This window comes from Balaenoptera physalus (assembly GCF_965194825.1).
Source record: "Balaenoptera physalus genome assembly, chromosome: 10".
In the NCBI taxonomy this organism is placed as follows: domain Eukaryota; kingdom Metazoa; phylum Chordata; class Mammalia; order Artiodactyla; family Balaenopteridae; genus Balaenoptera; species Balaenoptera physalus.
Genome location: NC_138889.1, coordinates 68,189,438 through 68,477,795, shown reverse-complemented (window position 1 = coordinate 68,477,795; position 288,358 = coordinate 68,189,438). Strand labels below are relative to the sequence as shown.

The 288,358-nt window shown below is 43.6% G+C and overlaps 4 protein-coding genes and 2 pseudogenes across 11 annotated transcripts in view; 3 read left to right on the top strand and 3 right to left on the bottom strand.

Annotated features, from left to right (window-relative positions):
* The window catches only part of EIF4G2 (eukaryotic translation initiation factor 4 gamma 2), a gene marked incomplete at its 5' end in the record, with an annotated part of 12,650 nt that extends 664 nt beyond the window's left edge, over positions 1–11,986 (top strand). Inside the window, 21 exons of the mRNA XM_082478115.1 lie at positions 1,028–1,092; positions 1,429–1,494; positions 2,151–2,291; positions 2,852–2,954; positions 3,673–3,804; positions 3,894–3,960; positions 4,042–4,193; positions 4,925–5,035; positions 5,219–5,302; positions 5,392–5,490; positions 5,761–5,902; positions 5,992–6,152; positions 6,530–6,643; positions 7,251–7,376; positions 7,859–7,963; positions 8,052–8,267; positions 8,355–8,613; positions 8,941–9,145; positions 9,299–9,510; positions 9,598–9,719; positions 11,160–11,986. Coding sequence (XP_082334241.1) covers positions 1,028–1,092; positions 1,429–1,494; positions 2,151–2,291; positions 2,852–2,954; positions 3,673–3,804; positions 3,894–3,960; positions 4,042–4,193; positions 4,925–5,035; positions 5,219–5,302; positions 5,392–5,490; positions 5,761–5,902; positions 5,992–6,152; positions 6,530–6,643; positions 7,251–7,376; positions 7,859–7,963; positions 8,052–8,267; positions 8,355–8,613; positions 8,941–9,145; positions 9,299–9,510; positions 9,598–9,719; positions 11,160–11,225 — 2,748 coding nt within the window. The remainder of the gene's footprint in view (positions 1–1,027; positions 1,093–1,428; positions 1,495–2,150; positions 2,292–2,851; positions 2,955–3,672; positions 3,805–3,893; positions 3,961–4,041; positions 4,194–4,924; positions 5,036–5,218; positions 5,303–5,391; positions 5,491–5,760; positions 5,903–5,991; positions 6,153–6,529; positions 6,644–7,250; positions 7,377–7,858; positions 7,964–8,051; positions 8,268–8,354; positions 8,614–8,940; positions 9,146–9,298; positions 9,511–9,597; positions 9,720–11,159) is intronic.
* Positions 11,987–35,337: 23,351 nt separating this feature from the next.
* CTR9 (CTR9 homolog, Paf1/RNA polymerase II complex component) lies at positions 35,338–59,729 on the bottom strand. Of its 3 annotated transcripts, XM_082477301.1 has the most exons (25): positions 59,493–59,729; positions 57,844–57,942; positions 55,908–56,147; positions 55,277–55,394; positions 54,713–54,802; positions 53,193–53,341; positions 51,998–52,105; positions 49,228–49,335; positions 48,884–49,120; positions 48,567–48,656; positions 48,324–48,452; positions 48,030–48,213; positions 46,328–46,416; positions 45,631–45,816; positions 45,454–45,541; positions 45,163–45,311; positions 42,996–43,112; positions 42,708–42,853; positions 41,718–41,789; positions 40,676–40,811; positions 40,380–40,526; positions 39,606–39,763; positions 38,451–38,547; positions 38,112–38,224; positions 35,338–35,931 (listed from the first exon to the last, which is right to left on the bottom strand). In XM_082477301.1, exons 1-25 carry the CDS (start codon positions 59,535–59,537, stop codon positions 35,472–35,474), a joined length of 3,555 nt encoding a protein of 1,184 aa, XP_082333427.1. In that variant the 5' UTR covers positions 59,538–59,729; the 3' UTR covers positions 35,338–35,471. The 3 variants fall into 3 exon arrangements, with proteins under 3 accessions (XP_082333427.1, XP_082333426.1, XP_082333428.1); XM_082477300.1 differs by having other exon boundaries at positions 48,324–48,656; positions 59,493–59,680; XM_082477302.1 differs by lacking the exon at positions 41,718–41,789 and having other exon boundaries at positions 59,493–59,680.
* Positions 59,730–65,570: 5,841 nt separating this feature from the next.
* LOC309636487 (large ribosomal subunit protein eL42 pseudogene) lies at positions 65,571–68,391 on the bottom strand (annotated as a pseudogene). The gene has a single exon. The product of its transcript is annotated as a large ribosomal subunit protein eL42 pseudogene (transcript).
* Positions 68,392–106,124: 37,733 nt separating this feature from the next.
* Positions 106,125–254,687, top strand: IRAG1 (inositol 1,4,5-triphosphate receptor associated 1). 4 transcript variants are annotated; one of them, XM_082478114.1, is made up of 21 exons: positions 119,412–135,179; positions 177,021–177,178; positions 192,341–192,441; positions 193,915–193,985; positions 195,682–195,855; positions 196,931–197,008; positions 197,759–197,811; positions 198,019–198,063; positions 199,329–199,946; positions 202,121–202,199; positions 216,723–216,846; positions 220,295–220,325; positions 222,702–222,842; positions 223,330–223,461; positions 225,481–225,622; positions 233,121–233,170; positions 233,706–233,813; positions 235,747–235,811; positions 244,823–244,942; positions 246,281–246,412; positions 251,388–254,687. In XM_082478114.1, exons 1-21 carry the CDS (start codon positions 135,113–135,115, stop codon positions 251,629–251,631), a joined length of 2,733 nt encoding a protein of 910 aa, XP_082334240.1. In that variant the 5' UTR covers positions 119,412–135,112; the 3' UTR covers positions 251,632–254,687. The 4 variants fall into 4 exon arrangements, with proteins under 4 accessions (XP_082334238.1, XP_082334240.1, XP_082334237.1 ...); XM_082478112.1 differs by lacking the exons at positions 119,412–135,179; positions 196,931–197,008 and adding an exon at positions 106,125–106,142; XM_082478111.1 differs by lacking the exon at positions 196,931–197,008 and having other exon boundaries at positions 119,413–135,179.
* Positions 202,234–215,109, bottom strand: LOC309668395 (ras-related protein Rap-1b pseudogene; annotated as a pseudogene). The gene has a single exon. The product of its transcript is annotated as a ras-related protein Rap-1b pseudogene (transcript).
* Positions 254,688–257,623: 2,936 nt separating the features above from the next.
* On the top strand, positions 257,624–271,611 carry LYVE1 (lymphatic vessel endothelial hyaluronan receptor 1). The gene is made up of 6 exons (XM_082478146.1): positions 257,624–258,021; positions 261,781–261,952; positions 262,062–262,201; positions 268,541–268,846; positions 269,531–269,609; positions 270,152–271,611. The coding sequence occupies exons 1-6, from the start codon at positions 257,937–257,939 to the stop codon at positions 270,336–270,338; spliced, it is 969 nt and encodes a 322-aa protein (XP_082334272.1). The 5' UTR covers positions 257,624–257,936; the 3' UTR covers positions 270,339–271,611.
* The last annotated feature ends 16,747 nt before the right edge of the window (positions 271,612–288,358 follow it).

Genomic DNA, 288,358 nt, shown 5'->3' with positions numbered 1-288,358 from the left:
CCGGCCGTTGGCGCGGGACCAGCCGAGGCGGAGGAGTCCCGGAGCCCGGCCTCCCGGCGGGGAGGAGGTGTATAGGACCCGGGGCCGGCGGGGAGCGGCCGGGCTGCCCTTGGTGGAGGAGCGAAGGGCCTGCCTGGCGAGCCCCGTCTGTGACGGGAGAGGGGAGGGAAGCGAGGGTTTTTGAGCTTTTGTCGGGTGGGGAGGGAGCAGCGAGGCGGCTGTCAGTCCCTTGGGGATTTATGGGTGGGAGGGGGCCGCTGGAGGCGGCGGGTGGGAAGGAGGCCGCCTTCCTGCCTGAGAACAAAGAGCCGGGAGCCGGGCCGCGGGGGCGGCCTCCACTCCTCCCCGAGGCTTGCCCGCGGCGGCTTCGCGAGAGGCTGTCGGAAGCACTTCCCTAACTCGGGCCTGGGTGGGAGGACTCCACTGCTCTTTTGTTCCCAGGAAAGGAAAAAATGGGGCGGAGGTTCCTGCTGCCATGTTGTGGCCCCGGTCTTCCGATAGGCCCTGTGCACCCAGTTAAGAGTGAACAGTGGGGAAAGCCGTCTTTAGTTACCCCTTATTCAGTGTAGTTCGTTGTTGAGGCAGTAAAAACTTAAAACTGTTTTCCCAGGACGTGTCTGTCTTGTTAAGAGTTAGATTGTCTATTACTGATCTCAGTGCTCAGTTGTAAAGGAGGTAGAATGTGGCTTTCTTAAGGATTGGTTCTTAGCAATTGAGAGGTTCTTACATTTCTATGTAGGCACTTCCTTGCGTCTTTGAACACGAGAATTTCCAGGTGGTAAACAAAATAAAATTTTATTGTCCATTTGTGTTTCGAGTACATTCTATTTTAGTCTTAGGAGATCTGCGCTGCAGTGTAAGGTCAATCAACTGCAGTGTCAGGCTCTGAAATAAATTGTAATTGAAGCAGGTTTACAGATTTGTATGATAGCGGTGTCTAATTTTGGTACTCTTTCTCATTCTAGGTTTTTCATTTCTCCCATCCCCTTCCCTCCCCACCCCATCCATTAATATTATTCTTTTGAAGATTCTTCGTTGTCAAGCCGCCAAAGTGGAGAGTGCGATTGCAGAAGGGGGTGCTTCTCGTTTCAGGTATGTGTAGATTTATTTTGGCAATTATTGTGACAAGACTAATCACAAAACCAAGGAATAACCACACCAAGTAATTCTGATTTAATTGTGCTGCAGGTTTAATTTATAATGTGCCGAGTACATTTTTTGGAAGCCCTAAAATTGTCATTGTTTTCTATTTGCTATCTGAAGAATAAATGTAATTAATTACTTGGGTTTCCATTGGGCCTAAGTTCAGTCTTCATCTGTGGTGTACTTACTGAAGTGCAGAATAATTAAAGAGATCCTTTATCTATTTTGAGTGAAATATACTTGGGGTATACTTTTTTTTTTAAAAAAAGTTTTTCTGTTAAATAGTGCTTCTTCGGGCGGAGGAGGAAGTAGGGGTGCACCTCAGCACTATCCCAAGACTGCTGGCAACAGGTATAGTAAACGTGTGAAAAGAATGATTTCTGTAAATAATAGATTTAGGTTAATGGTCTTTCTAATGCATTACAGCATAGTTAATAAGGCATCAGGAATCCTATCTTAATGGGTATGATTTCTGTTACATATCCTAAATTTAGAATATCAGTTCGTAATTATTTTTTAGCCAAACCATGTAATACGAGTTGACGTTCTCAACTGCTATTTTATCCTGTTACACTTTGGATTGTTTTCACTGATGTTGTTTCTGAAGCCAGCCATTATTGTCCGTACTAAATTGTGGTAGTAAATCTGTATGCGTATAACATGGTCATGAGACATTAGAAGATGTTGGTTCTTGTGTGGCTTCTGGACCAGCAACACTGGCATCACCTGGGAGCTTAGAAATGCAGATTATCGGGCCTTACCCCAGACCCACTAAAGCAGAAACTGGGATGGGCCTAGGAATCTTTTAACAAGCCCTTCAGGTGATTCTGATGTACAATATTGTTTGAGAACCACTGATTGTGAGTTGCTTAGTTGTAAGGGAAGTTGAGAAAAAACTAAACTGTTTTTTCTGTTTAGAAGGATTTCTGATCTGTATGACATTTGGTATGTGACTGGATGCTATGTTTCAAGTTGTCTTAATCTTTATTTTCTTAATTTTTTACTAGCGAGTTCCTGGGGAAAACCCCAGGGCAAAACGCTCAGAAATGGATTCCTGCACGAAGCACTAGACGAGATGACAACTCCGCAGCAAACAACTCCGCAAATGAAAAAGAACGACATGATGCAATCTTCAGGAAAGTAAGAGGGTAAGTTTATCGGGGCTGTTTTGTCCTTTAAATAAAAGGAGGGAAGAAATGGATTAACTGTGTTTCTTTTGTGTGTATGCTATATTACTTAGAAGGCAATGTTCATGCCCTAAGTGTATTTTAATGAATGCCAGCGTTGACAGTTTTAAGCTGAAAATTGGCACATCAGTGTTTTGGGGCTCAGAGTTAGTTGCTTTCAGTCATTGGGTTAAAATGCACAAGCTCATTGTGCTGACATTTCCTATGCCTGCTGTGTACCCAGTGATGCACAGAACCTAACGGTTTTAGCTCCTGGATCTAGCCTTGATATTAAGGAGGCTCTTGATCTAGGTTTTGAGGATGTGAGTTTCTTGTCCAACAGCTGGGGAGCCCCCAATTAGGTAGATATATTTTAAATAACAGGTTTATTTCAATTTTGGTTAGATGGGTTAAGAAGAATATGTCTTGATATTAAAGGGGAAAGTGATGGGGGAAAAAATGAACATAATTTAAAGGTGATTTTTCAACTAAATAATTCTTTGTGTGTTGGCTGATACCTAGTCTGAATCCTCTTTTCCTAGCATACTAAATAAGCTTACTCCTGAGAAGTTTGACAAGCTATGCCTTGAGCTCCTCAATGTGGGTGTAGAGTCTAAACTCATCCTTAAAGGGGTCATACTGCTGGTAAGTTAAATGTTGGCTTAACCGAAAGGGAGAGGAAAAGATTTAACCCAGGTTGGGGTGTGTGTGTGTGTGTGTGTGTGTTGTTGTTTTTTACATTTACGTTATTGCTTAAAACTGAGGTGTGAGTTACACATTAGATGTATGTATCTCTGAACACTGGTGGTTTTTTTTTTTTTTTTTTTTAGAAAATCACTGACTTCTAATGGTATCAGACTTAAGAGGTCATTTTAAATTGTATGTGTTGTGTTGCACGGTTAATTGGGCTATTAGGCTATTAAGGGGGTTTTTGCTTTGTTTTTCCTTATGTGAAGAACGCCATATTTTGGTTTTGGAAATGAATTTTATGATAGTTGATGTGATTCTAGCATCTGTTTATAGTTTTTCCAAGATAATTTCAACTCCTGAGGGGGGAGTGTTTTGCTAGTATGAGATCTGTGTAATTAGACTTCTTTGGTACACTGTAATAGCTAACAAAATTTAAGTGCTTATATTTTTCCAGGTTGTGTGCTAAAGCACTTTACATGCCTCACCTGATTTAGTGTACACAATAAGCCTTACAAAAGAGATGTTCTTATTCCCAGGTTACGGATGAGGCATAGAGAATTCATCAGAAATTTGTGAGATTCAAGATCCTTAAGACTACAAGGAAGTATTAAGTTATAAAGAAAGGTTTTTTCAAAAGTTGTCATATTTAGTTTTAAAAAGTCATTTATTTTAGATTGTGGACAAAGCCCTAGAAGAGCCAAAGTATAGCTCACTGTATGCTCAGCTATGTCTGCGATTGGCAGAAGATGCACCAAACTTTGATGGCCCAGCAGCAGAGGGTCAGCCAGGACAGAAGCAAAGCACAGTAAGTGGTAGTGTTTGCTTGCTTATTTAAAGTTGATTTGAAAGGTTTCATTAGCAAGCTCTGACAAAAGTGTCTTTTGTTTCCAATAGACATTCAGACGCCTCCTAATTTCCAAATTACAAGATGAATTTGAAAACCGAACCAGAAATGTTGATGGTGAGAATTTGTTTGGTACTATGTAGTACTGTATATGTTCAACTTAATTCTGAATGTTGATTTTATTCTTACTTATTTCAGTCTATGATAAGCGTGAAAATCCCCTCCTCCCCGAGGAGGAGGAACAGAGAGCCATTGCCAAGATCAAGATGTTGGGGAACATCAAATTCATTGGAGAACTTGGAAAGCTTGATCTTATTCATGAATCTATCCTTCATAAGTGCATCAAAACAGTAAGTATGAGTGGGAATGTAAGCTTACATTAGTCACTCGGTACATCATTATTTGGGGGAAATGGGTCAATTATAATTTAGAACTTTGCCATGTGAGAGTGTTGGTAGGCTAGTTAAATATTTTAGATTGCCAGCAAAATTGTTATTTAAATGTTGTAAATATGGAAATATGCAGCATGTTTTGCAAGGTAGGGGTAGAACTGATTGTCTACCTATGTGTAAGTTGCTCAGTTTGGAGGGATGTCTTCAACAGAAACCAGATAAAGAGTTCTATACTAGACACTGTAGGAACTGTAGGAGCTATGAGTCAATGCAGACTTAAGGGAAAGTGCTACATTTAAACCAAGAAGGATTTATTTTTATTTTTTAAATTACTTATTTATTTTTGGCTGTGTCGGGTCTTTGTTGCTGTGTGCGGGCTTTCTCTAGTTGCAGTGAGCAGGGGCTACTCTTCATTGAGGTGCGCAGGCTTTTCATCGCGGTGGCTTCTCTTGTTGCAGAGCACAGGCTCTAGGCACTTGGGCTTCAGTAGTTGTGGCTTTTGGGCTCTAGAGCGCAGGCTCAGTAGTTGTGGCGCACGGGCTTAGTTGCTCCGCGGCATGTGGGGTCTTCCCGGACCAGGGCTCGAACCCGTGTCCCCTGCATTGGCAGGCGGATTCTTAACCACTGCGCCACCAAGGAAGCCCCCCAAGAAGGATTTATAAACATGTGACATTTATTTCTTTTGGCAGCTTTTGGAAAAAAAGAAGAGAGTCCAACTCAAAGATATGGGAGAGGATTTGGAGTGCCTCTGTCAGATAATGAGGACAGTGGGACCTAGGTTAGACCATGAACGAGCCAAGGTATGTGTGTTGCTGACAGAAACAGTGTAAGCTTGTCTTGATTTTTATTCAAATCAAACAACCTATTTTTGTGATATAGAGGATTGCTGTTAGTCATTAACCTCGATAATACTTAGAAGCCTTAAATAGTATACATTTGCCTTTAGCGTTTTCTTCTGAAAGTGTATTTTTTTTTTCTTTCAGTCCTTAATGGATCAGTACTTTGCCCGAATGTGCTCCTTGATGTTAAGTAAGGAATTGCCAGCGAGGATTCGTTTCCTGCTGCAGGTAAAACTGGTTTCTTTAGGTGTGTTGGTATGCTGTCTTTCTGTTTAGGGATATTAAAATAATACTTATTAAAACTTTTTATATTAAAGGATACCGTAGAGTTGAGAGAACACCATTGGGTTCCTCGCAAGGCTTTTCTTGACAATGGACCAAAGACGATCAATCAAATCCGTCAAGATGCAGTAAAAGTAAGTTTTTGCTTTGTTTTTAATCAAGTGGGTTTTAAGTTTATAATAGCACAAAGACCTTAAACTTTCTGAGACTGTCTCATCTTACCAGTAGAGCTTAATGTTTATGCTGTCTTGTATGCCCTTTTGAGAGAAGTTGTTTATAGAAATTATATAAATAGCACTCTTAATAGTCCAGGGAAGTATTTCTAGTTTTCCCAATATGAGAAGTTCAGTTTTATGTAAAACAGTGTTCAGAAATAAGTGTTTATTCACTTTATATTTCTGAAGGATCTAGGAGTGTTTATTCCTGCTCCTATGGCTCAAGGGATGAGAAGTGACTTCTTTCTGGAGGGACCGTTCATGCCACCCAGGATGAAAATGGATAGGGACCCACTTGGAGGACTTGCTGATATGTTTGGACAAATGCCAGGTGATTTTGAACAAAATAGTGGTTTGGTTACATTAAAAACTGAGTTTAACATTTTAATAGTAAAGAGTTCTTCATGTCTGTATTTTAAGGTAGCGGAATTGGTACTGGTCCAGGAGTTATCCAGGATAGATTTTCACCCACCATGGGGCGTCATCGTTCAAATCAACTCTTCAATGGCCATGGGGGACACATCATGCCTCCCACACAGTCGCAGTTTGGGGAGATGGGAGGCAAGTTTATGAAAAGCCAGGTAAGAAAACATTTAAGGATGTTTAGGCAACAGGTATTAAATCTTGGAATGTATATGAATAGATTTGCTTTTTTAAAAGGACAGATATTTCAGGTTTAGAAAACCTAAAAATGTGTTTTTCTAAACCAAATTTATATGTGTGACAGTTATCTCAAACTGAGTAAAATGCTTATCCTTAAGATTAGTAAAGTATTAGTAAAGTCACATCGCTTTATGTAAGTTAGGTTAGATATTTATTCTTCCTATTTCACCTTTTACTTTCTCTGGGCAAATTCAGTTAAGCTTTCCTATGGCTTGGCCTCATCCCTTTGGTACTTGATTACCATAATTTGTGGACCCCTTTTTATCTAGACTTTCTTTCTCTCTTTCTGAAATAGGGGCTAAGCCAGCTCTACCATAACCAGAGTCAGGGACTCTTATCCCAGCTGCAAGGACAGTCGAAGGATATGCCACCTCGGTTTTCTAAGAAAGGACAGCTTAATGCAGATGAGGTACATTTGCCTATGTTACTTATATACCATAGTTTGTCAATTCAGAAATCTATTGCCCGATGATTATAAAAAGACGCGTTATTAAGAGGACTTAATGCTGGAATTCTTTACCTTCTTTCTCTCTTTTCTTTACTGCTTTTTCTTTCTTTGGATGTCCAGCGTCCTATGAGCGAAGATTATGAGATATGAGGGCAAATCTCTTAAAAGTCTTCAGTTAGAGCAAGGAAAATGGTTGATGAGATTTTTTATTGTGACTTCCCTGCAAATAGAATGACTTAGAATAAAGTAAAATGTTTTCTAAACTCTAATTAAATCTTCTGGTTTTTAATATTTTAGTGATGCTAAACTAATCCTTGGAGAATTCTGGTATAAGACTTATAACAATATTTTATTTTTGTGCTCATCAGATCTTTAGTTTTCTTGCCAGAAATAAACCTAATAACATGGAGTAACCTGTTTAGCTATTTAAGATACTTAAGTTTCTGCCATAGATTCTATCATGCTTGTGTATGCTGAATTAACTTTAGGATGTTGGAGTGTTGTATTTAATATGTTAGCTAACTGCTTGTTAACTTGGATATCTGTTCTGATTTGTTTGCAATTCTAGATTAGCCTGAGGCCTGCTCAGTCTTTCCTAATGAATAAAAATCAAGTGCCAAAGCTTCAGCCCCAGATAACTATGATTCCTCCTAGTGCACAACCACCACGCACTCAAACACCACCTCTGGGACAGGTATGGACTGTATGTAGCATGACAGTGTTTGCTGTCATTCCAGTACTTTCTGAAGATGTCTGAAGGCTGTTTTTTTTCTTTTTTAAATGATTCTTTTTAATTAATTAATTATTTATTTATTTATTTTCGGCTGTGTTGTGTCTTCGTTTCTGTGTGAGGGCTTTCTCTAGTCGCGGCGAGCGGGGGCCACTCTTCATCGCGGTGCGCGGGCCTCTCACTGTCGCGGCCTCTCTTGTCGCGGAGCACAAGCTCTAGACGCGCAGGCTCAGTAGTTGTGGCTCACGGGCCCAGTTGCTCCGCGGCACATGGGATCCTCCCAGACCAGGGCTCGAACCCGTGTCCCCTGCATTGGCAGGCAGATTCTCAACCACTGCACCACCAGGGAAGCCCTGAAGGCTGCTTTTTAATGTCTTCTCTCTAACTTCATAAGCTCCTTTTTAATAATATTAAACATTCATATCTACCATTTTGCTGTTTTTTAGACACCTCAGCTTGGTCTCAAAACTAATCCACCACTTATTCAGGAAAAGCCTGCCAAGACCAGTAAAAAGCCACCGCCATCAAAGGAAGAACTGCTTAAATTAACCGTAAGTCTCAAATAATCCCATAGTCTGGTTCATGGAGTGTATTTGAGATAGGAAAACTCTAAAGATATTTGGACTTTGTTCTTTTCAGGAAACTGTTGTAACCGAATATCTGAATAGTGGAAATGCAAACGAAGCTGTCAATGGTGTAAGAGAGATGAGGGCTCCTAAACACTTTCTACCCGAGATGTTAAGCAAAGTAATCATCCTGTCACTAGACAGAAGTGATGAAGATAAAGAAAAAGCAAGTTCTTTGATCAGTTTACTCAAACAGGAAGGGATAGCCACAAGTGACAACTTCATGCAGGTAGAATACTTTCCGGATTCCATAAGAACTCTTGCCTTTCAAATTTGGAAACTAATAAAATTGACTGTGTTATATATTCCTTCTAAGGCTTTCCTGAATGTATTGGACCAGTGTCCCAAACTGGAGGTTGACATCCCCTTGGTGAAATCATATTTAGCACAGTTTGCAGCTCGTGCTATCATTTCGGAGCTGGTGAGCATTTCAGAACTAGCTCAACCACTGGAAAGTGGCACCCATTTTCCTCTCTTCTTACTTTGTCTTCAGCAATTAGCTAAATTACAAGATCGAGAATGGTTAACAGAGCTGTTCCAACAAAGCAAGGTCAATATGCAGAAAATGCTCCCAGGTAAGAGAATGCTGGGGATTTTTTTGTTTATTTTTAATTCTAAATCTGGGCATTCCTTAGTACCTTGAGTGAATTTATATAGGTCAGTGTGATTATCCTGTCCAGATAACAATAAGCATTCCCACAGATAGACTTCATCTTTATAAAAAGAAGAGGTTATTATGATTTAACTGTTCTCATTTGGTCCAAATACTGAGTTTCCTTTGCTAGGTTCCTTACTATTTTACACGAATCTTGTGCATTTGGAAAATCATTCGTAGAGCAGTCTTCTAGACCAACATAGGTAAAATGAACTACCTGATGATGGGAATGGCTTTGTCTCTTCAGAAATTGATCAGAATAAGGACCGCATGTTGGAGATCTTGGAAGGAAAGGGACTGAGTTTCCTATTCCCACTCCTCAAATTGGAGAAGGAACTGTTAAAGCAAATAAAGTTGGATCCATCTCCTCAAACCATATATAAGTGGATTAAAGATAACATCTCTCCCAAACTTCATGTAGATAAAGGATTTGTGAACATCTTAATGACGAGGTAAGATAACAGAGTTGTGGTTTTCTACATGTAGTAGAGAGTTAACCTGTGTTTTGTTTCCTAGAAAATCTACAAGGCAAGGGACTAAGAATTGTCTGTTTCTTGAGCTAGAAAATTCACTTTGAGGTTCTAACAAGACCTCTTTCTGTGCAGCTTCTTACAGTACATTTCTAGTGAAGTAAACCCACCCAGTGATGAAACAGATTCTTCCTCTGCTCCTTCCAAAGAACAGTTAGAGCAGGAAAAACAACTGCTTCTTTCCTTCAAGCCAGTAATGCAGAAATTCCTTCATGATCACGTTGATCTACAAGTCAGTGCCCTCTATGCTCTTCAGGTGCACTGCTACAATAGCAACTTCCCGAAAGGTGAGAGGACCAACATCAGAAGAATGATGAGTGAGGGGCAATTCTTAAACAGCACACTAAATAATGGGGTTACATTTTGTCTTTTAGGCATGTTACTCCGCTTTTTTGTTCACTTCTATGACATGGAGATTATTGAAGAAGAAGCTTTCTTGGCTTGGAAAGAAGATATAACCCAAGAGTTTCCAGGGAAAGGCAAGGCTTTGTTCCAGGTAAATCTTGAGAGAAATTTGGTGTGCTTTTTCCAGTTTACTTGGTATTGCTTTATAATGAGCCTTTTAAAGTTGAAATACAAGCAAAATCACCCTGGTAATTTGTACATACATGTCATTCTTCACTATTAAAAGCTGTGGTAAAGTAGGCAATTAGCAGAATGAAGTAAAGCTATGAAATAAAAGGCTTCAATCCTAGTAGTGTCGAAGCTGTTAGGTTAGAGGTGGCTAACATTTTTTAGAAGTAAAGCTACTTACAAAGATAGGGTGATTGTACACGATTGGATTGAGACCTTTTTTTTAAATGTCAGTAAAGATGAGATTGTTTCTGATTTCTCATACCATGATTTTTTATCTTATTTAGTGGGAGTAGAATTCTAGCCATGGGGAAAAATTTGTATGTCAGGGGATTCCACAGCATATGTTAATCACCTGGAAAGTAATTTAAAAGGAAGTTCCAGGTCTGATCCTAGACATTTTCATTTAGTAGGCCTGTGTGTGTTACACAACCCAGGTGATTCTCATACTACTTTTCCAGGGGCCAGGCTTTGAGAAATGATGGTCTATAGTATCTTTATTCCTAAGGTTCAGGAACTAGCTTCATGAGGATTACCCTCACAGCATTTTTCCATAGTCTTGTCCTTGGGGAATCTGATCCTACAGTTCCGGGGTGGGGCTAGAGATCTACTTTTTCAGAATCTTCTTTGTTGTCCTGTGTGCCTTTCCGCGCCGCACCCCCACCCCACCCCCCCGCCCCCTGCTGCCCCGGCCACATTGCTAATGTATTTAAGTTTGGGAGGAGCCACTGTCCCATATTAAAACAGTCCTGAAGGGTAATGGGAGTGGTGTCAAAGAATATGACACCCAAGTTGACGGTTCCTAAACAGCTTGTAGTCCCAAATCCAAATAATAAGCCATTTTTTAAAAATATCTTTATTGGAGTATAATTGCTTTACAGTGTTGGGTTAGTTTCTGCTGTATAACAAAGTGAATCAGCTTATATGTATACGTATATCCCCATATCCCCTCCCTCTTGTGTCTCCCTCCCACCCTCCCTATCCCACCCCTCCAGGTGGTCACAAAGCACCAAGCTGATCTCCCTGTGCTATGCGGCTGCTTCCCACTAGCTATCTATTTTACGTTTGGTAGTGTATATATGTCGGTGCTACTCTCTCACTTCATCCCAGCTTACCCTTCCCCCTCCCCGTGTCCTCAAGTCCATTCTCTACGTCTGCGTCTTTATTCCTGTCCTTAAGCCATTCTTTAAAATAACTTACAGCTAATACATAAATGTAGATTCTGAAGACTGTTGGCAATTACAAAATGTGTGGTACTATCTAAAACTTTTGTCCTTAGGTAGGTTGTTTGATCTGGAATAAAAAATTTTGCTATTCTGTCTTCTGTAAGTACTACTTATTTCGTTAAATTACAAATTTACAGGTGAATCAGTGGCTAACCTGGCTAGAAACTGCTGAAGAAGAAGAATCAGAGGAAGAAGCTGACTAAAAGAACCAGCCAAAGCCTTAAATTGTGCAAAACATACTGTTGCTATGATGTAACTGCATTTGACCTAACCACTGCGAAAATTCATTCCGCTGTAATGTTTTCACAATATTTAAAGCAGAAGCGCGTCAGTTAGGATTTCCTTCTGCATAAGGTTTTTTTGTAGTGTAATGTCTTAATCATAGTCTACCATCAAATATTTTAGGAGTATCTTTAATGTTTAGATAGTATATTAGCAGCATGCAATAATTACATCATAAGTTCTCAAGCAGAGGCAGTCTATTGCAAGGACCTTCTTTGCTGCCAGTTATCATAGGCTGTTTTAAGTTAGAAAACTGAATAGCAACACTGAATACTGTAGAAATGCACTTTGCTCAGTAATACTTGAGTTGTTGCAATATTTGATTATCCATTTGGTTGTTACAGAGAAATTCTTAACTGTAATTGATGGTTGTTGCCGTAATAGTATATTGCCTGTATTTCTACCTCTAGTAATGGGCTTTATGTGCTAGATTTTAATATCCTTGAGCCTGGGCAAGTGCACAAGTCTTTTTAAAAGAAACATGGTTTACTTGCACAAAACTGATCAGTTTTGAGAGATCGTAAATGCCCTTGAAGTGGTCTTTGTGGGTGTGAAACAAATGGTGAGAATTTGAATTGGTCCCTCTTATTATAGTATTGAAATTAAGTCTACTTAATTTATCAAGTCATGTTCATGCCCTGATTTTATATACTTGTATCTATCAATAAACATTGTGATACTTGATATAGTTGTGTGACTTTAAGTAGCACCTACAAATTTATGAAGAATTGATAGGTTTTGTTTTGAGATAGGTCTGTCTTAGGAACTTTTAATTCATAATCAGAAATTCACAATTTTCTGATTAGACAGAAAATTCAAGGTGGTTATTCCTCTTTAGGTCATGTTACTGGAAGTAACCAATATACAATACCTGTAATCAGGGGCAGTGCTGAGAATCACAAGTCTTATGAATTCAGAGGGACGTTGCTAATGCATAACAACGAACTTGGTGACATTTATCTTTTCGTCACCATACTGAACTATGTGGTGAACTGAGGTTTATCACCCTCATGGTCAAAACAACTGTAACAATCCTATCATCATTCTCAGTAATTGTAATTGTTCCTGTTTCAAGGAAGGTTCCCCTTTGAAACCCCAGAGTAGCCCAGTAAAACTGGCTCCTTAATCCAACTGAAGCCCTGCATGGAGGTTTAAAATATATTTTCAGAAACCACTTAATAAGCATTTGCTCAAATCCCCAACCCCTTGTTATGTGACAATCCTAGGCAGGCTTTGGCTTGGGTAGGGGCTCTTGAAAGTGTTGCTGGAGTCCTGGTTGCTTGTCTTAGCTTCTAAGAGCAACCTGTACTTGGTTTGGGGGGGAGCCTCTAGGCGGACAGTAACACACCATACTGCTAAATCTGATAGAACCTTTGTCTTCAGTGTTGCACCTGCTTATTCTCTGAGAGGGGTGGTGGGTAAAACCAGTATTTGTGTCCTCTTGGCGTCAGAAGCTAGCTCTCCCTGTGCCCTAGCAGACCTCTTCATTGAAGTTCTAACAGATTCAGAGCTTTTGGTGGATATTGTAAATACCATGAAATTAAAGCTAAGTGGAGACTTGTGTAAATTAAATTGACTTCAGATAGAATATCAAGAAGCTGACTTTACTAGGCTGTAGAAATAAATGGCATTCCTGGCTCTCTGCCCAACCCTCCCCAAGGGGGAAACTGATTTTTAACCCAGCAAATGTAGCCTCTTTTGTTAGAGAGGTGGGCCTTGGCTTCAGTTTACAGCCAGAATTCTCGCAATTCAGCTAGAGAATTGGGCCAAAGGATGTCCCAGAGTTCGACGTGGTGTGGGGCGGCTTGTCAGAAGTCAGACCTGTGTCCCGCCAGCCAGTGCTTCAAGAACAACTCAGATGCCCCTTAAAGAGCAACATCTCCCCACTCGCATCTTGTTCAAAAAACACTGAACAGGGTGTTTTACAACCTACCATACTATGGAATGACAATATTTGGATGTACTGGGCATGTGCCTTGCATGAAGGACATAATGCTTTTAGTATCAGCACACGAAGTCTACAGTGTCATATCTTAAAGATAAGATTCCACATCTTGGGGCTTCCTTGGTGGCGCAGTGGTTGAGAATCTGCCTGCTAATGGAGGGGACACAGGTTCAAGCCCTGGTCTGGGAAGATCCCACATGCCGCTGAGCAACTAAGCCTGTGTGCCACAACTGAGCCTGCGCGTCTGAAGCCTGTGCTCCACAACAAGAGAGGCTATGATAGAGGCCCGCGCACCGCGATGAAGAGTGGCCCCTGCTCGCCGCAACTGGAGAAAGCCCTCGCACAGAAACGAAGACCCAACACAGCCAAAAATAATTAATTAAAAAAAAAAAATTCCACATCTTGCCCCAAAATTGGCTTTCCTTTAAATACAGCAAAACAGGTTGCCTTCATTTTGCCAACTCTTCCCCACCCCCCCAAACAGGCTGCACTTTACTCCTACACCAAAACTTAAGATCACCAGTAACTCCAGTGCTGCCTGTTACCCAGTAGGTTTTGATCATCTTCCAGGCAGCATTTGACAGTAAATCACTCCTTGAGACTTCACTTGTTTTCAGGACACCTCAGTTTTCCTTCTTCCTCACTCTGCCTTCTTAAGTCTCTAATGGCAAATGCTTGATGTCAAACCAAATGTCCAGTTATCAAATCTTGTTAATTCTTCCTTCAAAACATTAGAAATTGGACAACTCACCTCTTCAACCGTGGCTCTCGTTTCTCGCCTAGATACACCACCCTTAACTGGATTCTCTGCTTTACCCTTGCTTTCCTTTTAGTCTCCAACACAGCAGCCAGAGGAACAGGAATCCTTCAAAACAAAACTCGCTTAGCACAAAATCCGCCAAAACGACTTTCAACCTAGATTTTTAAGTGGAAATACTTAAAATTGATCTACACAGCCCTAGGTCTGATCTAGTCTCCCCTCCTCCCTGCCTCTACCTGCACCCTGTTCCTCGGGTCGTTTCCTGCCACTGACTCTTGCTCATTCTGTTCCCACCACCCTGGCCTCCTTTGAGGTTCCTGGGACATGCCAAGCACTGGAGGTTTTCTGTTCCTGCTGCCCTTTGGAAAACTGGATGACTGGCTCTCTTCCCCTGTCGAGTCTTGGCTGAAATACCACTTTTATTAGTAAGGGCCACACCTGTCTACCATATTGTAAATGTAATGCTGAGCACATCCTTCATCTCTTTCCTGCTGTAGGTATCTCCACGTCCACCACTGTTATGTGACATGCTGCCTATTTGCAGTTGACTCCCTCCAGAATGTGAGGAGCATGACATTTTTGACTGTCTCGTTCACTGCTGGATCCCCAGAACTTGGTGCCTAGCATGCATAAGCACTCAAGTAGCTCCACTTACCACCTGTGTGCTGATGACATCTGTATCTTGAGTTCACACCTCTTTCCAAAACGTCAACCTTGTGCATCCCACCAGCTTCTGGACATTTTATCTGAGTGTACCACAAGCACTTCAAACTCAACATGTCCATCGCTGAACTCTCCCTCAAACCAACATTTCCTCTTCTGGCTCAGAATGATACCCCATCCAAGCCAAAAACCCAAGTCATTCTTTACCCCCTTTTTAGCCAATCACCATGTGTTATCCATCTTACTTCCATTATAGCTCTTGAAGCCATTTACTTCCTATTTCTTCACTGCAGTGCTGTAAAACCACCCACATCAGACTCCAGAGCGTTCCCTGCCAGTATCTGAACGAATTGCCCAGTGACACCAGGTCCTCAGAGGCCTGGGTAGAAGCCCACAGTTGACAGCTTGAATCATGTGTCCACCCCTTGCTGCCTTGGTTTCCTTTAGTGGATCAAGCATCTGGGTTTTGGGCCCCCTCTTGTGTCAAGCGGGCCCTGACCCCAGCTATATAGTGTAGGGGGGAAAAAAGGAACTTTGGGAGGGATTTCGGTGGACAGCTAGGGAAAAATCCATCATTGTCCACTGTGAGTCCACTCTGTACCCCGCTTCCCCACTTAGCACTTACTACATTGCACTGTGACCAACTGCTTAATGCTTGTCTTTCCACTTTCTACTCCCCCAAGAGGAGGGTGGGGACTGTCTCATTCATTGCTCTATTCCCAGTGCCTAGCACAGTGCTGGGCACATTTTAGGGATCAGTAAATAGGTATTTTTTTTTTTTTTTTTTTAGTAAATAGGTATTGAATGCGACATGAATCTAGGTTTTTAGAAACCCAAATTTTATGCAGTTGGGGGTGGGGGAGAAGTTGCGGCTCTTAAAAGAAGATAAAATTGTGTTCCGGGCCCAGAGGAGTCCTATGTAAGAAAATAGCCTTGAAACATAAGCTTCGTTGACTTCATGGTAACTCTGAGTGAGAGACTAGAGTCTATACGCTACGTTATAATAATTTTCATACCTATCTGTACCCACTAGACAGAAACTAAAAACGGTGTTTATCAAAAAATCCTTGTTGAAGGGACTTGACTTTTTCTCATTAGTGGCTGCCCAGCCTTACCATTTCCCAATGCTTCCAGTCCAATTACAAAGCACCCAGTTCCCCACATTACATTCATTTATTCATCTGTACATGCAAAAGTGAGTTCCTCATCTGTGCCAGCCTGGCGCTAGGGGCTGGGACACAGCATGAGTTAAGATGCCATCTCTCCCCACAGGGAGCCCACTATCCAGAGGGGGAGCAGACAGGAGCAGACCCCTGTGGCCATAGGGCAGGCAGTGGACACACTGAGATGGGAGAAAGGGGCCACCTGAGGGGAGAGGAGGAAACATCCTGGAGAAGCTGAGACTTCAAGGAAGAGTTGCTTTCCCAGCAAACGTTTGAGTTGAGGGAGGGCTTTCCAGGCACAGGCGGGGAACCCACCTCCGCCTTTCTCCTGGCTCCGCAGAGCTCCCATCTCCCTTCCACTCTACACCAGGACAGAGTCCACTTCCAAATGAGGGGGCATCTTTCATCTTCTGCTGGAGAATAGCAGCTGTGCAGTGGGGCCAGGAGGACAGGGAATCACGAAGCTGTTCCCCACTTACCTCAATAGATTCTGAGACTTCCAAGGAGCATCCTCCAAGGAAAGCCAGGGCTCTCGCCAAGGGAACTTCTCAGCGCAGAGCAGAGAGGAGCAAAAGCAGGACACTGAAGTCACCAGGCTGTCCAGACCCACAGGCTGTCCTCCGAGCCTACATCACCTGGAGTTAGTCCAGGAGGATGGGATAGAGCAAGGCCACCCATCAGGATGCTGTCTCTATAGCGCCCTCTGCTGGGCTCCCAGGAGAAAGACCCCCTTGGCAGGCTATTGTACCCTTGTTCCACAGGAAAGGCCAAGACCTATTGGGCATGCTCATCAGTGGGAGAAGAGGCAGTGAGAATTTTGGCCTCAACGATGCAACGCTGTGACTGATAAGCAGCGAATCTTTGAGGGCTGTTCAGGTCTGCCTGGGATGTACAGAGTCACAGACCAGAGCGTGCATCCCAGGTCCCCCATTAATTAGTTCCATGAGCTTAGGTCAATCACTTTACCTCTCTGGGCTTCATTTGCCTTATCTGTGAAATAATCCTTGGTTTGTCCACCTCCTAGGGTTGTTGTGAGGAGACAGATAGGTAATGAAAAACAGTGTTGGACAGGTGTGGGATTGCTCTCCAAATCCATTCATCTCATAAATACTTACTGAGTCCAAGCTATGTGCCAGGCACTATTCCAGTGCTGGGGATATAACAGTGAATGAGACAAAGTCTTCTTATGGAGCAAACATTCCAGGTGATTGGAGAGAAAGAGAACAAACACATATATAATGTCAGCAGTAAAAAATGCTCTACATAGAGAAATAAACAGAACAAGAGTGATGTAAATGCTACTTGAAATAGGGTATTATGAGGAAGTGACCTCTGAGCAAAGATCTAAATAAAGCGAGGGAGTGAACTATGCAGATATCTGCAGGAAGAGGGGGAGCAAAACCAATGGCCCTGAGATGGGATCACAGGTGGAGTGCCTGAGGGTCAATGCAGGGGTCAGTGTGACTGAATAGAGTAGGGGCCTGAGGCTGGAGAGGGTCAGGGGCGACACGTGGAACTAGTAGGACATGGTAATAACTTCGGTATTTTTTCTAAGTGGAATGGACTGTCTTTGGAGGATTACTATTATTATTTATTAATGATATTAATAATGCATTAATACTATCCAGTGCTATGCTATGGCTTATTATTATGATTATTCTAGCTAACATTTCTTGGGCATTTAGTATATGCCAGGCTGGATTAGGTACATTAATCATTGCATTTCATCTTCCCAACCTCCTTGAGGCAGGTACTTTACCATCTCTATTTCATTGATGAGGAAATTGAGGCTCAGAGAAGTTAAGCACCTCACCCAAGATCTTTCATTTATTCAGCCAGTGGTTAGGAGCACATTTCTTCATGCTCTTTCGAAAGTTTTAAGTCACAGCATCGTGATTTGGACCCTGTGCTGCATCTCGAGAGCCAGCCCTCACCACCACGTGCACAACTGCATGTTGAGGGGACAGAGAGGGGGAAAGAAAGGAAGAGACCTGTCCCAGCGACAGTGAGCCCCTCCTTCCTGGGGGTGCGCAGAGCTAGTGAGTATGTGAGGGTCACAGGACCTGAAGTGAGGAGCAATCAGCCTCCAAATCCCCCTGTAATAGGTTCAGTTGTGTCCCCCTCAAAAGATATGCTGACTTCCTAACTCTCGGTAGCTGCCAATGTGACCTTATTTGGAAATCAGATCTTTGCAGATGTCATCAAGCTGTGCCAGAAAGCACAAAGAAATTTAACACGGATTTAATCACTATTCCTGGGGACACTATCACACAATCTAAAGAGTTAGCAAAAGTTGTAAACAAGCCATTTTAAGGATCACTTGAAAACTGTATGCTGGGGACTTCCTAGTCCAGTGGTTAAGACTCCGTGCTTCCACTGCAAGGGGCACAGGTTCGATCCCTTGTCAGGGAACTAAGATCCCACAATCCACATGTTAAATGGAGATGGAAAATACCCCACCTACTGGACAAATGGAAGGGCCAAATGTCCTAATGTGATGCAGTTGGGCACTTGTAACTCGGGTGCCAGGAGCAACGTTGCTCCTGTAGTTCTTATGTGCCACCCCCAAAAGGACCTGTGTGTTAGCAGAGCTGCCGGAGCCGCTACCCCCTCGGCCCCACTCCCTGCAGCCTGAACTGGTTACACATCTTCCCACTGGGCCTCCCTCCCTCCTCAGGCCAGCAGAAGGCTAAGTGCCCCCTGTCATCCACCCTGGACCCCCCGCCCCCAAACGTCTCCATACACCTGCTAATCTATGCCAACTCCCCGCCCCTGCTCTCTCAAGCCCTTCCTCCATACCCTCTGGGTCCCACAGTCCATCACCAGCAAATGTCCCTGTATCCCCAATCTCTCTCTGAACATTCCTGCCACCTTGTTCTGAAGGAAACCCAGCTGTCCCCTGATGCCATCACTTCCCCTGCTGTCCTTCCTTTCATGCCAGTGGCCTCGGGTGGGCCAGTGTCCACCTTGCTTCCCACCAACGCTGTCCAGCCATGTCTGCCCTCCTTTCTTCCCAACACCCAGATCCTTTGAAGTTTGTGCCACCAGACGTCACTACCTCCCCGGTATGTTGACTTCCCTGTTCTTCAAAATAACCATCTCACATCTTCTCCTCCTTCCCTAAGCCTTCGCTGACTCTCCCCTCCCTGTCTCTCCACACCCCAGCCCTAGCTGGTGAAATTGCCTTGCCAGGCTTTTCAGCCCCAATGAAAAAAAACTGTGGGTGTTCCCCCAGCAAGGGCACATTTGTAATGATATACAACCTTGCTACTCCAAGTATAGTCTTTGGACTAGTATCACCTGAGAACTTGTTAGAATTGCAGAGTAACTGGTCTCACTACAGACCTACTGGATCAGAATCCCATTAAAGTTTGACAAGCCTTGATACACAACCTAATACAGCCCCCCTTGCTGACCACCAAGGATTGTACTGTGTCCCCAGCTGTGGTGGCCTGGGACTCAGCTTCTACTTCATTGAGAAGCAATTCTATTCCCCCATCTCTTCCTACCATTGAAACTACCGACTTGCCAACAATTGTCCCCACGTGACTCTCCTCCTTTTACTATGGATCAAAGGTCCTAGCTCTTTCCGGGACTTCCCTGGTGGCGCAATGGTTAAGAATCCGCCTTCCAATGCAGGGGGCCTGGGTTTGATCCCTGGTTAAGGAACTAGATCCCACATGCATGCCGTAACTAAGAATTTGCATGCCATAACTGAGGAGCCCACGAACCTCAACTAAGGAGCCCTCCTGCTACAACTAAGACCCGGCGCAACCAAAATAAATAATAAATAAAATAAAATAATAGTTAAAAAAAAAAATGGTCCCAGCTCTTTCCAAAAGCCAAACCCTCTCTCCATTCTCAGACCCCATCCGCTGGGGCTAAATAACTATAAGGCACTTGCTGTCCCCACCACAGGGAATAGAGGGCCACTGGCCATAGCACAACTGTCCCTGGGATTACGCTGTCAGCTCATATGACAACTGAGAGCTTCAAAGCTGCTTTGAATAGGGGTTTTGCACAAGATCAGCTGTTTGCAATGTGAGATTGCAGCATGAAGAGTCCCTGAGTCTTCTTGGAATCAGAAGAGTGGAAATCTGACTTCTGCAATTTCTGTGAACCATGAAAAAGAGGGATGCTCGTGGCTCCAATGCCAGAAAGTTCAGACTAGACCGATAAGAGGGCTGCAGGTGCTGAAGCAAGGTTTGAACATCCATTAAGCCAGCCCCAGCATTTGTCCCTCCTTTAACTGCTCACAGCCAAGGAGTATGGTGGTGCTGCCTTTTCCCACCTCCTTGGCCCAAGAGTGCTCCTTTGCAGTGCTTCGCTGCCACTGAAGGCTGGGAGCAGCAGGAGGAGAGAGAAGCGAGGAACGTGTCTGCAGGCAGGCACGGCGCGTACATGCAGGTCAGGACAACCTGGCAGCGGGCTGTGGCAGGAAATGAAGTCTCCACTTCTTTCCAGTCAAGGAAATTGGAGCACTGGCTCCCACTGGAGAAATCAAAGCCGCATTGTTTCAAAGAACAAAACAGTCCTGGAGCGAACAAAGGTTTTGGCATTGAGCTCTCTCGGGAGAAGATGCTGTCAAAGACACTCCACCCCACTTAGAGGAATCCAGTCTGTCTGGGACTAAACACCAACCCCCAGTTTCATTTGTTAGGCTCACGCTCAGAGGGGTCATCTTTCGGTAGTCTGACTAGTATTTAGTGCCTTTGCAGTTGTCAAAATGAGACCAAAATCTGGTGAGCCGTATTAAAGGTTTCTAAGAAACTGCAACGTTACAATTTACAACCATGTGGAGAGTCTGGCAGTGCACTTGCTGATGGCTGCCATGTCTGGGAAGGGGCATCTGGGCTCGGACCAAATGGCTGCCATTGACGGTCCAAGTGTAAATATGGCTCCAACAAAACAAATTTGCCAAAATCCATTGTAGGAGAGAAGGATGGAGGCACCAGATACCTCAGAGCAGAGAGTCCAATCTTTTCCTGCAACCTCCATTTTTAGATAAGAAATGTGATTTTAAGAACAAAATATAAATGAGCACCTACTTCTTGTTGTCTTATGCTGGGACCTTGGAAAAGAGATGAAAAAGATATACTCCTGGTCCTTGAGTTCACTGTCTGGTGGGGACATAGGAATAGATCATTTCAATCAATAGTCTGGGGTCATTCGGGGCAGAGCTGAGGAGCCTGACGCGCCTCACTTTCTATAGGAACACGCGACAATAACCAGCGTTCGAATTATGACCCTGAATCATCAAAAGAGGGTTAATACCTCACTCAAAAGTATCATATGTGGGAATGCAGAGGGCAGCAACAGAGAAAGGGCATACAGGAAGCCTGTGGTAGGGGTATAGGTCTTGTATTGTTTTCATATTTTATTACATCACATATTCTTCTGTGTTCATGATAAAAGTAATGAATGAAGCTGAGTCTTTGACAATACTGAGTCTTCTGATTGAACCGTACCTTCCTTTCCCCAAATCCCAGATGTCCAGCACAGGATACAATAAATTTTCCTTACTGTTAAATCGGTTTGAAACAGTGTTTTCTGTGACTTGTCACTAAAAGCATCCTAATTGCAATAGGACACAGCATTCTCCTAACCTATCTGGCTATGGAATTTATTTTTCAAAGAATATCTTTTGGGACTGATGTTTCATGGAAAACTTTCTGGGGAACACACTGGATTAGAGTTCTACTTAGGAGATAGAATTGACAAGAAGGAGAATTCACAAATTTAGTGACCTCTGGATAAGAGGCTTGAAAATCCAGCCCTGATATCTTTTACCTAAAATTGTCCTCTTTGCTACTTAGCTGTGGACTACATAAAAAGAAGAAATACAGATTTGCCCCGGGAGTGTTGCCACAGGCAATCTAGAATTGATCAGCTATGTCAAGGGAGATGAATAAAAAGTTAAGATATTTTCCAAAACTCAATATTTTCAAAATGAAAAATGTTACAAAAACATTTTTTTTTGCTGTAGTAAGCAGAATAAATAAGCAAAAAGAGCAAATACATATATTTTGTAAGCAAAAAATATAATCTGTACTGATGAAAAAATAAGTTTCCAGTCACTTGACACAGAAAGACCTCAAGTTACTAATGCAGTTGACATAGACAAGACAGTCTGTTTAAAATTCTCTGCAATGACCCTGGAACATATAACTTAGAAGGATCTCAATCTTATTCTATAGGTAGGGATACTGAGGCTGAAAAGTGAAGCATTTTGTCACACCAGTGGGGGTGACAGTCAGGCTAGTGGCCAGGGCAGCCTTCCTATTGCCGGCGCTTGGTGCAAAGTACGACTCTGAGGACAGGCTGCAATCTGTTGATCTACTCCACCCAAATCAGTGGGTGCACTGAGATCTAGATGAACTGGATTAGCCTGTAACATAAACCCTTTCCTGTGCTCCTGATGTTATACGGCGAGCATCACAACTGGCCTGCACCACTCTAACTTACCCAAATGACCAGAGCATCAAAACTACCTTTAGGAAAAGGTTGTGCTGCCCTACACTCCAAATTCTAGTTTTAGGAGTTGACTCTTATCTCTTTTAAATGGTCTTTCTTGCCTCTATTGTCTACTTACTCTTCCAGGGAAGAAATTATTCATTAGTGAAATCAAAACAAGGGATACTTAAAAATATTCTTCTCAACAGGAACTAGGAAGAAGCAAGCACTTTTAAAAGGATGAACTATGAAAGGGTAACTGACCCAGCCCCACTTGGTCTGAACAAGGATCCGTAAGTTTGACGAATACTGTCAGACATTCGGAACTAATTTGATCATAGGGAGGACGTCACTGGGAACTGATCACAGGCACATCCCTGAATCCGCCTTCATAATCCTCCCAACAATCCTACGAGTTAGGTATAGTCTTCTGCTATATTAGAAGAGTTGCCCGATTAGGAAACTTCATGTTATAAACATAGTAACTCCAGTGGAGGAAGTGAGTTTCAAGTCAGAATAACAAAGTGGTTTTTCTTGCCACAATTTAAGCAAAATTTATTTTAAAGCTTAATAGCTAGAATTATGGTTGTGGAACTTGGTCTGGTTCTGAATTAACATCAAAGCCAGAGCAAATAGCATTCTCTAATTGGGACAGATCCAACTGAGGCTTTCAAAACATACAGGGTAGGAGAAATGGCTCGTGTCAGAAAGTGGCCTAACTAGGTAAGTAGCTTGCCTCAGGTCCCATGGCTTGTGAGCGGTGAAAGGCGAGATTCTAGGACTCCTGGACTCTCCAGTATCTCTGCTCTTCACCAGCTATTCCCTGCTGCCTTCTGCTAACAGCAAGGCCACTAAGAAATGGAAGGCGAAGGTTCCAGTTCAAGGAGGGGACACAGAAGAATCCTGAATTCACCTCCTCCCACGCACATGCTGAATCTACAGCTACATAGGGAACAATTTTCTCTGAAAAAAAACCCCTAAAAACTAGCAGAACAACTCCTTCCTACTGGGCACATGAGAAAAAAACCACATTAAAGTGGGTAGGAAAGGCTGAAACACCATTTTGTTATGAAGCCCCCAACCCACAATGGGAAGGGACCCCAAACCCAGAGCTTCTCCCTGAAGAGCAGACGGCTTGAGTCCCACGTTGTGCACTCCACCTTTCGGGACCTGCTCCTGAGACGAGTCCCCGAAACACCTAGTTTTGAAAACCACCAGTTCACGCTCCAAAGACCCGTGGGGCCCTGGCAAACCGAGAAACGTCTCCAAGAGAGCTCACACGGACTCTCGCACCCAGGACCCAGGGCAGGGCAGCCTTTGCAAAGTGCCCAGCCTTGAGGTGAAAGAGGTTCATCTGCTAATTTTAAAGCATCGGACTGAGGGGCCCTGGCCTGCTGGCCTGGACGGAGGCCTGTGGTTTCCTTCTGTGCTCCTTCTGCCTTGCTAAAGCCAGCAGGCACTATCTTTTTCTTTCTTTTTAAAAAAATTTTTATCTCTTTTATCTTTAAAAAAATCTTTCTTTTTAAAAAATTAAAAAAATTTTTTCAGTGGGCACCATCCTTGCACCTGCCTCCCACCTGGCTCCAGCTGGGTGCCATCTTTCCTCCCCTGCTGCCTTCCAGAGCTGGGATCTCCTGGAGGGGAGCTGCTACACTCGCCCGGTGCCCCGGGTTTTACATCTGGTGACCCAGTTTTTACAGCTGTAGCCCAGGGGACGCCCCTCCATTTGCTGGCTCTGGAGGCCAGGGGGGCCTTGAGTTCCCTGGGTCCACGGGATTGTAACAATCAGAAAAACAGTTGTTCGCAGACATCTACCCCCAGGCAGCACAGACAGCAGATTGAAACTTACCCTGTCTTTCTGTTGAAAGAGGCCTATTTGCTTGTCCAGCAGCTGTGGCCTGAGGGGCAGGCACACTTCAAGGGCCGGCTCAGGGAACAGAGGCCGGTGGACGCCATCTTTGTGTTTTCCCTCTGCCTTGGCCCAGCTTACCTGAATCTGAAATACCTCCCACCCTCACGGCCAACAGACCCAGGAATTCAGCCTTTATGTGAAAGAGGCCTATTAGCATATCATCATTGCTGCTGCCTGAGAGTCTGGCTTCCAATCAGCCTTAATCTAGGTGCTGATTGAGATCCTCTCCTCTGGGACACTGACGGGGGTCAGCACACCCTCAACTACTAGGAGCTATTAAAAATAAAATAGGCTGCTTGGACAAGCACAAAGGTTTGAGAGACAACCAAGAGCTAGGGCAGGGTTGAGCAATAAAGTTTATCTGTCACCATACATCGTTACAAAAAAATTTTTTTTCTTGTGATGAGAACTTTTAAGATCTCCTCTTTCAGCAGCTTTCAAATATGTATTACAGTATTAACTATAGTCACCATGCTGTACATTACATCCCATGTCTTATTTATTTATTTTATTTTATTTATTTATTTATTTATTTATTTATTTATTTATTTATTTATTTATTTATTTATGGCTGTGTTGGGTCTTCGTTTCTGTGCGAGGGCTTTTCCAGTTGCGGCAAGCGGGGGCCACTCTTCATCGTGGTGCACGGGCCTCTCACTATCGCGGCCTCTCTTGTTGCGGAGCACAGGCTCCAGACGCGCAGGCTCAGTAGTTGTGGCTCACGGGCTTAGTTGCTCTGCGGCATGTGGGATCTTCCGGGACCAGGGCGCGAACCCATGTCCCCTGCGTTGGCAGGCAGTTTCTCAACCACTGCACCACGAGGGAAGCCCATTATTTATTTTATAACTGCAAGTTTGTACCTTTTGACCCCCTTTACCCTTTCACCCATACTCCACCACCCCCTGCCTCTGACAACCACCAATCTGTTCTCTGTGTCTATGAGCTTAGGTTTGTTTGGCTTTGTTTTTTAGATTCTACATATAAATGATCATATGGTATTTTTCTCTGACTTATTTCACTTAGCATAATGCCGTCAAGGTCCATCCAAGTCATTGCAAACAGCAAGATTTTCTTCTTTTTTATGGCTGAGTAGTATTCCTGTGTGTGTGTGTGTGTGTGTGTGTGTGTGTGTGTGTGTGTGTGTAAAATCACATCTTCTTTATCCATTCACCTATTGATGAACACTTAGGTTGTCTTCATATTTTGGCTATTGTAAATAATGCTGCATATTTACAATATAGGACATTTACAATATACAACATAAGGGGGACATATATCTTTTTGAATTAGTGTTTTCGTTTTCTTCTGATAAATACCCAGAAGTGGAATTCCTGGATCATATGGAAGTTCTATTTTTAATTATTTGAGGAACGTCCATACTGTTTCCATTTTTGTAAATAAGATGACAGACGTTAATTAGATTAATGTGGCGATCATTTTGCAATATATACAAATTTCAAATCATTGTGTTGTACACCTGAAACTAGTATCATGTTATATATCAATTACACGTCCAAAAAAAACAACAACAGAAAAAGGAAGGCCGATCCTGACACGCAGGCTCCAGGTAATGGAAATGCTCTGAGTCCCCAAGGACAGCGTCAGCACAGCAAAGGCAACAGGTCAGTCAAGTGTCCTTTGTCAGAAGGGCCTTTCCCATCCGCAGAGGCATTCCCTGCTCCTCGGTCCTTTCTGTCATATCCAGGATCCAAAATGTGGCCAGAAGGAGCTGCATCTGAAGAAACTGCACTGTGGCTTCTGACGTCAGCAAAGCGGCTGGCAGAGAATATTCCTGTTCTGCTGATCTGAGGGCTCGCCTGGGAGAAATCTCCATATTAAGATGGAACTGATTCAAAAGTGCAAATGAGGATGTGTACTCAAAAGCACCAGTGTAGCAAAACCTGAAGTGGGCAGTGAAACATTAGAGAAATCACTATCCTCATTAGGTTAAATCCCTCCATAAATAGCTCTCCAAGGGACCTTCTACCAATGGACTTGGGTTTAGTTATTGCTTGAAGTGAGTCATCATTTGGGAAATGATTACTAATGTGGTTCGATTTGTCATTTGGGGATTAACTAAGTCACCCCAAGTTACATGTGACATATTGGAAAAAGCAGGGAGAGAGGAGACAAAAGACCTGGATTCTAGTTTGAACCTCACCCTTACTAGATTCTGAATCTCACGCTCTTTCACCTTTCCCAGGGGGATATCTGCCTTGTCTTCCTTAGTTATTCTAGTTCCTGGAGATGTACATACAGCTCTCCCCTCTGAGAACACCCTCCTTTAACTCTCCACTTGGTGGGTCCTTTGGGTCACCTCAAGTCTCCCATCCTTCAGGAAACCTTGCCTTGACTTTGTTCTCCCTTTGCTCCCACAACCTGTGCAAATATCACTCCATTTGAGGACAGGAAAGACATTTCACCTCTGTGTTCTCAATGTCTAATATAATGCATTTCATACTTGTTGACTAAACTAATTGCAGTTCTTTTACAAACAGTACAGTGCTACATAAAATAATTATCCTTAAGTTGTTAATCACAAAGTTATTAAAAATAAAAATACATACTAGTGCCTTAGTTTTCTTGCATCTTTAAACATTATTTTTTTCTTTTTAATTGAAGTATAGTTGATTTACAATACTGTGTTAGTTTCAGGTGTACAGCAAAGTGATTCAGTTATGTATCTATGTGTATATATATATGTATTCTTTTCCACTATAGGTTATTACAAGATATTGAATATAGTTCCCCATGCTATACAGTAAATCCTGGTTGTTTATTTTATACATAGTAGTGTGTATCTGTTAATCCCATACTCTTAATTAATCCCTCCCTGCCTTTCCCCTTTGGTAACCATAAGTTTGTTTTCTATGTCTGTGAGTCTGTTTCTGTTTTGTAAATAAATTCATTTGTATTATTTTCTAGATTCCACACATAAGTGGTATCATATGATATTTGTCTTTCTCTGTCTGACTTACTTCACTTAGTATGATAATCTCTAGGTCTATCAATGTTGCTGTAAATGGCAATATTTCATTCTTTTTTATGGCTGACTAGTATTCTGTGGAATATACGTACCACATCTTCTTTATCCATTCATCTGTTTATGGACACTCAGGTTGCTTCCATGTCTTGGCCATTGTAAATAGTTTCTTGCATCCTTAAAAACACTCCACAAATCTACAAAGAATTACAAAACTTGAGAGGGACCTTCAAGGTGGTGGAGGAGTGAGATGTGGAGATCACCTTCCTCCCCACAAATACATCAGAAATACATCTACATGTGGAACAACTCCTACAGAATACATACTGAACGCTGGCAGGAGACCTCAGACCTCCTAAAAGGCAAGAAACTCCCCATGTACCTGGGTAGGGCAAAAGAAAAAAGAAAAAACAGAGACAAAAGCATAGGGATGGGACCTGCACCTCTGGGAGGGAGCTGTGAAGGAGGAAAACTTTCCACACACTAGGAAGGCCCTTCACTGTCGGAGATGGGGGGTGGCAGAGGCGAAGCTTCGGAGCCACGGAGGAGAGCGCAGCAACAGGGGTGCGGAGGGCAAAGCGGAGAGATTCCCGCACAGAGGATCGGTGCTGACCTGCACTCACCAGCCCGAGAGGCTTATCTGCTCACCTGCGGGGACGGGCGGGGGCTGGGAGCTGAGGCTCGGGCTTTGGAGGTCAGATCCCAGGGAGAGGACTGGGGTTGGCGGCGTGAACACAGCCTGAAGGGGGCTAGTGCGCCACAGCTAGCCGGGCGGGAGTCCGGGAAAAAGTCTGGAGCTGCCGAAGAGACAAGAGACAATTGTTTCAGGATGCACGAGGAGAGGGGGTTCAGAGCACTGCCTAAACGAGCTCCAGAGACGGGTGCAAGCCACGGCTATCAGCACGGACCCCAGAGACAGGCATGAGACGCTAAGGCTGCTGCTGCCGCCACCAAGAAGGCTGTGTGCAAGCACAGGTCACTATCCACACCGCCCCTCCTGGGAGCCTGTGCAGCCTGCCACTGCCAGGGTCCCGTGATCCAGGAACAACTTCCCCGGGAGAACGCACGACGCGCATCAGGCTGCTACAACGTCACACTGGCCTCTGCCGCCACAGGCTCGCCCCGCATCCGTACCCCTCCCTCCCCCCGCCTGAGTGAGCCAGAGACCCCACATCAGCTGCTCCTTTAATCCCATCCTGTCTGAGCGAAGAACAGACGCCCTCAGGCGACCTAGACGCAGAGGCGGGTCCAAATCCAAAGCGGAACCCCGGGAGCTGTGCGAACAAGAAGAGAAAGGGAAATTCCTCCCAGCAGCCTCAGGAGCAGTGAATTAAATCTCCACAGTCAACTTGATGCACCATGCATATGTGAAATACCTGAATAGACAACGAATCATCCCATATTGAGGAGGTGGACTTTGGGAGCAACTGTAGACTTGAGGTTTGCATTCTGCATCTAATTTGTTTTTGGTTTTATGTTTATCTTAGTTTAGTATTTAGAGTTTATTATCATTGATAGATTTGTTTATTGATTTGGTTGCTCTTTTCCTTTTTTTATATATAGATATATATATATATTTCCTTTTTCTCTTTTTGTATTTATGTGTTTGCTTCTTTGTGTGATTTTGTCTGTATAGCTTTGCTTTTACCATTTGTCCTAGGGTTCTGTCTTTTCTTTTTTTTTTTGTATACTTTTTAGCACTTGTTATCATTGGTGGATTTGTTTTTTGGTTTGGTTGTTCTCTTCTTTCTCCCTTTTATTTTTATTACTTTTTAATTTTTTTAAATTTTAATAATTAAAAAATATTTTTATTTTAATAACTTTATTTTATTTTTTCTTCTCCTTCCCTCCCTCCCTCCCTCCCTCCCTCTCTCTCTCTCTCAATCTTCCTTTCTTTTTTTCTCCCTTTTCTTCTGAGCTGTGTGGCTAACAGGGTCTTGGTGCTCCAGCCAGGTGTCAGGCATGTGCCTCTGAGGTGGGAGAGCCGAGTTCAGGACATTGGTCCACCAGAGACCTCCCGGCTCCATATAATGTCAAACGGTGAAAGCTCTCCCAGAGAGCTACATCTCAACAATAAGACCCCGCTCCACTCAATGAACAGCAAGCTACAGTGCTGGACACCCTATGCCAAACAACTAGCAAGACAGAAACACAACCCCACCCATCAGCAGAGGCTGCCTAAAATCATAATAAGGTCACAGACACCCCAAAACACACCACTGGATGTGGTCCTGCCCACCAGGAAGACAAGATCCAGCCTCATCCACCAGAACACAGGCACCAGTCCCCTCCACCAGGAAGCCTACACAACCCACTGAACCAACCTTAGCCACTGGGGGCAGACACCAAAAACAATGGGAACTATGAACCTGCAGCCTGTAAAAAGGAGACCCCAAATGCAGTATGTTAAGCAAAATGAGAAGACAGAGAAACACAGGGCAGATGAAGGAGCAAGATAAAAAAACCCACCAGACCAAACAAATGAAGAGGAAATAGGCAGTCTACCTGAAAAAGAATTCAGAGTAATGGTAGTAAAGATGATCTAAAATCTTGGCGATAGAATGGAGAAAATACAAGAAACGTTTAACAAGGAACTAAAAGAGCTAAAGAGCAAACAAACAATGATGAACAACACAATAAATGAAATCAAAAATTCTCTAGAAGGAATCAAAAGCAGAATAACTGAGGCAGAAGAACGGATAAGTGACCTGGAAGATAAAATAGTGGAAATAACTACTGCAGAGCAGAATAAAGAAAAAAGAATGAAAAGAACTGAGGACAGTCTCAGAGACCTCTGGGACAACAATAAATTCACCAACATTCGAATTATAGGGGTCCCAGAAGAAGAAGAGAAAAAGAAAGGGACTGAAAAAATATTTGAAGAGATTATAGTTGAAAACTTCCCTAATATGGGGAAGGAAATAGTCAATCAAGTCCAGGAAGCACAGAGAGTCCCATACAGGATAAACCCAAGGAGAAACATGCCAATACACATATTAATCAAACCATCAAAAATTAAATACAAAGAAAAATTATTCAAAGCAACAAGGGAAAAACAACAAATAACATACAAGGGAATCCCCATAAGGTTAACAGCTGATCTTTCAGCAGAAACTCTGCAAGCCAGAAGGGAGCAGCAGGACATATTTAAAGTGATGAAAGGGAAAAACATACAACCAAGGATACTCTACCCAGCAAGGATCTCATTCAGATTCGACAGAGAAATTAAAACCTTTACAGACAAGCAAAAGCTAAGAGAATTCAGCACCACCAAACCAGCTCTATAACAAATGCTAAATTTCTCTAGGCAGGAAACACAAGAGAAGGAAAAGACCTACAATAACAAACCCAAAACAATTAAGAAAATGGTAATAGGAACATACATATCGATAACTACCTTAAATGTAAATGGATTAAATGCTCCAACCAAAAGACATAGACTGGCTGAATGGATACAAAAACAAGACCCGTATATATGCTGTCTACAAGAGACCCACTTCAGCCCTAGGAACACATACAGACTGAAAGTGAGGGGATGGAAAAACATATTCCATGCAAATGGAAATCAAAAGAAAGCTGGAGTAGCAATTCTCATATCAGACAAAATAGACTTTAAAATAAAGACTATTACAAGAGACAAAGAAAGGCACTACATAATGATCAAGGGATCAATCCAGGAAGAAGATATAACAATTGTAAATATCTATGCACCCAACATAGGAGCACCTCAATACATAAGGCAAATGCTAACAGCCATAAAAGGGGAAATTGACAATAACACAATAATAGTAGGGGACTTTAACACCCCCACTTTCACCAATGGACAGATCATCCAAAATGAAAATAAATAAGGAAACACAAGCTTTAAATGATACATTAAACAAGATGGACTTAATTGATATTTATAGGACATTCCATCCAAAAGCAACAGAATACACTTTCTTAAGTGCTCATGGAACATTCTCCAGGATAGATCATATCTTGGGTCACAAATCAAGCCTTGGTAAATTTAAGAAAATTGAAATTGTATCAAGTATCTTTTCCAACCACAATGCTATGAGACTAAATATCAATTACAGGAAAAAATATTACAAACACATGGAGGGTAAACAATTCACTACTAAATAAGAGATCACTGAAGAAATCAAAGAGGAAATCAAAAAAATACCTAGACACAAATGACAACGAAAACAGGATGATCTAAAACCTATGGGATGCAGCAAAAGCAGTTCTAAGAGGAAAGTTTATAGCAATACAATCCTACCTCAAGAAACAAGAAACATCTCAAATAAACAACCTAACCTTACATCTAAAGGAACTAGAGAAAGAAGAACAAAAAACCCCCAAAGTTAGCAGAAGGAAAGAAATCATAAAGATCAGATCAGAAATAAATGAAAAAGAAATGAAGGAAACAATAGCAAAGATCAATAAAACTAAAAGCTGGCTGAGAAGATAAACAAAATTGATAAACCACTAGCCAGACTCATCAAGAAAAAAAGGGAGAAGACTCAAATCAATAAAATCAGAAATGAAAAAGGAGAAGTAACAACTGACACTGCAGAAATACAAAGGATCATGAGAGATTACTACAAGCAACTATATGCCAATGAAATGGACAACCTGGAAGAAATGGACAAATTCTTAGAAAAGCACAACCTACCGAGACTGAACCAGGAAGAAATAGAAAATATGAACAGACCAATCACAAGCACTGAAATTGAGGCTGTGATTAAAAATCTTATAACAAACAAAAGCCCAGGACCAGATGGCTTCACAAGCGAATTCTATCAAACATTTAGAGAAGCGCTAACACCTATCCTTCTCAAACTCTTCCAAAATAGAGCAGAGGGAGGAACACTCCCAAACTCATTCTACGAGGCCACCATCACCCTGATACCAAAACCAGACAAAGATGTCACAAAAAAAGAAAATTACAGACCAATATCACTGATGAACATAGATGCAAAACTCAACAAAATACTAGCAAACAGAATCCAGCAGCACATTAAAAGGACGATACACTATGATCAAGTGGGGTTTATCCCAGGAATGCAAGGATTCTTCAATATATGCAAATCAATCAATGTGATAAACCATATTAACAAACTGAAGGAGAAAAACCATATGATCTTCTCAATGGATACAGAAAAGGCTTTTGACAAAATTCAACACCCAGTTATGATAAAAACCCTCCAGAAAGTAGGCATAGAGAGAACTTACCTCAACATAATAAAGGCCATATATGACAAACCCACAGCCAACATCGTCCTCAATGGTGGAAAACTGAAACCATTTCCTCTAAGATCAGGAACAAGAAAAGGTTGCCCACTCTCACCATTATTATTCAACATAGTTTTGGAAGTTTTAGCCACAGCAATCAGAGAAGAAAAAGAAATAAAAGGAATCCAAATCGGAAAAGAAGTAAAGCTGTCACTGTTTGCAGGTGACATGATATTATACAGAGAGAATCCTAAAGATGCTACCAGAAAACTACTGGAGCTAATCATTGAATTTGGTAGAGTAGCAGGATACAAAAGTAATGCACAGAAATCTCTTGCATTCCTATACACTAATGATGAAAAATCTGAAAGAGAAATTAAGGAAACACTCCCGTTTACCATTGCAACAAAAAGAATAAAATACCTAGGAATAAACCTACCAAAGGAGACAAAAGACCTGTATGCAGAAAACTATAAGACACTGATGAAAGAAATTAAAGATGATACCAACAGATGGAGAGATATAACATGTTCTTGGATTGGAAGAATCAACATTGTGAAAATGACTATATTACCCAAAGCAATCTACAGATTCAATGCAATCCCTATCAAACTACCAATGGCATTTTTCACAGAACTAGAACAAAAAATTTCACAATTTGTATGGAAACACAAAAGACCCTGAATAGCCAAAGCAATCTTGAGAAAGAAAAATGGAGCTGGAGGAATCAGGCTCCCTGACTTCAGACTATACTACAAAGCTACAGTAATCAAGACAGTATGGTATTGGCACAAAAACAGAAATATAGATCAATGGAACAGGATAGAAAGCCCAGAGATAAACCCATGCACATATGGTCACCTTATCTTTGATAAAGGAGGCAAGAACATACAGTGGAGAAAAGATAGCCTCTTCAATAGTGGTGCTGGGAAAACTGGACAGCTACATGTTAAAGAATGAAATTAGAACACTCCCTAACACCATACACAAAGATAAACTCAAAATGGATTAAAGACCTAAATGTAAGGCCGGACACTATAAAACTCTTAGAGGAAAACATAGGCAGAACACTCTATGACATAAATCACAGTAAGATCCTTTTTGACCCACCTCCTAGAGAAAAATAAACAAATGGGCCCTAATGAAACTTAAAAGCTTTTGTACAGCAAAGGAAAACATAAACAAGACGAAAAGACAACCCTCAGGATGGGAGAAAATATTTGCAAATGAAGCAACTGACAAAGGATTAATCTCCAAAATTTACAAGTAGCTCATGCAGCTCAACATCAAAAAAAGAAAAAACCCAATCCAAAAATGGGCAGAAGACCTAAGAAGACATTTCTCCAAAGAAGATATACAGATTGCCAACAAACACATGAAAGGATGCTCAACATCACAAATCATTAGAGAAATGCAAATCTAAACTACAATGAGGTATCACCTCACACCCGTCAGAATGGCCATCATCAAAAAATATACAAACAACAAATGCTGGAGAGGGTGTGGAGAAAAGGGAACACTCTTGCACTGTTGGTGGGAATGTAAATTGATACAGCCACTGTGGAGAACAGTATGGAGGTTCCTTAAAAAACTAAAAATAGAACTACCATACGACCCAGCAATCTCACTACTGGGCATATACCCTGAGAAAACCATAATTCAAAGAGTCATGTACCACAATGTTCATTGCAGCTCTATTTACAATAGCCAGGACATGGAAGCTACCTAAGTGTCCATTGACAGAAGAATGGATAAAGATGTGGCACATATATACAATGGAATATTACTCAGCCATAGAAAGAAACAAAATTGAGTTATTTGTAGTGAGGTGGATGGACCTAGAGTGTGTCATACAAAGTGAAGTCAGAAAGAGAAAAGCAAATACCGTATGCTAACACATGTATATGGAATCTAAAGAAAAGAAAAAAAAAAGGTTCTGAAGAACCTAGGGGCAGGACAGGAATAAAGACGCAGACGTAGAGAATGGACTTGAGGACACGGGGAGGGGGATGGGTAAGCTGGGACGAAGTGAGAGAGTGGCATGGACTTATATACACTACCAAATGTAAAAGAGATAGCTAGTGGGAAGCAGCTGCATAGCACAGGGAGAGCAGCTCGGTGCTTTGTGACCACCTAGAGGGGTGGGATAGGGAGGGTGGGAGGGAGACGTAAGAGGGAGGGGATATGGGGATATATGTATACATATAACTGATTCACTTTGTTATAAAGCAGAAACACAACATCGTAAAGCAATTATAATCCAATAAAGATGTTAAAAAAAAAAGAATTACAAAACTTTTGAGTAAACAAGCTCTAGCTTAGCTCAGGTTCTTCCAAATATTTGCATATTTTTATAGATGCTAAATTTTCATATACAAATGTACTGAGCAAAAAAAAAATAACACAAAGTTACACAATAAAGTTGGTAAAAGAATTTTATTATGTGGCTTAGGTAGGTCTTTGCATACTACTAACAGAAAAGCATTTTTCCACATCTTATTCAACCTAACAAATGATATATTTGTCGTTTTATCTACATGGCTGCAGTATTACACTATTGAAGATAACCTTCCTTTCATTTGTACTTTGGTGCAATTATACAGTAGATACCTCTTCTTCCAGAGAATAAAAATATTCTTGATCTAAACTTGAAATGGAACAAAGACATTAATAGCAAGTTCCTCGCACCACTTGGTAAAAGATTGCAATAAAAGTCCTAATAATATGTTGCTTAACATACAAAGAAGATGAGACATCTGCCACAGTTTCAGTCAAACCTCGGGAGGAATGGTTCAGCATGTGGGTTTATCTTCCTGGGGTTTTCACATATGATAGGTGGAATTGTACCATAATAAAGAATAGTCACCTTTTGCTCAAGAGACTCAAATATTGGACTCTTGCAAGGGAAACACCTTTTGGGACATAGTAACGTACAACTGGATAGGAGAAAAAAATTGCCTTAGGAAAAATCCACCACTGTTTGACCAAACACCTGAAATGTTTTTATCACAGCTTTCATATATTAAAAAAGTTTCCTGCGGAGATGAAGCTTATTCATGAAATAAAGCCTAGTCGCTATCATCCGAACCACGTTCTGAGCCCTGATCCGAGGCCTCGTTGTTGGATCCCTCGGGCTCGGATTCATTGCCGGAGCCTCTGCCGGAGCCTCGGCCGGACCCCTCGTTGTCAGATGCTCTCTCGGAGTAGCGGTCCGACTCGGCGCTGGGGGACGCAGGCCGAGAGTCCATCTCAGAGCCCCCCGAGCGGCTGCGCCCGGACTGCAGGGATTCGTTGTCAGACTGTTCGGAGCCCGAGGGCCTGCGCTTTCTGGCCGGCTGGTCGCTGTCTGAATCCTCATCCGAGTGCTGCCTCCGGGGCCGCCGGGGGCTGCCGGCCTCGCTGCCAGCCTCGCTGCCGGCCTCGCTGCCGGACTTGTTCTGGTTCTCGTCGGAGTCGCTCTCCTCCGAGGAGGCGCCCGTCTTCCGCCGCTGGCCCTCATCGGAGTCGCTGTCGCTGTTGCGGGGATGTCTGGCAAAGACAAACGCGCGTTAGACCAGGGTTCTGGCCGAGGGAGCCTTGACAGACCAGGGGTGCGCTTGAAAAAAGAAGGGCATTTAATGTCTTGAGCAGATCGCTGTTGACACAGGTGTTCGTTTTGTGATATTCCTTTGGTGCGCTTTTTTGTAAATGTGATAGGGTTATTAATAAAGAGAGGATTAAAAAGTTAAAAAGAATAAGGCACTTTAGCTCTGAGACAGAACATAGACAGTGACGGGTGACCGCACTGGTCATCCCAGGCACCCTTCATCAGAATGAAGCATTTCTCAATTTCGTATGCAAAATTATGAAAAGGAAGGGATACATTTATTTATCTTTATAAACCAATACACAGTGGCAGAGGTGCAACCCGGGACCTCACTGGGCTGCAGAGACTCTGAAGAATGCGCTCTGTCCCAAGGCTGGCTGGGAGGGAAGCTCCTCTGTGCCACTGCCATCTGTGCTAGAAGATCGCTGAGGAGCGGAGTCACCCTTTCTGTCCCAGGATCTGCTTCTGCTCTGGTGCCCTCCGCCATGACTAGACCTACTCAACATAGGAAGCTAGGGCTAAATAAAAGGGTTCTGCAGCTTGTCTTTGTACTTTTGCCAAAGTTCCCCCTCTACTTATCAGCTGTTAAGGGCAGGGGACCTGTGCTAATGCTTGGGGGTGCGGTGGCACCCAGGGAATCTTGGCTTCTTAGAGGAAAGGACATTCCCTTCACCACTGTCACAGCTGCTCCCCCACCAGGGCTATGGAGAGGAGGACATGCTTCTCCTTGGGCATATTCCTTGGTTTTGGTTTCCATGACAGATATTCCAAGAAAAGAATATTAAATCCTACAGGGTCAGTCTAAGAAGGGTGAGGGAGGTGAAACATACTACTCTCCCTAGAAATGAAAACATCCCTGCAGACCGAAGAAAGGCTCTTTGTGCTTACATCTGAAAGAAAAAACCTAGACACCCATCACATAACTCATTCTGTATACACGCTAAGGGCCAGTGGGCCCCTGGGATCTAATTCACTCCATTCCATCTGGCCAAATAAGCAAACACTTCATGAAGGTCTAACCATCACGTCTCTAATCAATGGACCAGTGTAACACTGTGGGCAAGGGTGAAACAGTATTTTAGGGAAAAGCAATCCAAATCTGTGTCAACCAGCATCTTCAGAGAAAAAGGGAACTGCAGATCTTTACAGATGCTTTACCCTACCAGACCAGCCCTGCACCAGGACCCTTAGCCCCTTTGACATGCTAATCTCTCACCCCTGCCTCACCTCTAACCAACCAGGACTCTCTCTTCTTTTTATTTTTAAAAAATTCTTACTATTTTTATTTTTTATTGAAGTACAGTTGATTAGGACTCTCTATTCTTCTTCTAAGACTTAAACAGCCTTTCTTCCACAAAAAAACACCTCAGTAATTCCCCCCACTACCTCAACTCCAGATTACATGTGGTCACTGAAGAGCAATAAATGCAAAATATAAGTGATAACCCTTTTCCCACTATAATGTAGTTTTGGTTTATTTGTCATTCTCCACTGTCTCTAAAGCACAAATTCCTTGGGGGCAGGGTCAATGTCTTTATCCTCTGCATCCCCAGCACTCAGCTTGCTATCTCATAGCATGGATGTTCAAATGTCTGTTGAATGAATGAATGAAATGATGGCCATCCGAAGAACCCAGCATAGTATGGTATTAAGAGTCTTAGTCTAGGAATCCAAATGCAGAGCTTGAGGGGCAAGTTCAGCACAAGTAAAACAGAATATTGTTTCACCAAGCAGTCTGTGAGCTAGAGGAGTCTACGATAAGCCCTCCACAGAGCAGGCAGTCCTGAGTCATCCCTGCCTGACAAGGGAGGAAATGGTCAAGAAAGTCCCTTTCTCCCTGTGACCAAGATCAGGCTACTCTTAATACTTTAAGCCAGTCAATGGCAGTGTAGCAAAATGACAGAACATTTCAGCTAATATCCACGAAGAAATGAGATTTCAGAATAGGTTTCCTTCTTTAAGGGACAAACATTTAGTAGGACAAAATGACAAGACTGGAATGAGATGTGTGCTCACGCTTCTTCCCACTCGAAGATTCTAAGAAGCTGCAGAGATGACATTTTGGCACAGTGACCACTCTTGGTTATCCTTCACTAGGAGAACATAAGTGAAAAATTCCTACCCTTCATCAGCAATTTTCAGTTTATCTTCATCAGATGAATCGTCACTTGATGATATTATGGCTTTGGATTTTATTTTCCCCTTCATTGAAGGAGGCAGACGTTCCGGCTTGGGCTGAAGAAAGAAGATCAAACGTAATAGATTAGTCAAGACTCTTTACGTTAGGATGTCTTGTTAAATTGGGTTTGCACTGCAGTGATACTGATACAATCAAACAGCAACCGACAAACTTCAAAAACAAGTGTCTGTGCTTGAAGACACTGCAGGGGAAGAATGTATTCTAGCGTACCGCAGCCTTCTATGCCTACTGGGGATGAAAACCATAGTGCTAGACACTTACAGCCTTCTTCTTCTCTGCTCTTGGTAGACGGCGCTTTTTCGGTTTGGGGCCATTTTCTGTTTCATCATCATCAGATCCTTCATCTCCCTTCGGAGGTCTAAAGTAGTGAACACCAAGAGAAAGTTTGTCAAGATTCACTCATGCCTATAAAACCCAAGACTTCTGTGCCATTCAAATAGTATTAGTCATTTTGAACACCCTTCTCTACAGGTGCTGGCCTTGACCAGACTGTACACCCCTCAAGGGCAGAGACCACAACTTACTCTTGCTGCACGTGGCTCGGGAGTCTGCAAAAACTGTATTTATGCCATGTCTGCTGACTAACTGAGTCACTGTTAAGCCCTCTTATTAATCTAAGATGAGCTTGAATCTTGCCCTTGGTGAGCGATAGAAGATGTGAGAAAAGACCCAGGCTCCAGACTCAACCTCCTTCCCCTCCTCTTTCTTCCCTTCCAACTACTCATCCCAGGCCTGCTAATATCCAGCCACAGCTTCAATTCCACAGGCCTGAATGCATTCCACAAGCAGAGTCAGACATGGGTTGGAAAGAACAGGCCTAGCTAAGACTGGAGGCTCCCGGACACGGAAGCACCATGGGAGGACCAGACAGCTTAGGGGCACTTCCATGTGAGAGGGGGGCAGGGCACCACTTATCCTAATAGCGGATGGCACTAGGAGGATTAAAAGGCCCTTCTTTCACATAAATTCACATTTTATACATCCTGTAAAACCAGGAGGTGGGCCATTGCTGTTTTACAGAGAGGAAACTGAGGCTCAGTGGCTTTTCTAAGATTTCAAAGATGGACACTCAGTGTGGACGCACTAAGGTTTCTCATCCTAAACTGCACAGATTTTCCAATAAATATTGCAATTTTCAGTCATAAGAAAGGCAATTACGACTGACTCGGACCTCTCAGAAGGAAAGCTGTGGACATGTGTGGAGACTCCAAGCACGCCGGGAATTTGGTAGTGGGGCCCATTTTAGGATTAAAGTAGGAAGTGGGGGAACGAAAGGCTTCCCTGTCTGGGGGGATCAAGTGATAAAAAGGTGTTCACAGATTCTAAACCTAAGATTCAGAAGGTGAAAGGTCTTTTGCCACTTTCATGAGGCGATTTAAAACCCAGGTGATTTAAAAGGTTATTCCATGACACTACCTTCTCCTCTTCTTCTTCTTTCTCTCGCCACCCTCCTCCTCCTCGCCTTCTTGCTCACTACCACTGCCCTTCCTTCTCTTCTTCTTTTTGGATATAGGCAGGTCTTCATCAGTGTCATCGTTGACAAACTCATCAAACTCTCCTCCCTTCTTGGACCGCTGAAACCCAAACAAGACCACAGTCATTGCTTTCCTGGCTGGTGGAACGTGGGTGGAATGCTGAGGTATGAAAGAGGCCACTTCCCATCAGTCCTCTAAGTCAGAGGTCTCCGACCCCCGGGCCATGGCCTGGTACTGGTCCGTGGCCTGTTAGGAACCGGGCCGCAGAGCAGGCGGTGAGCGGCAGGCGAGCGAGCAAAGCGTCATCTGCTGCTCCGCATCGCTCACGTTACCGTCTGAACCAACACCTCCCCCCCACCCCTCCCCACTGCCACCATCCGTGGAAAAACTGTCTTCCACAAAACCGGTCCCTGGTGCCAAAAAGGCTGGGGACCGCTGCTCTAAGTCACATGGAAGAAGTGCATGGCGAGGCCCATACTTTAAAAACTTGTAATTGGGATGAATGCCTCAAATAGCAAAAATCATCAACTACAAAGTTGCTACAAGGTAAACTGTACTCAGCTAACAGTGAAATGCATTTCTAAATACTGGATACCATTTAAAGCAGTCTCTATTGGAAAACTATCTTTTAGCAAAGGAGGAAGCCAAAGCTCAGGACTAAGTACTGAGTGAATTTAACCAATTAGCTTCGTTTCTAACTGGAGTCATATCTTACCCGTCCACCACTGCCACCTCTTTTCTTTTCTTTTGTTGCTTCAGTCTCTCCAGTAAACATAAGAATATTTTTGGTCTTCTCTACGTACTGGGCCCGCTGTTCCAAAAGTTTCTTTTGCTCTTCTTTTTCTCTGAGACGTTTCTCTTCCTATGAGGAAAAAGAGTAGGAGAAAACCTCATCAAAATGTTCTTAAGACAAAAAAATCATGGCTACCATCAGAAGAACTTCTCTTTTAACATACAAAGTGTATGTATGCACACCTTTAATTCTAGTATAACCGCAAACACAATACATACCTGTTCTTTGAGAAGTTTCTGCCTTAACAGTTCTTTCTCTTGTTCTTGTTTGGCCCGCAATTCCCTTTCTTCTTCGTCCTGTTTGCGTGCCCTGGCCACGTGGTACTGGGCCTGGCTCAGTAAGTCAGAGCATTGCCTAGAACATTCCAAATTTAGAGAAATATGTATGTAGCTAGTATACTTTTTATTAAAAAACTTAGAGCATCTGTATTCCTTACACACATTTAAAACTCTGAAGCAGGATCATTAGGTGATACCTATGGGAAGTCTTTTTTTTTAATTCTTCAGCCCTTTTCTTTTTTTAAATTTTTATTTTATATTATTTTTTTGGCTGCTTTGGGTCTTCGTTGCTGTGCGCAGGCTTTCTCTAGTTGTGGCGAGCGGGGGCTACTCTTCGTTGCGGTGCGTGGGTTTCTCATTGCAGTGGCTTCTCTTGTTGTGGAACATGGGCTCTAGGCGCGTGGGCTTCAGTAGCTGTGGCACGTGGGCTCAGTAGTTGTGGCTCACGGGCTCAGTTGTTGTGGCACATGGGCTTAGTTGCTCCGCGGCATGTGGGATCTTCCCAGACCAGGGATTGAACCCGTGTCCCCTGCACTGGCAGGCAGATTCTTAACTGCTGCACCACCAGGGAAGTCCCAGGAAGTCTTAATTAGGAAAATTAACTTAGTTTCTCATAAGCCAATACTGTCAACTATGTTAAGTTTGCAAATTATAACCGTCCTCCCAAAGCACAGCTAAAAAGATTCCCAACACTATCTTTACATGGGACAGATTCAGGAATCGTGTTTTGATTCTGACTACATAGCTGACATTAGTGAAATAGAAAAGTATTTTCCCATACAACTTAAGTACTTGAACTTCGCCATATTCCCTGAAAGGACCCTTAGGAAAAAGCCTTGGTCCAGGTTGGAGTGTCCCAGAGAGGAGTGTGAAAGACTGACCTCTGGAAGGTCAGAAGCCCGTTCACTACTGTGTCACTCTCCCAGTCCACACTGCTATCACTGCCTCACCCAGAGTCACCTTCCATAAATAGTAACATTACCTGGCTTCTGTAGCAGCGAGGGCCAAATCAAATCTCATTTTATCTCCAACTTTACTCAAGTAACTGAAATATCTAAATAGAATGAGAAGATAAAATACTTTACTTAAAAAAAAATTAATGAAGCATACCCTTTAGATTTTTAATCTGTTCTAAAAAAAATAGTCTGAGAGGAGGCTTACATACTGACTGAAACTTAATAAATACCTAATACTTAAATGAATGTATTCATGAAGGGCTGTTATCTCAATAGGAAAAATATATATACAACTCACTTAAAAAAGGACTCTCATCAATATACCACTCAATATTAGTAAGTTCATGATGATAAAGTTACAGTTAACGGTATCAGTAAATTCACAAACAACCAAAAATCAATTCCAGCAACGAATATTTACTAAACACCAAATTTACTAAATATGTCAGCATGGAGGTTAGGAGGCTTAAGCCATGAAAGCACTTACAATCTACTAGGCAAGGCAAGGAATACTTAAACGAGACTTCAAATAAGGCTGGACAAAACCTGAAAAGATGGCAGGTTTTAATTTTACCGTACACTGAACTACCAAATAAGTACTGCAAGGTTACATAAATTTTGAGCTGAGCTGAAAAAATTTATTCAATATTTAAGAGGAAAGGTCTTAATCTCAGCTTAAGTAAAACTAATATCGCATAAAAAGACACTAGTATAACAAGTAAAACCAGCATAAGTGGAGTCTAAAAATTTCTAGTGTGTAAAATCCTGGGTCATATTATTGTTAGGTCAATGAAAAATCTAGGGCAAGCTTGCAAAGCCAGCCAGCCAGTTCTAGGGGTCGGACTACAGGACCCAATTCTAGCAGGATCCTGGCTACGGTTGGATGCCACCTGGCGGAAGCTGTCTGCTTTGGCTTAAAAATCACTGGAATGATTCTAATAGAGAATGATCCTCTTTTGAGCCATGTGGGTTTAAAGAAACAAAGCATTTCAAAGGTTGTTCCTACAAAATCTTACCTGTGTGCAAGCTCCAGTTCTTTCACAGCATTGAGTACTTCCTTCAGATTACTCTTTTCATCTTTCAGGACAGAGGTAGCTAATCTTTGCAGGACCAAGGCCACATTAAACATGAGAACTGTATCACTGGGTGCCACGTGTCTAGCCTATAAACAAAAACAAAGCAAATCTTTCATATGGTATAATGACATGAAAAGGATTTTAGTCAAATAGAGTGTTAGGTGTGTAAGTATGTGTAAAACAGGATAAAAAATACAATGCAGCATAGGATTGAGTTCTCTCTTTTACCTTCAGCAGAGTCTGTTTGCATTCCTGTAACTTGCCACACTTGAAGAGGGCCCGGGCCAAATAGAGCACAACTTCAGTGTTCTGGTGCTTATAGAACTTTCTGAGGCAGTTTTCATACTACAATAAAAGAAAAAGTTAATTAAAACACAACAAGGATTAAATGATATTGTCATTTTGTGACAAAATTTCAAGCGATTTTAAAGCTATGTGAAAAGGTATTTTGTCTTTTGCATGGTTAATTTCAAAGACTAATTTGAGAATGAATTTTTACACTCACCAGCATACATTTTTCACAACATAAAAACCTGACAAGAAAAATTACATACTAGAAATAGTTCTTCCATTTGAAATTTCGACCAACACTTAAAGGTTAAACAGATTGGAAGGTCTTTTTTGTATCTTCAGCAATACTATCTAGAACAGGTTCACTGACAACTTATTAGAAGTCATACACCTGGCTCCTAAGGTGCTCTACCACCTTTCTTTAGGACTGGTGGAACCTACTGGCAACGAGAATGGTAAGTCTCACTGTTCTGGCTGTTAATTTCTTAGTAAAACCAATATAGCAATACTGGTATTAATTTTGCTGTGAACATATCACTTTCTGACTATGGAACATATCTTGTCATAGGTAAGTTCTTTTTTGTGGAAGATGGTTAGATGGTTTTTCCCTGAATATCTCTAGAAATTAATTTGCAGATCAAGAAGGCCCACCTCCAAAAACACAACCTCTGAGACTACCATATGAAATCTGGGTTCTGTAGGTCCCTGTGACCAGGACCTTTCCAATATTCTTAATACAATAATAATACCCATCCTTTTTAGAAAAATGGTTAACCACTTCCCAGAGCCTATCTTCTTTTTTTTTTTTTTAATAAATTTATTTATTTATTTATTTTTGGCTGCGTTGGGTTTTCCTTGCTGCACGCGGGCTTTCTCTAGTTGTAGCAAGAGGGGGCTACTCTTGGTTGCAGTGCGCGGGCTTCTCATCGCCGTGGCTTCTCTTGTTGCGGAGCGTGGGCTCTAGGCGCGCAGGCTTCAGTAGTTGTGGCTCGTGGGCTCTAGGGTGCAGGCTCAGTAGTTGTGGCGCACAGGCTTAGTTGCTCCGTGGCGTGTGGGATCTTCCCAGACCAGGGCTTGAACCAGTGTTCCCTGCATTGGCAGGTGGATTCTTAACCACTGCGCCACCAGGGAAGCCCAGAGCCTGTCTTCTAACTTTGGTCAGAAACCTGTTTTTTCTGACCGTAATAATTCCCCCATAAGAGCATTTTTACTTTTTACTATGCTAAAGATGCTAAGCATGACTCTTTTACTTCAAGTTCAAGTAATCAACAAATATGAAAAGCATAATAAAATTCTATAGCCATGGGCTTTCCTGGTGGTGCAGTGGTTAAGAATCCACCTGCCAATGCAGGGGACACGGGTTCGAGCCCTGATCCGGGAAGATTCCACATGCCGTGGAGCAACTGAGCCTGTGCGCCACAACTACTGAGCCCACATGCCACAGCTACTGAAGCCCACATGCCTAGAGCCTGTGCTCTGCAACAAGAGAAGCCACTGCAACGAGAAGCCTGCACACCGCAACCAAGAGTAGCCCCCGCTAGCCACAACTAGAGAAAGCCTGCGCACAGCAACAAAGACCCAATGCAGCCAAAAATAAATAAATGAAAAAAAAAATTCTATAGCCATGGAAACTTATCCCCATGGAGTTTCATTTTAAATGTCATTTAACCTTCCTGAAACTCAGTTCTCTCATCTGAGAAGTAAGAGGGTAAAACAAGCAAACGGATATTAAATCCCACTAACTTCTGGGTACTTACTGCTATGTGAGGCAAACTAGTGCCAAGTATGGTGCCAAGTATTTTTCATTCTGGATGCTCACAAAATTCTATGAGATTAAGGTACAATTATTTCTGTTTTATAGATATGAAAACTGGCTCAGAGAAGATGTCCTTTGTCCAAGACATGCAATTAAAGGTGGAACCAGGACTCACATCTCTGTCTGGACACCAAAGACTGGCCTTAACCATATACAATTATAAGCCTCTGAATAGACACAGTATCGCAAGAGATAGCACCCAGCTCCAAGGCAGGACCAGAATGGTTAAGGAAACAAGTGCTCAACAATGAGCACAGAATAAAAATATCTTGAAAAATAAGACATTACCATCTGAACGGCGCTGATATATTGCTTTTGTTCCACGTAGATATGTGCTAGGTTCAACCACACATCACTGATATCTGCCGTTGCTTCTCTTACTTGGGCAAATACATCACGAGCTTCACGGAAATATCCTTTGTGGGCCAAAACAGCTCCTAAAGTTATAAAAAGGTTCACAGAATTAGAATTTTCTAATTGTATCCAGAAAAACAACTAGAGAGAAATTCTGATCTACAAACATCCCTCCAAAAGCATTCATTTCACAAATTATTATCGATATCCAAACTGTGTAATTACCTATGCCATTAGCAGCATACAGATTCTTTGCATCATTTCTGAGTACTTGTTTGTAGATGGCCAGAGCACGATCTTGATGACGCTTTTCCTATAAAAAGATACAAACATTATTAAAAAAATCCAAACAAGAATCAAATAAGTTATAAATTTTGTTTTAAAGAGATGAAAAAAGATTACCTTTTCTCTATCTCGGGTGGGCTGATGCAAAGTTTGGAGCCAGACGTTGCCAAGGGCCAGCATAGAATAAGTGTCACTCTGAGTAGCTGGTTGTTTTAATATCCTCTCGAATTTCTTCTGGCCTGGACCCCATTCTTGTTTTGCCAAATGAAGATTACCAATCAAAGACCAAGCATCTGGATGGTCCTAAAAACACACATATAAAAAGAAGCAAAATCTGTAATTTGGATTCAGAGAGATCAATCATCTTTCCACAACAGCTGATTACTGGAGAGGTTTACAAGCTACATTTACAACAGTGTTTTTCAAACTGAGAGTTGAGATGGATCAGTGACTTGTAACATAAATTTAGTGTTTAGTTATCATCACAAGAAATGCAACAGAATGGAATACAGTAAAAATGCCAGTGTACTGCCTATGGAAAGAGCACAAAATGATTTGTAAAACTTTGATTTCAGTTGTCTGTATACACACGTGTGTATGTACTAGGCTGTGGTGTGAAATCTATTTCTTACCGTGGGCCACAATCCAAACGTTTAGATGACTTCTATACCCTTTAGTATCTTTAACAAGTAAATGAAAAACACAGGGAGATGCCAAGTCTAGAAATATGATAGCCATTAAAAGGAAAAACTGATTTACTGGGGGGAAATGGTGAAATAATTATTTTTCAAAGCTAAGAGTTAATATTACCAACCTGATTAATCTGAAGAGCTTCCTTAAACCAATCTGAAGCCTCATAAAAATTTCCTTTATCTCTAGCCATGGCTCCGAGGCGCAGATAGCCTGAAAATATACAAGTTTTCATGTTTAAAATATTAGCTATAAAGTAGAATCATAATTTTAAAGTCATACTTTTGAAACAATTGTTTTTCATTAATACATTAATACAATGAACAGAAAAGCCCCACAGGTGAAAATATATCAAGCATCAATATAATTAATAACCTAATAAGTTCAAGAGCAACTCTGCCACCATCAAGTCTTCCTGTTTGAAATCTCAGATTATCTCTTCCACTCCATTCCCCAGGCTACCACCCTGGACCAAGTCATCATCTCAAGTTATTTTAAAAGCTTAGCGTTGGGCTTCCCTGGTGGCGCAGTGGTTGAGAATCTGCCTGCCAATGCAGGGGACACGGGTTCGAGCCCTGGTCTGGGAAGATCCCACATGCCACGGAGCAAATGGGCCCATGAGCCACAATTGCTGAGCCTGCGCGTCTGGAGCCTGTGCTCCACAACAAGAGAGGCCGCGATAGTGAGAGGCCCACGCACCGCGATGAAGACTGGCCCCCACTTGCCGCAGCTAGAGAAAGCCCTCGCACAGAAACGAAGACCCAACACAGCCATAAATAAAAATAAATAAATAAATAAATAAATTAAAAAAAAAAAAGCTTAGTGTTGTTCTGTTTCCAATTTCTCTCTGATGCACAGCACTGTGCTTGGCATATGGCACTACAGTGAAAGCACAGACTACTAGGGATTACTGGTTAGAAAACCTGGGCTCTTACTGTGGCTCTTCCACTTAAATTAAAAAAGTGCCACACAAATGTTGTTATTTTCTCCAAAAAATGTCACTCTCTCCAGGAATCAACAATGGCTTACTACTGCCTATCAACTCAGTTCAAATTTAGCCTGACATTCAACTAAAATCTTATTCATTTTAAATCACTTTTGCATCCATAACAGTACGACAGGGGTCAAATTGCTAGCCCCTAATTTGACCAGAGTCAAAACATCATAGCTTTAGGTTCTTTTAAGGGAAGTACAGCATATAAAATATTTTTAGTTAAAAACTTACCAAATTTCACATTGTCTAGGTTGTAAAAACTCAAGGTAGGACATTTTTAGTAATAATTATTTCCAGGAAAAGCACTGTTCTTTCTCACTATTATAAACATTGCAAAATGTTTATATGAAATCAAAGCAGGACCCATCATAAAGATAAACCCATCACCAAATATGCCAAGGAGTTGTTAAAAGCCTAATAAAGGTAGCTGACCCACAGAAGATGGCCTAGTCTATAAAATATGGTCCAACTGGTTTTTAGTTGTTTCTTTTTGTTTCTAGCATAAATTTAACTGAAGCTGCATCTTTTTTTTTTTTTTTTTAAGACCACAAATTTGCCTTGAAGAAAAGGGGGCATATAACCTTCAAAACTGTTGAACTTTTTTTTTTTGTCGCACCGCAGCTGCACTGCGGGGCTTACAGGATCTTAGTTCCCTGACCAGGGATCGAATCCAGGCCCCCTGCAGTGGAAGCATGGAGTTCTAACCACTGGACCGCAAGGGAATTCCCTAAAACTGTTTACTACTGGTTCTAAGAAAGATTTTTTTCAGGCTAAATTTTTTGCTGCTGTTGTGGACATTTTAATACACACAAAAAAAGTTTAAAATTCCTACAGTCAACATAATTAGGATGTTCCCGTAAGATGTTTTTATATAGTTTTTCTGCTTCATGGAATTCACACATCGCCTCATACAGCCTGGCTAAATTGTATGACGTTGTAACAGAAATGGCATTGTAATAATGTTCATCATGCTCAGCTTCTGCCTTTGCACGATCCAATGATGCCAAAAAGTATTTCTAGGAGAAAGAAAAGAAAATTACATTGTTAAAAGACTTGATTGATACATAGGAAAACGTGTGCGTTGAACTTGATAGCATAAAAGAAGGGACTATTTCTACGTTCCTACCTTTGCCTCTCCCAGATTTCCAAGTCTGAAATGGAGGGCACCCACGTTATTCAGAATCTCTGGGGGGACATCGGCCTGCACTTTCTCCTGAAGGATCCGTGTCGCTGTTCCGTAGGCTGACAGGGCACCCTGTATTTTCATGGTGGACAGAATAAAGTGTAAGTGAAAATGAGAGGAAGAGAAACACTGCATCAGGCTTACCAAAAACACATCAGGTAGGAGACGGAAAACATGGCTAAATACCTGTATATCGGTCTGTTCTAAGATTTGTGCCAACTCAATCCAAGCTTCAACGTCATCAGGATACTGTTCTGTGACCTTCTTCAAATGGCCCTGGGATGAAAGAGATCATTAAGCTAAAGCATTCTAACTATAGGGTATGACAGTGAAATGTGGTAGCTACTCTACCCTGTTTGATAAGTCAAATGTTAGTTTAACTACAACAAACTCAGCTAACAAAACTGCGTCCATCATATTTCTATTAGCAATAACAAGAAATGAGGAATGCACATCTAGAGATAGCTAACAGAAGATAAAATTTTTAGATTTTTAAAACATACCTTGGCGATATCTCGTTTTTCTTGGTCTTCTGAGGCGGCATATAGAGAGCCAAGAATTTTCATAGTTTCATAATTATTAGGATAAGCTTTCAAAACTTTCTCAAAGCACTGGGATGCATTCTCTTTGTCACCTCGATAAATGTACATTTGTCCCAAACCAAAAAAAGGCAGCACAAAAGAGGATGAGGCAAACTGTGTGGCTTGATAGTAGTACTGGAAAGCTTGGTCATAATCTTCCTAAAAAATGAAATAAAACAAGGCCAACGATATGTACAAAAGTTTTTAAATGATTTGGAAAACCATTAAAGAATTAGATATTTAGAGAGGGTGTAAAGTTAACTTACCTGGACGTGGAATGATCTAGCCAACTGATAGCAACTTTCTGCTTGCATGGCCTCCACTTCTGTATTATGGAATGCATGGAGAGCCAAGTGCTGGACTTTACTGTAATCCTGAACAAGGAAGATCCAAAACTCAATTGAGTGAACCCAAACAACTCTACCAGTCTCAGTCATAAGGCTTCCTCAAATTTCACTTTTAAAATTTGTTCATTGAATGAACAATAGCAGCACTGTATCCAGAATTACAAATCATTTTCCTCATTCCCCTTGCTGATAAATTCAGGGAAGATGGGAACTAACAGTTGTACAGTACTTAACATTTCCCCAGTACATCTATTACTTCATTTAATCCCCACAACAATCCTTTGAGGCATTAGTCCCTATTTTTGTGATGAGAAAACCCAAGAGAGGTTAAGTCCTTTATTAACAGTAATGGGAGCAGTTACAATTTATTGAGAACTATTATATCCAAAGCCCTCTGCTAGGTATAATACTAATATTAGTTCTAAGCTTAATCAACCTCCCTGCAAAGTGTGTCATTATTACCATTTTATTGATGGGAAAATAGACACTTAAAGAAGTAAAGTTTGTTATCTAAGGTGAAAAGCTAGAATCTCAATTAAGTGGGGTTTTTTTTTTCTGACTCCAAGGCTATGTTCTATCACATGAGGGTAGCAAGTGCCAGCACTTGAACTTGTACTCAGCTCTATTTGAATGCATGGGTCATGACCTTTCTATTAGACCTCACTTTCCTTTGGATTAATCTCCCAAGTGTCTCAAAGTCAGAGTTCATACATCAGGGGTGGAAACAACTTTCCAGTTTTAATAGGAATGTGTTTTATTCATTTGACTAGAAATCTGGTCTGAAGTAGAGTTTTTGTTTGGTCAATGACCAGTTCTGACATTTTTTTTTTTTTTTTTACATTAGAAATAATAATGGGATTGCAGCTTTTATCAGGAACTGAGTGTTTCACATTAGATAAGTATTTAATATGCATACTACATTTAATCCTAACTACCACCCCTCACATCCTATACAGTAGGTATTATTACTGTTTTACAAGTGAGGCAATTAAAGTTTAGGGAAATTATTAGTTTATTTGCCCAAAGCCACAGAACTATATACAATGGTGATGCCAGAATTTGAACCAAGTGATTCAAACTCCACACTTTTAATTACATGACACAGCCTTTTGGCTTAATTTATATACTGTTCACTGGAATGAGTGTATGGAAATACCCTGCCTACCTTCTAGGGCTGTTGTAATGACAAACTGAGAAAACATATGTAAACATGCTCTGTAAACCTTAAAGACATATATTCAGTGCAAGATGACCTCATGACACCTGGCACAGTGCTGATCACAGATCAGGTGTTCAGTAACACTCAGATATACTGGCTTGATTTGCATATTTCACCTATGTAATCTTTAAGGTTCTGAATATACTGATTGTTCTCAGTAGAAGCAAGTCTTTATCTTCAGCAGTGGAGGGTGACTAGCATTGAAAATTAAAAACTGAGTTATTCTCATTTGGTTCAAGGAAGCTGTCCCAACAGCTGTGAGCACTGACTACTAGATATGCACTCAAATATTTAGAATCATCCGTCCTCTGTTTTTGTGCTGTTGTTGTTTTTCCAGTAAAAACCAAACTAACTTGTATAACTGTTTTACCTTAAACAGTAACACTTCATTTACATATGAGATACATTTCCATCCTCTCCCTAAGTAGTTGCCTTTTAGTACTAAAACAGTTATAGCATAAAGCTTAATTAATAATTCATTATGAAAGGAGAGTATGCTTCTACAGCCAGAGAGAGTAAAGCATCATGGCGAATAGCTGTGTGACCTCAGGCTATTAACTTTTGCTTCCATTACATCCACAAAATGAGGAAAATATTACCTACCTCATAGGATTATTTTGAATGTCATATAAATTCACAGCATGCATTTTTAACAGCACTTGGCATTTTGCAAGCATACGATGCATATTAATAGCAACAATAACAGCAACACAGCATCTATTACTAATAAGGACTGATGCAGTTTTGTGAACTTTTACCTAAACTGCTATTTAATTAAAGTTCTTGGTATAATTTAGCACCTGGTTTCAAAATGACTGATTAAACTCATGCTTACTAACTATATAAAAACTTTTTTAGTATTTGAGAAACCTAGAATGCCACTGCTTCTACAGAGTTAGTGGCAACTTAAAAAATTACATCATGATCAACGTGTGAAAATAAACAAGCAAAAATTTCACCATATGCTACACTCTTACTAAACTACTAAGACTATATCATAGATCTGTGCCTGTCTTCTCTCAGCTACCTAGTGACCTTATTCTAAAAACATAGTTCAAAAGCTTTTTCATTCTTGGTGATGAAAACTCTCCTTAATCACTTCCTCTTTCATTTCTTTACCACAGCAGGGCAGAGACCTTTATTTTTACATTTACATTTGTTCCCATGTCTGTGTTTTCTATGAAACAACTCCTTGAGTGCAGAAACCACGTCTTACTGAACTCTACATCCCTGTCGCAATGTTGGGTACAGTATACAGGGTCAATAATTATTAAATGAATGGATGAATGAATGAACAAACATACCCAGATACTAATTAGTATCCCCAGATACTAATACAAACTCTAACTTGGAAAAAAACTCTTGATTCAAATTTCTTTCCAAGTTAAAAAGATAAAGTATCACCTGCAGTACAGAAAAACAAAAATCAGGATTTAAAATTAAACAACTTTAACAAATGATTTCTCCTACCTTTTTGAAGAAAAAGTGATTTGCCAAGTGGTTCAATACCATAGGGTTGCTAGGATCAATAGTATAGGCTCTGGAAAGAAGTTGGACACCATTTTTGATGGAATCAGCCTAAAAGAAAAACAATGATGGCAGGGTTGAGTGAAATATTACTTAAATAGCACTTTTTCAAAGTTTCCTTTATAGTTGAAGAAATAAGATTATAAGATTATTTGTTCAGATAGCAAAATATAGCTCTTGTTTTAGTTAACTTTCACCAGGGATAAAAAATTTCAAACAGTGATGGTGAGAATGAAAATTGGCATAGCCACTGTGGGAAACAGTACAAAGGTTTCTCAAAAAACTAAAAACAGAACTACCATATGACCCAGCAATTCCACTCCTGGGTATATATCTGAAAAAAACAAAAACACTAATTCGAAATGATACATGCACCCCAAAGTTCATAGCAAGATATGGATACTGCCAAGATAATGGAAAGAACCTAAGTATCCATTAATAGATGAATGGATAAAGAAGACATGGTATATATATATATAATGGAATACTACTCAGCCATAAAAAAGAATGAAATTTTGCCATTTGCAGCAACATGGATGGACCTGGAAGGCATTAGGCTAACTGAAGTAAGTCAGAGAAAGATATATAATGTATGATATCACTTATATGTGGAATCTAAAAAATACAACAAACTAGTGAATATAACAAAAAAGAAGCAGTCTCACAGATATAGAGAACAAACTAGTGGTTACCAGTGAGGAGAAGGGGGAAGGGGAAACAGAGGGGTGGGAAAGTGGGAGGTACAAACTATTGGGTGTAAGATAGGCTCAAGGATGTACTGTACACCATGGGGAATATAGGTAAGATTTTGTAATAACTGCAAATGGAAAGTAATCTTTAAAAATTAAAGAAAAAATAATAAAAATAAATTCAAATAGTGAGGTAAACTTTTAGAATTTAGCTTTCTTAACAAACTTAACTGCAGAAACACTGGGCATTTTCTGCCCTTTGAAATTGGGTGCATGTAGTAAATATTGATATCACTGTCCTAAATAATTTACTGCTAAGGCAAATAATAGAAAAGACTCCAAAAGATTGCATTTTTTAACAGCTCTGTTGAGATATAATTCAATATATAATTCAATACTATTCACCTGACAAATCAGTCAGGAACTAGACAGTTTTTTCACCCACATACCTCTTTATTGTTGAGTTCTAGAACAGCCAGTCCCACCAATGCTCCCACACATTTGGAATTGAGTTCCAGGGCTCTGCTGAACGCCAGACGAGCCTTCTCCAGTTTGTTAAGTTTCACAAAGCAATGGCCCATTCCTAAACGAACTTCCGCTACAAAAATAAAATCAAGTCATTCAGTCTGTCAAACTAGGGCATTTTTAGGATTCAAATTTTTTTATTTTTAATTTTATTTATTTATTTATTTTATTTTTGGCTGTGTTGGGTCTTCGTTTCTGTGTGTGGGCTTTCTCTAGTTGCGGCGAGCGGGGGCCACTCTTCATCGCGGTGCACGGGCCTCTCACTGTCGCGGCCTCTCTTGTTGCGGAGCACAGGCTCCAGACGCGCAGGCTCAGTAGTTGTGGCTCACGGGCCTAGTTGCTCCGTGGCATGTGGGATCTTCCCAGACCAGGGCTCGAACCCTTGTGCCCTGCACTGGCAGGCAGACTCTCAACCACTGCGCCACCAGGGAAGCCCCAAAATTTTTTAAATGCTTAAACAGTCTCTATTTATGAGTTGCAAAATCGCAGAATTAACCTCAGTACAACTACGCTATAAAATCTTCGGGTGTATCACAAACTTGGTTTCACTGGAGGTCAGAGCATACCACTCTCCCCTCACACTTCCCAACCCTTACCCCCTCATCAGGGATACCTTTCTCACCACAGAACAGAACACCTATAAGAGTGGTATTTTTCTTGTCTTCCAATGCTCCTGGCTACACTGTACCTTCAATATCTAATTTTTAAAGAGCAATTTTTAAACAGAGAACAAAAAGCTTCATTAAGGCCTTAAATATAGTGACTGACTACGTGCACATCTGCAGAGCTATGCTTATAAATGCTTCCCAATTTCAAAGCCATGCCAAAACACAACCATGTTTCTAAGGATAACCTCTCCACTGCTCACTGGATCCTACCCCTTCTCATCTAAAGACACTGCTCCTGCAACCCTGCCCTATTTTTCCCACATCATCAAATTTTCCCTCTCAACTAGATCATTCTCATCCATATACATTCTCGCATCTTAAAAAAATCCCCTCTTGATTCCATTTCCCTTTCCAGTTGTCAATTCATTCCTACTCTTCCCTAGACAGTAAAACTCCTTGAGAGATCTACATTTGCTGCCTCCCAATTCCTTTCCTTCCCTTTTCTCTCTTGACTCCACCCCAATGAGTATCTCACCTCTACCATTCCAGTAAAACTGCTTTATCAAGGTCACTAATGATTTGTATGCTGCCAAATCCAATGATCAACTTTCATTCCCTATTTTACTCGGCCTAACAACAGAATTTGACACTGACACCCTCTCCTTCTGGAAACATTTTACATTTGACTTCAAAATTTGCTAAATGAATGAGATTTTGGAAAGAAAAATAGTATAGGGCAAAAAGATTATATTATGATCTACTATGCAGCTTTTGAATCAAATATCAATATTCTAAGTTGGATCATACACAGCCTAGACTTACAGTTTTTCTCTTACCTGGACATCCCGGGTTAGTTCGCAAGGCTTTCTTATAGTAAGCGAGAGCTCCTCTGTAATCCTTCTTGTTGAATGAAATGCAAGCTTTACCTGTAATGATTTTTAAAAATAAACATGCACTTATTAAAGAACACAAGTCTCATATGCTCTCTACTAACTCACCTAAATCAAATATATTTCTCAGTAAGAAATACTTGCAAATAGTAAAAATGATTTCATATTTAAACTTGTTTTCCATGAGGGTATATTAATCTATGCCTATAAATAGAACAGTACTATATTATGTTAAATGTTATAAAATAATTAAAGTCGCTTAGAGTTGTCCAAATAGATTGTTTATTGATGCTTCAGAAGTGGATAACAAATTATGCTTAACTGGTATATATCTTATTTCTGTAATTTCAACAGAAACAATGATCTATTGTAATAGTTTTATTTTTAATAAGGTAAAGCTCTTCTACTTTGCTGCCCAGCCCAGTTACTAAGGAGTCATCGGCAAAGAAATACATTCTAGGCGCAGCTGAAAAATATAGATTCCTAAGATGGTTGCCGAAAATGACTTACCAAGAAGGGCTGGAATATTATTTGGAGACTGGTTGAGTACGAAATGAAATTGTGCATCAGCCTGATCCATTTTGTCACCTTCAAGTAGGCAGAAGCAGGCTCTTCCCAACAAATGGTTCTGAAAAAGTAATGCATCATCTTAGACTTGACTTTATCCAGGACTAACCACAATTTAACACAAATGTGTAACATGAAAATGAAAACCATGTAGGAAGGAAGCGGAGCATCACACAAATTCCTCTATCAGTGTAATGTGTTTAAACTACCAGTAAGCAATTCTTAATTGCAAATTGAGGAACTATCCTGAAATGCAAGTTGTCTGTGCCAGGAACGATGACAAAAAGAAAAGTTCAAACTCCCTAAAATATGCTTGAAGTTCACCTGAGGATGTTGGAATTACCAACTCAACATGTGGATAAGTTTCACATGCTAAATTTGCCCATATTACTTCAACAGTACAAGGACCAAAGAAATTTCTATTTTATTAAGGAACCCTTCTTTTTGACTATTCTTATCAACTATGTTATTTTAAGAAAAACTGAAAGAAAATCTGTTGCCTATTATACACATTTTACTTTCAAGTGGTATTTTTTTCCCTTTCATAAATACAAAGATATCTGACTTAATTTACCTGATCATACATAATAATTTTATCTGCCATCGTATACAATAGGGTTGCCTGTGTAATAAGATCTTTCTTGTTGTCCTTATTCTTCTCCTTCCGAGCCTGTTGTACGTAATAGGCTGCCAATGTATCCAAGCAAGTCATCTGGTCTTTTTCATGGTCTCTATAGTCCAAATTGCCATCTATACGCGCTGCTTCCAACAACTTTACAAACTCTTCTGTTTTTCCTTGCTTGTAGTATTCCAGCTATAAGGTAAAGAATCAAACTAGAATTACTGAAGGATATGTCAGTACAAAAAGTTGTACACAAATGTTTATAGCAGCTTTATGTGTAATAGCCCCAAACTGGAAACAACTAAATTGTTGATCAAAAGGTGAATGGACAAACTGTGGTCTATCTGTATAATGGCTACTGCTCGGCAGTAAAAAGGAGCTATTGGATACATGCTACAACATGGATAAATCTCAAACTAATCTTTAGTGACAAAAAGCAGATCAGGGGTTGCCTGGGCACTGTGGAGGGGCAAGGGAGAGGTGGGAGGAAAGTTTTAGGGGTGATGGATATATTCGTTATCTTGATTGTGGTGATGATTTCACAGGTGTACATATATGCTAAAAATTCTCAAATGGTACGTGTGAAATATGTGCAGTTTACTATAGATGAATTATACCTACTAAAGCTGTTTAAAAAATTATAATCACTACAAATGCTTCCACCTTCTTACCTAGCAATAGTTGATTTCAAACTAAATCAGAGCCCAAGAGAGAAAGCAATAGTGAGAGGGTATAAAGAATTCCAAAAAGAAAACTTGGGCTCTAGTTATAGATCCATCAAAAATTTTTTATGACTTTGGGTCTGCTGAATAACTTCCCTGGGCATCTGTTTCATTTATTAATAATAAAAGGAATATCCACCATTTATTAACCCCTTACTGTGGGCCACAAACAATGCCAGGAGCTTCATATACATTATCTCTAATCTGTACAACCACCCTTAAAGTGAGTGCTAACAACCCCCTATTTTAGATGAGGAAATAGGCTCAGAAGGTAGGTCATTTGTCTAGTTAGTAGCCGAGTTGGAATTTGAACAAAGGACTCTCTAATCCCAAAGCCTACATTCTTTCTTGTGTAACAACCTACAGCCCACAATGCTTCATGAATTTATTTTACTACAGGTGCCATGCTAACCCTCCAAGACTTCAATTTTCATGTAAGTGCCGTTAAAGGAGGCATCTGTACTAAAAAATACTAAGTTCCCTTCTGGTTTTAAAAAATATGTGACAAGCATTAATGTCTTGTTCTCCAAAGACTAGGAAAACTTAGCACTTTAAGTCAGGAGGGCACTGCTTATCACTGAAAGTACCTCTCTGTAAATCCATACCCAAGAAACTTTTTAAGAGTTAGGCTTGAGCACTGGACACAAGCCCGATTCCAGATCCACTTCTCTGACCCTTCAAGGTCAGAGGCCTCCTGTGTATCTTTACATGAAAGAGACCTGTGACAAACTTGCTTAGGAATAATGATCAAAGTATTTACTATATTTTATTCATAATCATTTACTATAATGTTCCCACAAAAAAGAAACATCATTATGCAGCTGGTGCTGGGGAGGGCAGAGGGTGTTAGATTGTTTAAATTGTGGCACCTCAATTTTTCTCAGTTTATCTACAAACCATAAGCCAGTCTTCACTGAGTAATCATTAAATAATCAAATGCTCAATATAGAGTACTCTTTAACTTAAATGAATTCTGCTTTTACCAACATACACTAATTTACCAGAGGCCAACACATCACTTAGTAAACTGGTCTTTAATACAATTAACTTCCATATACATGGTGCTATCTATCATTCACCCAAGCTGGCTATTACCGTATCTGAAAACAGAACCATGTATTTTTTCCAGTCAACATATAAAAAATATTTGTTACATGAATACTCACCGCCAAAGCAATCCATATGTGCAGTTGTGTGTGTTCCTGTTTCAGAATACTGATAACTTCATCTCCCTCCGGTAACTGATCGAAGTCAAGTTCAATGACCTAAAATACAAAATGTAGGTTTTAACTCTTATTTTTCTTTTTTAAATTCACATTTCTTCTTTGACTGCTGCTTTCCTAAAGATACATCAGTATGGTTATACATAGGATTTGTGTTCACTTTCAATAGGGCTGAACAAGCATACATGAAGAAACGTTTAAGGAGCATATGACAAATACGTTATATGGTAATATTAAAGCATAGCAAACAAACCCTGCTAGTTGTCCTCATGTCACTAGAACTATAAAATGCTACGGAAGCTTTGCTTACTGAAAAAACTAAAAGGAAACCCTGTGTAACGTATAACGCAGGTAAAGTACAGATAAGCACCCCAGAGACTCATGCCACAGACTCTGAGACTCGGTCTGACAACTTTTTTGTTTTAATTTATTTTTATTTTTGGCTGCATTGGGTCTTTGTTGCTGCACGTGGTCTTTCTCTAGCCGTGGGGAGCAGGGTCTACTCTTCATTGCGGTGTGCATGAGCTTCTCCTTGTGGTGGCTTCTCTTATGCCTAGAGCACAGGCTCTAGGCATGCGGGCTTCAGCAGCTGTGGCTCGCAGTCTCTAGAGCACAGGCTCAGTAGTTGTGGCGCACAGGCTTAGTTGCTCCGTGGCATGTGGGATCTTCCCGGACCAGGGATCGAACCCATGTCGCCTGCATTGGCAGAAGGATTCTTAACCACTGCGCCACTAGGGAAGTCTCGGTCTGACAACTTGAGAAGCACAGTCCTAGAGGCAATGCAAAGTTGAGTGCCACCGTACACACTAATCATGGAGGTATCATTTGTATCACACACACTCCTGAATGTGGCACAAAAATAACAGTAGGAAAATGTTCTGTAATTAGATAGTGGTGATGGTTACACTACTAAAAACCACTGGATTTTACGGTAAGTGAAACATATCTCAATATTGTACCTCAATCAAAAGTAAGAGTATGAAATATCCAATAAGACAACATCAATTCTGAGGGCTTTACTCAGACAAGCCATAGGCCACCCATAAAAGAGGTGACAGGAAGGGAGACGGGGTTAATTCTATCAGCACACTGCAGCGGCTATTATCTTGGGGTCTCTATTTCGTTGATGGAGCCTTGTGTGGCAGATGTGGTGCACCATGACACTCGAGTTTCTAAGGGAGGAAGGGCGACATCCTATATATTCCCAGGGAGAGACACTTAGTTTGAGTAGCAGAGAGAACACAGTGACATCTGCGCCCACCTCTGTGATCTATGAGGTGCCTTACATTTTATCAGGCACTGTCACACCCCTCTGCTCCTGAACTAGGAAAAGAGCAGAGTACTGTCAAATACGGACAGGTTGGTGGGGAACTTTCAAGAACTCCTTCTCGGGGTGGCTTCGAGGTTGCGGGGACCTGATGTTCCCAGCCTGGGAGGGCACAGGGGCTGGGGAAAGACGTGATCGGAGCTTCGGCCGGGTAGTAGGATCTGGGGAGAGGGTGCTCTCGCTTCAGAAACGAAGTCGAGAGAAAGGGGGAGGGGGAGATCGTCCAAGTTCAAGGTCCCCACCCTCCCCCATTCTCGACACTTACCTCGTCAGTGTCCCGGAGGGGAATCTCAATGGATCCCCGCGACATGGCGAGATCAGAAGGCGAGCGGGCGCCCGGCCCCGCCGCTCCGCAGCTGGTGCTCCTGGCTTCTGGCTCGTCCAGAGGCTAGCGGTGGCTCGGGCTCCGGTCGTGACTGCCGCCCCGCGGCGCCGCCGAAGCTCGGGCTTCTCCTTCCCGTCAGCAGCTCAAACAACGAACAGCAGACGGCGACCGGCGACTTCCGGCAGCCCCGCCCCCTGCCCCGGAAACTTTCCCCGCGGGAGGACCTGTCCGATGGTAGGGCTCCTCCTGTGGCTCAGGTTCCCCGACTTTAGGAGGAGCGCTTAGAGGCTTCCGTTTGGCCTGGCCACCTTTCCGAGGACCTGAGGCTACTGAACCTGAAGCCTCCCTGGCGCCGGAATAAATACGCCGAGGGCGTATCCGCCCCGCCCTACGGTGGGCGGGGCGACGAATGAGGCGCGGATTCGGGGCCTGGCCACTGACTGACATGGGAATTCTGGCCAATTATAGCCATCCTTTCCTGATCCTTACTCTGCCCCCCGAACGCCGGACTTGGCCCCTGCCAGGTGGGCCTGGCCAGTCTCGTTTTACAATCTGTTGTAGATTGCCATGAATAATCCAATCATTAATTCCTTAACCCAATCATTGGTTGCTCGTTTAGCAGCTGCTATTCGTTTGTCATACATGTGCTACATTTGTGACCAGTTTAAATATGAATGTTACAGTGAATTCTGTAATCATTGTGGTAGTTCATGTATTTTGTGTGGGTTTTGTTTTGGGGTTTTTGTTTTTGTTTTTGGTTCTTTGAAGCATATGAGAATCTGCTAGATTTGTGATTTTAATAAAATTGTTGAATTGGATTAAATTTGTAATCAACGTTTTGATTAAATTATAGTATTTGACTAAATATATCTTAATTAGTGTTTTCATTAAATTATAGAATGTGATTAAATTAGATTGTAATCAATGTTTTGATTGAACCAGAGAGGAATCTGATAAAATAGATTTGTAAACACTGTCAGTTTTACCAAGTACCTCTTATATGTATCGGCTTCATCTCCACCACCTCCATTCTAGCCCAAACCAATATCATCACTTTCCTGCCATAGTCTCCTGTTTTACCCAATACTTCATCCACTCTTGGTCCCAAACTCCAATCCAGTTTCAGCATGTTACACACCTATCTTTAAAAAAATACCAGTTTGATGTTTGTGTTTCCTCCCACCTCCCTCAAAACCTTTAAGTGGAAACTTTGTTAAATTTAAGTTTTGATTAGTTGTCCAATACAAGCATAATACTAGCTATGTAGGTATGTAGGTAATTATAAATTTTCTAGTAGTCACGTTAGATAAAAAGAAGTAGATGAAACTAGTTTTAGTAAAATATTTTGTTTTACCCGATATATCCAAAATATAACTTCAACACGTAATAAATATGAAAATTGAGATAGCTTACATTTTGTTCATATTGTCTTGGAAATCCAGTTTGTACTTTACATTTATATACTTAATTCAGTTGCTTAATTTTAATTGGAACTACTGGACCTGTACTTAGATTTCATAAAATTTGCAGCTGAAAAAAAATAGATCCACATACTTGAGTTTACCAAGCATACTCAAAAGTTTTCCAATAACTGAATCAATTATCAGGTTAAAATGAAAATTTTCAGCTAATTAAAAACAAACAAAATTTAAAAGTCAGTTCCTTAGTTGCATTAGCCATATTTCAAGTGTTCAATAACCACATGTGGTTAGTGTATACTGTATTGGACAGCACAGCACAGTATTTCCAGGAAATATCGTTTAATACATTTTAAGGTTTATAAAGTGAGCATTAAACAAGAGTACACCTAGTGATGAGTGTTACTCTTCTTGCCCAAAACACCCCTGGCTTTAAAGACCCTAGCAACACATTTGAAATGGTGTTTCAGTTACTGGCAATCAAAGGCATCCGAACTGATAGTGCAGTTGTTCTGCACTATCAGTTACTATGATTGAATAATATGAGAGCTCAGTTTAGACTGGGATTTGGAAGAAGTGACATTTAGGTTGCCACCAGGAAGACAAGTAAAATTTGGCTAAGTAAAAGCAATAGGGGAGTGTGTACCAGACAGAGGGGACAGCATCCTGGGGAAGAGCATTGTGAACCGGAAAGAAGGCCATATCACTGGAACGTAAAAATTGTTGGGGAGAGTAGCATGAGCTGAGTCTGAAGACATAAGAAGTAGTCAGATCATACCCAGATTTATCCATGTAAAGCAAAACTGGTGTGTTGCCTTGCTTCCAATGTAAGTGTAGACGTCACAGTTAGGAAAAATAAAACATTTGCACTCTGAGGTAAACCGAAAAAAAAAAAAGTCAGTGTCACACTATCTATAAGTCTCCAAAATGAATGAAACGTTCAGCGTTTCCCACATGTTACTGACTTCCTAAAAAAAACGATTCAATCACTGACTTTTGGGACTTCCTGGTGGCGCAGTGGTTAAGAATCCACCTGCCAATGCAGGGGACACAGGTTCGAGCCCTGGTCTGGGAAGATTCCACATGACTCGGAGCAACTAAGCCCGTGCACCACAACTACTGAGCCTGCGTGCCACAACTACTGAAGCCCGCGCACCTAGAGCTCATGCTCCGCAACAAGAGGAGCCACTACAATGAGAAGCTCGCCCACGGCATGGAAGAGTAGCCCCTGCTCGCTGCAACTAGAGAAAGTCCGTGCGCAGCAACGAAGACCCAGCGCAGCCAAAAATAAATAAATGAATAAATAAATAAATTTATTAAAAAGAATCGTTGACTTTTGCAATGCTGACTTTGCAAGTCTAAAGATATGCAAAAATTTGGAGAAATATGGCAATCATATGAAAGAATTGCTCTTTTTCAGTCATGAATCAGCTAACTATAAACCTTATAACCTTGGGCGGGGGGAGGGGTGTCTGAGGAACCAGTCCTTCTAAAGCTTTAACTCACTTGTAAACTTTTGCAAGCAGTTTTTCTAAGGAAACTTTTTTTCTAATGCTCTTGTCTCTGAGACTTCTTTTGACATAAGGTATGTTAAGGAGTTCGGATTTTATCTTAGGTGAAATGTAACTGAAAAGTTTGAAGTGATGTATTGCAATATATGTATCAATGAATATGTGTGTACAAACTAGAGAATTGGTTTTGTGGTTTTAAAAGAGTGTCCTGGTTACATTGTGGAGAATGGATTGGAGAGTATTTGAGAGGATGTGGGCAGAATACTTAGGAAACTACTGAGTGACACATGATAAATAGCTAGGAATAGGTTTAAGGTGGTAGAAGTGGAGAGAGATATATAATATATCTCCATTTCTCTCCACTTCCACTACCTGAAATATACATATATCCTGAAATATATATATGTATATATATATGTGTATATATGTATTTATATAGCGAATCACCAGGACTTGCTAAACTGGATACAACGGTCATTGAAAAAGTAGTGTCAGGAAGGATGTTCAGGTTTCTGGCATGAACGACTGCGTGAATGAAGTGTCATTTTCCAAGATAGAAATGATTAGTGGAGGAGTACATTTGAGCAAGGGTAGATCACTGGTTGGGTTTCAGGTATGTTGCTTGCCCTGTCTCTGACATCTCTGAGACAGATATCAGACAGGCAGTTCAATATACAGCTTTGGAGCCTAGTAGACAGTTCCGGAGCTGGAGAAATAAGTCTGAAAGCTGCTAGTATATAGATGAAATTTAAAATTATGGGGTAGGATTAGGTAAACTCAAGAAAGAATGTAGAATGACAAGAGAAGGGCCCAGGACAAAGCTCTGTGGAATTTTAGCATACAGCAGGAAGGTAGGGGAAGAGGTTCTGTAAGGAATCAAAAGACTAGAAGGAGAGAAAATCCTGTGGCAACAGTTGGGACTTAAACTGTAACTTGACACAGATAGCTACAGGCAGCTTTTTGTTTTTCCCTAACTGTAGCAGACATGGGTGAAATTAGATGTTTTTAAGCTGCAGATCTAGTTTTGGAGTGAGTACAGAGATTTTCCTTCAGCTGACATGATTGTGCAATGTCCGTTCACAAACAGCGTGCTCCATGTTGGGCCTGAGTGCACCAGATCAAGGTAAAGCAATTAGTGTACTTGGTTAGTGTGGGTTTTGTTGAGTACATATTCCAACTAGATTGCTAAGATTCTTCAGCTTTCTGTTGTTGATTCTGTGGTTGGTTGTAGTATTGGTAAATACATATATTTAGCCAGTCTGAAGAATGAGCTATTTTACATGTTGATCAAATATGCTAACTATTAAAATATTTGATCTTAACAAAGAATATTTGAGATCTTAAATTAGATATCTTTTAAATAGTGGGACACAAAGGGATATATTTTAAGTAGTTCGTATACATTATTAAGAAAGAATAGGAATTGTATTTGTTTGCTAGGGTTGCCACGAGAAAGTACCACAGACTGGGTGACTTAAACAACAGAAATTTATTTTGGTTAAAACTCCACACTTCCAAGGGAGGGGGCATGGGTTCGAACCCTGCTCGGGGGACTAGCATCCCACATGCTACCCGTCTCGGCCAAAAAAAAGAGAGAGAGAAGTTGCAACCACGGGTCTGTATATCAGGTACGTTGGGTGTTGGACATTTCCCACTTGGTCTGGGAATTCCCAAGACAAGAAATTAGCACAGGAATTATCCCTAAGTGTGTGGTATCTCTGGCATGTTTGGGCAAGTTACTTAATATTTTTGATTGATTGGTCCTTACTTCCCCTAGTGGGAATTAAATAATGGTAACTAAGAGGTATTGAATGTTTACTTGTGTCAGCACTTTACCTGCCAAAACTCATTTAATCTTCAGAACAGCCCTATGACATGGGTACAGTAATCTGCCAATGGTGCGAGGCCTTGGGGGGTGGTCATATCTGTCTCCTGGGATCGGTGTGGAAATAAGATGAGGTGTAAAGTGTTAGGCCAATACTCATGTGACTTTACTTTGGAAACTGCAACCAACTCTCCATCCCTTGGAGTTTGCTCACTTCAGATAGGACACACACTCTCAAACTCTTGACTTCCTCTCTTTCTGGTTGTCCCCAAAGGTAGGAAGCACAAGATCCCTTCTTATTTTAAGGATTTTATGATTGATCCTTGTTGAAGGAAGGAAAGAAGATGGACTTTGAGGTGGCTTTGAAAGATGGGTAGGATTTGAGTAGGCAGAATGTGGGAAGTGTTTCAAGCAAAATCTTAATGGCAAGAATGACACTCTTTAAAGACCAGTGACAAGTGAATACGTCCCAGCATTAAAACTTACCAATTCTTCGACATCCATCATGTGTCTGTCGACAAATATTCAATTAGCAATCAAGTTAAGAAGAAGAAAGAGAATTTTATTTAAACCAAACTGGGCATTATAACCCACGAGACAGACTCTCAGAAGCTCTGAGAACTGTTCCACCTGTTAGAAGTCGAAGGCACAGTTATATGGCAATACGTTTTCGAGACAAATACATCAAAATGATACACTGATATTTTACCTAAAGTTCACCAAAGGTACATAGTCCAGGTAAACATGTACAAATCGAGCGGTTAAGTCACTATGACCGCCTACAGAGTTGGGGAGAAATGTGAATCTTCTGAGAAGTTATGTTGCTAGCATCAGAAGAAAGAAAAAAAATTGATGTTTAGTGTCGAGTAGGCATTCCCATCTTTGAGGAGCTCTGGTTAACGTGTAATGCAGATGTGCACTGCACGTTAGGGAGGGAGGGAGGAGGCCCAAACGGACAGAAAGAATTTTATGTTTAAATGTTCTCATCCTGCCTTAAAATATACATTTTATTTTATCGTGTCCCATCTCCTCCAGGAAACCTTCCTTGTTAATATCATTCAAGAATCTGTCGCCTGTTTGTCTTACTGTCTCCAAAAATAGCTTGGCATTGAACTATATTCAGTTTGGAAGACAGTATATATCACAGTATACTTATTTATTTATTTTTTTTACCTTTTTAAAAATTGAAGTATAGTTGATTTACAATGTTGTGCTAATTTCTGCTGTACACCTAGAGGGGTGGGATAGGGAGGGTGGGAGGGAGGTGCAAGAGGGAGGGGATATGGGGATATATGTATACATATAGCTGATTCACTTTATTATACAGCAGAAACTAACACACCATTGTAAAGCAATTATACTCCAATAAAGATGTAAAAAAAATTTCTTCTGTACAGCAAAGTGATTCAGTTATACATATATATACATTTTAAAAAATATTCTTTTCCATTATGGTTTATCATAGGATATTGAATATAGTTCCCTGTGCTGTACAGTAGGACCTTGTTGTTTATCCATTCCATATATAATAGCTTACATCTGCTAACCTCAGCCTCCCACACTGTCCCTCCCCCGACCCCCTCCCTCTTGGCAACCACCAGTCTGTTCTCTATGTCCGTATATCACAGTATATTTAAAATACCTATTTTTAAAAAGTAAACAATCTCAAATTTTTATTGTCTTCATAATAAAACAAAATAAACTCAGAACTGGATCACTTGGCCCTTTCTTTTTTTATCTCCTCCCAGCACAAAGTGCTTAGTACACCTCTTGATAGCCAGCATTCTCTTAGATCTGCAGTTGGGCTCAACGCGTTCAAGCCTCAGCGCAATCGTCTTTGTAGTTTTAGCCTTTTTCTGGAAAATCGACTTAGTCTGGCCACCATAGCCACTCTGCTTCCTGTCATAATGCCGCTTTCCCTAGGCATACAGAGAATCCTTGCCCTTCTTATCCTGTGTGACTTTGTGCAGTTGGTGCCTGCCACACTTCTTGCAGAAAGTCCGGTCGGTTTTAGGAACGTTCACCATGCTTGCAAGACTGCTATCAGCACGGAAAGAAGCTAAAATATCTTTTTTTTTTTTGGATTTTTAAAAAAATATTTATTTTATTTATTATTATTCACTTTTGGCTGCGTTGGGACTTCGTTGCTGCGCGCGGGCTTTCTCTAGATGCGGCGAGCAGGGGCTACTCTTCGTTGCGGTGCACGGGCTTCTCATTGCGGCGGCTTCTCTTGTTGCAGAGCATGGGCTCTAGGTGCGCGGGCTTCAGTAGTTGTGGCACGAGGGCTCAGTAGTTGTGACTCACGGGCTCTAGAGCGCAGGCTCGGTAGTTGTGGTGCACGCATTTAGTTGCTCTGTGGCATGTGGGATCTTCCCAGACCAGGGCTTGAACCTGTGTCCCCTGCATTGGCAGGCGGATTCTTAACTACTGCACCACCAGGGAAGCCCTAAAATACCTATTTTTTAAAAAAATATTTTATTTATTTATTTGGTTGTGCGGGGTCTCAGTTGTGGCAGGCAGCCTCCTTAGTTGAGGCTCGCCTGCTCCTTAGTTGTGGCATGCATGTGGGATCTAGTTCCCTGACCAAGGATTGAACCTGGGCCCCCTGCATTCGGAGCTCGGAGTCTTAACCACTGCACCACCAGAGAAGTCCCTAAAATACCTGTTTTGAATGCAGTCTTTTCTCCCCTCTGACTTTCCTCAAGGCCAGAATATTTTTCGAATACTCCCCCCTCACAGTGTAAGGAGCCTAGAATTCTCAATATATAAATAGATTTTGAATTGCTTGATAAAAGCCACAGTTGGAAGCACAGCAAAGGATACTGCTTCCAAAAGCAAACGTACACAAGGAATTTGCATACTATTGCTTTGCATAGATGAAGCTTTCTGCTTGAGTGTTTAAATAAATATTTTGAAGATATTCTCAGAACTTTGTAAAATGAAGATTGTTCTTCTCATTCATCCCTAAAAATCATGAGCAGCATTTCAAATTCAAGGAAAGATGGATTATTTTGACTGAGTTATCTTAGATTTTGTATATTAAAAGATGTCTGTTTATAAAATGAGTTTAGAACAGTTTAAAAATACTTTTACCTGATTCTTTGTCCAGATTTATGTATGTGGTAAACATACCACTATATTCTGGGACTTGTTAGGGCAGAGAAAAAATTAATGTGCACTCCAGTGAGAATTCTTTTTACTTACCCTCAGGGTGACTTTCTGTCTAAAGAAGTATGTTATAACAACTTAAGAAATTCTTTTCCAGCTATCCTGCCGACTTACCCCCTCTATGAGTATGGGAAATCAACTCAACTGTGTAGTTTATGATTGGTCAAGTTAGTGGTTTACACAGCGTGACCAAAGTAAGCCAATTTATCAGTGCTTTTTGGCTGAGGGCATGCCAAGGCCCGGTCATACTGACATATCAATATTTACCCCAGAGTGTAGATGACTCCCGCCGGTGAAGCCTGTTTACAAAGCCTGTTTACATATATATGTAATTTTAAAAGGCATTTGGGTCAACATTTCAGCACTATTCTTATTTTAAAATAATTTTATATTATGGTGGGATAAAGGGAGAACTTTTCAAGTTTTGGAGTCATTTCCCATTCTTCTGTTTCAGAGACAGGACTGTTGCTTACAGCAGTGCTTTTCAAACTCTTTAGTGTAACAAGCGTCACCTGGAGAGCTAGTTGAACTCAGATTTCTGGGTCCCAATCCCAGTTTCTGATTCAGTAGGTGTGGGGTGAGATGGAGAATTTGCATTTCTAATGAGTCCCTGGTGATGCTGGTGTTCTTGGTCCAGGGACCACACTTTGAGAACCACTGCTGAGAAATCCTGGGCTTAGAGAATCCTAGAGTCGGACCTCCGAATACTTACATGACATCAGACACTGTGCAAATCACTTTACATCCATTATATCTAATCCAGATGACAACCTTACAAGTTAGGAACGATTACTCCTATTTTATAGATCAAGGAACTGAGGCTCAGGAAGTTAATTAAGTTATCCAAGATCACACAGCTTGTAAGTGGCAGAGCCAGAATTTGAACTAGGGTTTTCCTGTCTCCAGATGCGTGTTACTTCTCTAGTTAAGAAGTTAACTAGAGTTAACTTCTAGTTAAGTTAAGTTAAAATATGCTTTTTTATCTGGGTTAAAGTTCTTCTAGTCCCAGTTTCTTCCTCACATGGGAATAATTTCTTTAACATCCCTGAACCATGGCTCTTTGGCTTTTTCTCAAATCTATCAGGAAGGGACACTCACTACTTCATGAAGAAAGTCTTGTTGGAGACAGCTAGAGTGATCAGACACGTGGTTTGCCTGGGACCGAGTGGTCTCCCAGGGTAGGACTTTCAGTTTTAAAACCTACACAGAGCCAGGCAAACCGGAATGACTGGTTACTTTAGGATGGCTAAAGCCATTTCAAATGCTTTGTTATTAGCCCAACTTCTTTTCTATACTTTTCCATTTCTGTTGGACTTTTGTCTAATTGGGTCTTGTACATGATAGTCCTTCAGGTGTTTGAAGATGATGATCCTTCCACCAGTCACCAGACTACCTTCATGCCCTTTGACCTTTCTTCACATAACATAGTATATATAGCACTTTCTATGTGTCAGGAACTCTTCTAGAAGTTTTATGTATATTAACCAATTTAATTTTCACAAGAGTCCTATGAGGTAGGTACCATTATTATCCCCATTTTACAGATGGGGAAACTGAAGCATAGTTAAGTACTCTGCTCCAGGTCAGTTTTTAAGAGGCTGAGCCAGGATTTTAACCCACAGAGTATGGCTCCAGAATCCACGCTCTTAATCACTACACTTTACTGCTTTCCACTCAGTCAGTAAGGGTCTACCAAGTACCGATTATGCACTGAAAAAGATACAGAAGAGAGACATGGTCCTTGTCACCATGGAGTGTATAGTCTAGTGGGAGACACACGAGCAACAAGTAATTAAATTAAAAAAATTACAAATTAGGGTAAGTGCTATGAAATAAGTAAGTTTTAAGATAGAAAATATTGGTGAAGCAGTTTGGGTCCAATCAGGAGACAGAAACCACACAGGAGGTTAAATAGAGGAAGTATAACATAAAGAATTATTAATTGTGATAAATGAGTAACCCTATGATGTAAAGACACTTCGGTACCCTAGGGCTGAGGGAGCATACCCAAAGAAGGACAAACTTAGGAAGGATTCAGCCTTCATTGGAGAATATTAGTCAGAATATTAGTCAGACTAATGAATATTAGTCATTGTGTATATTAGTCAGCTTGGGCTGCCATAACAAAATACCAAGACTGGGGGGCTTAAACAACAGGAATTTATCTCACAGTTCTGGAGGCTGGTAAGTCCAAGATCAAGGTGCCTGCTGATTAGGTTACCTGGTGAGGGCTTTCTTCCTTGCTTGCAGATTGCCACGTTCTGGCTGTGTCCTCACATGACTGAGGGAGAGGAAAGCAAGCTTTCTGACAAGGCACTAATTGCACCATAAGGGACCCACCCCCATGATCTTAGCTAACCCTATTTACCTCCCAAAGGCCCCATCTCCACATACCATTGCACTGGGGGTTAGGACTTAATTAATATATGAGTTTTAGGGGGAAGACAAGTCAGTCCATAGCAGTGTGGTTCTACCATGGGGTAGCAGAGAAGTTGGCTGATTTGGGTAGACTGGAGCTGTTCTGGAGTCACTGGACAAGCAATAGCCCAGCTTCTGGGATGCAGGAGAGGGTACAGGCCATCAGTGTGGGTGGTCTGGGGCCCTGGCTTGGGCAGGAGCCCTTTAGAGAATGTAGGCTGCACTGAGGTTCAAGGGTTTTTTTAAAATTAATTAATTAATTAATTATATTTTTGGCTAGCTTGAGTATTCGTTGCTGCTTGTGGGTTTTCTCTATTTGCGGTGAGCAGGGGCTACTCTTCGTTGTGGTGTGCGGGCTTTTCACTGCGGTGGCTTCTCTTGTTGCGGAGCACGGGCTCTAGGCATGTGGGCTTCAGTAGTTGTGGCACGCGGGCTCAGTAGTTGTGGCTCACGGGCTCAGTAGTTGTGGCTCGCGGGCTCTAGAGCGCAGGCTCAGTAGTTGTGGCGCATGGGCTTAGTCGCTCTGTGGCATGTGAGATCTTCCCAGACGAGGGCTCAAACCCGTGTCCCCTGCATTGGCAGACAGATTCTAAACCACTGCACCACAAGGGAAGTCCCTCAAGTTTTTGAGTTGTGTGGAAAGGTTATCCTACGAAGGCTGAGGCAGCAGGGTTACAGAGGGACAGCGTTCTGGGCCATGGCTGGGACAGGCTCTAGCCTATGTCCTCACACCCACCCCTCCAACCCTGGAAAATGGCATGAAAGACCCTTGCTCCTGCAACATCCCTCCAGTGCATTCGATTAAGAAAGTGTTCACATCTTGCTCACTCGAAAGGAGACACGCTTAAAGGAATTCTGTTGTTTATCACAGAACATATATTGAAAGGGGCATTCATAGCTGAGACCATAATTTCATTACAAACAGTTGAGTGGCAAATTAGAAAAAAAAAAAAAAGTTAAAAAATAATATAAATCCAAGGTGAAAGTTTTCAAGCCCTTTAACTTTACTCCAGAGAAGTACAAAATGAAAAGGGAAAATCTCGCTCCTTCCCTTCCCATCTCATTTTCTCTCTCCAAAGGTAAAAAGCAAAATCCTGTGATTCCTTCCAGAAAAAAAAAAAACTTACCCATATATGTGTCAATGCTATAAATTATACAAAAGGGATCATTTTCCTCTACAGCATGCTTTCAAGAATAAAAGAGAATTAATAAAGTTAATTATTAATTAAAATTAAATTATTAACAATAATGTATTAAAAGTCTTTCCCCATTGGCATGTCCAGATCACCCTTATTCTCTTTAATCTCTGCACATAATTGCATCATGTAAATAACAGATAATTTTTTTCTTCCAGTTGTATAGAGATATGTGACATACAGAGCTATATAAGTTTAAGGTGTACGGCATAATCATTTGATTTACATACATCATGAAGTGATTATCACAATAAGTTTAGGGAACATCCATCATCTCATATAGATACAAAATTAAAGAATAGAAAAAAACACTTTTTTTCTTGAGATGAGAACTCAGGATTCACTGTCTTAACTTTCATATATAACATACAGCAGCGTTAACTAAATTTACGATGTTGTACATTATATCCCTAGTACTTACTTACCTTATAACTGGAGGTTTGTACCTTTTGACTGCCTTCATCCAATTCCCCCTCCACCCAACCCTTGCCTCTGGTAACCACAGATCTGATCTCTTTTTCTATGAGTTTTAAAATTTGTTTGTTTGTTTTTGAAGTATAATTGACTTCTACACTATGTTATTTCCTGTTACACAACTTAGATATTTAATATTTCTATATATTCCACACTGATCACCACAATAAGTCTAGTTACAACTAGTTACAATATGTCACCATACAAAGATATTACATAGTTATTGACTATATTCCCGCCAATGGACATTTCATACTTGTGACATTTATTTTGCAGCTGGAAGTTTGTACCTCTTAATCTCTCTCACCTATTTCTTTCCTTCTCCTACTCCTCCCCTCTGGCAACCACCTGTTTGTTCTCTGTATCTGTAACTCTGTTTCTGCTTTGTTATATTTGTGTATTTGTTTTATTTTGTTAGATTCCACATATAAGTGGAACCATACAGTATATGTCTCTGTCTGACTTATTTCGCTTAGCATAATACCCTCCATGTCTGTCCATGTTGTTGCAAATGGCAAAATTTCATTCTTTTTAATGCCTGAGTAGTATTCCATTATATACGTGCCACATCTTCTTTATCCAGTCATCTATTGCTGGGCACTTAGGTTGCTTCCATATCTTGGTTATTGTAAATAATGCTGCAATGAACATACAGGTGTATTTTTTTTTTTTGAATTAGTGTTTTTGTTCTCTTCAGATAAATACTCAGGAGTGGAACTGCTGGGTCATACAGTAGTTCTATTTTTTCCATACTCTTTTTCCATATTAGCTGCACCAATTTGCATTCCCAACAGTGCAAGAGGGTTCACTTTTCTCCACACCCTCACCAACATTTGTTATTGGTAATCTTTTTGATAATAGCCATTCTGACAGGTGTGAGGTAGTATCTCATTGTGGTTTTGCTTTGATTTCCCTGATGATTAGTGATGTTGAGCATCTTTTCATGTGCCTGTTGGCCATCTCTATGTCTTTCTTGAAAAACGTCTATTCAGGTTTTCTGCCCATTTAAAAAAATCTGGCTGTTTGTTTTTTTGATGTAGAGTTGTGTGAGTTCTTTATCTATTTTGGATATTAACCCCTTATTGGACAAATTGTTTGCAAATATATTCTCCCATTCTGTAGGTGGCCTTTTCCTTTTGTTGATAGTTTTCTTCACTGAGCAAAAGCTGTTTAGTTTGATATAGTTCCATTTGTTTATTTTTGCTTTTGTTTCCCTTGCCTGAGGAGACGTATCCAAAAAAATTACAAAGACCAATGTCAAAGAGCATACTGCCTAGGTTTTCTTCTCAAAGTTTTATGACTCCAGGGCTTATATTTAAGTCTTTAATTCATTTTGAGTTTGTTTTTGTGCATGGTGTGAGAGAGTAGTCACAGTTTGATTCTTCTACATGTAGTTGTCCATTTTTCCCAGCACCATTTATTGAGGCTATCTTTTGCCCATTGTATAATCTTGCCTCCTTTGTTGTAGTTAATTGACCATAAGTTGTGGGTTTATTTCTGGACTCTTTACTCTGTTACATTGGTCTATGTGTCTGTTTTTGTGCCAGTACCATAATTTTTTTTAATGTTATTTATTTATTTATTTATTTTTTATTGAGGTACAGTTGATTTACAATATTATATTAGTTTCGGGTATACAACATAGTGATTCAAAATTTTTATAGATTATACTCCATTTACAGTTATTACAGAATATTAGCTACATTTCCTGTTCTGTACAATATATCTTTGTAGCTTACTTACTTTATACATAGGATTTTGTACCTCTTAATCTTCTACACCTTTCTTGCCCATCCCCCCTTCCCTCTCCCAACTCATAACCACTAGTTTGTTCTCTATATTGGCAAATCTGTTTCTGTTTTGTTATATTCATTCCTTTGTTGTATCTTTTAGATTTCACATGTAAGTGATAACATACAATATTTGTCTTTGTGTGACTTATTTCACTAAGACTAATACCCTCCAGGTCCATCCATGTTGTTGCAAATGGCAGAATTTCATTATTTTTCATGACTGAGTAGTATTCCATTGTATGTATATGTGTGTGTGTGTGTATGTGTATATATATATATATATATATATCACATCTTCGTTATCCATTCATCTGTTGATGGGCACTTAGGTTGCTTCCATGTCTTGGCTATTGCAAATAATGGTGCTTTTTTTTTTTTTTTAAACATCTTTATTGAAGTATAATTGCTTTACAATGGTGTGTTAGTTTCTGCTTTATAACAAAGTGAATCAGTTATACATATACATATGTTCCCATATCTCTTCCCTCTTGTATCTCCCTCCCTCCCACCCTCCCTATCCCACCCCTCTAGGTGGTCACAAAGCACCGAGCTGATCTCCCTGTGCTATGCGGCTGCTTCCCACTAGTTATCTATTTTACATATGGTAGTATATATATGTCCATGACACTCTCTCACCCTGTCACATCTCACCCCTCCCCCTCCCCATATCCTCAAGTCCATTCTTTAGTAGGTCTGTGTCTTTATTCCCATCTTGCCACTAGGTTCTTCATGACCTTTTTTTTTTTTCCTTAGATTCCATATATATGTGTTAGCATACTGTATTTATTTTTCTCTTTCTGACTTACTTCACTCTGTATGACAGACTCTAACTCCATCCACCTCATTACAAATACCTCCATTTCATTTCGTTTTATGGCTGCGTAATATTCCATTGTATATATGTGCCACATCTTCTTTATCCATTCATCCGATGATGGACACTTAGGTTGCTTCCATGTCCTGGCTATTGTAAATAGAGCTGCAATGAACATTTTGGTACATGACTCTTTTTTTTTTTTTTTTTTTTTTTACTATTTGAAATGCATCCTCTTATTTATTTATTTATGGCTGTGTTGGGTCTTCGTTTCTGTGCGAGGGCTTTCTCCAGTTGCGGCGAGCGGGGGCCACTCTTCATCGCGGTGCGCGGGCCTCTCACTATCGCGGCCTCTCTTGTTGCGGAGCACAGGCTCCAGACGCGCAGGCTCAGTAGTTGTGGCTCACGGGCCCAGTTGCTCCGCGGCATGTGGGATCTTCCCAGACCAGGGCTCGAACCCGTGTCCCCTGCATTGGCAGGCAGATTCTCAATCACTGCGCCACCAGGGAAGCCCCCATGACTCTTTTTGAATTATGGTTTTCTCAGGGTATATGCCCAATAGTGGGATTGCTGGGTCATATGGTAGTTCTATTTTTAGTTTTTAAAGGAACCTCCATACTGTTCTCCATAGTGGCTGTATCAATTTACATTCCCACCAACAGTGCAAGAGGGTTCCCTTTTCTCCACACCCTCTCCAGCATTTATTGTTTCTAGATTTTTTGATGATGGCCATTCTGACCGGTGTCAGATGATACCTCATTGTAGTTTTGATTTGCATTTCTCTAATGATTAAGGATGTTGAGCATTCTTTCATGTGTCTGTAGGCCATCTGTATATCTTCTTTGGAGAAATGTCTATTTAGGTCTTCTGCCCATTTTTGGATTGGGTTGTTGTTTTTTTGTTATTGAGCTGCATGAGATGCTTGTAAATCTTGGAGATTAATCCTTTGTCAGTTGCTTCATTTGCAAATATTTTCTCCCATTCTGAGGGTTGTCTTTCGCTCTTGTTTATGGTTTCCTTTGCTGTGCAAAAGCTTTTAAGTTTCACTAGGTCCCATTTGTTTATTTGTGTTTTTATTTCCATTTCTCTAGGAGCTGGGTCAAAAAGGATCTTGCTGTGATTTATGTCATAGAGTGTTCTGCCTATGTTTTCCTCTAAGAGTTTGATAGTGTCTGGCTTTACACTTAGGTCTTTAATCCATTTTTAGTTTATTTTTGTGTATGGTGTCAGGGAGTGTTCTAATTTCATACTTTTATATGTACCTGTCCAATTTTCCCAGCACCACTTATTGAAGAGGCTGTCTTTTCTCCACTGTATATGCTTGCCTCCTTTATCAAAGATAAGGTGACCATATGTGTGTGGGTTTATCTCTGGGCTTTCTATCCTGTTCCATTGATCTATATTTCTGTTTTTGTGCCAATACCAAACTGTCTTGATTACTGTAGCTTTGTAATATAGTCTGAAGTCAGGGAGCCTGATTCCTCCAGTTCCATTTTTCGTTCTCAAGATTGCTTTGGCTATTCGGGGTCTTTTGTGTCTCCATACAAATTGTGAAATTTTTTGTTCTAGTTCTGTGAAAAATGCCAGTGGTAGTTTGATAGGGATTGCATTGAATCTGTAGATTGCTTTGGGTAGTAGAGTCATTTTCACAATGTTGATTCTTCCAATCCAAGAACATGGTATATCTCTCCATCCATTTGTATCATCTTTAATTTCTTTCATCAATGTCCTATAATTTTCTGCATACAGGTCTTTTGTCTCCTTAGGTAGGTTTATTCCTAGATATTTTATTCTTTTTGTTGCAATGGTAAACGGGAGTGTTTTCTTAATTTCACTTTCAGATTTTTCAGCATTAGTGTATAGGAATGCAAGAGATTTCTGTGCATTAATTTTGTATCCTGCTACTTTACCAAATTCATTGATTAGCTCTAGTAGTTTTCTGGTGGCAGTTTTAGGATTCTCTATGTATAGTATCATGTCATCTGCAAACAGTGACAGCTTTACTTCTTCTTTTCCGATTTGGATTCCTTTTATTTCTTTTTCTTCTCTGATTGCTGTGGCTAAAAATTCCAAAACTATGTTGAATAATAGTGGTGAGAGTGGCCAACCTTGTCTTGTTCCTGATCTTAGTGGAAATGGTTTCAGTTTTTCACCATTGAGGACAATGTTGGCTGTGGGTTTGTCATATATGGCCTTTATTATGTTGAGGAAAGTTCCCTCTATGCCTACTTTCTGCAGGGCTTTTATCATAAATGGGTGTTGAATTTTGTCGAAAGCTTTCTCTGCATGTATTGAGATGATCATATGGTTTTTCTCCTTCAATTTGTTAATATGATGTATCACGTTGATTGATTTGCGTATATTGAAGAATCCTTGCATTCCTGGAATAAACCCCACTTGATCATGGTGTATAATCCTTTTAATGTGCTGTTGGATTCCGTTGGCTAGTATTTTGTTGAGGAGTTTTGCATCTATGTTCATCAGGGATATTGGCCTGTAGTTTTCTTTTTTTGTGACATCTTTGTCTGGTTTTGGTATCAGGGTGATGGTGGCCTTGTAGAATGAGTTTGGGAGTGTTCCTCCCTCTGCAATATTTTGGAAGAGTTTGAGAAGGACAGGTGTTAGCTCTTCTCTAAATGTTTGATAGAATTCGCCAGTGAAGCCATCTGGTCCTGGGCTTTTGTTTGTTGTAAGATTTTAAATCACAGTTTCAATTTCAGTGCTTGTGATTGGTCTGTTCATATTTTCTATTTCTTCCTGGTTCAGTCTCGGTAGGTTGTGCATTTCTAAGAATCTGTCCATTTCTTCCAAGTCGTCCATTTTATTGGCATAGAGTTGCTTGTAGTAATCTCTCATGATCGTTTTTATTTCTGCAGTGCCAGTGGTTACTTCTCCTTTTTCATTTCTAATTCTATTGATTTGAGTCTTCTCCCTTTTTCTCTTGATGAGTCTGGCTAATGGTTTATCAATTTTGTTTATCTTCTTGAAGAACCAGCTTTTAGTTTCATTGATTTTTGCTATTGTTTCCTTCATTTCTTTTTCATTTATTTCTGATCTGATCTTTATGATTTCTTTCCTTCTGCTAGCTTTGGGGTTTTTTTGCTCTTCTTTCTCTAATTGCTTTAGGTGCAATGTTAGGTTGTTTATTCGAGATGTTTCCTGTTTCTTGATGTAGGCTTGTATTGCTATAAACTTCCCTCTAGAACTGCTTTTGCTGCATCCCATAGGTTTTGGGTCGTCGTGTCTCCGTTGTCATTTGTTTCTAGGTATTTTTTGATTCCCCCTTTGACTTCTTCAGTGATCACTTCGTTATTAAGTAGTGTATTGTGTAGCCTCCATGTGTTTGTATTTTTTACAGATCTTTTCCTGTAATTGATATCTAGTCTCATAGCGTTGTGGTCGGAAAAGATACTTGATATGATTTCAATTTTCTTAAATTTACCAAGGCTTGATTTGTGACCCAGGATATGATCTATCCTGGAGAATGTTCCATGAGCACTTGAGAAAAATGTGTATTGTGTTGTTTTTGGGTGGAATGTCCTATAAATATCAATTAAATCCATCTTGTTTAATGTATCATTTAAAGCGTGTGTTTCCTTATTTATTTTCATTTTGGATGATCTGTCCATTGGTGAAAGTGGGGTGTTAAAGTCCCCTACTATGATTGTGTTACTGTCGATTTCCCCTTTTATGGCTGTTAGTATGTGCCTTATGTATTGAGGTGCTCCTATGTTGGGTGCATAAATATTTACAATTGTTATACCTTCCTCTTGGATCGATCCCTTGATCATTATATAGTGTCCTTCTTTGCCTCTTGTAATAGTCTTTATTTTAAAGTCTATTTTGTCTGATATGAGAATTGCTACTCCAGCTTTCTTTTGATTTCCATTTGCATGGAATATCTTTTTCCATCCCCTCACTTTCAGTCTGTATGTGTCTCTAGGTCTGAAGTGGGTCTCTTGTAGACAGCATATATATGGGTCTTGTTTTTGTATCCATTCAGCCAGTCTGTGTCTTTTGGTGGGAGCATTTAATCCATTTACATTTAAGGTAATTATTGATATGTATGTTCCTATTCCCATTTTCTTAAATGTTTTGTGTTTGTTATTGTAGGTGTTTTCCTTCTCTTGTGTTTCTTGCCTAGAGAAGTTCCTTTAGCATTTGTTGTAAAGCTGGTTTGGTGGTGCTGAACTCTCTCAGCTTTTGCTTGTCTGTAAAGGTTTTAATTTCTCCATCAAATCTGAATGAGATCCTTGCTGGGTAGAGTAACCTTGGTTGTAGGTTTTTCTCCTTCATGACTTTAAGTATATCCTGCCACTCCCTTCTGGCTTGAAGAGTTTCTGCTGAAAGATCAGCTGTTAACCTTATGGGGATTCCCTTGTGTGTTATTTGTTGTTTTTCCCTTGCTGCTTTTAATATGTTTTCTTTACATTTAATTTTTGATAGTTTGATTAATATGTGTCTTGGCGTGTTTCTCCTTGGATTTATCCTGTATGGGACTCTCTGTGCTTCCAGGACTTGATTAACTATTTCCTTTCCCATATTAGGGAAGTTTTCAACTATAATCTCTTCAAATATTTTCTCAGTCCCTTTCTTTTTCTCTTCTTCTTCTGGGACCCCTATAATTCGAATGTTGGTGCATTTAATGTTGTCCCAGAAGTCTCTGAGACTGTCCTCAGTTCTTTTCATTCTTTTTTCTTTATTCTGCTCTGCAGTAATTATTTCCACTATTTTATCTTCCAGGTCACTTATCCGTTCTTCTGCCTCAGTTATTCTGCTATTGATCCCATCTAGAGTATTTTTAATTTCATTTGTTGTGTTTTTCATTGTTGCTTGGTTCCTCTTTAGTTCTTCTACATCCTTGTTAAATGTTTCTTGCATTTTGTCTATTCTATTTCCAAGATTTTGGATCATCTCTACTATCATTATTCTGAATTCTTTTTCAGGTAGACTGCCTATTTCCTCTTCATTTGTTAGGTCTGGTGTGTTTTGACCCTGCTCCTTCACCTGCTGTGTGTTTTTTTGTCTTCTCATTTTGCTTATCTTACTGTGTTTGGGGTCTCCTTTTCACAGGCTGCAGGTTCGTAGTTCCCGTTGTTTTTGGTATCTGTCCCCAGTGGCTAAGGTTGGTTCAGTGGGTTGTGTAGGCTTCCTGGTGGAGGGGACTAGTGCCTGTGTTCTGGTGGATGAGGTTGGATCTTGTCTTTCTGGTGGGCACGTCCACATCTGGTGGTGTGTTTTGGGGTGTCTATGGCCTTATGATTTTAGGCAGCCTCTGTGCTAATGGATGGGGCTGTGTTCCTGTCTTGCTAGTTGTTTGGCATAGGGTGTCCAGCACTGTAGCTTGCTGGTCATTGAGTGAAGCTGGGTCTTGATGTTGAGATGGAGATCTCTGAGAGATTTTCGCCGTTTGGTATTACGTGGAGCTGGGAGGTCTCTTGTGGACCAGTGTCCTGAAGTTGGCTCTCCCACCTCAGAGGCACAGCCCTGATGCCTGGCTGGAGCACCAAGAGCTTTTCATCCACATGGCTCAGAATAAAAGGGAGAAAAAAATAGAAAGAAAGAAAGAAAGAGGATAAAATAAAATAAAATAAAGCTATTATAATAAAAAATATGAAAAAAAATTATTAAGAATAACTGTATTCAGAAAATTTTTTTTTAATTTTTAAAAATAGATTTCTTAATTTTTTATAATAAAAAATAAGAAAAAAATTATTAAGAAAAAGATTTATTAAAAATGTTTTTTTCAATTTTTTTAAAATAAAAAATATGGAAAAACTTATTAAAATTTTTTTTTAATTTCTAAAAATAGAAAATAAGGGAAAGACTTCCCTGATGGCTCAGTGGTTAAGAATCGTCCTGCCAATGCAGGGGACACGGGTTCGAGCCCTGGTCTGGGAAGATTCCACATGCCACGGAGCAACAAAGCCCGTGCACCACAACTACTGAGCCTGCACTCTAGAGCCCACGAGCCACAACTACTGAAGCCCGCGCGCCTAGAGCCCGTGCTCCGCAGCAAGAGAAGCCACCGCAGTGAGAAGTCCGCCCACCGCAACGAAGAGTAGCCCCCGCTCGACACAACTAGAGAAAGCCCACACACAGCAACGAAGACCCAACACAGCCCAAAATAAATAAATAAAATAAATAAATTTATAAAAAAAAAAAAGAAAATAAGGGAAAAATTATTAAGAAAACATTTATTAGGAAAAAAAAATTTTTTTAAGTTAAAAAAAAAAAAAAAACCAGACAGACCTAACCGTAGGACTAATGGTGAAAGCAAAGCTATACAGACAAAATCTCACCCAGAAGCATACACATATACACTCACAAAAAAAAGGAAAAGGGGAAAAATTAATATATCCTGCTCCCAAAGTCCACCTCTTGAATTTGGGATGATCAGTTGTCTATTCAGGTATTCAACAGATGCAGGCACATCAAGTTGTTTGTGGAGCTTTAATCCGCTGCTTCTGAGGCTGCTGGGAGAGATTTCCCTTTCTCTTCTTTGTTCGTACAGCTCCCGGGATTCAGCTTTGGATTTGGACCCGCCTCTGCATGTAGGTCACCTGAGGGCGTCTCTTCCCCACCCAGACAGAACGGGGTTAAAGGAGCAGCTGCTTCGGGGGCTCTGGTTCACTCAGGCCGGGGGGAGGGAGGGGTACGGAGGAGGCGGGGCACACCTGCGGCGTCAGAGGCGTCGTGACGTTGCAGCAGCCTGAGGCGCGCCGTGCGTTCTCCCGGGGAATTTGTCCCTGGATCACAGGACCCTGGCCGTGGCGGGCTGCACAGGCTCCCGGGAGGGGCGGTGTGGAGAGTGACCTGTACTCGCATACGGGCTTCTTGGTGGCGGCAGCAGCAGCCTTAGCATCTCCTGCCTGTCTCTGGGGTCCGCAATGACAGCCGCGGCTCGCGCCCATCTCTGGAGCTGGTTTAGGCGGCGCTCTGAATCCCCTCTCCTCGCGCACCGCGAAACAAAGAAGTAAGAAAAAGTCTCTTGCCTCTTCGGCGGCTGCAGACTTTTTCCCGGACTCCCTCCCGGCTAGCACCGAAGCCCAAGCCTCGGCTCCCAGCCCCCGCCCGCCCCGGAGGCTGAGCAGACAAGCCTCTCGGGCTGGTGAGTGCTACTCAGCACTGATCCTCCGTGCGGGAATCTCTCCGCTTTGCCCTCCGCACCCCTGTGGCTGCGCTCTCCTCCGTGGCTCTGAAGCTTCCCCCCTCTGCCACCCGCAGTCTCTGCCCACGAAGGGGCTTCCTAGTGTGTGGAAACCTTTCCTCCTTCACAGCTTCCTCCCACTGGTGCAGGTCCCGTCCCTATTCTTTTGTCTCTGTTATTTCTTTTTTTCTTTTGCCCTACCAAGTACGTGGGGATTTTCTTGCCTTTTGGGAGGTCTGACGTCTTCTGCCAGCGTTCAGTGGGTGTTCTGTAGGAGCAGTTCCACGTGTAGATATATTTCTAGTGTATCTGTGGGAAGGAAGGTGATCTCTGCGTCTTACTCTTCCGCCATCTTGCCCCCTCTCTCCAATAATGGTGCTTTTAACATATGGGTGCATGTATGTTTTCGAATTAGTGTTTTCATTTGCTTCAGAGATATACCCAGGAGTAGAATTGCTGGATGATATGATAGTTCTATTTTTAGTTTTTTGAGGAACCTCCATACTGTTTTCCACAGTGGCTGTACCAATTTGCATTCCCACCAACAGTGCAAGAGGGTTTCCTTTCCTCTGCACCCTCACCAACATTGACTTGTAATGTCTTTGATGATAGCCATTCTGACAGGTGTGAAGTAATATCTCATTGTGGTTTTGATTTGCATTTCCCTGATGATTAGCAATGTTGAGTGTCTTTTCATGTGCCTTTGGCCATCTGTATGTCTTCTTTAGAAAAATGTCTATTCAGTTCTTCTGCCCATTTTTTAATCAGGTTTATTTATTTTATATTGAGTTGCATGAGCTATTTATATACTTTGGATAGTAACTCCTTATTGGTCATATTATTTGCAAATATTTTCTCATTCAGTAGGTTGTCTTTTCATTTTGTTGATGGTTTCCTTTGCTGTGCAAAAGCTTTTAAGTTTAATTAGGTCCCATTTGTTTATTTTTGCTTTTGTTTCCTTTGCCTTAGGAGAGAGAGTCAAAAAATATTGCTATGATTTATGTCAAAGAATGTTCTGCCTATATTTTCCTCTGGGAGTTTTATGGTATTTAGTCTTACACCTAGGTCTTTAATCTATTTTGAGTTTATTTTTGTATATGGTGTGAGAAAATGTCCTAATTTCATTCTTTTCCATGTAGCTGTCCTGTTTTCCCAGCACCACTTATTGAAGAGACTGTTTTTTCTTCATTGTATATTCTTGCCTCCTTTGTTGTAGATTAATTGACCATAAGTGCATGGGTTTATTTCTGGACTTTTTATTCTGTTCCACTGATCTCTGTGTCTGTTTTTGTGCCAGTACTATACAGTTTTGATGACTGTAACTGTGTAGTATAGTCTGAAGTCAAGGTGATTGTTGTCTATTTGGGTTCTTTTGTGTTTCCATACAAGTTTTTAAATTGTTTGTTCTAGTTTTGTGAAAAATGCCATTGGTATTTTGATGTGGATTATACTGAGTCTGTAGATTGCCTTGGGTAGTGTGGTTATTTTAACAATATTAATTCTTCCAATCCATGAACATGGTGTATCTTTCCATCTGTTGGTGTCATCTTCAGTTTCTTTCATGATGTCTTACAGCTTTCTGAATACAGTTCTTTTACCTCCTTGGTTAGATTTATTCCTAGGTATTTTATTCTTTTTGAGGGGATTGTAAATGGGACTGTTTTCTTAATTTCTCTTTCTGATAGTGTATTGTTAGTATAGAAATGCAACAGGTTTCTATATATAATAATTTTGTATCCTGCAACTTCACAGAATTCATCAATGAGCTCTAGTAGTTTTTCCACGGCATCTTTGGGATTTTCTATGTATGGAATCATAGATGATGGATAATTTATTTTACTTTTAATGGACACTTTGAGTTTTGTTTTTATAAAAATTCTGCCAGAAAGATAACTGTACATATGTGACTGAATTTTTGTAGGTATAACCATATCTAAATTTTTTGCTATATAAAAAGACATGTGCCTTTTAAATTTTTGTATTTATCAGATTTACCTGCAGTAAGAAATTGCATCATTTTGTACCCCCCTTCCATCAAAAGTGGATGAGAGGATTAATTTCTTCACATCCCTGCCAGCATCAGAGAAGCCTTGTACCAGTTTGATAAGTGAAAAAAAAAATGTTTTCTTACCATTTTGATTTGCATTTCTTTAAGTATACATGAGTTAGAACATCTTTCTGCATGTTTATCATCCTTTGAATTTGCTTTTCTATGATCTCTTTCTACCCTTTGCACACTTTTCTGTTGGGCTTTTAATATATATATATATATATATATATATATATATATATATATATATATATATTCATTTATATCAGTTCTATTTAAGTTAAGGAAAAGAGCTCTTTGACAAATATGTTTTAAATTTGTTTTCCCTGTTTTGGAACCTAGCCTTTCATTTAAGTTTCAGTTTTTGTTGTTGTTTTCCTTTTTTTTCATACCAAAGTTACATTGCTACCTAGGCAAGTTGACTAACTTTTCCCCTTCTAGCTTCTGGATTTCATAGCCTTCTCAGAAAAGCCTCTTTCTTAGATTAGTATTTAGTTAACCCCCTTTTTAAAGATACTTTATGATTTATTTTTTACAGTTCATATTTGATCTATTTGGAATTGACTTGGGTGTAAGGAGTGAGATAAGAACCCAGCTTTGTTCTTATCTCAATAGGTACTGACTTGTTTTGCTATCACTACTTACTTTTATTTTATTTACTAACCTCTTTTCCCCAATGATTTGAAATCTCACCTTTCCACTTTACAGTAAATTCCCTTGTGCGTTAGAGTCTATTTCTTATTTTTCTTTGGTTTCATTAATTACTTCTCATATCAAACTGCTTTATTAATTGAAGTTTCAAAATATGTTTTGATATCAGGTAGAACTAGAAGTGGACATGTTTTGGATGGGGAAGACAGAGAAGGTCTTGCTGATGGGTGACATATAAGCTGACATTTGAAGAATAAGAAGTAACCAGTTTCATGGAGACGAAGGTAGGAGCATTCGAGGTAGAGGGAGCTGCATATCCAAAGGTTGGGAGACAGCTTGGCTTATTTGCGGAAGCTAAAAAAAGACCAGTGTGGTGAGCACAGCAAACACAGGAGAGAAGGACACAAGATGGAGTTGGAAAGATAGGCCAGATTTTGTAGGGACAGCTTGGTTTTGTCCTAAATACAAATGGAAGCACTTAATGGATTTGAAGTAGGAAAGTGACATGCTCCAATTTCTCGGTGTATAACATTGTCACTCTGGCTGTTATGTGCAGATGGGCAGGAGAACAAAAGTTGCAGTGAGGAAGAGTTGCTTCCTCCTCATCCAAGTAGCTTCTCCTTGTTATATTTTATCCCAGCATCTTATTTATTCCTTTTTGGGATAGTTTCTTTTTTTATTCCTTTTTGTGTCCTTAGTGCAAGCACGGAGTCTAGCAAACAGCATGCAATAAACATTTGAATCATGAATGAATGAAAAAGTAAGTTCTTTCAATTTTCACCCTGGCCCTGGGGAGTGAGAGTTTTAAATCCCTTAGAGCTTTAAAAAGATTAATTAAGCATCTGAGAAGCGATGGGTGGGTTAAAATATTGGTGAGTTATGTTCCAGCGGCCAGACCAAAGGGGAACTCTGAAAGAGTTGGTGAAGCGAGTCCCGTAGTCCCTGGGTGCTGGTGAACTCCAGGGCTGTGTAAGCAAAACCGCAGTAGAGGGCAGTAGAGGGCTGCACAGGACTGTGGTTCCGCTCGATTGGCCAGGGCCCGGGCGAGGGCAGGGAAGGGGAGGGGGAGGGGCTGGACAGCAGGCCAGGCAGCTAGAACCCGCACCAGACTAGGGCTTGGGGAGAAGGTGACCTGGTCTCTCGTGGGAGTCTAAAGTGTGCTGATGGAGAGCATGAGGCCACCTTTCTATCTGTGTTTAGATCGTGCTGCTTCTTAGCTTGCAGAGTATAATGAAGCTGTTTTACTGTGGGCCCCTTGCTGCTGGGAAAGGCAGTCTCCTGGAACAGTGATGGGAGGAGGGGGAGAGGAGGGAGTGGGGAGGAAGGGCCCTGAGGTGAAATGGTGAGCACAGATGGGAGTTTTGGCCTTGGCTGCAAGGGAACAGGTTTCTTGGAGACTGTTCTGCAAAGCAGGGAGTGAGACGGTGTCCCTCAGTCACAGCCAGGAGCTGGGAAGACTCAAAGGCAGACAGCGCTTTGCGGAAAACAGGAGGTAATTATTGGCTCCGCAATGTACGTTGTAAGAAACAACTTTGAATGTTTCTTATGCTCTCTGAATTGATTTCCTTTCTGTTCGTTTTTGTTAGTATAGTTGTTTTCAAAATTTCCAACCTCTCATCTGTGCTTAGGGGAAAAGGATTTTGTACACACGTTGGCCAGAGTGTTAAAAGGGGAGCACAGTGCCCCCTAGTGGCCATCAAGGTGGTAGCAGCAGAGATCAGAGGGAAAGGCCCCAAACAGAAGTGACACTTAATTTGGACACTTGTTCTTCTCAGCACACACACACACTTCACATACACACATATGCACACAATCACATAGCGTACGTACGGTTTTTAAATTTTTCCAGTTTTATTAAGATATGATTGACATCCAGCACTGTATAAGTTTAAGGTGCACAGTGTAATGATTTGACCTGTGTACATTGCAAAATGATTACCAAGCACACCTACACTTATATACACACATCTCACACACATTCTCACACAGACACATGACACACACATAGCACACTCATACTTTACACACACTGGCATATCACACATACAGGTTGACACACACCCACACTGATAAAGGGTTTTGTAATACGGTTGCCCCACCAGTAGCTATCCCACCGTGTATAACAACAATGTGGTTTAAGTCAAGGATCAAGTCAACTTTTGATTTTGGGGTAGGTTCCAACTGACTTAAGTCATCAACATAATACCAACCCCCTTGGCATAGGAGTGGGCATGTGACCACATCGATCCATTAGCTGTGAACGAGGAGGCACGTCACCCTGGAAGCTGCCAGGAGCCATCCTGCTACCCCAAGAGGCCAGTTTGGAAAGAGCTGATGGGGGTGGGAGGGGGAGGGGAGAGACCCAGGCAAACAGAGGTGTAGCCTCTGAACAACCGGTGCTAGAAGCTCACCCTGCCTCTGAACTTTAGACTTTGGGAACACATAAGTTGCCTGGTATTTAAGGCCTTCAGGTTGGGTTTTCTGTTTCTTAGATCAGAAAACCTCAGAACAGATCAACTCCTCCCGGAAGTCGTCTGTGGAGGGGTCCAGCCTCTGCTTTAAGAAGGAGGACTGTTCCCTTCTACCCCTCCTTTGACCTCTTGGTCCTCAAAGTGATTATGATGGACCTGGCACAGTTCTTGGAAATTTTCATGGATAACAGAGAAGAAAATAGTATTTAAAACCAAGCCTCTTTGCCTTCGAAGGAAAGTGACACAATTCCGATTTGTGCAGGAATAAATCTCCAGATGGATCTTGTCCCTGGCAGAGGCTGAAATAAGATTCAAGCCAGTGTTTTTGAATTTCAAAGGACAGGCAACCTTGGCTGACAACACAGATTTTGCATACACAGTTTGCCCTCTGAATCTGCTGGGTTTTGCAGCTTCTTCTTTTTTTTTTTAATTACTTTTTTATTGGAGTATAGTTGCTTTACAATGTTGTGTTAGTTTCTGCGGTACAGCAAAGTGAATCAGCTATATGTATACATATATCCCCTCTTTTTTGGATTTCCTTCCCGTTTAGGTCACCACAGAGAATTGAGTAGAGTTCCCTGTGCTATACAGTAGTTTCTCATTAGTTAGCTATTTTATACATAGTATCAATAGTGTATATATGTCAATCCCAATCTCCCAATTCATCCCACCCCTTCCCCCTTCCTTCCATACATCTGTTCTCTACGTCTGTGTCTCTATTTCTGTTTTGCAAATAAGATCACCTATGCCATTTTTCTAGATTCCACATGTATGCGTTAATGTACGATATTTGTTTTTCTCTTTCTGACTTACTTCACTCTGTATGACAGTCTCTAGGTCCATCCACATCTCTGCAAATGACCCAATTTCTTTCCTTTTTATGGCTAATATTCCATTGTATATATGTACCACATCTTCTTTCTCCACTCCTCTGTTGATGGACGTTTAGGTTGCTTCCACGTCCTGGCTATTGTAAATAGAGCTGCAATGAACGTTGTGGTACGTGACTCTTTTTGAATTGTGGTTTTCTCAGGGTATATGCCCAGTAGTGGGATTGCTGGGTTGAATGGTAGTTCTATTTTTAGTTTTTTAAGGAACCTCCGTACAGTTCTCCATAGTGGCTGTATCAATTTACATTCCCACCAACAGTGCAAGAGGGTTCCCTCTTCTCCACACCCTATCCAGCATTTATTGTTTGTAGATTTTTTGATGACAGCCATTCTGACCAGTGTGAGGTGATACCTCATTGTAGTTTTGATTTGCATTTCTCTAATAATTAATGATGGTGAACATCTTTTCATGTGCCTCTTGTCCATCTCTATATCTTCTTTGGAGAAATGTCTATTTAGGTCTTCCTCCCATTTTTGGGTTGGGTTGTTTGTTTTTTTGATATTGAGCTGCATAAGCTGTTTGTATATTTTGGAGATTAATCCCTTGTCAATTGCTTCATTTGCAAATATTTTCTCCCATTCTGAAGGTTGTCTTTTCTTCTTGTTTATGGTTTCCTTTGCTGTGCGAAAGCTGTTAAGTTTAATTAGGTCCCATTTGTTTATTTTTGTTTTTATTTTCATTACTCTAGGAGGTGGGTCAAAAAAGATCTTGCTGTGGTTTATGTCAAAGAGTGTTCTGCCTGTGTTTTCCTCTAAGAGTTTTATAGTGTCTGGCCTTATACCTTTGGTCACCTAATCTATGACAAAGGAGGCAAGAATATACAATGGAGAAAAGACAGTCTCTTCAATAAGTGGTGCTGGGAAAACTGGACAGCTACATGTGAAAAATGAAATTAGAACACTCCCTAATACCATACACAAAAACAAACTCAAAATGGATTAAAGACCTAAATGGGTTTCACAGCTTCTGATTCAACCAACCACTCAATACTAGGTTGGATGAATCCATGGATGAAAAACCCATGGATACGGAGGGCCTACTGTACCCATTTTATATAAGCAACTTGAGCATGCGTGGATTTTGGCGTCCGAGGAAGCTCCTGGAACTGATTCTCTGCGGATGCTGAGGAAGGACTGTATACATACTCATTTAAACCCTTTAACCACCCTACGAGGTGAGGATCACTTATCCCATTTTACAGATAATGAATGAGGCTCAGAGAGGGTGTCACGTGCTCAGTGTCAAACAGCTACGTAGGGGTGGCACTGGGCTTTCAACCCAGGGCCCTTTGGCTGGAAAGCTCTCGGTCTCCCTTCCAGGGCAGCACACCACCTACCGCACCGCTGGCCGCCTCCTGTGTGCGATTTGGTCTGGGTGGGCCTCTTGGGGCGGCGGCTGCAAAGAGTTAGAAGGAAAGTTATCCTTGTACGTTTATTTAACATTTCATGGGGGCAGTGGTAGGAATGGGGAAGATAGAGAGCCTCTTACACCAGGGTTCTGATCGTGCTGGGAAGGAGCCTGAAATGGACCTTGAAAAATCAGCCTCTGTCAGGGAGGCAGTGTGGTGTGGTGCTGGCCACCCAGCCTCAGAGCCCTACTGGACCTGGGGTCAGGTCTCAGGGTCACTGATGTGTTAGCTCTGTGACTTGGTAAGTTACTTAACCTGCTGAAGCCTCAGTTTCATCCCTAATAATTAGACCTACCCCCTAGGGTCTTCATGTGGATTAAATAAGAAACCATGGGGCTTCCCTGGTGGCACAGTGGTTACGCATCCGCCTGCCAACGCAGGGGACACGGGTTCAAGCCCTGGTCCAGGAAGATCCCACGTGCCTCAGAGCAACTAAGCCCGTGTGCCACGCACCACAACTACTGAGTCTGTGCTCTAGAGCCCGCGAGCCACAACTACTGAAGCCCGCGTGCCGCAACTACTGAAGCTTGCGTGCCTAGAGCCTGTGCTCCACAACAAGAGAAGCCACCGCAGTGAGAAGCCCGTGCACCGCAACGAAGAGTAGCCCCCACTCACCGCAGCTAGGGAAAGCCCACAAGCAGCAATGAAGACCCAACACAGCCAAAAATAAATAAGTAAATAAATAAAAATTAAAAAAAAAAAAGGAAAAAGGAACCACAAGTAAAGTACAGTACTGAGTGCAATGCCTGGTGCCCCAGCCCCTCCACCACCAATGGCAGATGTACTATATTAAACACATAGCGCTCCTGCAGATTTGGGCAGGTATTCTAAAGGCCCTTTCTAATCCAAATGGTAATCCTCAAACACTGTTATATAGAGAGGGCAGAGAAAGGCAGCTCATGCATAATGCTTTTCTTTTTTTTTAATTAAAAATGTTTTAATTGTGGTAAGATATACATAAAATCTACCTTCTTAACTCTTTTTAAGTGTACAGTTTAGTAGTGGTAAGCTCATTCACATTATTGTATAAAAAAATCTCCAGAATTCTTTTCATCTTGAAAAACTGAAACTCTCTACCCATTAAACTCCCCATTCTCCCCATCCCCTAGCCCCTGAATCACCATTCTACTTCCTGTCTTTATGAATTTGATTACTCTAGGTAAGTGGAATCAAACAGAATTTGTCTTTTTGTGACTGGCATATGTCACTTAGCCTAGTGTTCTCAAGGTTCATCCATGTTGCAGCATGTTCAGAATTTCCTACCTTTTAAAGGCTGAATAATATTCCACTGTATGTATATATTTTGTTTATCCATCAATGGACACTTGGGTTGCTTCCACCTTTGGGCTATTGTGAGTAATGCTGCTATGAACATGGCAGTATAAATATCTCCTCAAGACCCTGCTTTCAAATCTTTTGTGTATATACTCAGAAATGGAATTGCTGGATCATACGGAATTCTATTTGTAATTTTTTGAGGAACCATGATATTGTTTTCCATAGTGGCTGCAGCATTTCACCTTCCTACCAGCAGTGCACAAGGCTTCCAATTTCACTACATCCTTGCCAACATGTGTTATTTTCTGGTGGCTTTTTTGTTATTTGTTTTTTTTTTTTTTAACATCTTTATTGGAGTATAATTGCTTTACAATGGTGTGTTAGTTTCTGCTTTATAACAAAGTGAATCAGTTATACATATACATATGTTCCCATATCTCTTCTCTCTTGCATCTCCCTCCCTCCCACCCTCCCTATCCCACCCCTCTAGGTGGTCACAAAGCACCGAGCTGATTTCCCTGTGCTATGTGGCTGCTTCCCACTAGTTATCTATTTTACATTTGGTAGTGTATATATGTCCATGACACTCTCTCACCCTGTCACATCTCACTCCTCCCCCTCCCCATATCCTCAAGTCCATTCTTTAGTAGGTCTGTGTCTTTATTCCCATCTTGCCACTAGGTTCTTCATGACCTTTTTTTTTTTTTTCCTTAGATTCCATATATATGTGTTAGCATACTGTATTTGTTTTTCTCTTTCTGACTTACTTCACTCTGTATGGCAGACTCTAACTCCATCCACCTCATTACAAATACCTCCATTTCATTTCTTTTTATGGCTGAGTAATATACCATTGTATATATCTGCCACATCTTCTTTATCCATTCATCCGATGATGGACACTTTGGTTGCTTCCATGTCCTGGCTATTGTAAATAGAGCTGCAATGAACATTTTGGTACATGACTCTTTTTGAATTATGGTTTTCTCAGGGTATATGCCCAGTAGTGGGATTGCTGGGTCGTATGATAGTTCTATTTTTAGTTTTTAAAGGAACCTCCATACTGTTCTCCATAGTGGCTGTATCAATTTACATTCCCACCAACAGTGCAAGAGGGTTCCCTTTTCTCCACACCCTCTCCAGTATTTATTGTTTCTAGATTTTTTGATGATGGCCATTCTGACCGGTGTGAGATGATACCTCATTGTAGTTTTGATTTGCATTTCTCTAATGATTAAGGATGTTGAGCATTCTTTCATGTGTCTGTAGGCCATCTGTATATCTTCTTTGGAGAAATGTCTATTTAGGTCTTCAGCCCATTTTTGGATTGGGTTGTTTGTTTTTTTGTTATTGAGCTGCATGAGCTGCTTGTAAATCTTGGAGATTAATCCTTTGTCAGTTGCTTCATTTGCAAATATTTTCTCCCATTCTGAGGGTTGTCTTTTGGTCTTGCTTATGGTTTCCTTTGCTGTGCAAAAGCTTTTAAGTTTCATTAGGTCCCATTTGTTTATTTGTGTTTTTATTTCCATTTCTCTAGGAGCTGGGTCAAAAAGGATCTTGCTGCGATGTATGTCATAGAGTGTTCTGCCTATGTTTTCCTCTAAGAGTTTGATAGTGTCTGGCTTTACACTTAGGTCTTTAATCCATTTTGAGTTTATTTTTGTGTATGGTGTCAGGGAGTGTTCTAATTTCATACTTTTACATGTACCTGTCCAATTTTCCCAGCACCACTTATTGAAGAGGCTGTCTTTTCTCCACTGTATATGCTTGCCTCCTTTATCAAAGATAAGGTGACCATATGTGCGTGGGTTTATCTCTGGGCTTTCTATCCTGTTCCATTGATCTATATTTCTGTTTTTGTGCCAATACCAAACTGTCTTGATTACTGTAGCTTTGTAATATAGTCTGAAGTCAGGGAGCCTGATTCCTCCAGCTCCATTTTTCGTTCTCAAGATTGCTTTGGCTATTCGGGGTCTTTTGTGTCTCCATACAAATTGTGAAATTTTTTGTTCTAGTTCTGTGAAAAATGCCTGTGGTAGTTTGATAGGGATTGCATTGAATCTGTAGATTGCTTTGGGTAGTAGAGTCATTTTCACAATGTTGATTCTTCCAATCCAAGAACATGGTATATCTCTCCATCCATTTGTATCATCTTTAATTTCTTTCATCAGTGTCCTATAATTTTCTGCATACAGGTCTTTTATCTCCTTAGGTAGGTTTATTCCTAGATATTTTATTCTTTTTGTTGCAATGGTAAACGGGAGTGTTTTCTTAATTTCACTTTCAGATTTTTCAGCATTAGTGTATAGGAATGCAAGAGATTTCTGTGCATTAATTTTGTATCCTGCTACTTTACCAAATTCATTGATTAGCTCTAGTAGTTTTCTGGTGGCAGTTTTAGGATTCTCTATGTATAGTATCATGTCCTCTGCAAACAGTGACAGCTTTACTTCTTCTTTTCCGATTTGGATTCCTTTTATTTCTTTTTCTTCTCTGATTGCTGTGGCTAAAAATTCCAAAACTATGTTGAATAATAGTGGTGAGAGTGGGCAACCTTGTCTTGTTCCTGATCTTAGTGGAAATGGTTTCACTTTTTCACCATTGAGGACAATGTTGGCTGTGGGTTTGTCATATATGGCCTTTATTATGTTGAGGAAAGTTCCCTCTATGCCTACTTTCTGCAGGGCTTTTATCGTAAATGGGTGTTGAATTTTGTCGAAAGCTTTCTCTGCATCTATTGAGATGATCATATGGTTTTTCTCCTTCAATTTGTTAATATGATGTATCACGTTGATTGATTTGCGTATATTGAAGAATCCTTGCATTCCTGGAATAAACCCCACTTGATCATGGTGTATAATCCTTTTAATGTGCTGTTGGATTCCGTTGGCTAGTATTTTGTTGAGGAGTTTTGCATCTATGTTCATCAGTGATATTGGCCTGTAGTTTTCTTTTTTTGTGACATCTTTGTCTGGTTTTGGTATCAGGGTGATGGTGGCCTTGTAGAATGAGTTTGGGAGTGTTCCTCCCTCTGCAATATTTTGGAAGAGTTTGAGAAGGACAGGTGTTAGCTCTTCTCTAAATGTTTGATAGAATTCGCCAATGAAGCCATCTGGTCCTGGGCTTTTGTTTGTTGTAAGATTTTAAATCACAGTTTCAATTTCAGTGCTTGTGATTGGTCTGTTCATATTTTCTATTTCTTCCTGGTTCAGTCTCGGTAGGTTGTGCATTTCTAAGAATCTGTCCATTTCTTCCAAGTCGTCCATTTTATTGGCATAGAGTTGCTTGTAGTAATCTCTCATGGTCGTTTGTATTTCTGCAGTGTCGGTTACTTATCCTTTTTCATTCCTAATTCTATTGATTTGAGTCTTCTCCCTTTTTGTCTTGATGAGTCTGGCTAATGGTTTATCAATTTTGTTTATCTTCTCGAAGAACCAGCTTTTAGTTTCATTGATTTTTGCTATTGTTTCCTTCATTTCTTTTTCATTTATTTCTGATCTGATCTTTATGATTTCTTTCCTTCTGCTAGCTTTGGGGTTTTTTTGCTCTTCTTTCTCTAATTGCTTTAGGTGCAATGTTAGGTTGTTTATTTGAGATGTTTCCTGTTTCTTGATGTAGGCTTGTATTGCTATAAACTTCCCTGTAGAACTGCTTTTGCTGCATCCCATAGGTTTTGGGTCGTCGTGTCTCCATTGTCATTTGTTTCTAGGTATTTTTTGATTCCCCCTTTGATTTCTTCAGTGATCACTTCGTTATTAAGTAGTGTATTAAGTACTGTAGCCTCCATGTGTTTGTATTTTTTACAGATCTTTTCCTGTAATTGATATCTAGTCTCATAGCGTTGTGGTCGGAAAAGATACTTGATATGATTTCAATTTTCTTAAATTTACCAAGGCTTGATTTGTGACCCAAGATATGATCTATCCTGGAGAATGTTCCATGAGCACTTGAGAAAAATGTGTATTCTGTTGTTTTTGGGTGGAATGTCCTATAAATATCAATTAAATCCATCTTGTTTAATGTATCATTTAAAGCTTGTGTTTCCTTATTTATTTGCATTTTGGATGATCTGTCCATTGGTGAAAGTGGGGTGTTAAAGTCCCCTACTATGATTGTGTTACTGTCGATTTCCCCTTTTATGGCTGTTAGTATGTGCCTTATGTATTGAGGTGCTCCTATGTTGGGTGCATATATATTTATAATTGTTATGTCTTCTTCTTGGATCGATACCTTGATCATTATATAGTGTCCTTCTTTGTCTCTTGTAATAGTCTTTATTTTAAAGTCTATTTTGTCTGATATGAGAATTGCTACTCCAGCTTTCTTTTGATTTCCATTTGCATGGAATATCTTTTTCCATCCCCTCACTTTCAGTCTGTATGTGTCTCTAGGTCTGAAGTGGGTCTCTTGTAGACAGCATATATATGGGTCTTGTTTTTGTATCCATTCAGCCAGTCTGTGTCTTTTGGTGGGAGCATTTAATCCATTTACATTTAAGGTAATTATCGATATGTATGTTCCTATTCCCATTTTCTTAAATGTTTTGTGTTTGTTAGTGTAGGTGTTTTCCTTCTCTTGTGTTTCTTGCCTAGAGAAGTTCCTTTAGCATTTGTTATAAAGCTGGTTTGGTGGTGCTGGACTCTCTCAGCTTTTGCTTGTCTGTAAAGGTTTTAATTTCTCCATCAAATCTGAATGAGATCCTTGCTGGGTAGAGTAACCTTGGTTGTAGGTTTTTCTCCTTCATGACTTTAAGTATATCCTGCCACTCCCTTCTGGCTTGCAGAGTTTCTGCTGAAAGATCAGCTGTTAACCTTATGGGGATTCCCTTGTGTGTTATTTGTTGTTTTTCCCTTACTGCTTTTAATATGTTTTCTTTATATTTAATTTTTGATAGTTTGATTAATATGTGTCTTGGCATGTTTCTCCTTGGATTTATCCTGTATGGGACTCTGTGCTTCCTGCTTCCAGGACTTGATTAACTATTTCCTTTCCCATATTAGGGAAGTTTTCAACTATAATCTCTTCAAATATTTTCTCAGTCCCTTTCTTTTTCTCTTCTTCTTCTGGGACCCCTATAATTCGAATGTTGGTGCATTTAATGTTGTCCCAGAAGTCTCTGAGACTGTCCTCAGTTCTTTTCATTCTTTTTTCTTTATTCTGCTCTGCAGTAGTTATTTCCACTATTTTATCTTCCAGGTCACTTATCTGTTCTTCTGCCTCAGTTATTCTGCTATTGATCCCGTCTAGAGTATTTTTAATTTCATTTATTGTGTTTTTCATTGTTGCTTGGTTCCTCTTTAGTTCTTCTACATCCTTGTTAAATGTTTCTTGCATTTTGTCTATTCTATTTCCAAGATTTTGGATCATCTCTACTATCATTATTCTGAATTCTTTTTCAGGTAGACTGCCTATTTCCTCTTCATTTGTTAGGTCTGGTGTGTTTTGACCCTGCTCCTTCACCTGCTGTGTGTTTTTTTGTCTTCTCATTTTGCTTATCTTACTGTGTTTGGGGTCTCCTTTTCACAGGCTGCAGGTTCGTAGTTCCCGTTGTTTTTGGTATCTGTCCCCAGTGGCTAAGGTTGGTTCAGTGGGTTGTGTAGGCTTCCTGGTGGAGGGGACTAGTGCCTGTGTTCTGGTGGATGAGGTTGGATCTTGTCTTTCTGGTGGGCACGTCCACATCTGGTGGTGTGTTTTGGGGTGTCTATGGCCTTATGATTTTAGGCAGCCTCTGTGCTAATGGATGGGGCTGTGTTCCTGTCTTGCTAGTTGTTTGGCATAGGGTGTCCAGCACTGTAGCTTGCTGGTCATTGAGTGAAGCTGGGTCTTGATGTTGAGATGGAGATCTCTGAGAGATTTTCGCCGTTTGGTATTACGTGGAGCTGGGAGGTCTCTTGTGGTCCAGTGTCCTGAAGTTGGCTCTCCCACCTCAGAGGCACAGCCCTGATGCCTGACTGGAGCACCAAGAGCCTTTCATCCACACAGCTCAGAATAAAAGGGAGAAAAAAATAGAAAGAAAGAAAGAAAAAGGATAAAATAAAGTAAAATAAAGCTGTTATAATAAAAAATAAGAAAAAAATTATTAAGAATAAATGTATTCAGAAAAAAACTTTTTTAATTTTTAAAAATAGATTTCTTAATTTTTTATAATAAAAAATAAAAAAAATTATTAAGAAAAAAATTTATTAAGAAAAATTTTTTTTAATTTTTTAAAATAAAAAATATGAAATAACTTATTAAAAATTTTTTTAATTTCTAAAAATAGAAAATAAGGAAAAAATTATTAAGAAAACATTTATTTGGAAAAAAAAATTTTTTTAAGTTAATAAAAAACCAAAAAAACAAAAAACGGACGGACCTAACCCTAGGACTAATGGTGAAAGCAAAGCTATACAGACAAAAATCTCACCCAGAAGCATACACATATACACTCACAAAAAAAGGAAAAGGGGAAAAATTAATATATCCTGCTCCCAAAGTCCACCTCTTGAATTTGGGATGATCCGTTGTCTATTCAGGTATTCAACAGATACAGGCACATCTAGTTGTTGGTGGAGCTTTAATCCGCTGCTTCTGAGGCTGCTGGGAGAGATTTCCCTTTCTCTTCTTTGTTCGTACAGCTCCCGGGGTTCAGCTTTGGATTTGGACCCGCCTCTGCATGTAGGTCGCCTGATGGCGTCTTTTCCCTGCCCAGACAGAACGGGGTTAAAGGAGCAGCTGCTTCGGGGGCTCTGGTTCACTCAGGCCGGGGGGAGGGAGCGGTACGGAGGAGGCAGGGCGAGCCTGCGGCGGCAGAGGCCGGCGTGACGTTGCAGCAGCCTGAGGCGCGCCGTGCGTTCTCCTGGGGAAGTTGTCCCCGGATCCCGGGAGCCTGGCAGTGGCAGGCTGCACCGGCTCCCGGGAGGGGCGGAGGGGCGGTGTGGAGAGTGACCTGTGCTCGCACACAGGCTTCTTGGTGGCGGCAGCAGCAGCCTTAGCGTCTCCTGCCCGTCTCTGGGTTTCCGCGCTGATAACCGCGGCTCGTGCCTGTCTCTGGGGTCCGTGCTGATAACCACGGCTCGCGCCCGTCTCTGGAGTTCGTTTAGGCGGCGCTCTGAATCCCCTCTCCTTGCGTGCCGCGAAACAAAGAGGCAAGAAAAAGTCTCTTGCCTCTTCGGCGGCTGCAGTCTTTTTCTCGGGCTCCCTCCCAGCTAGCTGTGGTGCACTAACCCCTTCAGGCTGTGTTCACGCCGCCAACCCCAGTCCTCTCCCTGGAATCTGACCCAAGCCCGAGCCTCGCCCCCCAGCCTCCGCCCGCCCCGGCGGGTGAGCAGACAAGCCTCTTGGGCTGGTGAGTGCTGCTCGGCGCCGAGCCTCCATGCGGGAATCTCTCCGCTTTGCCCTCCGCACCCCTGTGGCTGTGCTCTCCTCCGTGGCTCCGAAGCTTCCCCTCTGCCACCCGCAGTCTCCGCCCGTGAAGGGGCTTCCTAGTGTGTGGAAACCTTTCCTCCTTCACAGCTCCCTCCCAGAGGGGCAGGTCCCGTCCCTATTCTTTTGTCTCTGTTATTTCTTTTTTCTTTTGCCCTACCCAGGTACGTGGGGATTTTCTTGCCTTTTGGGAGGTCTGATGTCTTCTGCCAGCGTTCAGTGGGTGTTCTGTAGGAGCAGTTGCACGTGTAGATGTATTTCTACTGTATCTGTGGGAAGGAAGGTGATCTCCGCGTTTCACTCTTCCGCCATCTTGCCGGGGGACTCCGTTATTTGTTTTTTTTTTAAGGTAACCATCCTAATGGGTGTGAGGTGGTGTCTCATTGTGGTTTTGATTTGCATTTCCCTAATGATTAGTGATACTGAGCCTCTTTCCATGTGATTGTTGGCCATTTATGTGTCTTCTTTGCATAAATATCTACTCAAGTCCTTTGCCCATTTTAAAATCGGGTTGTTTATTTTTTTGTCATTGAGTTGTATGAGTTCTTTATATATTCTGGTTATTAACTCTTTATCAGATAGTATATGTTTTATAAATATTTTCTCCCATTCTGTGGGTTGCTTTTTCACTCTGTTGATTGTGTCCTTTGATGCACAGAAGTTTTAAGTTTTAATGTAGTCTAATTTATTTATTTTTACCGCAATGCTTTTCTTCCTTTTTCTCCCTTTGGGAGCAAGTTGGTGGAAAGTGGGGTGAGCTTAGCCATATTCTATCTCTTTCATTGCCTATTGGTGTGAAAAAGGAGAAGGAACTCCTTACTCCATAAGACAAAAGAGCAGCATCCCTCATGAGACATCAGCACAGAGGGATTTAAATACAGCTGTTTATCTTCTACTTAGTTTTTTAAAAATTGAGATATAGTTTTTTAAAATACATTTATTTATTTATGTATATTTGGCTGTGTTGGGTCTTCGTTGCTGCGTGCAGGCTTTCTCTAGTTGTGGTGAGCAGGGACTACTCTTTGTTGTGGTGTGTGCGCTTCTCATTGCGGTGGCTTCTGTTGTTGTGGAGCACGGGCTCTAGGCGTGTGGGCTTCAGTAGTTGTGGCACACGGGCTCAGTAGTTGTGGCTCACGGGCTGTAGAGCGCAGGCTCAGTAGTTGTGGCTCACGGGCTTAGTTGCTCCGCGGCATGTAGGATCTTCCTGGACCAGGGATCAAACCCGTGTCCCCTGCACTGGCAGGCGGATTCTTAACCACTGCACCACCAGGGAAGTCCTGAGGTATAGTTGATGTACAGTATTATGTAAGTTTCAGGTATACAACATAGTGATTCACAATTTTTAAAAATATTTATTTATTTATTTTATTTATTTTGGCTGTGCCGGGTCTTAGTTGCAGCACACAGGATCTTCATTGTGGCAAGCGGGCTTCTTAGTTGCAGCATGCGGACTCTTAGTTGTGGCATGTGGACTTCTTAGTTGTGGCATGAGGACTTCTTAGTTGCGGCATGCATGTGGGATCTAGTTCCCAGACCAGGGATCGAACCTGGGCCCCCTGCATTGGGAGCTTGCAGTCTTAACCACTGAACCACCAGAGAAGTCCCTGATTCACACTTTTTAAAGGTTATATTCCATTTATAGTTACTGTAAAATATTGGCTATATTCCTTGTGTTGTACAATATGTCATTATAGTTTATTTATTTTATATGTAGGAAGGGCAAGATAGGGGTGGGGGTTAAGAGGTACAAAATACATCGGTTTATTGAAGACTCCTGAATTCAGGAAGCTGGGCCTAGAAATGTTGGCTTTCAGACACCCTGGTGCCCCCTCTGACATCTGGCCTAGGAATCAAGCTGAAGGTGGCAGGAAATCTCACCACGATGTCCAGCCAGGACCTGTTTCCAGATTGTCAAGGCTGGGGAAGGAGTGCAGGTTAGTCTCCCCTGGGAGCTGGCTGGAACTAAGATGAGGCAAGCAAGGCACCAAGTGCACACATATTTAAGGAGACACTCACTCCAGGTGCTGACCTTGCACTTGCATGAGCCATAGAGGGAGTGCCTCCTTCTACTTTGCGCCCCTGGAGCCCCGTTGCCTCGTTCCAGTCCTGGCTCTGCCTGGGGGCGAGGAGAAGGGCACACAAGTGTGTGTGACCCACATTACAAGGATGAGTGCTCAGACCAGAGTCCCCAACTGCTGGGCAGGCCCTGTGGATCCTGACTGTAACGGACTCTCGGAAGTCTTTCCTTGGATGGATGATCAGACCTCAAGGTATGAGGCAAAAGAGATCTGCGTGGAAGCCAGGCAGGGGCCATACTCTGCTGCCCCTGCTCTTTCTGCTGGCATTGCCGTTGAGGGACTGACTGAGCTCTCTCTGGTGGCGTGAGCAGGCATCCTGGTGTCCCGTCTCCAGCCTCATGGATGTTGGGAGGCCAGCATCATGCATTTTGCTGGCGACCTTGTGGCAGGAGCAGTGGTGGTTTTGGAGCGAGCAGCTTCCTTGGTGGCCCAGATCTTCTTTGGGAGGCTTTTCTGAAAACTCAACCTGAAGTCTTTTCTACATTTCTCCTAGGAGTTCTGTAAGACACTTAATATCCTGTCATAAATCCCTTCTTGCCTAATCTAGCTGGAGTGGATTCTTGTTCTCTTCAACTCACCAATACAAATGGGATGGAGAGACTTTTATTGCTGAATTCCTCTTAGAGAAGTCACTGCGTGTGTGCTTTGGAAGGATGCCTTGATCCGTCCTTGGAGAGAGGGTTCTTCTCCTTCCCCACCAACCCTCACCCCACCCTCACCCCGGGCCTAGGTGTCAGCGGGCACTAGGGCTCAGGAACTCTTTGAGCTGCTTCTGAAAAAAAGGGGGAAAGAGACAAAAGTGTGGAGAGAAGGCAGAGGGACTCAGTGATGGCAGAAGGCCAGGTGCTGTATAATATGACCCTTTCCCAGGACCCATTCTCCCATATTTTATAAAACCTGTATGTATAAATGCTTGGTGGGATTGAATTTTTCTATTGTGGAAGCCAAAGGAGTGGCTGAATTTTGTGTTGGGGGGGGGGATGTCGTATGGGGACAGAAGTGGTGTGTGAGGAAGCTAGAATTTCGAGAGGTAGAAGGGCCAGGAGACTGAGGTCCCCACAGGGAGCCAGCAGAAATGCTGGAGAGCACGTGGAACTCTCTGGTCCACGGGATTCAGAAGTCCAGGCCACCTCACTTGGACATCAGGGTACAGAAGCCCTCGGTGGACGTCTGGAGGACGTGGGAATGCATTTAGGATTGGTTCCTTCTTGTTGTGCTTGGCTCTTTACGTTACAACTTGACCTCTCTCCCCCATGAACTCTCAAAATACTTAAGCGCCACAATCCTTCAGAGTGCCCGTCACGTTGTCCTCTATATTCACGTGCATTTTCATTTGTTTACCTTCTCTGTGAGACTCTTAGCTTCTGGAAGGCCTGTCCCTGAAGTTATTACATGCACAGTGTTGTGTGTATGTGCCTGTGTGTATTTTTCTGGGGAGAATACCCAGAAATTTAATCACATTCTGAAAGGGGTCCAGGATCTAGAAAATGTTTAGAAGCTGCATAAAGAGGTCTTTGGGGGACATCTGGACACTGACTCTTTACTGCAATTCAAAAAAGAGTCATCTTTCAGAAGTCAAATCCATCTCGTCCTCATGCTTGTTTCCCATCTAAGGCTCACAGGCTACGCAGGAAACCTAGACTCGGTTTCTGGTTTCAAGATTCTGTCAATTAGGGGCTCAACCAAGCAGTGTGTATTTATTGCCTCTTGCCCAGGACGCCTTGCCCTGCACTCAGTGAGGTTTACAAGCCAAGCTGACACCAGGCAAGTCCCACTGTGGGTGGGATTGATGGCTGTTGTGGGCTTTCCAGCCTGTTGTTTCTTAAGCTATAAATATTTATCAAATGAATGTGGGAAGGTCAGTCTCCCGAGTATCTGAATCACTGTGTATGTGTATGTGTATGTGGGCGCAGGGGTGGGGAGCCTGCTGGAGAATGAGAGCCCTGTGGAAGCTGGCATGTGATGCTGGTACATTAATGATTGAAAACAAGAGCAATAAAAACCCCATCACAAGTCAGTGTCTCTGCAGCCCAGGACTGGGGAGAGGTGAGCTCTGTTCTAACCTGCACATCCCAGGTACACAGCCCAGAAACCACAGGCAAACATCAGTTGCTGGCTTCCTGACATCTGCTAGGCTTATAGACTTTCTAAAGGTCCCACATTTATCCCTTAAATGAATCCAGCGACGCTTCCATTTGGCTGACAACTTTGCATGTGTGGATGGGTTCAGTGAGGGAGACAGTGAAAGACTGGAGAGGGCCAGCTTAAGTTTCTGTTGGCATTTTATGGTTTTTAACTTGGAGCGACTGGTTGTTAAAATGAAATGGCTTCACTCCCAGCTGTAGTTAAGGCTCCAAGATCCTGGCACTGGCCAAAGTAAGATCACCTCTGAGTCCTTGCAAAGGGGTGGCCTCTCACTCATTTAAGGATATGAAAGGGTTGAAGTCAAGGGAGCCAGGAGAAGTAGACATAGGAGGGAGAGTTTGAGGCAAGCTGTCCCTGTGCTCTGAGTCCTTCCACTCCAACTCTAGAAGAGGTTCTGGAAGGCCTGAGCATTGTCTACCCCCAGGAAGCGCATAGCTGCCACTCCAGAACCATGCCACACTAGCCACAGTCTCAACAGCAAAAGGATATCCCTGTGAGCCAGGGTCTGGGGCTGCTGCCACCTGTGCCATAGGAAAAGCAAACACCTCCACGGCAGACTCGTCAGCAGAAATAGCAGAAGGGATGGGAGCTTGGCCCACACCTGATTCCTGCCCTCCAAATCTTGCTTTTGTGCGTCTTACTGAGTAGAACCTAAATCCTTTCCAGAGCGTCGCCTCCAAAGAAGTCTGGGAAATGTAGTTTTATCTTAGCAGCTCCTGCAGAATAGGGAACACCAGAAGGTGGTTGGAATGGGGGCTGAGCATCAGTTCACCTGATCTAACACACTCCTACTCACACTCCGAGGCCCACATCAGATTCTACCTCTTTTCAGAGACTCCTCTCCCATTGTCCTCCCTCCCCCAGGAGAAAACTTTGTCCTCTGTGTTCCCACAGCTTATATAATCCAGTATGACTTGTCAGTCTCCTTTGTTAAGCTGAAAGGTTTTTCTTTCGTTTTTTTTTTTTTAATATTTATTTATTTTGGCTCCTCTGGGTCTTCGCTGTGGCACGCGGGATCTTTAGTTGCAGCATGCATGTGGGATCTAGTTCCCCGACTAAGGATCGAACCTGGGCCCCCTGCATTGGGAGCACGGAGTCTTACCCACTGGACCACCAGGGAAGTCAAGCCGAAAAGTTTTTTGAGGACAGGGAATTTTTTTAAAATTGTGGTATAGTTGATTTACAATCTTCTATTAGTTTCAGATGTACAACATAGTGATTCAAAATTTTTATAGATTATACTCCATTTAAAGTTATTGTAAAATATTGGCTATATTACTTGTGCTGTACAATATATCCTTGTAACATTTATTTTATACAGAGTGGTTTGTACCTCTTAATCCACTACCCCTGTCTTGCCCCTCCCTCCCCTCTCCACATTTGTAATCACTAGTTTGTTCTCTATATCTGTGAGTCAGCTTCTGTTTTGTTATATTCATTTTATTTTCTAGTTTCCATGTATAAGAGATAAAATAGAGTATTTGTCTTTCTCTGTGTGACTTAGTTCACTTAGCATAGACTCCAGGTCCACCCATGTTGTGGCAAATGTCAAAATTTTATTCTTTGTTATGGCTGTGTAATATTCCATTATATGTATATATATATATATATATATATATATATATATATATTTTTTTTTTTTTTTAAAGATCTTATGTGGCCAATTTACTAGTTTTTATTTATTTATTTATTTATTTTTGGCTGTGTTGGGTCCTCGCCTCTGTACGCGGGCTCTCTCCAGTTGCGGCAAGCGGGGGCCACTCTTCATCGCGGTGCACGGGCCCCTCATTATCGCGGCCTCCCTTGTTGCGGAGCACAGGCTCCAGACCTGCAGGCTCAGCAATTGTGGCTCACGGGCCCAGTTGCTCCGCGGCATGCGGGATCCTCCCAGACCAGGGCTCGAACCTGTGTCCCCTGCACCGGCAGGCAGACTCTCAACCACTGCGCCACCAGGGAAGCCCCCCATTGTATGTATATTTATACCACATCTTCTCTATCCAGTCATCTGTTGATGGGCACTTAGTTTGCTTCCATATCTTGGCTGCTGAAGATAATGCTGCTATGAACATTGGGGGGGATGCATCTTTTAGTGTTTTTGTTTTCTTCAGAGATATACCCAGGAGTAGAATTGCTGGATGATATGGTAGTTCTATTTTTAGTTTTTTGAGGAACTTCCATACCTCCATACTGTTTTGCACAGTGGCTGTACCAATTTACATCCCCACCAACAGTGTACAAGGGGTCCCTTTTCACCATGTCCTGGCCAACATTTATTATTTGTGGTCTTATTGCTGATGGCCATTCTGACAGGTGTGAGGTGATATCTCATTGTGGTTTTGATTTGCATTTCCCTGATGATTAGCGGTGTTGAGCTGGAGGGATATCTCCAGCTCTGTTCTTCTTTCTCAAGATTGTTTTTGCTACTCTTGGTCTTTTGTGTTTTCATAGAAATTTTAAAGTTATTTATTCTAGTTCTGTGAAAAATGCCATTGGTATTTTGATAGGTATTGCATTGAATCTGTAGATTGCCTAGGGTAGTATGGTCATTTTAACACTATTAATTCTGTCAATCCATGAACACAGTATATCTTTCTGTTTTTGTTAGTCTTCAATTTCTTTCATCAGTGTCTTGTAGTTTTCTGAGTACAGGTCTTTTACCTCCTTAGTTAGATCTATTCCTAGGTATTTAATTCTTTTTAATGCAATTGTAAATGGAATTGTTTCCTTAATTTCTCCTTCTGATAGTTCATTGTTAATGTATGTAAATGTGGCAGATTTCTGTACATTAATTTTGTATCCTCCAGCTTACTGAATTCATTGATGAGCTCTAGTAGTTTTATGGTGTCATCTTTAGGATTTTCTATGTATAGTATCATGTCATCTGCAAACAATGACACTTTTACTTCTTCCTTTCCAATTTGGATTTTTAAATCTCTTTTTCTTGTGTGATTGCTGTGGCTAGGACTTCCAATACTTTGTTGAATAAAAGTGGTGAGACTGGGCATCCTTTTCTGGTTCCTGATCTTAGTGGAAATGCTTTCAGCATTTCACCATTGAATGTGATGTTAACTGTGGGCTTATATGTGACCTTAGTTATGTTGAGGTATGTTCTGTCTACACCCACTTTGTGGAGAGTTTTTATCATAACTGGATATTGCATTTTGTCAAAAGCTTTTCTGAATCTATTGCAATGATCATATGGTTTTTATTCTTCAATTTGTTAATGTGGTGTATCACATTGATTGATTTGCGGTTGACGGCAGGGATTTTGTGTGACTCATTTTTGTGTCTCTTGAAGCTATACAAGGGCTGATAGGTAATGACTGTGGTGGTTTTAGAATATGCCCACAAATTCTTTCTTCTCGCTTCAAAAAGTGGAGCCTCATTCCCCTCCTCTTAAGTCTGGGCTAGGCTTACTAATTTGCTTCTAATGAATAGAATGTGGCAGAAATGATGTGTGACTTCTGAGTCTAGGTCATAAAAGATGTGGCCTGATCACCCCTGGATCACCAGCTCTTGGGGAATCCAGCTGCCATGTTGTGAGGACACTCAAGCAACCCTATGGAGAGCACCACAAGGCAAGGACCTGAGGTGGCCTGCCAACAACCAGCACTAACTTGGCAGGAATTTTCTTCTCCCAGGAGGGAAACTTCCATCTGACCTGGGAGGACATTCAAGGCTCTTACTTCCCCTGATCCATTAAAGTGGTTACAAACCACAGCTTGTTGACTTACCTTTGTTTCCTATGAGTTGAGGCACAGTGGACAAGATAAAACTGAAGCTCTCTGTCTTCTCTGTTTTCATTCAGGGTTACTGGTTGGTTTTGGCCAAGCCTGATTAATCCTGCCGAGAAAGGTGAAAGGGGATATCAATAACAACTCAGAATTCCCTCACCTCTCCTTGTTGAAGAGGAGCTTGTGGTCCTGGTGAACCCCAGGTTTTTTGGCATGGGTCTCACTAGAGGAAGGAGAACCTATCAAGGAGGGGTCTTCCGGGCCCCATACAACCCTGGTGCGCTGCGTGCGGGTGAGTGGTCTGGAAAGGCTGAGGGAGAAGGGTTGTTAGCCAGCAGTAATGGAAGAACATTAAGCCTGGCTTTCTGAGCAATGCCTCCAACAGGAGAGCCCACTCTCTCTCGGCTTCCTGAGGCAGTTGGGGAAAAATGAGCAAACTAGTTGAGGGTAAAAATTTGCTTCTCCAAGAGGGCAGGGCCTTGGCAATCCTTGGCCTGCTTTCCCCATGCTGAAATCCTACATCTTCTTTTCTTTCTTACTTGCACAATCAATACATTTTCATTGTAAAATAAACAAAGTTCAAATAATATATTCATATGGAGTAAAAAAATCGAATATTCTCCATTATAACCTCAATTCCATTTCCTCCCCACAGGAAAGAAACTACAGCTAACAGATTGACACAGAGCCTGCCAGACCTCATGGATACATAGGTATCACACTGTATATATGGCCCTGTAACTTGTCTGTTTGTTTCATTTGATGATAAATCATCAGCATCTTTTGTTCATGTCAGCACATACAGAGCTAACCCTCTCTCTTTTCAATTAGTTTTCTAATTTCCATAGTATATGTGAAAGGAAGAGGAAAACTATGCTAAGCATAACCACTTTTCACTGCCTTCTCTGGAGTGGGGAGTGAGAGTGTTGAATGGAGCATTTGGGGGGTTTGGGTGGGGGAGTGTTGGGGAAGGTGTTATAGAGAGCTGAGTTGCTCTTTATAATGGGGGGGGCAGGATTTGGAGCCTCAGAGGTCATCTGGGTGGACAAATGAAAAGGGGTGAGGGGAATGCAGGAAGTCAGAAGTTGCTGGCAAGATGGAATAGAGTGCCCTGCATAGTGATCCCTCCACACAGCCCTCACATCTTTAGCAAGCTTACTAAATTCATGAATGAGTATATTCCTCATCTCTTGAATGTTTCCTTAGAATGACATTGCAAGGGTGCTATTACTGGGTCAAAAAGCAGAATTTCTCTACGGTTCTTGTGACATCGTTTGTTAAACTTATCCCAAAGCGCTGTAAGAATTATGCTGCTACTTATAAAATTTTGCCTTTTCAAAATGTACATTAGATTAGAATATACAAATAATGACATTTAAAATGCTTATCCATGTCCCACAGAATGTAGGGTGAGGAAGTCCTGCAATGGTATGAAGATGGGTAAGTAGAGCTCAGAAGGGAAACAAGTCCCCTGCCACCAACTTCCTGAAGGCTGGCCTTGGTCCCAACTGGCGAAGCCCATAAGCTCATATCTGAGACCCCAGACACTCAGGGAAGCGATGGTGGCTTGCTGATAGTGGCTAGGAAACACTTGGGAAGTGGCTGGGGCACATCTGCTGGGAGTGTTAGGACCCTATCTGGTAGGAAGTCAGGGCTCAGAATCAGGAGAGAAATGAGGAAGGCGCGTTCTGTCCAGAGCTGTTAAAGGCCTTTCATGACCCTTGGACTTGAACCAGGCAGAGTAGGGCAGAGAAACCCCAAATGAAAGCCAGGATGGCTCTAAGCCTGCAGTTGGGGCAACTGCCTTACACGGGATTTCCCCCATTTGCTTCATTTGCACAAGATAAGTTATTTCTCCAGTAGTTAGACAAGAAGCCTCTTCTCAGCGCTACCTTGTTCCCACCAAAGTCAAACCCACAGGCATCAGCCTCAGAGACCAGTTACTTCTGACCTTGGGCAGCATCTTCCTTGAGGGGCTCCTGTGGTCCCTCCCCACCTTCTGGCCTTGAATTTCAGCCTCTTTGGTCTCCATGGGTCCCAGATCCTGCATTTCTGCCCCTGTCCTGTCCTTATTCCTTTTCAGGCTCAATTCCTAATAACTGCCCGTCTGTTTCCTGCCTTCACAGAATTCTCATTGGCTTCTCTTAGTGCCCAGTGCCACCCACCCTGTAGAACCATGACTGAACCTGTCAGGTCCATGAATACTGACCTCACCCTCTTGCCAAATCCTGTCAGCTGGGCCTCACCTGTTGGCCCTTGCTGGCCTGTCATCCACCCTGGCTCCTGTGTGGCCATCTGGGAACTGCCAGGTGTTGTCTACCCCGGTGGCATGTCAGGAAGCCCATTGTGTTGACAACAATGAATTGAGTGTGTCCACATGCGGAGCACGACTACCAGGCAGAGCTCACGTGGGCCTGGTTCCCACGACAGCATTATTCATCAGGGCTTCCCTTCTTTCTGAGGCAGTGGTGGGTGGTGCAGAAAAGAACACGGATTTCAGTCAGGCAGCAGAGTTCAAATCTTGGCTCCACAACTTAATACTTTGGGCAAATTTCTTAACCTTTCATAGCCTCAGAGCCCTCGTTTGGAAAAATGAGGATAAATAAAATACCTGACTCATTGGGTTGTTGTGGGGCTAACTGAAATAAGTGAGCATGATTTATAGTGAGAATTTTTCAATGGTAAGAGTGTTCATTTGTTAGGGATGTCATAACAAAGTACCATGAACTGAGTGGATTAAACAACAGAAATATGTTGTCTCACAGACCTGGAGGCTAGAAGTCTGTCTGAATCAAGATGTCTGCGGTGTTGGTTCCTACTGAGTGCTGTTCGGCAAGAATCTATTCCAGGCCTCTCTCCTTGGTTGTAGGTGGCCATCTTCTGTGTCTCTTCACATGGTGCTCTCCTTGTGTGTGTGTGTGTGTGTGTGTGTGTGTGTGTGTGTGTGTGTGTGTGTGTATCTATCCAAATTTCCCTCATTATAAGACAGCAGTCATTGAATCTGGCCCACCCTAGTGACCTCATCTTAACTAATTACATCTGCAACGATCCTATTTCTAATATGGTCACATTATGAGGTACTGGGGGTTAGGACTTCAACCCATAACAGTAAGTTATCATTATTTGTCAGGAGCTCTTATAAAACCCTGGTAATTGATGGGATTTTAGTGGAATTCAATGGTAACCATTCAACCTTCTAAGTGAACTGCGTTCTACTGAGATACCTATTGTATCAGTCACTCACTGGTAGTGGCAGGTTTCTGGGGCCCCATAAGCCTCCAGGTTTGTGTGTAGGAGCTCATCTTACAGACGTTTTTATTTTTCCCTTTTCCCTGAGCAGCGGTGGCAGTGGTGGTGGGGTGGTGGACTCCCAGTGGTCACACAGGCTATCCCCGAGCCTGCTGTGCATGCTGGAACCCTAGGGCTAGGGCCAAGGCCAGATCCTCTGTTCACCTCCTTTTCCTCCTACCTCCAACCCAAGTCACTAGGAAGAAGCTTCCTGCCTCACGGCAAATTCCCACAGCTCCGGGAATTCGTTCCCTGAGAAGTGCAGGGGATGACAGCTCACCACTCCCCCTGTTCTGTAGGAAACCTGGGTCCCTATGGGAGGGCAGGAGTGCAAGCCGTGCCCAGATCTGACAACCTTCTTTATGCCAGACCAGAGGAAGTGGGCAAGCTGAAAGCCAAAGACGTCAGGGTGTGTGCAGAGCGAAACAGAAGCCCTTTCATGACCTCTATCACTTCTGCACACCTCAAGCCATCTTGATGCTGTTCACAGCAGCGCAATGTCATGGCTGACTCTCCCTGCCCCTCCTCCAAGAGAGTCATATTCAGGAAGGCTCTGCCCTGAGAAGGACGCACGAACGTGGGTGCTTGAGTCTGGGCTGCATGCTGCTGGCATTAACGTCTCAGCATCTTAACACCCAGGTGACCTGGGTTCGGACAGTTGTTGTGTCTGCTTCTCACCAGGTCAAGGCTCTGTCTCTGAACACTGCGGCAGGATTTATGTGGCTGGAGACAGTAGTGAGCCCTTGGGATGTGGCCACGCCTAGGAACACTGCAACTTCCTCCCCAGCCTCATCCTTGAGGGCGTGCTGGCTTTGTGAGGACACAGGGCCAGGATCTCTATTCTTTCTTCCTTCTATTAACTGCCCCAGAACTCCCTGTCTAATTTCATCTTCTAGATCAGTTCAGCTTCAGCAAATATTTATTGAATATACACACCATGCTAGCAATTTAATGCACGGCACTGCCCTCAAAGTGTTTACATTCAAATAAGGGTTAAACTGAAACACAGGCAGAGAGCGACAAGGATGGCTACTTAGATGATGACAAGTACTTAGAGGCAGAGAGAAATGAGAAGTTACTTTCAACTAGGAAGGCTTCATGGAGGAGGTGGAATCTTAAAAAAAAAATGTGGTTATGAGGAACGTAGGGACAGGACAGGAGTGAAGACACAGAATGGACTTGAGGACATGGGGAGGGGGAAGGGTAAGCTGGGGCAAAGTGAGAGAGTGGCATGGACTTATATATACTAACAAGTATAAAATGGATAGCTAGTGGGAAGCAGCCACATAGCACAAGGATATCAGCTCGGTGCTTTGTGACCACCTAGAGGGGTGGGATAGGGAGGGTGGGAGGCAGACGCAAGAGGGAGGAGATATGGGGATATATGTATATGTATAGTGATTCACTTTGTTATAAAACAGAAACTAACACACCATTGTAAAGCAATCATACTCCAATAGAGATGTTAAAAAAAAAAAAGAATGAGTTGTAAAGAATGGCTAGGATTTCAATGAGTGCAGAGACAAAAGAGGGCTTCAGAGGGGAAAGAATAGACTGAAAAGATAGGAAGGTTGGAACATGCAGAGCATTATAGGAGAACAAGAATTTAAATATGGCTCAAGCACAGGGTAGGGGATCCATGTGAGACTAGAATGGGAAATGAAATGAGAAGGGAAAGTTGTGCCTGGATTGTGTAAGAGCTTGATGTCCCGTTGAGGGATTTAGACTTTATTCTCTAAGCAGTGAGGATGACATTGAAGAGGTTCAGACCAGCTTGAGCACCTGATCCTGACTGCGCCTAAAGAAAACTGATGGGGTAGCTTTCTGTGCAGTGGATTTGTGTGGTAGGAGTTGGGGGTAGGGAGGGCAAACTGGAGGCTGCTGCAATAGTCTAGGAGAGGGATGAGGTGGGGCCTCAGATGGCCGGGTGGGTCAGGAGTCAGAGTGGATGAATGATTACTTACAGCAGGATAAGCAGGAGGGCTGGAGACCAGGATTACCTGTTTTCTTCCCCAAAGCCCCCAGCTGGGCAGGTGCTGGAGGAAGTGACCCAATGGCAGGTGCACACTGTGGATTCTGATTGGCATGTGTGGTGACCAAGGGGTAAGCAGCAATTGTTTCATTGTCCCTCAACAGCATGGATCTAAAGTAAGTTGGTGATGCATCTCTAGCGGTGAACCTGAGGACAGGGAAGCCCAGGTTGGCAACAGCTGGAATTCCAGATAAGTAGCCTGGAGCCAGGAGTTCTGTTATGGATCCTGCCTAGTTGTGCATTTTGACTGGGTACTTTCTTCATTCTGTTCCATACTCAGGCCCCTTGGTCAGATCAGCAAGTGTCTGTCTTTCAGGTTTGTCCTTATTCAGGTGCCAGAGTCCAAGAGTCATGAATTCCATCCTTGGGCCTGATCCCTGTAACCTGAGCTTTTTCCCCAAAGCCTCCCAGGTTTTCCAAAACCCAAGCTTCAGTTGTAAAAAATATATAAAAATACCAGCTGGTCCTGTGCCCTTTGGGCATCTTTTCATGTGTCTGTTGGCCATTTGTATGTCTTCTTTGCAAAAATATCTATTCAAATCTTCTGCCCATTTAAAAAAATTTTATTTTATTTTATATTTTTTTTATACAGCAGATTCTTATTAGTTATCTATTTTATACATATTAGTGTATATATGTCAATCCCAATCTCCCAGTTCATCCCACCACCACCCGCCCCACCCTGCTTTCCCCCTTGGTGTCCATACATTTGTCCTCTACATCTGCATCTCTATTTCTGCCTTGCAAACTGGTTTATCTGTACCATTTTTCTAGATTCCACATATATGCGTTAATGTACAATATTTGTTTTTCTCTTTCTGACTTACTTCACTCTGTATGACAGTCTCTAGGTCCCTCCACATCTCTACAAATGACCCAATTTTGTTCCTTTTTATGCCTGAGTAATATTCCATTGTGTATATGTACCACATCATCTTTATCCATTCGTCTGTCTATGGGCATTTAGGTTGCTTCCATGACCTGGCTATTGTAAATAGTGCTGCAATAAACATTGGGGTGCATGTGTCTTTTTGAATTATGGTTTGTTTGGGGTTTTTTTGACAGTTAGACCTGAGTCTTTTTATGCTAGGTTTGAGCAAGAGTACACAGTCGTGGAGGAATATGATAGGTCAAGGAGTAAGAGGTAATTATAGTAAACTTGGGTAAATCTAACAAGGCCTTCTTGTTCAGATTCTTCCAGGTGTCACTTTGTCTTTGGAGACAAGGATGTTCGTCTCACTTGAGGGTTTTAATGACTCTTTCAAGGGAGAAGGGCAGAGGAAGGTCAGAGTGACCTTCTTGCTTCCGTCATTTTCTCAAATTTCTTCTTAAAATATACAGTACACCAAGATGCCATATTTTGGGGTAGTGTGTCCTGAACCCCATCAATGTGTACTCAATGCTCAGTTTATAGACTTTGGCTCTCATTCATTTATTCCAAAGCATGAAGCACTTGCGGGAAACTTTTTTGTTTCTTGGGGCATATTTTCCTTCAAACTGGATTCTTCATGTATCCTTTCCTTGATATGTTTTTTCCTTTCTTTTTTTTTTAATTAAATTAAATTTTTTTTAATAGAGCAGGTTCTTATTAGTTATCTATTTTATACATATTAGTGTATACATGTCAATCCCAATCTCCCAGTTCATCCCCCCCACCCCCCACTGCTTTCCCCCCCTTGGTGTCCATACGTTTGTTCTCTACATCTGTGTCTCTATTTGTGCCCTGCAAACTGGTTCATCTGTACCATTTTTCTAGGTTCCACATATATGCGTTAATATACAATATTTGTTTTTCTTTTTCTGACTTACTTCACTCTGTATGACAGACTCTAGGTCCATCCACGTCTCTACAAATGACCCAATTTCAGTCCTTTTTATGGCTGAGTAATTCCATGGTATATACGTACCACATCTTCTTTATCCATTCATCTGTTGATGGACACTTAGGTTGTTTCCATGTCCTGGCTATTGTAAATAGTGCTGCAGTGAACATTGTGGTACATGACTCTTTTCAAATTATGGTTTCCTCAGTAGTGCCCAGTAGTGGGATTGCTGGGTCGTATGGTAGTTCTATTTTTAGTTTTTTAAGGAACCTCCATACTGTTCTCCATAGTGGCTGTATCAATTTACATTCCCACCAACAGTGCAAGAGGGTTCCCTTTTCTCCACACCCTCTCCAGCATTTGTTGTTTGTAGATTTTCTGATGTTGCCCATTCTAACCAGTGTGAGGTGATACCTCATTGTAGTATTTTTTTTAAAGTTTTATTTATTTATTTATATTTGGCTGCATGGTGTCTTCGTTGCTGCATGTGGGCTTTTTCTAGTTGCGGTGAGCAGGGGCTACTCTTTGTTGCGGTGCATGGGCTTCTCATTGCGGTGGCTTCTCTTGTTGCAGAGCATGGGCTCTAGGCGTGCAGGCTTCAGTAGTTGTGGCACACGGGCTCCGTAGTTGTGGCTTGCGGGCTCTAGAGCGCAGGCTCAGTAGTTGTGGCACGCAGACTTAGTTGCTCTGCTGCATGTGGGATCTTCCCGGACCAGGGCTCAAACCTGTGTCCCCTGCATTGGCAGGCAGACTCTTAACCACTGCGCCACCAGGGAAGTCCCCTCATTGTAGTTTTGATTTGCATTTTGATTTGCATCTAATAATTAGTGATGTTGAGCAGCATTTCATGTGCCTCTTGGCCATCTGTATGTCTTCTTTGGAGAAATGTCTATTTAGGTCTTCTGCCCATTTTTTTATTGGGTTGTTTGTTTTTTAAATATTGAGCTGTGTGAGCTGTTTATATTATTTTGGAGATCAATCCTTTGTCTGTGGATTCATTTGCAAATATTTTCTCCCATTCTGAGGGTTGTCTTTTTGTCTTGTTTATAGTTTCCTTCACTATGCAAAGCTTTTAAGATTCATTAGGTCCCATTTGTTTATTTATTTTTTTATTTCCATTACTTTAGGAGGTGGGTCAAAAAGATCTTGCTGTGATTTATGTCAAAGTGTGTTCTTCCTCTGTTTTCCTCTAAGACTTTCATAGTGTCTGGTCTTACATTTAGGTCTTTAATCCATTTTGAGTTTATTTTTGTGTATGGTGTTAGGGAGTGTTCTAATTTCATTCTTTTACATGTAGCTGTCTAGTTTTCCCAGCACCACTTATTGAGGAGACTGTCTTTTCTCCATTGTATATCCTTGCATCCTTTGTCATAGATTAGTTGACCATAGCTGCATAGGTTTATGTCTGGGCTTTCTATCCTGTTCCATTGATCTCTATTTCTGTTTTTGTGCCAGTACCATATTGTCTTGATTAGTGTAGCTTTGTAGTATAGTCTGAAGTCAGGGAGTCTGATTCCTCCAGCTCCATTTTTTCCCTCAAGATTGCTTTGGCTATTCACGGCCTTTTGTGTCTCCATACAAATTTTAAGATTTTTTGTTCTAGTTCTGTAAAAAATGCCTTTGGTAATTTGATAGGGATTGCATTGAATCTGTGGATTGCTTTGGGTAGTATAGTTATTTTCACAATATTGATTCTTCCAGTCTAAGAACACGGTATATCTCTCCATCTGTTTGTGTCATCTTTGATTTCTTTCATCAGTGTCTTATAGTTTTCTGCATACAGGTCTTTTGTCTCCTTAGGTAGGTTTATTCCTAGGTATTTTATTCTTTTTGTTGCAATGGTAAATGGGAGTGTTTCCTTAATTTCTCTTTCAGATTTCTCATCATTAGTGTATAGGAATGCAAGAGATTTCTGTGCATTACTTTTGTATCCTGCTACTCTACCAAATTCAATGATTAGCTCCAGTAGTTTTCTGGTAACATCTTTAGGATTCTCTCTGTATAGTATCATGTCAACTGCAAACAGTGTCAGCTTTACTTCTTCTTTTCCGATTTGGATTCCTTTTATTTCTTTTTATTCTCTGATTGCTGCGGCTAAAACTTCCAAAACTATGTTGAATAATAATGGTGAGAGTGGACCACCTTGTCTTGTTCCTGATCTTAGAGGAAATGGTTTCAGTTTTCCACCATTGAGAACGATGTTGGCTGTGGGTTTGTCATATATGGTCTTTATTATGTTGAGGTAAGTTCTCTCTATGCCTACTTTCTGGAGGGTTTTTATCACAAATGGGTGTTGAATTTTGTCAAAAGCTTTTTCTGTATCCATTGAGATGATCATATGGTTTTTCTCCTTCAGTTTGTTAATATGGTGTATCACATTGATTGATTTGCATATATTGAAGAATCCTTGCATTCCTGGGATAAACCCCACTTGATCATAGTGTATCGTCCTTTTAATGTGCTGCTGGATTCTGTTTGCTAGTATTTTGTTGAGGATTTTTGCATCAATGTTCATCAGTGATATTGGTCTGTAATTTTCTTTTTTTGTGACATCTTTGTCTGGTTTTGGTATCAGGGTGATGGTGGCCTCGTAGAATGAGTTTGGGAGTGTTCCACCCTCTGCAGTTTTTTTGAAGAGTTTGAGAAGAATTGGTGCTAGCTCTTCTCTAAATGTTTGATAGAATTCACCTGTGAAGCCATCTGGTCCTGGACTTTTGTTTGTTGGAAGATTTTTAATCACAGTTTCAATTTCCTTACTTGTGATTGGTCTGTCCATATTTTCTGTTTCTTCCTGGTTCAGTCTTGGAAGGTTATACATTTCTAAGAATTTGTCCATTTCTTCCAGGTTGTCCATTTTGTTGGCATAGAGTTACTTGTGGTAGTCTCTTAGGATGCTTTGTATTTCTGTGGTGTCTGTTGTAACTTCTCCTTTTTCATTTCTAATTTTATTGATTTGAGTCCTCTCCCTCTTTTTCTTGATGAGTCTGGCTAAGGTTTATCAATTTTGTTTATCTCTTCAAAAAAACAGCTTTTAGTTTCATTGATCTTTGCTGTTGTTTTCTTTGTTTCTATTTCATTTATTTCTGCTCTGATCTTTATGATTTCTTTCCTTCTACTAAGTTTGGGGTTTTGTTTGTTCTTCTTTCTCTAGTTCCTTTAGGTGTAAGGTTAGACTGTTTATTTGAGATTTTTCTTGTTTCTTGAGCTAGGATTTTATTGCTATAAACTTCCCTGTTAGAACTGCTTTTGCTGCATCCCGTAGGTTTTGGATCATTGTGTTTTCATTGTCATTTGTCTCTAGATAATTTTTGATTTCCTCTTCGATTTCTTCAGTGATCTCTTGGTTATTAAGTAGTATATTGTTTAGCCTCCATGTGTTTGTGTTTTTTACAGTTTTTTCCCTGTATTGATTTCTAATCTCATAGCGTTGTGGTCAGAAAAGATACTGGATATGATTTCAATTTTCCTAAATTTACTGAGGCTTGATTTGTGACCCAAGATGTGATCTATCCTGGAGAATGTTCCATGTGCACTTGAGAAGAAAGTGTAATCTGCTGTTTTGGGGTGGAATGTTCTATAAATATCAATTAAATCTATCTGGGCTATTGTGTCTTTTAAAGCTTGTGTTTCCTTATTAATTTTCTTTCTGGATGATCTGTCCATTGGTGTAACTGAGGTGTTAAAGTCCCCCACTATTATTGTGTTACTGTTGATTTCCTCTTTTATAGCTGTTAGCATTTAGCCTTATGTATTGAGGTGCTCCTATGTTGGGTGCATACATATTTACCATAGTTATATCTTCTTCTTGGATTGATCCCTTGATCATTATGTAGTGTCCTTCCTTGTCTCCTGTAACATTCTTTATTTTAAATTCTATTTTATCTGATATGAATATTGCTACTCCAGCTTTCTTTTGATTTCCATTTGCATGGAATATCTTTTTCCATCCCCTCACTTTCAGCCTGTATGTATCCCTAGGTCTGAAGTGGATCTCCTGTAGACAGCATATCTATGGGCCTTGTTTTTTCAATCCATTCAGCGAGCCTGTGTCTTTTGGTTAGAGCATTTAATCCATTCACATTTAAGGTAATTATCAATATGTATGTTCCTATTACCATTTTCTTAATTGTTTTGGGTTTGTTTTTGTAGGTCCTTTTCTCCTCTTGTGTTTCCCACTTAGAGAAGTTCCTTTAGCATTTGTTGTAGAGCTGGTTTGTTGGTGCTGAATTCTCTTAGCTTTTGCTTCTCTGTAAAGCTTTGGATTTCTCTGTCGAATCTGAATGAGATCTTTACTAGGTAGAGTAATCTTGGTTGTAGTTTCTTCCCTTTCATCACTTTAAATATGTCATGCCACTCCCTTCTGGCTTGTAGAGTTTCTGCTGAGAAATCAGCTGTTAACCTTATGGGAGTTCCCCCTGTATGTTATTTGTTGTTTATCCCTTGTTGCTTTTAATAATTTTTCTTTGTCTTTAATTTTTGTTAGTTTGATTACTATGTGTCTCAGCATGCTTCTCCTTGGGTTTATCCTGCCTGGGACTCTCTGTGCTTCCTGGACTTGCGTGGCTATTTCCTTTCCCATGTTAGGGAAGTTTTCAACTATAATCTCTTCAAATATTTTATCGAGTCCTTTCTCTCTCTCTTCTCCTTCTGGGACCCCTATAATGCAAATCTTGGTGCATTTAATGTTGCCCCAGAGGTCTCTTAAGCTGTCCTAATTTCTTTTCATTCTTTTTTCTTTATTCTGTTCTGTGGCAGTGAATTCCACCATTCTGTCTTCCAGGTCACTTATCCGTTTTTCCGCCTCAGTTATTCTGCTATTGATTCCTTCTAGTGTATTTTTCATTTCAGTTATTGTATTGTTCATCTCTGTTCTTTAATTCTTCTAGGTGTTTGTTCTTTAATTCTTCCAGGTCTTTGTTAAACATTTCTTGCATCTTCTCGATCTTTGCCTCCATTATTTTTCCGAGGTCCTGGATCATCTTCATTATCATTATTCTGAATTCTTTTCTGGAAGGTTGCCTATCTCCACTTCCTTTAGTTGTTTTTCTGGCGTTTTATCTTGTTCCTTCATCTGGTACATAGTCCTCTGCCTTTTCATTTTGTCTGTCTTTCTGTGAATGTGGTTTTCGTTCCACAGGCTGCAGGATTGCAGTTCTTCTTGCTTCTGCTGTCTGCCCTCTGGTGGATGAGGCTATCTAAGAGGCTTGTGTAAGTTTCCTAATGGGAGGGACTGGTGGTGGGTAGAGCTGGCTGTTGCTCTGGTGGGCAGAGGTCAGTAGAACTTTAATTCATCTGTCTGCTGATGGTGGGGCTTAGTTTCCTCCCTGTTGGTTGTTTGGCCTGAGGCAACCCAGCACTGGAGGCTACAGGCTATTTGGTGGGGCTAATAGCAGACTCCAGGAGGTCTCATGCCAAGGAGTACTACCCAGAACTTCTGCTGCCAGCTTCCTTGTCCCCGTAGTGAGCCACAGCCACCTCCTGCCTCTGCAAGATACCCTCCAACACTAGCAGGTAGGTCTGGTTCGGTCTCTTATGGGTCACTGCTCCTTCCCCCCGGGTCCTGATGTGCACGCTACTTTGTGTGTGCCCTCCAAGTGTGGAGACTGTTTCTCCCAGTCCTGTTGAAGTCCTGCAATCAAATCCCGCTAGTCTTCAAAGTCTGATTCTCTGGGAATTCCTCCTCCCGTTGCCAGACCCACAGGTTGGGAAGCCTGACATGGGGCTCAGAACCTTCACTCCAGTGGGTGGACTTCTGTGGTATAATTGTGCTCTAGTTTGTGAGTCACCCACCCAGTGGTTATGGGATTTGATTTTACTGTGATTGCACCCCTCTTACCAACTCATTGCAGCTTCTCCTTTGTCTTTGGATGTGGGGTCTCTTTTTTGGTGAGTTCCAGTGTCTTCCTGTCGATGATTGTTCCGCAGTTAGTTGTGATTTCGGTGCTCTTGCAAGAGGGAGTGAGTGCACGTCCTTCTACTCTGCCATCTTGAACCAATCTCTCTCTTCTGCCCATTTTTTAATTGGGTTGTTTGTTTGTTTGATGTTGAGTTGTGTGAGTTCCCTTCTGTAAGTAGTTGTGATTTTGGTGTGCCTTTGGGAGGAGGTGGGCTCAGGTTCCTCTTACTCCACCATCTTGGCCACATACCAGCAATCTTTTGCACGTAATGGCATGGACTGGTTTTTGAGAGAAGTTATAGGCATTTGGGGGATTCCAAAACTTCTATTTCACATGAACTCATTAGTCTTTTTTTGAGGGGGGGGCTTTCATTATTTAAGGCAGTGGTTCTCAAATTTCAGTGAGAATTTCTTAGAAACCTTGCTAGAAATGACAGATTTCCCTGCTCTACCACCTCCAATCTGGGGTAGAATCCAGGAACATCAATTTAAAGCATGCACAGAAGGTGATCACATGTTGAGAAACACTACTTTAGGAGAAGACTTCCAGATGTAAGCCTGCCTTGACAGAGTAATTAGGGGAGGATATACAATTCCAGTTTCATAGAATTGTATTTTTATTTATACAAGGAATTTCGTTGAATGCAAAACCAAATGCAATAGGATTTTTAGGTTATCAGGAGACTTTTCTTTTAAATACATTCACAAATCAGAAAAGAAATCTCTCACTGAGTGTTTTCCTGGTTTTGGTTCAAAGCATATGGTCACCCTTCTAAGGGTAAACTTTAGCATGCCAGTTGTTCGGATGAAATGGTAATTGCTGACTCTCCAAATGCCAAGTGTGGGGCTGCTTAAGGCCTTGAACAGTCTGGGCCTGCCACAGAAAGACTCTGGCACTTGGCGTATTTTCAGTGTTTTTTTTTTTTTTTTTTTTAATTTTCAGTGTTTTAAAATTCCTGAGTTGTTCTTCGCTGGATAGGTTTGTTTCTAGAAATGGGAACCTCTCCTTGTGAATTAGGACAAGTTAGCCGTCTGCTTGCTGTACATTTGCTGCAGGGTGTGCTTTGGAGCTCTGCCCCTCTTGCTTCTTTTCTAGCAGAGCTGGACCCTCCCAGTGTGGGAATGGTGGCAGAGAGTTACAGCCAGAGATGGACTTGAGGCGGGGAGGTGACCATTCTTGGCAGATGAGGGAGGGGCATGGAATCCAGGACACTGCAGAGCAACCTTGACCTTTAGGGCTGGACCTGGGCAGGTTTAAGTTTTGACTTTCAGGGTGTGGAGACAGAGAATGGGAATCTTTCTTTGGAGAGGCTCCTGGAGCTGCAGTAGCAGAGGGATTGTCCAAGAGGAAAACAGGCAAAGACAGAAAAAAAGAAATGCCGTCAAATTAGAAGAGGGAAAGGGACTGAAGAGGTGAGTATCAGAGGGAGGTAAGCAAATGTGGTTTAGGGAGAAAATTCTGGAGTTAGAGAGGTTTGGGTTTGAATCAGAACTCTACACCTGCTAACTCTGTACACTTGGAAAGGATACTTCACCTTTATAACTCTTAATTTCTGTAAAATAGGGGTAATAATACTACCTACTTATAAATTCTTGTGTGGATTAAAGTAATTCATATGAAGTGCTTAACAGAGCTTATCTGGCATATGGTTACTATTGATTGACTGCTAACTGTTACAACCATAAGCCACCTTCTTGATTTTGCATATAATTGTTATGAACTGCCTTCCCAGCTTGGAGTACAACTAAAATCATCTTCCTTAAAAATTTTAAGCACTCGCATGCCTGTCTTTTAGCAGGAAGTCCTGTATCTTCCACTGGAGGTATTTTTTTTTCCCTTGAATTTTCTAATAACCTCAGAGGCTTACTCAGTCCAGGGGGACAGTCCTGCCTCCAAATGCTAGGCAGAGAGAGGACCCTAGAGTCTCATTGGTCCAATGATGATGTTGCTGCCCCTGTTTTTGTTGCCATCATATGGTGTCATAGTTGAAAACATGTCTCAAGTAGTTGTAGATTGTTGCCATAACAATGCCCTCACTAGTCTAGAATTCTCTGTGGTAGATTGTCTCTACCCTCCTTGTGAAAGGATTGTATTTCTCACTCCACTGCTGTCCAGCTTGCCCCTATGACTTGCGTTGGCCAGTGAGATGGAAGTAACATGTGCTGCTTCTAATCAGAAACTTCAAGAGCCATCACTCTCTCTCTTTTTCTTCTGCCACAAAAATGGCAATGTGGGGTTGCTCCTTCACTTTGAGTCCTGGAGTGAAGAGTTTATGGAGCAGAGCTACAGCCAAACCATAGCCAGCATGTAATATGACTAAGACATAAACCTTTACTGTTGTAAGCCACTGAGACTTTGGAGATTTTTGTTACTGTAGTGTAACCTTCTCTAGCTGACTGATATAACCTCTTGGGTCACAGGAGTGTCTCTTATTTAGGTTCTAAAGTTACAGCTCTTTTAGTTCATACATTTGACTCAGGCATTACACCCAAAGCACACCACCATGTCAGGATGGCTTGGTTGAGAGGGACCTGCAGCCTCAGCTACATGCTCCACCAAACCCCCCACCTCCCTCCTCCGTGACCACTTAGGCTCTTATCACGAGCTAGATCACCCTCATGATGTGTTCCCCTCTGGGCCCCTTGGTATCCCTTTCTGCTCACAGATTCCAATTGGGGCCCTCCCAATATGTCAGTGAGATTGTAATAATGCTCCTGCAAAAGGAAAGGGTCAGGGGCTCAATGCCCTTGTCTCCTATGCAGATTTACCACAGTAGATATATCACAGATGTTTGGGAGAGGTAGTCTTTGTCAGGCTACAAGAGTTTGTTACATCTCTTTCCTGTGCACGAGTACTTATTTGCCTTATATTTGTTAGGGGAGGTCACTCAGCTAATTTTTTCCCCACAGTAGGTACAATCTACCCCAGTGTAGTTTGCTATTCCCACTTCTAACCATAGCAAAAATTATAGGGTTTTTCTGAAATTTACATTAGCAGTCCCTCTGTTATATGTAGATGTTATATGGAGGTCTTATTGAGAGGATCTGGGGGCAGAGGGAAGACGTAAATGAGTCACAATGAGGCAGCATCATTTGTCCTACCCCATTCTCCTTTTTCTCCTTCTAAAAACTACAAAAAATAAGATTAAACTCTGAGAGTTCAAAGAATTACTCTAACGCAAAATGAAAGGAGAGATCACTCAGGTCTTCATGTTAACGCAACTAGTGAAGGTATGTGAAGGGTCCAAGGTCAGCAGTGGATCTTTTAAGCAGGAAGGAGGAGGGCAGACTTAGCCGGACTCAGGGAGAGGAGCTCTTGATACAGGGAGTGGAGTCCTTTCAGTCACTCGTGTCTCTTCTCCCTCTGCCAGAGGGTGTAAGCAACCAAATAGCATTTTAGAAGTGTGTCTCTGGCTTCTCTGGGGGGACTGGATTGGATTAGACAAAGGCAAGAGTAAAGACAAGGAGACTCATTAGCAGGAAGTAGAGAAGATACAAGTTTATTGAATGAATGAATGAATAAATGAATATTAAGATGTGGATTTTAAGCTATGGCTTGAGTCCCTACGCTAGCCAAAGGACATTCTCTGCAGTGTGTGTCATGTTCCCTAAGGACTGTGGTGGGTCTTCAGACTTCTGGAAGAGTAAAACCCTTCCCTTACTGCTCTCTTCCACTGACCCTACGGATCCCCACTCTCTCCCTTCCTGGCAGGTCCCTTTGGCTGTAGTCCCTGAGATTCTATCCTGTTTTTCTTTGAGCAAATTGGCGTTTCTGGAGCTTGATCACCAGCTGGTATTAAGTCTGGTTCTATGCTTTGGCACAATCCTCTTCTTCACCTCTCGTAGTTCTGAGATGTGTCTTGCTTAATAGCAGACACTACCTTTTCTCAGAGCCTTTCTGGTTCACATGATATTTTTAGCCCATTAGAATCCCCACCCCACCCCCTATATCCACATTTGAAGCACAAGCAGATTCCTGTGGGTCATGGGTGACAGCCTCCATGCAGAGCCAAGGTTGCTGCCCAAAGCTGTGCATCTTCCAGGGGGTAACTTCTCTGCTCAGTCCCTTACTGCTCTTAGGGAACCCATCACCCAGGTGCCCTGCCCTCAGGGTCCTGCCCTACAGTTTTCCATTCCCAGAATGCTTTCAACATTCAGGAAAAAAGACAAAAACAAAAACTGAGCAGCATCCCCATCCAAGAAAATGAGGGCGGTCCCTAGCACCCCTCAAAACTAGCTTTTGGAGAATCCAAAACACGCAGATGTCTTTTGCTTTTAATCCAGAAGAAGGAAGGATGATCACAAAGGAAGGCTCAGATCCAAACTGAATTCTTTTGTCTAGTACATGGTTTATTTTAAATGTGAAAGTTCAAGCTTACAAAAACAAATGGATTGGATTGGGCATTTGTGAATTCTGAAGCATAGACATTTCTCCATGTTTGGAGGATGTGCTCAGATATTTGTTTGTGCAGTTTTTGTCATTGTTGAAATAAAAGAGGTACTGAGCCTGAGGAACGTTACACCCAGAATGATGTGAAAAATAAATAAATGATGCTACAGGTCCCAGAATCCCAAGGAGGGGAAGGAGAGTAAATATGGCCCTGGTTGGTATTATCCTCATATGGCCACAGGGTACCTGGTTGAAAAACCTCTTTCTGATATATCACACCATAAGTTGGGTAGATTTACTGATTGAACAGAATAAATTGGGCAGGTAAACTGCCATCAAGAAGATTGACCTACAGAAATGTTCTTCCTGCTTTTCTTCCATTTTTACCTACCTGATTTTGTTAAAATCTCTTTTTATGAACTTGACTTTAGATTGCACTGACTTCAGCAGGCAGCTTTGAGAAAGGGATTTCCTGGGGATGAAAATCAAATTTATTGTCAGCAACTGGATTTAAGGAAAGAGCCAGGGCCTTGAGGTGTTCAGGTCCAGCTCTTTCAAAGAATGGCTGTGTGATTCTGGATAAGGTATTTCACTTCATTCCCTTAACTGGAAAATGCAGACTGAACATTTTTGGGGAATACATTCTGAGAATAAGCGATGGATATAAATTGCCATGTATAGTACCTGATAGAAAGTAAGTCTTGTAAGTCATGATATAACTCATGATGGAGAAGAAACACTCTGCCTGCTTTGTGGGGGCAAAAGAACAATTAGGAGGCAATTGCATTGATGACAATGGCAAGAAATCATGGAGGCCTAGACCAGAGTAGCAGCGGTAGAAGTAGCAAGAAATGGTCAGATTCTGGACATATTTTGAAGATAGAGCCAACAGGATTTTCTGATCGATTCCCTGTAGGGTGTGTGGGGAGCAAGAAGGGGAATCATGAATGAGTCATGTTTTGTGTTTGAGCAGCTTGAAGGATGGACTTGCATTTTACTGAGATGGAGAAAGCTGAGGGCAAAGCAGGTCCTGCGGGTTGGATGGGTTAAATTGGAGCTGCCTATGAGACACCCAAGAGGAGTGTTGAGTGGGCAGTTGGATATATGACTTTGGAGTTGGGGGAGAGGTCCAGACTGGACACGAGCATTTGAGAGTCTTCAGAGAGTTTAAATAGGTGGTATTTAAAATCACGAGCTCGAATAAGATCCTCTTGGGAGTGAGTGCAGTTAGAAAAGAATCTAGGTCTGAGAACCAAGCCCTGGAGCCGCCCAGCGTTCCCTATCAGGGAGATGAGGAAGAACAAATGAACCTCCCCCTCCTTCTCCTCTTCCTCTTTCTTCTTCTTTTGTTGTTATGAAAGGGGACTGTTCTATTTAATTCAGTTAGCCTTCACTTGAACAAAACTACTTGCAAGAGTTCTTTTGGGTTTGCTCTTAAAAAGTGATATATGCTCTTCGCAACTTCAAAGTCTTTTAAAAAGGAAAAACACCTAACTCTGGGCTGTGGAAGAGGCCTCGTGGTGCAGGCACCCAACCAGTAAGTCAGTGCATCTGGAGATCAAGTTCCTCTCAGGATTAGTGAAATCGAGCTTTTGTTAGAATTAATTTAATGGTGCAATGTCAACTTGCAAACCTCAAAAATCCTTTTATGCTTCACATCTCTTTCCCTTTTTCATAAAAAAAAAAAAACAAAACCCATACCTATGTGAAGCCAGAAAGGACAATCTGAGAAAGTTTGGCTCTTCCTTTGGTGAGATAAACAATCTGTTGTATCATGGCACCAGCACAGAAATCCTGTGTTTGAAGAACACGCTGAGACTACAGAGTTACTCAGGATAGTTTAGGGGAGGGCAAGGTAGGGATAGCTCAATTTTTGTGATAAAGATCTGGGTGCCTCAGTGGACAATGGGTTTTCGATGAGCCAAGAATGACCTGGTTGTTACAAGAGCCAACACAATTGTAGGTTGCATTCAAAGAGGTCCTGGCCATAGGAAATGAGAATTCCCTGAATAAAGAGGCTGCTGGCTGGTTGACGCCAGTATCTGGCTCTAAAAAAGGGCCACTGTATTTAATGCATGGCCCCAGCTCTGACTCTTAGACCAGAGAGAGATACCTCCTCCAAAGGTAGCTAATGACTTAGGAGACTTGGCTTAAACAGACAAGCTAGGCCAGTCAGATGTTCTTGAAAATCTGAAACAAGACACTTGTCAGGTGGTTGGGGGAAGGAAACAGCTGGAGCTGAGAGGCCATGTGAGCCACAGCAAAGGAAAAGTCCAGAAAAAGCAAGACTAGAGAGAGGAGGAGGAGGGAGCAGAGGCACAGAGAGAAGGAGAGAGAAGGAGAGAGGGGGTTGAGAGGGAGAGAGAGACAGGCAGAGAGAGAGGGTTACATGGCCTGAGGGAGACAGAAGGATAGAGACATTAAGACAGACAGACAGAGTAGGGGCCTCAGGTCCCGACAGCATTCTGCTCCCTTGAGGTCTGGGTATGCTTCCTTAGGTTTTGGGGGGGTTCAGTTATCACTGGCACAGCCCCCTTTACGCTTGAGCCAGCCAGGGTGGGTTTCTGTTCTTTGCCACTTAGAGAGTCCTACACTAGGACCCCTGTCTTTGAGGACCTCAAAATTAGGTAGGGGAGGCAGAAAAGTCCCAACAACAAGTGACAAATGTCTAATATCGAGTTTCTCTTTGGTGTGCTCCAGCATTCCCGTGGGCTACGAATGGGAAAGAGTAAGGCTGAGATACTGATTCCTCTCAGCTCTTTGAGTGTGTTGGTGGGGTCTGGGGCCACCATAATCCCCAAATGACCACCAGCAGCCATGAGCAACTTTGTCCATTTACACCCGTGTACAGGTACGTAAGCCATGAAAGCTCTGCTCTGATGGATGTGTGTGAGCACAGGGTCCAGGGGAGCCCAGAGGAGGAGACAGACTCATCCAGACTTCTCCAAAGAGTAGTACCGCCTTCTCTGAAATCCTCCCCGGTCCTCTACCCCCTTTTGGGATACCTAAGATCACCCTGGTATCATAGTCCATTCTTACCCACATCCTCCTTCCCTTTTCCACCCACCCATGTCAGCACATATTTGCTGAGTGCACGATGAAATGAGCCTCATCGCCATCACATCCAAGACCTCACCAAACCCCATAATTAACCCCTGCAAATTGACTTCTGATTCCACTTATTGACATGGCCCTCCCAAATGTCCAGTAGCTTGTTCACGATCTTCACCTTTGAGTTAAAGGTCTCCTAGAGATCCATATTTCTAAAATCTATGCCACCCGTCTGGACCTCTCTCAAGCAACAATCCTTGCAATCCCATATTTCTAACCATCTTCTGGGCATCTCCACTTGGGCATCTCCATTTGATTGTCTGCATCCAGGCATCCCAGCAGCATCTCACACTGAACTCATCTTTCTTAACCAGTGAGCGCCTGCTCCTGGCTGCCCTTTGGCATTAGCATTTCTCTACCTGTCCAGGGGCAAAACTCCGGAGTCACCCGACCTCTTCTTTCAACCCCCCACATGCAGTTAGGTCACAAATTTATTGAGTCTATGTCTTTCTGCCCACCCTCATCACTGCTGTTACCACTTCTGTGCCGAGCTTCACATGTCCAGCTGTCCGTGTGTCATCTCCACTGGGATGTTTCATAGTCATCTAAAACTTAACATGTCCAAAATGGGACTCCTGAGTCTATTACTCCGGTCCCCCAGTTCACTTTCCCATCTCTATAAATGACTCTATTATATATCCATTTGCTCAACCTGGTCATCCTAGACATCTTCTTCTCTCTCTTTCAAGCCACATCTTTATGGGGTGTTTCAGGAGCACCCAGGCTAATTAATGTTTACCCCAGCCACCCCACCATAGCCATGTGTTGTTCAAATATTGAGGTACATCCCTGTCAGTTGGTAAACAGCTCCTGCCCCGAGACCCCTGACTGCTCCCCCACCACCCCAGTTGCCCTGGACTCCCCCGCAGAATTCCCTGGATCTCCCCATGATCTGGCAAGAGAAGAGTTCGTGCCTGGAACTGCAGGGGACCTCTAGGACCCAGCAACTCCAGCAAGACAGCCATTGGTACCTATTTTAATTGGCCAGCCTGTGGGCCATGACAGGTCTTTTGAAGATAATCCCCAGTGTTACCCGTTTTGAAGAAGAGGAAACTGACACTGGAGAGATTAATTTATTTCCCCACAGTTCCTTGGAATCCATCTGGCTCCAAAGGACTTTTATCACTAATCTCCTGACTGGTCTCCCTGTCCTAGAATAATCTTCCCAAAGCCTAGCTCTCATCATGCACTGGTCCAGCTTAGAAACCTCCTGGGGCTCCCAACCCCAGTTTGGAGTTAAGTCCAAACTCAAGCCTAGGGTTCAAGGTTCCCTTGTAGTCTGACTGTCTCAGCCCAGCCCCATGACAGAACCCCTGCCACGGCAGCCCTGAGCACTTTCCCGCTGCCACGCTTAGGCCCACACCACTTACTTCTCTAGGGACACCATCCCAGACCCACTCTCCACATCTTGAAACCTTGACCTGTGTGGGTGCATGACTGCCTCAAGTGCCCACTCCTCTAGAATCGAACCTTCCTTAATGCCCCCACGTCTTCTTCCTTGGGATGCCTGCAGCCCTTGGTTCAAGTTCAGTGAGCCCAGCCCAGCCCATCCATGGTACTCACCACGTTCTTCCTTAGAGAAGAGTTTTACTCTAACGCCTCCTGTAAGCATACCGACAGACAGTTTGCAAACCACTTTTACACACCCTTTAGTCATAGATGTTACTTACTTTCTTGACTCTTATACCATAAGCTCCGTTTTGCTCACCTCTGCAACCTCACTGCCTAGCAGAGGCCCACGCACAGGGTATGTGCACAGTGCATGTCCTTGAAGCAAATGGGTAAGTCATGCTCTGGAGGCAGAGTGGAGAAAGTGGAGGACAATTTTTCCAGTGGTTGTTCCCTCCAGGGCTGGCCTAATGCAGTCAGGATGCCAAGATCTTTTCTCTCCCCAGCGCACCCTGGGACCACTTGTGAATTCTTACTTTATTCATGGGTTATAATCCTTTATTATCATTAGTTACCTTGATGCTCATATTGCATCAGATTTCGCCAGTGAGAGCCCCTTCAAGTGGTCCTCTGTACTTTTGACATGTCACCATCATTCTTGAAGCAGTTCCTTACTTTTGGGCACAGTAAGATGTTCCAGGCTCATCTTGAACTTTCCCATCCCAGCCCTAGAATTACCCACTTCTCCAAGGAGCCCTGGATCCTTTTACTGGCGAATGGTATTTATAAACCAAAATTTGTGTGCAAAGTGTGTTCATTGCTACTGGAGCATCGTTATTTCCAGGCCTCTCAGTGGACAGAGCTAGAAAATAGATATATGTCATGAACACACACATCTGTATATATGTATATAAATGTAAATAAATATGTTTACATGTACATGCCCATATACATATCTACCCATCCATTCATCCATCCATCCATCCGTCCAGTTTATTCCAATACTATAATTCCAACACAGCACTGCATGGTTTATTCTATTTTCTCTCCTTTCCATATTTGTCATTCCCTCCTTCGACAGTGAGAAACTTGACTCTCATTATTTACAATGTATTTACTAATTTAGTTAATCCTAGAAGGCACAGAAAGCATTTCAAGAATTGCTAATCCATATGTCTATGAAAAAGAAGTCTACTCAGTATTTGTTTACAGCTCTTTTTTCCCTTTAGCCAGAAGAAGGCATTTAGTCCAAATGCTGTGTACAAAAGTTACATGAGGTAGTTCCTTGCCAGCCCTTTCTGCCCACAGATTTTAATCACCCCCTTGACTCCATATCTCATTTCTGTCCTTGTCACACTTGGCTTTTGAAGTCCAGAGCCTCTCAGGGGCACCAGAGCGGCTGAGCCCCCTTCTCTGGGGGTTGTCCAGGGTCCCAGCTTCATTAGGCAGCCCTCCTCCATCCTCTTGCCAGTTCCGGAAGTGTGTGCACTCATGCCCCACCCCATCTCCTTTATGGCTAAGGATTTGTTCCTTTTTAAGGCTTCCTTTGTTATTATTTTAATGGGATCCTGGGAGGGAGAGGAGACACCTTATGTTCCCAGTCTGCACTCTTGAACTTGACATCCAGGGACTCTAGAGTCACAAAGATCTGGGTTCACAGATTGTGAGGCACTAACAGGTTACTTGACCTCTCCATGTCCCAGATCCCTCATCTAGGACTCGGGGATGAGAAGCCCTACATCACTTGGATTTGGTGAGGACTGACTAGACCTTATATGTAAAGTAGCCAACACAGTGCCCGGCACCATGTTCAGTAAACAACCCCTGTCATTGTCACCTTCATTGACACCTGGATGCCATTCCTGCCGATTCGGCCACTCATCTGTTCGCTTCCTCATCTGGGGCCTCCTAAGTGCTGAGTATTGCGCAGAGTCCCTAAGTATAAAAGGGGTGAGGAGGCCAACACTGCCAGGGCAGTTATCCCAACAGCCAGTCCCTGAGCTGCCAGTGTTCTTGGCAAGCTGCTGCTTCTCCTGGCTTGGTCTCCGTCAGCCCCAGGACGTGCTTTTGGCCAGGGATTTTTAAACTTTTTCCCTGGCCTTGAGTCAGAGGGCCTGTGGGGAGAGCTTCCCCCAGCTGTGCGCCAGGGCGCCCCAGCTGGCCCACCTCTTTGATGCTGAGGACACACGATTGTCTCTGATGGGATGGAGTGATGAGCTGGAGATTTTGGTAGAGTGAGGCCAAATCCCTGTGTGGCTCCAGGAACGAGGATAAATATAGCCCGAGTAATTGCTCGTGCTCTTTCAAGGATTAAAAGTCAGCTTTCAGGCAAGCTGTGAAGTTCCATGACCAAGACAGCAAGGGACTCAGTGCCTTTTTTAGAGCTGTGGTCAGCACTCCTTGTGCACTGCTGGGTCCCAGGCCTCCAAACGCTGTTTCCATATAAGTAAGGGGTCACCTCCACTGGTCTACACCCCATGAGGGCAGGGATGGCTCTGAAGTGTCCCTACCACATCCCATCAGCCAACCCTAGTGTGGCACACTCAATAAACATTTTAAATGAATATATGAGCTATGAGAAGGCTATATTTTTAAAATAAGCTTTAGAATAAGATCTGTAGTCCAGTTAACAATAACGTACCAATGCCCACTTCCTGGTTTTCGTATCAAACAACAGCCATATACAATCTCACCACTGGGGGAAGCTGGGTGAAGGTACATGAGACTCTTTGTACTATTCTTGCAACTTCCTGTGTGTCTGTAAGTATTCCAAAATAAAAAGTAAAAAAACAAAAATAACCTTTAATCAGGCTCATGCCAATACTCTGACATTTGGGGGAAGCAGTGCTGGAAGATGAATTGATTAAATCCCTGTTTCCAGCAATGCTTGTTTTTCATTACTATTTTTGAATGCAAACACATGACTTATTCATATGATTCAAAACTTTAAATGTATAAAGAAGATATACAGTGGATACTCTTTGCCCCAGCCACTTAGATTCCCTCCCCATAGGCAACTAATGTTAATGTTATTTGTTTCTTGTGCTAATTTTAGCAAGATTGTGTGCACACACACATATGTACTTGTGAGTATGTGTGAACATGAGCATATTTGTATGCATGTATATATATCTATACTGTCCCGTTATCTTACTTTTTCCACTTAACCATGTGATCTTGGGGGCTTTCCATGTCACTACACAAAGAGCTTTCTCATCCTTTGTTGTGGCTATACCCGTCACCTTTTATGGCCCCCAGTTGGTGGGCATTTATGTTGTTTCCAATCCTTTTGCTTTTATAGACAAAGCTGCAATGAATAATCGTGTTCGTTTGTCATTTCCCAAGTGTGAGAGTGTGTCTGTAGAATAAATTCCTAGATGTGGAATCGGGTCAAAGGATACGAGCCTTATAATTTTGATCATGCTAAATTGTCTTCTATAGAGCGTGCTCCATTTCACACGTCCATCAGTAATGTGTTTTATGAAATGCTTGTGTTAATGCAATGATTTTAAAAGTTATTTGGTGACCCCTTTGTGAAAGCTATGGGCCTGTACCCAAGAAAAACAGAAATCACACAGTGTGGGTTTTTTTTTGTTTTTTTAAAATTTTTTGGCTGCGTTGGATCTTCGTTGCTGTACATGGGCTTTCTCTGGTTGAGGTGAGCAGGGGCTACTCTTCATTGTGGTGCACGGGCTTCTCATTGTGGTGGCTTCTCTTGCTGTGGAGCACGGGCTGTAGGCGCGTGGGCTCCCGTAGTTGTGGCTCGCGGGCTCTAGAGCGCAGGCTCAGTAGTTGTGGCGCACGGACTTAGTTGCACCATGGCATGTGGGATCTTCCTGGACCAGGGATCGAACTCGTGTCCCTTGCATTGGCAGGCGGATTCTTAACCACTGTGCCACCAGGGAAGTCCCCACACAGTGTTTTGCATACAATTTCAGTTGGCTCAGAAACCCCTGAAGGCTATCCATAAGCCCTAATTTAAGAAGCCCTGGCTGAAAAGGAGGAAGTATGGTACAGAGGGGAGAGCTTTAGGGCCAAACCATGTAAGTTCACCTCTTAGCTCTACCACTTACTGGCTGTGGAACATCAGAGAAGTCATTTTGCCTCTTCAAGTCTCAGTTTCCTTTCCAAAAGAATGGTATAACAATTCTATTTCATAGGGCATTTATGAGGGTACATGCTTTTATGTAGAACATCTAATATAGTGGTTGGAATATAGTAGGTGCTCAACATACAGTCTGTATACACACATACAGACACATAGAAACACACACACAGACACAGACACACACACACCCTCCCTCACACGCACACGAAGCCTTCAGTTCCATTTCTTTGTTTTTTTGGGTTTTTTTGGCTGTGTTGGGTCCTCGTTGCTGCGCATGGGCTTTCTCCAGTTGCAGCGAGCAGGGGCTACTCTTCCTTGCGGTGTGCGGGCTTCTCATTGCAGTGGTTTCTCTTGTTGTGGAGCACGGGCTCTAGGCACGTGGGCTTCAGTAGTTGTGGTGCACGGGCTTAGTTGCTCCGCGGCATGTGGGATCTTCCCAGGCCAGGGATCGAACCTGTGTCCCCTGCATTGTCAGGCAGATTCTTAACCACTGCGCCACCAGGGAAGTCCCTTCAGTTCCATTTCAACCTGCTTCTAGTTGTCTTTGTAGTATTTGCTGCTAGATTCACAAAATCAACTTTTGGAGCATCATTCCCTAAAGTGAGGTCTTTGGACTAATTACATAAGAATCACCTGAGGGCCTTAATTAAAATGTAGATTCCTGGGTCCCACTTTAGGTTCACAGGATTAGAATTTCTGGAAGAGGGGTCCAGAGAACTTCACACTTGGGGGTTCTATTGCACAATGAAGTTGGAGACACAGCACTAAAGAGTTTGGTAAATTCCTTCTATTCCCTATACCTGCAATTCTAGTAGTTACCACCATGTGGCTTTACCAGGGGGGCCTGTTCCCCGCAGATGTATAGGGTAGACGCCTGAGAGAAAGCGTGACTAGTAACCAGGAGAGTCGCCTCTGGTTCCATCTGCAAAAATACAGTTATTTATGGGTGTGACAGACGGCATGCACTGCAGTCTCGTCAGGAATCTCTCTCATAACAAGCAGGGAGGAGAGACAGTCCAGGACTGGATGCCCATGGAAGGGGCTGGGATGGAAGCCCAGTGGGCCAGGTTTGGTGGAGAAAGCCTGCCATGGCTGGGGTGACTGACTCATGGGCAGGAGCTGGGGATAAGGACTGTGTACAGCCAGCTGTCACCAGGAGGCCTTGAGGCCACAAGCCTTGAAGCACCAACCCCTAGAGCTCTCAGCATGACAGGTGAATGCTTTCTGAAGTGGCAAGTGATGGCCTATGGCTAGAATTGCCAGATTTAGCAAATAAAAATACAGGATGAGCAGTTAAATTAGAATTTCAGATTAAAAAACATATTTTCTTTTAGATACACAGATTGCCCACAAACACATGACAAGATGCTCAACATCACTAATCTTAGAGAAATGCAAGTCAAAACTACAATGAGGCATCACCTCACACCGGTCAGAATGGCCATCATCAAAAAATCTACAAACAATAAATGCTGGAGAGGGTGTGGAGAAAAGAGAACCCTCTTGCACTGTTGGTGGGAATGTAAGTTGGTACAGCCACTATGGAGAACAGTATGGAGGTTCCTTAAAAAACTAAATATAGAACTACCATATGACCCAGCAATCCTACTACTGGGCATATACCCTGAGAAAACTATAATTCAAAAAGAGTCATGTACCGCAATGTTCATTGCAGCTCTATTTACAATAGCCAGGACATGGAAGCAACCTAAGTGTCCATCGACAGATGAATGGATAAAGACGATGTGGCACATATATACAATGGCATATTACTCAGCCATAAAAAGAAATGAAGTTGAGTTATTTGTAGTGAGGTGGATGGACCTAGAGACTGTCATACAGAGTGAAGTAAGTCAGAAAGAGAAAAACAAATACCATAGGCTAACACATATATATGGAATCTAAAAAAAAAAAAAAAAAAGGTTCTGAAGAAACTAGGTCAGGACAGGAATAAAGACGCAGGCGTAGAGAATGGACTTGAGGACACGGGGAGAGGGAAGGGTAAGCTGGGACAAAATTAGAGAGTGACATTGACATATATACACTACCAAATGTAAAATAGATAGCTAGTGGGAAGCAGCTGCACAGCACAGGGAGATCAGTTCGGTGCTTTGTGTCCACCTAGAGGGGTGGGATAGGGAGGGTGGGAGGGAGACGCAAGAGGGAGGGGATATGAGGATATATGTATATGTATAGCTGATTCACTTTGTTATAAAGCAGAAACTAACACACCATTGTAAAGCAATTATACTCCAATAAAGATGTTAAAAAAATAATAAAAATAAAAAACATATTTTTAAGTATAAGTATGTCTCGTGGACTTCCCTGGTGGCACAGTGGTCGGTAATCCTCCTGCCAATGCAGGGGACAAGGGTTCAAGCCCTGGTCCGGGAAGATCCCACATGCCACGGAGCATTTGAGCCTGTGTGCCACAACTACTGAGCCTGTGCTCTAGAGCCCGTGAGCCACAACTACTGAAGCCCGCATGCCTAGAGCCCGTGCTCCGCAACAAGGGAAGCCACCGGAATAAGAAGCCCGTGCCCTGCAATGAAGAGTAGCCCCTGCTTGCCACGACTAGAGAAAGCCCACACGCAGCAATGAAGACCCAACGCAGCCAAAAATAAATAAATAAATAAAAATAACTATGTCTTGTGCAATATTTGGGACATACTTATACTAAAAGATAAGTGTTGTTTATCTGAAATTCAGATTTATGTAGGTGTCCTGTATTTTATCTGACAACCCTACTCAGGGCTTCTCTGAGCTGCCTCTAACTGCAGAAGAGGGCTGGAGCCCATATGTGACTGGCTCAGGGCCAGCAGCGCCACGATCTTTCTCGAGAGTGTACTGCACCCAAGGTGATGAGGAGTGAGTCAGGGCAGGGTGTGGACTTCCAGGAGAGAGGCAGCCCTTCCTCACCTGTGTCCAGGCAGGAAACTAATTTCTGTTGATCAGCAAGTGTGAGGTGCTGGCACTCTGCTAAGCCCTTCAATATTATCTCATTGAATCCTCCTGCAACCCTAGGAGTTAGCACGTGTGATCACTATGATTCCCACTTTAGAGATGAGGAGACTGCTGAGTCTCCACGAGGTTAAGAGCACAGGACTGTCAAGTGGAAGAGAAGGAATTGGAGCCCCGGGGCTGGTGCCAGGTCTGGGATTAGCTCATCTTCCAGGCCCTTCTCTCTGTTAATCCCAAGGGTTTAAGGTGGGGCGCGGCCTCCACCTCCGAATCCCTGGGACAGGAAATGTTCCCAGTTTCCCTGGCACTGGGCCAGGGTCTTGTCCAGGCTCACATGCTTGCTGGAGACTCCAGGCTGGGAGACAGATCTGCCGAGTTCCCCTGGTCCCCGTCTGGCCGGAACATGCCCAGAGGCATGAGCTGCCCGTGGGCACTGCCCTCCGCTGTGCCGGTGCCCGTGGGAGGGCCCCAGGGCCAGCTGCTGCCTCTCAGGCCCAGCCTGCGCTGAGCCCCGGGTGGCCTGGCCAGCTTCCCTACCGTTAGCCCCCTGAGCCAGGCCAGAGGGGTCCCTGAGGAGCTCTGGGCTCTAAGTCCCAGCCCCTCTCCGAGGAGGCGGGCAGCGGGGCTCGGCAGCCAGAGGCTTCTCAGCTCTGAGCTCTGGAGCCAGATGTAACATTGACCTTAAATGGTAAAAGCTCCCCAGAGTGAAGAGAGGCTGGCCGGAGGAGGAAAGGGGAATAACTCAGTTTTAGGTAAGTCGTTGCTCTCTCCAAGAATAACCTGCCTCTTCAGCTGGGAGCAAGGGAACACTTCTCCTCCTTAAAGGTACAGGGTGCTGGGATGGGGGCGCCTGACTTTAACTTTCCAGGGGAGATGGCTTGGTCGGATGGCGTTTCAGCTGAGTATTTTTATTGTTGCTGTCATAATTTTCAAATAAGAAGTGAATCTTGCCCGTCCTAACTTAACTAAATTGTGCTCCTTTTGCTTGCTGTTGGAAAGCATGCACAGGTTAGGGTGAAAATGTGGGTTCTGAGTGGGGAGCCACAACCCCAGATTTCCTGTGGGCCCCTTTGGAGCAATAGAGGGTCCCCAGATTACATAAGCCAGCTGGTCAGGGCTTTCCCCACACCGCCTGCTACCCCTTCCCCAGCCCTGCTCTGTGCTTCCTTATGCCTCTCTCTGCCCCCCACTCCCACCCTGTGCCACCCGCCCCGTGTCCACCTGGGACCTTGTGCTGGCCCAGCCCTGTCTCCCTCCCTGACCTGCCCCTGCTTCTGTCCCTGCACTTCCCATCCTGTGTTCTGGTCACAGCCCCTGTTTTTATCCCTGTCCCCATCTCTCCTGTCTCCAGCTTTGCCCCCGTGCTCCTTCCCTGCACCCTCAAGGGGTTGCCTGTGCCTTGTCTGTGGCCCCTAGCCTGCACACCTCCAGGAGCTCGGAGTCAGAGCTATTCCTAGAGTGAGAGGCACCCGGGCTGCCTTTCTCCAAAGGAAAGGCCAGTGGAAGCCAGAGGCCAGAGAGGGGCCCAGTTGTCTGCTGCCTCCTGCCCAGTAAACGGCTGTAAAAGCCTGGAGATGCTCTGCAGATTGAATAAATACAGTGCGGGATCTGGGACCCCTGGCTGGCGCTCCCACCTCCCAGAGCTTGGCAGCTGCTGCTTTTTTAACACTCACGCTTCAGGCTGCTCTTTGAGGGTCTCGGGGGAAGTAAAGCAGCCCATGCGTCTCCTACAGGAAAAAGGAAGCCGCTTCCCAGGGCTGTTAGGCTGGGAGCACTAGGGAGCCAGACGTGCCAAGGGTTCTGTTGGCCCCACCAGGGGGCAGTGACGTGCTGGTGAGACAGGTGGACTCTGGACTGCCCCTCAGCCGTCCTCTCTGTGGCTTGGCAGTCAGCAGAGGGACAGTTTGATGAGGAGGAACGGAGGCCCAGGTGGGTGGGGAGGAGAGATTTAGGAGTACCCAGACTCTGCTCTTTGAGCTCTCTGAGGCAGGGGGACGGAGATAGAGAACTCAGTTCTCTTGTAGTAAAAGCAAAAGGAAGCAGGAGAGAAAATGGATATGAATTGACTTTGTGCCAGGGTCTGTGCTAGAACTGTTATTGAATTTAATCCTGGTGGTAGAGATGAGGACATTGTGGTTGAAAGAGGTAAAGCAATATGCTTAAGGGAGCACAGTCTGTAGGTGGTGAGCAGGGATTCCAGCTCAGGCCAGCTTCGTCCAAAGTGGGCACTTCCAGGGTTAGGTGCCACCCTGCCTCTAGGTAGTAACCAGGGTCTCGGGCAGTTATTGAGCATCGCAGACCAAATGATGGGAGAATCAGGGGGATTGCATTTGCCCCATGAACCTTGGAGGCCGACCCTGAATTCAGGTGACAGCCCAGGGCAGCCTCACTGGTTGAGATGCAGAGGCGACACGAGTCCGTGACCTTGGACACACCCTGCCTTCTCTGCAAGGGCCTTCCCCATGGGAGAAGGAAAACAGGTCAGCCAGACAGACAGAAAACCTCTCTGCTAATCGGCTACAGATGTAAAACAGAGTTAGAGAAAGCTGGGCTTAATCACCTCTCATTACTTTCTTCCCAGTACTTTTAAATTTATAATTCTTATTCAGAGTTTTTCCCTGGTAATAAAAGTAATGTGTAGTCTTTGCTAAACTTTCTTGGAAAATATAGAAATAAGTATAAGTAAGAAATCCAGAAATAAACATAAAGAAATAAAAGTTCCCTCTGGAATCCTATCACTCAGAGATAAATATTGTTAATATTATGGTGTGTTTCTTTCTTTATATGTCTCTATATTTTATAAAACTAGGGCCTTACCATGTGTGGTTTTGTAGTCTGATTTAAAAAAATTTTTTTAAAGGGAATTCCCTGGCAGTCCAGTGGTTAGGACTCGACACTCTCACTTGGTGGCCTGGGTTCAATCCCTGGTAGGGGAACTAAGATCCTGCAAGCCGTGAGGTGCAGCCAAAAAAAAAAAAATTTTTTTTTTAAAGACTTTATTTTTTTAGAGCAGTTTTAAGTCACAGCAAAGTTGAGAGGAAGGTCCGCATAGAGATTTCCCAGATCCCCCTGGCTCCCACACATGCAGAGCCTCCCCCAACATAACAGCCCGACCGGGGTGGCACATTTGTTACAACTGATGAACCTACGCTGACACATCATAATCACCCAAAGTCCGTGGTTTACCTTAGGGTTCACTCTTGGTGTTGTACATTCCATGGGTTTGGACAAATTGTATAATGACATGTATCCACCATTATAGTATCACACAGAGTATTTTCACTCCCCTAAAAAATCTTCTGTGCTCCATCTATTCATCCTTCCCCACCGACCCCTAACAATCACAGTTCTTTTTACTGTCTCCGTAGTTTTGCCTTTTCCGGAACGTCATACAGTTGCAATCAAACACTATGTAGCCTTTTCAGACTGGCTTCTTTCACTTAGTAATATGCATTTAAGGTTCTTCCATGTCTTTTCATGGGTTGATAGCTCATTTCTTTTTAGTGCTGAATAATATTCCATTATCTAGGTGCACCACAGTTTATTTAATCATTCACCCACTGAAGGACATCTTAGTTAGTCTTTTTTTTCAATTTTTTAAACACCGAAGTATAGTTGATGTGCAATATTATGTAAGTTACAGGTATACAACATAGTGATTCACAATTTTTAAAGGTTGTACTCCATGTATAGTTATAAAATATTGCTGTATTCCCTATGTTGTACATTATATCCTCGTAGCGTATTTATTTTATACATAATAGTTTGTACCTCTTAATCTCCTACTCTTATCTTGCCCCTCCTACTTCCCTCTCTCCACTGGTAACCACTAGTTTGTTTTCTATATCTGTGAGTCTGTTTCTTTTTTGTTATATTCACTAGTTTGTTTTATTTTTTAGATTTCACATATATGTGATATCATGCAGTATTTGTCTTTCTCTGTCTGACTTATTTCACTTAGCATAATGCTCTCCAAGTCCATCCATGTTGCTGCAAATGGCAAAATTTTGTTCTTCTTTATGGCTGAGCAGTAGTCTGCTTTTTTTTAACTGAACATTCTATCATGATTATTTTCTCATGTCATCAAAGATACTTCAAAACATGATTTTTTTTTTTAAAGAGTGGGATTTTTTTTTAATTAATTAATTAATTTATTTATGGCTGTGTTGGGTCTTCGTTTCTGTGCGAGGGCTTTCTCTAATTGTGGCAAGCGGGGTGCCACTCTTCATCGCGGTGCGCGAGCCTCTCACTATTGCAGCCTCTCTTGTTGCGGAGCACAGGCTCCAGACGCGCAGGCTCAGTAATTGTGGCTCACAGGCCCAGTTGCTCCGCGGCATGTGGGATCCTCCCAGACCAGGGCTCGAATACGCGTCCCCTGCACCGGCAGGTAGATTCTCAACGACTGCGCCACCAGGGAAGCCCAAAACATGATTTTTAAGGGGTTGTATACTACCAAATAATTTTAGCTGTGCAAAATTTAATCATCATTCCTCTCGTTGGGCATTTACAAATGTGGTTTTTCTTTGGGGCCTGTCTCAGTGGCACACACATGATGGCTTTTCCGTCCCTTTTGTGGAGTTTGGAAACTGCGCTCCCAGGTGGGCTTGTGCAGTACGCCCTAGGGTGTGGGCTTGTTCTGCAACAAGTAAGTGGTATACTGACTCAACTCGAAACACATGGACTCATATCGGAATTGCCTTTTAAGTTCTTTCCTGCCCATCTGAGTTAGCCCAGCAGTGCGGGTGCTGCAGGACTTTCAGTACTAAAACCAGACGTCAGGCAAAACCAGGCAAATCAGGGCAAGTTGTTCTCCCGGGTTTGAACCTAGTGTGCCTTCAACATCTTTCACATGCTTGCTTGTCTCTCTTCTTGACAAAATGAGAGCAAGTCGTGGGCTTGGAGGCTTCGTCAGGAATAGCTAGAATTTAATAACTGTTTTCACTAAATTTGTGTTTACGACTAACCCCTCTCTATTTGTGGTATAAGTGGTACTGACTTTTCCATGGATGGTAGGGGTATAAAGTTTCCTTTTAAAATAAATGTGATGACAGGGGAAGATAACACCTGCTGAGCGCTTATCGTGTGCTAGGTGCTGTTCTAATGCTTTCCCTGCAGTTCCTCATTTCATCCTCACAGCAGCCTCTGAAGTAGTTACTACTGTTATCCCTATTGTACAGATGAGGAAACTGAGGCACCGAGAACGTAAAGAACTTGGTCAACAACAGAGAGCTGGTAAATGGCCCAGGCAGGACTGCAACCCTGGTTTTCTGGCTCATTGCCAGTCAAATGAAAGAAGATTAAACCAATAAATATATAGGTGGCACACAGACATGGGAGAAAATGTGAGGGTGGTGTGCAGATGACTCAAGTTTAGGAAACATTGGCTTGGAGGAAACTGGGGTTCTGTGAGCAGGGGTATCAGTGGGTACAGGATGGGGTGGGGGGAAACTGAGCCACCCCAGCAAAACCAAGGGAAAGTTAAGAACCTGTGGGCCTGTGGGAGAGGCCGAAAGGGATGGGGCCATCCAATGATCACAGCAGGGCTGCATGGCTGAGACGTGGTGCAGAGGGCATGGTGGTCACCCCGTGAAGGGACACACAGAGGCTACAGGACATTCTGCCACTGACAGACACCCTCTCTGGAGGGTGTTTCCAGAGAGCCCAAAGTTCCCAGTTCATCAGGAGAAGAAAGTTTGAAGATACCCTTGCTTTTGCTCATACAGGTGTGGTCAAAAGAGGGCTGGCTCCAAGTTGGGAGGAGGGCTTGGCCTTGACCAACTCTTCCCTTGTGATCACAGTGGGAGCTGGTGCCTGGAGCTTGAGGGAGCATCTTGCCCTGCTGGAGAGCGCAGGCCCTGGAGTGACCATGCGACTCCACCACTGACCAGCTATATACCTTGAGCCACATCTAACCTCTCCAAGCCTCAGTTTCCTCTCCTGTAAAACAGAGATAATGATGGTGTCCACTTTGTAAGATTAAATCTCTCAGCCTGGTGTCTGCTCTTAGCACCCAGTAAACATCAGGTATTATTATTTCTAGCCTCTGTCCGTCCCCCCTCAGAGATTCCATCAAGGACACTTCTGGACTGGTTGTGAGGCTCTGACTCACCATAATTCCGGGTCCCAGTCTCACCTCCATTAATGCGCCAAGGGCAGTGGCAGACTTACGCTCTAGATGACTGGCCATTGGTACCTGGTGGGGTCTTTAAGGAGGCTCAGTAAAAACACCTGCTTCCTCCACTTAAGTTCTAAGGCTCCTTGAGAAGTCAGCCTAATAGCACCCTTATGACTGATAAAGTTAATAGGAGAATGTGGTTTCCATTGGCAGGCAAGCAGGCTTTCTAATATTGAATTGAGCAGACTTACCCCCCAGCCCTATGTAGTGCCCTCCAGGGGAGGCAGGACCCTTTAAATCTTAGAGCCTGGAGGAGCAGAGCAGAACATGTGTCCCAGGAGGAAGGGAAGAGGAAAGGGCTGACCATTGATGTTAACACTTCTTGAACTCACCATCAGACAGCCATTCCCCTGGGGCAGAGCCAGGAGTCTTACATTTTTGAGGCTTCTTCCACACGGAGGGAACACTCACGTACGGAGAAGAAGCATTATGCTTCTAACAGAACTGCAGTGATGGTCTGGCCCAAGTCATGTTGCTAAGCTGCAGGGCTGCCATGTGGTCCCAGGAGGGCAGGCACCCCAGCTCCTCTGCTTTCTGCCTGATGGAACGTCACCCTTTCTCCTCCTGAGATGCCTGGGAGGCAACTGTTTGAGGACAGGTGCTTCCCTGGACAAGATAAGCATCCAACTAGAAGTATCTGGTGTGATTTTTTTCTTTTTTTTAATGGAAGTTCCATTTAGGCATCTCTAGCGAGGGAGCAAATGACTGTTCTCTCCTCTGGGATACTTCATATAGACAAGAGAAGAGAGGGAAGGAAACTACCTTTGTTTGAACATGCTGTACATGCCAGGCATCTTGTGTATAATAGCTCATTAAATCCATACTGTGGCCATATAAGGGAGATATTTATGAGCAACTGATTCAAGGAGGTTAGGCCACTTATCGAAGACCACTAACTAGTAACCAGTAAGTGAAGAATGGGATGTCAAATCCAAAACTATCAGACCCCCAATCTGTAGCAATTTCCATCACTCTGTGGCTTATACACCAGGCCACAGTGCAGAGTGAGAATGTCCAGCCCTTGTCCCTGCTCCTATAGTTTGAGCCCAGGAGGCCCCCACACTGCTGCTCAGAGCAGAGGCCCTGAGCTTTGGGGGCAGGAGTCTGGGGCAGCTGTTCCACTAGGCCAGCTCTACTTTGCATCTCTCTTTTGTCTCCTTTTAGCCTGTGACTATCTTTATCAGGTCTCATAACCTTGTCCATGAACAAGGCCCTTCTTCTGTTTAGTTGGAAAATACAAGTCTAGAACCATGAACTTTTTATTGGCAGGAAATGCCATGTCCTACATTGTGAGTCTTGAGTCACTCTCTCTGACTCACCAAGGCTTGTGTTGGAAAAGTTCATAGATATGGTCATGGTCACCCAATCTGCCATGGAGACAGCATGGAGTAGTGGTTGGGACCTCAGGTTCTCAAATCAAATGACCTGAATTCAAGTCCCAGCTCTGCAACTTACCGTGTGACTTTGGGGGAAATGATCTAACTTCTGTCTTACTTTTCTTAACCGTAAAATGAGGCTGATGGTGATAATGATATAACTTGACCAAAGAGTTGTTGTGAAGAAGAATGGATTGATGTATCTACAGTACTTGTATGTGTATAAGTACTCAATAAATAATAACCATTATTTAAGCTCAGATTAACATCAAGCACAGGTAACTCCTCTATTTTGTGGCTCCAAATGGTCAGGTTTCCCTACGGGCTGTCTTGCCATGATATTTTCAACTTGTTTGGGGATTAGTTCCCTGGTAGAAAGACTGTAATGTCCTTCTGGACTTCTTAGCTAAGACATATTTCCTGTTTCCCAGCTGAAGCAGGAAACTGGTCCCTGTTGGAAGGTGATGCTGATGAGGCTGAATATTGTTAGGAGGAATCTAGATGGTGGATGCCAAGAGGACTCCCTACGGAGCATGATCTTGGGGATATTCAGGGTCCTGGACCCATCTCTAAGCCTGGTCATTGGTCTGGAGTTGATTATGTACATGGAGACTGACTCATGATAATCAAACTCACAAGAGACTGAAGTATTTAATTCTGAATGTCTGTGTGCTAATGTATGGGGAGGGTTTACCCTTTCCAGTGACCACAATGCCTAGGAGATGGAGATTTTGCTCAGAAGGTGGAAAGTTCTGAGGGGTATTTCATGTAGGCCATAAAGTGGCCTGACAGCCATCTCTGCCTACAACAGAGGGGTCTCTCCCCTGGGAACTTTAGATAAGCATTTCTCTTTGGAGTTCGCTTTGTCTTCTGTAGAAAGATGGGATTTGTCGGAAGGTAGTTCAGAGAATCAAAGGAAGGAGTAGACCGTTAGGCTCCAGGAAGACAGCCCCCAGGGCAGTGCTAGGGACCTGGCAGTAGGAACTTGCCAGTGCTTTCTCTAGAGCAGAGGGGTTCTCTTAGGCAAAGGGTTTTTGACGGTTCATCTCATCAATTAAAAAAAAATTTTTAGTATGCATCTCTAATTTATGTGTATTTATTTTAAATTATATTCATGAGCTACCGTATTAATGTGAGTTATTTTATAAAACATGTAAAATTAGAAATTTTAAAGGCTGAGAAAGAACTATTTGAAAATCTTGCTTTATGTTTTTAACAGTGCCAGCAGCTATTTTTTTTTTTTTGCTTTCCTTAAAAGAGTATTCTTTAGTAAGAGAAATGTGATTATTTATGCCTCATTATATTTTAAGATCTCAGCACTTTGGATGAACCCTGGCTTTAATGACTGTCATGGTTAAACCAGCCACTGTACCAATCAGCCTCCCAGTAAGGAACCAAATCCAACTCAATTGGCTCAAGAGACTTTAACAAAAGGACTATTTATAGAGGTTTGGAAACCACAAGGGATGAGGCCCAGGTACGCCCCAAAACTAGCAGCAGCAGGGAGCCGTTAGCAGCCCTAGCCAGGAGGGGCGAGAGAAGAAAATAGTGTGATTGGAAGCCAGTGAAGAGCTGGGGAAGAGGGACCATCCAGGTTGAGCCGTAATTAGGGAGGGATACAGCCACTGCCACAGATGTAGCATGGAAGAAAGGAGGGGGCAGGGAAGGAAATGCCCAACCTCTCTCTCCCCCCACCTCCTGCTGGCCCATTGGCCAAACTCAGCCAGCAAGCATGCAAGCCCAAGTGATGGATCCCATAGTTGTCATCTGGGAGCACAGAGCAGAGAATGGATCCTGGGGCAGGGCAGGGAGAGGGAGGGCAGGCAGAGGATAGCCAGCTCAGATAGCTGATGTGGAAGAAGGGTATCCTTACTTACTGAATTCTAAGTGAAATTTTCAATTTGATCCACCAGTTTGTAAAAACTTTTTTGAGAGTTGCTTGTGGTGTTAGTGGTAGTAATATCTTCACTCCACATTTTTTGCAGGAGGCTTTTAAGGCACTTGTCCATTTTATGGTGGTTGGCTTGGTTAAAACTAGATAAATATATTTCATGAATCCACTTGGGCACATTCAAGATGTATCATACTTTGCTGAAAGCAAATGACTACATGAGTGCGATGTCAGTCCCTTAGCATTGGAGAATTTCCCCTGTTCGCTTAGGACATCTCACAAACTGGCTGTGACAGTGACCTTTCAACGTTGAATGAAGGCACCATTGCCAGTCTGCTTATTTAATACTAAGGAAGTGAAAATAAATCACAGTTTTCAACTGTCTTCCCATATTCCACTGGATCATCTTGCATATTCCCTGGGCATGCATATGCCACCCTGAAGACCACTGCACTAGGGCTCAGCTCCTATCTCGACCAGGTTCCAGTAGTTCCTAGTTTCTGTCCAAGGTCTCGGGGGAGAGACCCCGATGGGCCCAGCTTGGTTGGGTCAGTACCAATCAGCCATGGTCAGGTGACAGGAACATGGGGCATCGATGTGGCCATGGGGAGCCATCCCTTGTATATAGGGGTTCCTCTTAGAGAAGGGGAAATTGCTGAAAGCAAAAGTCTCTCCAAAAATCTCGTCACATGCTTATAATTGTCTTCCTGTCCTGCCTTCTGGAGATCCTGGTCAAGCCTCCCATCTCTTCAGCCACATTTACAGACAATTTCTTGGGTTACTTCCATAGATGACTAATCATATCCCTTGCATGTGGTTTTTCACATGGTTGTACATCAGACGGCAGCCTTGTTTCCCTGCTGTTGTCCCCATGTACAGCCAACATTCCCAACAATTCTGGGGTTCACAGGACCTTACACTGGTTGGGGCAGACTGTTTCTCTGGTTAGCTGGGTTCAGCAGAGAAAGATGGGTGTGAGGATTACCTCAAGGATCTGGCACATTTAGATCCAGAAACACTTGCAAGTTGTCCCTCTATCGTGACTCCTACAGTCTGTAAACCACAGAAGTTGTATAGGCACGGGAACAAAGAAAGCCTGACTTTTCAGAGTCCTGGACGGGGAGGTTCAACTTGCTGAAATCCCCAGGAGCTTGTTTCACTTGACAGTAACAAGAGTAATAATAATGTACTTATTTCTATCACAGCTATCATTTACTGAGCACCAGCTACATAGTGTGTTAAATGCTTTACATACATTATCGCATATTTTTGCAATGCCTTGTAAGATCGGTAATAATAATATCTACATTTTACTGTTGAGAAATCGAGGCTTTCTGAGGTTCACTAGTTCACTCGGGTTTACACAGTGGAAAGTGGCAAGGTCAAGGCTAGGTTGCCCTTGATGCAAAACACACACAGCCCATCAACAGATAGAATCTCACACTTGGAACTATCAGGCCAGGAGGAGATAGACGCTGGGCCAGTAAGATTTTTCAAAAGGTTAGATCATTACGGGTTTATTGAGAAGTATTAAGGGAAGCTAGAACCATGGCAGGTTTAAGGTGGTTCTTGGTAGATAGTGAGTGAATAAAAGAATGAACCCTCCCAGGTCTGAAAACAGTAAAAGCTTTCCAATATCCACCCCTGGTGCTGAAATGAAGACAGCATATAAAGCAGTGGTCCCAGGTCCTAGGCTTGGCTCTGCTTCCAACTCATTTTGTGCCCTTGAGCAGATCACGTCTCCCTTCTGAGACTTGGTTTCCTCATCTGTGAACAGTTCACCCTCCAAGGCCCAATGGTTTACCCCAGTGATTGCATGATTGAGGCCAACCCAGAGCAATAATTGTGTCAGACACTGCATCTGTGACAAAGGAGGATCTCAGATGTGTTAAAAGGGTCAGCTGTTTTAGCGTTCTCTAAAAGCCCATGCAGTGCTTTTGGGGAAAGTCAGAACTGGCATCAGGTCCAAAGTAAATGGACGGCTGTGTTTTTAAGAAAACATTTACTGCTGAAGGGACTGCTTATTCATTCTGTTTTTGTTAACAAGGCATTTGACTCATGCTTTGGACAGTTGCTGCTCCGATCAGAGATGATGGTCTTGTGTTCGTCACTAACAAAAGCAGCCTCTGGAGCCTAGTCCCTCTTCCCTTACACTGCAGGGCCAGCTGCTTCCAGCCCTCCAGCTCTAGAAGCACATGAATGTGTCCTATGGGGTGGGGAGTGGGGACAAAAAGACTGGAAGTCCTTTGGAAGGGATTTGGGGCACCAGAATTTGGGGGCCTCCAAGAGGCATTGGGTACCCCTCAGAGCTCCCTAAGTGGAGATCTGGAGAACTGAGGAGACTCAGAAAAATGGTATAAGCAGCTAACTACATCTTGGGGACTAAGTCTAATGCAAGTTGAAATGCCCACCTCCATCCTATAGCCAGAAATTCTAGAAGAGACCATCCTATATGGAATATATAGCCAGCACTAAGTGAGTATATGAATGCCAAGAACTCCTGGATGGCCTTGGCTGCCAAAGCCGTTCTCTGTTGCCCAGTAGCACATTCTCATTCTGTATCTCATGTGATCCTCCCAGAGGACCGTGGAGCCACGTGATCTGTGTCACCTTTCATGAATTCTTCAGATTTCACAGTCTTATGCACTATAGATGGCATAGCTCCTTCCATTGCCCCCACCCCTGCCCCCAGGGCCACAGTAGGATTTTGGTGGGCTCTAGGCATTTTTTTTTTTTTTTTTTTTTTACTTTTTGGCTGTGCCACACAGCACGCGGGATCTTAGTTCCCTGACTAGGGATCAAACCCACACCCCCTGCAGTGGAAACGCGGAGTCTCAACCGCTGGACTGCCAGGGAAGTCCCTGGCCCCTAGGCATTTTTGCCTTCATGAGCCCCTTCTTGCTTATGAAATTTATAACTCTGTTGGTGTAAAGATAAATATATTAATGTTATCTATTAAAACATTTTTTACCTAAAAGTTCATTTTTTTTCCTTCTGACTTTTAAAAGCAATTAAAACATTTTAATGGGCACTAGGCACTGTTCCTACCGGCTGTAATGGCTGAGTCAGCCCTGCCCCCTCACCTTCCTGTTCAGAGCCTGGTCTAGGGAAGAGGGGCATCAGCATCTGCTGGGAGCTTGTTAGAAATGCAGACTCTCAAGTGCCGCCTCAGAACTGCGGAACCAGAATCTGCAGCTTAACAAGACCCGCAGGTAATTTGTGTGTATATTATAGCCTGAGACATGCTGTCTACCACACTGTCCCATGGCACCGCTGGGGATATCTGAATCATAGGTCACACTGTTACCCCAAATTACAGCAAGAAGCTCAGTAACAGAAAATCCTATGTGGAAGATAACATCTAGTGTTAAATGGCTGTGTAAATGCCAAGAATTCCTGGACGGCCCTGTGTGCCAAAGGTGTTCTCCTCTGTTACCCAACTGACGTTCTCCCGCCTCTTCCCCTCCCCCGCCCCCATACACACACACACACACACACACACACACACACACTCAGTGAAGAAGTCAGTCCCAGGCGGAGGGGTCTGACCTCTTTTGCTTCTGAGTTGGTTCTTCCAGTTTTTCTATGAAGCACCTGGCCTCCAGAGCCATCTCAACAGAGGCAGAGGCAGATGCAGGAGGCACAGCCCTAAGTTCCTCTACTCAGAGGTGACACCAAGTCTCTTGGGCAGAGCTAGTTATTCGGCCCCAGCCAACTGCAAGGGAAGCTGGGAAATGCAGGGGAACCCAGGAGTATTCAGGGAGCACTAACCATCTCTGCCCCAAGTGGAGAATCAGTGAGACAAGTAACAGCTACTGCAGGGCCTGAGGCCTCCCAGAGGCAAGACATTAAGAAACTGGGATGTGGACAACTAGAGACTCAGAGCTTGCAGAGAAGTCTTTTAAAAGCTGAGAGAATTAACTCAGAGACAAATGCCTGCCCTCCCCCGAGGTCTTACTCTTCCAGTAAGGGGGAGGGGAGAATCAACTGGGCAACAGAGAATGGTTTTGGCAGCCAAGGTCATCCAGGAGTTCTTGGCATCCATACACCCACTTACTGCTGGCTATATATTCCATATAGGATGGTCTCTCCTAGAACTTGTTGCTACAAGATGGAGACTTAGTCCCCAAGATGCACACTTAAAGCCGCTAAGATTTTAGGTCGGTTGCAGCAGCTACTGTAAATTACCCTAATTCACTACCCAAGCACCCTTGTCATAGACCCCTCTCCCACTTCCCCAAAAGGAAAGTGACAACCTGTCACTCGTGCCGTCCTCTCCTTGTGGCTTGGCCATCCAGCCTCTGCCTGCTTAGTGCTCTAACCCCACCTGCTCTGTGCCTTGCCCCTGGATTAGAGGCTTACTACATTCTATGTTATAGGGAAGGAAACTTGAGATCCCACTGGAAAATAAGTAAGGAGAGTGCAGAATCTTGGTCTTCTGACTATTACGTGCCTGTCTGTGAGGGAGAAAAAATGAAGTAGAAATAAAAGGAGGCTTTCACAGGCATCAAGGATAGGAAGGGTTGCTCCTAGGGAGCCACGGCTCTCTTTTAATTGGCTTTGCACCATCTTCATTAAGAGGTTTTATAATATCAGAGGCCACTGTTGGCCTGGGGCCGAGGCTCGAGAAGGATTGAAAATGCCAGCTAACATCTAATGAACGCTGACTATGTGCTGAACATTGTTCTAAGAAGCTTATGTGTAGAATATGATTTACATTGATATCATCATCCATGTTTTACAAATGAGGAAACTGAGGCACAGATAGATAAAATAACTTGCCCGAGGTCACGCAGCTACCACACGGCAGGGCTGAGATGTGATCCCAGGCAGCTTGGCTCCAGAGCCCACGTCACAACCACCATGCTCCCTGAGCTCTGGACACCCACTAATTAGAGGGCTTGAGGGCATCTCTGACCAGTACTTTAAGGAGGACACATTGAGCTACTCCTTGAAAAAGGAGTCATTCCATAGTCATTCCATTTGACCTTCCATAGTCAAATAAGTCTGGGAAACTATCTATACTTTCTCTCCCTCTCGGAGATTTATCCTGCATCTCTGCTTCTTAAGGGCTGAGAAGGCCTACAGGACAGAAACCTGCCTCATGCTGTCATCCACAAGTGTATCAAAATGTGGAACCTTATTTTCAGAGCTCATAGCAGCACCCAGAATGAGGGTTGCAGAGGACATACTTTGAGAGAAGCTGGCTAGGGACATTTGTGCTTGAGTGGATGCGGCATCTAGAAAGCCCTCACCACTTGCAGGAGTGCCAAGGCAGGCTCTAAGGGGGCCAGGTCAGCTCCAAAAGCTGGGAGGCAGACGGTGGCCAGAGTGGGGACAGCACGGGCTCTGCTGGTTCCCAGTCCTGCCTGGTCACCCTCAGCTCTGTTGCTCTGGAGGAGTCGCCACAGGGCACTGAGTCTCAGTCTCCTCATCTGCAAAATAACACCTTCCTTCTAGTGCAGTCGGGGGATTGAGTGAGCAGATGTACCTAAAGCGTCAGGGACAATGGTATGCTCTGATGAATGGTGAATGTTGTCATTCTGTTGTCTATTTTGCTTGCCTTATTCTTTACAGTCTTCTAGGTGGTTCCATGTGGAACTAGGATATGAGGGTTGGAAGCTTCCAAGGAGCAGGCTGGGCCAATTCCACCCTGTAAGGCTGGAGGTCGTGGTGCCCCTTTTCTGCTCCAAAGAGGTCAGGGGACTCCCCCGTCCAAGAGAGAGTTTCCTCCTGAGAAGGGGAAGGGGATGCTCTCGGGTTGGACGAAAGAATAAGGACGAAATGTCAAGAGCTGAGGTTGAGCTGTGGGACACACTCAGATTTAGCTTCAGATCAACATCAAAAGGGAGCATTAACCCAGGACTCCAGCAGGTCCCAGAAGATCCAGAAAAGGCAAAAGTTGATCTCCCTGCTATAGGCAGAATCCGCCCCAGGAAAAACGTTCTGATTCTAAATGAGGTGCCAACTGGCAGAGCGTGTGAAGTCGGCGCCAGCATTGACAAGTCACCTAACAAGGCGCATTTCTAGACAATGAGGGACCTGAGAATACATTTCAGAAGGTGATTATTTTTAAAAAGACCTTGGACAGAGAGGGCCACTGTGGTTGTGAGGAAAGGGCGCTGGGCTGGGAGTCAACCTCAGCTGGGCCCCTGATGGCTGTGACCTTGTCAAGTCACGCCACCCCACGGGAACTCAGCCTCTTCATCTGAAAAACAGACATAATAGTATCTACCCTGTAGTATTTCTGTGAGGGACAAATTAAATAGTAGATCTTAAGTAGCTTAGATGATAGAAAGCTCTAAATAGCAAGAGGTTAATATTAAAAACAAGGAACACCCTTTAAGGATTGCCATCAGGAGACAACCATCAAGATGAAATAGCTTCCTTCTAAAAAGCTGATGGACTCTTCCAAGGTGAAGTCCATCAGTGGACCTAGGATGCTGGTGAAGATTAAAGATGACAAGTGTAAGAGGCTTCCCAGGAGATGCAGAATTACTATATGACCCAGCAGTTTCACTCCGAGGTATATACCTAAGAGACTTGAAAACAGGTGTTCAAACAAAAACTTGTGCAATAATGTTTATAGCAGTGCTGTTCACAATAGCCAAAAGGTGGAAACAACCTAATATCCATCAACTGATGAATAGGTAAAGAAAATGTGATATATCCATGCAATGGAGTATTATTCAGTCATTAGAAAGAATGAAGTACTGATACATGCTACAACCTGGATGAATCTTGAAGACATGAGGCTAAGTGAAAGAAGCCAGACACAAAGGCCACATACTGTATGACTCCATTTATATAAGATACCCAGAATAGGCAAATCCGTACAGACAGAAAGCAGATTAGTGCTTGACAGGGCCTGGGGGGAGGGAAGGAATGGGAAGTGAGTGCCTAACGGGTATGTTTCCATTTGGGGTGGTGAAAAAGTTCTGGAACTATGTCGTGATAATAGGCACACAGCATTGTGAAGGCACTTAATGCCACTGAACTGTACACTTTAAAATGGTTTAAACTGTACAATTTATGCTATGTGTATTTTACCACAATTTAAAAAAAGTTCCTGGTGAAGAGGAAATGTGACCCCAAGGCTAGATTCCTCTCTCCTAGAGTTCAGTTGAGGGGAGGGGTAGGGGCTTCAGAGCTTGTCGGCTGGAAGCTGAGGTCTCGTGTCAACAAATTTACCAAGGGCCTGTGGCAGGCAATCCTTGTGTGAGTGCCCCAGGGGGCTCCAGAATCGAGGACGACATGCTTCCTGCTCTCAAAATGTATATACATTATTCTCACTTAAGGACAGACTGACAAGTACTATAGATGACAAGGGATTAAGTGCAGGGCAGTGGGACATTCATTCTGCCTTGGCCATCTGTGCAGGCTTCTAGGAAGAGAAGATAGTTGAGGAGGTGGAGTTTTGGCAGGTTGGTAAGGAGGGGAAGGGTTTCCAGGGAAAGGCACGTGGTGGGTACGGGGTGGGGGGATGTTTCTGAGTGGGGAACGCGTTGCTGTGAATCAGGCACAGTATCTGCGGAGTTGGCGGGTAGGAGAGAGGGTCCCGAGAGAGATATGCTCCAAAGGCAATTAGGTCAGCTTGTGGAGGGCTTTGAAGGTGGAGCTGGGGAAGTGGGGACTTGCTCTCCAGGCCGGGGGGAGCCAAGGAGTCCTCTAAGTGAGGAGTGACATGACTAAGCCTGTGTTCGCGAATGATCAGTGTGGAGGAAGATGGCCTGAAGACAAGGAGGCTGAGGACGGGAAGGTGGGCTGTGGCCTCATCTCTGCAGGGCTCAAGGAGGCCCCCTTCCTCCCCCCTCCCCCCCACCCCCACCCCAAGCAATGACAGCGGGAAGGGTAAACCAAACCTGGTGAGCTTTGCATTAGCCAAGATTCTTGTTTGCATGGAACGGAAACTCATTCAAATTAGATTAGGCAAGAACCAGAATTTTCTGGTTCCTGAGAGGTCTAGGGAAGTTCCAGAAATAGCTGGATCCATGGGGCTTGTTCCCTCTATCTCTCAACTGTCCTTGGTTTCAGATCTCTCCTTAGGCAGCCTTTGCCTCTCAGCGGCACTGTGGCACACACAGGTCCTGGCTTACAGCCTCCTCTCAGAACCCCCAGCAGCAAGAACTCCCCCAGTCATTCCAACGAAAGTCGCCAAATTGAATTTATTGGCCCATTCTTAGTCTCTTGTTCATCCCTTGGTGAATCACCAGGGCCAGGGGTGTTCTGATTGGCCAGGCCTGACCCCACCCACCCCAAGCACAGGGATGAGGAGATGCTGCTGTTACCAGAAGAGGGGGGACTTGCTGCCAAAGGGGCATAAATTGCAGCTGTCTCCCCAAAGCATCAACCCTGTGCCAAGCCATTTACACATCTCATTTCATCCTCTCAGCCATCCTGAGGTGGAATCGGTTACCTCCCTTTTACAGAGGAGGAAACTGATGAGTAAGCTAACTTGTCCTCCCTCCCCACCCCAGCCCCACCCCCAGCGCTTTCTCTGTTCTGTGCTGCATGGCATCTCTTAGGGAGGCCAAGTACAGCCACTAAGGAGGGTGACAGCTAAGGAAATGAGAACTAAAGTGCATGATCTTTAAGCTGAGAGACACTCAAGCTGCATTCAGTCAGACAGCTCATGCAGGGGTTGGAGATCCTGACCACTTAGCTGTTGGAAGATTGGAGGTCAGTCCAGTTGTTGGAGGTGCTCCTTCTCTGCGTCACTCCTGTCCCGTGAGCAAGGCAGCTGGGAATCACTGTTGATCCGGAGGTGGGAGAGTGAGGGGGTGTGCATCTCTAGACATGGAATACAGCCCAGTGGTGATGCAAAAGCATTCACTGCAGACAACTTCACGAACACTATAGCTTCCCTGCCCTTAGCAAGACATCGCAGAAGAGGGTGATGGGGCATTTGTCAGGAAAGAGGGAGTAAAAGGCATTCACGCATAGAGCACAGGATGTACAAAGGCACTGAGGCATGCTTGGCGTGACAAGTCTTCATGATGATAAAATTCCCTGGGAACCCAGAATAATTTTATCAGGGAGAGACAGGCTGCCATGGAAATGGCTTCCTGTGGCATCAGCACCAAGCTAGAAGCTCAGGCTTCCCCAGGTGATTCTGCTTCCCTGGTCTTCATTTTTAGGAATTAATTTACAACTAATGACAGAGAGTCACCCAGGTCACTCTCTGCCCTTCCAAGCCATGTGCCAGGTTAAAGGCCTTTGACTTGGTAACAGCAAGCAGCATAAATCTAGAGCATTTCCTGTTTGGGAAGCAGGGCAAGTGATGCAGTGTCAAGAGGGTCTGGGCAGGAGTGAACACAACCAGCAGAGCTTAACGGTTGCCCAGATCCCCACTGGGGTCTGACACAAGGCACTCTGGGTGAATGGGGACGTTCTAGAAATACTGACATCCCCAGGGGACTGGCCTGGCCCCGGGTGGAAGGCAATTTTAGATGCTCGACTACTATTTTTGGATTCACTACTTCTCCAAATGGTGGGCAGCCGCGGAGGCCTTCAGGGAACCCGAGCACTGTTTCCCAGCACAGCTCTGATTCAGCCTGCCCAGAGTCTGCAGACCAGTGCCCACTCCCCCCATGCTCTGGGTTTTGTGCTTTTCCTAGTTATATGCTGGTAGACAGCACCCAATACTAACTCCTGCAAAAAGAATTCGTCACACACTAATACAAAGGGATCAACCACCATCTTAGGATATGACTCAAGACTATGTCAGGGATACTGTGCAGCTTGGACTCTGGCTAACTTAGGAGAAAAGGGATCAGAGCCAGAGACATCCAGAAACTTCCCTGGCCTTCCCTTCTCAGAGTTGGCTGAATCGGGCAGGGAGCAGATTCTGTGCAGGGAACAGAGTCACTTTTCCTGTTGAGCTGAGATTTCCTCTCACGTGCTTTTCAGTGGTAGAGGGGCCACAAGACAGGGGAACAGGCAACACAGGATGCCTTTATTGGGCTAGCTCTGAATGGACGAAAGGAATATATAAGAATGTGTTCTGGGAACTTTCCAGCTGAAAGCCCAGAGAAGCAGTGCTGGTGTGCTTGTCACAGGTCACATTCCTTTCTGTTTCCAAAGCTAGTCCCTACTGATGAAGGGGAAGAGTACAGGGGATCTCCAGACTGCGATGAATCCTGTCCTTGAGCCTCGTTTCATAGAGACTTCAGGGTGAGAATAAAAGACGTCATTCCCATTTGTGCCCATACCTGTAAAAACACAATATATATTTGAAGGTCTTTGCTAGCAGAATTCTAAATGCCTCAGGTGAGAAATGATGTACCCTGCAAAGATGATTTGACTTTTGGGAGTGTTGCATGTGTTGAGTGTGGTCTGGAGTGAGTGTGTGGATGTGGATGTGCGGTGTGCATATGTGGGCACGCGTACTGCATCTCAGCTCTCACCATCCGTGCCTTGAGTGCCTGATGAGAGCTCTGTCTCTTCCTGTGGAGCTCAGTGGCTCGCTCTACCTGGTTTACTGCTGTACACAGAGCTTGGCTTTGAAAATACTCAGTAAATGTCTGCTAAATGGAAGAACAGACGAGCGATCTGCACGTGCATCTTGGCAAGTTTCTCTTTCTTTTGGGCGTAGTCTTGTCTCCACGTCTCTATGTGTCTGTCTCTCTGAGCTCATGTCCCTGGTCCCTTCATCTCTTCCTATTTCTTTTCTTCTTTTTGTTGTCTCTTTCTCCTTCATTTCTCCTCTCATAACCCCATACACACACATATACTCCATCTCTTTTCCTCAACCTGTTTCCCTAAATTTCTTGTTGTTTTCTTGGTTTTCTTTTCTCTTTTTTTGGGGCAAAAGTTTCATTTTTTAACGGCTTTATTAAGATATGATTCATATACCATATAATTCACCCAATTAAAATATACAATTTAAAAATATACAATTCAATGGTTTTTAGTACAGAGAACTGTGCAGCCATCACCACTATTTAATTCCAGAACATTTTCATCACCCAAAAAGAAACCTATATCTATTAATAGTTACTCCCCATTCCCCCGCATTCCTCTAGCCCTAGGCAACCACTAATCTACTTTCTGTCTCTATAGATCTCTCTATTCTTGACATTTTGTATGAGTGCAGTTATACAATACCTGGTCATTTGTGACTGGCTTCTTTCACTGAGCATAAAGTTTTCAGTGTTCAACCATATTTCAGCATGTGTCAGCACTTCATTCCTCTTTATAGCTGAATAATATTCCATTGTATGGATATACCATATTTTATTAATCTATTAATTAGTTGGACATATGACTTGTGTCCACTTTTTGGCTATTATTAATAATGCTGCTATGAACATTGTGTACATGTGTTTGTGTGGACATATGTTTTCATTTCTCTTGGGTATATACCTAGGATTGGACTTGGCAGATCATATGGCAAATCTGTGTTTAACCTTCTGAGGAACTGCTAATGTGTTTTCCAAAGTGGCTGTATCATTTTACATTTCCACCAGCAATGTATAAGGGTTCCAATTTCTCCACATCCTTGCCAATTCTTGTTCTTATCTGTCGTTTTTCTTTTAGCCATCCTAATGGGTGTGAAGTGGTATCTCATTTTGATTTGTACTCCCTGATGGCTAATGATGTTGAACATCTTTTCACATGTTTATTGGCCATTTGTATATCTTCTTTGGAGAAAGGTCTTTTCAAATCTTTTGTCCATTTTAAAATTGTTTTTTGTCTTTTTATTACTGATTTGTTAGAGTTTTTATACATTCTGGATACAAGTGCCTTATTAGATATATTATTTGCAAATATTTTTTCCCCTCCTATTGGTTGTATTTTCACTTTCTCAATTGTATCATTTGCAGTTCAAAAGTTTTTAATTTTGATGCTGTCCAATTTATTTATTTTTTCTTTTGTTGCCTGTGCTTTTGGTATTGTATCTAAGAAGGTACTGCCTAACCCAAGGGCACAAAGGTTTACTCCAGTGTTTTCCTCTAAGAGTTTTATAGTTTTAGCTCTTCCATTTAGGTATTTGATCTATTTGGAGTTAATTTTTGTATATGGTATAAGGAAGGGGTCCTACTTTATTCTTTTGAATGTGGATATCCAGTTGTTTCAGAACTATTTGTTGAAAAGACTATTCTTTCCTCCATTTAATTATCTTGGCACCCTTGTTGAAATCAGTTGACTATAAATGTAAGGGTTTATTTATGGACTGTCAGTTCTGTTCCATTGATCTATATGTCTATCCTCATATACTACCCAGTATCATGCTATCTTACTGTAGTTTTATCTGTTAAGTTTTGAAATTGAGACTTGTGAATTACCCTTTTTTCCCCTTCTTTATCCAGATTTGTTTTGGTTATTCTTGGTCCCTTGCATTTCCATATAAAATTTAGGATCTGCTTGTCAATTTTTGAAAAAAGGCTACTAGAATTTTGATAGGGATTGTGTTGGATATATAGATCAATTTGGGGAATATATCATCTTAATATTAAGTCTTCTGATCTATGAACATGGGATGGCATTCTATCTATTTAGGTCTTCTTTAATTTCCTTCAACAATGTTTTGTTATTTTGAGAGTATAAGTTTTTCGTTTCTTTTATTAAGTGTATTCCTAATTATTTTATGCTTTTTGATGCTATTATGAATGGAACTGTTTTCTTTTATTTTTTTAATATTTATTTATTGATTTAGGCTGCGCCAGGCCTTAGTTGCTTCACACGGGATCTTCGTTGCAGCATGCGGGATCTTTAGTTGTAGCATGCAGACTTCTTAGTTGCAGCATGCAGACTCTTAGTTGTGGCATGTGAACTTTTGGTTGCAGCATGCATGCGGGGTCTAGTTCCCCGACCAGGGATCGAACCCGGGCCCCCTGCATTGGGAGTGCAGAGTCTTACCCACTGGACCACAAGGGAAGTCCCTGGAACTGTTTTCTTAATTTCATTTTTGGATTTTTCACTGATAGTGTATAGAAATATAGTTGATTTTTGTATATCAATCTTGTATCCTGCAACCTTGTATCTTGTATACAACCTTGTATACAAAATCTTGTATCCTGCAACCTTACACAAGGTTGCAAGATACAACCTTGTGTATTAGTTCTAATAGATTTTCAGTGGATTCCTCAGGATTTTCTCTGTATAAGATTATGTCATCTGCAAATAGCGATAGTTTTACTTCTTCAAAACTAGAATTCTTGGGGCCTACTCCAGAGCATTTTTATTTCATTAGAGGGTCCTGAAAGGAGCTTTGTGGCTGGCCTAGAGAAATACTAAAGCAGTTATTCCCCCAAATTCATTGATCCCAATTCCAAAGATTAGCTGTTTGAAAAAGAATTGAATTTAAACCCGATATGGCTAAGAAATTCTGTCAGTAGCTGTACTCGTTTGCTAGGGTTCCCATAACAAACTACCACAGACTGGGTGGCTTAAATAAGAGAAATTTATTTTCTTACATTTCTGGGAAAGTCCAAGATCAAAGTGTCAGTAAGTTTGTTTTCTCCTGTGGTCTCTCTCCTTGGCTTGCAGATGGCCACTTTCTTGCTGTGTCCTTACATGGTCTTTCCCTGTGCACACACATCCCTGGTGTCTTTCTGTGTGTCCAAATTTCCTCTTCTTATAAGGACATGTGTCAGGTTGAATTAAGGCCTAGTGGCTTCATTTTAGTGTAATCACCTCTTTTAAGACCCCATCTCCAGATACAGTCACATTCTGAGGTGCTGGGGGCTAGGGCTTCAATATGTGAATTCTTGGAGAACACAGTTCAGCCCATAGCAATAGCCTTATTGGTTTTCCTCTGAGAGATCTGGTTTCTGGTTAGTTGCAACTAGTGAAGCCAGAATTTATTTAAATAACCCATTCACAAGACCACCAAATGACAGTGACCTGCAGCCAGAATTAAAAGGCACTGCCTCTAGTCCTGAGCTAAAGGATCCTCACTTGTGGTCTTGCATGTTCCTTGAGCTCATTTTTGTCAACCTACCCTAGAGCCACATCAAAGAGGGTCCAGCCATCAGACCCAGACATGCATGTAACACCTAGAACCTCTATTTATACTGCCTGCTTGAAAGAAAGTAATTCCAGATTCTGCTGGGTAAACAGTATGGTGACATACTTGCACGAGGAGTCCTTCTGTGAAGTGAAATGTGAAGTTCCTAAATGGAAAGATTCCCGTGAAATGAACTTTAAAGTTCTGAAATGCAAAAGCTCACTCTAATTTTGTTCTTTTTTGAGCAAAGAGTCAGTTGTGGACGTTCAAGATGCTAACTATTCTTTGCTCTTTAATTCTTACAATAGCCAAAAGCAAAATTAGTTATGTCTATAGAAACCAAAAATCAAGCTTTCTCTCCAGGTATTCTGAGCTGAGGATACATCTCACTTCAGCTGGTGAAATTATCTCCCTCTTTCCTCTGCACAGTCTCTGCTCCCTTTTTCAGTCTTTTATTTTTAACTCTCTTGCCTTCTGAGTGTTTTTATTGACATGTGGCCACAAACCCTTTTAGCAGGCGTTGTAAATCACCCATAGGGAAATCAATAAAAACCAGTTCAATTCATAGTTAATACTGATTTGCTCCCAGATAACCAGGATCCTGCAGCCTCAGAAGTTATGCCCATGGGGAGATCTGCAAGGAGGGTGAAGGGTAAGGGGGGCATTGTGTTCTGAAACAGGAGGTGGGCAGCCAGCTCCCAGAAGCTCAAGGAAGGGGTGGACTTTGGCCTATGTCCATGCTTTTCTCATCTGGCCTCTAGGGAAAGCTCTGTGTTTCCATTTCATCCAGCTCAGATTTTTCCAACCACATCAGTGGCATTTTCTTATCTTCCAAGAATCTGCTTCAGAGCTAAAGTATCTTCTTTAAGCCTCTAGACGGGGCAGCAGGAATGAACTGCTGGATTTGCTGGGGAGGGGGAAGGTAGCAGAGTAAGTTACTGTAGCACAGAGGCGTGGAAGAGGAAAGAAGCTCTGTCAAGCTGTCTGTTGTCAGGCCACTGCTTTCTGTCCCCTCCAGGGGTCAAATGTCAGAACTTTACTGTACAGAAGGTGAAAGCTAGGCCCAGAGAAAGGCATGACTGGCCCAAGGTCACAGAGTGGTTTCATAATGAGGTCACAAAGAAATGGCCTCACTGCTTTGAAATCCTAGTTTTCTTCCCAAAAGGAACTTTGCTCAGGAAGTGCAAATTCATGGGTAGTCAGAACTAAAAAAAAGTAAGGCTCCAGAGAAAAAACATCAATCAGCTAGTTCATTTATTAAAGAGGAGTACATCAAATTGCCTACTGTAAGGGGCATCTAACAGTTTGGACCAACCATTTATGCCCTCTTGGGTAAGGGGAGCATACTAATCTTTGAAAAGAGAATTTCCTAGAAGGGCGTTTTCCTCTCTTCTCCGTCAAGGAGAATATTCTTTTTTTTTTTTTTAAAGCATCTTTACTGGAGTATAATTGCTTTACAATGTTGTGTTAGTTTCTGCTGTATAACAAAGTGAATCAGCTATATGTATACATATATCCCCATATCCCCTCCCTCTTGCATCTCCCTCCCACTCTTCCTATCCCACCCCACGGAGAATATTCTAACTGCAAGGCCCAAGGTGCTGGAGTTGGTGGGAGTCAGTGAGATCCTCTGTGGCGCCCTGAGAGCAGGGCCTCCCCTGCCCCAGGAGGGAGAATCAGGCTCACAAGCAGGACTGCAAGGTAACACTCAGAATGCCTGATTTTACTCCCCTGGTGGCCCTGGTTTCCTCAAGTTGAACATCTCTGACCCTCCAGGAAGTCTTGTCCCCTCTCCCCTTAGGTGTTTTCAGAAGACGTATGCATGTAATCTGGGTTAAAGAATTATTTGATTCAGTTCAACATTTGCCAAACCCTAATTATGTATCTGGTGCTGGGGATACAAAGATTAAAAGACTGGGTTTTGAAGGATGAATAGGAGTCTGCCGTGAAGCCCACTGAGTTGCTGTCAGCCAAGTGGGGGAGACCAACCTGAAAACAAATAATTGGAATTGTGTTAGAGCAGGTTTGGCCAACTTTTTATGTAAAAAGCCAAATAGTAAATATTTTAGGCTTCGTAAGTCAGATAGTGTATGTCTCACATACTCTACTCTGCCCTCAGAGTGTAAAAACAGCCATAAACAATACATACATGAATGGTTGTGGCTGTGTTTCAATAAAATTTTATTTACAAATAGAGTCAGTGGGTCATATTTGGCCCACAGACCAAATAATTTGCTGAATCCTTTGTCTGAGGAATGTCATCATAATATGGGAACCTACCCTTCCGAGGGTCCATTTTCTGGTTTGTTATCAGCCTCTCTCACCTGGAAGTGCAAGTGAGAAATTTCCAGAAGCTTCAGCATTTCCAGAAGCTTCTTAAGAATGACTCAGCTTAAACCCTGGATTGAACTCTGCTGTTTACCAAACAGTTAACTTAAGGAGAGGTATTATACATATAACAAACTGCAATTTAAGAGACAGAATATCCAGGAATCTGATGTTAAGGATAATAACTTCTCCATGATGAATTGGTGAATCCTTAGCCAGAAAAACCTCTTCTGGTCCTGTGCTGGTGTTTCTTTTGTACCACCTCTGCTGCCGGGTTCTGTATTGCCCTCATCATGGTGTGCTGAACCGAACCCTGGGCTTGGAGACAGACTATACCCTGAGCTCAAACCCTGTTTACAGTGCTTGGTAACTGTAACGCCTGGAGCAAATTACTTAGCCTTTCTGAGCTTCTCATCTGTAAAATGGGAATAATAATGTCATGCAGGGCTGTTGTAAGGACTGAATATGATAAAAAGGATGTAAAGAGCCAGGTAGAGCACCTAGTGCAATAAATATGGGTTTTCTTCTGCTGATGCCTCGGAATTGTTTCCATGCACTCACCATCTTTCATCGTGGGAAGATGACAACTCCCCTGGAGAGAAATCCTCTGTGGTTCCTTCCTGTCTCAGATCATTAAGCAGCCGCAATTGCTCATGCCTGTTCAAGTAGCAGCATACTGAAATTCACGTGCCTCAGGCCACCAAAATTTGCTGCTGGGACAGTCATTCCCAGGCTCCTGCCTTTGCCCTCCCCGCCCCCAGCCTCCCAGGCCACTGCACATCACTGTTTACCATAGCCTGCTCTCAAGCTGTGCTTAAAGACTCAAATCCTGCAGCTATTTGCATAAATCTGGACACCAAGGGAATTGCTCCGTGTTACTTAAGCACATGGTTTCGTGTGGCCACAGCCTCCGTCCAAGGAGCATCTTTTGAGCTGACCAAACTGCAAATGCAGTTCAATTCAGATTCTCTTGGTGAAGAAAAGACCCCGGCCGAGATCCACAACTGCTCCTGTCCCCTCCACAGGCCTCGGCGGGTGAGGTGTGAGCTTCCTCCTTGTCCTGCAAACTGAGGTCCTCACCCCAAACTGTGGGGCTGGGGTCCAGGGCAGAGGGCGGCAATCATGTTCACACAGCCTCCCATTGCCGGGGTCTCAGGGTCTGCTCTCCTGGGGAAGGTTAACAGATGCCATCTGACTCTGAGCTGAGCAGTAGATGGCATGAGTTCCTGGTGGTCATCTTCAGAAGGCAACGACATTTGAAAATCATTTAAAGGTTGAAATTTGACTCAACAAACACGTCTTTGTGTTCACCGTGCTATCTTTTAGGCAGGAACATGCAGGCTGCTCAAACCTAGTTCCGCCTCTGGAGACTGAGTTTAAAAGAGTGTGTGTGTAGTAGGGGGCAGGGTGAGAGACAGGCATCGTTGTGGGGGGGGCGTGGGCTTGGGCGGGGCTTCTGGGAAGATGCTGAGCCCATCAACAGGGGCAGGGAATGCAGAATGAGGAGAAGGTTCTGAGGACAGGGGCATGGTGATAAGTTTAGTCAGGGAATAACTTAGGGCAAGAGCATTTGCTCCAGATCTGAGTTTTTCAGATCAAACTCTCATGTAGACAGCAGAGCGATGAAGGAAGCAAAGCCTTTGGTGTTGAGAAAGACCCTGTAAAGCCAGTTTTACAAAGGATAAGCTGTTTGTCCCAGTTGGAAATCTTTATTGCAAGAGCCAAAAAAGCCAACATAAGCCAGTTTAAGCAGAAAGGGGTATTCATTGGTTCTTGAAACATAAAAGGCCAGGGATATCAGGCACGGCTTGATCAGGGCCTTAGATGATAGCCTCAGAACCTAGTTTCTTTTGGCTCTTTGCTGTATTCTCTTTCACATTGATTCCATTCTTAGACAAATTCTTTATCATCACAACAAGGATTCTGTTTTCACCTTCTTAGATTCAAGGTCTGCAATTAAGAGTAAGAATCTCATTCCCAGGGACTTCCCTGGTGGTCCCACTGCAGGGGGCCTGGGTTTGATCCCTGGTCAGGAAACTAGATCCCGCATGCCACAACTAAAGACCCGGTGCAGCCAAATAAATAAATAAATATTAAAAAAAAAAAGAAGAAGAAGAAGAAGAAGAATCTCATTCCCAGGGTGCCCAGCAAAGTCTTACTGTATCTCATTGGCTCTGGCTGGTCACATGCTCACCCTTGAACCAATCACTGTAATGGGGAAAGTGATACAAAGATGGCCTCAGACTGCCTCCGGCCCTGGGGTTGCCAGTTAGACCCCTCGCCACTGATTATATGACTGCTCTCAATAGGCTCCATGGACCTCAAACTCATGGGGCAGGAAGTGGGGCACAGTCTGGCAACTTAGCCAACCCTGTACTGAGATGGGGAGACTGGGGGCAGAGTGGTGAAGGAACCCATCCCCACACAGGCCGCTGATGTCACGGTCTGCTCTTCACTCCCCCAGAAGGCTCCTGTCACCAACCCGTTATAATCCGTCCTTTGGCCTCCTGAAGTACATATTGGGCCTGACTCTGCCCTGCAGCCCCGCCCAGGTTATCGGGCCTATTTCCACAGCTTCTGAGAACTAGGATTCCCAGCGTGGAGATAAATAGGAGGTGAGACTTCTGTCCCAGCAGGGAAGAGCCATCTACTCTGTTTGCCTTAGATGGAGCAGCTGCTTCCTGTCTGCCCCGGGGGATGCTGTGAGAAGGACTTTCAGGTCCGTACCTCAGCTAGGGTTGCCCTTGCTGGCCTTGAGGTAGGACTGTGTTGTGGAACAATCCAGAACCCCTGTCCGGAAACCTCTGCCGATGACTCTTGTTCTGTCTCTGCGGAGGTTAGATAGGAACAGGAGTGACTCTGCTCTTGAGAAAGAACAAAGATCCCGTTTTAGGCACAGAAGACCCAGATCTTAGTCCTGACTCTGTTACCTGACTGTGTGACCCGGCACAAGTCACTTTACCCCTCTGAGACTCGATTTCCTCATCCGTGGAATGGAAGTATAATACCTCCCTCACAGAGCTGAGAGGGTTCAAAAGCTAATAAATAATATCATGCATACTGTGCTGTGTGTGGAGTAGGCCAGATGAAAGGTGTGGTTTGATTCCTAGAGTCCTTTCTTTCAAAAGGAGGATCCATCAGGGACTGAGCCCTGGACCCGCGCTACGTTTCCACAGCCGGGGCACAGATGAAAGCTCTCCGCCTTCAGGCTTGGCAGATGTGGTTTTGTACAGGAAACGGCTGCGTGGCAGATGGGGCCAGCTGCAAGGTGCTATCATGGACCAGAGAGCACACAGCATCCCGGAGAGGTCAGGGAAGGCTTCCTGGGGAGGCAGCCTTGAAGGACACACTTGGAGCCCTAGTGCCCAGCACGACACTGACACTGAGCAGCCACTCACATGTGTTTCTTGAATGAATGAATGAATGATTTAGGCAGGCACTGTGCAGACCATCTTTTCCTTCTGACTTTCCCAAACCAGTTCCTGCATGTAGACCCTGATGGTTACTCCCCAGAACAAAGCTGGGAAGGGAGAGGGAGAAGGAGGGGTCATGGAGGGAAGAATGGCAAAGAAAGGCACGCTGGGAATTGGACATTCATTTGTTATTTTTGTTTGTTTATTTGTTTGTTTGGGGATGGGGTGTTGCCAAATCAAGGAAGAAATTTTATTTTATTTTACTTTATTATTACCATTTTTTTGGCTGTGCTACGTGACTTGTGGGATCTTAGTTCCCTCACCAGGGATCGAACCTGGGCCCTCGGTAGTGAAAGCGCAGAGTCCTAACCACTGGACCACCAGGGAATTCCCAAGAAATTTTCTTTTTGCTTGGAACAAATTTCCCAAGGTGGTAGCGCGCTGTTCCTGGCTTTTCAGATTGGCTGCTTCTGGTCGTTCCCTTTAATTTCTCAGGACACCAAAGAGACTATCTTTTTTTTTTTTCTTTTAACAATTCCATTATTTATTATGCAAGTAAGTCAGGCTCATTGTAGAAGAAAATGGGAAAATCTAGACATAAATATTCAAAAGATATTAGACTGAATTTATTCATAATTCCATTTGAAGATAACCATTTTTAACATTTGGGTTTTAACCATCTTGACTTCTGTCCCCCACCCTCATGAATAGATAGAGCCATATATCAACCTACATATATTTCACATAAGATGTATATATAGATAGATATAGATATAGATGATTTTTAAATGAAAGTAGAATCATGCCAGCTGTTTTTTTTCCCCCTCAACCAATATATTGCGAACAAAAATGACTATGTCTAAAGCATCAAACCTTTACGCCTTTGAAGCATTTTGGATGGAAATGTTCTAAAATGGAACTCACTCCCCAGTCTTTCCCAAGGAGCCAGCATGGGAACTCTGCTTCATCCATGCTCACCGTGGACATGCTGGCTGTATAGCAGGCATGAATGCAGGGCCTGGGAGGCTGTCTAAGAATGGCCCGGACCCAGTGGCCCCAGGGTCTGGGCCACACAGAGTGCTTGTGTCTGCTCTTCAGAATGTGGCTGCTTCCTTCCTTGTGGTCAGTTGTGTCTTCTCACTGTTTTTAATCTGCTGTGGGCTGGAAAACCAGAAAACCAAGCCCAGAGAGGAGCATATCTAGGTTTTAAGTCAAGTCCTCTGTTGCATGAGGCACAGGTGATTTGTGTTATCAGTATTTTCTTTCTCAGATGTGAGTAAAGGAACACTTCTTAAGTCTGTACTATGTTCTGGATACTTTCCATGCCTATTTTATTTAAATCTCGTAACAGCACTTTGAGAGAAGTAGCTTAACCCCGTCTTACAAACAGCAGACTGGTCCCATAGAAGTTCATTGCTTTGTCAAGGGCCACTGAGCTGTAAGTGCCGGAGCTGTGATGGGACCTGGTCCGTTTCACTCCCAAATCCCTGTTTTCCTCCTTGCACCACGACTCATGCTTGCTGCCAGTTCTGGGCTGGGTTTGGTTTGATATCATTGCCAGGGGCAGGGCCACTGGACTGGGGAGACGCTTCTGCATGGAGCAGGGCTTGGCTCCCACGAAGGTCTGAGGCCAGGCAAAGATCCGTCTCCTCAGGCAGCAGCTCCGGGGCCTGGACAGCAGGGAGAGGCCTGTAGAATCACACATCACCCAGAGAACCCATGGGAGGGGGCCTCATCAGTCTGTAGAGAGGGCCAATCTCTGCTTAGCTGACTGGCCTTCTCAGATAGTGCTCATAGTTGGCACTGCTTATTGGACTTGATTTGAATTAGATTAATTAGCAGGAAAAGCCCAGGGAAACATTTTTCTCACGGTATAAATCAGAGGTGGCAATTGGCGGCTGCAGACCGAATCTTGACCAGGGATGTGTTTGTCTGGCCCGCATGGTGTTTCTCTAACTTTTTGAATTACATTTAGCATTTATAAATTGGGAGATTTCATATTTAAACATCTGGGATTTGGGCTTTTCTTGAAAAATTGGGAGATCTAGCCAACAAAGATGGGTATATTTTTCATGACCCGCCCCCCACCACCCCCTCCCAGTTGAATAGTAACTGCCCCAGTTAGATGGCACCTTTGCTCTGTGGTCAGCCGCACCTCATAATGGCTGTCATTCATCTCACCTGCCTGGCCCCTGAAGGATCTGAATTTGTCACCTTTACACGAATCCTATTTTTACAGAAGCTAGTTGCCAATTAAAGCAAAGCCTTCTTAATCTGTTTATTAGTGATATGGTTTCATTCATTCATTAATTCAACCAACATCTAGTGAGTGGCCATTATGTGTTTCACCCTGTACTGGATGTGGGTCATAAAAATATGAATATTTATTAAAACAGTCATAAAAATGTGAATAAGGTATAGTCCCCGCTGTTGAGGTGCTCAAATTCTAGCTGAGATGAGATCTGTGCAAATTGCTCTGGGAGAACAGAGAAGTGTGGTAAACCGAATAATCCTCCCCTGCTCTCCGCCAAGATGTCTGTGTCCTAATCCCTGGAACCTGTGAATATGTTACCTTAAATGGAAAAAGGACCTTTGCAGATATGATTAGATTAAGGTTCCTTAGATTTGGAGATCATCCTGCATTAGCTGTGTGGGCCCAGTGTAACTCCAAGGGTCCTTATAAGAAGGAGGCATGGCAAAGTCAGACAAAAAGGAAATGTGAGGATGGAAGAGGTCAGAGAAGACCTCTGGCTTTGAAGATGGAGAAAGGGCCACCAGCCAAGGAATGTAGGCAGCCTCTAGAAACTGGAAAAGCAAGGAGATGGATTCTCCCCTAGACCCTGCAGAAGGAACACAGCCTGCTGATACTGATTTTAGCTCACTGAGACTGATTTTGGACTTCTGACCCCCAGAACAGTAAGATAATAAATCTGTGTTGTTTTCAGAGACCAAGTTTGTGGTAATTTGTCACAGCAGCCATAGGAAACTAATACAGGAAGGGAGAAATTTTTTCTGGGGTGAATGAAGGAAAGAATATTTGAATTGCATGAATAGGAGTTCATCAGGTATAGAAAGGGGATGGAAGGCATCCCAGGCATAAGGAAGAGGATTATGCAAAAGGTATAAAAAAGCAGGGCATGTTTGAAGGTTGGCTATTGGTTCATCGTGGCTGGACCATAAGGTGTATGATGGCTGAAATAAGAGATGAGGCCAGGGAGAGGGGCTGGAATCTTGACTTAGAACTGGTTGCATGGGAAAAGGGACCAGTTCTAAGTCAGGATTTCTTATAATCTCAAAGATTATGAAAAAGGGAAGGGTGATCCAATTTATGTTTTAGAGAGACTGCTCTGGCATCTTGTGGATGGTGGATGGAAGGGACCAGACCAGAGGTAAGGAGACCAATGAGACTGTTGCAGTGACCCAGGTCACACAGAGCCATGGCTGGGATGGTGGCTACGAGAAAAAGGGAAGTGATCAAAGACACCTGAACTAGAATTGACAAGACTCGGAATCTAACTGAATGTGGGGAGTGATGGAGAGGGAGGAGTGATGACTGCTGGGATTTTAGCTTGAGTGCGTTCACTAGCACACAGGAGTGGGCTTGTGGGAGAGCAGGGCTGGGGGCAGGGAGAAATGATGGGTTCTGTTTGGGACATGGTGAGTGTGAGGGGACCACAGTGCACACGGGAAGAGTTGCCCAAAGGCAGTTGGTAATCACATCTCCATAACCCTGCTCTCTGGGGTGATGTTCAAGTCATCTGCATTCCTTCTCTTCCCTGGCAGAGGTGAGGAGCAGGGGACCTGCGACTGAGGGGCTCAGTAGTGTGCTGGTAAATGTTCAACAGCCGGCTCTCTGGGAAGAAAAAGACTTTGATATATAGCATTTGCTGACTCCTGCGGTATAAATACTTCCATCATGACCAATTTTAAGTTACTAACTCAACATCACTAAATGTGGAGTTAGGAAGAAGTACACAGTCAGGCACCAGCATACCACTGGAGAAGTTCCCACAAAGTACAAGAAGGAAGGGCCTAAAAATCCACCTCCTTCCCAAGACAGGCTCAGTGACTCACTGAGGCCACACACCTGGGGAAGGTAGAACCAGGCCCAGGATCTAGGAGGCAGCTTCTGGTCCTCCATTGATTAGAGGCAGCATCAAGCCCTGCTGATGGCCCCTTGGTGCCCTGGTCAGTTTGGCAGACCCGGGAATACCGTGTGGTCCTTGACCCCAGGACAATGACTCATGTCACTCTGGAGTGAGTGACTCAGGGAAGAGGCTGCTGGGCGGCCTGGAACAAAGAGAACTGGGAGAGATTTATTTCTCCTGGGAGCTCAAAGGGGGGCTTAGATACTTTTCTGCTGTTCCCTGTGCCTTCAAACTGCCTCCGATTAAGCAATTGCACATATTTCCAAGAAGAAAGAAAAATTTTTTCAAGTGGACTTAGTTTTTAAAAAAAGAATTGCTAAAGTGAACAAGCTGGAGAGGAAAGCTGGGGAGATGTTCTGGCTTACCTCCTGTCCTGGCCGAGGCCGGGGCTGGGGGTGGATAGAGGTCTCGCTGGGACTTGACCACTTTTCAGGGGGTGTAGAACGTGGATCCCAGGCATTTCAGGGTTTCTCCAACCCTCCCCTTCTTCCAGAGTGGCATCTAAGGTCCAAGGGGCTTCCTGAGTGCAGAGAGTTGGGGTGAGGAGGGCGCCCATCATTTGACAAGGTGATTCTCCTGTTTCTGTCAGTCCTTGCTTAGTAGGTAACTTCTGAACCTGCCTTTTCAAGGCACCTTCAGGTCTAGCAACTGTCTGCTCCTAGGTGCACAGAAATGATAGTGTTCTCCGCTCTGTGCTCCCCACCCTACCCCCTGTGAGGATGTCTAAAGGCCTCATCTATCAAGTCATATCAAATAGCCATTTCCTCTCTCTGGGGTCTTCTCCTCTGGGTTCTGTCTGGGATATGGGGCCCAAGACCTGTCTGCTCTCAGATTTGGGGATCTTTTCCCACTTCCCCAGGGAAGCAGGGCACAGGCCCCGTTCTCAGGGACTCACCAGAGTCTACCCTCTCACTGCTTCCCCTCCACTTTTCCTGTCTTTCCTTTGTCCCATAATCTTTACTAGTCTTGGGTTGGGGGGAGATTTACCATTACTTAGGGTGTTTTTGCCCAAATCCTTTTTGCTGTGCCCTGAGCCCTTCCTGTTTCCCTAAGGGCTAGCTCTTTGTGACATATACGGCAGAGATAGACTCCCTTTCCTCTATCTCCTGCTGCTACAACTGACCCCAGCGCCCCTCCCGGGGAAGTGAGCACAGAATGGCCTTCCTGTTTGCCCGAGGGGAAGGGCAATGGGGGAAAGGAGATGCGAGGGGAAGCAAGGAGCCTGTTAGGACTCCAGACGTGCCACCTATCTTGAGCAGCCCCTGCACGTCCCCCACCCGTCGAGCGTCGTGCACACTCCTGTACTCTTCCTCTGGGGGCTGGCCCGGCCTCCCCTCTTGGATGTGGCCCTGGCACAGGTCTCAGCAGATGCTGGCTCACCCTCAGGGCTCGAATGGGTTCTGGATCAGGGGAGGAAGGCAGCCCCAGCCAAAAGAGCCCATGAGAGATCCTTGGGACTGGAGGGCACGGCCAGAGTGTGCAGACCCCAGGGAGTGTCGGGAGTGCTCAGGGACTCCTTGCCGAAGCACCGCTGGGCCGCAGCCCCTGTACTCCCAGCCCCTGGGCCAGAAGGATTGTGGTGATGGTGAGAGGTCATTGAGGGGGTCCCTTCCGGTCCCTCATCCTCCCCTCTCTGTTGCCCCCGAGGCCTCTTCCTTCTACCGTTCTACACCCCACCCTTGCTCTCCACTCCTCCTTTCAACCCAAATCTGCTTTCAGGATGGAAACTTGGGGCTCCCACTGACATGCCGAGGACTGTGCCCCCTTCAGTCATCCATTCTCTCATTTATCCTGTGCAGCCTGAGCACTTGCACCAGGTCTCAAGCTAGGTTTCATCTCTCCCTTGCAGAATAACAGCCTCTGTGCTTTGGGAGTCAGCACAGGGGTGGCAGAAAGGTCAGGGTCTTTGGAACCACATAGACTCAGGACTGACCACAGCACAGATCTGGGACAGGCCACATCATAGAGCTGAGCGTAGACCCGGGACTGACCACCGCACAGAGCTTGGATGATCACAGTGCAGACCTGGGGCTGACCACAGTACTGCATGCTGTTTTTGTAAACCCACCACTGCAGCCATTGTTTGCCCAACAGCAGAGTGAATGGCCCCTGGCGGGTTTAATTCCAATTATGTCTGATGGTCTTTTATCTGATTGTCGGTACAGAGGAGAAGCCCTGGCCAGGCCAGGACTCTGTCTCCTTAACGTGCCAGAAACAAAGCGAAGAACTCTGCCACCCAGGATGAACACCAAACTCTCTGGGCCTTGGTTGGGTTTTGGTGATGCCGTGGCTCAGAGAACTCAGCTGCCCGATTCAGATAATGGGAAAGGAACTCATTGAGGGTATAGTCTGTGCGGCACCCTGTGTGTATTTCCTAATTTAATCCTTATAATAACTTTAAAAGGTAGGTACTATTGCCTCCATTTTACAGATGAGGAAACTGAGGCCAAGAGGAGACTCATCCAGCAAGAAAGAGGCAGAGGGAGAATTAGAACTCAGTCTGCCAAGGTCCAGAGCCCTCTCACAGCATCTCAAGGTTAGGAAGCAAGATAGGGCTATTGTGAGGGAGACCCCAACTTGGGCTCACTTGTGGGGTACAGGGCTCAGCTCCACAGGTGACCAGGTCTAGGAACCCACAGAGGCACCTCTTAGCACTTTGAGCTGATCTCTGATGCCCAAGGAGATTTTCCAAGTGTATCCAGTGCTGCCTGGGGTGAACACAGGGAGTTGGGAACATCTTCACTCACCCAAGATCAGAGGCACTGCCAAGGGATGCCTGCTTTCACAGCATGGACACATCAGCTTATTATTTACTAAAAGCAAACCTTTCAAAATAAGAGGCCAGAAGGCTGACATGTGTAGTGGGGCTGGGGGGCAGGGTTCTGGGACCTTCTCTGGCTGCTCCTCACTCACAGGTGTGGCTTTGGTCAAGTCCCTGCCCCTGTCTGGGCTTGTCGGATGGGAGCAGGGGTAAGACTGGCCCTTCTCCAGTGGCCTCCTAGTCATCCTCTGAGTTTGCAGAGGGACTGAGAGGGATGTGTGTGCAGTCACCCCAAACAATTCCCTCCATCGAATTCTTCATCTAGAGATAGACCAGTGGTATTAATAGCAACTTAATCTCTTTCAAATTCTTTGTGCTGCTAAAATGAAAGCAAAAATTCAAAGCTGGAAGAACAAAAAAAAACTCCTTTCTGAGAATTCTGAGTCACTCCAGAAAGGTCAGTGGAGTCTAGGTTAACTCATTATTTCCCAGAAGGGCCTCTGGCTCTTCCGACACCCAAAGCTTAACAGAGGGAATATGAGAGCCACTCAGTTTGCAGGCTGTGCTCCTGGGACACTGTGGTTTCAGAGCGGGGTTTGGTCTCTTCTGGACTCGTCACAGGGCTCTGGGAGAGGCATCCCAGGGGCCATTGTAAGAGGCCACTGCTTACCAAGAATGCCACCCATGAGCTAGTGGACTTGGCCCTGCAGGGAGCTGGGGAGTCAGACTGACCTGTGGTTGACTTCCAGCACTGCCACTCATGGGTGATGCAACTTAGGGCAAGTCTTCGAGCCTCTGTTTCCTCATCTGTAAAACGAAACTAATCATAATGTTAATAATAATAGTACTTACACTATCCACCTCAAGGGTTGCTGAGAGCACCGAAGGGGATGTAAAGGCCCTTGAGAAATCATGACTCTTAATGTTGGCCCCTGTGCCTGCTGGCACATAGGCAGCCCCACAGGAAGCCACCCCCATCCCATGACTGAGATGTGCAGGATGGAGGTGTTCTGCCAGTTGTGGATGGGCATGCCTGTGCTTTACGGCTGCTCTGTCAGAGCAGCCCCCTCCTGCCCTCTCCCCATGGCCCCCAGGGTCCTACAGCAGCTATTCCCAGGGGCAGAGTCTCTGCTACTCACCTAACAAGTGTGGGCCTTTCTGGGGTGAAAGGTTGGATGGACAAACTAATGGACAGTTGTATAAATAGAAGATTAAGAAGTTGAGTGGTTGAACACATGGACCCACAGACCGATGGATGGATGAAGGGGTGCGCTTGCCACCCTACATAGTGGGGATCATGCAGCCTCTGACAGTGGGCCCGCTCTTTTGTCCCTGTAAAACCCCTAGCCTCACAACCTGCTGCTTCCTCTCCCCTGTCCCACCACTATCTTATCCCCTCTGGGAATGCACACTCCAACTCTCCCCTGCAGGACAGGGAGAACCCACGCGGCGTTCAGCTGCTACACACTAGCAGAACTCCTGGTGCAGGAGACGGAGTAGAAGAGGGGAAAGATGAGGGGCCTTGGAATCAAACTAGCCTGGGTTATAATCCTTGGCCTGCCACTTATTAGCTGTGTGATCTTGAGCAAGTTGTTGCAGCTCTCTGATCCTTAGTTCCTTAATATATAAAATGGAAATAATAAACAAGATAGCATCTGAAATGCACCTCGCATAGTGTCCGATATTCAGTAGGCGACCTAGAAATATCTGATGAATAAAAAGGAATAAAAGTATATTAGTTTACTTTCTTTAATGAATAGCCAGGGGCAGATAAAAATATTTAAATGTGGTTTAGAGGCTTTTGGCCTTTTCGGTGACACAAATCATTGGATAGTTATTCCAGCAGAGGCTTAGATAATTTGTGCCAGGAACAAAGGTAGCTGGACCAGTCAAGTTGCTTCACTTCTCTGCACCTCAGTTTTCCTTCCTGTAAAATAGGCCGAGCTGTATCGTTAAGCACTGGCTGGGGGCAGAAAGAGTAGAGTCCAAAGGGCTGATGGCTCTTGGCAATGACCCACCTAACCCTTTGCTGACCAAGCTGGAGAGGCAGCAAGAAGGGCCCTGAAAATGGGTTAAAGAAGGAGCGGCTCAGAGACCAAACATCACTAAATATTTTCTCCTTTTTTGGGTCGTTGCTCTAGATCGCCACTTCCTGGAGACTATATTCTAAACTTTGCTGTGATGGATGCGAGGTCCACATGCCCGCAAGGTCCACATGCCCACGAGCTCCAGAGGAACCCAGATGTCACCCTGGGGGAGGGACTCTGCTTTTACCTTGCTATTTTAAGCAACGAGTTTACAATAATGGATGGGAGAGAAAGCGACGGGGCAGGAGCAGCCTGGGAATGGCCTGGGAGGGTGGGGCTGCTGGGGCCCCCACTGAGGATCTTGGGGTTCCATCCTGTCAAGCGTGGGACCTCAGCCAGCCTCCACTCTGCTTTATCCTGCAGCAGCTGACACCTCTTAGTGCTTGTCTGACTTCATTCGTTTCTGTTTTACTTTGCTTTCTGACCCAGGGACTGACTTCAGGTCTTTCTTGAGGAGCAGGAGGTGAAGAAAAGGAAGTGGAGGTATTTCTGATGCGACTTTGGAATTCCGTGGTCCTAGAATCCTATGGGATGGGGCCCTCAAATCTGTGGTTTGTTGTGATTAGGAGGAGTTCAGGATTTCAGGGACTTCCAGGGTTGGAAAAGCCCCCTGAGGTGGGTTAGGAATCCTATGACCCTTGCCCCAGCCTTGGATGAAACTCTCCCAGGAATGGGGAGCTCATTACCTTAAAGAGCAGCCCATTTCATTTTCTGACTGTTCCAACCACTAGAAAGTTTTCCCTTGCCTTGATCTCACCTTTCCATCATTGGCCATGCATCTACCCTTTGGGGACAATAGAATTACATGAATGGCTTTCAAATATCTGCAAAGAGATTTTATTTCTTCCTGTACCTTCTCTTTTCCAGGCTAAAGGTCTTTAGTTCTTTAAACACAAATTCTTGTCCTGCTTCCCCTTTTTTGAACATGCCCCAGATTGTCTGAATCCCTCTTAGCTTGCAGGGCACAATACACTTCATGTAGATTAAGACATAAAAGAAAAGTAGAACTGTCAGCTTCCCTGTTTTGGAAACCATACTCCTATTAAGACAACCTGGATGGACTTCCCTGGTGGTGCGGAGGTTAAGAATCCACCTGCCAATGCAGGGGACACGGGTTCGAGCCCTGGTCCGGGAAGATCCCAAATGCCGTGGAGCAACTAAGCCCGTGCGCCACAACTACTGAGCCCTCGTGCCACAACAACTGAAGCCTGCGCACCTAAAGCCCGTGCTCCACAACAGGAGAAGCCACCGCAATGAGAAGCACGCACACCGCAATGAAGAGTAGCCCCCGCTCGCCGCAACTGGAGAAAGCCCACGTGCAGCAACGAAAGCCCAATGAAGCCAAAAGTAAATAAATAAAATAAATAAATTAAAATAAAATAAAACAGTATTTAAAAAGAAAGACAGCCTGGAGACCTGCACACACATTACACATCATTTTAAGAGTTTTCTTGGGATGTGTAGTGCACTTTTCTGGTAGAATTGGGGTTTGCGGGTATTCTTTTGCTACCCTCAAACCCTGTTACCATATACTTTGCCCAGCACCACTGTTGTCACTGCTGCTGAAATCCAAGTCAAGGTGATAGTAATCAATTACAGAGCTCACCTTTGGGCAAACCTGATGCTGAGTTTACTCATACAGAAACAATCTGAGCTGGGAGGCACAGCATGCCCTGGCCCCAGAGCTCTCATTCCCAAGAGCCAGGTTAAATCTGTCCTCTTGACCATGACCCACCTTCCTATCTCACCTCCTCCACTAGGCCTCCAGCTATTCTGTTCAGAGAAATTCAGTCAGCATTTCAGTGTTCATGATTCAGTCTAAATACCATTCTAGCGTGGACTCTTCCCTAAAACTGTATTCCACTCGTCTCAGTTTCTGGAGTTAGGGACCCTTTTCTGGGATCCTGCAGCTTCTCACTTCCAAAGTGTTTACCTCCTTATCTTGTTTTCCAACTTCCTCCCACCACTGGACTCCGTGTTCCTTGAGGGCCAAGACCCCATTTTCATCACCTTTATGGTAGAGCAGGTGTGAGTGTTGGTGGTGAAGGAATGAATGACTCTGCTCACGGATCATCTTCTTGAGATGAGATTTCTTGAGCCGACCAGCAGGGGTCACCCCAACTGTTTCAGAGCTGAATAGGGCTCCCTGTCCACCGCAGAGAATGACAAAAGTCAAGATGGTGGTCACAATGACTAAAACCCCGGGGCTAAAGTTCTCCAGTTCTTTAAATACAGGTCAACAAGCATTTCTGGATGAACCTTCTGGGTATCTGTGATCAATCAGACCCTTTGCCTGCCTCAGGGAGCTCAGTCAAGAGATGTGTGTTAGCTAGGGTCGTCTGTCAGAGCTGTGACTGATGCCACATCTGAGCTGCACCACAGCACTCTGGCTCTAGGGCCTTCGCAAGCCCTTTCTGTGGTCCAGGAAGATCACCTGGTGTCCTGGGCGATGGCAGGGCTTCCTGGCTTCTCCTCCTGCAGCCTCCAGCAGACAGCATCTTGCATAGGACCCAGGGTATAGTGGATACTCAGTAAATGGCAATGTCCTCCGTTTGCCCTGTGTGTGTCCCAGCAGCCCCCTGACTGCAGCCAAGGGCAGGGTCTGAGGATGACATCTGCCTCTGGTGCCTTTCACCTGCTGTCTCCCAGAGCAGCTCCTTCCAGGAACCTCTGAAGTTGCAGAACCAGGCTGGTTGTTGGTTTTTCGGGTCCCTGCAGGTGTCATCCATCCCCCTAGGGCAGGGGACCTAAAGGAGTTTAGGGGTGGGAAGAGCCCAGGCAGAGCCCTCTGGACTCTGGCCAAGCTTCTGGGCTGCCGAACAGCACGCAGGTAGCCTCTGTGAGCACCTACTCCATGCTGGGTGCTCTGTCTCTTTTCATCCTAGGGACAGTCCCACATGGGAGGCATTCTTATCTCTGTTCCCCTGACGAGGAAACCAAGGCTCAGAGGTGAAGCAAAGGTTCAAGGCTACACAGCCAGTGAGTGGCAGAGTGAAGACTCAGATCTAGGTATCTGGTTCCAAAGCCTGTGCTCTATCTACTATTTCTGCTCTCCTGCCTCTCCAGATGGAGACCTGACATGACTGGTCCCCTTTTCTAAGAGGAAGCAGAGGAGCCAGACCCAATGGCTTAGGTTTATTGGAGAGATTTTGGTCTTACACCTCTTGACTGGCAAGAAACATGAAAGTGCAAAAGCGCAGTTAGTACTTACAAGTAACAGTCATTAGTAGTTACAAGTTAGTACAAATAGTTACAAGTTAGTAGTTACAAGTAAACCCAGTTCAAACTGACTTAAACACTAAGAGACTTAATTGTTTCTGTAACTGGCTGGTTCAGAAAGAGTTCCAGCTGCAGGTGAGCTTTGATCAGGGCTCCAGCTCCGTTTCTCTGCAGGTCTCCTGGGTCTGCTCTCCTCTGGGTGTGTCAGATTTCTCCTCAGTCTGACCTTCCTCATGGAAGCAAAGTGGCACCTGCAGCACCAGGTCTCACATCTGCACACTCCACCACCCAGAGCAAGAGAAAGCATCTGGGTCCCAGAGCATTGCCACATGCTCATTGGCTTAGGCTGGATCCATTGTCTATCCCTGAGCCAATCACTGTGGCAAGATGGGTGAGATTATGCTGACTGGAGTCAACCCCAGCCAGGCCTTACCCCATGGGGAGGGTTAAGTGTAGCTTTGGGGAAGCAACCCCAGGTTGCTGAGGGCGAGCACTGCACAAGGCACAGGAGATCCACCCTGGCTGAGCCTCTAGACTCATGAATTTAGCAGGCCTGACAGGTCCAATGAGAGCTGTCTTCAAGTGAGAGAGCCCCGTACTGAGGGTTAGAAGAGCTGCTGAAGGGCATGAGGTGAGCCATGGGGCAGGAAGTTGGGAGACACCATCCTTTCCTCCTCCCCCACCTGGCCAGGCAAGGCTGTGTGGTATAGTGGCCTCCAAATCAGGAAGATCTGGATTCAAATGCTTCATTCTTTGTATGATTTGGGCAAGTGACTTCTACTCTCTGAAGCAGTTCTCTCATCTATAAAATGTGAATAGTAATGCCTGCATCAGAGGTCATCATGAGGATTAATTTAGGTGATGTCGGCAATGCTCCTAGGATAGTGCCTGGCACCCAGTAGCTGCTCAACGCATGTTTGACAAATACAGGTCTGGCTCCCAATGGAGTGTCCTCCATCGGCTATGGCTTTGAGGAGCTCGAAGCACTCTTCTCCCGTCTGAGATGGCTGTGTTTACTCTATGGCCCAAATTAGATGCAAAATCTCTGGGTCACCTCTGACTTTGTAAACAGAGCCAGAGAACAGGAGGAAATGCAATTCCGAATGCCCTCTGCTCGCCTATTTTAGGCCTTGTTGATGCAAACTCAAGCAGGCTCTCTCCGCGGCTTGTGGCACCTGGAAACGGGACCCAGCACGGGTCAGGGATGGGAGTGGATTTGACTTGTCCTTTTGGCGTCTCCTCAGCCTGTGGAGCCCAGGCCTCCTGGAGCATCTTTGGGGCTGACGCAGCGGAGGTTCCGGGCACGCGCAGCCACTCCCACCAGGAGGCTGCCATGCCCCACATTCCCGAGGACAAGGAGCCCCCCGGAGAGCCGCAGGCAGCCCAGAGCCCGGCCGGCCAAGTAAGTGCCTCCCCCCTGCCTGCAGCCCGCCCGGCCCGGGCCACGCCAAGCGCCCTGGGCTGAGGCCACATGGTTTGCTGACAGCCTGTGCAGGCTGCAGTGGACCTGGGGAAGGTGTGAGGCTTCCACGCCGAGGAATAAATACCCAAAGGTCGTTTGAATTGACCAAGGTCCCCACACATCCTGAGAGTGGTACCTTCTAGGCTGTGTCTGACTGAGGCCCCCTGGGAAGTCACACCACCCTCCTGGGATGGAGAGAGACTCGGAGGAGGACCGTCAGCACGGAAGGCCTCGTATATCAGGGTCGTGGGCACAAGCACAGGTCACTTAAAGTGAATCCACTTAAAATGAAGGTCAAAATTGCTCAGTAAATAGTGAAAAAGGGTTTCAATGAGATTTTATTATAAAAAAGGAAATGATGAAAGTAAATTAAAGGGGCTCATTGAGGTTATATTGTACAAATGAAATGGTGAAGACAAGTTATTTTTAGCCGTACATATTACAAAACAGAGCTTACACGCTAATTTTTAGAATGAACAAAGAATTTTAATCAAGTGCGTTGACTTTGGTATTGGTATATTTTTTATGCCAACAAAATGAGCTTTTCATGTGTTATCACAGCCTTCACATTTTACTTTACAGCACCTTCATTAAGAGATTCTGTTTGTTTAATATTTAAGGGGTTCATTCATTTTCCTAAGGACCTCTTTCAATCCCTCAATATTCAAATCGTTCTCTCATGAAGAACCTATCTTGCCGTCATCCTCATAATTTTGACTTCATTTGTTAACTGGTCCAGCTCCATCTGTTCCTCATTGGTCTAAGACCTTGTACGTGAAGTTCTCAGACATGGTTTTGTGAACTTCGTGAACTTTGCAGTTGGTTTGCACTGAACTTATATCATCCTGTTGTATCTGACACTTCTCCAAACTGCCCTGAGCCAGAGGGATAGACACTTGTTAAGTGAGGGAAGATTGTATGAGTGAGCATTAATTTGACAAGTGGGCAGATTCTTAGTGAATAGTTTCATGTTATGATGACATTTGTTTTCCTTACACATCATAACTGTGGGAACTAAGATAAAAAACACTTAGAAAAGAATGGCCTCTTGTATCCCCACATCCCAAGCTCATGGGATTGAGATGTTGCAGAACTTGGCAGCCTTGGAGAGTCCTTGAATTTCTAAACGACAGTGAGCCAAGCCCCCGTGCCTTTGGCTGCAGGCAGCAGCTGAGGTCTTTATTGAGCCCCGGCTCCCAGAAATGTCCCGGGCTGCGGTAGGTGCTGCTCGCCAGTTGCTTTCAGTGGCTCTGAGCTGTTCCTCTGCTCCTCCACGGGTGACATCTAGTCTTCCCCAAACTGTGTGCTCTGCTATTGCCCTCTTCCTGCTGCTGCTGTTTACCACTTGTGGACAATTCCCCCAAAGAGTTGCTAACAGTGGACCGTAAGGTTTAACCAACGAAAGATGTCCTAGTCTACTGAAAGCTTGGAGTTTAAAGAAGGGAAGGACAGCACAGAGTAAAATACATCTGGATTCAAATGTCACAGCTCCCTATCCTCAGGTCACAACTTTCCCAGGTTCTGTCCCCTTAGCATCTCCACCTCCCAGCCCTGGACCACTTCTTGCTGTGGTCATCCCTGGCCCCTTCCACTTTACTCACAAGGATAGTGCCCTTAAGCCGGACTCTGATGCAAAATCTAGCTCCCGAATCCTGGGCAACTCCCCCAGACAGCTGCCATGCCCTGCTCCCCAAGAATATAAGTGTTCCTAAAAAATAAATAAATGAAAGATGGGCAAAGATGCAACTCCACCCTCAGTGAAGAGATCCTTTCACAGTGAGTTCAGTTCCTCTTGGTTCCAAACCTCTCTAATTAAAAGACACTTCAAACCTTCTCCTCAAGAGACACAAAACCAGACAGCACAAAAGCCCGCTGGCCTTTCTGACCATCATGGCTTCAAGCCACACGTAGATGTAGCTTCACTGGGTCAGAGGTGAGGGTGAGTTTCTAGGGGTGGCCAAGCAGGGGGAGGGCCCCATGAGCTCACCACACAGCTGAGGGTTAGAGACCCCTAGTTGAGTAGCAGAAAGTCCAGATTCTGGGCCCCCACAAACTCATTTTCCATGTGACCTTGAACCAGAACCAGACTTCTATACTACAGACCATGGGCCCTCGTGGTCTCTGAAGGTCCATCAAATGCTCAAGGAAGACAAGACAATAAAGAGACTGTTTGCAGGTCCGGATAGCCTCTGCATTGCCAGCATCCAGCTGGAGGAGGAGCCATGAGGAACTCAGGTGAGCTGGAGCCAGCATGCCCAGATCCTATAAGAGAGGACCATTAGCACAGGATTTAAGAATGTGGACTCTGGAGTGAGCCCAGACTGGGCTCAAGTCACAGCTCCTCCACATCCTGGTCAAGAGACGTGATGCTGAGTCTGTTAACTTTCCTGTGCCTCTGGTTCCTCGTCTCTTCCCCGGGCAGGTGTTAGTAGCTGCCTCCTGGACTCTTGTCTGTTCAGCCCAGCCCTTGAGGGCCTTCTTTGGCCTGAGGGACCATGGAGCTGGGACAGGTTAGACCCCAGACTGAAGGCCACATCAGATTCAGTATTATTTTATTCTCTGCCCTGACTGACAGGCACTGAGCCTCCCTGAGTTCTCCAGAAGCCCATGGGCATCATCAGTGAAGAGGATCTCCCTCTACTGCACCTATCAGACGACCCACATTGGGCTTCTCAGGCAGCCACAGCCTCAGGGGAGGGTCAGGCCTTGTGAGTTGGGCCAGAGCCTCCGGGGGCTGAAGCCTGAGTCCCTGGGAGCAGCAGAGGCCATGCAAGCAGGGTTGGCCAGGAGGGCTGGGCTGGAACTCCCAGTACTGTGTGAATTCCCAGTCTATGAAGCAGGCAAAGAACAGAGCATCCTTCTGACTTTACAGCTCCCCGGGGTCCAGCCCTACTTCTGGTTCCTCAGGCCCCAGCCCTCATTTCCCATCACTGACACGAGCACTAGCTGAGGCCTTCTCACACAAAAACACAAAAGCTGTAGGCCTAGATCCTGTTTTTCTTTCTGCACATACACATGCATACACACACATGCACACACACATGGATGCTAAACGCACTTTCACACACACACAGACTCACACAGACAGACGCAGACAGAAAGGCAGACCCTTTAGGACCCTAATCAGAAGCTGTAATCAAAACCCACAAAGAAATAAAGCCTCCTGACCATGCACTGTGTGAGACTGCATCCTGAGCACTGTTTCCTGGGTTGGCCCTTGAACAGGGAGGAGCTTAACAGGGTGAGCTTGTAGCCAATAGGTTCTTGCAGGAATAGAAGCTGTCAGGACAGGAGCTTAGGACCTTAGGGGACCCCAGAATGACAGGCCATCAGAGCTAGAAGGGATCTCAGGTCACAGGAAGTCCCTTCCTCCAAAGGCAGGCAAAATTCTGCAGAGTGTAAGTCACCTGGGAACTTTTTAACCCCAGATTCCTCTGCCGACCTAGACCCTCTGAACCAGGGTCCCCTGGGGTGGGTCTGTGCCGTGGTTGGCAGCTCTGTTTCCTGGTCAAGCTGGAGCCCGACTCTCCCTCAGTTCTGCCCTCACAATGGCCTGTCGTGGGGTGAAGACCCACAGATGCAGGACGGCAGTTTTTGCATCTTCCCAGGGCCTCTCAGCCTCCGGTTCCTCCAGACTTTGCTGCCATAACCGCCTTCAGAGGCTCCTCCCGCCCCTCCCCTGCACCCGTACCAGCCTGCCTCTGCCTCACCGTGGGGCACCAAACTTGGCCCCAGCCCCAGAGGCAGTGTGACCAGGACACCAGCTCTTTCCAGGCCTGTGGCCAGCAGCCATGTCAGAAACTCCACTCACTGGGACCACATGGCCTCCTCAGAGGGGCCTTACAAACCTGAAGGTGAGGGGAAGTTCATATTAGCTGTAAGAGCCCAATTTTCACTAGCTCTCACTTCCACCTGGAAAACCCCCCACCCTCCTCCAAGGGTTTCAGGAAGCCCCCAGGGACAGGTCAGTGCGAGCTCATAAGCTGACCTCACATCTTTCACATCATCTGCTCCAGCATCCCTCTGCCCACCACTCCCTGACCATCCCCTCACCCTGTTCTCCATTATCCGCAAAACCACTAATAACAGCTAACCTCGTGCCAACAGGTACTACACTATTAACTCATTTAACTTCCAAGCCACCTTATGAGGTAGGTATCATCAGCCCCATTTCATAACTGAGGAGATTGACGCACAGAGAAGTTCAGTACCTTCCTCCAATGTCACACAGCTCCTAAGTGACAGGCCCAGGATTTGAACCCAGGCAGCCTGGCCCTAGAGCCCACACTCTTAGTCTCTGCCCTGCTCTGGGGCCTCTGTGAGAGGTGCCTGGACCAAGGCAATACTGTCCTCTGCTCCCAAAACCACTTGTCTGAGAGGGCCGACCTGGGCCCTGCAGAACTCACCACCACATAAACCCCGAAGCACCGCAGCTTGTGGCACTGGGTCTCACCACATGCCTTCTGCCTGCCATCCTCTCAGGTGTGTGAGCCCGTGCAGCTAGGAGACGAAGCTCCATGTCACACATCTTGCCCAAAACCCAAGCTGCCCCTTGCCCCATCCTGTGCAACCCCCTTCCTCATTCTCCTTCAGTCGGATGATGAAACAGCCCAGTTGGATGGGCGTTGACCCCTAGAAACCCAGGCCACTGTGCTGTTCCTGCTTCAGGCCACAAACACCCGTTACTCTCACCCCAGGCCTCCCTGAGCACCTACTTGGTACTGCACTTTCTGATCCTCTAGACAGAAGTTGATGCTTAACCCTCATATACAGCAGTGTCTGGTTGACAAGATCACTGCAGCGCTCAACTAACCAGTGGCATCCCTGCTCTCAACCCAACCCCTATCCCTAAATGTTAGTTAACTAAAAATGAGGTTGGAGTGTTTTTTGGAGAAGCAGCCCTCTGCATGCGGCCCTAACAGGAAGGGATCTGTTTGTGGAGCTCCTAGAAGCTCTGACCACGAAGCTGCGGGGTCTCCCCTTGTTTTGGCCCAGAACTGGAGAGCATGGTAGCTGCCACCATAACAAACCTGGAACTCTCTTCCTGCTTAGCGTAGTAAGAGACCCATTCAGGCTTACCACCATCATCCCGCACGGCTGTCCTTTAAGAAGAGTTCCAAGCAGTGTTCCCCAAGCAGCCAGGGAGTTCCGGAAGGTGCAGCAAATGCTTCCGTTCCATAGGAACATGAGATATAAGCTATGTGGCAGAGTGGAAATGACCTGGGCTTCACACCACTGTGTTACAGTAATAGCCCGCACCCTCCCGACTAACCCAGTGAGAACCCTCATACCGTGTTTCCTATGTGACAGGCACTGCTCTAAGCACTTTACATACAACAACACTAAGAGGTTGGTATGATTATTATCCCATTTTCCAGGTGAGAAAACTGAGGCAAGGAAGTACACTCTAATCCCTAGAAACTGGGCAGTACCTTGAATACTCCACTTGAGGATTTTGAATTCATACTTATCTCATCCCACCCTTTGCAAAAACAGCCCCCATTCAGATCTTCAGTGAAATATATTCAAGTAAATTATCAGTAAAGCATTAGAGTCTGATGTACAAGATATTGGAGACATCTATTGGGCACCTGCTATGTGGTCTCATCTCCCAAGGTAGATATTATTATTATCTCTATTTTATAGAAGAAGAAACTAAGTCTTTGGAAGGTTGTATTATTGTTGAAGGTCATATGGTTCTGTCGTGGTTGAGTGGAGATCCAAACCCATTTCTGCTGAGCTGTTCCCACCGCCTTTGTCTCCTTCCCTGGCTCCACCCAGCAGTAAAGCCAGTGTCCTGGACACCAGAAGCCCCAGGTATGGGAGGCAGGTGCTTGATGCCCCATCCTCTACGGAAAAGAAGCTTGGAAAGGGTCAAGAGGACTGTTCCACCAGGACGGCTTCTAGCGGTTCTGGTCAGGGAGTAAGAGCTATGAGATTGTAGCTGTGGAAGTGCCTAGGACAGAGCAGAAAGTGCTTTAGAAATGTTGGTTATTACAGATGGTCAGGAATGTACATTACAATTATTTGTCCTTAGTTCCTATTGTGAGCAATGGAGTAGCTTGTTATTTTTTGTCTCTCTGAGTCCCCTGTCAGATTGCATGCCAGCTACTTAGGGTCAGGGGCTATGTGTGTGTCTCCATCCCTCAGCATAAGCTCTAGCGTGTGGTAGGAGCTTAGCGAGGGAGGGAGGGAGGGATGGAGGGATGGATGGTTGTGTAGATAACTGGCTGTATGGATGATTAAATGCCTAGACTTAAAGGAGGAGGAGATGGACAGGAGGGAGGAGGAGAGGATAGACGATGACGGATGAATGGCTGGCTGGCTGGCTGAGTGATACCCCCCCAACCCGCAGCGTAAGGCTATAATAGACACTGTGCGCACTGTTACACTCTGAAATCTGTGACACGAGAGTAAAAACAGTGATGAAGAAGGCAGGATAATCTGGTGGGGGTTGACCCCTGACTGCTAGGAATCGACTGGACAATGGCAGGAAAGAGGGTCCACGGAGGCAGGGCAGGCCATGGGTGCATGCGGAGATGCACCCAGTGGGCGTTGGGAGCCTTCAGGAGACCAGGTTCTGGTCCTCAGCGCTTGGCAGGGAGGAGCCCCAGGTCCAGCCGAGCTCGACAGAGGCACTTCTGCTCTCTCCCATGCTCTTCGCACTCGCTGCTGGAATAATCATTTTCTTCGCAAGTCCGCAGAGGGTCCTTTTATCCTGTCACGAGAGTGCTAAGTCCTCTTTGCGGCCAGGGCCCCCTATCCAGAGGCAGTCCCTGTTTGCCCTCCAGGCTGTGAGAGAGGGACCTGCGTATACAGCTGCAACAGTGCCCACCCTCTATCACCATCCTCACTGTCACTGTCACCCTTAAAACAAGCCTGGAAAAGGGGGATTATTAGCTCCACATAATGTTTGAGAACTTGAAACTCACAGAAGTTAAGTGACTTGCCTGAGGTCACCCAGGTGAGATTCCAGTGTAGACCTCCCGACTTCAGCACCCCACACTGCCTTCCTGCACAGTCCTCTTCCAGGCTGTCTGCCAGCGTCCAAGCGCAGGAGCTAAACTCCCCACTCCTGCCTGGACTGGGGCTGGTCTGTTGCCCAGAGCTTCTGAGCCAGGCCTAGTCACATGACATTGGGGAAAGGAAGCTCATATTCCCGTCTGTGCCACTGGCCTATATTTATCCCTGCACCCAGGCAGTTAGGAAACTGTTGTGCATTCCTGGGAATTTATGAGCGAAATAAACATTTAAATGTTTCTATAAGGTTTATTTAAGGAGAACAAAATGTGACCTGCTGGGTTATTAAAGGGTGAGCTTTCCGGGAGATGGCCCAGCTCCCGCAGTGCTCGGCTGACTCCAGGGAAGGAGAATGGATCCCTGGGAAGGCTGGGCCCCTGGAAGGTGAGAGGGGTGCCCCTGCTGTCTTTCCTGTAGCTGTGTGTTCAGCCTGGAGGGCTTCCTGGAGGAAGTGGCTCATGAAGGAGGGTGCAGCTGGGAAGAATAAGAGAGGCGTGTCAGAGGCCTGCAGAGCACCAGGAACCAGGGGAAGTGAGACCCAAGACCTGGAGACGACTTGTAAGGGCAGTGTGTGTAACGGGAAGGCCAAAAGGCCTGGTGTTGGTCTCTTCCCCTATTTACCAGCTGTGCGACCCTGGACATAACATGTCTGTTTTTTTGTTGGTAAAGTGCGGATTGAAGTGGGAAAAGAGGGGAGAGAAAAGAAATGTATTAATTCCCTAATTCCATGCTCAGGGCTTTTGCTTTCATCTTCTCATTTCCTCTGCACAATTCTGTGAGGTCAGGAGGTGTTATCACCCCAAGTTGTTCATGGGTGTCCTGAGGTTCATTCGCAGAGTTGCTGGGAGGAATATGAGAAAACACACGGGAAGTGTCTGGGACAGAGCCCCACATGCAGTAGGTCTAAGTAAATGTCACTTCCCTCTATCCACGTTTGTGCCTTTGCCTCTGCTATATGTAAAAGGCATCTCTACTTTGTCTGAGATGCAGATGGTGAGAGAGTGAGTGGAGCCAGGTGAAGGTGGCCTTGGAGGTGGGCTTCCCTGGGTCATTGATACTTGGGCTTGTGTGGCCAGATGCCCCAGCGAAGATGCTCTGTGGCTCTGTGACCAGAAGGGTGAGACCCTCCTAATTTAACTCCAAAAGGTTGTTCAGACACAAAACGAAGAACAACAATCTCCTCAAAACCAAATTCCAAAGTCATTAATTTCGCCCCAAAGTTACCAATAACAGAATATAACATCTGACACTCATTGAGCCTTTACTAGCTGCCAGGTACCCTTCCACTAGCTTTCCATCTGGAGCTGCCAGATTTAGCAAATGAAAATAGAGTTATGTCCATGCCCTATTTGGGATATACTTACACTCAAAAAATTATTTGTTGTTTATCTGAAGCTCAAATATAACTGGATATCCTGTGTTTTGTCTGGCAATCCTATTTCTACATTAATCTATGGAATCCTTGTAACTACCCTGTGAGATCGTTATTTTACAGATGAGGTAACTGAGGCACAGAGAGGCAAGGTCACTTGCCCAAGGTCACACAGCTAATGCGAAAAGCTGTATGATGAATTAGTGTGGCTCCGGAGCCTGAGGCCCTTGAAGTCCGGAAGGCAGGAACTTGCCTGGCGAGCTCTGTTTGAACCTGCTGACCCACAAGCTTTCTTGAGGTCCTGCCTTCTGTTTCGGCAGTTCAGAGTGGGAGCAGGGATGGGTATTTACACTGCATTAAAACCTGGCAGAATTCACCCAGAGGGCCGCTGGAATCTTCCCACACTCTCTCCTGATTACTGTCTCTCCAGTACCTGCTAAAGTGAAACCCAACCAGCACAAGACTGAATGTTCCCCACAAAATCAGTTTTGCAGAAAATTAGAAGTTGCCCAGAGCTTTCTGTGAGCTGATTAGGGAGAGAACAATTTGATTTTATTATCATGTATTTTGCACACATTGGAAGGAGAGAGTGAGGACATTCCAGGACATTCCATCAGTGTATTAGAGGATTTCTCCCTGATTGCTTTGTGTCTCCTGATTTTTAAGCAGCTTCAGATTGTGTGCGTCCACGGTTACATGCTTGGCGCTTGCCACCATGGCTTGTGTCTGCCTTTCTGTGTGGGGACCTCTGCCCCTGACCTTCCTCTGAGTGAGGGTGCCTGCAGCCCCATGTGTGACAGTCACCTCAGGAGAGCTTTGCTGCAAGTGGCCTTTCACCAGGAGGCACAGAAAATGCCTACCAGAAAGCAGTGCCTTGCAGACCATTACCTCACAGTGTCAGCATTAAGGGCATCAGGCCTGGGCGCCACCTGGGATGGGGTAGGGGTGAGGAGGAGGGTACTTCCACCTGACTCCCCATCCCATTGTGCTAACTGGGACGCATTTCAGAGGCTGCCTAGTTCACCTTTGCCTCCAGGCCCTAGCATAGACCACAGCAAGCACTAGGCATTCAAGAAACATTCGCTGTATGAATGGACAGAACAAAGCATAATAATGTGCAAATGTTTACAGGCTGGCCCCCTCTCTTAGACTCTAAGACTTTTGAAAACCTTTGTGTCAGTCATAAAAAGCAAGGGTAAGACAATGTGCACGAGAAAGAATTTAATGGAGCTGGAGGAATAAGCCGAGGGGGGAGGGAAGGAAGAAGGTGGGGAGGGAAGGAGAGAGGGAGAGAAGGAGAGAGAGAGGAGACTGGGCCCAGGGGTAAGCAAGTGAAGAGTCCAAGGGGAGAGGAGAGGTGAGGGTGGGAGTTAAGGTTTGTTCTCCTTTGAGGTGAGAATGAAGAGTGGACTTCTCTCTCTCTCTCTCTTTTTTTAAAAATAATTTTTATTGGAATATAGTTGACTTACAATGTTGTGTTAGTTTCTGGTGTACAACAAAGTGAATCAGTTGTACATATACATATATATCCACTCTTTTTTAGATTCTTTTCCCATATAGGCCATTACAGAGTACTGAGTAGAGTTCCCTGTGCTATACAGTAGGTCCTTATTCGTTAACTTTTATATATAGTAGTGTGTATATATCAATCCCAATCTCCCACTTTATCCCAATCTCCCAATTTATCCCCCAAAACATTTGCTTTTTATCTGCTGAACGATTCTCTGAGGCAGACTGTCTCAGAGACTTGCCCACATGGATCACAGCTTCATTGGCTCTCAGATCAAATAGTTTAACTTCTGGGTCAAACCATGGATGCTAGAAGAAGCATATATTTCTCTTTATCTGCTAGGGATGTCTGTATTTGTCAAATTGTTCCCTCCTTTTTATAGTTTCATCTTTTTATATCTTATAGTTTATTGTTGGTGACTTCAGATTGCTTTGGGAAATAGGTAGTGTGTCAACAAAATTAAATAAATAAACTGCATTCTACTTACTTAGCAGCTGGAATATATGAGACTCTTGGAAATGGGTATATAGTATAACCCGAGCACCACCACCACAATTTTATTTCTAGAATACAACATGCAGAAATTAATGTTTGGCCCCTTCTGCCCCTTTATGTAGACCTAGCCCATCATCACCAGTGCATGCTGGGAATTTGTAAAAGCCCCTCCAAGGGATGTCAGAAACCATATGATATAACAAATGCGAAAATGATATTTTAGCCAAAGTGCATTTCTTCTTGTTTACCAGAGGATTCATGCAAGAAATTCTCTAAATGTGATAAACATGGAAAATGTGATTTTCAGAGGCCAAACTTTCACTGTAGAAATAAATTCCACCCAGGGAAGGAACCTCACACATACTACAGGCATAGTTAGTGTTTTGATTGGCATTGCCATGGTAACAGTCACCCATGAGGCCCTATGGAAAGAAGCTCCATCAGGATGTTGTGGAAGTTACACGGCCACGAATAACTTCTAGAGATCTATTGTACAGCAGAGTGCCCAGAATTAACGCTACTGTATTGTGTACCCAAAAATTTGCTAAGAGGGTAGATCTTATAAGTGTTCTTATCTTCATCATCATCATTATAAAAAAAGAAGGCAGGAGGAAACTTTTGGAAGTGATGGATAGGGATTGTGGTGAGGGTTTCGCAGTATATACTTATCTCTAAACTCATCAAGTTGTGCACATGAAATATGTATAGCTTTTCATATGTCAATCACACCTTAATGAAGTGGTTTGAATAAAAAAAGATGACATGGGTGGAGGAGGCTTTAAGCACAAACCTCCTGCGCTCCAGAAAACCAAGACAGGCTAAGAATCATGGGTCACAGGAGCAGTAACTCAGATGCTTTTGGGGCCAGGCAGGGAGTGTGCATGACTGAAACAAGCCAGCGTGAGCTGACTCCAACCAAGGGTCACTCGGCAGAACCGTGGAATCAAGATGGCTTGATCTCCTGGTTTTTTAGGAAAAGCAGGAAATCCAGACCTTTATGGGAATTCTTCTAATTATGAAATGTTGGTAACTAATATAAAAACTTGTAAACGCTACTCACGGCAAACAGGCTCCCAGGTCTCCAATTTGCACCTCTGAGCTCAGAGGATAGGATTCAGAGGAGGTTAATTCTCTAACTGAGATCCAAGAGGCCATGTTAGCAGGAAACCCTTTTAGTGATGTGAAGAGAAGCCCCTGGGAAAACTTCAGCCCTTTCTGCTCCCCAGAGAATCTACCCAGGAGAAACACCTTCCCCCTGCCCCACATTCCTTCCACTTCACTGGCTCTCCCATTGAGCTTGGCACTGCCTGGGCCCTGCCTGCCCCAGCTCCATCATCACCTGCCATTTTGACACTCTGCTTCCCCTTCTTGACCTCAGCAGCTCCCGTGGGTGCTGTTCCGCTGTGTGTCCTCAGGCCCCACACCATGACCCGGGATCCTCTGCTTCCCTCCTGGCCCCTTGGAAGGTGCCAGCCCCTCTGCTGCTTGCTGGTCTCACACCAGTGAAGCCTGGTGGACAAAAGGCGGGGAGAACTGAGTGGAGCTGCTGTTCATCTGAGTGATAACCATGATTAATGGGTATTTGTAGATCAGATGACAGATCAAAGGGCATACACATTCATCACTTCATTTTATTCACACAAACGTCTTCTGAGACCGCAGGCCTTTGACTGCTTTATAGTTCTGGGAACTGAGGGACAGTGCAACAAGAGGACAAAGCAGGTGACCAGCTTATCACCAGCACATCAGGGTGAAACTATCCACAGAAGGAGTTGTTGCTTTGGGGGAACCTTCCTGAGTGTCTCTTCCAGGAGGAGTCTTTGACAGAAGGATGTATATCTGCGTTCTTGGAGGCACTGGAGCTCTGGGGTCATGAGGACAGGTTGGCCAGTTCTGGCTTCAGCCACAAGCATCATGCTGACTCCCTGTCACTCTACCTTGGCCAACCGTGCATATCCAACTGGAGAGTGACACGGCTCCAATTTACTAGGGAGCTCCTCAAAATTCCTATGGGGCAGAAGGATGCTTCAGTAATAGGGCCTCTTCCAGCAACTCAACCAGTGGGAATCACAGGGATCCATGGATGGATCTGCTGTCAACATTTCTGTTTTTCCTTTGGGCAGTCAAGTTATTCCCAGGCCTAATCCTCAGTGTTCCCCAGCTCCAAAACCACAAAGACCAAACTCACTGGAGTAGCACCCAAGGTCCTTCAGAAGCTGGCTCAACCTCTTATTCTGATTTCATATTTTGCCCTAAAATTAGGTTCTTGGACCTCATTATAACATGTCAAGCAATTCTCTGAAGCATTTTCAGGAACTGAGAAAAAGAGACCAAATACTATAACAAAAGATGTTGCCCCAAGCTTTTATCACTCAGGAAGTTCCAAGTGTTTGGGGAGCTGTAAGCCAGGAACTGTGGATGAAGACCAAATATATATGAGGAATATATTTTTGTCATCTGAATGACCAAATATATACATTTCTTATAAATCACAATATTGCATCCCTGGGCCCTCCTATTTCACATACTCTATAGTCTATGCTCTAGCTACATTATGAATCCCAAATGCCCAGTTATGCCTTTTACTTATGCTGTTCCCTTTGCCCAAAAACCTCTCCCCTAATATCTTTGTCTTGCAAGCTCCTATTCATCCCTCAAGACCTAGCTCAAATGTCCCCTCCTCTTGAGAGTCTTCTCCAGCTCCCCTCATGAGAGAGTTTTCTTTCCTTTTCTTTGAGCTTTCACAGAATGTGCTTCATCCCTTATCATCTTATACTTATTATAAGTATTAATTACTTCTCTGTATCCCTTGCTTGGCTGTGAGCTCTTGAGGGTCTTTGTATCTCAAACTGCCCCTGGCACATGATGGATAACTAAACTGTATTTGTGGAATAAGAGAGAAAAGTAATCTGACAGTAATATTACCATTTATTGAAAACATCAGTCATGTGCTAAGTGCTGTGTCAACATTATTTTTAATCCTCACATCAACCTTGTGAGTTAGATTTTATGATCATGGGGCACAGAGTGGTTAGATAACTTGCCCAAGGACACACAGCTAGTAGATAATGAGCAGAAATTTGAGTGCAGTGTGATTCTTCCAAAAGGCAGTGCTGCTTCCTGCTCCTCCTACCCAGCCGAAGTCCCTGCCCAAACTTCCCTTCCATGTGCTCGGGGATTCTGAGGGCTTCCCCCTCCTCCCATCACTGCAGCTCCCTCCTGCTGAAAGGTCCTGGAACACAGGGGTCCAGCGTTCCCTGGCTAGACTCAGAGACTCTTCTCCAGCTCACCCGGCCTCATGTTTGAGGCCAAGGGAGGGAAGAGATGCAAATGAAAATGGGAAGAGCTGGTTTCACTAAAAGTTGTGGGATTTGAGAAGTCCAGATAGTACTGTACAGTACCCACCTGACAACAAAGAATGATGTGAAAAGGAGAGAGAGCCTCCTCCTCACCTTGCAAGGAACCAACACCTGCATACCAAGGGCTCAAGAACACAGCTCAGCCTGGCTCTGCGAGGGCAGCCCCCAGGCCATGGCTTCAGTGGGGCCAGTAGAGGTAAGAGCACTTAATGCCCAGGGACTCCAGAAGGACACGACCTCCAGAGACAGTGGCCATGGGCACCTGCTGCTCTGAAGCTTCAGGAGGCCACACCAATAGTGCAGGTGGTGTGACATGCTCGGGAGCCCAGGGAGACAGGACTTTGGCAGGGAGAGTAGGGCATTCACAGAGGGCCTGGGCTATACCCACCAGTAAGGGGGCAGGGCAGAGGAGAAGGCAAATGATGAAGGGTCATATGACAGGACCTCTGGAGAGTCTCCCAGACATAGCTGGGAACAACTCTGAGATGGAAATACCGCAATAGCACGTGGCAGAAGAACCAGAGAGTTACTGTGTGTTACTGTTAACTGGTCCTATTTTTACCCCCAGTACCCTTAGGTGTAGGAAAACACAGGTTGATATGCATCTTCACGGATCTTATTGTATATCCTACACAGTATTGCTTTTATTTCATTCTTTCGTTTACTCACTCAACAAGTATTTTTTCTACTCCAGATAGGGTTTTACAACTCACACAGCCATTAGCAGCATAACAGTATACAAATTTCACTACAACTTCTCCATCCTAGGATGTAATAACTCTTTCATTTTGATGGTTAGTAATTTTGTTCTATTTTCTTTAGCGGTTGCAAACTATCTCAAAAATCTAAGGATTGGCTCCTAACTTTTGTTCTTATTTCAGAAACGTGTATTTATGTAGATAAACATTTTTACAAAGTTACAAAAGTTAAAGCGTGTTCCATTATCCATGGAACAAATCACCTTTATTGAAAGGTCACAATTAGCCAAATGTAGGGCGTCACTGAGTATTGGGAATGTGTGGTGTCACTGCCTTTTCTGCTGGCCTCCATCCTTCCCCAGCCAGGCTGGCTGCAGCCTGAGGACCCTGCACCATTCTTTTCCTACATTGTTAGTGAGAATTAACCAGGGATGACTTAGAAGTTCCCTAATCTTAGTGCATGAAAATAGACCAAGTTAAGCTCTGTAAATGAAGGAGAAACTGCCTTTTTTTTTTTTCCCCCCCTGAATAATCCAAATAAACAGCATTTGACCCTTGTCAGGAAGTATCTGAGTGTCATGATACTTGAATAAAGGCTCCAGCTCCTGGGAGCTTAACTCCATCTGTGTTTTTGTTCTAAACCCCCAGGGCCCTCCCACCGCAGGAATATCTTGCAGTCCGCCCACCATCATCCTGACTGGGGATGCCAGTTCACCGGAAGAAGAAACTGACAAAAACCTGGTCACCAGGTAACATCCTATTTGCCTAATCTGTGCTGTAAAGAGCAATATTTCTTAGCGTGTGCGGATTAGACAGCTCTATTTTTTACAAATCTTTTCTTCGTTCTTGATCATTTTATTGATGAAATACAATCAAGCAGTTTTTCAAAATGGGAGAGAGAGCTTGGGATTCTTCCATTATCTTTTCCCCACAAATTATTTCTTCTCTCCTAGATTTGGCTCTTTGCACTTTGTTAACCTTTAAGAAAAGCACAGCTCATAGCAGGGGAGTTTTCTACAATAACTGCCCAGATATTTTCAAACAGACCTAAAAGATGTGAATTTTTTACTAGAATCCTGCTTCTGGCCAAAGTGGGTCCTGTGTGGAAGGTGATCTCTTGGAAGGGACACTGGCTCACATGCACAGGGATGTCCCTGCCTCAGTTTTACACAGCCCTAGCCCATGCATTGGTCTAGCTGGAATGAGATTTTCTAAGTTTAATTTCCAAAAAGTTACAAAGATAATTCTAATACAGATATATAGCGAGCATGTGTCAAAGATTTACTTGACTCATTAATGAGGGGACCATCAGGATAACAAAGCCAGTTCAAAGGAGGATACGAGAAATGGATATACGTAGTATAATCAGTGAGGAGGAAAAGAAAGCTGGAATAAGATTGCTAAGTTAGAGACTTCCCTGGTGGTGCAGTGGTTAAGAATCCGCCTGTCAATGCAGGGGACATGGGTTCAATCCCTGGTCCGGGAAGATCCCACATGCCGCGGAGCAACTAAGCCCGTGCGCCACAAGTACTGAGCTCGCGTGCTGCAACTACTGAAGCCCACGCGCCTGGATCCCGTGCTCCGCAACAAGAGAAGCCACTGCAACGAGAACCCCACGCAAGGCAACGAAGAGTAACCCCTGCTCGCTGCAACTAGAGAAAGCCTGCGTGCAGCAATGAAGACCCAACGCAGCCCCCCAAAATAAATAAATAAATACATCTTTAAAAAGAGAAAAAAAAAGATTGCTAAGTTAGATACAAGATAGGTTAATGTTTCACAGGGCAATGAAACCTTATTTTTATCTTTTCTCCCCAACAGAAATCATCTGCATCTCTACCAGGCAATTATTCACAGTTTATGAGTTTTCTGCCAGTTAGATATTCACTCAGAGTCTGAGCCCTAATAAATACTAAATCGTCAAAGTCACAAAGGGCAGTGGTTCGAAAACTTCCGAGAGCATCAGGATCACCTGGGGTTGGGGCCGGGGCTTGTTCAGTCACAGAGGGTTGGGCCCCATCCCCAGAGTTTCTGATCCTGTCGGTGGGTGAAGCCTGAGAATTTGCATTTCTAACAAATTCCCATATTTTTTCGCCCTTGAAAAAATAACAAGCTTGTAAGATGATGCTGTAGGATGACTTTGAAAGAGTATGCAAGCATCTGGTCACCTATTTACCAGCTGTGGACAACTTGTCCTAATGAGATGACTCTGTTTGGTCTTTCAGAGCTCACAGTCCCCACAGGAGGCTTTCTCACCGACACCTGAAGGTTTCCACTGCTCCCCTGACTTCTGTGGGTAAGGGCTAGGCCGGTTTGTCTTATTTCTGCCACCGGAGATAGGGGTCCAACTGAAGGTGTGTTTGAGTAGGAAGACTGAGGTCTGGCAGCTTGGCCGGGCTTGGCCCCTTCCCCTCTTCTGCTTCTCAGATTAGTAGTCCAGAGGGGAGAGTAGCTGAGTTGTGCCTTAGAGAGTCGGACAGATAGACAAGAGGGAGGAAACGTCATTTGGGTGGAGGAAGCAATTTTGTTGGTGAACAGGAGCCGTAACAGAGCAACTGAATGCTTGGCTGTGTGTCAGGACTCTTTCAAATGATAGAAACTCAGTTTAAACTAGCTTATGCCAAAACACATAAAAATAAATAAAAGCCAGGGTCTGTGTTTTCAGGGAGTGCTGAACCCAGATGCTCATGTTGGGTCATTAGTAATCATCCCATCCCATCTCCCAAGTTTCCTCTCTTGTGTGTTGGCTTCCTTCTGGGCAAATGGGTACCAGCAACTTACACCCCTTCAGTGAAAAGAGAGCTCCTCTTCCCCATATACCCACCACCCTTCTCAGAGTTGCCTCTCACCGGCCTCCATGGCCATCCCTGAACCAGTCACCCAGGGGGATTGAACTCATTGGCTGGCTGAGGATGGAACATGGTTCCATTACTGGCACTTGGGATGAGATGGGCAGTGTGGTTTAGCTCCTTCCTAACATGATTGAGACTCAGACGAGTTTCACCCAGTGCAAACCGGGGAGCTATGACAAGAAGGAGGAGGAAAGGAGGCTGGAGAGGCACAATGGGAGCCATTCACTACCAAGGGGCCGGAGGAGAGGAGTATGTGGGATCAGGAAAAGTGGCTGGGTGCAGTTTGGCATCTGGATGTCACACTGGGGACCAGGAGGAATCCTGATGAGCTGAGGCAGGAGAATTACATGGTCAGATATGGCCCTTAGGAAGGTCACTCTGATAGGCAGTGGAGGATGGGATGGAGCAGATAGCCTGGAGGTGGAGGACCTATGAGGTGGCTGATGTAATTGTGCAGGTAAGTTACAGCTGATGAGCAAGAGTGGAGATGAGGCACAGGTTCCAGAGATACTTACTTGATGCTGAGTTGGTTGGACCTGGGGGGAGCTGAGGAAGAGGGAGGAGTGTGGAGAGACTCCTATGTTTCCGAGCAGCTGGGTGAGAGGTGGTGTCACTCACCCAGGGAATGCGTCCCGGAGAAGGGGCAGTTATGGAGAAGGATGGGGGTAAACAATGTGAGTAGAGGGAAAAAGGAGGGAAGGTGGCCATGGGATTGTGTCTTTGGCCCATGATCTTTGGAGTGCTTCCTTTATCCACATATGTTAAGCTCACTATCTTGTTAAAGAAACAGAGACCCAAAGGAAGAACACCAGGGCAGCAGATAGAACAGGTGGGGCTCCTGATGGCCTTCCCTCATGGCAGAGTTGAGGACAGTACTGGGAACCTAGGTGGCCTCATGGCCATTTGTGACAGAGGACCTGCCACATCCACCGGCTACAAGCTGGAGGGGCCAGGCCTGCTGGGGGAGCCCTGTCTGTCCCCACGCAGCCCTCTCCAGGACCCGGCATCGGGCTGAGGTTTGGCTGGCCGAGTCCCCTCCGGGCAGTGTCCCTGGGCTGAGGGGTAGGGGCTGGGGGCAGGGCTGAGGTTGGGGACCAAGGATTCCGTGGCTCTCACGCCATGCTCACCCTCCCTCTGCAGACCCTGCGGGGCACATCATTGACCTGGTAAACGGCCAGCTGCCGGACATCAGCATCTCCGAGGAGGACAAGAAGAAAAACCTGGCACTGCTGGAGGAAGCCAAGTCGGTGAGTGAGCGCTTCCTGACCCGCCGCGGGAGGAAGTCCAGGAGCAGCCCCGGCGACTGCCCGTCAGGTAGGACGACAGGTGGCCGCCCTGAGCCCCTCCGACGGGGGCGGGCGTTGGGGAGGGCCCAGCCCCAGCTGCAGCAGGAGCCCTGCTTCCGAGGGGCGGCCCTTGCCGCGCCTGCCCCCAGGCCTCTTGGGCCCAGGAGGACTGAGCCTCGTGGAGACGATCCTGTGCGGAGAGGGCATCTCACCCCGTATCAGAAGCTCCGAAATACTGACCCAACTCTAGCCCAGAAAACTCTGCTTTCCATTTTTGGGGGGCCTATGTGTGACCATTGTGTCTTCTTGCTTTGCCAAGAAGTGCTAGCCCATATGACACCCGTGAACTTGACCTGGGCTCCCCAGTCCCTGAACCCTGCCTGGAGAGAAACCCTCTGTGTGATGCCCGAGTGCACAGACTCCCGGGCCACCCTGCAGGGTTGGAGTCTGTGTGGTCTCCCACCATCCCCAGGAGGCCCTGCTCTGTGGGCACCTCCTCTGCAAAGGTCAGGAGAGGCCGGCCCTGGGCTCCCTCTCCCTGACCTCCAGCTGTGCCCCGGGAAGGACCCTAGGGAAGGGAAGTGTGGTCTTTGGTGTCTGTCTGGAATTTCTGGATTAGAAGAAAGGTTTTCTGAAATTCTCCTGCTATCCCTTTGGCTAAAGTCACTCTTTTTCTTGAGCAAAAATTTGGCGCAGTTAAACAAGTCTGAATGTACTTAGGAGGGAAGGGGCACATTTGAAATCAGAGCCATCCTGGCAAGTCTAGGGGGTATAGCCTTTGGAGCTGTACCTGCCAAGCAACGCCAGGTCCTCTGTTTCTAGAAGGTGCTTTGGGGTGAGGCCAGGCAGACTGAGGACTGTGACCCCAATCACCCTCCCTCTCCCCCAAATGACTCCAGCACACCACCACCCCCCCCGCGTTGGGCTGGCAGCAGGGAGGCATTGGGCTGTGGTAGGAGCCTTATATGGAGTCCAGAATCAGCCCCTGAACCTGACAAGGCAGACCCAGTCCCCAGAGGCGAGAAATACCTGAAAGGATGTCTTTGTTAGGCTGAAGTCCTGAGCCTTCATGAATGCTGGCCAATTTGTGTCTGTCTCCACAGCTGTCTTCCCAAACCCCAGCCCCGGAGCCTCTCCTGGGTCCTCTCAGAGCAACTCCCTCACCGTCCCCAAGCGGCCTGGTGAGGTCCACCTCCCCCCCGCCGAACCCCACAGCATTGCCCACTCTGGCTTCCCGCCTTGGGTGGCAGCTCAGTCCCTCCCCTGGGCCCCAGGACTCCTGTCCTGCAGCCTTCCCAGTCAGGACCCCCATTTGGCCCCCTCCCCAGGGGCCTGGCTGGGCTGCCTCAGAGGAGGAAGATGTGCTTTCTTTGGGGGTTTCAAGCTAGCGTGGGGAGGTAGGCCTAGCCCAGGATGAGGATGGAGGGAAGGGGGCTATGGCTGGGGCCCTCTGCCCAGAAAGGACCTGGAGAGAGGTCACCTCAGAGTTTATTTGCAAAGGCCTCTATTTGGGCCACTCTTTGTGTTTTGACTGCTTCCCTTTCATTAGGCTGCGTTCAGGGCCACACCCTCAGCTCAGCCAGGGTAGGGGTGGGGTGCCAGGGAGAGCAGCCTACCCTTGTCAGAGCTGCGGAGCAAGCTCAGGCTCGGGCCAGGCAGCCCGGGTTCGGATCCCAGCGCTGACACTCCGGCTGTGTGGTCTTGATTTCCCTCTGCCCCGGCCTCCTCATGTGGTTTCTGTGGTGATTAGATAGGGGCTCCCCACAGAGCCTGGCATTGTGAGAGGTACTCAACAAGCACGGGCATTACTGGCTCCTGGGCCCAAGGGACCCAAGGGAGGACATTCTGGGGAGGTAGATGCGTTTTTGCTAAAGGGACAGCTGAGGGTCTGGGGTGCTGGACATCACTCGCCAGTGTCTGGACCATTTTAGGTTTGGATGCGTGCAGTGGACCAGTGTCCCCTCTGCCCGGAGCACCACCACAGGTAACGGGGCACCGTTTGGGGTTTCTATGTCAACTAGTCTCTCCTCTTACCCCTTAACACCTGAGAGGCCCTCCATGACCCGCTGGAGGCGAGGGTGCTGGGTGGGGGAGACATCGACACCACTCTAGGGGACTCCTTGAGGGCGTTTCAAGAGGAGATTCGGTCTCTTCACGTTGCTGACTGACTCGTGTTTACTTTCTCCCGCAGAAGGGGGATGAGGCCGAAGTCTCTTCACCTCCCCTTGGCGAGCCTGTGAGTTTGAGGTCTGCCCAGTTTGGATGATTTGAGTGTGGGAGACATGGTGTCCCAGAAGCCTAGGCTGGCCCTGGGCAGCCTGCCAGTGGGTGTGCGTGAGTGGAAGGTCCAGGCTGAGGAAGCTAGAAGGTTCCTCTGCCCTATGGTGACTGGAATTCTGAGGTGGAGGGGGTGAGGCGGTGGGATTCAGTGGGGATGACCTCCATGGTGGTCCTGCCCATAGTCCTACATTCCCAGTCAGGCTGCTGCCAGAGACCAGGGGGGCCACCGGGCCCAGCAACAGCCATGCGAGACTGCTGCGCCCGTCAGCTCTAGTGAAAACTGCAGGAAAGCTCCAGCCCCTGGCTGAGACTCTTCCTGGGGGCAGCCTGGAAAACCTCGTCTTTGCTGACGAGCAAAAGAAGAGCCCCACACCTGCTTAGAACCACCTGCTCAAGGTGGTGTCAAGGGCAGCATAGAGTATAATCTCATCTAGAACTGGGTCTGGGCTAGAGTCCTCTGGTAGAGTTTCAGCACACACACAAGACAGCCACACAAATATCCAGACAGACCCACAAACCTGCACCTCACAAAGCAGGTTTCCCTTGGGAAACGAAAGAAGAGTACAGAATCTTAGAACTTCTGAACAGCAAGCTATCAGCTTTGCAAGAATCCCCTTATTCAGGGATCTGTAACCTCTTTTGGATCATAGAATGCTCTGAGAGATTGTTGAAAGCTATGGACTCTCTTCCCAGAAAAATACATACAACACACAAACACACATATACATTTGTATATAATTTCAGGGAGTTCACAAACCTGATGGGAAATCTGAATCCCTAAGAGTTAAGGGCCTTGCCAGGCAGAGCCAGGACTAGAATCTGGGCAACAGAGTCAAAGCCAAAACCTGTGGCTGCCCTCCATTCCACTGTCCTCTGCAGCGCCTAGCCCTTGGGAAGTTCTTGGCAGGTTTTGAATGGCAGGTCCCCTTATCCTGTCTGTTTTACAAACCTCAGGCTTGTTTGTAGGTCCCCTTTACCGGCTCAGATGTGACTGAGAAGTCCTCCCTTTCTACCTAGCCCACACCTCTCCAAACCTCCCCACCCATACACACACACGCACGCACGCACGCATGCATACACGCATACACATGCGCCCGCACACACACACAGGCGGGTCCCTTAGCAGGGTCCATGGGGATAGAGACCCCACAGCAGAGGTGAATCCACCCTTCTCCCCTCCAACCTGCCCCCAGGGTCCCAGCTCTACCTTGTCTCTTTCAGAATGTCCTCAAAGGGCTAGCTGACCGGAAGCAGAATGACCAGAGGAAAGTGTCTCAGGGCAGGCTGAATCCTCGCCCTCCCACAGTTGAGAAGTCCAAAGAAATTGCAATAGAACAAAAGGAGAACTTTGATCCCCTCCATCGCCCAGAGGCCATACCCAAGGGCCCAGCTTCTGGCACAGGCAGTGGTGGGAAAATGGCCCTGAACAGCCCCCAGCCTGGCCCTGTTGAGAGCGAGCTAGGGAAGCCGCTTCTGAAGACAGCCAAGGAGGGCAACCCTCTGCCCAGAAGCCCAACCCAGGGCTCTGGAGGGGCGGCTCCCCAGTCCCCCCAGGGGAAAAGTACAGTTGGAGAGCCCACAGGGTCCAAGGTTGGCTCCAAAGCTGAGCTGTGGCCCCCTGCGTCCCGGCCGCCCCTGCTGCGGGGTGCCTCCTGGGACAGCAGTCCCGAAGAACCCGGCCCCCGGCTGCAGAAAGTGCTTGCCAAGGTGCCGCTGGCAGAGGAAGAGAAGCGTCTTTCAGGCAAAGCTGGCAGCAAGCTGGCCAAGGCTCCTGGACTTAAAGACTTTCAGATACAAGTGCAGCCAGTGCGGATGCAGAAACTGACCAAACTCCGTGAGGTGGGTTCCTGGGGGCCTGCTGGGCAGGGTGTGTGTCCAGATCCCCAACCTGGGCTGAGGGTCTCTGGGCTGGGCTGACCTGGGCCTGGGGTGGGGCAGCTGTGGCCCAGACGTGGGCCTTGTGGAGCCCTGAACTTCCCCACCCCGATAACCAGCCCACTGGGCAGCATGTCCTTCATAAATATCACCTTTCGTGCTTTTACCCTGCTCACTCGGGTGAGGTCAGCTGGTGTAGAGCTGCCACACAAAGCCACATTTCAAGGGGAAGGTGGGTATATGGAAGGACACATGGGCCCTGAGTCCTGGGCTGTGTTTTCCTCTCTAACTGGAGCTGGTGGCTCATGAACAAGAAGCCTTTGATGGAGCGCCTTGTCATGCCTAGGATGGGGCAGGGATGGAATGGCTTTTCCCTCCGTCTTGCCCCCCAAGCTTTCCTTCCTGATGCCTGTTAACAAAGGGCCTCAAATCCATCCAAACATGGCCGTGAGGGGCTGCTCCCTCTGTGGTGAATTTCTTCTAACACCCCTGATGTCCCTAACTGTCATTGGCCGTCAAACCAGGCACAGCTGTCTCTCATGGGGCTACTGCCCTATTCGTGGAATGACTGGGGGGCATCCAGAGATGTAGGGGGAGAGAGCCCAGGGTGTGAAGAAGAGAAGAGTTTAACAGGACAAAGAAATCCTTACCCAAGCCCCACTTCCCCAGAGGGCCAACCCAGGCCACAGGCCAAGGCAGCCGGGACTCCATGGGGTGGAGCTGGAGTTGGACGAGGCCCTCCTGGCTCCCCTACAGAGGGGGCGTGGGACAGGGAAGGAAAAGAGGCACTTGACAGCGGTCAAGAGCAAGTGCGGGGTTGGGGATCTGTACTAGCAGGAACGCGTTCCAACCGTGGCCACTGTCCTGCACAGAAGACTTCTGCGTTGGAGGCTCCGGGGGAGCTGGGGCCTGGCTGCTGAGGTTAAAAACATTATACACGGAAAAGCCCACCCAACCAGGAAGACCTCACTAACTAGCGGGTCAGCACAGGCCTTCAAGGGCCGCCCCTGGTGGGCCGCAGCCCCAGACCCCTGGGGAAGGTGACACCAAGGAGGCCAGACAGGCATTTGCCTTCACGTGCCTCTGGGCAGCAGAGGCCAGGCCCAGGCGACAGGCCACCCCCAGACCCCTGCCAGTTCCTCTCTGCAGCAAAGAAAACCACAGAGAATCTGGAGGCCCCATCCCACTAACCACTGCCCTGCGTCTGACTGCACCTCCAGCCCAAGCCAGGGTGCCGAGAGCTGCTTGGTTGTGGGCCTCTGGTTAAGGAAACAGGTCAAGGGCCCTGGCCCATGACTCCATCTGGGCCAGAGCTCCCTCTGCTGGCCCCTTCCTCTCCGTCACCCAGGAGGAAAACCGTCCAAGTGGCCTTTGCTACCGGGACACTGAAAATCCCCTTAGAAGCACAAGTCACAGGCCCAAGGAGCTCTGTGTGGCATTTCCCCTTGGGAGCACTGGTCTTGGGCTTGGAACAGGTGTGAGCCTACCTGTGCCACATACCTGCCGTCAGCATCCCCATCTCTCCTCGGCTCTGCTGGCCGAAGCCCCAGGCAGCAGTGGCTATTGGCCTGCTGCCTTGGGACAGCAATCTGCAGGCCTCGTTCGTCTGGAGAGTTTAACAGCTCAAGAGGTGCCATCACAGGCCACTGAGGAACTAGGGGCAGGGGAGGTCACAAGTCCTGAAAGTGGGCACTCACTGCCCAGAATAACAAGGCAGGAAGCTCCAGGCAGCTCAGAGCACAGCCATGAGATCACAAAGATTGTTTCCATCTTTGGCGGCTCCATACACACCCAGGGGACCCTCCTATCCCCAGAGCCCTGGGCTCTGCTTCTGTTTGTCCTCCAGCCTTCAGCCACCATGTGGCTGGCAGCTCCCTTGCCCTGAGGCTCACAGGCTTATTCAAAAAGCCAGCCATGCGAAGGACCATTCCTGACCCAAGGAATGGGGCGCTGATGGTGGGGTTTCCAGCACCTTTACAGGCTGGGAGAGAAGCGGTCTTCCTGGTGGCCCTCAGATGCTGTGACTGTCCCCGCCCCGAGTGCTGCCCCGTGAGACTGAGGGGTCACAGCCATAGAACCGAGGCAAGAGTCCAGCCTGAGGTCACCATCTGAAACGTTGTCTTTCTTTTCCTAAAAAGGAGCACATCCTGCTAAGAAATCAGAACTTAGTGGGGCTCAAGCTTCCAGACCTTAGTGAAGCGGCTGAGCAGGAAAAAGGTAGGTGGGATTGGGGAGATGCTCTCCTCAGGCTGGGGCTAGATTCATTTTCTCCAGATCAAAGGTGAACGTGTAAACACTGCACATCCTGTCAGGGCCTTTGTCCATCCCAGTGGCGAGTGTGGGCCGGACGCAGAGCAGGCCCTCAGTAAATATTTGCAGATGGATGAATAAGTGAATCAGATGGCATTTCCTGCCCACTCAGAAAACCTCTAAACTTGTCTTCTTCCAACCAGCCCCCCTTCTGGACCCCTCCAGCCCTCCCTGAGCCTTGTTAGCACCTAGTGGGTCTGGAAGGGTGACCCAGGCCTGAACTTCTGATGCTTCCTTTTCCTTTTCCTTTTCCTCTCACACCCAGGAAGCCACCCAGATAGAACAGTTCCTCTTTTTGAGACATCAGAGTCATCTCTTGCTTTCTAATCTGCTGTCACTACAAAGTCCAGACCCCAGCCCTTCCCTCCTGGTGGCTGCAAGGCCCCACCCACCCACTTGCCAGACTCGCCTTCAGAAAGTAAGACTTGGGGTCTCTTGCCTCACCTCCACCCCAGCTCCCATCTCCTGACTCGCTTCTCCTGATGGCTCACGCTACTCCTGGTCGTTCTCAGCATAGAAACCTTCTGCTTAAGAATTGTTCTGTGGCTGTGTCCAGGGTGCCACCAACCATGTTGGAAGCCCCTAGTCTGAAATACATTAACAACACCTACCTATTCAACTTTGACAAGAAGATTCCCAGAAGTAAAACATCCAACAATTTTTTTTTTTTTGGCAATCCAATTTTATTGAACTACTGATGCTAAGTTATGCAAAATTGCACTACTTTAATTAAGGCTTTTAGTTTACGTTTGGCCACCTCAAAAGGAGTTGTAACATTAGGTTGGTCAATTTAAATACTGTGGCTCCCTGTTGGATAGACACACAATGTTTACACCCAAATGTTAATGCATACAAAGCAACAAGGCATTGTTAAATAAAACAGCAATTCTGTTTTACTGCAACTTAGGCCTTGTGATCAATTACACATGATTAAAATTACTTCCCACATTCACATCCACAGTACTCGTCCACCATTTAACATCTCAACCAAAACGTTACACGTGTGAAACAATCACGAACAGGTAAAAATTCTAAACCTGTATATTTGGTATTGCAAATACACTTATGCATGAGCAAGCAGGGGATTCACAGTGAGAATCTACAGCTGCAGAAGCCTGAAAATGATTTACACAAATTGTTAAATCATTAAAAGATTGTTTGAAAATATACACTTCTTGTTGTAGACCCCCACTGTACACACAACTATAAACATTGTTCCCTATGTAAACAAAAAAGGAAACATATAATACAAGATTTGAAAAGTCTGGATATTTCCTTCCCAACAGATATTAAAGGCAACGTCTTTAAGACATTATACTGAAAGGACTATCATATTTTAAAGACAAGATCACTGTCTCCACAGATTTTTAAAAATTAAAAAACTATATAGCTGTGTTAAAGCGCTTATTTGTACAATACAATGATAATGACCTTGAATTTATTTTTAAAAAATTACAATAAGCTACAAGTATCAAAGAAGTGAAGTTATCTGGAGTAGTCTATATAGGAGCTCTTTGGACTTTCTTCTATTATGCTAAAATAGTGGTGCTTTTAGGATTTACATTATTGTACTCTCCAATACAAAGTATGGGGCGTGTTAAAGTATACAGTACACCATTTTCATACATGTACAACATCGGTGGATGAAAAATGTCTCTTAGCAGTAATACTGGATTGTAGCCTCTGGTTTTACCAGCTGCATACTCTAGGACTATTATATAAGTAAAAATCTCTCTTGTGACACTGGAAAGTGATTAGAATGTGCAAACTGATGTAGTAGCTTTCATCCGCCTTTTAAAGGGTACCACCACAGGAAGTCCATTTAAGATGTTGGTAGGTTTAACAAAGTTGGAATGCTGGCACTGTTGAATTGGGCAACAGTTCTTCAGACCTGGCTCAGAGCTACAATGCATTTAGTATATTAAAGCAGCTGACATGACGACTTTTTGCCGGCCTTCCCAGGCACTGGAGTTTTTCTGTTAATTGGCCACACTAGGTCATAAAAGATCTCATTAACATTTATTTTTGATTTTACAGAGGATTCTAAGAATGCACAGTTGTTCCATTGTCTTGCTAAATTTTGACCTTGTTCCTTTCCTACAACTCTTTCATCTTCCAAGTCACACTTATTACCAACCGGAATCATTGGAGCATCATCAGTGTCTTTAACTCGAAGAATCTGTTCTCTCAGATCTTGTAAATCATCAAATGTGGACTGCGCTGTGATGGGATAAACTAATGCAAAGCCTTGTCCGTTTTTCATGCACAAATCCCTCATTGCTGTAAATTGTTCCGTTCCTGCAGTATCCAAGATTTCAAGCATACACTGTTGTGCATCTACTTCAGCTTGCTTTCTGTAAGAATCTTCTATCGTAGGATCATATTTTTCAACAAAAATTCCTTGAACAAGTTGTACAGTCAGAGCAGATTTTCCAGCTCCTCCTGAGCCAAGAACGACTAGCTTATACTCACGCATGGTGCAAACTTGTAAAATCTAGTACTTCTCGCGCTGTCACCGGGTCCCCGCAGCCAGCGTCGCCTCGTGCTCCCTCCGGGTCGCTGCTACCGGCGCTGCCACTCCGGCTGGCTTACATGCCTGACTCTCCAACAATTTTTTAAAGTACTAATTAAAAAAAATTAATCATCTTTAGATGAAATCTTTGGAAAAATATGACATACTTCTCTACTTTTAATTTCGAACTTGTTTATTAAAGCAGATTTAAAACCCTAGGGAAAGATTTATCTTAAAATTTCACCCGCAACCCCATAAATTCTGAAAAAGCAACAGTTTCTATTCTTTCCAGTATTTACCCTTATTTATAATTTTTTCACAATTGATTTGGTGGTGTAGATGTAACTTCCTGTTTCTGCCTTTTTTTTTTTTTAAGATTTAATTTTTGGCTATGTTGGGTTTTTGTTTGCTGCGTGTGGGCTTTTTCTAGTTGTGGCGAGCGGGGGCTACTCTTTGTTGCGGTGCGCGGGCTTCTCACTGCGGTGGCTGCGGAGCACAGGCTCTGGGCGCGCAGGCTTCAGTAGTTGTGGCTCGCAGGCTCGGTAGTTGTGGCGCACAGGCTTAGTTGCTCTGTGACGTGTGGGGTCTTCCCAGTCCAAGAATCGAACCCGTGTCCCTTGCATTGGCAGGCGGATTCTTATCCACTGTGCCACCAGGGAAGTCCCCTGTTTCTACTTTTAAAATACTTATTTCACGACTAATTCCATTATAGTCTGACTTGTCCTCATATTTATCATTTAATGGGTTCATAGTTTCCTTTTGTATTGATGTATCTATTGTTGGGTATTTCAGATGTTTACAGTTCTTTTAACTATGATTAACAACACTACTATAAACAACTTTGTACTTGTAGGTTTTTTTTCTTTCTTCCTTTAAGTTACTCCCTTGGGATAAATTCTCAGGCTTGAGAGTCACGGGGTCAAAGTGCAGGAATATTTGTAGGAATATTTGCATTTACCAAATTGCCTCCAGTGGGTGATGCTCCCTGTAGACTGAGTGAAGGGTCTTCTCACTAAACTACCTGCACTAGACTTTGCTTTGCTTTGCTTTTGTTCCTTATTGGCCAGAATGTAATGAGAACAAGATGATCCAAAATAACAACAATTACTACTATTAGTAGTAGTATTGCGAAATACCATTCCATTATTTGTTCAATTAATTTTCCCAAACTTAAAATTTTAAAATATTTTTTTCTTAATGGGTGAATTAACTATTCATTTCTTTACTCATGTGTTCGTTTGGGTCTTGGGTTTTTTGTTGGTCATACATGTAGATGTTATAGATAGTAACCGTTCTTTGGCTGTATTTTTTGTCAATACTTTTTCATTTTTCTTTTTTTTTTTTTTTGCCTTTGAACAAATTTTGTATTATTTTAGAGAGATCATAAAGTTTTTATACAGTAATTTTAGCCTATCTTTTCCTTTGAAAGTCTTCTATTATTTAAATCATTATAAAAATATTACTTCTCCTTAATTGGGATAGCAAATCTATTTTCTGGTAGTTTATCTACAGTTTGATTTATTTATATTTATTTTGCTAATACCTCTGAAATTTGTTTTAAGATATAGGTATTTGAAGACTTAAGATTCTGTTACCTCAATAATATTTTAATAGTGTTTATATTTCTTATTACATTGTGGCTTAGATAATCATACACTGCATCTTTTTTTAATGTATAGCAAAGACTGGTTCTGGGCCCTTGATTCTGTTTTATTCTGATCAGTACTGTACCATTTTAATTACTGCTGCCTTATAATATGTTCTAGTGTACAGTGGGTTACTTCTCCCCCATTGCTCTTCTTTTTCAGAGTATTCATTGTATTCTAGATACAAAGATTCAGTGCAAATTAATAGAGCAACTGGATAAGAATTCAGGAGATTGGAGCTCATGGCCAGACACCACTTAACGGTGTCTGATATCTTTAAATATGTTCCTCAGCCTCTGTGGGCCTCTGTTCCCTATTGGACTAGGACACTTCAGAAAGCTCTTAACTCTAACCTAAGATTTATGGATTCCGGGTCTTTTCCAGTTTTGCCTCTCACCTACCTATTCTCTAAGTGAAATTTATGTCATCTTATACAACATTTTAATTGTGATTGGTTTAAGGCTACACACTGGATTCAGAACTGTCCTAGTTTTGTTTGTTTTGCAGTTCATAGATTTTTCAGTTATTTAGTTTGCAAACATTTAGTTCTCATTCAGGCACGTGGTTTGTCCCTCTATTAATTTAAGTATTCCTTTCTTTTTCCTCTATTAGATTTAAGGATCTTTGTACAGGTCTTCCATATCTCTTATTGAGACAAATTCTACATGATTTATATTCTTGCTTATTTATGAAGAAGACTTTTTTCATTAGATTTCCCTAACTGATAATTAGTGTCATAGATGAATGCTGCTTGGTATTATACATGTTTCTTATATAATAAATATTACTGTTAACAAATGGTAGAGTGATTACAATAGTGGTTAACTAGCATTATTATTATAACTATGGTGATTACCATGTACCAGGACCCATGCTAAGCATTTGACAGTATTTCGCTTAATGCTTACAACAACCCTGAGGGGTGGGTCTTATTATACCCATTTTGCAGATGAGGAAATTGATTCAGGGAGATTAAGTTCACATGGTAATTAATTGCTAAAGCCAAGATTGGAACCCAGATGTGTCTAAATCCAAAGGCTCTTGACCACTTTGCAAAATACCTCATTTTTTCACATTCACAATCTGTTATTTTGTTTTATCAGATTCACTATTTGTCTTAGTTGTGTGCTTGTGCATGTGTATGTGTCTTTCTCTTGTATATCTGTATATGTTTTATTATTTTGGCAACATTCTCTAATATGACAATGGTGATAAGGAGAACTCTTGCCTTTTTTCTGTTTTTAATTGAATTTTTTGTGTGTTTTTCTTTCAAGGACCATGTTGTACCTAATTATTAAATAGATGCACTATTTTAACTTTTTATTATTATTTCATATTTATATTATCACTAAATAGAAAAATATAATATGTAGAAAGATAAAATATATAAAATATAAAAATATATTATTTCATGTATTACTTTATATTTTTATTTTTCATTATTTTAAGGAAATAGATTCTTCTCTTCCGAGTTTTAAGATTCATGTTGAATTTTGTCAATTTGTTTTGCATATCTATTGAAAGAATCATATAAATTATATCATTTAATATATTAATTAATAATTTTCCATATATAGAAATAAACCCTTATGGTCCTGCAATAAAATGCATGTGGTCATGGTGTACTTTCTTTTATATTTACTACCAAATTTTCTATGTAAGTAACTCTTTTAAGGTATTCTGCAACCTTCCTGCTTTAATTAAGATAAAATCTAAGTTGCTTTGACATGAGGCCCCAAAGTATGCTAACCTATAGGAGAGAGAAGATTGTTTCATACTCAAGTAACAATTCTAAGGTGAGCTGTCAGGTTACAGGTGGCTCTGCTCCACGTGATCATTCGGAGACCCTGGTTTCTTCTCTGTTGTCATTTTGCCATCATCCCCTGAGGTATTACACTTGTCTACATTGTTGAAGCAGGATCATGGGTAAATCTGCATTCCAGTTTGTAGGAAGGGGAAAGAATGGAAGTTCAGAGCAGGCTTTTTTTTTTTTTTAAAGTAAACTGGGAGTTGCATATCTCTTTTTAGCTCCCAGTTCATTGGTGATGATGTGGCATGGCAATACCTAGCAGCAAGGGATACTGGGGAATGTTGTCACTAGCTGGGCTGCTGGCCATATGCCCATATTAAACTCCTTTCACATGGAAGCAGAGGAGGGCAGATTTTGGTGGATGACCAGTTGTCTCTGTCACATTGTCTTTTTTACATAACAATATTAGAAAGTTTCTCATTTAGTGCATATGGAGCTTTTAGTTTTTTAATAAAATTTAATACTGCTTTGTAGCATCCTGTGGTATGAGGAACTATATAAATTGTTTGACCTTTTTCTTATTGATTACTATTTAGGTTGTTTGTATTCATTCTCCACTATAAACGATGTTATAATGAACATTCTCCATGATGTATCTTTATAGAAATGCATGAGTTTTTCCATGGGATAGTATCTTAGAAGTAGAATTGCTTGATCAAAAGATATTTATATTTAAATATATATGCATACTGCCAAGTTAACTTACAAAAAATTATAACAATGTAGACATCCACTACTACAGCAACACCTCACTATCTAATACCAACAGGGAACAAGATGGATCTTAGAAATTAAATTACCAGGTAAATGAGTTGGATTCCTAAAAACACTAAATTTTAAAAAATTAACAATGGAAGGTGTTCAGTAAAGGTACCCTCCCTCCCACTTTTCTCTCATTTCTAGAATCGGAGTGGTTAAAAGCTCAAGCTTCCCCACTTACCAGCTGCATAGCCTCAGGCAAGTTTCTTATGCTCTAGATGCCTTGTTTGCTCATCTATAAAATGGGGGTAAGAATAGTACCTACTTCACTGAGCTGATGTAATGTTTTTATGTGATACTGGACAGCAGGAACCTGTCATACATTTTAATTCCTGTCATCAAGGTTGTAGAATTCTTTCTTGCCAGCTAAGTGGGACATTGTACTCTGTGCTCCACAGTATATAGGGCAGTCTGGAGATGTGGCGGGCAACCACATGTGCTTGATCAGCAGAGTTGTGACTTCCTATTCCTACATTCTGAAAGCCCCATCAAAGAGCCTCATCCCCGCCTGTACCTGGGACCAAAGGTATTGTAAACTCCCCCCGGGAGCTGGAGAGTCTGGCCCCCTTAACAGGTTCTAAATACAACAGTGCATATGAGCTCATTGGGAAAAACTCAAATCTCCTGATGATTGTTGGCTGTTCTTTTGGGAGATGGGGAAAATCTAGAACATTTTGGAGTCTTAAGAACTTTGGCTCTCCTTTGGTTTCTGAGGACTTAGAGACTCTCTTCCCTGTTGCATCTGGTCTTTCCAACAAGCCAACCAGTTCTCTTCACAGGGACCATTTGAAGGATGTTTGGGTCTTGATCATTTGCAGGTCATTTCAAGCCAAAGACATGAGGCTGACTGTGGACCCGTTCCTGGGCTGCATGTTGGGGGTGCAGAGGTGAAGGAGGCTCAGGCCCTGCCGTCATTACCAGTCCCTTGGCTCCCTCAGCAACCTCCTATCCCATCCCTCTGCTTGCACTCCTGACCTCCTCACCCAGTTCAATCCACCGTCCACAGGCAGCGAGAGGAATCTCTGAAATGCAAATCTGGTTCAGCCTCTTCAGAGGCTTCATTCTGCTCTCAAAATGAGCACTAGAATCCTTAGTAGAGCTTAAGAGGCCCTGTGCGATTAACCCTGCTCACCCCCCCAGCATCTTCTAGGACCACTCTCCTCCTCCCTCTCAACGTCTTGGCCTTCCTTCAGCAACTCATTCCTCCTCCTTCTTAGGCTTGGCACATGCTGTTCCCTCTACCTGCAATGTTCCTCCTCTCTTCCTCTTTGCCTAATGAACTCCCATTCAGTCTCTAGATATCTGCTCAAATGTCACCTTCCTAGGGAAGACTTTTCCAGCACGCTCCAGATGCTTCTCCCTTATAAAATCTATCACAGCATGAAAAGTAACATTTGGGTATTTCTCTAATTAATCTGTCCTGCCAGGTAACAAGCTCCCAGAGGACAGTGACACATCTGTTTTGCTCAGCATTATATGCCTAGCTCCATGCTCATTGCCTGGAGCATAGTTAAGCACTAAATAAATATTGAATAAATTAATGAGCTCACCCTCACCTTGTAGGAGAGGAAATACAAGGGTAGACAATGTCATTACAATACATTCTGTTAAGACTTTAAGACCATAAAGTACCTAGGAACACAGAGGAAGAAGCAGCCAGCTCAGTAGGGGTGAATGAGTCAGGGCAGGAACCTTAGAGGAGCAGCTTTGAGCTGAGGAAGAGAAGGGCATCCCAGGCAGAGGGAATAGCAGGAGCAAAGGCACTCAGGCATCTTCTAGCACTTGGCGTGTTCCAGGAACATAAGGAATCCCATGTGAACCAAGTGTGAGCCATGTGTCCCAAAGAGATGGGCAGCAAGGGTGGAATGGAGGTGGGAATCAGAGAAGCTAAAGTCTTTGAGGTCTAATTAATGAGTTTGAACTTCCTTTAGCACCCCTTGCAAAGCCAGAGAAGCCTGTAGGTAAGGAAGCATGAGGATCAAAGCTGAGTTTGAGAATAATTCTTCTGGACAGTTTATGAAAGCTGAGGCTAGAGGTGGGGAGACTAGGTAAGAGGGTCTGGAAGCAGCCTGGTGAGAGGTGATGGGACTGTAGACTGAGATGGATAGGAGGGAACGTGGGGAGGATAGGTTTGAGAGACATTTGGAGGTCAGCTTGGCAGGACTTGATGAGGGGATGGGGTGGAGGGGGAGACCAGAAAGACCAACAGGTGTGCATCTGCACGGCCAAGGGGGTGATGGTGCTATTAATCAGGGTGGGGAGCACAGGAGAAGGAGCTCCCTTAAGGAGAAAGACAACGAGTTTGGGTTTGGACACCTGAATGCCTGTGGGAAGAAGCCTGGATGTCGCAGTCTGACAGAACTGGCTTTGCATCCTGGCACTACCAGTAACTAGCTGGGATCCTGGGGAATCTACTTAACTTTGCTGAGCTTCAGTTTCCTAGTTTGCAGTGTCCCCAGAAAATGAGCTTAGCGATATTTGCTCTGCAAGGCTATTCTAAGGAGTAAATGAGAAAGTGCATCTAATGCAAGCTTATGTTTGATAAATGGTGGCTGTTGAAGTAGTTTTTATTATCCTGATCCAGGGGGTAATGTCTAGGAGGTGGTTGGATATCTGGACCTGGACGCTGGGAGAGGTGTGGGCTGAGGCAGTCCTTCCAGACTCCCCAGTCTGGGCTCAGGGCCCTCAGGTCTCAGTCAAGGAGAAGGCCTCCCTGAGAAAATAGATCAGAAGAAAGTTGATCCCCAGGTCAAATATCTTTGACGTTTTGGGGGATCATCCTGGGCCTCAGCACATCTTTAACCAGAAGCCCTCGAAGTTACTTTTCCAAGTCCTGGAGTTTGCCAGAAACAAAAGCTTTCATTGGAATGAGGTGGTATAGGCAGATATTTTTAAAATAATTTTACTGGTTTTATTAAAAATAGCTCATTGATTATCAAAAAATTCAACTAACAGTGAAAAATACAAAGAAGAAGGTAAAAATCGCTTACATCAAACATCCCCTTTCCCACAAATACAGAAGGAGTGAGGGAGATTATAGATTGCTCCATATACTTTTTTTTAATAAAAAGTATGAAAATTTAATTGAACTTGAATTAAAGTGAAGTGAAACTGTAGGGCTTGCTGAATTTTGGTAATTGCTTCCTCCAAAAAAAAAAAAAAAAAGAGGTTAGTTTTTAAAAGTTTTAAAATATATATTATGAAATGCATTAAGGGTTTGGAGTCATTGAGGTTCGTTTTTATATTACATATTTGAAGTTTGGATTATTGCAGGGAAAGATGAGAAGGGCAGTATTTCTTCCCTCTTTCATATTTCTTCCTAACCTTTCCATCTCCACCTATACAAATGATAAGTTATTCTTTTTATACTCTCAAGGTTGTAACATTTGCATTCCATTCTGTAACCATAATTTCCATAGTTGTTTAGCTTTAAACTTATATGTAAACGAATTTAATGTTCACCACCAGTCCCTTTACTGTGGCTCACAATTCCCAAGCTTATGATTTTGATTTATGTCTTGTTTAGCTGGATTTCATCATCCAATAGTTTTTCTAGAAGGGCTTAGAGGTGTATGTTCCTTGAGTTCTAGCATGTTTGAAAATGTTGTTCTTCTTCTTGAAGGACAGCTTAGATGGTTATAAATTCTGGATCACTCTTTTCCCCAGAGCTTTGTAGATGCTACACTGTATTCAGTGTTGTAGAGAAGTCTGAGACCAACTTATTTCCAGCACCTTTCAACCCTCACCTTTCCCTGTAGGTTACTTACTCTTTCTATGAGAGTAGTTGGAGAAGCATTTTTATGTTCATATATAGCTATGGATCTATATAAGATATATATACATACATAGAAAAGAGTAAGGTTATATATATATATTTTTTTTTCTTGGTGTGCTTTTTCAGTCTGCGAGTTCAGCTTTTCTCTCAGTGGAGGAAATTTTTTCTTCTCTTATGTCTTTGAATGTGTTCTTTGTTCCTTTTGTTTTTTCACTACTTCAGAGCCACCATAATCTATAAATTTCTCATCAGTGTTTCCACTGTAGGTCCATTACTCTACCTCTCAATACTTTAATCTTTCTTTCCTTCTTTACTTCCTTGTGCTCATCTCAATCTCCCCCACTAATTCAGCTTGAGGCTCTACCTGTTTTATTCCTTCATATTTCCAACATATTGGTTAGTTCTATATTTTTAGAATTTTTTGCTTCATTTTGTCATTTTGGTCTTCAGTTTATTTCCTTAAATTGTAATCTTCTTCCATTTTGTGCAGTCCTCTCATCTCACCTCTGATTCCTATTTTCATTTTTTCAGGTTCTAATTTCTCCTTGAGTCAAAACATTTGTGGTATACATTTTGCACAAAAATGCATTTTATGTGTTTCTTGCATCTATGTTTCTATTCTGACATCTGTCTCCAGCATGTTTCTTTTCTTCTTTCCTTTATACCTTCCTCTCCTCTTTCCTTCCTCTTTTGACTATACTATTTTTGTGTAGTTGCCATGCCATTTGTTTTCATTTAATTTTTTTTTGACATGGACATTTCTACCTGGATTTTCTCTTGACCTAGATATATTGTGTAGGTCAATTTTCACTGACTTTTTCCTACCTTTTCTGAGATCTCTGTCCTCCTGGCAGCGCTTAGTTGAGGACTGGGTATTTTGTGTCTGCTTTGTCACTGCTTGGGTGGTGGGGAAAAGAGGAAGTTCAGCTGGAGCTGTGGGTAGTGGTGGTTGTGGGTTGGTTTCTGCTCTTTTTCCATAACTTTGTTAATAGTCTAACACTTGAATTTATTCCACTGAAGTGGGGGCATATCCTATTCCCTTGGGTGGGCAGTAGTGGGGCATGGATTATTTCACCAGTTCAGCGTAGAATTATAGGGACAATCTGCCCAGCTGTTTATTTTCCACACTTAACCCAACTATCCCCAGCAACCACTCTCACTCCCCTGCCAGATAAAGGAAGGAAAAGATAGACAAAATCCAAAGAGTTTGGCCACTCTGCTATTTCTCAGAAGTGCAGGAAGGGGGTAGGGGTTGTGACAGCTTCAGTTGGGGCTTTCTATGTGTCTCCTGCCACTAACTCTATCAGAAGGGATTGTTTTATTTATTTTCTCTTACTTTCCTTTCTGGTAAGTCCCTCTATGTTGTTTGAGATCATCAGCTCTGGTAGAATACTGTGCTGTCATTCTGCTTTTCCTCTCCCCTCCTCCTCAGTACGAAAAGCAAATAGCAGCACAGGCAGTTTTTTGTCTTGTTGGAGTGTTCTTATGGTGGGATGGATATCCTTCTACTCTAGAGAAACTTTCTGAACCGCCTCTGCAGCTGCCTGCCCACCCCTTGGTCCACTTCTCTTCCGGCTCTGTAGTCACAAAAGTGACTACAAAAGTTTGTCACAACTTTTCCTCTCACATCTTCCTCTCAGTACTGATTCTTTGAGGGAGGAAGAAAGGGTTATCAAGGGTGGGAGCTCTACATTTATTTCTAGTAAGTTCTGTTTTTCTCTGGCCATTATTTTTAAAGATTATTGCCTTTTCCTGTACTTGAGAGTTGCTGATCTATTTTTAGTTGACTATAAATTTTTTTTGTTGTTAATTTGGTTGAGATCAGGAGGGTGGCAGGTTCTGGGATCACTCTATTTATTTATTTATTTATAATTTTTATTTACTTATTTATATTTGGCTGCGTTGGGTCTTTGTTGCTGTGCGCGGGCTTTCTCTAGTTGCGGTGAGCAGGGGCTCCTCTTCGTTGCGGTGTGCGGGCTTCTCATTGCAGTGGCTTCTCTTGTTGCAGAGCACGGGCTGTAGGCACGTGGGCTTCAGTAGTTGTGGCATGAGGGCTCAGTAGTTGTGGCTCACCGGCTGTAGAGCGCAGGCTCAGTAGTTGTGGCACATGGGCTTAGTTGCTCTGCGACATGTGGGATCTTCCCGGACCAGGGATCGAACCAATGTCCCCTGCATTGGCAGGTGGCTTCTTAACCACTGCACCACCAGGGAAATCCTGGGATCACTCTTAAGACAGCCATTTTAGCAGGGCTAGAAACCCATCCCTTTTTGGGGAGTGGGGTTCTACCTAGGGGACTTTTCTAGGCAAAAGCTCCTCATATGACTTCCCTGTGATTATTAGACCTCATACAGTTCTGTCAATCATACAGACTTCTCAGGAGCCCACTGCTTCATTATCTCTCTGCTGGGTGCAGTAGGGAATACATAAAGGTAGAGTGTGGCCAGAGGCACCACAACGTTTGCCATCTGTCACATGGAAATGTCAGACAGCAGTAAGTGCCAAGACAGAACCCAAGAGGTGACAGGTAACTAAGAGAACTAACTACCTGATATGAGTCGAATCTTATATCCAAAGAAGGATCGCTGACTGCCCTGACTCTGACAGATGGTCCTCCGGACTTTGCTGGATTCCTTGAGTACCAGGAAACTCGTGAACACTGTTCAGTTATCGGGAAGCTCAAAGTATTTAAACATTGTTTACCTGGAGCCAAACTATACCTCCTCTTTTCTCTGCATGGTCTCCCTTGGTGAGGCTTCTAATTCACATGACTCCCAATCTTAGCTCCATTTAGATGGTTACGTAGTCCTGATCTCTGGCCTAGACTACAGTTCTGGAAATCTGTTGGGTCAAAGCCATGAAAGACGGCAAAACATGGATAACTAAAAGTCCTGCGTGCAAATGGAAAGTAACCATTGTATGGGACGAAGATACCTGATTTGGTTCAAGTAAAAGAGATTCAAGGCTTTTAATCCTAAATGTGCTGTGAGCCCATAGTGTAGGACACAGCAAGTCTGTGCTAAATGAATAACTCATGTCAATGCCAAGGCCATTTGCCACTGTGCTCCTGAGCTAACAGCTTGTTAGAGCACATATGGGCTTCTGGGACAGCAACAACCAGAATGTGTGCAGTCAGGGGATGGTATCTAGAGGCCACAGTGAACAGCTGGGAAAATCGGGCTACAACCTGGAGAAGGGAAGCTTTGGAGAGGTACTGTCTTCAAGCAGGAGAAAAATTTGTGGGAAAGAGATTACTTGGTTTGTTCTTTCTGCCTTCAGAGCACAAACCCAGGACAGGTTTAGGAGATTTAAAAAAAAGACTATTTACTGGTTCTGTTGACGAGGAGGCATCTATTTCTGAGATCTGTAAAAGATCTAATGACCTTAGCTTTACTCTGGAAAAACCCTGTTTCTACTCCTATCTATGGGGATATGGAACCAGATGCTGATTTCTAATTAGGACACAGATGATAGAACTGCTGAATTCATCTGAGGAAGAATAGTTGGGCATCAGGCCTCTTGAGAAGCCTGCCAAAGAGAGGGGACTTTTCCAAACTTTATAGCCAAAGAGCCAACAATTTTCCAGTTGCCAAAAACCAACCTCAGACCCCAGACACAAGAGCCTGCTTGGTACTATGGAGAGCAATGGGAAGAACATAGAACTTAGAGCAGATTGAATTATTTGAAGCCTATGCCATTTACCAGTTCTGTGACCTTAAGCAAGTTATTAATCTTGCTGAGTCTTAGTTTACCCACCTGAGAAATGGGATGATTAAGGTCTAGCTCATTGGGTCGTTGTGAGGATAAAATAACAATTATAAAGCCCCTGGCATATAACCAGGTTCCAATAAATGTTAAAGCTATTCCTTATCCCCTGAAGCAAATTGCCAAGAGTATTACATTTTATAAATTAAACACTTTTTTTTTCAGGGCCCCCTTCTGAACTCTCCCCAGCTATGGAGGAAGAAGAGTCAAAGAGTGGCCTGGATGTCATGCCCAATATTTCTGATGTGCTGCTTCGCAAACTGCGGGTCCACAAGTCTCTCCCTGGAAGGTAAAATTGGGGCATGGGTTGCACAAGACCCCACATTGGGTGGCCCCTGTATTCAATTGTAGATAGGACACAGGAGCACCAGACTTGATTTTTGACGCAGAAGGGTCAAAGTCCGATAGTTCAGACAGGACTAATGTACCCAAAACAAAAAGAATAATAAAGAGCCAGGTGAGGTGGTTCCAACTCAAAGAGGAGCAGGTGGGGCTCATAGGTGAACAAGACCACCAAGAAAGTGAAAAGACAACCCACAGAATGGGAGGAAATATTTGCAAAGCATGTATATGATAAGGGAATTGTTTCTATAATATATCTTTGAAGAACTCTTATAACTCAATAAAAAAAAAACTAATTTTTAAATTTTTTAACTGAAGTGTAGTTGATGTACAGTATTATATGTTACAGATATACAATAGAGTGATTCACAATTTTTAAAGATTATACTCCATTTATAGTTATCATAAAATATTGGCTCTATTCCCTGTGTTGTACAATATATCCTTATAGATTATTTTATACATAATAGTTTGTACCTCTTAATCCCCTACTCCTATCTTGCCCCTCCCCCCCTTCCCTCTCCCCACTGGTAACCACTAGTTTCTTCTCCATATCTGTGAGTCTGCTTCTTCTTTTGTTATATTCACTAGTTTGTTGTATTTTTTTAGATTCCACATAAGTGGTATCATACAGTATTTTTCTTTCTCTGTCTGACTTATTTCACTTAGCATAATACCCTCCACATCCACCCATGATGCTGCAAATGGCAAAATTTCAATTCTTCTTTATGGCTGAGTAGTATTGACAACTAATTTTTTTAAGTGGGCAAAAGATTTAAATAGACATTTCTTCAAAGAATATATATGAGGGGTCAATGAGCACATGAAAGGATGCTCAGCATCAGTAGTAATTAGGGAAATGCAAATTCAAATGGTTTATCATGAATAATAAATGATAAATTCATTAAATGAATGATTTATCATTTATCATAAATGATTAAAATGAGATATAATTTTATATCCCTAGAATGGTTTTAATAAAAAAGATGGGCAATAACAAATGTTGGTGAGGATGTGGAGGAAATGAAATTCTCAGGAAAATGGTGCAGCCACTTTGGAACAACAGTTCATCAAAAAGTTAAACATACAGTTATTGTATGGCCCAGCAATTCCACTCCTAGGTATATAACAAAGAGAAATGAAAATATATGTCCACACAAAAACTTGTACGTGAATGTTCAATAACAAGCATTTTTCATGATAGCTAAAAATGGAGACAAACCAAATGTCCATCAGCTAATAAATAGATAAATAAAATCTGATATATCCATAGAATGGAATACTATTCAGCCATAAAAATGAAATACTTATATATGCTACCAGATGGATGAACCTCAAAAACATTATGCTAAGTGAAAGAAATCAGTCATGTGTTGTATGATTCCATTTATATGAAATACCCAGAATAGGGAAATCCACAGAGACAAAGTAGATTAGTTGTTGTATAGGGCTGGGGATTGGGGGAGTGACCACTAATTGGTATAGTGTTCCTTTTTGGGAGGATTAAAAAGTTCTAAGATTGACTGTAATGATGGTTGTACAATTCTATGAATATACTAAAAACTACTGAATTGCAAATGTAAGAGCATGAAAAAAAAGGAAAGAACAGTAAATGCAAAGGCCCTGGGGCCACAAGGACGTAAGTGTGTTTGAAGAGCAGAATGGCGAATGTGGCTGAAGAGTGGGAAGAGTCCGGTAGGGGCCAGTTCACAGAGGCCTTTGATTTCATTCTAAGGCCTATTAAGGCAGTTTGAATTCTGAGGCACATCCAGAGTGGTCTCCTTGTAAGTCACCTGCTAGGCCTCTGCCTTTTTGGAGGGTAATGGCTCTGCCCCTCCCTGCCTGTGCCAGTTCATGAGGCATAGCTCTCTGCTTCAGGAACTGACCTTGTCATGTGGCTTCTTTACGTAAACCACACCTCCCTGGGTCCTCAGGGCCTTGTACATTTTTCAAAAATGTGTTCTATAGCAAAAATGCAGAACGTGAGTAATCAAGGTAGTAAAGTAAGTTTGGTAAATAATTGATGAAAACGTAATTTTCACATAATACCCAAACAAAGCCAGGAATCAAACGCAAGCTCAGTGAGTTTGATAACCCATTTAAGCAAGATGTGCATGTCCTATATGACAGCTGAGATTGTGTTGGCTGGCCCCCAGAGGAAAGGGCCTGACGGGTGGGCCTGTGGCCAGAACTGCAAGGCTCAAACAGCTTTGCACTTGTTTATCTCGTGCTCTGTACTCTGCTGACTTGATGGCCGTGGGGTCTTGTTGCCTCATCCTGACAGGAAGGTTCTCATAGTCCCTCGTCAGGGGTGAAAACCAGCCCCTTGCAGAGACTGCTGACCCCTACCTTTGCTCTCGGGGTCCCTCCACACCCGTCAATGGGAGGAAGCTGTGTTTCCTGAGAACCTTATCGATGGCATTCTCTGTTGCCAAGTCCTGTGACGCCAGTAGGACTCCTCCCCGTTCTCCCACCCCAGCACAGGAAAGGGCCCGTGCATTATTTACATCGTCCGGGTTTCAGAGCAGGGCTAGCTTTAGTCACCAGCCAGAGCAGCAGCCGAGCAAGGGTGCAGAGTGGAGGATGCTTGCTGTGGGAACCGCACCCTCTGCACCAGCTGGGGCTCTCTTGCCCAGTCTCTGATTCCAGCCATCAGAAGAGGCTCTTGCTGTGGAGAAGAGCTCTGGCCACTCTTTCCTACCATTTATTCTCTGGCTCACGTGCACACTTGTCACACCCCTTGGAGGCAGGAGGAGGGTCAGGCTTTGCAGACCTGGGCAGCCCCAGAAAAATTATAATGACTGTTCAGATGTATACAACTTATAAAGTGTATAGCTTGTATAGTCTTTTATTAAGTCCTCACAGCATGCCTGTGAGTTAGTCATAATAATAAACATCTCCTGAGTGCCCGCTGAGTGTGGATGTCATATGAATATACACATATGTACATATACATGTATATACATATATATACACATACATACATGTGTGGATGTCATATATAGGTGAATGTAGACACATATATATACACATTGATACATACATATATATATTCCTTATAAGACTCCTGCAAGGTAGATATTATTCCCATTTTACAGATGAGCAAACTTAGATTAAATAACTCATCCAAAGTCACACTTAGTGGAGGCACTGGTGGAGCACTGACCCCAGGATCTAATAGTTTCCACCATACTTCCCCTGCAGGAGTCACTATCTTGGCGAATACGTCACGGGTTACAGAACTCACACAAAGGGTACCCTGCATCTTTTCCATCTCGCCAGCCCTGCTTACTCTAATTCCTGGAAACACCTGGTCTGCCTGCTGTTCAGAGGCACCTTTTGGTTTATTTCAAAGGTTGGATAAAGTTCATTTGCATGTCTTTTCTTTTTCACAGTGCCCCTCCACTCACTGAAAAGGAAGTTGAGGTAAGTAACTCCAGTGTTCTATGAAATTGAGTACTTGAGCTTGAGTGGGTTCATTCAAAACATTTCCTTCTCCAGCCTCTGCTCCTGACATTTTTACACAAACATGAGAATGAGTGGCCATGGGGGGAATATGGGCATCGTGATCAGCCCTATTGAGCCACCAAGCCCCCGACCACCACTCCAGTTAATGGAAGATTTTGACAAATTTCGTCAGGGATGAGAAGGTAGCTGGAAGTTCCACATTTCATCAACGATTATTTGTTTTCTTTAAAAGTGTGACTTAGATACACAAAGCAGCTGGGAGGCTGCAGAACTGAATCAAATTTATTTCAAAATTATTAAAAGACGATCAGATTTCACGTTTCAAACTTTGGTCTGGAGGAAAAAGGTGCTTTCCTTCTGAGGGTTTCAGACGTAAGGAAGCCAGCTCAGCCAAGGCGGGTGGCTATGCTGTCAGCTCTCCCACCTTCCCTGATTCTCCCATGATTCTCCTCGGGGCCTCCTTGTCTCTGTAGAGAAGCTGTCCCAATGGGGCTGGTGAGTGAGCTGAGAGGAATTTGCATTTCATTCTGGCGAAGGGGTAGATGGACAAAGAGAATGCATCGGAGGTGAGACAGTGAGGACCTCCGACACCAGCAGTAGTTTGTTTCCATGACGATTACATTGGAACTGATAGAAGGAAAGGAGCAAGAACATGGATGATTCCAGAATACTTCACTCGAGGTTGGGAGGATGGAAGATTTTACAGTCTTAAAACATGGTTTACGCTTGATAACAAGAAAACGAACATACACTTACTGAGACCCAGTGGACTACATAAGCAAAGGGAGATGGACTGTGTAAAATATCTGGCACAGATAGTAACAGTTACCTGGCACACACATATCCATCCTTTCAGCTGACCCCCCCATCAGCTCTGAGAAACAGGTAGAGCAGGAAGCAGAACAAAGGAGGAAACTGAGGGATTAAATAAGTTATCTGAGATCCCAGACCCCGTGCTTAGCAGAATCAGCATTTGGAGCCAAGTGTTCTGACTGACTTCAGGGCTCTTTATATCACACTGCCATTAAGGGGATAACCAGTTATAGAGAACTAAATATTGAGCATTGTTGATAAATTTGACTGAGGCTTGGGCAAGACAGAGAATCCCCACCCACTGCCGCTGGTGGTGATGGCCGTGGGCACTTTGGTTAAGGGTGCGCTCCTGTCCTCAGGTGTGTGCTGACACAATCTGTGCTCAGCATGGTGAGAGGAGCACAGGCTTTGGAATCAGATAGTCTGAGGCTGAATTCTGCTTCTGCTACTCCCTTGTGACACCTTGAACAAGTTAATGACCTCTCTGCTCTCTGTCTCTTTACCCATAAAGTGGACATAACAGTTCCTATGGCAGAGGATTGTTGAGGGATTAAACAAGCTAAGGTGCGTAAAACTCCTGGCAGTTCTGGCGTATAGCAGATGCTCAATAGGGAGTAGCTTTCAATGTGGCCCTCATCATCATCATCATCGAGCAGTTCAGGGTCTTCAGTTCTCCATCTGGAGATGTCTGCCCACCGTGGGCCATGTTACATGAACTTCAGATGCTCAGGCAGAATCAACTCACCCTAAGGGTGTAAATCTTCTACCACTTGACACAGGCAAGGCAAATGAAGGCTGTAAAAATGAAGGCCATTGCTTCCTTCCTGTGTAGAGTCCATCTGTGTATTTCTCCTCCCCAGTAGTTTCCTATTAGACCAGGAATTCCATGTCTGATCAACACCACCTTTCAAAGTTCATTCATGCAGGCTGCATTTTTGGCATGGAATATTTGTTCCAGAAAGCTTCTCCTAACAGAATCATACCTGGCTTTATTTAATCTCCTGGCAGCTTGTAAAAGCTGCTTTCAGCGTAGGATTTGGAATATTCAGATAAGATGCTGGTTGAAGTTTGCTTTGAGTCAACAGGCTTACATCTCAAGTGGGGTTTCTTTAAATACAGTAGTTTCATGTGAAATCTCCAAAACCCGCATGCCATAAATCCTAGCATGAATCCAAACTGCTTACACAATCAGCTGTGTTGGCCTGAGTTTATCTAAACCCAAATACAGGATGTTATTTTCTTGACATTCAGGAAAAAGCAAAGTGTTATTCTCTTATTCTTTTTCAGTAAAATGTGTTTGGTCTTCTGGTCCTGGGAAGGACCTAGCATGGATCTCAGGTTACTATTTCGCCATCTTTTGGGCAGTTTACTTCATTAAGGGAGAGTTTCACTTGTTCTTGGCTGCTGTGGGGGCTGGTTCCAGGAGCTGATATAAAATCCTTGAGCAAAAAATTCCACCGGCAGCCTTGCTCCCTGCAGTAACTCCTCCTAGCACCTCTCCAACACTCTTGTTCCCAACAGAACGTGTTTGTACAACTGTCCTTGGCCTTTAGAAATGACAGCTACACCCTAGAATCTAGAATTAACCAGGCGGAAAGGGAACGCAACCTGACAGAGGAGAACACAGAGAAGGAACTGGAACACTTCAAAGCTTCCATTACGGTAATTGTGGAGCCTGATTGGGGAATCCTTGCAGGAGACACTGTCCCCAAGGGCTGTGCCGGGTCTCCTGCTTTTCTCAGTCACCGAACAGGGTATCCTGAAGTGAGAAATGGGGCCAAGGCCCTGAGCCAGGCAGCCTTCCTCAGAGCTGGGAGGAGCTGAGGCAGAGATCCCGAAGGCTTGGTTACCTCAGGGCTGTAGTTAAGGCTTCTGAGCCCTTGGCAGCTTCTCAGGAGGGGGGCTGGATGACCTGGGATGGCAAAGGGAGCCCCCTGGGAACCAGAGACCTGGCTGTGATTCCCTTCCTTCAGGCCAGCCAGCTATAGAGTGTCCACATTGGGCTTCTCCAATCCCAGAAGTAGCCGTCGCCTGGGCCCTGCAGAGGCGCCTCCTCTCGGCCAGGATGGGGCCAGGGCTCGTCTTGTGACAGCCCTGGTCAAGTCTTGGTCTGTGAGGACCCCACGTGACGTTCCTTCTCCCTGCTCAGTCCTCAGCTTCACTCTGGCACCACTGTGAGCACCGGGAGACCTACCAGAAGCTGCTGGAGGACATCGCGGTCCTGCACCGCCTGGCTGCCCGCCTCTCCAGCCGAGCCGAGATGGTGGGGGCCGTCCGCCAGGTGAGCTCTGCTCTGTCCGCAGTAACTGGAGCAGCGATGTAAGCAGTGGCAACTACAGATACTGCTAATTGATGGCTTCCTCTGTGCCACACATCCTACGTCCGTAATTGTGGTCGTCTCAGTGTATTTTTGATGGACCACTAAATTCTTGAGGTGCTCCCCAGATAAAGCTTTCTATGGATACCTACATTTGAGAACTGCTGCATACTACCTTCCTTTCTTGGAGATTTCTGAGGCATGTTGGCATAAGCAAGGCTTTGAGAAGTCCTGTAATGAAAAAGTCTGTTTAACATTACCGACGTATTTCTCAAATGTATTTGAGTAAAGAATCACCCACCCCGCCACTTCTTGTTCCCACAAAATACCTATTCAACTCCCAAGGAACTAGTATTTGGCAAAATGTGCTTTAGGAAAAACTGCTTTGTTTCATTAATCCTCCCAGCAACTCTGTAAAGTAAATAATCTTATCCCCTGATGAAGACATGAAGTCTCAGAAAGGTAATAGCACTAGCGTGGGGCAAAGCTGGGGTGCAGGCCCAAGTCTGGCTCCCTCGCAGCCACTTTGAAGTCGTGAGGCACTCAGGGTGCCACCCTGATCCAGCATGGTGTTGTGGGGTCAGACTGCCTGAGTTCTCATCCTGGCTCCACAAGGCTTCACTGTGTGGCCTCGGGCCTCTGTGCTCCTGCTTCTCCAACCATAAAATGCGGATGCTGACAGTATCTGCCATACAGGGCACTGTGACACTTGTAAAGCACCTGGATGTCGTTATCACTGCTGCTGTTACTGTGGACCCGTGTCCTGCTGCATGGTTTGCATGACAGGGGTGTTCCTGGGGCCCAGCCCTGGGCAGTTCTCATAGAACAAAGGAAGGACAAGCCACGGGGCTGTCCCACCCGTGTGCTGCCGGGGGAAGGGCACCCAACTCAGCAGCAGCACCCAGGAAGCCACTCCAGCTGGGAGCAGCAACAAAGGGAGGGCTTTAGGGAAGTGGCTGGTCTCGGCTCAGGGCTGCGGGGACTTTGTCCAGGGGACAGTCACTGAGCGTGTCCCTCTGGGGACAGGCAGGCCGCGGGCAAGGATCTCTGAGGGATCCACGGGGTGTCAGTAGAGAAGACTCCTCCTCATTTTGCACAGCCCTCGTGAAAGCGTTTCTCTGCCCACGCGCGGCTCACTCCAGCCTTCACCCTTCTGCAAGTGGCTTCCGTGTCTCTGTCCTCACCGTCTTCTCTGGTTCCACTGGACTGGTTCAGGCACTCATCCTCTCTTCTCCTGTTGCCCTTGCTGCCACCAGTCTCACACCCTTCAGTCCAGTCTCCACTGGCGACCTGATTATGACACTCCCTTACTTTAAGACATTCGATGGCTCCCCCCTTCCTTCAGAGTAAATCCCAATTCCTTAGTATAGCATTCAAGGTCCTTCACAACCCAGCCCTAACTCACCTTTTCTTCTTGTGAACAAACCCAACCATTTGCTGATTCCTACATGAGTAGGATGACCTGTACTTTCCTGGCTTTCCAGACAATTCTGGTATACGCTTATTGTCCCAGCATAATTCTTGATGGCACCCCCTTTCACTCTCCAAAGGATCCTGTCTGGAGGGGAAATCCTCACCTTGATACAAGCCTTGTGATGTCCTGCCTCTGGACCTTGGCTCTTGGAGTTCCCTGGCTAATGCTCTTTGTCTCTCCTGCCCATAGCTACGTGCCCAGACCCTACAGCACTTCACTCCGTCTCAAGAAGCCTCCCCTGACCCATTCTCTGCAAGCGGAGGTGACTCTGCCCCCTCTCATCTCCTGAGGCTTTGTGGCTGGGCTCCTCCTTGTTATCCTTGAGTGCAGGTGCCTGAGCCCCCGTCTCAACTCACATCCCAGACAGCAAACTCTTAGAGGGCAGAGTCACGTCTGATTGGTCCTTGTATCCTTTCGAGTCCCCCAGCCCAGAGCTTGGCTCAGAGCAAACAGTGCTGATGAGCTTTTCATCCAAATGCCCTGTGTGTTCACACTCTTCTTCCCTGCAGGAAAAGCGCATGTCGAAAGCAACAGAAGTGATGATGCAGTATGTGGAGAACCTGAAGAGGACGTATGAGAAGGACCATGCAGAGCTCATGGAGTTTAAAAAACTTGCAAATCAGAATTCAAGCCGCAGCTGTGGCCCCTCTGGTAAGGAACTGGGTTCCTGCCCACCCCCGACCTTGGCCCTGTGATATTGGGTCCCTGATGGATCCAGGCTAGGATCATGCCTATGGGACAGCCCCAGGGCCTGTGTTAGGGTGAGCAAAGCTTGCTGCCTGGCCCAATGCCGCCCACACGGGCCTCACAGTCACTGTTCCTGTGAGCTTGGGGGCCTGGAACCAGAAAGCATGAATGGCCCCCAAGCAACTCCTGATAAAAGTAACCAGAGAAGCTGATCACTGATGCAAAGCCCATAGGCTGCAAGAATTCAACCTCCTTTGTGAGAGTGGCACACCCCAAACCTTTCAACCTTTGTGCTTTGGGGTCCCCCCTTTGGGCAGCACATGCTAAGGAAATATATAGTTAGAAGATTCCCTCTGGCAATGATGTGGCAATTACATTACTGGGGTAAAGCCAGAGACAGGGAAACCCACAAAGCAACCATTACAGTAATCCAGGTGAGAGATGGAGTCTGGGCAGAGGGGTGGAGTGAGAGCCTGGGTAAAGGAGATACTGCTGAGATAACTATTAGACTCGTGGGCAAGACAAATGCTTTAAAGAAATACTCTCTTTTAAAGAAGTTCTATACAGGTTGCTATAGAAGCACAGAGGAAGGGCCATCTGATTCCACTTGATATTGAGTTGCTGTGGTTTTTGTTTTGTTTTGTTTTGTTTTTTGTTTTTTATTGAAGTATAGTTGATTTACAATGTTGTGTTAATTACTGCTGTACAGCAAAGTGACTCAATTATACATATATATACATTCTTTTTCATATTCTTTTCTGTTATGGTCTATCACAGACTTTTTTTTTTCAGGAGAATATCATTGTTATTTATTTATTTATTAACATCTTTATTGGAGTATAATTGCTTTACAATGGTGTGTTAGTTTCTGCTTTATAACAAAGTGAATCAGCTTTACATATACATATATCCCCATATCTCTTCCCTCTTGTGTCTCCCTTCCACCTTCCCTATCCCACCCCTCTAGGTGGTCACAAAGCACCGAGCTGATCTCCCTGTGCTATGTGGCTGCTTCCCACTAGCTATCTATTTTGCATTTGGTAGTGTATATATGTCCATGCCACTCTCTCACTTCATCCCAGCTTACCCTTCCCCCTACCTGTGTCCTCAAGTCCATTCTCTACGTCTGTGTCTTTATTCCTGTCCTGCCCCTAGGTTCTTCATGACCATTTTTTTTTTTTAGATTCCATATATATGTGTTAGCATACAGTATTTGTTTTTCTCTTTCTGACTCACTTCACTCTGTATGACAGACTCTAGGTCCATCCACCTCACTACAGATAACTCAATTTCATTCCTTTTTATGGCCGAGTAATATTCCATTGTATATATGTGCCACATCTTCTTTATCCATTCATCTGTCGATGGACATTTAGGTTGCTTCCATGTCCTGGCTATTGTAAATAGTGCTGCAGTGAACACTGTATCACAGACTATTGAATATAGTTCCCTGTGCTATACAGTAGGAGAGTTGCAGTGTTTTAAAGTAAAAGTAGGAGTTCTCCAGGCTAAAGGGGGAAATACACCCCAAGTGGAGGAAACAGCTTGTGCAAAGGCGTGGAGGTTGGGCTGAGAAGACTACGAAACAAACAGTCTGATGTGGTTTGGGGTGTTGGAGTGTGACAATGATACGTTGAAGGTAAGACTTGTTAGACCAGGGCCACATGCCAGGCCCTGCGAACAATCTGGGCCTTTGTCCTCCAGGCAGTGAGGAGACACTGGTGGGTTTACATCAGCCGACATAATCAGATTTTATTTTTAGAAGATTGCTGACTTCAGAGTGGGCGATGCATTAGGAGAGTGTGGACATTGAGGGATGGAGAGACGAGTTAGGAGGCTTTGCCGCAGTCCAGGAGAAGGAGGACGGTGCTGTGGACCAGTATCTCTCCTTGGGAGCTTGCCAGGGTTTGGGCTCTGGCTGATGAGGTGTGGTGTTAGCAGGAGAAAACAGACCTTTTAGCAACAGGAATCCCTGTGGAATGCAAACATCCGTGTTACCAAGAGCAGAGGGAGGGAAAGTACAGAAAGTATAACAGATGGAGAAACCTTTATAAACAGGAGGTTTCACAAGTTTCCTGGGGAATATCAGTGATGCTTCCCAGGGTCCGAAGGCGGCGTACACGTGCTCCAGACCGTCTGCTTTGGTCTTGGCAGCAAGGCTCCTGACCCACATGCAGCTGGGCCTCTAAGAAACCTCTCTCTGTCAGTGTTGGAAGTGGAGAAGCTGCCACCAAAGAAATCCTAACACGTGTGCTCTTACAGTATTGTCCTGCAAGGTGCAGGGTCTCCTGTGAACCACCCTACCCTTGATTTATGGAATGAGCACAGTTGCCCATGAGTCTCATCCATTCATTCTACAGACATTTACTGAGCATCTCTCGTGTGCCCACGTGATACTGGAATACAGAGGTGAAGTGTACCCAGCCCCTGACCCAAAGGAGTTCCCAACCTGTGGTGAGGGCAGGACAGTGTAAGCAGTGCTGTGACAGATGTAAGCAGACTTTATGGGCGCACATGGCAGAGTCCCACATTCCGTCTGGGGGCATGAGAAAGTGCTTACAATCAGACGGAAGCCGGTAGTTGAGTGTTGAACGGTGAATGGGTAGTTTTCACACATCTGTTCCCACTCCACTGTTTTTCCAAGCTACACCTCAGCTTGGGCTGGTGCAGAGGGGCCAGATGTGCCCATCAGATACTCTGTGACCATTCCCTGATGGTGGTTGTTCTTTAAGCTTTTATATGACTTCTTTGTCATATATGCAATCTTTGTCTGTGCCTGAAGACTACGGTGAAAGAAAATATCTCTGATTTCAAGAAAGGTGATACACATTCAGAAGAAAAAAAAAAACATCTATTTTTTTTTCTGAATATGAAACATGCTGATTGCCTGCATTTTGGATTATTTCCTTAAGGTAGATTTCCAGAAGTGTAAATACTAACTCAGGGGAAAGGAATATTTATAAGGCTCTTTTTTTTCTGTATAAATAAAATCTTTATTAAACAAATCGAAACAGAAAATTGAATAGTCACTAGGGAGCTTCAGGGGAAAAGTCACTTTTACCAAATATCCAGAGAGGGAAAAAAACACAAACTTCAGTTGACAGGAGTTGTGACCAGAATCATCAATAAAGTAGTGTCACTGCAATGCCTAGCTTTTAGAAGAAATTAATCAAGAGTCAATATAAATATCTCATAGATTCTCTCTAGTCATAGTACTCCAGGTTTACCTTTAAAAAATGGGAAACAAGTGAGGTTTGTTCTCAAGGCATCTTTTCCCACTTTGAGACCTTCATGCTGTCCCTTGACTGAAATATATCCCTGAAATCTTACCTTTGTCCATTCTACTGTAAAAAATGCCCCAGTTTTGTGTTCAATTCCTTGTATATTTGCTCTCTATATTTAATGGTGACAAACTAATATATGCTCAGTTGTCTGTGATTAATAAAGAACAGTCATTCCCTCTATCAGGTGGATTTGCATTTTAACAGGGAATTCTGATGACAGACAGATTCAGAGTTTATGTCACTAATCTTTTTTTTTTTCTTTATACAGCAGGTTCTTATTAGTTATCTATTTTATACATATTAGTGTATATATGTCATATAAGGCTCTTAAAGCAAATTATTTCCAAATAACCCATTGATATTTCCATTTAATGGGTAACAGTGATGCTCAATTCATTGTGCCATGGACATTCTTGGCTTTTCTTTTTGAAAATATTTTTGACTTTGATGGGCCAATATCGTATCTCTTCCCATAGTTTTAATTTGTATTTCTTGACCTTTTCAAATGTTTATTGGGCATTTGTATTTCTACTTGTGTAAATTCTCTAATTTTTTGCCCACTTGTGAGATTGGTATTTTATTAACTGTATGAACTCTTCATATACAAAGAATATTTTCCGGTTCTGCTGTTTTGGCTGACTGGAAAACTTGAAAATCCTTTGACTACAAATACTTAGAAATTTCTGCTGGATAAAGTGAAGCAAACATTAGTCTAAAAGAATAGCTGAATCCACAAGAAAAGAAATTGAAATACTCAGATACAAGAAAAGAAAAGAGAACTGAAACCAAGCTGACCCTGCAGCTTCCTTGAGGATAAGAGTCAGCCTCAGCTATCTGGGCTCTGGGCTTTTGCACTCGCATGCAATCTGAGATGAGGCCTCGGACACCCAAGGCAGAGAGTTGACTCTGAGCCTCCCACAGAAAGTTAAGACTTTCTAAGGACTGTATTTGTGGAACTCACCAATTCACAATGGAACAAATCAAGGAAGTTTGTCTGTTTTACCCTGGGCTCTAGTAAGAAAAAAACACTTTCTCCTTCCTCATAGGAAAAATGCATACCCACAAAGTACATGCCATAACAAAAGTGATGATGCAATATGCAGAGATTCTGAAAAGAACATCACAATGGTGCTGCTAGGAACACTGCCGGAAACAAACATAAATCACTCTGGAGAGACACACCCTGTGCCCAGGAGACACAGGATCCTCTAAGGAAAGCTTCACAGAAGATGAGTTTACAATATAGAATTATAAAATAGGAAAACAATCTACCACAAGCAAGAATCATCAGACACCCAAACAACAGGATGATATGCTAAAGATAGCAGATAATAAAACAATCTGATACATTTTTTAAAGATATGTGTAAAATTATTAGAGGCATAAAAGAACAAATCAGAAATATGAGAATAGAAGACTACAACCATCAAAAAAGAATAAAATAGAATCCTAGAAATGAGGAATAGAGGCGTGGAAATTAAAAACTCAGTTGTTTAGGAGTGGTAGTTATTAGAGTTGAAGCTGTTCCTCAATATTCAGATCTCCTCCTCCTGAATGTGCCCATTCAGATGGGCACACTTCTCCATCCCCTTGAAGTTAGGTGAGGCCATGTGATTTGGCATTAAATGTCAGTGGAGGGACATGTGTCGCATTTGAGCTGAGGTCCATAAGAACTAGTGTGCCATTTGCCCTATGTTTCTTTCTCCAGACATGACAACCATCACTGCTCCAAAATAGTAGAAGCTCCATCAGCCTGAGTCTTGAGTGAGGGGGTGCAGAGCAGAGCCTGCTGCCAACTCATAAGCAAATGGACATGTAGCAAGTCTGTGAATATACTAAAAACCATTGAATTGCGTACTTTAAATGGGAGAATTGTGTGATATATTATCTCAATAAAGTGGTTTATAAAAAAAAAACAGTGGACATGTAGCAAAAGCAAGAAATAAATCTTAGTTGTTATAACCCACTAAGGCTTTAGGGTTGTTTATTATTGTAGCATAGCCTAGCTTATCCTGATTGGTACAACATTTACATCAGATTAGGAACAGTTGAGGAAAAAATTTGTCAACCAGAAGACAGATTTGAAGAAGTCACCCAAAATGCAGTTCAGAGGGATAAATTAATTTAAATATGAAAGAAATGTGATACGGGATATAGAATGAGAAACTTCGAAATACTTTTATTAGGAGATCCATAATGAGAGAATAAGGGAGAGAAAATATTCAAAGGAATTTCCCAGGATCTGAGAATTTTCCAGAACTAAAGAAAGACATGAATCCTTGCATTTAGAAAGTACAGAGACTCCCAAGCAAAAGAAATAAAAACACATCAGAGAGAAACTTTAGAACCCCAAGGACAAAGTGAAGTTCTTAAAAATAACGAGAGAGAGAAGACAGATTATTCACAAAGGAACGGCAAATTCCAAGACCAATAATAGTACGAGGAGACAATGAATTAGTGTCCAAAGAGCTGAGAGAAAGTAACTGTTAACCTGGAGATAATACTACCAACTAAACTATCATGCAAGCTTGAGGGCTTTGTAAAGACATTTTATGGCAACAACTGAGAAAGTTTACCTCTCACAGATCCTTGCCAAAAGAACAACTAAAGGATGTACTTAGGGAAAAATAAAATTGAGATCAAAAGAAAGTCGGATGCAGGAAGGGATGGTGATCAAAGACATTTGTAAACATGTGGGTAAATCTAAATAAGCATTCACTGTGTAAAACAACAGTCATCATAATTTGGGATTCCAAAAACAAAGTGAAATAAAATACTGAAAAACAGGGACTTCCCTCGTGGCACAGTGGTTAAGAATCCGCCTGCCAATGCAGGGGACACGGGTTCAAACTCTGGTCAGGGAAGATCCCCTATGCCGTGGAACAACTAAGCCTGTGTGCCACAACTACTGAGCCTGTGCTCTAGAGCCCGTGAGCCACAACTACTGAGTCCGTGTGCCACAGCTACTGAAGCCCGCGCACCTAGAACCCGTGCTCTGCAACAAGGGAAGCCACCGCGATAAGAAGTCCACGCACCGCAACGAAGAGTAGCCCCCGCTCGCCGCTACTAGAGAAAGCCCGTGCGCAGCAACGAAGACCCAAGACAGCCAAAAATAAAATTTAATTAATTTAAAAAATACTGAAAAACAATATAATTTAAGTTCAAAAGGGTGATCATTGTTTTAAGGTTGATTCAGGAAAAGGATAGATATCTGATTCATTTAAAATCTAAAGTCATGTAACATGTTAAAAGTTTAAGGGGGCACACTAAAGATTACAACTAAAATATATAAATTCCAAACCAATCTGGGGGGAGGGAAGGTTAGAAAAACTTCAATTAATGAAGCAAATATAAACTACAAAATGAGATGGTAGAAATATATCAATCATAAGAAATATAAACAACTTAGACTTGTTGGTTAATAGAAAACCTCAGATTAGATTAAGAAAAAGTGTTAGTTATGTGCTTTTCAAGAGAAACACCTAAAATACATGAATATGAGGAATAGACAGCTATACAGACTAGATGGTATTGGTCAAACTGAATCAAACTGAACTGAGCTGTCAAAAACCTTTCTCTACACATACTGGTGTTTTCTAGTGGTAGTATTATCCAGGTGTGGTGCTAAATATTTTACATGAATTTTATCACTTAATATATGTACTAAGGAGAAGAAAATCCAGGAGTGCTAGTTTCTTTTGTTCTGAATTATTTTGCAGTTGACATATTGAAATTACTGTTGTCAACAAGTTTCCATTTTTTATTGACACCACACTTTCCTTGTTCATAATTTCCGTGACTGTACATTCCTTGAATGAGCAAGAATTGACCCAAAAAGCCCTGGTATTGCTACGAGGAATCTTCACATACTCTCCACCGCATAACCCAGAGACCGTGTGGTGGTGTGAGGTGGAGACCAGAGGTGCAAGACTAGGGATTCTCATAGTGGCCAGAGGAGTTAGGATGAAGCCTCTGTCCCAAAAAAACCCCACCCTGCAGATGATTGTCTCAAAAGGTCAAGTGTCAAATTCAGTGACGTCTGCACCCAGGCCCTTGGGACATCCCTTGAGGGTCAGTTCTGGCCCATAGATACCTTGGCTTAGTTTCTGCTATCTGCTTCCTGCTGGAGCCTACTCTGAAAACTAACCTGGGTTCTTCTCTGTTCCCTCCTGCTGCAGAAGATGGGGTCCCTCGCACAGCGCGGTCCATGTCCCTCTCGCTGGGAAAGGTATGCATGTTCAAGGAATACTGGGGAAAGAAAGACAGAAGTTTCCACAGTCAGCCAGGAAATCAGTCATTCTTGGATCCACAGGTGCAAAAGAACCTCTGGACAGAGTCTCTCATTCAGCTTCCGAATCTTGCTAGCTCATCCTCCAACCTTCCCTTGCTCGTGGCTTCCAGGACTGCACCATCTCTTTAATGAACATGAAATGATGCACAAACTTTGGTATTGCCATAGATCATTTTCATACACTATCTAGGGTTTCATACACTGGCCAATGACCGGGCGTCATTTCTGATCCATCTCTTCAGGATCTGATAAATTAAAATCAGAACATGTTGAGAAATCACTCATCACTAATAAAAAAAATTTGTTAATTTTGGCCACTCTCTCTACACCAACCCCCAGCACCATCACTACCCTAAAACCAGGATAGCCAGTGAACACAGCATTAGGAATTAGTAGGCATTTCCCAGGCCTTTCTGAACTTTGGGTGCTGCCCCCTCCATGACACTGGGCCTGATCCCTTCTCTTCCCACAGAACATGCCCCGCCGGAGGGTCAGCGTTGCCGTGGTGCCCAAGTTTAATATCCTGAACCTGCCTGGCCAGTCACCCAGCTCATCCCCCATCCCCTCCTTACCAGCCCTGGTGAGTATGATAATGCTTGCCTCCTGGGCCCCAGGCTCACAACTATGGGGGTGACCTGGATGGGGTAGGGTCAACAAGGAGAGGAAATTCCCAGCACAGATTCTGGGCTGTGGGTTCAGAAGCCTCAGTATAGACCAGGCTCCAGGTCTTGTACTGCCCTGAGAAGACTCAGTGTCCTTGAGCAAAGTGCTGGCAGCTCAGAGAGTGTTCCTTGCAAAGCGTATCTCTTTTCATGCTTCACTCTGCAGTGGGTTTAAGCAGCTGAAGATTGCATTATGGAGTACTTGGTAAGCTGAGCTTTGAACCCTAGGCCCTCTGATTCCAGAGCCTGAGTTCTTAAACCCAATGTTACCCTGCTTTGATTCATTACAGCATTGTTTACAACACTGAAAAGCTGGAAATAACCAGAATTCCCATTAATAAGAGATTGGTTTAATAAATTATGTAAAGCCCAATAAGGGGTTTCTATGCAGCTGCTAAATATATGATTAAAATATAAAATTTTATTTATCGACATCAAAAAAGTCCATAATTTATTATTAACAAAAAGCAAAACCCCAGTATATACAGCGTAACTCTGTTTTGTACTTTAAGAAAGAGTTTTTCTATGTGTAAACAGAAAATTCTGAAAGAATGTAAGTAAAACTACTAATAATGGTTATCTCTGGGCAATGGTAAAATCACAGGTGATTTTAATTTTCTTGATGCCTCTTTATATTTCTAGAGTAAGAATGTATTACTTATAATCAGAAAAAAAGATCCACTTCAATTTTTTTTAAAACAAAGACTATTCCTATAAACAAAATATTTTCTAGATCCCAGAACTTTGTGAATCTGGTTAATCCTACCTAAAACTCTTTAATTATTTCTCCAATTGTTTCTATATGCCCTGTCCCTGACCAGCACTATTCTATAAGGAACCAATCTGACTGTGTAAGCAATAAAGTGGATTCAAGCTCTACCATAGTACTAATAGGTAGCAATAACTCTTAAACTTCTTTCACCTCTTCCTGCCTTGAGCATTTCAATCATCTATGAAATCAGCATAAACTCCCAAGTGACTCACTAAAATAAAGCAATCTGAAAAAAATTTTTTTGAAAAAGAGCTTCAGGAGAGCTAGTTAGTGGGTTTAAAAGGGACTATTTCCCATTCTATACTAAATGTATAATGTGGCTTCCAAATATATATATTCCTTTAGACTAGGGGTTAGCAATCAGGGTTATCCATTAAAATCACATAGGGTGAAAAAAAAAAAAAATCACATAGGGTACTTCTAAAACATTCAGTGCCTAGGCCCCAACCCGAGATTGTGGATTGGATCGGTACTTTAAGAAAATATCCCCCAGGCGATTTTAACATGCAGGCAGAGTTGAAAGCCATTGCTTAAACCAAATCCATTGCAGCGAAACAACGTGGTGTTCCTGGGGAATTTATTATAAAAAAATTTCTGATGCCTTGAGCTTTTAGTAATGGCAGGTATCTCCTGAGTGTTGTGCTTGGAACTGTATCTCGAGGGCAGTGATGGGCTTGTGTGAATCCATCCCAGGGGCCTTGGGACCTGCATTTGGTAGGAGCCTCCCTGGTATTTAGTCCAAGTCAGTAAACAGGGAATAGAGAGAAACCGATGGCTCCCCTCCAGAATGGAGCCTCAAGATGTAAACTCTTTTCCTCACTCAAGGACACTTGGAAGAGGAGAAGGAAAATGTGCACATTGCCTGTGCCCCAGAGGGAAAGAACACCCAGGAAAGGAGGGCAGAGAAGGCCTGAGGAAGGGCCAGTGCCTGGGCTCAGATGCAGATTGGAAAGCTTGGGGAGGGGGAAGGGGAAAGAGGAGCAGCGGCAACCCCTCCCCGGCATCATCGGAGACCTGTCGGCCCTGGCTTCTTCCTTCCTAGCTGATCCTCGATTCTCTGTCTCCTGTTTTCCATTCAGTCAGAATCACCCAATGGGAAAGGCAACCCACCTGTCACCTCAGCACTGCCTGCACTTTTGGAAAAGTAAGTATGTCCCTTTTCCTCTTAACTTTGGGGATCCCTGAGGAAAATTTCCCCAACTCACCTTTCCTCCCGACCTCACTCCCAAAATGCAATGGAAAGCAAATTAGGTTCTAGGGGAAATGAATGGGACTCTGAGACCCACAAAGATTTCAGACCCAGTTTGCAAAATTCCTGGACCAGGAAGATGCTGCAGCTGAGTCCAAGTGTGCCTCAATCCCAGAAGAGCCCAGAGGGGACAGAAGCCTTCTTTATTCAATGGGATCCTTTGGGCTACAGATACAAGGAAGCCCCAACTCAAAGGGGTTTAAATAGTAGGTCCACAGATAAGGCTTTTCCAGATGTGGTACAGCAAGGCCCCAGCTCAACCTCTACAATTTCCTTTTCTCTGCCCACTTTGTGTGTTGACTTCATCAGCAGGTTTGTGGCAAATGGCTACTAGTTCCAGGTATTTCATCCAGACATGACAACATCTAGAGGAAGAAAGGGACCGTCTCTTTCCATGTTTCTTTCTTAGGAGTGAACTCAGAAATCTTTTTTCAGTCTCTCTTCTTGTTAGCAAATTTGGAACACGCTCCCTTTCTAAACCAATCACAGGCTTTAGGAATGAGATTGTCATCATGGGCTTAAACTATGCCCTAGAGATGGGAAGAGCGCGTTAGCTTCCCATTGACCAAAATGGCTCCATGAAGAAGAGTAAATTCATGAGCAAAATCACGTTGCTTTTAGGAAGTAAGAGGGAGAGTGAGTATTGGATTCGCAACAAACAGTGTCTGCTATGCCTAACTTTTCTAGGCACCTATGCAATTTGCTGGTCTTTTTATCCTCAGCCAAAGCAAGGCAGGCTATTTCTACATACTCAGAGGAATTTACAGCTTGCTTTTCCAGTTCTTTCATTTGCTTGCTGGAAAACATCTGGAGCACAGCTGCCACCTCTCAGAACTTTCCCCGTGTGTCTTTCCTCATTTGGTAAAACGTACACCTCTATTCTTCCTTCTTCCTTGCCTTGAGACAGCTTTAGTCCTTCATTTTTCATTGATGTTAGAATAGTTTTGCTTGACCTGGAAAGGAATGTCTGTGTTGGGCCCCTTTTTTAGTACAGACAAACTCCCAGCTCCCCACCCCCAGACTCAGCCTGTTTTCCTCACCTCTCAGAATAGGCAACCACCAACCTATCGTTCAGTGACTCTCCCCCCATTAATCTTGACGTTTGCGAGGCAATTCCTCACTTTGCCACCTCACCCCGAGAAAGCTAACAAGTTCTTCATGTTGTGTAGGGTGCTTTTGTTTGTTTCTTTGTTTCCTTGTTTTCTTGATCACTACAGGGACATTGTAAAAGGGTGACAAACTAATAACCACGTGGAAGTAACTGAGGCTACAGAATCTTACCAAGTCCCTAAAGTCATAGTGTCTAGTCCATGGTCTCTGAGTTTCTCCAGAAATGGTCATCTGATGCCCTGAGTGAGAAGCACACTGAAATTCTCCCTTCCAGTCCTGCCTTTGGACGCACCAACCCCTTCTTCCCAACAAGGCTCCATTCCTAACTGTCGACCTGCAGAGCAAGTCAAGGCAGAAAATCTATGTCCCCTCTCTCCCCAGCAGACTCTCATGATGGGGCAGGACCTGGACTCTGTAGAACGAATGCTCAGGCCTGCTGAGAGCTTCCATCTGAGGCAGTGGAGGTCATCAAGAACCTGAACTATCCTTGGTAGGAGCAAGCGAGGTGCAAAACTGGGGACAGCTGACAGCAGCCCTGAATCAGGAGTGGCAACGAATGAGGATCAATGGTGGCAGCACCATTCCAGGGGTTGAGAACCAGGAGAGATAGGGACAGAGTGAGGATTGAGGCAAGTCAAGCAAGAAGCTGTCTGCTGCTCATTCTTATGGGCTATTCAGAGAGACCACCATGATACATTACCCATGCTGTAGTTGACTTTCCTGTTGGGAATACACCCAGCCTATAAAGATGGCTACAAAAAGGGGAGGGGATGTTCAAAGGAGGAGGGATTCAGACTAACAACAGCTTCCCCCTCTGGATTTCTAAAAGATGCTAAGTAATTTTCATCTAAATTTATGGAACTGGAAATATCGATTGCCAAGAGGCTGACAATGAGACAATCTGTGCGTGAAAATGAATTCGTATCCTCCATTCTAACAGAAATATAGTTGATCCTAGCCACATTTACCATACCGTTAAAGAGAAATAATGCATCATGTGTTAATATGCATTGCTTTCTAAATTGCTGTATTTAAATGATCTCACATTTCCCTAAGCATACAGTGACTAAGCACGTAGGGAATTGGCTAAGCACATGAAAGATGATGAGAAGATCATACTGCCTGTGGATACTTCACAAGCAAATACCTAACTGCAGACTGCACTCCCAACATAACTTGAGAGAATTCTGAACCTTGTTCTTGCAGGTCACTTCATAATAACCTGTTCTTCACCTCAACAAGGGTCTAGGAACCTGTAGATTTAGAGAAAAATATAGAGAGTGATATTTAAAATTAGTATTAAAGATTAAAATAGAACAAGTTTCAAGAGCAGTTTCATAAGTAGAAAAAGCTATTTATTCATGGTCTTTCATTTTTCATTCCTTCAACAATTAATAACCAAGAGCCAGGCACCTAGAATGCACTCAAGGAGCTCATGGTATAATGGGAAAGATAGATGGGGAACAGCCTATTGTAATACAATGTGATGGGTGATATCAGAAGGAAGTACAGGTTACCAAGGGAATAAGACACAAGAAAATGAGCACTCAACCCAGTTTTGGTATGGGGGGTGAGGGGACGGAGGCTTAGAAAATGTTTCCTCTAGGAATTTACTTTAAAAGTGAAACATGAAGGTTATATAGTTAACCAGGTGAATAGGAGGTTAACAACATTCCATGCTCTAAGGCAAGAAAGTATGGAGTAGTCAAGGAACACTACTGATGATTTATCACATGCTTACAATACTTATTATTTATTACATGCTTACTTTTTGCCAAATGATGTTCTAATTGCTTACATTAATGATCTCATTTAATCCTTACAATAATACCATGAGGCAGGTATATTACTAATATCTTTATTTTATAGATGAGGAAACTGAAACTCAGTGAAATCATCACTTGCCTGAAGTTACACAGCTAGTAGATAGCAGAATTCTTGTGCTTAACCTCTTAATAGACCCTCAACTGGAAGAACAGAAAGAAGTTCAGTGTGACTGGTGAGAAGAGAGTGGATTTAAGAGCAATTTTTGCAAAAGCTCCTGTGAGCTATTGTGAAAGAACCTGGTGACTGCCTGGGTGTGGAGTGGAGGGCAGAGTGGGTGGGAGCAGAGGGTGTACACAGAGCCATTCACTGAGGGATCAGCACCATCGTAGATGTGGACGGTGCACAGGGCTGGTTTCATAAGGGGGGCCATTATACTGCTATATCACAGAGCAACTTTTCACTATAATCTGTAAAATAACCATTCTGTACACTTTTGGAGCTCTCAAGATAAATTGCTTAAAGGTTTTATATGACATTAAATATATACAGTAAACAACTCCCCTTTGCTGATAGTATTCTGGAATGGATTAGCCCTCAATCAACTAGTAGTGGACCCCAGAAACCTGGGATTGAGTAACAGAGATTAAGGAAGCTATTGTAGTTCAGGTCCCCCAGGGCTGGGCTTGTCTGAGGGAGCCTTGGCAGTGGGGGTGGCTTAGAGACCTAGATGAGCCCGAGAAGGTAAGATCTGTCCATTGGAAAGGACTGGAGTCACTTTCAAATATTGTTAAAGATGTGGAAAAAATAGACTCTACTATATCTGCAGGTCACACAACACATTTTGATTAAACAGCCCCTCATGTTACTGAGAGCTGAGCACAATGACAAACGTTTTTGACCCAGTGGACATGAGAGAACAACGAGCCTCATTCTAATTAATCATCCCCAAAAGGAAGCATGCAAGATTATGGGCTAGGAATAGATGCCAAGATCCATGAGTGTCTGGCCCAGAAGTCCTTAGGTGGGCACAAGCTGTACTCAGCTCCATGTTTATAGGCATGCATAGGGATTCCTTCAGCTCAACCCAAGCGCTGAGTTCTCAGGAAATAGTCATTTACATAGAGGACCTGCCCATTTTGTAAGATTAACGGGCAGGGATGAGATGAGCCATGGTGAAGTCAATACAACTCAGCAAACAATTAAAGTCACTTATTATGTGCCAAGCACCATTCAAACTGAAACACAGTCTGTCTCCCTGCAATCACAGTCATATGGAGAGTCTTTAAAATGCATAGGGAGAAAATTCCAGATAGTTGGAGAAAATATTTAAGGAACTATAAGCTCAGTCTAAGGGTCAGGAAATAATAGTAAACATTTTACACTCTACCATATTTCATAAAATAATTGCTTTCCCTACCCTTGGCTGTAGCTGTGTTTTTCTGCTCTTGTTCCAGTCGTTAGGACAAATAGGAAACTGCACATTAGGCAAAGATCGCATGGAAGGGAGTGGATAATGTAATTTTAAAAAGGAGAAATGTTATGAATAGCTGATATTTTTAGAGCGTTATCTTTCTTGTTCACAATGGGTTTTGGTTTCCAGCCTGATGAAATGTAAATTTTACAAGGTCTGAGGGAAACTAAGACATGTGAAACTGATGCCAAGAATGAGGAGACTCACTCATAAAGCCTGTCTGAGAGGTCGGGGAGGGTGGCAGCTGTGATCTTTCAGAGTCCTGGCTGAAAAGCTCCGCTCGCTGTTCTGTCTTGTTCAAGGGCTCCTCCATGACAAGACTCCCACTGGGATTCCAGACACCTAGGTGAGCTGCAGGATTTATAGAGAAGGCATGGCCATCAGGATATTTCCTTTAAACTCATGATTTCATACCTCAAATGGGCTCCCAGCTCCATCAGCCATACTACTACGATCTTCTAGCACGTTTGTCCCCCCACCTCCACCCCATGATTCTTACACCTTCTCTTCCCTCCTCAAGCCTTCCTAGACCTCCCTACCTCTCACTTTTAGCAGATGACCTTGTCTTCCATTTTATAGAGAAAATTTAAGCTATCAGATAGGAGGATCCCTCTCATCTTCCTTTGCCAAACTCCCAGCCCACCATCTTCATTTCCTTCCTCCCTTTGTGATGACCAAGGAGAAGTTTCTCCACCTTTCTAAGGTATGTCCCTACTCTCTTTTTTCAAAGAATTTATTCCTTTGGTCCTCCCTTTTCTCTCATCCCCTCTACTGGATCATTTCTATCCACATTCAAATGTGCTTTCATCCCTTGACCCACTTTTTCAGCTACGTGTTCCCCTGACACAGTCTTCTATTCCCTGTCCTTGTCAAATTCCTGTCTACGTCTTCCCCCTCCTCACCTCCCATTCTTCCCTCACCCCATTCCAATCTGTCTTTACTCCTACCGTGTAACCAAAGTTCCTCTTGACCTCCATGTTATCCAATCCAGTAGTTGCCTTTTCTGTACTCATCTGACTCGGGCTCTCAAAAGTGTGTGTGACACACTTAATGCTCCCTCCTTGACACGCTCTCCTTTTGTTATCAAATGGGGGTCCCACTGCGCGCTGCTTACAAAATCACTACTCACAAATGGTAGAAAGGAAAGGTGCCTTTAATCAGAATGCTGGCAATCTGGGGAGATGGTGGACTCAGTGTCCCCAAAACCACCTCCAAAGATTCTGCTCAGCCATGAAACTTTTAAAGGGAAGGAGGGAAGTAATCTCAGTTAATCATTGGGATGGGGGTCAGAGTGGTCACCATCCCCCCACTGTATGCAGGCTCGTTCACTCTAGATGTTATCTTGTTCACACAGTTTGGTCACACGGTTTGTTTGGGAGATTACTGAAGGGGAAGCTAGGGAAGAGATCTGGTCATCTGTTAAGTACTTATTCTTCATTTCTACCTCTTTGATCTACGGAAAGAACCAATAAGTTAGGCAAGGTATCGTGTAATTAAAAGATTTGAAAGGTGTGCTTGAGCTGGAGATGAGTAGAGCATGGGGGTGCCTGGCTTAAAAGGGGTAAGAGACCTGTACTCAGAAAACTATAAGTTACTGATGAAAGAAATCAAAGACGACACAAACAGATGGAGAGATACACCATGTTCTTGGATCGGGAGAATCAATATTGTGAAAATGACTATACTACCCAAAGCAATCTACAGATTCAATGCAATCCCTATCAAATTACCAAGGATATTTTTCACAGGATTAGAACAAAAAATTTTACCTTTTGTATGGAAACACAAAAGACCCCGAATAGTGAAAACAATCTTGAGAAAGAAAAACGAAGCTGGAGGAATCAGGTTCCCTGACTTCAGACTATACTACAAAGCTACAGTAATCAAGACAATATGGTACTGGCACAAAAACAGAAATATAGATCAATGGAACAGGATAGAAAGTCCAGAGATAAACCCATGCACCTATGGTCACCTAATCAATGACAAAGGAGGCAACAATAAACAATGGAGAAAAGACAGTCTCTTCAATAAGTGGCACTGGGAAAACTGGACAGCTACATGTAAAAGAATGAAATTAGAACACTCCCTAACACCATACACAAAAATAAACTCAAAATGGATTAAAGACCTAAATGTAAGGCTGGACACTATAAAACTCTTAGAGGAAAACATAGGCAAAACACTCTTTGACATAAATCGCAGCAAGATCTTTTTTGACCCACCTCCTAGAGTAATGAAAATAAAAATAAACAAATGGGACCTAATGAAACTTAAAAGCTTTTGCACAGCAAAGGAAACCACAAACAAGATGAAAAGACAATCCTCAGAATGGGAGAAAATATTTGCAAAGGAAGCAACTGGCAAGGGATTAATCTCCAAAATATACCAGCAGCTCATGCAGCTCAATATCAAAAAACAAACAACCCAACCAAAAAATGTGCAGAAGACCTAAATAGACATTTCCCCAAAGAAGACACACAGATGGCCAAGAGGCACATGAAAAGATGCTCAACATCACTAATTATTAGAGAAATGCAAATCAAAACTACAATGAGGTATCACCTCAGACCAGTCAGGATGGCCATCATCAAAAAGTGTACAAACAATAAATGCTGGAGAGGATGTGAAGAAAAGGGAACCCTCCTACATTCTAGGTGAGAATGTAAATTGATACAGCCACTATGGAGAACAGTATGGAGGTGCCTTAAAAAACTAAAAATAGAACTACCATATTACCTAGGAATCCCACTCCTGGGCACATACCCAGAGAAAACCATAATTCCAAAAGATACATGCACCCCAGTGTTCATTGCAGCGCTATTTGCAATAGACAGGACATGGAAACAACCTAAATGTCCATCAACAGAGGAATGGATAAAGAAGATGTGGTACATATATACGATGGAATATTACTCAGCCGTAAGAAGGAATGAAACTGTGCCATTTGCAGAGACGTGGATGGACCTAGAGACTGTCATACAGAGTGAAGTAAGCCCGAAAGAGAAAAACAAATATCATATATTAATGCACATATGTGGAATCTAGAAAAATGGTACAGATGAACCTATTTGAGAGAACAAATGTATGGACACCAAGGGGGGAAAGGGGGGGGTGTGGGATGAACTGGGAGATTGGGATTGACATATATACACTACTATGTATAAAATAGATAAGTAATGAGAACCTACTGTATAGCACAAGGAACTCTACTCAGTGCTCTGTGGTGACCTAAATTGGAAGGAAATCCATAAAAGAGGGGATATATGTATACATATAGCTGATTCACTTTGCTCTACAGCGGAAACGAACACAACATTGTAAAAAATGTTATTCAAAAAAAAAAATCGTCACAAGGGAAAAAAAAAAGTTGGTTACAATATAGCTTTGCTAAAGTGACAAGAAAATGGGCTTCCTGCTGAGGGCGGTTTCCTGCAAAGAGCTGCTTACACTCTCTCAGCTCCCAGGACTCCATGCGCTCCGGGTTCTCCTCTTACCTCTGTGGCTGCTACTTCTCAGCTCCTGCACAGGCTCCTCCTTCTCCACCTGAGCTAAGGACAGAGATGTCTGTGGCTTGGTCCTGGGTCCTCTTCCCATCTTTCCTCATACGATGTCCCCAGATAGTCTTATCCATTCCCCTGGCTTTAAATACCATCTATATTCTGAATATCTGCAGCCTAGGGCTCTTCTCTCACTCACTTTGGTATATCCAACTACCAACTTGACATCTCCACCTGGATACCTCACAGGCATCAAAAATCTTGTCCAGAAGTTAACCCTTACCTCATCGCTCCTCTTCAGTTCCTCAAACATCTCCACATCTTTTGTATCCCGAGGTCTTCACACATCCTGCATCCTCTACCTGGGAGGATCTTCCCTCTGCTATAGATGTGGCTGACTTCTCATCTTTCAGGTCTGTGCTTCAGTTACTCCATCTCTGAGAGGCCTTTTCTGGCCACTCAATCTAAGCAGATTCTCTCCTCATTATTTTCTGTCATTGCACAGAGTTTGTTTCTCTCATAAAAGTTATCACAATTAGTAATTAATTTCATATTTTTTTCTTTCCTTTTTTGGGCATTCTCTCCTGCTGTGCTCCATGTTGGCAAAGACCTTTTCTTTTGTTTTCTAATGTATCCCCAGCACATTACAAGGTGCCTGTGACTTAGCACTGGGTAGATATTTACATGAATGAAGCAGAAGATGGACTACAGAGGTGGGATGACTCTGAACGTTTGGTCCACCTCCATCTTCCTCCTCCTAGTGCCCTGGAGCTCCCAATATCTGTCTGTCCACTCAGAGCATCTCCTGGAATAAGAATAAAAGTGGATTTGAGAGCAGGAGGAAAAAGGCAAGCTGGTGCAGTGCTTGATGTCTGGGGGCCTAAGGAGGATTCATGGACTAAGGCCTTTATAAAATCTTAAGGTAGCAAGATTGAAATAAATTCAATCCAGAATGAGTTTCCTCACTTCCGGCCAGGAACAGGCCAAAGACATGGTTTGGTTTTCAGAAGTCCCATCTGTCCCTGAAAGGACGCCCTGTACTTCCTTCTTCTTGCTAGTGGGAAGACGAACGGGGACCTGGATTGTGAGGCCTCTGCTTCCCTGCTGACTCCAAGCTGCCTGGAGGGGATTAGCCAGGAGACCAAGGCCAGGATGGAGGAAGAAGCATACAAGAAAGGGTGAGTCAGCCTTCAGCAGCCCTGAGGTCACCTGGCATTGCTCAAAAGATACCTTCCCACGGGCCTTTCCTGTCTCTTAGAGGATTTAGGGAAGCAACCCGTGGCCCTGGGACCTCCTTGCCTGAGTAAGGAACTACATAGGAAAGAGCAGTACTGTTCCACAGGAAAGACAGGAGGAAACGAGGCAAGAGGGTGTGGTTAGATAATGACTAGGCTGCCTTCTTTTTTAGGCAGAAAGCCACCAGAATGATCTGGAAATCAGGGGCCCTGGGTGGGTTCCTCTTGGTGGTGCCTGAGGCTTCCTGACACATGCCCAGAGCAGTCACGCCACTGCCAGCAGTGCCCAGGAGCAGCTGCAGCCCCACATCCTGGACCTGCCTCAGCCATCCCTTCTTCCTGTCAAAGGAGTTCCCTCAACTTCCAACTGCCCCCTTCTCTAACTGAGCTTCAGTAGCACTTTTGGCTCGTTGTCAATCACTGATCAGGCAGAATACTGAGCAAGGCCCCAGCTGAGCCAGGTAGAGAAGTACCTCTGACCAGGTACCACATCCTGAGCTTCTCTCCCGGTAGCTCCTGAGGGAGATACAGCTTCCCTCTGACATGGGACCTGTGGGCTTCGGTGTGGTGGCCACCTGCACCGTGGTGGGGTTGCCCCAACCCAACTGTGCTAGCCTTAAACACTCAGCTGTAGGACAAGCAAAAAGTATGTTCAGGGTAATATTAAACCTGGGAGAAGGAAGTCAGAGGGTTTCTCTTGGAAAGCCTGTCTTTTCACCCACACCTGTCCTCTGTACTTAGAATTCAGGGGAGTGAATGCTTCCAGCAGCTTTGTGAACATTTACTGTGAACCTGTGTGCCTCTCACTTTCACAAAGCTTCCCAACAAGCCTGTGTGACAGGTGTCACCTTCCCTAGGTCAAGCCATATGCCTGGCACTTCCTCAAAATGTTCCAACATCCGTGCAATGGGTGCCAGCCTCTCCTTTTTACAGGGGAGGAGCTGAGGCTCCAAGGCCACACAGTCCTTAGCATGCAGTCCTTAGCCCTCCCAAATGGTTTGTAGAAGAATCCAGCCAGGAGACTCTGCACCCATGTTTTTTCCCTGTCTCTTTTGTCACACTTTCACATAAACAGGAAGAATGGCCGAGGGGTGAGGGGAAGTCATCCTGACAGGAGCCACCGTGGGATGCGGTGGAGCTTCCCAGCTTTTTCCTATTGTGTGGAACCACAGGAAGTGAGTGCGTAATCATCAGAGGTGCTCAGTGCCTCCTCTAGCAACTCAGGAAAGGATGCTCCGCCCCTGGCCTTTCCAGACTCAATTGTTCGTTGTTGCCTCCCAGATACCAGGAAGGTCTAAAGAAGACCAAGGAGCTTCAAGACCTGAAGGAGGAAGAAGAACAGAAGACCGAGAGCCCTGAGGAAGCTGAAGAGGCAGAAGAAACTGAGGAAGAGGAAAAGGAGCAGAGAAGCAGGTTGGAGCCCTCGCCATTGCTGAAATGGGTCCCAATTCATTTCATTGCACAACATTCCTGGAGGCGCCAGTCCAGGGCAGTTGTGGGTCTAGGGCCCAAGTGAACAGCCAACAGAAACCAAGAGGGCACTCATGTTGGAGGAGGAGGCAAAGGAAATCCCAAAGAGCCCAAATAGTTAATAAGAGGACGTTTGCAAGGGCTGAGGGGTCAGGGGTTGTCAAGGGCTGGGCCGGCAGCAACCAGCAGCTCTCAGGAGCTGAGAAAATGCAAGGGACCACAGTTAGCTCATTGCCCAACCATTCCCATGAAAGAGCCAAGGTCAAGGAAGTTGGCCTGAAGCCCTAGAGGGGAGCTGGGACAGAGAGAACACAGGGAGGTAGGGGATGAACTCAACTTTGTGGTAAAGGTAGTGTCCAACAGGTTCCTTCCATGGTGATCAAACAAGTTTGGTAGTCTGGACGTTGTTTTCACTTTGGTTTGGAAAACTTGGATTTTTCCTTTTTTAATATACTTTATATTTCAAGTGCATTTTCCACTAAATCATGAAAGATATATGTAACAGTAGATAAAGGTAATGTAGATCCTACATCTTGCCCTACCTGTGCCCTATGGATTTAGCGACATAGCGACGTCCTGGATTTTAACGGAAGGCCCCAATTTCTTATATCTGGCCCTCTTATCTCTGTTAGTACATTCAAACCAGAAGTCTTGAATTTTGATTTCTTAAAACGTAGTTACCGCAAACTTGGAACACTTCACCAAAATCATTGTTTTTAGACTCCCAGGTTACCTTGGGGTCCAGGATGGCTTCAGCCAACAATGATGAATTAATCTAATCAGCTGCTACCTTTGGGACAGGGTATGTGTCTGTGCCTCATTGCTGGCAGACTCTGGAAATCACATGCACCCAATGAATAAGGTAATAAAATGTGGATTAGAAGTGAGATGGATGTGCTTCAAAACACATAGGAATGACCAGTAGAGCCTAGTTGGTGGAAGATTCAACCAGAGTGAGAGGTATCAGCCTGCATGAGTCAACCCCAGTGTTCAAGGGGAGAGCTGGAGAAAGGGCTTCACTGCTGGAAACAAACCTGTGCAAGGGCACACCACCTCCCCCAAGGAGAGAAGCCCAGTTTTCATAATGAAAGCACAGTCCCTACTCCAAGCGGCTGGTTCCTATCCTTCTTGGACTTCTGTCCCTCCTGGGTGTCCTCTGCTCTTGTGTTCCAGGCCACCAGACTGTCTTCTCTCCTTTCATGCAGTCAAGCCCAGGCCTGGACGTCAGCCCTTTCTTTGGCTCCCTTCAAAACAGAAACACAGGCTGGGACTTCTAACCCTTCCAAACACTGAGAAAGAACAAAAGAGAACTCAACAGAGAGAGTACATGGAACATAAACAGTCTGGTTTACAAAGCACAGGGCTGGAATCCTTATCTAGCTAATTTGATCTTGGGAGATTGTCCCTCCCATTTCGTGAAATCCCAGAGGAAGTGAGCCTGTGTCCGGCTTCCCCTCTGTCCAGCTCCTGGTCAGCAGCACATGGCAATGGCCGCCCTTTGCATCCATCGTCCAAGAGTATCCTCTTGGTCCTGCTGATCCGGAAAGACCTCGTTCTCTTTCCCAACTTCTGCTGCCTCGCAGATTCACTTCTTGGTCTTATGAACATGCCTGTACCTCAGGTGGTGGATACCAGGCATCAGCACAGTCCTGAGATAGGTCTTCGGCCTTCAGCACATGGTGTAGCTTCACCTGTTCAGGCCCAGCAGTGTGGCATCATCTTCTCCGTAACGACAGACACTGCTATCATAGAAACCGCCCACCCACAGTTACAGGGTCCCTTCCTCACCTGTCACCAAAGCCAGACTAGCCCCGAGAGCTGTTGGGTTCAGTGCCAGGCAATCCATTCATTCTCAAATCCCTTACATACACAGTTGCCTATAGGCACCTGTACTCAAGCATGATTCCCCCCATGAAATTTTGGCATCTCACTAACAAGCAAGGTCTAAGGTTATTAAAAGTTCCATGTCCTACTTAGTGCATTTTAAAAACACTGGGCTAACCCCATCAGCTGACCCCTTATTTAAGAGATTCAACAACAAACACTAGAGTCTTTTCATCTGAATCTCTCCTCTATTATAGTAATATGTAATAATATAATCTGTTGTCAATATTACTTTCTGGAGGATCAGCTTAAATGAACTTTGGGTGAATCAACCCAATATCTTAACCATATTAAAACACAGAACACAGTCTTCTGACATTTAGGTAATGCATGGAACAAGTGAGACTCATAAGATGCAACAGGGAACTGTTGTCTTTTCTCCCACTGTCTGTTCACACTGGCTTTTGGGCGTTAAGATGATATTAGGCAGACTCCTATTCCAATAACTCTCAGAAAATAGGAGTCCTCTGGTCAAGTTTAAGTCCCAAGAATAACCTCATTTCAGTAATGAAAATGGCCAGTTCCCTGAAATAGTTAAAAGCCTGAACTTCTCCCCATACCCCCTCGCCTCTAGCTCCACTCTGCTTCAGGAAGGAAGACTATAGTGGAGACAGAGCTGACTTCTTGCTCTCTGTCACTCCTGCCCTCCACCCCAGCTTTGCTAATGTAGCACCTGACCTCTCCAGAGCTAAGGTTGGGAAATGGGGTGGAGATTAAGGGCAGGAAAGGTATTACCTGACTGGTCTTATTGTGAGCGGGTTCCAGGCCTTAGCAGGGATTTAAGGTTGACCTTCTGATTTTGTTCAGTGTGGTGTTTTATGGGACCTTCAGAGAAAACCAGCCCTCCTACCCCCCAGCGCACACATGTTCACACCATTTCTGAGGATCTCTCAACTGCAGGTCCCCTTATGAGGTCGAATGCAGCTCTTCTGGCCAGCTACTTAAAATCCCTCTCTCAGTCCTTGGGCAGCTGGAAGTACACCTTCCATGCTCAGCTTCTAGGTAGCATTTCCGGGCAGGGTCTATGACATCCCATGCCAGCCCTCCTTCTCCTGACTACATCCAGTTAAGGTGAAATATGCACCTTTGACCCACCAGTGGTGGGAGGATGGTTTTCCGTATCGTGGCCCCCTGCTCTGATGCCACCAAGCAGTTCAGCAAGATTCTCACTCTTCACATCTCTCAGGTGGGAGTCACACACAGTCTACTCACTGTGCCCCCAAATTGCAACATATCGAGCTCGCCAAGCAGCATCTCTGAAGCCCCTCTCTCCAGGCCCAGGTGAGGGGGCAGCAACCTCACCCTTCCCAGTGGAAGAGTAGGTAGAACTCAAAACAACCAAAAATTGATTTCCAAAGGAATTCTATTTCTAATCTAATTCCATTTCTAACAGCTTTTGTAGTCTGGAAATGGGTAACCAGCTAAGGGTCACGAAGCCAGATCTTGCCCTCCTCCTTTGCCAGCCCACTTAAGGATGGAGTGAGAGTGGGATTCTCCCTGCTCCAGCAGCTTGTTTTGGAGCACAGAAATACAGCCCAAAAGAAAGACTGTGTCTTAGCATCCAGTTGTATCTGAATAGAAATTAAAGAAACTAAATGGGGCTGAAAGAAACTAAGCTTCCATTTCCAAATTCTCTCTCCCCAAGAGTAGTGAAAGTAGCCAATGATTTTCACCTCAGCTCATGTACTCACTATTTTGCTTTGCTTAATTGTTCCTGAAACAAGCATCAGTGGGTCCCACATGGAAGAGAAACCAACCAGTGCTTTAGCATCCAAGGCAGGCACTCTGAGCATCTGACCCCTTTCTACGGAGAGTATGTGTTGAGTCTCTGTACCGCTGTCAGGCAGCTAGCTCTGAATTAGCGCTCTCTGCTTCTCAGCAAATGGTCTGCATATTTCAGTGTCTGTGTGAGCCTCAGGATCTTCAGAAAGCCCTCATGTCCCTTTTCTCACCTCTTCCATTTGGTGATCCTCAGTATTCTCATTGTTATTTTTTAAAATAGATCCAGGATTAGAAACAGGAAGAAATTCTAGCTTAATGAATGTGTCCAAGGCTTCTCCAGAGAGCTCTAAGAATGGACGCTTCAAAGCAGACCATCTGACCAAATGTCTTTTCAAGGGGCCACAAAAAAGATGGAAAAATTGAAAGGCAGTTGGGAAAAGAGGAAGAGGGAAAAGTGGAGTGAAGCAGGAAAAAACAGAGAGAGATGGATGAAAGGGAAGGAGGGAAGAGAGAAAAGAGAGAGTTGAGAGGGAAGAGAAAAGTGTGGAGAGGGCAGAGAAAGTGGAGGAGGGGTTATTTGGGAAGGAAGATTAATAAGGCTGAGAAAACGTCTTGAATAAGTCACCCAGAGGTTGCTGGAGGCTACGGGTCCTCTGGAGGCCCCTGGGACAGTTTGAAGTGAGCTCTTGAGGTTGATCTGGTTCCTTGAATTACTTGTTGAGTAATTTATTACTCGACATTGAGAGTCTTCTAGGAGTTTATCACAGTCCTTCCACTCTAGATACAGTCAGATGTGGAACTGAGGACAACAAATTATGCACCTGAGCACGGAGGCGGGGGACAGGTTAGAACTCAGACCTGATCACTGATACCATTAAGTACAGAAAAGCTGTTGGTCCTGTCTGGATGCATGGGAGAATGGGTCAGCCAACCTGGTATCTTGGGGCTTGGGAGAGTTCAGATATCAATGACCATCTCATGAGTAGATGAGGGCATGTGCGAATGGATAAATGATCACACAGATAAGTAGAGTGTTCTAGCCTAGACTCTCCCAATATAAAGGCTATAGACTGGTGGCATCAAAATCACCTGGGGAAAAATTTTAAACTATAGATTCTTAGAGCATACCTTTGGAGATTCTTATTCAGTAGACCTGGGGTATTTTGAATAATTGCTGCCAAACAACTCTATGCACAGCTGAGTTTGAGAACCACGGCTCAAGACAACACGGAGAGTATTCCAGATGGAAGTTCTGGGCATCGTATATGTGCCCAGTATACTAAACCCTCCACCTATGTTTTTCATTTGACAGCAAACTTGAAGAATTGGTTCATTTCCTACAAGTCATGTATCCCAAACTCTGTCGGCACTGGCAAGTCGTCTGGATGATGGCCGCAGCAATGCTGGTCTTGACTGTTGTGCTGGGGCTCTACGGTTCCTATAACTCTTGTGTGGAGCAGGCTGACGGGCCCCTTGGGAAATCCACTTGCTCAGCAGCCCAAAGGGACTCATGGTGGAGCTCAGGACTCCAGCATGAGCAGCCTACAGAGCAGTAGGAAACCCGACACCCAGCCAGTGCCCTGCTCCAGCACACAGCCTGCTGCCCTTTCCCCAAGCATGATGTGTCAGGCCCGGGCGTGGGCACACCACTGCTGCCGTCAGGGGAACAAGCAGGGGCTCTTTCACACTCGGCACCCCTGTGGGAGCTATTCACACACAGTAACTGATGTTCTTGGATGATCAACAAAAAGCATCAGTGGACAAAGAAGTGGCCTTCACCAGGGAACTCCAACGCAAGGGACAGTTGCCTGCACCAGCTCAGATGGCTGGGGAGAAGCAAAACACCTTCCTTATAGGCGACAGTGCGAAGCCCACTCCCCCTCCCCATTTTCCTCTCTGCCATCGATTGGAAATCAGGAAGGATTGTGTCTAAAGGCTAACTCTGCCCCCAAGAATCAGACCTGGAATTTGGAGTCGCACATGAATATCTTCCCATTTCCCATCTCATTCTTACTGACTCTCCTTCAACCTTCCCTTCTCCCCTTTGCAATCAGAGTTTCTCTTTACAGAAGTCAGAAAGGTTTCTCAGAAAAACATTTAGGCTGATTTTTAGCTCAGTGCTTGAAATGAAATGGGAAGATGTAAATTAACATATATTCCTCTGTACACATACACAGAGCACACACACACACAGCACACGCATGCACGAAGCCAACTACCCTCCAAACGTGTGCTCTGGGTGTGTGTTCGGGTGAAAGCCAACCCACAGATTTTCCCTAGGTGTGGGGCAGCCACTAGGCACCTGTTCAGTGAGCTTTCCACGTGGACTTAAGATGTTTGAGAAACACTGAAAACTCATGGCTTCCATGGCGAACTTGCTGGTCTCCATTTCCAGGGCTAATTCTGAGCTGCTGTAGAGCACAGTCTATCCCCTCTTTGTTGTCTCTGGTTGAGAGCAGTTAACCCGCCTCTCAGGGGGAAAGAGGAGACACGATGCACTTTCAGCTTCGCTGTGCCCACATGCAAGTGTGCATCTCCACTGCAGTGTTCCAGTTTCGATGGGATTTCCAACCAAAGTGTAGGTCTCAGAGCATTCCCATTGTTTAGCAGAAAACTGAGAGTGCATCCCACCTCCAGCTGGACTTCTCGCTCCACCTTGACAGCCGCTGCCTGCCTTCTTGCCTCATCAGTTCTGGGGAGGGTGCTGGTTTCTGTGTGGGTTTTATGGTGGTGGCTTTGCTGTTGTTTTTGTTTTGCTGTTGACGTTTGTTTCTGTTTCTGACACTCCTATAGAACTTACTATGAGCCAAACACTGTCTTTGGTGTATTATATAGGGATTCATTCATTGAGCCCTCAAGGAAAAGAAAAACCTATGACTCTTCCCATTTTCAGATAAGGAAACTGAAGCACAAAAAACGCGAAGTAACTTGCCGAGGATACCCAGTTAGCAAATCATGGGGCTGGAAGTCAAACCCAGCCAGGCTGGCCCCAGGGGCTGTGCTCTCAACCCCTGCACCAAATTGCCTCTTCCAGAAGTCTCCTAACTGGACATCTTACATTCCAGTCCCACTCCCCTGAGTGGCCCTTCAGCCACTCCAAGCCATTTCTGGTTCCCAGACTAAATTGTTTTCTCTCACTGGTTTTTCTTCTGCCGCTCTCCTCTTTTCTTCTGGTCACACCTCAGGACCAAGTGCAAAAATCATCCCCTCCATACACCTTTAATGGCCTCCCTCCAACTCCCCACCATACCCTACATAATAGGTCACACCCTTCTGTGTGCTTTCTGGCACTTTTTAAGCATTTTCATTACTATTACTAATGACCATGACTGTAGTGTATCAGAATAACTTATTTATGGGTCTGCCTTTCCTAGCATTTTTCCTCAAAGACAAGAACCATGTCTTACCCATTCTCTGGGTAAGCGCCTAGCATGGTGGCTGATGCTTGGGAGGGTATCATTAAATGTTGGTCAAAAGAACAAGTGAGCATTCAGGGGGGTGGAGAGCAGTCTGGGAACAGCTGACGTTCTGCATACTTCCCGACACCAGCATCATCACCACCACCAACTCAATGAAAAAAATAACATCTTTATTAGCCTCGACTTATTCCAGTATTTTTCAGTCTACTCTGTGACCTGATTAGCAACAACATTTCCAAGCTCAAGGGCCAGGCTTGATGCACCCACTCCTTTCAGAAAGACCCACCTAGGTTAGGCCCCACTGTAAAAACCACCTGTTGTTTTAAGGGGGGCATCCTTTCCAGTGGCTAGAAAACCACTGTGAGAGAAGCCCAAGCCAGGGTTGACCAAGGATGTGCCATTAAGGTAAAGAGGTGCAGATCACGGCAGATGGACTTTGGCTGCATGGATGGGTGGTTTGCCCTGCCTCTTCCAGGGGGACTGGATACGCTGGAGGATGTTTAGGCCCTCAAAGCCAAGTACAGGATACAAATGGAGCTCCAGAGAGGCTGGCTGTGGGGCAGGACTCTAGGCTGGCAACATCCAGTCTCAGCCTCCCGTGAAGAAGGACCAGGCTGAGCTGGCCCATCGCCCACTTGGTCACAGGGTTCCCACCTTTGTTTCCTGTTGAGACAAAGGCCAGGAGAGGAGCTGCAGTGACCTCTTGACCCTCCAGCTGCTCCACAGAAAGGCCTGCAAGAATGCTTCCAGACCAGGCCCTCAGCCAAACGACTCTGTGAGTAAAGGGAGGTTGAAAACGAGAAGGAGCAAAAGAGTAACCACGGGTATTCCTGAAAACAGACTCCTAGGTATTTCTTCAAGAAAAGCAAAGATGACCTGAGGCAATTGGAACTGTTGCCAAAGCAGCAGTGAAATGGACAGAAACAGGCCCTGTATTTCCAACAGTGATATTGATCTGAAATAAAAGTTCCCTTCAAAATGCCTCTGAGGTCTGACATTTCTGCTTGGCCCTAGGACTCTCTGTATTGCTCCCTGTGTACAGCCTGGCCGAGTAAGTGGAGAGGGAGATGCTGGATTTGTGTATCACTGGCTGTCAGCTCCCAATGTTGTTAAACCTCACACAGGTGTGCTAGCCTTGAAATATAGAGTGTCACATACCTGAGTTTGAAAATAAAAGCACATTTCCAAACCTTTGGCAGCAGCTGAATGCCTCCTCATTTTGTGGAGCTGGGCCACAACCTTGCCCAACCCTGAATTAGAATCTACTTTCGGATAACAGTGCCTCCCAGAAGTCCCCAGCCCTCGGGTCACTGTGCGCTCCCTCCCAGGGGCTGGATCAGTTCCTCTCCTCGTCCTCATTCCTGATCCTAGTTTCCTGTATCTTCCTGGCCTACGTTTTTTGTTGTTGTTGTTGTTTCTTGTTTTTTGTTTTAATTCATACATTTTGCTGTGATAGAGAGTGTTAAGTTTTCACCAGTCTGATTTCCACATCTATTTTTTTTAAAGATTTTTTCAGTGTGGACCATTTTTAAAGTCTTTGTTGAATTTGTTACAATATTGCTTCTGTTCCATGATTTGGTTTTTTGGCCACGAGGCACGTGGGATCCTAGCTCCCCGACCAGGGATCGAACCTGCACCCCCTGCATTGGAAGGCGAAGTCTTAACCACTGGACCACCAGGGAAGTCCCTAGTTATATGTTTTAGTCTTTTCTTGCAGCTAGGGGCAAGGGAATGCGGACCTTCCAGATCCAATTTCCTACATAGACTCTCCTGCCCAGTCCTTTATATCCTCTGTATTCCCCCTTCTGCCTGCCAAATTCAGAGCATTCAGTTGAGGACCTGAGGCCCGAGAAGTTGGTGGGACCACCAGGTGGAAGCTAAGCCTTTGAATGGGTACTCACAGAATTCAACTGTGACATGAGCAAGAAATAAAATTGTAGTACGTTAAGCCACTGAAATTCAGGAATGTTTGTTATAGCCATTAGCCTACCCCAACTAATGCGTACAGAACCAGAAACAGGGTACTTCAACAACAAATTTTCAAAATATGAGACCCTGGCTTAGCAGTCAAGTGGCAGGAAACCAGAACACTGATATCAGGGACTAGAAATATGGTGACCTATGTTGTGAAGAAAACAAAAATATTTGGTAAAATCGTACCCATGGTAACTTGAAAGACAGTCCATGGGCAGCCTATAGCTCTAGGAGAAGTAGCTGGAAAGAATCAGAGCGTTGGAGTGTGTGAACCTTTATTGGCTGCCTTTTGAGAGGTATTGCAAGAAAAAGAAGTACTTGGGAAAGAAATGGCTATTTGGAAACAGAAAGGAAAAAGGATATAGAGTTCTTAGATTGAGGCTTAGAAAACCTGACTGCTTCTAAACCCCAAACAGACTGAAAAGCGCTTGAGTGAAAAAGAAGCAATAAAACTTTTCAGCTGAATTCAGATCAGAGCAGCCCTATGGTAAAGGCCAGGTTAAGAATATGGCCCTTCCATCTGTGGTTTCTAATGAACTCAGGGTAGCCACCACTGAATTAGAGAGGGGGGAGCATAGGGCTGAGAAAAAGAAATACATCTTGAGAATCGTGACTGTCAAAGGATTTGGGGTGTGATCATTGCACATGGAATCAAATGGAAGCAAATAGATCAGAAACCTAAGTTTGTGAGGGAATTGTATTTATTGTACAGAGATACAAGCCAGGACTAAAAACTCCTTTGATTGTTAAGTTAGAAAACAACTTTTGGGATCCTAAGCTTATATCAGCAGAAAGCAGATTGTACAAGCTGTGCTACCCCCAAGGAGCCCGTACTCCCTAATTCCCACTATGAATGTGGCCAAGGAAGATTCTATCCAATGAAGGTGGACATGGGACGTGGGAGTTTCTCCTAGAAAGCAGAATCGGGATCTAATCAAAGGTAGGTAACTGTGGTTGGCAAAATTTCTAAAATGCCTCCCCTCAAGATGTACCCACTACCCCAATCCCTGGAACTTTTGAACGTGAGACATCACTCCTGTTATGTTACATGGTGCGGTTGACTTTCAGTAGGGAGACCCTTTCTGGTTCTTTTTTTCCCTTCCTGTCTTCCTTCCTTCTTCCTTTTTGTAATACTTTAGCAAATGCTTGAAGGCTAACTGTCTTTCAGGTGTGATGCTAGCTTTAAGGATAATGACGAAGAGAACACAATTTCTGCTTTGCTGTCTGTCTGGCTCCATGGTGATAGAGGAGTCATGTATATTTCTGAGGTCCCCGTAGCCTAGGTCTTGTGCTCACCCAAGTAATGAGGTCTAAACTACAGCTATTTAAGGGATATTCCCCTGGTCCCTTAGAAGCTCTCTATGTTTGTGCAGAGCAGATTCTCCTTTCATTATTGGTATCTTCCACACCAATATCTAACTTTATGACCAATAACTTTTGTACGGGAAAGAACTAGTTATCCATACACTATTCCTATAAATGGCATTCCTTTTGGAGAAAACTAATAACCCTTTGCCCAAAGCATTACTCTCAAGCCAGATTTCCATAATTGCCATGGAAGATAAACCACTGAAACTCTAGCAGGGGGAACAGAGAGTGCAGACTGCTTGTACACAGTGCAGATAAATCTCACATTCATCAAACAAAAAAGAGGAAGTCTAAATTGAATTTTCACCTACCAGAATATGAGAAGTTATCAAAGAGAGAGTTATGATATAAAGGACCCCTGTGGTGACCACTATTGTAAAGTATTAAATGACTGATTTTGTAAATTGCCCCCCTAGTCATGTTTTGCATGAATTTTAATGTGTCTGGTTTCTTTGAAGCAGGAATCACCTGTAGCGGGGTAGAAATTGCAAACATATAAAGAAATCCTGAAGGGAAGCATGAGGACTCTGTCCTTGGTATTTAAATAATCATTCATTTTCATGAGCCTCAGCCTCATTCCCCCACAGATCACAAGGATATGCAGTTGGAAAAAAAAACCCCACTGATAGTGGGAGGAAAAGCAGCACAATCCATGCTCAGTCTCCTTTAGAGACAGAGGCATTCCTAAGAGTATATAAATGAGCGGGCTCCACAGTCAACAACGAACCGGGTAAGAACCGAGCTGGCGGGGGAGGTAGGTGGTGGCAGGGAATATGGGAATTGGGGAAACCTTCAGCAGTTCACCCTGTGCTATCTGCCTTCCTCGTTTGTGTGTTTTCTGAGTCAGCATTAGCTAAATTTTCCAGAAAGCCATCCACAAAGTACAGCCTGGGCATTCAAGGGACGTCACTCATTTCCCCTAGTGACCTTGACAAGTCAGAAGCTTGAAAGCAGGGAAATCCGGATGTCTCAGTTATGAAGTGGAGCCGTGTGGGCCCCCACTTACTTCCAGAAGTCTCCATCCAGACTGGTGATCGTCTGCCTCTGATACTGCTGGTGCCCATCTGAGGTGCTCCTCTGGCTCTGAAGGGGCTGGCACAATGGCCAAGTACTTCAGCCTGGTGTTGCTTCTTGCCTCCATCTGGACCACAAGGCTCCTGGTCCAAGGCTCTCTCCGCACAGAAGGTAAGTTTCTTACCAGATTGCCAACCTGAGGCAAGGCAAGATCTTGCAAATTGTCCTAAGACTACTAAGTTCTTGACTGAATTTCTGGGGTGGGATGGCGCTCAGTGTTGACAGAAGATCTCATTGGTGGTATTGCTCTGCAAGAAATGTTTTCACCATGTTGTCAACTTCACCAAAATGATTCTCATTTACCTTTATGTTATCTTGACTTTTATTTTTGGTTATGGGATATTTTTATGAGAATATTTTGAAACAAAACATTGAGGAGAAATCACGTGTTTTAAAAAATGTTTCATTGAAGAAGCAAAGGCATGATTGTGAAAAATTTTAAGCAATCACCTAGCCTGGGGAAAATGGTTAAGTTTCACAGAATATTGCCTGTTTTATATTTTTGGAATTGTCAGTATCATTATTTTTAGTTTTACTATACTATCATGGAATGCTTACGTTTTTAATATGCAGTAAATAGCAAATTAACTGAAAAAAAATCTGTGAAAATGTAGGTTTGAAAATTAGTCATCAGCTCCCTACCAAAGGAATGACTTGAAATGATTCCTGGGCTTTTGAGCTGCCTAAATGGTAACCTCATTCTGCACTGTAGGCAAGACAAAATTGTAACCACAAATCACTCATGGCCGCTCTGGGCAAATGAAAATATGAGCACTTTAAAAGGAAAATTATGTGTTCCTCTGTTGGAAGATGCCCTGAGGTATAAAATATGTCGGGAACAGGCATCCAGAGTTGATTCCGATATTGTCATATTCCATCTTATGAGGGAGGTTAGAGTTAATATGGTTGATTTTTTTTTCAAATACCAGAACTGTTACTTTCAAATAAGTTTGGCCCTCTTTGACATCTCCCTGGGGAGACTATTCACTTTTCCCCCAAATACTGCTATTAATCCTCAAACTATTATGGAAATTGTTCTTTGACATTGACTCAGCACAGTGTTTGGACCATCCTCAATAATGGCAAAATTTTCCTAAGGGAATTGAAATTTTGGAAACAACTGAAAGTTATACAGAGCCATGATTAGGGAAAAGGTGGTTGATGAAGGTGAGTAGATGAGGATGGGGGCTAGTATTTTTGAGGGCCTATTTTTATGTACTATATATAGTATATAAAATATATATAAGAAATGTATATATATATTTCTTAAGAAGACACTTTATAGATGAAGGAACAGGCTCAGTGAGGCCAAGCAACTTGCCTAATGTCATGAAGGCAGTAAATAATAAAGCTTGGGTTTGAATTCAGCTCTGATTCCTAGGTATATAATGTTTCTGCTATGCTTGTTGTTTCCTAAGAAAGCTTGAGGAAGGGGTTACTCGAATATCACTTGGATTCCAGCTCCCTGTTTTTGTCCTTAAATAGGAAAGCATAAAATCTATGAATATTTGTTGACTGCCTACTGTGGACCCAGGCTCCACTAGGTACAAGTTATGTAATTTTAAAATTCTGACAAAAATTCTGTAAAGAAGATATAACCATCCCCCTTTTACAGCTGAGAATGCTAACTTGCCCAAGGTCCCACAGCCAATTAACAGTAGAAGAAATCTTCAAAGCTAGGTCTATTGCCAAGAATAGGTCTATCATTACTCATAACAATAATATTTAGAGTAAAAATGATGTATGATGAGAGTATCAAGACCACATTACAGTGTAATTAATATACCTTCTCTACAGGTATTCCCAAAGAAGCAGCCATAGCAAGCTTATGAGTGAAATGGGCCAAATTCCAGGACAAATGGTGTGTTCCGAGAGTTCAGCTCTAGTGGTGTGTGTGTGTATATGTGTGTTTGTGTGTGTGTTCATCTTCCCCCCCCCCCCATTGCACAGTGGGAAGCAGAACAGTGTCCTAGTTAAGAACTGAGGTTTTAGTATCAATCATAATTGGGTTTGTGCCCCCAAACTGCCACCTAGTTGCTGTATATCCTTGGGCTCGGGAAAGTTACTTAATCTCCCTGAACCTCAATTTTCTGTCAAAACAGACAGGGTTTGGCACAGAGTGGCATCTACAGGTGATAGAAGTTGGAATTAACATTGACATTAGTATTAATATCAGTGTTGGTGTAGGTATTAGTGCACACAGTCATAAGAGGCTGTTCTGTCACAAACACTCATATTGGGTGTTGGCTCTCTGGTCTCTCTTTTGGTGAGAGCAGCAGGGTCTGGAAGCAAACAAGGCTATCCATAAATACCATACATCATATTCATTTCCCTTCCCCCAGCCCTCTGCTCCACAGCAAGGTCACATGGGGGACTTAGAAATGCTCCTTCCATGTTTGCAAGAAGAAACTTCCTTTAAATTTAAATACCACCTTAGACAGTGGTCAAAGCATTTGACTAGGAATCCAGTGCACAGATCTGTGTTCAAGCAATTACTTGGGAGATTGAAATGCCCTTTTTATGGACTTTTGTGGATGAAGCCCAGTTGGAACAAAGTACCAAAATGCAATGCAAATTTGCAATTTCATACAGGTCTATAAATCCCAGAACCCAGAGAGAAGGGATCAAAAGAACTCTCAGATCTGTTAGATTTTGAGTAAGATATTATTCACATCTTAACTGTTCAACTGCCTCAGCTTCCCTAGGGAGATCAGTCATTAGCAGACTAAAACCAAAGTGCTTTGAAGGTAACATAATGATACTATGTTATGACTTATTGAGTGCCTACTATGTGACCGGCACTATGCTAAGCATTTTTTAAAAATTTATTTATTTATTTATGGCTGTGTTGAGTCTTCGTTTCTGTGCGAGGGCTTTCTCTGGTTGTGGCAAGTGGGGGCCACCCTTCATCGCGGTGCACGGGCCTCTCACCATCGCGGCCTCTCTTGTTGCGGAGCACAGGCTCCAGACGCGCAGGCTCAGTAGTTGTGGCTCACGGGCCCAGTTGCTCCGCGGCACGTGGGACCCTCCCAGACCAGGGCTCGAACCCGTGTCCCCTGCATTGGCAGGCAGACTCTCAACCACTGCGCCACCAGGGAAGCCCACTGCGCCACCAGGGAAGCCTGCATTTTTATTTGAATTAACTCATTTAACTTTCACCACCCTATACAATAGATACTGTTATTCTTTCAATTTTCTAAATGTGGAAACTGAGGCTCGAAGAGATGAAGTAACCAGCCTAAATTCACAGAGCCAGCAAGCGACACAGACTAGATTCAAATCCAGGTCTGACTTTCAAAGTCTACTTCCTTTATTTAGTTTCTCTGCCATGCAAGCTTTACTATCTGACTCCTCTAGGAACTTCTGAGTAAGCCTGCCCCCCAATGGTCAGAGAAGGTTCACTTTCTATTATACCAAGTGCAACATTTTTCAGCCCATCTCAGAAATAGTGCTGTCCCCAACAGACATTGGAGTCTTGTTCACTATTCTGTTAACCAGAGCCCTGGATTCTATCTTTCTCAAAGTCTCAGACCCTTCATTTTATAGACTCCAAAAAGGTTTGCAGAAGCTGCATCCCCTAGACCGCACCCCAGGAACTGGTAGCCAAAGCCTCCATGTAATGAACAAGGAACCTGAGCGCAGTGAGGGACGATGGACTCGGACCTGGTGAGAGGTACAGCCTGGATCTGGGCAAGCACCTACCTAACCCAGCAGGATGTCCTTGTGGAAAATGTCTGGTCTGTGTCCTATTATTTCTAAACTTCAATCCCAGCTGCTGCTTTGAGACAATGATGCTCTACTAGGAAGGAGAGCCTGAGGGCTAGGGGCAAGGACAGCAGCACACTGAGGGCCTATGTGATTCCTTTGCAGAGCTTTCCATCTCAGGACCATGCAGAATCATGGGGGTCACTCTTGTGAACAAAAGGACACACCCGCAGCTGAATTTCACAGAAGCCCAGGAGGCCTGTAGGCTCGTAGGACTAACTCTGGCCAGCAAGGAACAGGTTGAAGCAGCATGGAAATTTGGCTTTGAGACTTGCAGGTGAGAAACAGCTGGATTCACAGACACTGTGGGAGCTCTTTTGGCCCTGTGTTCTTGTTCAGCAACAGAGATCAATGCATCCACTCAGTTCATGTGTATTCTGTTACAGCTATGGATGGGTTAAAAATCAGTTCGTGGTCATCCCTCGGATTATCCAGAACCCCAAGTGTGGGAAGAATGGGGTGGGCGTCCTGATTTGGAGAAGTTCACTCAACCAACAGCACAGGGCCTATTGTCACAACTCATCTGGTGAGTCAGATCTGCAGCCTCTCCACGTGGCATGTTTTGTCTGGATTTCAATAGCTCTATAACCATTCTGAGAAGAGTAACCCTCAGCAGCAGCAGAAGCAATCATGGTGATGGCCACTGAATCCTCCCAAGACTGCCTCTTTGACCAGGGTAGAGGTGTCCCTCTCAGAGCAAAAAGTTAGAGAAAACATGACAGATCGGCAACATAGGGAGAGGGCATCCCTGGAGGCTCCATTACCCACCCCGCCTTCATCCTACAAGATAAACAGGACGAAGGGAAGGAAACATCCACTATGGACAAAGCAAGGTACTAAGTTATCTCGCTGACCCTTGACAATCTCCATAGGAGGTGTGCCTTATCATCCTTATTTTGCAGATGAAAAAGCTTAGCTTCAGAGGACATAAGTACATTCATCTAAGGTCTCCTTACTATGAGGATTCACACACAGATCTCTTTCCTTTATCCCACATTCCTTTACAGGAGTGGAAATTCAGATGCTACATTAGATGTTTTTAAGAACAAGACCCAATTTTCATTTTATGAAGGAAGGAATTAAAGCTAGAAAATAGAACTGATTTGCTCACGGTCATCCCTTTAACCTTGTTGGGAGACCTTGGCGGCCTTAGCCCAAGTGCTTTACCTAAGTAACTTCTCAGAAAGTTTTTCCTTGACTAAACACTTGTTCTCACTTTATCATAAGAACCTCTGTCTGATTTATTACTCTTCACACATACTCATAAATCTGACCTTCTAAAGGTCAGATGGCTCAGTGGTCATTCTCTAAGATCCAAAAGATAAAAGGGCACCAGCAGTGTTCTGTTGCCCAAAGGCAGCATAAGGTCCAAGCGGTTCTGTGAACCAGGGAGCCTTGGCCCAGGAAGGGCCGTGAAAGAGACTTTGTCCACTTCCCTCACTTCATGGATGAAATGACTGTAGCTCAGAATGGAGGTTTGCCTTATTCAAAGTCTTACAGTCAGCTAGAGGCCAAGTCAAGACTGGAACATAAGCTTCTTCCCGTATTTTTTTCACCATCCTCCTCCCCTTGCCTCTGCCGCCTATCACTTTTGGCTGTGGAATTGGTGGTTTGCATGCTTGCTCATCTGACGGCCAAGTCCCTGACGGTCAAACGGCCTGGCCTTTTAACTTCCTGGCCTTCCTGCCAGCTGTCAATGCAATGATAGGACACCCAGCCCTATGGACTAAATGAAAAGGAGTCAGGGGAGATGACTTGGATTTACGTGTTTCCTCATGATTTCATTTAACTTGTGTTTCCATTCCCTGCGCTTCCTATATACTTAAAGTTAGGTGTAGAGGCTTGATTAGATTCATGTTCACTAGGTTTGGCAAAAATACTTGATAGATGATATTGTGTACTTTAGATCATATCCCAACAAAAGGCCCTTAATGTAAGTATGTCCCACTATTACATGCTAACTTTGATCATTTGAATAAGACGGTGACTGCCAGACCTCTAATGAACTCAGGTATGTTTTCCCCTTTGCAATGAGGAGGTAACCTATAGTGTGATATTTTGGCACCATGCTAATAGTCTGACCCCCCCCAGTCATCTTTTACCTAATAGTTCAAGCAGACATTGATGATCCTAGCTGGAATCAATTATTATATGCAGGACTGCAAAATGATAATTTTCTAAATCTATTCTTCCTTCTACATTTGTTAGCTGGCATTCTTTGATAAAGAAGAATCTCTCTCTCTTTCTCCCTCTCTGTCTCTCTCTGTCTCTCTCTCTCTCACACACACACACACACACACACACGTATCTCCTCCCTCCCCTTTATACTACTATGGACATGGTAGCATTTTACTTACTCTGTGTTCAATATGTTATAATCAATTTTACAATTATTATTCTTTCTGATGCTCAAATTGTCCCAAATTTGGCGAGTGGGAGCCCCTTCTAGTTGACTTTTGTTTTCGTCCCATTAGTATTTGAGCAAGTCATTGCTTTCTGGCTTGATAACATGTCCCAGGCTCACTTTGTACTTTCTTTATCCCACACATGGAATCAGCCATTTATTTCTCCAAGGGGCCTTGGTTCTTTTTAATAGAGAATGTTGATTCGAAACCAAGATCTGCATGCAAGTTGTTCTCGTTACTGCTCTCATTTTCATTGCTTCTCGGTCCTTTTTAGTGGGCAGCTAGGAAAAAAAATACATATATATATTGCATTTGCATTGATATTTCCAACTCAAATTTAACAATTCAAGTTTTTTCTTTGTTTACTTTGTTCTATACTTGCCTGTTTTTTCTCTTATATGGAAAATTCTTGTTCCCAATAAATAATATATTTTCTTATCCTACAATAATTTCAAAATTATAAAAACAGCATTATTAGGAATAATAAACCTACTGAATGGAATTTGCAATTCCTTTGCATTTCTTTTAATCCTCAGAAGACATCCCTCTAAGGATGTACTGTCAGAGAATTGTGTACAAAAGTGACCTGAGAAAATTTGCTACCCTGTGTGGTTATGTTATCATTTTGGAATAAATCAGGTTCACCTGCTTCTGTCTGCCATCTTTGTGAGGAACAGAGTTACCCTAGCCCTCATCTTCACACTAACCTAAACTTACCCTATGCTTCTTTGTTTTTGTAACTTTCTTTTTTATTGCTATCTTGTGAGCTCTGAGGATCACAGTAACCCTAAACCTGACCCCAAACCTTATCCTAATTGTCTTTGTTAACTGCTGTCTTTGTGAGCTTTGGGAATCAGACCAAAGTGCTTCTTGTGCTCGGCGTGCACCACCTGTTTCATGCTGTTCCCTCTGCCACAATGCCCGTCCTCTTCATCACCTGGCTAACTTGTATTCTTTATTCAAGTCTCAAGTACCGTCTTCTTCAGGCATCCTTTCTATACCCCTGCCTCCTATCTTTCCTCTTGGACACCAACCACACTGTGTTTAATATCCATCAAAGCATTTGGCACATCCTAGAGAAATTATATTTGTAGTTTGGAGGGAAGGAGAGCCAGGTCCTAACACTTCCAGGTGAGACACATTGTGCCTCCGACCAGTAAGGGACCACAGGATCAGATTGCCGTTGCTCCCTCACGTGGTGGCCTTCCTGGCTACACTTAATGAGCAGAGAGGCAAAGGAAACTAATTCTTACAGATAGATTATGCCACAGATTCTGCTAGGCCCTACACATTTACTGTCTCACTGATCCTCAGTGAAATGATACAAGTGTACCACTTCTACTTTCCAGGAGAAGTAGCTGATGCTTAGAGTGTGATTTGCTGTGGCAACAGTCAATAAGGGACAGAGCCAGGATTTAAACCTTGAGCCCTGCCACTTCCACGTCACCTTCCCTGGTGATGACCACACGTCAGTAATATACCAGGCCCAGGGTGGGTCCTTCGCATGAGTATTTTTTAAAAGTTCCCCAGATGATTCTAACCCGCAGCCAGAGTTGAGAACCACTTTTCTCTAGAAGATCTCTAAGATATAAGTTTTAGAATTCCAGATACTTTCATGTTCTCCTATTTTTGTGCAATTGCAATAATCTCCTTCTTGGCTCCTGGTTGCCCTTTCTCCCATCTCTATTTCATCCTCCACACACCTCCTCTGATGATTACGTCCCTCCTCTTCTCCACAGCCTTGGGTGGCTTCCTATGAGAGAATCTGATGTGAACTCTGAAGACTTTTGCATGTAAAACTGGGCACATATGAGAACTTCTGTATATCACTCGGAAGGTTTGCTGCCCCCAGTTGAAAATTCCTTCTCCTACAGAATAAATTCCAAATTCTTTACCATGACAATTGTGACTCTTGATATACTGGCTCCAACCTATCTTCCCAGTCTCATCTCCTACTTGCAGTTTTTCATGCTCCCCATCATACACACACGCTACACGCCAGCCACATTGTGCTCCTTGTCATTTTCAGACATACCTACACTTTCAAACTTCTGTATTCTTGGGTCATGCTGTTCTTATTGACTGGGATATCCTATTCCCTCTTCCATACCAGATGACCTGGAGCTCTATTCCAGCCGTACCAGCCTTCTAGTCATCAAACATGCTGAGATTATTCAACTTCAGGCTCTTGAACTTCCTGTTCTCTTTACTTGGAATGCTTTTGCCCTAGATCTTCAATGACTTGACTTTTCATCATTCAGGTTTCAGCTTAAGTATCACCTCCCCAAAGAGACTCACTCTTACCACCTTATCCAAAGTATCTGTCCCCATTCCTGCCCCTTCCAGTTTGATCCTTATCCTGTTTAATTATCTTCTCAACATTTATCATCCTCTGAAATTTCTGGCTTATTTTTTTTCAATTTTATTATCTCTATCCTTCTTTCCAATAACATATAAACCCTTATGAGCAAGGACTTGGTCTTATTTGCATCACATCCCTAGCATCTAGCACAGCACCTGGCACAGAGTTGGAGCTCAATAAATATTTGTTGAATGAGCGCATTAACCCTCCACATCCTGCTCATGCCGTCTGCTCTGTGAATCCCCAGTTATCGCCCCCTAGCCTCATCAAAATACTTCTGTCCTCTTGGGAACAGGAATCATCCCTTATTTGTCTCTGTATTCTCAGTTCCCAGCACAGTATATCGTGTTCAGTATACTTTGCCCCTGATATTAAAAAATGTTCATTTTTTTGAAGGAAGTATATAGCACATGCTTTAGAACGGGAAATGTAGGTAAGAATCCAGGGCGGCATTTGTGGTATAGTGGTGAGCATAGCTGCCTTCCAAAGTCCAGGGCAGAGGTCAAGGATGATGCCTATTTGAATAGAGGTCTTTTCAAAATGAAATGAATAGTGTAAAATATTGACTGAATGCATGTGGGGTCAAAATGTTTTATCATGTTTACCATGACCTTGGTTGGTAACTTTTACTTAATTTTCAAAAATAATAGAATAACTTTTTCTTCATGGCTAACATTCCAGCTGATGCTACCCCCATCACAAATAACTAGAGATTTAAAAGAGATGCAAATGCGTATTGTAATATATTGCATGGCTCTGCCATTTACTGGCTACGTGATTTTAGGCAAGTTATTCAATTTCTCTGAATTTCAGTTTCTTCCTGTATAAATGAGAGTTTTATAAAATTGTTTAATGAAGTGCCATGGTTGGCTCAGAGCAAGATGTTCAACAAATACTAGTTTCCTCTCTACCACATTCAACAGATTGGAGAGCAAACCTACATCCCTCCCCTGTCTCCCACCTCCTTTAAAAAAAATTTTTTTTTTTGATGAGCACAGAGAAATCTGGTTTTAGTAGATCTTTGTCCTCAAGTGGTGTCATGTGTGTATATTTGGTCTCCCCATCTACTCCTTTCTTCATTTCACTTTTCCTTCCTTCGTTTATTTTTTTCTTTTTTTTTTTTTATAAATTTATTTATTTTATTTATTTATATTTGGCTGCTTCGGGTCTTCGTTGCTGTGCACGGGCTTTCCCTAGATGCGGCGAGCGGGGGCCACTCCTCGTTGCCACGAACGGGTTTCTCATTGCAGTGGCTTCTCTTATTGCGGAGCACAGACTCCAGGCACGCTGGCTTCAGTAGTTGTGGCACACGGGCTCAGCAGTTGTGGCTCACGGGCTCTATAGCGCAGGCTCAGTAGTTGTGGCGCACGGGCTTAGTTGCTCCATGGCGTGTTGGATCTTCCCGGACCGGGGATGGAACCCGTGTCCCCTGCATTGGCAGGTGGATTCCCAACCACTGTGCCACCAGGAAAGTCCCCTCCTTCCTTCCGTTAGACATCAAATATTGAGCATGTATTATGTGCCAGCCACATTGCACATACCATGATGACCAAGACAGACAGGAATCCTGCTTCCAGGGAGCTCACAGTCCAGTGGGGAGCAGTGTAGCAAGAATCATGACAAGGGAAGTACAAGGAGGTACAAGAATGTATGTCTAGGGATCCAATCTGGTCTTCAAGTCTGCCTAAGAAAGAGATATTCAGTCTGAGACCTGAGGGACAAGGAAGAGCTAAATAAAGAGGGGCAAAGAGTCTTACAGGTGAAGAAAGCATCCAGGTCAAAGGTTTGGATGTTAGAGAAAGCATATCAAAGAGCTGAAGGAATTCTAGCATGGCAGGGGGAACGAGAGAAAGACCGATCAGGTGAGGCTGGCCATGTCAGCAGGGACCAGATCATGGAAGGCCTTATAGGCTGTGCAGTACAGGCAGTCAGGGAAGGATTCTAAAGGAAGAAGTGATATGATTATATTTACATTTTTGTAAGACCATTCCAGCTGCTGTATAAAGGGATTGGAGGAGAGTAAAACTAGAGACAGGCAGACCCATTAGGAGGCTATTGCAATACTTCCTTCTTATTTCACTTTTCCCTCCCCGGACAGATACCTGGGTTAACTCATGCTTTCCAGAAATTATCACCACCGATGATCCCATATTCGACACGGAAACTGCAACATACACCACAGAAATGATTGCCAGTGAGAGTACACACTCAGCGTTGTCTACTGAGGGACCTGACTCTACTACACCCACTGTGGCTCCTGCTCTGGCTTCTACTTCTATTCCACGGAAAAGAAAATTAATTTGCATAACGGAAGCTTTTATGGAAACGAGCACCATATCTACAGAAACTGAATCGTATATTGAAAATAAAGTGGCATTCAAGAATGAACCTGTTGGGTTTGGAGGTAAAAACTTTCTGTCTGCATTATGTGTATGTGTTTGAGAGAGAGAGAGAGAGAGAGAGTGTGTGTGTGTGTGTGTGTGTGTGTGTGTGTGTGTTTGTGTGTATAGCAGACAATACATAGAAACTAGCCTGTATCCAGATTGGGCACTCAGGACCTGACAAATACAAATAAAAGCTTAATGCAAATTCAAATTTCATAAAGTCCTAGAACTTGAGGTCTCTAAAGAACCTTAATGATTAAACTAAAAATCATGAGTCTAAAATAGCTTCACTTTTAAAACGCAAAGACCTTTCAGAATAAATTACTATCTATTCATATGCAGAAGTTTTTAAAGTACATATACACACCTTAAATGCCTATGATTAGCAAGTTGGTTTTCCTATTTAAAGGGTCTTACACTTGATTTGCTCCAAACTTGTCATCTCAAGGCCACAGAGAGGAAATGGACTCTGCCATATTGCAACTTATAGAGTAGAGAGAGCGTGAGGCAAGGCCAAGGATTCTATAGGCAGGAAGCAAAGAAGCTCATGTGGGCCCAATGCCCTAAGTGGCCCCTGTGTGGTCACAGAGAAGGCTCTTCTGCTCTGTCTGTGGTCTCCATCACGTGTAAGGATGGGTCGTTAGAAGAGCGGTGCACAGTCATGTCTACATGGAGGAACAAGGCGTGGTCTCTGTCTCCCCCAGGTGTTCCCACGACCCTGCTGGTGCTCGCGCTCCTCTTCTTTGCTGCTGCAGCTGGCCTCGCCGTTTGCTACGTCAAAAGGTGGGGTTGTTGGCACATGGTTAGTCTCATCATCTTTGTCACATCCACATCTTGTGTTTATCCAAGGTTGTTATCGACATTTCCTTCGTCCAAATGGAGATGGCAATCCTCTTATACTGTAAATGTTCTCCCTCACCTCACCTGTCCTCCCTACCACCCAACGTTTCCTATTATTTCAGCCCTTGTATGTTATCCGGCCTTTAGATATAGGTCAATGGCTGTCCCTTTGAATATCAAGAAATAGAAAGAAAAGATTGACATCTAGGGAAAAATGGATATGTTTTATTTGATTTTCAATTCTTTGATTTTGATGAGAGGGTGTTAAGGCCAGCCTAAAGTTTTGCCTGTAAACTTACTGTCCCATCTAAATGAAACCATCCAGGTGGGGATGGGTTGAAGTATTTGAGGGTGCATGTGTTAGCATCTCTCTGAAATAAAAGTACCCAGTGTACTATGCCAATATGGGCCGTCACAAAACATTATCTGTTGTTCTATGTGTTACATAGAAGTCTCTCACTTTAATTTTGTGTTTATGCCTACAGGTATGTGAAGGCCTTCCCTTTTACAAACAAGAACCAGCAGAAGGAAATGATAGAAACTAAAGCAGTGAAGGAGGAGAAGGCCGACGATAGCAACCCTAATGAGGAATCAAAGAATACGGATAAAAAACCCGAGGAGCCCAAGAGTCAACCCAAAACCACAGTGCGATGCCTGGAAGCTGAAGTTTAGATGGAAGCTGAAAGAAATAAGAGGACACACCTGAGGTTGTTTTCCTTCCTGATACACATCCTGGTCCCAGATGGGGAGCCTAAAAGGGCCAAAGAACCAAACAAGCAAGTCTACCCTTGGTTCCTAACTACAGTCAGCTCAGGGCTACCTTTGGACTCTGGAGTTCACCAAAGGGAATTCCCTTTTCCTTATTGCAATCCTTTCTGGATCCTACCCTCCTACCTCCAAAGCTTCCCACAACCTTTCTAGCCTGGTTATGTCCTAATAATATCCCAGTGGGAGAAAGGAGCTTGTGCAAAGCACCTGGACCTCAAACAGCTAATCAGAACATGTTTGTCAAGAGGCCTTTAGGCTGCCTGAGAATAGGTGAGCTGGGAGCCAAGAAACCATTGAGATCAAGGCTTTGTCTGTTGATTGACTCTACAGCCCAGATCCTGTCTTCAGCTCTGGAAAGGAAACACTTATACCATCTGGCATGTCCTTCTGAGCCAGGCAAGAGCAAAAGAAGGAAGGAAAAGTTTAGCAACTTAAGGACATGGAGATTCCCGTGACTTGAGACCTAATCTCTGTAAAACCAGAATAGAGAAAAAGAATAAGGCTGAGGATATTGACAGCATTTGTCAGTAGGGACTGTAAATACAGACAGGGTCAAAGTGTTCATCTCTGAATAATTCTAGTTGGAATCACTTTTTAGAACTTATACATACTTACTTTTCTCTCTCCTGCTGCTGCTACTTTCTCTAGAAGAATATACTTTCTAGGGAAAAGAAAGTATATTCTTTTCTACCCCCCCCCAAAAAAAAATCTCTTAAAAATTTCTATTTTTATCCAAGTTATAGAAATTATTACTGAATAAAATTACTGTGTTAAAAAGCAGTAAAATTTAATAAACATTTGCTGAATGCCTACTATATGTCAGGTGCTGTGCAAGTTATTACATTCTATAATTGAATATTATTAATAAAAAATCGCATATAGTAGAATGTATGAAGCTAATTTTTTTCAGTGTTGATATCCCCAGCTTATCCACTTCCAAAACCAATTTTTTTTTTTTGCTGAGACTAATCTACTCATTATTTTCTCGTGAATATGGCAACAATTATAGCCTTAATTTATTATTAACATACCTAAAAAGTACATCATTACCTCTATACACCAAAGTACATTTTTTAGATGTCATTACCAAATGTATCACTAGCTTTCCTTTTTCCAGCAAAAGGAGTCTGAGAGGTGCAGAAATATTTGTGCTGAAAAAATAAAAGCATTTAGAAAATTTCTTTGCTCTCTTAGTTACATAGATGCATTATACCTTTTATGCAAAACTGAAGTAATCTGTTGTTTGCAAAAGTAAGAGAGACAATTTTGGTAGCTGAAATAAATTTGTAAACCCAATAGTACATATATCATCTTGCTTCAGATGGTCTTATTTTAAGTAGGTCAAGTATACACACATAAATTCGTCCTTTACTTTGGATTCAGGTCCTACATTCCAATCTGTTCCAGAGTTCACAGGAAGCTGGAGATTCAGATAGCTCCTTTGTTCTGTTTCTCTAACTTTCTCTCCCCCTCTCTCTAGTCTTTCTCTCTGAGATTGCTAATATCTTCTTCCCCTCACCAGTAACCCCACAATTCCATGATCCTTTCAGCTCAGAGGCCATAACCTGTTGGCATAGTCTTTTATGGTTGTCCCACAAATATTAAAATTTGGTTTAATTGCCAAGAATTAAACATCAAGAGATTTCATATATTTGTATTTCCGTTCCCTTGAAAACTGGCAAGATCTGGAACTAAAGAACCCATATTCCCTCATAGCCATAATTACTAATACTGAGCAGTGGCTGCCCCTTTAAATGGGAGATGCTTTCTCCACCTCACCACAGTCCTCACCACTCTCTATTGCAACCTCACACCAAAGTAAAGGTGTCATTTCCTATGGATTTTATAGTACTATTGCCTTTTTTTTCCACACCAAGCCCATTTCACTCATTTACAACCTACCTGGCTCTGAGGTCTATGAGTTTAAAACTCTGATTTGTCAGTCCTTAAGCTTTATCAGCCTCAACCAGTTCTCAGGGAGTGAAGAAGAAAGAAAGGGAAAGAGCCTAAATGGTGGTCTTCTGTGTCTGCTAACTGGAAAATAATCAGATCTTCCACACTAGGTCTCCCATCCGTGAGCATCTACCGTATATTAGGATACTATCATTTCTGTTAATTTAGACAAGAATATACCCTACTCAGGAGGAGAAAGGAGGAAAGAGAAAAACCCTACCTAGCCACATATAATCTCTAGATAGACCAAATGTCAATTGCAAAAATACTGATAAAAATGTAAAACTTCCATCATTATGGAAAAAAGGAAATAAGAAAGGAAGGAAGGAAGGAAGGGGGGGAGGGAGGGAGGAAACTATCACTTATTGAGCACCTACTAAGTGACAGTCATTTTCACATGTTGTTCTGTTTAACTGCCACATCTTCCTTGAGAAGGATTATTACTGTCATTTTTTATTAATTAGAAAGTTGGATTTTTAGAGGAGTTAAGTCACTTTTCTGAGGCCACATGTCTAGTTAAGTGATAAAGGTAGGATTCAATCCCAGGTCAGAATGACCACAGAGCCCACACTCCTTTCCCTACAACACCAGGCTTTCCTTGCAAATGACAATGTAGGGATGTAAACCATTCCAATATGCAAGCTTGAAATCAGTCACTTGCCAAAAACCACAGAGGCAAAATAAGAAAGACAACTCAGCACTCTTGTCCCAACTTCAGGGAATTTTTCTTCAAATCCATTGCAATAACAAGGGAAAAAGAGAACCACTAAAAAACTTTGAGAACTACTCCCTCCCTGAGGCAGACACCAACCTCAGCAAAGACTTACCTGATCCAGCTCATATGATCAGAAAATGTAAGGCTCAGAAGGACCCAAGATAAGCTCCTCTAAACTCTCTTTTCTTAGCTAAAAAAAATGGAGCCCAGTGTCACAGACAGCTAGAAGTAGAGCCTGTTCTAGAAGTTTCCTTCTTCCTAGTCAGATTCTCTTTACTCTCCATTGAACAAAGAGAAATTGGAAGAATATGGGGGGCCATCCCAGGTCAGACCTACAATGCAGCCTACCAAAGCCAGTCTTCAAACGAGGCAGGTAGACAGCCATGTGATTATATTTGCAGGTGGTGCAAAGGATTTCCCTGCCCAGAAATTACTCTTCTCTATGCCTGTCTCTCTGGCTCAAACATTATAGATCCACTCCTTTGGACAAAGGTACTCTGTGTTGGGAAGGAGTCCCTTGTAAAATTGCATGCTTTTTATAAAGTCCAGGCCAACTGTCAGATATTAGCATGCCAATGCAGGTCCAGTAAAGACAAGCTGATTTCCAAGGGTAGAAAGCAGGATTAAAGCAGATGGCTTGAGACCCAGCACATGCTTGCATATAGTGGGAGTTTCTAAATGCCCATTGGCTCGAACAGAATTGAATCATATTGACTTTCAAGCCAAAGAATTTTACATTTTATTGCCCTTCTCTAGAGCTTTAGCTAGTGTCCAAAGCAAAATCAGTTGCTCTGGGGAAGAACAGGTTTCTAAAGACAATAATAATAATATGCAAGTAAATAAATTCTTCCTAAGGAACAGGAGGGTCATTCACACACTAAAAAAGAAAACATTTAAGTCTCCAAACAGGAAGAAAAGCAATTATTTGTCAGTTCAATCTCCTAGTTAAATATAAATAAAATTTTGTTGTTTACCCTATAATAGTCTACATGCAAGGTCAGGTTTGAGCTCAGAGCATTTTAATAATACTGAAGTCAGCTGGGAGCACTCTTTTTTCCCTCTTTCCACACTGTACTCTTTGGAAAGAACTCACAATGCATAGCCCATACTTAAGTAGGGGAGTTACGTTCTGCCTCCTTGAAAGTGGAATGTCTACATAAGTTATTTGGCATTCTCTTGCACAAGATATTGATTTATTAATCTCCATTAATATATTCAATCACTTATTTCTATCAGTGTGGACTCATAAATATTTATTTTCTACTTTAGTATAATCTAACATTATGTAAGTTTTTCTTTTTTTTTTTTTTTTTGCTCAAATTGCTCCAGCTTTGACCATTGGGAGCTCTTTCCATTTGCTCCTTTGTCCCTTTGACCTACCCCTATCATTGTGTTTTTATTGGGCACTTCCTTACTTTCTGGTACTATGCAATGATCCAGGAGTTAGACGGCAGAAGGAAGGAGAGACCAGCTTTACACTACTTCAGCTATTGCTACAGGCAAGCATGATCGTGGAGATACGGGGCTTTTCTGTGGCAAAGTTCCAGAAGCTGGCCTAGCTTCATGGGTGGTGAGAGGCAACTACAGTCGTAGTAGCTTTCAGACTTAGTTTCTAAGCCCTTCCAACAATACTGTAAATACCTAATTCCCCTTGTTAAGGTTTTTCTGTTTAAAATAGTTGGAGAGGTTTCTGTTTGCTGCGAGGGAACACTGACAAATACAAATGATTCTTGAACACATTTTACAATTTGGCCTCAAATCCTTATCTCAAATCTTATCTCCAGTCATTCCTGCAAAGATACTTCATGGTGCAACTACACAAGAATATTTGCCATTCCAGAATGTAATCAGAATGTAATGTTATGCCCTCTCATCTTTGCAAGTGCTGTTCCTTCTGTTTCAATGATCTTTGCTTTTCTTCCTTACTGTATTCGTTATCTGTTGCTGCATAACAAATTACCCCTAACCTTAATGGCTTATAATAACACTTATTATCTGGAGTTGTTGTGGGTCAGGAATCTGGGTGTGGCCAACCAGGCCCTCTGCTTCAGGGCTCTCACAGAGCTGCAGTCAAAGTGTCAGCCAGGGCTGTATTCTCAAGGCTCTTCTACGGGAGGAATTACTTTCGAGTTCATTCACATGGTTGTTGGCAGGGTTTAGTTCCTTGTTTGCTATTGGCCAAAGGCTGCCCTCAGTACTTTCCCATGTGGAACTCGCTATTGGGGCAGCTCACAGAATGGCAACTTGCTTCATCAGAGCCAGCAAGGCTGAAGAGTCAGAGAGTGTGCTAGTAAGATGGAAATCATCTTTTACACCTAATCTTGGAAGTTATACCCTATTACTTTTGCCATATTCTATTCATTATAAGCAAACTACTATGCCCAGCTCACACTTAAGAGGAGGGGATTATACGAGGGAATGAATAAATACCAGGAGGTGGGGGATCACTGGGAGTCATTTTAGAAGGCTGCCCCCCACGACGTTAATGATTCTTCTCTCCTTCTCTTTGCAACTTGTATATCTATGTTAGCATATGCCACATGGTATTACTGTTACTTGTGTTAGAAAAACTCAGTCTTCTTCCTGTGTGTCTTTCCTTTACTCTCACACTATTGCCACACTCACAGCACTTCTGACACCAGATATGTGTGGGGTTTTCTCCACAACAAGCATTTCTCTGGGACACCAGCTGGGTATCCTACAAGTTAACAGAATTCTGACGCAGTCCACCTGGAGATAGCGTCAGAGGCCACAGGTTAAGGGTTCAGTTCTATGAGCCTGCCCCTCCCTCCTACTTCAGACACCAATCAAATTCCAGGTTGTTACCCATGCTTCTAAACCACTGGCTATAAAGCAGAGGTTCCCACGACCCCTTGCTCAGGTGATCAATTTACTAGGATGGCTCACGGAACTCAGGAAAACAGTTTGCTGTTTACCAGTTTATCTAAAGGGGTGTGATAAAGGATACAGATGCACATCCAGATGGAAGGGATGCACAGGACAAGGTATGTGGGAAGGGGTACAGAGCTTCTATGCCATCCCCAGATGCACCACGCTACCAGCACCTACAGGTGTCACCAACCTAGAAGCTCTCTGAACTCTGCACTTTGGGGATTTTTATAGAGGCTTCGTCACATAGGCATGATCACTCATTAAGTCCATTTCCAGTCCCTCTCTGGAGAATGGGGGTGTGGCTGAAAGTTCCAAACTTCTGATCATGACTTAGTCTTTCTGATGACCAGCCACTATCTAGAAGCCTACCAAAAGTCACCTCATTAGAACAAAACACACGGCTATCACCCAGGAGAAAATTCCAAGGGATTTAGGAACTCTGTGTCAGGAACCACAGTCAAAAACAAAATATCAGCTCAAAAGATGTTCCTAGTGCTTTTATCACTTAGGAAATTACAAGGGTTTTAGGCATTCTGTGCCTGGACCCTGAGGGTACTGTATGTATGTATTAACACACACATAGCTGGCTCTCAGTAAATGCTGAATGAATGAATGCATACACTTGTTCGGATTTCATGAGCTCCAAGTCAATACCTTTATCCAGCTCTCTGTATTGAGTGTTAAGATCATTCAATACAGGGCCAATTGTTCCTGACCATCCAAATATTGTTCTTCCTGATGACTTTTTTCTTGGTTTAGAATGCAGTTGTGAACAAGCCAGAAGAATACATAAAGGCTATTGTACTTGAACTTTACTCTATGAGTTGGCCATTGACTCTCCTCTATGAGTAATCTCATATTAATATTTATTTTAACAAGGAAACTGCAGTGTTTTGGACTGTGGTCAAGTTAAAGAAAGTTGAGCTCCCTCAGCAACCACAAAACCAATAAATATAGGCAAAATTTGTCTCCTCGGTCTCTAGACTTTTACTTTAGTCTTTGAAGTCTAGGGTGCTTTCTTGGCAACCTGAAATTCTGCATACTAAATTCTAAGATTTTCTAGAAATTAGGAACATTTGGGGGCATTTCCAGACTTTTTTTTTAACTACTCCAATCATTATTGTTATTTTGTTTGGGTTTTTGTCTTCAGGTAAGTTGAAGACATTCTTCTGTGATCAAAAAAAAAAAGACAAAATCAGTTAAAAGTAAAATCTCCATGAATATCAAAAGACCTAATAGAATACTATGTTGTGCATATTCTTTTACCTATGAAGATTACCATTTCATCAATAGCTAAAATTGTAAATAATAGTAATAACAAAGACTTGGATGTTACAAAACTGCATAAAGCTACAGTATCATAGCAAAATATCTTAAAATCACATCATGTTTTCTCCACTAGTAGATTTCTTAAAAGATTCTATTAAAGGTGTACTATCAAGAGGAACTTCTATTTAGTAGAGGTATGGGGAGGAGATGTCTAAATCTGAAGATCCAGCATGGAAACTATGCTTGGGTTATAAATCTGGAAAGGGGGGTGGGATGAGGCATATGCCACTGTTAGACATCAGAGATGATGTGAACTCACCATGGGTATTGACTAGTGTCTAGGCAGAGGCAAGAGGCAAACCTGATGCCAGTGTGGACAGAAATATGGCTTTGTCTGTGGGAGATCTTGACCTCTGTCTGAAATCCCAGTGCAGGTAGATCAAAGCACTAAGATGCTCAGTGAAAATGACACAATGATACTTCAGTGAGTAAGCTGGGTAGCCTGCATCTGCATGGGGAGAAATGTCATGTGGTGCCAACCAGAGCTGGGGAACACTTCAAACTTTACCGGAAGCAAGAGAATATTCCCATCCTTGCTCCCACCTCTGTATGTCCCCTTTTTAATACCCCTCATGGGAAGAGTCACTGCTAACCTGATTGATAAAGGCCAGGACCTCTAGTAGGCCTTATTTTACTGGTGAGTGGAGTTATTCTGCATTTAAGCTCAGGACTTATTCATGGCACTCAACTGTTGGCTTTCTGCTTCAGACCCTGGCACGGCCTGGTCTCTAGAGGCACGGTAGCCATCCTCATCCATCCCTTCCACACTATATATGTGGTTAGATAAGTGGACTTGTGGCTCCCGTTGCATCCATTTTTGGATAGTATTTAGGCCTCCAGCTTTAAGCCCTATGCCCAAAGCAGCTTCCACAGAGAGCCCTGCATTGGGGTTTATTGGCTGATATAAATAAAGTGTGGGTAGAGGCAGAGATCATTATCCTTGTTACACTATCTATACTTCCTTTATTCTCCTTTTCTAGAATGATGGCTTGGGAAGCACCAATGTAATCTGCATTTATCTGGCTCTGTTGAAGCAGAATCCTACTCCTTGAAAAAAAAAAAAAGTAACCCTCCATGTTTATCCAGAAGCAGGCAACTCAGATGTGTTCACGAGCAAGTATGGTCACCTTCCACCTGGCACTAAGTTTTTTCCCACTGCTCTTGGTCTAATTCCACTCCAGTAAGTGCTATCATATCTTCCATTAGGCACTCTGGCTACTTCTGCTTGTTTCTTCCTTTTCCCACCAAGCACCATGACTATTTCCTCTAGGTATCAATAAATCTACCAGGCACCACAGTCTCTACTGAGTACTGCTTCTATTTCCCCGGGGAACTGCCACACCAACAAGACACTGCTGACTTTGCCAGACTCTGCTGCTGCTTCCCTGGTAATATCCTCCGTGGCATCTACCAGCAATGCTACTTCTCTTGATGACACCTTGTCTACTAGAGACTGCTGCTTTTTCCTCTAGTCACCACAAAATTCTGCAGGCACTGCCATCTCTACCAGCTATTATTGCAGTTGCCTGACACCAGTGCTGATGCACTGGAATCCCTGATGTACCAAAGCTAAGGAATGTGCTGGATAGGCTTGCTGGATTTAGCAAAACAAACACCAGGATGCCCAGTTAAATTTGAATTTCTGGTAAACAATAAATAATATTTTAGTCCCAGTTATTTGTGTGAAGTAACATTTGGGACATACTTACACACACAAAAAATCTGTTGTATACCTGAAATTCAAATTTAACTGGGCATCCTGTATTTTATCTAGTAACCCTAGTGTGAAACAAGTGGATGATTAGTGCTTCTCTCTCCATTTGTGATTAACTCCATTTGAAGTGGACCAAAGCAGTACTTACCATAACCTAATATACTGACTTTTTAGTGCAGACAGCTGTTGCAGTTTTTATTAACATCCCTCTATAAATCTATGACATGGACTTGATTCCACGGGAATTGGTTCATGGATAAAATCTACTTAAAATCACCTCATTCCAGCCTACTCTCCGTCCCATGACAAAGGCTTTATTAGGCAATCATTCATAATGGCCTGGCTTCCTTTTCCCTTCAGATGAGTTCTCTCCATAGAGGAAAAAAAAGAGCAACAGAGGAGGAGGTTATCCCAACCAGATATTAAAACATATTATAAAACCCCTATAATTAAAACAATGCAGTACTAGTACATGAAAAGACTGATGAAGATTTAAAATCTTGTAATATTAAATTTAAATTAGGAATATCAGTATGAACTCTAGATTGTTATTTTCTTTTCAATTTCCCTAGTTCTGTCTACTGAAAAGGACTAGAAGTAATGACAATCCAATAGCTATGGATCTATCTAGCGACCAGATTGGACCTCTACAGACCATTCCCCAGTAAAAGGATCCAGAATTCCTTGGAGGAATGGTAGTTCCAGATCTGGAGCAGGAAATATAGAAGATAAGCCAGGGACCAGAATGCAAGCAAGCTATAAAAGTCTTGTCAAAAAGACCATATACTGTGACTACATATGGCTAAATATGGGACAATATAAATACCAAAAGTAATAATAAATGCAATTGATCAAATACATAAAACCCAGGAATTCATAATTATACTAAAAAAGTTAAAATTCCACACATTGGACACAATTGCAAGTAACTAGGTACCAACTCCTTAAGAGGAAAGAATTTGGTATTTCTCCTGTCTTTCCTGTATGGAAGTATTTCAGTGTAACCAAATAGCCTTGGTTCGTAAGGAAAAGTTTTTTACAGAAGTGATGTTGCTAAGTTCTGATAATTAGAAAATCACCCTAGTTTTGTAATCCCTAATAAAATGGATTCAGACTAGCACCATAATGGATAAAGGCATTAGATGAAATGTTGATGGGAACCCCAGTGGTGAGTCTTAATAAAGCAGATATCGTGGGCCTCCTGATGTGATGCAGCATGAAGCACACAGCACAGCCTATGAAGTATTCCTGCCAAAACAGTTGAACATGAAACAAATCAAGCCTCTAAAGCCAAACTGCATATATGGGAAATATGGCAAGAAAAGGGAACAAGGTAAATGGAAGAAAACAGATAAATCCAGAATGTAGGGAGAGTCTATACAACCACTGACCCAGAGTGATAGTCCTTATGCGTTTAGGTAGCTAAACCTTGGTCCCTAGTTATTCAATCAAACACTCACCTAAGTGTTGCTGTGAAGGTATTTTGTAAATATAATTAAAGTCTGTAATCAGTTGACTTTAGGTAAGGGAGATTATCCTAGATAATCTGGGTAGGTCTGATTCAATCAGCTGAAAGAATTTAAGAGCAAAACTGAGGCTTCCCAGAAGAAGAAATTCTGAGTGTGGTGGTTTCCACTCATGCCCAAGAGCTCCAGCCTGCCCTTCCTGACAACTTGCTCTATGGATTTCCAGCTAAGCCCAATAGCCCCGACCGCTAAATCAATTCCTTGCAATAAACTTCTTAGTTTATACTTTCTACTTGCTCTGTTTCTCCAGTTGAACCCTAACACACCCAGTTTTTGTAACAAGTTGATAGTAGGAAAAAAGCAGGAGAGACAGACTGTTCTAAATTTTAAAAACCTTAAAATTTAACGATCAAATGCAATGAGAGGCCATAAAGGGCTACGCTGAGATCAGTGATCACAGGACATAGTGAGGAAGGATTGTTTGGATCCTAATCCAAAACAAATTAGTACAAATTTACTATCTGTAAAAAGACTTTTTTTACATAATCTGGGAAATGTAATTATGGACCAGCTGCTTCTGGTCCTTGTTTTTCCACGTAGCAGAGTGATAAGCTGACCTGGGTTTTGCTCTCCTGGGATAGACTTTGTCATTTCCCGTTAGTCTGTCTCTCTGACAACAAGGACCCAAAAACACCAAGGTGAAGAGCTTCCAGGATTGGAGCAAGTAATCTCTATGTTGTTCTTGAACTTCCTCCCTTCATTTCCCCCCACCAGGTCTGTATGCATTGGATTGATCCTTCCTTGGACTATACGTGATAATGGTAAGGTTTGAGGTTCACATTTGCACAAGGAGAAACATGACTTCTTTCATCTGTAGTATTATTAGGCCCAGCTGGTTTAGGAAAAAACAGACTTCCAGAGGGAAGAGCTTAAAGGAACAGAGACGGCTAATTGCTGGAAGTAAAACATTGCTGTGAAAGGATCTGACAGCTAGGGGAGAGAATGTTAACTTGTCCCTTAGCCAAAAAAGGTTGTCAGGGAAGTGGATTCCTCTGGCTTCAGTAAGGTAGAAAGTGTTCACAGAAAAAGCAGAAAATGGCAGAGGAGTTGTTGGCAGGAAAACGGGAATTCCTAGGGTCAAACTGAGATGGCTGAGGCAGAGAAGAAGCTTGCTTAAGGTGAGGGATGAGTTATGACAAAGGTAGGTGGGCCGTGAAGAGTTGTGTTAAGATCAGTGATCACAGAACATCGTGATGAAGGATTGTTGCGGAGGGTGCTTGGAGGTGGCTTGGATTGACAGGGTAACGCTGGGGGTAGATAGTATACAGAACTGACTCTCCCCAAGATCCAGATAGATCTTTGGGGCAATGGGGTGGTAAATTCATCCATTTAAAACAGTTCCCAAACACTAAGGCCCATTTTGTTGACCTGCTCTGGCTTAATATTGAGTACCAGCACCTTAATGGTGTAGACTTAAAAGATAATACTTTAAGTTGCTTGGTCTGGCAGCAAGATACAAGATAGACTGAATAAATATGTTTCAGGATAGGTTGATTGGCTAAGGTATACTAATCTATCTGTGGATGTGGATCTAACATGGAACTTAGACTGAGATGATAGGAATAAACAAGAATGGGTTAAACCCAATAGTAAAATACAGTAGCTAAAACATGAGGTTCTGAAATCAGACAGTGGGTTTGAATCCCTGCTCTGCCATGTATGCACTACATGAAATTGGGCAAGTTATTTCACCTCTCTAGGACTCTTTTCTCTTCTGTAAAATTGAGATGATCTTAGTAGCTTTAAAATCTGTCTTTTAGGACCATTGTGAGGCTTACAGGAGATAATATATATAGAACACTAAGAACTCAAAAAAAAAAAGGATTAAAAAAATGAGAAGAAATTTTAAAGAATATACAGGATACCATGACAGAATGCTTTAGGAGACAGAAAGAAATCTCTTTTTATGATTGAGCCTCGGAGACCAGAAGGAATATTGAGGCCACTTTGATATAGAAATTGTTGGGTTCAGGTGCCATTACTGTGGTATTCATTCCTATGGGAGATACCCTATGTAATTAGGGAAGTACAGGATTGATACACCAATGAAAGTTAACAATTGGCAATGTTGATTTGGGAATCATCTGTATACAGGTGATAATTGAAGCTAGGAGTGCATGAGCTCTCCAAATGTTTAAAAAATAAAGGCAGAGGGCTGAGGCCAGAGCTTGAGAAGCAGCAGCCTGAGAGGAGGGATCAATCAGATGTAAAAACCTCCAAGTGCAGCATCCTGGAAGATGATGCTTTCATCTCAACTGTAGGTGACTCGTTGTTCCTCCGTATTCCACACTGATCTAATTAAAAGCAGTAATTAGAGCGAAAGCAGTACATTGTGAGGGAAAAGCACTAGACTAGTGGTCAGAAAATCTGGATTCTAACCCAGCTTAGTTAACTTGCTCTGTAGTCCTTAGTTGAATCATTTCCCACCTTTGGATCTCAGTTTCCTCATCTATAAAAGAAAAATGTTGGACCAGATGATTTATTAGACAGTTCTTTCGACTTTATGATTTTATGAATTACATACAGGAAGTTAAAAATGTTTACAATCCATAGCCACTGAAAGCCTTCCTCATATATTCCCACAGTCCTGTCACAGATGTTTAGTGACCTTACGAAAAGCAGGAGACATTGGACATACTTTCCTAGAAAAGTATTTTAAAAGTCTCTCAAATCTTCCTGGTCTTCACTACAGGACTGTGTTTACTACAATTTTATTGAAGCCTCTGTGTTTTAACTGGAAAATACCTATATAAACCATGACAATCTGAATACACATTACAAATTGCAAGATTCATTATAAAAGGATCCTTCTTATAAAAGGATTCCCTTAGAGGTTTCTTCTCCCATAACTCTTCTTTAAAGTTTTCCTTAAAATTATAGTTGATTTACAAGGTTGTGTTAGTTTCAGATGTACAGCATAGTGATTCAGTGATATATATATTCATATTCTTTTCCACTATAGGTTATGACAAGATATTGAATACAGTTTGGACATTGTTGTTTATCTATTTTATATATAGTAGTGTGTATCTGTTAATCCCAAACTCCTAATTTATCCCTCCCCCCATAACTGTTAATATTTTTATTTATGGTTTCCTACAAACATTTTTCCTACACTTTTTCTATATATGAAAGAAAAATAAAGGCTTCCTTATCTTGTTACAAAACAACTTCATAAGTCCTATTCCAGAGAGAATTCTAACCTCTTCTATTATGGTTTTTAAGATAATCCTTATTACTGTCCTATTTTTTTACATTCTAGCTAATTCATTATGCTTGTGCAAAGTTAAGAAAAAAGCTGTAGTGATGAGAAAGAACTATCTAGAGATGTCAATAATAACACTAATTTTTAAATATTTTAGTCTTGTAGTCTTGCCTATAGTCTAATCCTCACTATACTCTCCATGAGGTATATAAGAGTACTGTTTTACAACATTTTTTTTTTTTTGGACTTCCCTGGTGGCACAGTGGTTAAGAATCCACCTGCCAGTGCAGGGATGATCCCTGATCCGGGTTTGATCCCTGGTGTTGGAAGGTCCCACATGCCACAGAGCAACTAAGCCCGGGCGCAACAACTACTGAGCTTGCACTCTAGAGCCTGCAACCCACAACTACTGAGCCCGCGCACCACAACTACTGAAGCCCATGTGTCCTAGAGCCCATGTGCCTCAACTACTGAGCCCACGCGCCACAACTACTGAAGCCCACGCGCTCTAGGGTCCACGTGCCGCAACTACTGAGCCCGTGTGCTGCAACTACTGAAGGCCACGCTCCTAGAGCCCGTGCTCCACAACAAGAGAAGCCACTGCAATGAGAAGCCTGTGCACCACAATGAAGAGTACGCCCCACTTGCCGCAACTAGAGAAAGCCCACACGCAGCAATGAAGACCCAACGCAGCCAAAAAGAAAAAAAAAATTTTAATAAAATTAAATTAAAAAAAAAATTTTTTTTCAGTTGCACCAGGTCTTAGTTGCAGCAGGCAGGCTCCTTAGTTGCGGCTCGTGGGCTCCTTAGTTGTGGCTTGTGGGCTCCTTAGTTGTGGCACATGTGCTCCTTAGTTGAGGCTGATGGGCTCCTTAGTTGCGGCTCGGGGGCTACTTAGTTGTGGCATGAGTGTGGAGTCTAGTTCCCTGACCAGGGATCGAACCCATGTCCCCTGCATTGGGAGGTGGATTCCTAACACTGCACCACCAAGGGAAGTCCCCCCAGTTTATAAAATTGAAGGCAATTTGCAGAGTGATTTTCCTGATTCCCAGGCTCAGATCAGGCTGAAATATAAAGCCTCTTAAAATTTTAATAGATATATCTTTTTCCCCAATATCATTAAGGTATAACTGGCATCTAATAAACTGCACATGATAGAAGTGTACAATTTGAGAAGTTTTGACACATGTATACACCTATGAAACCATCACTATAATTAAGAAAATGAACATATCTATCACCCCAAAAAGTTTCCTCCTGCCCCTAAGTAATACCACCCTCTCACTCATCTCTACCCTGGCACTTTTTCATCCCCCAGCCCAAGTAACCACTGACCTTTGTGTTACTATAGTTTGGATTCTCTAGAATTTTATATCAATGGAATCACACAGCATGAATTGTTTTTTAGTCTGGTTTCTTTCACTCAGAATAATTACTTTGAGATTCATCCATGTTGTTGAGTATATCAGCTGCTCATTGCTTGTTATTCCTGAGGAGTATGCCATTGTGTGGATAAACCACAGTGTGTTTTCCATTCACCTGTTGATGGACATTTGGGTTGTTTCCAGTTTGGGCCTATTACAAATAATGCTGCTATGAATTCATGTATAAGTCTTTGTGGGTAAATACCTAGGAGTGGAATGGCTGGATCATATGGTAGGTGTATGTAGCTCTTTTAAAAATGGCCAAACTTTTTCCCAAAAAAGTTGTATCATTTTACATTCCCAACATGCAGTATATGAGAATTCCAGTTGTTCCACATCCTTGTCAACACTTTATATGATCAGTCTTTTTAATTTTAGCCATTCTAATAACTAGGGTGTGCAGTGATACCTCATTGTACTTCTAATTTGCATTTCCCTAATGATAATGATGTTGAGCATCTTTTCGTGTGCTTATTTTGTCATCCATATGTTTTCTTTGGTGAAGTGCCTATTTAAATTTTTTGTCCACTTAAAAAAATTGGTTGTCTTCTTATTGAATTGTAACATTTCTTTATATATTCTAGTTAGAAGTCCTTTGTCAAATATATGTTTTGCAAATACTTTCTCCCAGTCTGGGGCTCACCTTTTTGTTTTCTTAAGTGTGTTTTGAAAAGCAGAAGTTTTAATTTTGAGGAAGTGAAATTTATTACATGTAATTTTTTTCCTTTTATGGATTGTGCTTTTTGTGCCATTTTCTTAATCTTTGCCAAATCCAAGGTCACTAAGATTTTTTTCCTATGTTCTCTTCTATAAGGTGTATAATTTTAGCACTTAAATTTAGATTTATGATCCATTTTTAGTTAATTTTTGCATATGATATGAGGACAGGATCAAGATTCTTTTTTTTAATTTTTAGCATATGCTATCCAGTTGTTCCAGCATCATTTGTTGAAAAGATTATCCTTCCCCCATTGAACTGCTTTGGCATATTTCTTGAAAATCAATTGACCATATTTGTGTAGGTCTGTCTCTGCACTCTATTCTGTTACATTGCTCTATTTGCCTGTCTTTACACCAGTACCACACTGTGTTAATTACTGTGTCTCTTATAAAGTCTTGAAGTCAGGTAGTCTAAGTCCCTCAACTTTGTTTTTCTTGATCAAAGTTTTGGCTACTCTAGGTAGCATTTTCATAGAAATTTTAGAATCAGCTTTTGTAATTCCCACAAAATGAACCTGCTATGATTTTTTTTATTGGACTTGCCCTAAGTCTATAGATCAATTCAGAGAAAAATGACATTTTAAAACAATTGAATCTTCTTATCCATGAACATGATATATCTCTGTATTTAGATCATTAATTTCTCTCACAATATTTCAGAGTTTTCAATTTATATGTCTTTCACATTTTGGTCCAATGTATCCCTAAGTTTGTGTATGTGTGTGTTTGTTTTGGGTTTTTTTTTGCTGCTAAATGGTATTTAAAACATTTCAAAGTCTAATTTTTCATTGTTACTATAGAGAAATAAACTGATTTTTATATACTGACTTGGTATCCTTCGAAACTCACTTCTAGTTCTAGTAGATTTTTTTTGTAGTATTCTAAAGTATTTTTGTCTGCAAATACAGTGTTCTTTCTTTCTTTCCAATGTAATGCCTTTTAAAAAATTTCTTTGTCTGGTTTTATTGCACTGACTATAACCTCCAACACTACATTTAACTGAAAGCAATTTTTTCAGAGAAATAGTCCTGACTCCTGGCCCAGATTAGACTCAACTATAGGACTTTGTTGAATTTAATTAGATTTTTAAAAATCATTATGTATGGTTCATTATTAGGCTGTTAGTTTTTACCACATTCAAATATTCATCAAATGTTCAAATGTTGAACAATTACTGCATGCCAGGCTTTATGCTGGTTGTCAGGGAGACAATCCTCAGTACACTCTCCATAAGGTATATAAAAGGAGTACACATAACACAACACTGTAAATCAACTATACTTCAATAAAAAAAAATTTTTAAGGGATACACAGACACATGGATCTGGCCCTAATGAAGTCTCACCACCTCACTGAGGCAGTTTAGAACAAGAGTTAAAAAGCACAGGCTCAGGGCTTCCCTGGTGGCACAGCGGTTAAGAATCCCCCTGCCAATTCAGCGGACATGGGTTCGAGCCCTGGTCTGGGAAGATCCCACATGCCGCAGAGCAACTAAACCTGTGTGCCACAACTACTGAGCCTGCGTTCTAGAGCCCACGAGCCACAACTACTGAGCCTGCATGCCACAACTACTGAAGCCCACGCGCCTAGAGCCCGTGCTCCACAACAAACGAAGCCATGGCAATGAGAAGCTCGCATGCTGCAACGAAGAGTAGCCCCCGCTCACTGCAAATAGAGAAAGCCCATGCGCAGCAACGAAGACCCAATGCAGCCAAAAATAAATAAATTAAATAAATAAATTTAAAAATATATTTTTTAAAAAAAAGCACAGGCTCAGGGTTCAGTCAGCTTGGGTTTGAATCTGCCTCTGCTCCTTACTGATTGGTTGACCTTGGAAAACTTGACTTTCTTAAGCCTGTTTCTTCAACTGTAAAATGAGAGTATTAATAATACCTACCTCATAGGACTGCTGTGCGGATTAAATGAATTAATACCTTCAAAGTACTCAGAACAGGGCTTGGCACATAGTAAATTGTCAACAAATATTATCTATTATTAGAGGGCAAGATTAGTTCTTGCAAGGTAAATCTACAAATGACTGGGGAAGGATGAGTGTGGCAACATGCCCAAGCATAAGAAATAGTTTAATTTAGCTGCTAAGCCTAAAGGCGATAGTGAGAGTCATACCTGGGTCTAAACCCTTGCTCTGCTGTTTATTGGCTGTGCAACTTGAAGCCAGCTATTTAAACAAGAGCAATGCCTATAAAGTGCCTAGTATAGTATTTGGCACACAACAGATGCTTAATACACAGCAATTATCCACTACGGACGTTCTGAAAAGCCATGATCTCGCCAACATGTGCTCATAATAATAATAGTTGCCATTTACTAGGGCTTACCATTTTGGACCCTGTGCTGGTTACTTTCTATATATTCCCTTTTATGCTTCTTAATCTAGCTAGGTGAGCATAATGGGCCCCCTTCATGATAAAGAAACGAGATGATC

Coding starts and splice junctions, on each gene's coding strand:
- CTR9 (XM_082477300.1), bottom strand. CDS start 59,537: ATGTCGCGGGGATCCATTGAGATTCCCCTCCGGGACACTGACGAG. Junction 57,943..59,492: donor CCCTCCGGGACACTGACGAG/GTAAGTGTCGAG, acceptor TTTGTATTTTAG/GTCATTGAACTTGACTTCGA. Junction 41,790..42,707: donor GAACTGGAGCTTGCACACAG/GTAAGATTTTGT, acceptor CATTCTATTTAG/ATATTTCAGTTACTTGAGTA.
- IRAG1 (XM_082478114.1), top strand. CDS start 135,113: ATGGTAAAAGCTCCCCAGAGTGAAGAGAGGCTGGCCGGAGGAGGAAAG. Junction 216,847..220,294: donor CACAAGTCTCTCCCTGGAAG/GTAAAATTGGGG, acceptor TCTTTTTCACAG/TGCCCCTCCACTCACTGAAA. Junction 225,623..233,120: donor CCGCAGCTGTGGCCCCTCTG/GTAAGGAACTGG, acceptor CTCCTGCTGCAG/AAGATGGGGTCCCTCGCACA.
- LYVE1 (XM_082478146.1), top strand. CDS start 257,937: ATGGCCAAGTACTTCAGCCTGGTGTTGCTTCTTGCCTCCATCTGGACC. Junction 261,953..262,061: donor TTTGGCTTTGAGACTTGCAG/GTGAGAAACAGC, acceptor ATTCTGTTACAG/CTATGGATGGGTTAAAAATC. Junction 268,847..269,530: donor TGAACCTGTTGGGTTTGGAG/GTAAAAACTTTC, acceptor TGTCTCCCCCAG/GTGTTCCCACGACCCTGCTG.